The 234871-nt window shown below is 60.7% G+C and overlaps 18 protein-coding genes across 37 annotated transcripts; 13 read left to right on the top strand and 5 right to left on the bottom strand.

The window, feature by feature from the left end:
- The first annotated feature begins 2066 nt into the window (after positions 1-2066).
- On the top strand, positions 2067-11387 carry AJM1 (apical junction component 1 homolog). Of its 2 annotated transcripts, XM_065853972.2 has the most exons (3): positions 2067-2351; positions 5729-5802; positions 7540-11387. In XM_065853972.2, the coding sequence occupies exon 3, from the start codon at positions 7603-7605 to the stop codon at positions 10843-10845; it is 3243 nt and encodes a 1080-aa protein (XP_065710044.2). In that variant the 5' UTR covers positions 2067-2351; positions 5729-5802; positions 7540-7602; the 3' UTR covers positions 10846-11387. The 2 variants fall into 2 exon arrangements, with proteins under 2 accessions (XP_065710044.2, XP_071673511.1); XM_071817410.1 differs by lacking the exon at positions 5729-5802.
- Positions 11388-12089: 702 nt separating this feature from the next.
- On the top strand, positions 12090-13423 carry PHPT1 (phosphohistidine phosphatase 1). 2 transcript variants are annotated; one of them, XM_065853931.2, is made up of 3 exons: positions 12090-12271; positions 12474-12598; positions 13039-13423. In XM_065853931.2, exons 1-3 carry the CDS (start codon positions 12124-12126, stop codon positions 13129-13131), a joined length of 366 nt encoding a protein of 121 aa, XP_065710003.2. In that variant the 5' UTR covers positions 12090-12123; the 3' UTR covers positions 13132-13423. The 2 variants fall into 2 exon arrangements, with proteins under 2 accessions (XP_065710003.2, XP_065710004.2); XM_065853932.2 differs by having other exon boundaries at positions 12107-12191.
- A 4465-nt stretch (positions 13424-17888) lies between these two features.
- Positions 17889-28959, top strand: MAMDC4 (MAM domain containing 4). The gene is made up of 29 exons (XM_065853946.2): positions 17889-18044; positions 18517-18630; positions 18802-18975; positions 19152-19277; positions 19546-19691; positions 19834-19918; positions 20166-20291; positions 20497-20643; positions 20836-20930; positions 21214-21372; positions 21958-22042; positions 22463-22612; positions 22780-22887; positions 23100-23231; positions 23468-23598; positions 23723-23828; positions 24127-24243; positions 24462-24596; positions 24709-24839; positions 24910-25126; positions 25371-25508; positions 25652-25773; positions 26400-26490; positions 26744-26890; positions 27180-27314; positions 27472-27599; positions 27692-27806; positions 27923-28098; positions 28675-28959. Exons 1-29 carry the CDS (start codon positions 18008-18010, stop codon positions 28720-28722), a joined length of 3621 nt encoding a protein of 1206 aa, XP_065710018.2. The 5' UTR covers positions 17889-18007; the 3' UTR covers positions 28723-28959.
- A 971-nt stretch (positions 28960-29930) lies between these two features.
- EDF1 (endothelial differentiation related factor 1) lies at positions 29931-33462 on the bottom strand. The gene is made up of 5 exons (XM_065854148.2): positions 33306-33462; positions 33089-33140; positions 31779-31939; positions 31085-31178; positions 29931-30503 (listed from the first exon to the last, which is right to left on the bottom strand). Exons 1-5 carry the CDS (start codon positions 33381-33383, stop codon positions 30442-30444), a joined length of 447 nt encoding a protein of 148 aa, XP_065710220.1. The 5' UTR covers positions 33384-33462; the 3' UTR covers positions 29931-30441.
- A 447-nt stretch (positions 33463-33909) lies between these two features.
- Positions 33910-192815, top strand: LOC136110617 (ATP-binding cassette sub-family A member 2). 7 transcript variants are annotated; one of them, XM_071817223.1, is made up of 55 exons: positions 33910-34020; positions 37793-38013; positions 38541-38619; positions 38945-39043; positions 48447-48518; positions 50762-50836; positions 51546-51905; positions 53772-53949; positions 168829-168940; positions 169365-169531; positions 169750-169877; positions 170149-170253; positions 170651-170836; positions 170925-171143; positions 171782-172113; positions 172417-172576; positions 172815-172943; positions 173236-173403; positions 173712-173808; positions 174180-174353; positions 174437-174539; positions 175147-175261; positions 175558-175748; positions 175976-176126; positions 176390-176594; positions 177162-177326; positions 177608-177788; positions 178078-178290; positions 178605-178801; positions 178887-179069; positions 179482-179666; positions 179767-179887; positions 180143-180433; positions 181478-181690; positions 181874-181976; positions 182336-182664; positions 183211-183424; positions 183590-183695; positions 183977-184088; positions 184484-184544; positions 184782-184956; positions 185042-185157; positions 185410-185557; positions 185795-185918; positions 186706-186838; positions 187013-187130; positions 187277-187455; positions 187773-187914; positions 188203-188337; positions 188568-188671; positions 188921-189013; positions 189281-189383; positions 189532-189669; positions 189902-190108; positions 190311-192815. In XM_071817223.1, the coding sequence occupies exons 2-55, from the start codon at positions 37826-37828 to the stop codon at positions 190344-190346; spliced, it is 8418 nt and encodes a 2805-aa protein (XP_071673324.1). In that variant the 5' UTR covers positions 33910-34020; positions 37793-37825; the 3' UTR covers positions 190347-192815. The 7 variants fall into 7 exon arrangements, with proteins under 7 accessions (XP_071673324.1, XP_071673327.1, XP_071673323.1 ...); XM_071817222.1 differs by lacking the exon at positions 33910-34020 and adding an exon at positions 34059-35686 and having other exon boundaries at positions 180143-180352; XM_071817220.1 differs by lacking the exon at positions 33910-34020 and adding an exon at positions 34060-35686.
- FBXW5 (F-box and WD repeat domain containing 5) lies at positions 61543-73799 on the bottom strand. The gene is made up of 9 exons (XM_065854065.2): positions 73583-73799; positions 73261-73474; positions 70944-71101; positions 70185-70359; positions 69201-69349; positions 67427-67907; positions 64566-64713; positions 63817-64029; positions 61543-63370 (listed from the first exon to the last, which is right to left on the bottom strand). The coding sequence occupies exons 2-9, from the start codon at positions 73451-73453 to the stop codon at positions 63124-63126; spliced, it is 1764 nt and encodes a 587-aa protein (XP_065710137.2). The 5' UTR covers positions 73454-73474; positions 73583-73799; the 3' UTR covers positions 61543-63123.
- Positions 73986-77905, top strand: C8G (complement C8 gamma chain). 2 transcript variants are annotated; one of them, XM_071817456.1, is made up of 7 exons: positions 73986-74008; positions 75074-75213; positions 75827-75897; positions 76222-76329; positions 76654-76755; positions 77077-77115; positions 77576-77905. In XM_071817456.1, the coding sequence occupies exons 2-7, from the start codon at positions 75101-75103 to the stop codon at positions 77587-77589; spliced, it is 447 nt and encodes a 148-aa protein (XP_071673557.1). In that variant the 5' UTR covers positions 73986-74008; positions 75074-75100; the 3' UTR covers positions 77590-77905. The 2 variants fall into 2 exon arrangements, with proteins under 2 accessions (XP_071673557.1, XP_065710146.2); XM_065854074.2 differs by lacking the exon at positions 73986-74008 and adding an exon at positions 74018-74360.
- On the top strand, positions 80208-83412 carry LOC136110541 (lipocalin-like). Its single transcript, XM_065854051.2, has 7 exons — positions 80208-80696; positions 81813-81952; positions 82071-82147; positions 82282-82395; positions 82614-82715; positions 82936-82961; positions 83247-83412. Exons 1-6 carry the CDS (start codon positions 80223-80225, stop codon positions 82959-82961), a joined length of 933 nt encoding a protein of 310 aa, XP_065710123.2. The 5' UTR covers positions 80208-80222; the 3' UTR covers positions 83247-83412.
- LOC136110606 (lipocalin-15-like) lies at positions 84194-86674 on the top strand. The gene is made up of 6 exons (XM_071817411.1): positions 84194-84376; positions 84837-84976; positions 85195-85259; positions 85555-85668; positions 86123-86224; positions 86324-86674. Exons 1-6 carry the CDS (start codon positions 84281-84283, stop codon positions 86347-86349), a joined length of 543 nt encoding a protein of 180 aa, XP_071673512.1. The 5' UTR covers positions 84194-84280; the 3' UTR covers positions 86350-86674.
- LOC136110537 (extracellular fatty acid-binding protein-like) lies at positions 87748-91934 on the top strand. Its single transcript, XM_065854045.2, has 7 exons — positions 87748-88030; positions 88291-88430; positions 88935-89005; positions 89588-89698; positions 90210-90311; positions 91163-91188; positions 91773-91934. Exons 1-6 carry the CDS (start codon positions 87935-87937, stop codon positions 91186-91188), a joined length of 546 nt encoding a protein of 181 aa, XP_065710117.1. The 5' UTR covers positions 87748-87934; the 3' UTR covers positions 91773-91934.
- On the top strand, positions 104620-105618 carry LOC136110475 (olfactory receptor 10A7-like). Its single transcript, XM_065853930.2, has one exon. It carries the CDS (start codon positions 104638-104640, stop codon positions 105616-105618), a length of 981 nt encoding a protein of 326 aa, XP_065710002.2. The 5' UTR covers positions 104620-104637.
- On the top strand, positions 114886-138309 carry NPDC1 (neural proliferation, differentiation and control 1). Its single transcript, XM_071817227.1, is given in 8 exon segments — positions 114886-115018; positions 128287-128430; positions 133954-134061; positions 134204-134371; positions 134497-134563; positions 135040-135354; positions 135473-135569; positions 136488-138309. Coding segments are annotated over 8 exon segments (1068 nt in total). The 5' UTR covers positions 114886-114927; the 3' UTR covers positions 136566-138309.
- On the top strand, positions 142602-147073 carry LOC136110500 (POU domain, class 5, transcription factor 3). The gene is made up of 5 exons (XM_065853963.2): positions 142602-143093; positions 144889-145000; positions 145389-145519; positions 146013-146177; positions 146454-147073. Exons 1-5 carry the CDS (start codon positions 142602-142604, stop codon positions 146703-146705), a joined length of 1152 nt encoding a protein of 383 aa, XP_065710035.1. The 3' UTR covers positions 146706-147073.
- On the bottom strand, positions 149286-152920 carry FUT7 (fucosyltransferase 7). The gene is made up of 2 exons (XM_065853964.2): positions 152863-152920; positions 149286-151273 (listed from the first exon to the last, which is right to left on the bottom strand). The coding sequence occupies exon 2, from the start codon at positions 151228-151230 to the stop codon at positions 150193-150195; it is 1038 nt and encodes a 345-aa protein (XP_065710036.2). The 5' UTR covers positions 151231-151273; positions 152863-152920; the 3' UTR covers positions 149286-150192.
- Positions 192816-193149: 334 nt separating the features above from the next.
- Positions 193150-196677, top strand: CLIC3 (chloride intracellular channel 3). 2 transcript variants are annotated; one of them, XM_071817234.1, is made up of 6 exons: positions 193150-193259; positions 194074-194183; positions 194561-194686; positions 194823-194941; positions 195223-195398; positions 195762-196677. In XM_071817234.1, the coding sequence occupies exons 1-6, from the start codon at positions 193224-193226 to the stop codon at positions 195921-195923; spliced, it is 729 nt and encodes a 242-aa protein (XP_071673335.1). In that variant the 5' UTR covers positions 193150-193223; the 3' UTR covers positions 195924-196677. The 2 variants fall into 2 exon arrangements, with proteins under 2 accessions (XP_071673335.1, XP_065710258.1); XM_065854186.2 differs by having other exon boundaries at positions 194823-194929; positions 195762-196676.
- A 211-nt stretch (positions 196678-196888) lies between these two features.
- On the bottom strand, positions 196889-199254 carry PAXX (PAXX non-homologous end joining factor). 10 transcript variants are annotated; one of them, XR_011741997.1, is made up of 7 exons: positions 199123-199254; positions 198987-199047; positions 198874-198908; positions 198617-198807; positions 198030-198107; positions 197448-197934; positions 196889-197347 (listed from the first exon to the last, which is right to left on the bottom strand). XR_011741997.1 is itself a non-coding variant. In XM_071817233.1 (7 exons), the coding sequence occupies exons 1-7, from the start codon at positions 199218-199220 to the stop codon at positions 197308-197310; spliced, it is 597 nt and encodes a 198-aa protein (XP_071673334.1). In that variant the 5' UTR covers positions 199221-199254; the 3' UTR covers positions 196889-197307. The 10 variants fall into 10 exon arrangements, 5 of the variants coding, with proteins under 5 accessions (XP_071673334.1, XP_071673329.1, XP_071673330.1 ...); XM_071817233.1 differs by having other exon boundaries at positions 197448-197541; XR_011741993.1 differs by having other exon boundaries at positions 198874-199047.
- Positions 199222-200899, top strand: TMEM141 (transmembrane protein 141). Its single transcript, XM_065853759.2, has 5 exons — positions 199222-199343; positions 199428-199494; positions 199579-199662; positions 199857-199988; positions 200593-200899. Exons 1-5 carry the CDS (start codon positions 199290-199292, stop codon positions 200670-200672), a joined length of 417 nt encoding a protein of 138 aa, XP_065709831.2. The 5' UTR covers positions 199222-199289; the 3' UTR covers positions 200673-200899.
- Positions 200900-202439: 1540 nt separating this feature from the next.
- Positions 202440-213675, bottom strand: ENTPD2 (ectonucleoside triphosphate diphosphohydrolase 2). Its single transcript, XM_065853758.2, has 9 exons — positions 213455-213675; positions 207282-207399; positions 206640-206790; positions 205863-206022; positions 205535-205762; positions 204908-205177; positions 204583-204702; positions 204188-204322; positions 202440-203608 (listed from the first exon to the last, which is right to left on the bottom strand). The coding sequence occupies exons 1-9, from the start codon at positions 213563-213565 to the stop codon at positions 203408-203410; spliced, it is 1494 nt and encodes a 497-aa protein (XP_065709830.2). The 5' UTR covers positions 213566-213675; the 3' UTR covers positions 202440-203407.
- Between the last annotated feature and the right edge of the window lie 21196 nt (positions 213676-234871).

Raw genomic sequence — 234871 nt, 5'->3', positions numbered from 1 at the left:
CAGCCTTCAGCTCCATCCTTCTCCTGTGGGATCTTCTCCTCCTCCTCCTCCTCTCCCCCAGGCTGTTCTTGGCTTGAGGAGGAGAAGGAGGAGGAGGAGGAGGAAGAAGAGGAGGAGAAGAAGGAAGAAAAGGAGGAGGAGAAGTAGAAGGAGGAAGAAGAGGAGGAGGAGGAGGAGGAGGAGGAGGAGGAGGAAGAGGAGGTAGAGGGGGTGTTCACAGCCCCACTGACCTCAGCACATGCCATGGCGCTGCCATCTCCGGTGGCGTGGAGATGTGCCCATGGTCCTGTTGGATCCCTGAGCCTAAAATAGCAGCTGCGCAGCGGGAGCAGATGGTCCCACCGCCCCTCGCCACAGGGCCTGGGGCACGTGGTGCAGCCCGCTCGTCCCTGTCCCTCAGGCAGCAGAGGCCCCGTGGCCGTCCCGAAGCGCAGAGCTCTGGATGGGTTACCTTGATCTATGCAGGCGTCACCCAAGACCACAGCTGCACAGAGGGTGGCACCGCAGGGGATGCCCCCAGGGTGGGCATCTCTGTGCCCACCTGACCACAGCACCCTCACACCAGGACTCTGCGCATTCCCGTAGGATTTGGGCTCCTGCCTCACTTGGATGGCTGCACCCATGGGGGATGCTGAGCCCTGGCACCCCCTGGGTAGCGCGCTGGCCTGACCCACGCTCCTGTGTGCATCAGCGCCCACATCACGAGCCTCGCCAGTGCTCAGCTCCGGCGCGGGGCTGGCTGGCGCGGGGCCGGCAGCAGGCGGGGAGCAGATGGAGCAGCGCGGCTGGGGCGGTGGGGGCTGCAGGGGTAGGAAGCCGGGGGCAGCAGAAGCAGCCGAACAAGCAACCTGAGTGCTGCATCCTGCAGGGAGGAAAATGGAAGCACTGGGGGGACAGTGGGACCTGACCGAGTGAGAACCCAGAGCTCGAGGGGCTGCTTAGCCCCATCTGTGCAGCGGGGAGAGCTGACCTGGCTCCCCAGTCCCCCCGCCCGGCTGTTGCTCCCCACTCATCTGTGCAGTGAGTTCCTGAGGCTCAATCCACTGCTGGGCCTGGTGGGCTTGGCGGTGTCCCCAGCGTCTCTGGGAGCACAGGGGGCATTTGAAGGCAAAATGCACCAGCCTGGGCTGCATTCCTGCAGGAGTCACAGCAACACCCATGTGCTGCTGCCCCCACGCTCACCCCAGTGCTCCTCTGCCCAGTGCAGCCACAGGAGACTGTGGAAGGATGTTCCCAGTGCCACAGCAGAGAGAGGTCTTGGCTATGGAGGGGTTTGGAACCAAGCAAATCCCGGTACACACCCACCATGCAGAGACACGGGGTGCACGGCCGAGCTCAGCTCTGGGCTCGGAGCCATTGGCAGGACCCCAGTGCCAAGGCTGGGGCACCCACAGGTGTTGGGACCCCTGGCTGCAGCAGCGGTGCCTGCGGGGCTGTGGGCATGGGGGCTGGCTCAAGGAGGTGGGAGATGGGGAAATTGAGGCAGAGCTCCAGCATTGGGGCTGTTGTGTGCTGAGAGCAATTGGATGCTGCCTTTGCCAATCTCGGCATGTTGCCCGTTGCATTGCTGAGCATCCATCCCCTCACGGGGCTCTGGCCGCCGCAGGCAGAGACAGCCCCAGCGCCTCTGGGAAAACGAGGCCACTCCACGGAGGAGCTTATCAGGGGATTTTGCTGCCCGGTTGGCCATGGCTGGGCAGGGCCGCGGTGATGTGCCAAGGTCAGGCAGGACATGGTGCCCGTGGGGACGAGCCCAGGGGGTGCTGGCAGTGGGGGGCTATTGGCAGGAGGGCAGGTGCCCACGGGGACGGGGGTGGTGGGCTCACAGTGCACGAGTGGGGCTGAACCATCTGGCACCTGCACGGGAGATATTGGTGCCTTGTCTGGGGCACCAGGGGTCCCGTGGGTGCCCACACCTGGGGTGCGGGGGGACGCCCTGAGGGACGGCATCAGGTGCGCTGGGGGTTCCCCAGACCTGCCCGGGGGTCCCGCAGTGGGCGGGGGATGCTGCCGGGGCGGGGATGGGGACCGGGGCCGAGCGGAGCCGGAACGGAGACCGTGGAGCGGTGATGGGGACCGGGGCCGGGGGCGGTGCCGGTGGGTGGCTCCCGGTACCGGCCCCGGCCGGTAACTCCGCCTGCCGTATTTATGTGAAAACAAGCGGCGGCGGAGCCGGGGCCGCGGCGGAGCGTCGGGCCGAGCCGAGCCGAGCCGAGCCGAGCCGAGCCAAGTCAAGCCGTGCCGGATCGGGCGGAGCCGGGCCGGGCCATGGCCCCCCGGTTGGCGGCAGCCCCAGCCTAGCGCGGCGGGGATGCGGCGTGGGGGCCGCGGGGGCGGCGGGCGCGGAGCAGGTAAGGGGGGCGGGCAGGGAGCTGGGGCCTGTCGCACTGCCGGGGGACACCGACCGGGCCATCCCCCCGCGACCCTCCGGATCATCGCATCGCATCCCATCCCCCATGCCCCCCCCGAGCTCCCATATCATGGCCCCGTGTTCCACATCCCCATCTCATCCCCATGAGACCCTCCCGGGCCATTCCATCCCAACCCCCATGCGCCCCTCATGCCCCCTATTCCATCCCCCAAGCGCCCCACATCCCCGAACCCACCCCATCCCCCTGTGCCCTCCCCATCCCGTCCTTCCAGCCCTCCTGGGGCCACCCCGATCCTGCGTCCTGGGGCCGAGTCATCGCAACCCACCGCACTCCATCTCCCCGTCTCCCACATCCTCATCCCCATCCCCATCCTCATCCCCACCCTCACTCTGATCCCCATCTTCGTTCTCATCCTCATTCCCATCCCATCCCGATCCCATCCCGCCGCAGTCCCCGGGCCGGGCCATCTCGCCCCGGTTCCGACGATACCGGTGCGGGCCGGGCTCAGGGCCCTGCGCGGCCCAGCGGGCCCGGTGCCGCCCGGTGCCGGTGCGCAGCGCGGGGGGTGCCCGGGGCCACCACCCTGGGCTCTGCGGGCGCGGCGGCGGCAGCTCCCGGAGCAGCCCCACTCCCTCCGGTGCCTTCCCGGGGGCCACCTCACGCACCCCGCAACCGGCCCGGGCTCTGCACACCCACCCGGGGTCCCTCAGTCCCCCGGGTCCCCCCCCTTGCCCAGGGTGGGGGACGGGGGCCGGCTGGGGGCGGGGTGTCCCTTACTGCCCCTGGGGTGCTGCTCACCCCTCACCTGGGTGCCAGCACCGGGGGTACCCTGCTGGGCTGGGACTGGGTGCTGCCCCCCCTCGGCAGGATGAACCCCTCCAGGGGTGCAGGCAGAGCAGGGGGTACTGGGGCACCCAGGGGGGCTGTGACCGTGGAGGGCTGTGTGCACGGAGCCTGGGGGCTCAGGGCAGGGGTGGAGGGGGTGCAGGGGTGCCAGGGGCACACAGCTGGGGTGCATGGCAGGGGCACAGGGCTGCATGGTCAGGGCTGGGGGAGCACAGGGGGTGTGTGGAGGAGCATTGCCATGTGCATGAGGGGGCAATGCTGGAGGGGCATGGGGCACAGGACACTGTGTGTGTTGGGAGGTGCCCTGCGGGTGGCACGGGGGGGAAGGTCTATTTGTCACATACACAGGGCAGGGGCCGGGGGCAGTGGGTTCTGTCGCTGTGGGCAGTGCCTGTGCGGGCAGTGCCCAGGCAGCACTGGCTGTCACCGTCATCCCGGTGCACACACGGAGTGACAGGCCTGTGCACAGCAGGGCCGAGGGCTGGCAGTGCCCACGGCACAGTGTGCACAGGCACTGCACCCGCAGCAGTGCACTGGCAGTGCCGCCGGTGTCGCCTGCGCCAGCACAGCGCTCACAGTGCACAGGAGATGCCGCTCTGGCCGGATTTCCAGATGCGGGCACCACTGGCATGCTCAGGGCAGCTCAGGTGCCGCCGGTGTACCGGCAGTGCCCGCAGGGCCGCGCACAGGCAGGAGCTCAGTGCAGCGCAGCGTGCTGGCAGCGTGCTCAGTGCACTGCATGTGTAGGCAGTGCCGGCAGCATCCCCAGTGCAGTGAGCCAGGCAGTGTGCAGGCAGGTAGCACACTGCTTGTCTGCTCAGTGGGACGCGTGCAGGCAGCGCGCAGGCAGGGTGTGCAGCGATGCCCAGGCAGCGTGCACGGGGCAGTGTGCTCAGGGCAGGGTGTGCAGGCAGCACCCTTGCTGTGTGCATGGTGCAGGCAGCAAGCTGGCAGTGCCCTGGCAGTGCCCGGTGCAGCAAGGGCAGGCTGTGGGCAGCACACGGGCAGGGGGCTGTGTGCAGGAAGCTTGGGGCAACGCACAGGCACAGCGGGGACAGCGGCTGCCGAGGCGTGGGGCAGTGCTTGGGCACTGTGCTCCGTCCAGTGTGCAGGCAGCGTGAGGGCCGTGTGCTGGCAGCACGTGGCACTCTGGTAGCGCACGGCAGTGGGTGCAGGCTGGGGGCCAGTGCCCTGGCAGTGCTCAGTGCAGTGTGGGCAGTGTGCTTGGTGCAGCGTGTGCAGGCAGCGGGTGGGCAGCACAGTGCGCACCGGCAGATCACCGCGCAGCTCTGAGAGCAGGCTGCACGTGCTCCGTGCTGGCAGCGCCCCAGTTCCTGGCAGCCTCCACGGGCTCCGGCAGCCCAGGGTCGCTCTCAGCGCCCACCCTCCTTGTGCTGTCCCCGCGGGCAGGCGCTGCCTGCAGCCGGGTGCTCCGTGCGGCAGCGTGCCGGGCAGCGGGGGGCTAGGGTGGGAGCGGGGGCAGCCCCTGGCTGCAGGCAGGGCCCAGGGCAGCAATGGGCGCAGAGCTGGGTGCTGGGTGGGAGGCAGGCTCATGGGTGGCCCTGGGCTCTGTGGGGATACCAGGCCAAGCTGTGGGGTGGTCCTGGAGGCTGGCACAGGGGGTCTGGCTGGGAGCCCCTCAGCAGCACTGCAAACATGCCGGAGGATACAGGCTGGGCAGCAGTGGGGGCATGGGGAACTCTGTGACAAACCCCCTGGGCCCTGGCTGGGGTGGGATGTAGGGACAGTGCTGGCTGGGTCCCCAGAGTCTGTGTGTCCCCCAGGAGTGGCTCCTGTGCAGGCAGCTCCGTGGGGATCGGCAGCGCTGAATCCACTGCCGGGCGGTGCCAGCATCCCGGGGGTGACACAGCACGGAGACCCCAGGCAGGGAGACCAGTGCCTGCCGAGGGCACCCAGCGCCCGCCAGCCAGGGGCTGGGAGAGCAGAGGGGATGTGGAATCCTCTCCCTGTGGAGGGGACTCGCTGTCGGGAACAGGTGGGGTGTGGGACCGTGGTGCCCCCGCCATGGGCAGAGGATGCCCGTAGCTCTGCGGGTGCTCTGCTCTCGCCGTGGTGCCGCAAAGCCCCCGTCTCCCCAGCCCCCGGTACCGCCACCCTGGCAGCCTCCCCACGCACCCACGCTGTCCTTGCAGAGGAGGAATAATTTGGAGAAACCATGGCAACCCCAGGCGGTGCTGGGGACGCCGGCAGCACGCTGTCCTCAGGTCCCCCACCACCACGGCCTCATGGGGCTCTGCGGGTGGGGGGCACTGCTAGGTGGGTGGGGGGATGTGCCAGTGCCCGTGGGATGCAGTGCCCATGTCACCAGGGCACAGGGATGCGCCCAGTGACCTCGCTGGGCTGCAGTTCAGTTTGGCTCGGCAGGGCTGCAGCTGCAGGGGGTGTCTCGAGGTGCTCAATGTCCCCTCAAAGCATCTCATGGCCCCAGCTGCCCCTCTGCCCTGGCCGGGGGTCTCCAGGGACCCTCATGTGCCTCTGTTATTTTGCAGTGCTGGGATGGAGCCACCGCGGGGCCCTCGGCCAGCTCAGCCCCGCCACCCCCTCCCTGCTGCCGCCGGACCAGGTAGGACCCTGGGCTGTGGTTCCCTGTCCCCCAGCCACCCCGACACCACGGGGATGGCCTTCCCAGCGCTGCTGTTGGCATCACTGCAGCGTGGGTGCTGCTTCCCGGATCTGGCCCAGCTCCCAGGCGTTGGAGGCACTGGGGTCCCCGTCTCCTCCTGGCATCAAGCTGCCCCCAGCCCCACGAGGGACAGACACCCCAGCCCCACAGGCTTCACCTCAGCTCCCATGTCTGTCCCTCCTGGATTTGGGGGCTTTTTCTGGGTAAAAAGGGAGGACCCTCCCCATTTCTGCATAGTCAATACTGCATCTTGCCAAATAAAGTCGATTCCTTTCCTCCCACAAATACCTCCCCTGTGGTCTCCTGCTGCTGTTTAAAGCCAAAAGCTTTCTGCTGGCCTTTGCTGTGCATCTTTAGTGTTTCACGGAGCAGCTGGCCCCACCTGTGCTCCTGGGGCCCTTGGCCAGGTGGCCAAAAAAACAAGCACCCAGAGGATGTGATGAGTCTCAAAGCCGGGCAGGTGGCCCCGCTGTGGGCAAAGCCGGTTGTACAGTTGGTGCCGATGGCAGCTGGCATCCAGCTCTTGTTGGGCTGTTGGTGAAGATCAGCACCACAACCCACCAGGTCCTGCAGGCAAACCGCTTCATCTGCTCCCCTGGTCACTCTGGGTGGGCTTGTGCTGATGTCCCCCCTCGTCACACAGCTGCGTCATGCATGTGGCTGGGGACGCTGCCCGCCCTGGCCACTCCTGCGGTCTCATTCTGGAGCAGGTGGGGTGCACGGTGCTGGTGCCAAACCCTGTGTCACGCAGGAGCTGCTCCCGTCATCCTGCTCACTCTCAAGCCCAGGAGACATGTTGCCGCCACAGGACATGGGAGTGGACAAAGCCAGTAGGTGCTGAGTCAGCACAGCACCTCTGGCATGGGGTTAGTGTGGAGCAACCAGGGTCTGTCCTGCTCGGAGCTGTGCGAAGCCATGGCGGAGTCACTGCTGACACGTGAGGTTGGGGTGCCCACCCCAGCACTGCTCTGCCAGCCCCCGGTGCTGCCCATGCTGCCCCAGAGGAGTCGCGGGGAGCGAGGCAGCTGCAGCAGCCGGGACAGTTGGCACCTGCAGGGGCATTTGTGGGGCAGCTGCCATGGGGAGGGTGCTCATCCCCCCCAGCGCCCCAGAGCTGCGTGGGCTGTCCATCCGCCACGGTGGGTGCTCATGGTACCCACCCCTGGGTGATGCTCCTGCCGGTGCTGGGCACAGCGTGTGCTGTGGTGTGGGTGCACATGATCCCAGGAGACCCTGCAGCCACTCAGGTGATCACAGCGGGAGCCTGGGCACATGGAAACCCTGGTGTTGAGTCTCCCCAGGGCCATTCAGCCATGATGCTGCAAGGGGGTCCCCGTGTCATACACCCCCCGAACAGAGACAGGGTGGTCAGTGGCCTCCTCTCCCCATGGTGAGCTGGCACTGCCCTCAGCTGCTCTGTGGTGCCTGCTGCGCCCATGGGTGCCCTGTCATCCGCTCCCTTATTGGCACCCCGGATTTAGAGCATTCTTCCAGCTTCTTCCCCAGTCAGGATCTGATTATTAACAGAAGCAGAAGAGGCTGGGATGCCCCGAACCCTCATTTCTGAAGAAGTGGCCAAAACAGCCCCTGAGCCAGGAGCTGTGGGGATTTACTCGGTGCCGTTGCAGCTCCCTGAGTCCCTGCAGGGATTCAGGTGCCTCGTCTGTTCTCTTGCAGGGCTGGCTGCCTTCCTCTGAGGCTGTCTGAAGGGAAGCTGGCAGGAGAAGAGTTGCTTTTAAGATGACACGAACAGACCCGCCTGACATCCTGGTGTCTACGGTGTACCAAGACATAAAGGTGGCCACTGCAGCCCCTGGGGATTCCACTGTCTGCCAGACCCTGCCACAATGTGACGCCTCCATGTCCTCGTCCCTGCCCCGTGAGCCGCAGCCCTTCAACAAGCGCCATTGCAGGAGCTTCGACTTCCTCGAGTCGCTGGACGAGCAGCTGGGCACCCCCCCGGCCATGGAGCGCCCGGGCCCGCACCCCGGCACCCCAGAGCTCACGCCGGGGCCGCCGGGCAGGCGGGCCCCGCCGAAGCCGGACCCTTACGCCAGCAGAGCCCCCCAGCCGAGGAGCGAGCCAAAGAGACGCGCCCGCTCCAAGAGCGCGCCGCGGGTGAAGTCCACCTTCACGCCGGTGCCCATCGCCGTCTCGGCATCGCCGCCACCGGCGCGGCGTGGGCGGGAGGTGCTGCGGGTGGCGCGGGAGCCCCCACGCCCCGAGCCCTCCCCGCGCCGCGAGAGCCAGGTCCCACTGCGGGCGCTGGCAAACGAGGTGCACCCCATCAAGCTGCAGCCCCAGCGCAGTAGTGTCAGCCGCATCTCCCCGGTCTGCCTGGGCAGCAACTGCTTCGAGGAGGGGCCGGGCGCCAAGGTGGGCGCCAGCCCCCATGTCAAGTGCCGGATGGACATCAAGCCGGATGAGGCGGTGCTGGTGCACGCCGCGCGCAGCCTGCGGGCTGCCCAGAGCCGGCAGGAGCCGCCGCGCTGGCCCCGTGCGCCCGGGGCTGCCCGCAGCCTGGCAGTGCCGGGGAGCAGGCAGGCGTCTGCGTCCCGCACACCCACCCCCAGCGACTCCTACAGCGGGGACCCCCCGCTCCTGCCCTACCCTGGCGAGTACTACGAGGCAGACCCCCGGGCGCTGGCGTACCAGACGGTGCCGGTGCCGGCGTCGCGGGAGTTCAGGGAGTACCCCGAGAGGGGCTGCATGACCTTCTCGGCCCCCGGCGTCCCCACCAAGTTCTTCTACGCAGAGGAGCCGGCGCGGTGCCCCAGCCCCGCCATGCCCCTCCGCAGCTCCGGCTACGCCAGCTATCCCTACCCCACCCGCCACAGCGTCCCCCAGCACTTTTACACCGAGGACCCTGCCAAAGCCGCTGTCCACACGATGCCACCCCGGACGTTGTATGTGGAGGAGGCGCGGGGTTACCCGGTTCAGGAGGCGCCCACCCGTGCCTTCTATGGGGACGAGCCCCGGTTTTACGCCCCCCGCAGCACCCCTGTCAAAACCCTCTACGCTGAGGACACTCGGACGTACCCGGCCCTCGGCTCCTCTGCCCGGGTCTTCTACGCCGAGGACTATGGGAAGTACCGGGAGCGGGAGGTGCTGTCGCGAACGTGCCCCCCGCCCCGCAGCGCCCAGCCCTTGCACTTCAGTGACTGGTACTGCCCCGAGCGGGCTGCGCTGCCCTACCAGACCTTGCAGGTGTCGCGCTTCGCCCCGCAGCCGGCCGGGCGCGAGGCCATGCTCTCCTCCTGGCATGGCGGCTACGCCATAACCCCCCCGCGGCTGGCCCGGGAGAGCCAGCACTACTCCAAATCCTGGGACAACATCCTGGCGCCGGCGGTGCGCAGGGACGAGGTCCTGCAGCGCGGGCGCAGCTACGAGAACCTGCTCGCCCAGGAGCAGCACCGTGCCTTATCCCCCGAGGAGCGCCGGCAGCCCGTGGTGATCAACCTGTCGAGCTCACCCAAGCGTTACGCCGCCCTGTCCCTCTCGGAGAGCTCCATCCTCGAGAGGATGCATGCTGATGGTGGCCGTGGCCTCCCGGGCCGCTCCTGGTACGTCACACCTGAGATCACCATCACTGACAACGATATCCGCGCCGACGGGCTGGGCAGGAGCGAGAGGCGCTCGGCCAGCTGGGATGTGCTGGATGGGGGGCGGGAGCCCGGTCCCTATGCTGTGCCCTGCGCCCCGCAGCCTGTCCCCAGGGAGAGCGGCTCCGGGCGCCAGCGCAGTCTGGAGCAGCTGGATGAGCTCATCACCGACCTCGTCATTGACTACAAACCAGCACCGGGCCACCGCGCCGGGGACAGGGACAGCCTCGCTGAGCAGCTCAAGCAGCTCCTGAGCAGCAACACCCCAGGGCCCCCCCGACGGGGTGAAAGCAGGAGGGTCCCCCCCAGCGTGCCCGAGGGACCACGACCCATGAAGGAGCAGCCGGGTCCCAGCTCCCGCACCGGTGCACCGCGCCCCCCGCCTGCCCCAGTGTCCGTCGGCCCCTTTGAGAAGTCACCAGAGAACTGCTCGCCTGACCTGAGCGCAGAGGAGGACGACATGATGATGTGCTCCAATGCCAAGTGCCGGCGGACAGAGACCATGTTCAACGCTTGCCTCTACTTCAAGTCATGCCACAGCTGCTACACGTACTACTGCTCCCGGCACTGCCGCCGCGAGGACTGGGACACGCACAAGGAGAGCTGCGTCTATGGGCGCGTGGGCAGCGTCTGCCGCCACGTCCTGCAGTTCTGCCGGGAGAACGCCGAGGTGCACAAGGCCTTCTCACGCATCGCCAAGGTGGGCTACCTCTCCCGTGGCCGTGGTGTCCTCTTCTTGGGCTTCCCCAACGCTGGCTCGGCCGAGAACTTCCTCCAGTTTGGGCTGGAGAGCCTGCTGATGTCCCCCACCTACCTGTCCTTGCGGGAACTGGAGAGCTACTCAGACAACCTGGGGGAGTATGCCCGGGAGCTGCGGGAGACGGGCAACCAGTACGACCCTGACGAATGTTTCCTCCTGAATGTAACCGTGGCCGTCACCCAAAAAGTGCCAGAGAGGCCGTCGCCAAAGACGCAGGTGCCCACAGTCAGGAAATATGCCAAGGTGGCCTTAGCCTCCTCCAGCCCCGAGAAGAAGATTTTGAAGAAGGAGCGGGACATGGAGACACTGATCCTGACGCCTCCGCCCGGCACTGCGGACATTGACAAGGAGGGGGAGGAGGGCCGCAAGGCACGGGAGGTCTGCTTCATCAACATCCAGCGGGAGCTGCGCATCCGCGGCGTCTTCCTGCGGCACGAGTTCCCCGCCGTCTACGAGCAGCTCTGCGACTTCGTGGAGAGCAACAAGCGCTTCACCCCCACCACCATCTACCCCATTGACAAGAGGACGGGCAAACAGTTCATGTGCATGATCATGGCAGCCTCCGAGCCCCGCACCCTGGACTGGGTGGCCAGCCCCAACCTCCTGGACGACATCATGTGAACACGGGGTGGGGACCCCCTGGCACCCCCGAGTCCCTCCCCTTTGTAGATATGTGTTGCCCTGTTGGTGGGGACCAGGGAAGGGGGCTGTGATGGGCGGTGGGCCGCTGGTGTTGGCGGGGGGGCTGCAGCCACAGCAGTGGGGAGCCAGGCTGGGGGAGGCCATGGGGTGACGTGAGCATGGGCCAAGGTTTGCTGTGGGGTGCAGGTCCCAGCCAGTGTCCAGGCAAGACCCTGCAGAGCCCTCCTGGGATGAGCAGTGCTAGGTGAGGGTGGGGGCGGCCCGGGGACACCCCAGCCTCTGCCCGCTGGACAGCCCGGCTGCCTGCACACCCAGCGGCCCCACGCCTGCCCACGCACCCTGCCCACGCCCGGGGCCCTGCCCAGCCCTCCCCGGCCACGTCCCCAGCGCCCTGCGGAGCACCGCACGCTGCCAAGGCTGTACAAGTCCGTGGGCACTGCTGGCGGCGCTATAGGCTCTGCGGTAGGGTCGCTGTACGGTTGGCGGGTGGGAGCTGGGATGTACAAGGTCTGTTCCTATAGCGTCTCTGTGTCCTGAGGATGTCACTGTTCTGATCCTTAGGTACTGCAGGGTCTCTATAAGGGGGTCACACCTATAAGGGTGTCTGTAAGGCACCCTTGAGTGACCCCCAGGGCCCCATGAGGTCTCTGGGTACAGCGCACAGTCTCTGCACGTGAGGCGGGTCTGGATGCTGACACCAGTGTGGGGCCGTGCCCGGTGCTGGGTGCCGAGCCAGGCTTGGCCTAGGGGACAGTGGCGGCCACCGGGGAGCCCGGCCACACTTCCGCGGGCTCGGGATGCCATGGGGCTGGCACGGCGGGCGGGAGCCGGCGGGGGTCTCGCCGTGGCGGGGGTAGCGGGGACACCCACCCGCCGCACTCCGGGTCTGCGTGCCAGGAGCGCTGGCGGCCGAGCCAGAGGGGTTCGGGGACGGGGGGCAGCGCTGGGGCCGAGGGCAACACCGGCACCGCCCACCCGGGGCTGCCTCCCGGCCCTGCCCGGCCACTCCCCGCCGTGCCCGCCCCCAGCTCCCGGCCAGGCCCCTCTCCCCGCCGTCGCTTCCACCATGGGGGCGGCTCCGCGTCCCGCTGAGAGAGAAGGCGCCGGTGGTCCCGGTGCCCTCGGCTCCCCGGTGTCCCCGTTCCCGCACTGCCCGGGAGCACCCGGCGCCGGTCTGGGCTCCACCCGCTGTGGGCGGGGCCTCGGGGCGGGCCCGGGCCGGGCGGAAGGGGCGGGGCGCGGCGCGCGGCGGGCGCGATGGCGGCGGCGGCCGAGGCGCTGTCGCGGGTCCCGGACGTGGAGATCGATGGCGACGGCGTCTTCAAGTACGTGCTGCTGCGCGTGCGCGCGGCCGACGGGCCCGGGAAGGACGTCGTGCGCGGCCACGGCTGGGCCGAGTACCACGGTGAGGGGCGCGGGCCCCGGGGGGGCGGGATCCCCGGTGGGGCCCCATCTCGCCCACCCGGGGACTCCGAGGGGAGCGGTCGCTCCGCGGGCAGCAGCCCGGCCCCGGGACCCCACCGCGGGCGGTGGGTCAGGCGGCGGGTCCCCTCGCTCCCTCTCCCGCCCCACGCGTGCCCCCGCCCCACGGCTCCCTCCCCCCGCAGCCGACATCTACGCGCAGACGGCGCAGGAGCTGGCGCAGCAGGGCCTGGACTGCGAGTGCCTGGGGGGCGGCCGCCTCTCCCACCGCCCCCAGGAGAGGAAGATCCACGTCTACGGGTACTCGGTGGTAAGCGAGGGGCTGGGGCGGCGGGACCCACCCCTGGGTGCAGCTGCTCCCGACGGCGGCACGAGTGCCCGTGCTGGTCCCACTGCTTGTGGCCAAATCCGCACCGCATCCCCCCGGGAGCAGAGAGGCCGAGCCGAGGGGCAGTGGCGCTGCTGGGGGGGACGTGTGCTGCCCGCGTCCCCCTGAGTGCCCCAGGGAGGGTGTCAGTGATGCCGGTGCTGGTTTTAACAGCTCCAGGGTGGCACTGTCCCCACGCTGAGTTGTGCAGTCTGAGCCGTTACCACAGAGGGACTGGAACCGATCGGAGTTTCATAGGCATGGGCTCAGCAGCATCTGCCAGAGGCTGTTGCCAGAGCATCTGGTTGCGGTGAGGCACCCCAGGGGTTTGCCGAGCTCCCCTCTGCACCGTCTCTGCTTCAGGACCCTCTCTCCTCTGCCAGGGCTTTGGCCGAGCGGACCACTCTGTGACTACGGAGAAGCTGAAAGCCAAGTATCCAGACTACGAGGTCACCTGGGCGGATGAAGGTTACTGACTGGCTCTGGGCAGGCAGTGGCACCAGTGTGGAGCTGGTGCGGTCGGATCCGGAGTCGGGGTGGGAGCAGCAGGCTTCCTGTGCTTGGCAGCTCACTGGGCTTTCCTGGTTTTCCTTTGTGTTGAACTCACCCGTTCTCCGCCATCACCGGACTTTCCACGTGCTTCCCACCTCCCTGGCACAGCACAGCAAGGCCTTGGTGAAACCAGTGGGCACTCTGCCCCAGCCTCCCCAGTGGCGAGCGGGTTTGTCCCACGTGTGTATGTGAAAATTAAACACATTGGGGAGTGCAGCTGCTTGTGTGGTCGGGCATTCATGGCTCAGCCTGCTCCTTCTCCCAGGTCTGGGTTGTAGCTGTCACATCAGGAATGACACCCTGGCTGAGCCCAGAGCTGGCAGGGTCTGGGGTGGGGACAGCAGAAGGTACATCAGGATTTGCCTTGGGAAGGGCTGAGGAAGATGAGGAGAAAGTGACAGGTCTGCAGGGCTGGCAGAGGGAAGGGCAGGGTGGTCTCGTGGGCAGGACCATGTGCATCCTCTGCTGGGGCTGAGCTGCCCGGAGTGTGGCTTGGCAGAACGGACCCGTTCCCGCCCGGGCAGGTGTCACGGTCCATTCGGTGATGGACTCGTGATGGTTTGTTTAGCTTGATCTCGAAGCGCAAAATTGAGGCAACCAAAATGCCAGGGAGTTATAATTCAATCAAACAGTGTTACTTTATTATTTGGCCCGTAAAGCGGCACACGATAGAGAAAGTGAAGAAAAAGGAAAGAAGAAGGAGTAAAGAGGATTAGCTACCACCAGTGAGTCCCAAGGCATCCGTATGGTCTCAGGTCCTGAAGCAGTGTCCTGTTGGGCCTCCGTCATGATCTGTGATCCTTTGATGGGGAGATCTCAACAATGTCCAGTCGGGCTGTCAGGGCATCTGTTCCCTAAGTCCCTGATGGAGATGTTCAGGCAAATACTGTTCTTCAGACCGACTCTCACAGCAGGTGGTGTCACTTTGAGGCAGAGCATCGGCCTTGACCTCGGCCGTCTGCACGGCAGGACCGGCTCCTGCCCTTCAGTATTTCCCAGGGAGACTCTGCTTGCACTTCCAGCGAGGAGCAGCAGGGGGAGACTGGAAAAAGCTGCAGGAGAGCTCGAGGGAGACGTGTGGGTGAGGCTGGCCGGGTGGATCCATCCATTGCCATCCCGTGCAAGGTTGGGGCTGTAGGAACCTCCCCTCCCCTGGTCCCAGCACCGTCAGGCTGCAATCCTGTGTGCTCACAGCTCCTGATGCTGCCTCCTTGCCTGGCCCCTCGCGTTCAGGGATGCGGGTTACCCAGACAAGAGCTGGTTCCTCTGTACCCTGAGCTGTGCAGGGTTGACAGAATCATAGAATCCCAGAATGTCAGGGGTTGGAAGGGACCTGGAAAGCTCATCCAGTGCAATCCCCCCATGGAGCAGAACACCCAGATGAGGTTCCACAGGAAGGTGTCCAGGCGGGTTTGAATGTCTGCAGAGAAGGGGACTCCACAACCTCCCTGGGCAGCCTGGGCCAGGCTCTGCCACCCTCACCAGGAAGAAGTTTCTTCTCAAGTTTAAGTGGAACCTCTTATGTTCCAGCTTAAACCCATTACCCCTTGTCCTACCATTGTTTGTCACTGAGAAGAGCCTGGCTCCATCCTCCTGACACTCACCCGTTGTATATTTGTAAACATTAATAAGATCACCCCTCAGTCTTCTCCAAACTAAAGAGCCCCAACTCTCTCAGTCTTTCCTCACACGGGAGATGCTCCACTCCCTTAGTCATGTTGGTTGCCCTGCACTGTTCTCTCTCCAGCAGTTCCCTGTCCTTCTGGAACTGAGGGGCCACAACTGGACACAATATTCCAGGTGTGGTCTCCCCAGGGCAGAGCAGAGGGGCAGGAGAACCTCTCTGGCCTACTGACCACCCCCTTCTAACCCACCCCAGGTACCATTGGCTTCCTGGCCACAAGGGCCCAGTGCTGGCTCATGGTCACCCTGCTGTCCCCAGGACCCCCAGGTCCCTTTCCCCTACGTTGCTCTCTAATAGCTCATTCCTCAACTTACACTGGAACCTGGGGTTGTTCCTGCCCAGATTCAAGACTCTACACTTGCCCTTATTACATTTTCCCCACCCAGCTCTCCAGCCTGTCCAGGTCTCTGTATGGCAGCACAGCTTCCAGTGTCAGCCACTCCTCCCAGCTTGACAGAACCTGCTCAAGTTCAGCCCGTGCTGTGTCCTGCCCCAGACTCCAAAGGCAGATGATGACAGATGGGGATGAGCTGCGTGGGCCAAGCTGGGCGTGCAGGGCTGGAGCTGTGTCTCCTGCAGAGGATTGTGCCCAGAGCCATCTCCAGCCCTGCAAGCTGGTGGAGCGGGAAAAAAGCTGAGTGCTGTGCACGAGATTGCTCTGGGTCCACGCTAGAAAAACAGCTCTGCTGTGCCTGGACCTTGTCTCTGCGAGCTGTTGGCCATCTCCCCTGTGCTAGGGTGAGCGTCAGCCAACATGCATGTGTGCGCTGGACACTGGTGGCCATTAGGTGACAAACTGGGTGGGTGGGGGCTGACTGCCTTGCACTAGTCACATGGGGGAGCACAGCTTCCCAAGTCACTGACTCGCAGGGCTTGGAGCAGCTCTGGAGATGTCCTGTCCACCCCTGCTTGGCAGTGCCGGCTCCAGCAAGTTGCTCAGGGCTGTGGCCAGGTGGGGTTTTGGCATCTCCACAGATGGAGACCCCACAGCAGCCTGGGCAACCTGCTCTGGTTTCAATGACCCTCACAGAAAACAAGGTTTTTTCATTAGATAAAGTGGCATTTAATGTTCTTCCTTTGCTCTTGTCATCTCTTGTCACTTCATGGGACACTTGCTGGCTCTGTCCCACCACCCCCTCCTGTCAGGGCTTTATCCACATGGGTGACATCTCCCTGTGCCTTCTCCAGACTGAGCAGCTCCAGCTCTCTGGGCCTGTCCTCCTGGGAAGTGCAGTCCCTTCATCACAGTCACAGCCCCTGGCTGGCTCTGCTCCAGTATGTCCACATTGCCCTCATACTGGGAGCTGAGCATCCCCAGTGCAGAGAGGAGGGATCAGACCTGTGGTAGATGCTCTGCCTACAGCACCTGGGAGCCTGGTGGCCGCTTTGCTGGAGGCTGTGGTGCTGGTTCATGGTCAGCTCAGTGCCTGCCAGGTTTCTGAGCAGGCAGGAACAGGCAGGGCTGCTGCCCGCGGGTGCTGCCAGCCCCAGCCTGCCCAGGTGGGGAAGGCACAGGGCTGCTGGCCCCTGCCTGTCCTGGCTCCTGCAGGGGCAAGGAGCTGAACCCTGCATTTTACTGCACCTGATGCAATCGTGCTGCAATCTGTTGTCCAAGGCCATCAACAAGGAGGGGACAAACCTCCACACTCAGCTGTGAGCAGCGGGGCCCCAGCTCCGGGCGCAGGGGCTGCCGGCAGCAGAGCCAGGAGGTCTCCCCCATAGCAGCACCAGCCCCCGTCAGCCCTGGCAGCAGCTCCCCCTGCCCTGGTGGGAAACTGAGGCAAATGGGCTGTGGTTGCCATCACCGGGTAGCTCTGGTGGTGCTGTGTGGGGCTCTGATTGCTGAGCCACGCTCCTTCCAGGCTGAATGGCCCTTCCTGGGGCTCTGCTGTGGTTGTTACCCCCAGGAGTGACCTATAGCCAGGCGTCTCCCACGTGAGCTGGGTGCTGAGATGCTCCTGCCAGCCGGGGCGGTGCGGGCAGGGGGGAGCGCTGGCTCCCGCTGGTGGCACCTCCGGGTCCCCAGGGCCAGCTGGGGAAGGGCTGGGCAGAGGCAGCTGCGAGCTCAGGGAAGCAGCCAGGCCCTGTGCTGGCCTGGGCACCCTCCCAAAGCAGCGACCGCACAGACCACACGTGGCAGCGGGAGCACAGGGCTGCCAGGCTGCTGGTCAGGCTGAGTCCCACTCCTGCCATCGGCACGGCCCTGGGGACTGCCCCACCAGGTCCCTGGGGCTGGGCTGGAGCCCCACCTTTTGGCAAAGGCAGCTCAGCCAGCTGCAGGGCCAGGCTGTCCTGCATGTCCTCCTGCCCGTCACTGTCTCCTCTCCCAGCCTGTCCCAAGTCTCAAGACAGCCAGAATTTTGTTCTGAATTTGAAGCCCCAACAGTTTTATGGCTAGATGCCCTCAGTCCTATGGATCCCTACCTGCTGCAGCTCACCATTGCCTGGGTGCATCACGATCTATTTATACCTTTCCTGCCTTGAGGTTTGCTCTTTCCACCCCATTTTCACTGCCCCACAACACAGCTGCTGTCCCTGGCCAGAGTGCACCCTGCTGCCAGCCCAGGCTGTGCTCCCAAAGGCTCTCCCACTGCTCCTTATGCTCAGGAATTGTTCCTCCCTGCAGTTAGACACGACGCAGCCTGGGCAGCTGGCACAGCACCCCTGGCACAGGTGCCACCTTCTCCCCTAGGACTGGCAACATCACCGGCTCGGCAGAAGAAGTGGCCTTTCCCTTGCCCAGCGAATTGTGCCCCTGGCCCATGTGAGCTGGCCCCAACCCAGTCAGAGTGGCACCCAGCATCTCGCCATGGCTGGAAAAGGCCATTGAAAAAGGGGTTTCAGCAGGCAAAAGCAACAGAAGGTCTCCTGGGGACACACAGCTGCCAGCTCGACGCCTGTGATGCTGATGGTGGTGCCAGGCAGCAGGACCATGTGTGACCTGTCCCAGCTCTGCCATAAACCCTGCTGTGGGGCTGGGAAGCCGATAACAGCGGGGCTGAAGTCCAACACGAGTCAGGTCCCGGGGAGCAGATTCCAGCCCGGGGCTGGCGGTGTGGCCTCCCCCACCAGCCCCGTGCCTCTCCCAGCTCTGTTTTCCATCGCCGGAGACCGGGATGGCCGAGCAGGCAGTGCTGATCCTCCTGCTGCTGGGTGAGCTCTCTGCCTACGTGGGGGTCGTGCTGTGGGGAGGGAAGGGACACGGTGCTGGCTGCTCCGCTTGTCCCTCCCCAGTGTGGGGTCCCATGGGAATCACTGGTCCCCCCCCCCACCTCAGGGGCTGCACTGCTCGGGGGGGTTGGAGCAGATCCAGCCCAGCAAAACCCTCCTCTGGGCTCCGCTGGCGAAGGTCGGACGGGATCACGTGGAATCAGCGAGTGCTGGAGCTGCCAGCATCCGGGCTGGGTATCACCGATGGCTTTGGGAGGTGTGGGGTGCCAGGGCAGTGCGGGGGATCCTGTCCAAGGGACAGTGCCACTGAGAGCTCAGCACTCCCCCCAGCAGGGTCCCAAACTGGGAAGACCAGACAAATGTCACCTGCAGGCCACATGTGCCCTCTGTTACCTGCCGTGGGCACCATGCCCAGATCTTTGCAGGGTTTTCAGCCTCATTGTCTCTCCCGTAGCCAGCACCGTCCTCTGTGCTGAGTCCTTGGTTGTCAACAGCTGCAGCAGCGTGGCTGAGCAGCTCTGCAACTTCGTCTGCGACTGCAGCGACTGCTCGGATGAGAACCAGTGCGGTGAGTGCCCGGCCCCTGCCCCGCGCCCCAGCCCTGCGCCTGGGGGAGAGCGGTGATGGGGCTGCAGGCATGGTGGTGCGGGTCCCTGGTGGGGGTGCAGGTCCCCAAGGTGGGTGCAGGTCCCCGGGGTGGATCCAGCCATGCCATGACACCCCGTCTGCCCATCCCCAGGGTACCTGCGGGGCTCGGCGGTGCTGGGCACCCCTTTCACCTGTGATTTCGAGGAGGGCGACTGCGGCTGGCAGGATGTGAGCACCTCGGTGTTCAGATGGGTGCGGGGCCGGGCCAGCCTGGCCACCTGGGGCACGGGGCCCCACTCAGACCACACCGTGGGCACTGACCTGGGTAGGTGGGAGCTGCTTGGCTGGTGAGTGGGCTCTGGGCACCCACAGCACTGTACCTCTGGGCTGTGGGGTGCGGGGGCTGAAGCAGTCCCACGGCGGGGCAGGCGCAGTGCTGGCCGCAGCTCTGGTGCCATCCCACAGGGCTGCAGCCCCTGCCCTGCTCTCTGCCCTCCCCAGGGTGGTTCATGATGACGGTGTCGCCCCCGGCAAAGACCAAAGCCACGGCCTGGCTCAGGTCACCGGTGATGCGGGACGCAGCTGCCACCTGCGAGATCAGGGCCTGGTACCACCTCTCGGGAAGTGGTGAGGGCTCCCACGGCCGGGCTTTGGGGTACAGGGAAGCAACGATGGGGTCAGTGGGGAGGGACTTGGCCATCTGCCCCCATAGCAGGGACAGAGCCACCGACACTGCCACATGGGTCCTTGCCATCCCGCTCACCTCTTCCACGCTCCACAGGCAGAGCTGGCGGGACCCAGGGGTCTCAGGTCCAGTCCCCAGAACTGGTGGGGCTCAGCTTGTCCCTGTGGGGGGTGCTCAGTGCTGAGGGCCATGTCTTGGGGCTCCCCACAGGACTCACCCAGCTGGAGCAGCCGGTGCTGCGCCTTGCCATGGCACACGGGGACGAGGTGGTGGAGCTGTGGCAGAGCCCTGAGCGCGGAGGCGAGGGCTGGCACCAGCTGGTTGCCTACCCAGGCCGGATTGCGGAGCAGTTCCAGGTGAGACAGGACCATGTTGGTACCTGGACGCCCTCCCCGTGATCTGGGGCCAGAGCAGCCATGCGATGCAGCAGAAGCCCAGGATGCACGGGTGGCTCAGGCAGATACTCAGCTCGCGCCATCTGTGGCATCTTGTCGGCAGCTCATCTTCTCCCTGACACAACCCCCGGCCTGCGGGGCAGAGCTGGCACTCGACGACATCATCTTCAGGAACTGTGGCTTACAGGGTGAGTTCCTCATCGCTGGGAGGAGATGTGAGCCAGGATTCCCAGGGAAACTGGTCTGGGCATTGAAGCCAGGGGGAACTCTGCTGCTGCCCGCTGTGTCTTGGGTGCACCTGCCTGGCCAGGGCACCGGGCGGGCAGCAAAACCCTTTTCCCTCGAGCAACCCAGGGAAGGCTGTGGGGGGAGCCCAGCATGTGCTGGGGTCCCCACATGCTGGCCAGGTGCTCATGGTGTGTCCCACTCCCCCAGAGCCCGGGCAGCAGGTCTGTGTGGAGGAGAACCGCTGCCGCCGGGGCTCCTGCCTGGCACAGCACCGCTTCTGCGACGGCACCGACGACTGCGGGGACGGCTCGGACGAGGACACAGAGCAGTGCAGTGAGCATCCCTGGCCCCAAGGCAGTCCTGCCCAGTGGCCCTTGACTGTACGGATGGGCTGAGGGTCTCCCCTGGTAGGGGCCACCCCAGCTCTACCCCATAGCTCTGCAGCCAGAGGGGCAAAATCAACCTGAGGGCTTTGTGGTGGGGTCAGCCCATCACAGGAGCCTCCCTGGGTCACTCTGCTGTCCCTGCCTCCCTGCAGAGTCCTTCAGGCACTGCTCCTTTGAGGAAGGGCTCTGCAGCTGGGAGGTGGAGGTCGCGCAGCCGATGTGGGAGAGGAACACGAGCCTGAACCTGGGGACCGGGTACGGCATCCCCACCCGGGACCACAGCAGTAACAGCAGGGCAGGTACGTGGCCGAGCACCAGCCAGGGGGACGCAGAGCTGCTCCCAGGGCATGACGGCCCCAGGCTGGTTGTGTCCTCCAGCCCCTGGGGCAACACAGCCCTCGGCTCGGCTTATGGCTGTGCTGAGAAAAGAGCAACTTGCATCCGCACACCCAACCCGGCCCCACTCAGCCCCTTGCCGGCACCTCCTGTAGGTTTTTTCCTCCACGTGGGCAGCACCTCGGCCACAGGGGCTGGCGGCACAGCCCGGCTCAGCAGCTCCACTTTGAAGGTCAACAAATCCTGCTCTGTGAGTCACGGCTAGGACCCCATGTCACAGCCCCTGTGGGCATGGCGGTAATGGGGGGCTGTGGGGATCCCCGCATGGGACTGGGGTTATGTTTGGCCCTTTGCTAGACATGGGCAGCGTGTTTTGGGGAGAGATTTGGTGGCATCTCCAGTGCCAGCTGAGCTCCTCCAGCCCCACCATTGTGAGCATCCCGTGGGGTGGCAGCCAAGCTGTGGCATTCAGGAGTCTCCGTGCCTCTTCCCTGAGGCTTCAGGTCTCGCTCACCCCCTCTCCCCATCCCCAGCTCGTGCTGTACTGCCACCTCCATGGCTCAACCACCAACAGCCTCAGCATCTCCTACGTGATCAACTCCACCAAGCACCTGATGAGGGAGAGGACAGGAGACCTGGGCAACTGCTGGGTCCGGGAGAGAGTGGACTTCAATGTGACGGAGAGCTTCAAGGTGGCTGGTGCTGTGCTGGGGCAAGGGGTGCTGGGGAGGGCACAGGGCTACCCCCAGTATGCACCCATGGGACCAGGGGTAGGGGTTGAACTGGGAACCAGATGCCAGAGCTGAGCCTCCTGGTGCTGGTATGTGTCACCTTCATGCCCCTGTGCCCACACCTCCAATCCCTCTACCAGCCCCCCAGCCCAGGGACCACCCTGCTGGAAAGGGCAGGGGAGAGGTGCTGTCATCCATCCCATGTCACCCCATGCCTTCCCACTGTCCCGTCTGCTGTCTCCAATGGCCACCCACACAACCCGACACCCTCACAGCTGGCCCTGGAGGACACCCTGATGGCACCCTGAGGGCACACAGCACCCTGGGCAGCTGCATGGCTGTGTGCAGGGGCAGCACCGTCACCCGAAGCCCCCATGACCCTGTCAGCCTCGCCACGCACCCCTGCCAGCCGCAATGTCACCCCTGCCCCCCCAAGCCCCTTCCTTGGGGACCGTGCTGGCTGACCATGGGAGCTGGGCTCCCCCGGTCCTGCAGCTCCCCTGTGTACCCCCATGTTGACATAGCCGGCGTGGTGCTTCCCTGCAGGTGCTGATCGAGGGGGTGGCCAGTGGCGCAGGGACCGTGGCCATCGATGACCTGTTCCTGTCTCCAGGCTGTGTGTGGGAGCAGGGTGAGCTGGGGGGCAGCCATTCCCCATCCCTGCTCCTGCACAGGCAGAGCTCCCCAGGTGTCCTGTGCCCATGGTACCTCTCTAAAGGACCCACTGCAGGGTCTGCCTGTCCCTCTGCTCATCATGGTGACCATCGGGGGCAGAGCATGGCAAGCACTTGCCCGGGTTGCCTCATGTCCTCATCTTGTAGCTGTGACACCTCCCACCCCTCCACCCCAAAACCTCCTGCCCTGAGCCACGTCACGCAGGGCAGCTCCCACCTTGGTCCCCTTCATCTGGTGGCAGTGGGCAGGGCTGGGGGACATGACAGCTATGGAGATGGTAAGGGACAGGGGACATCAGGAGAGGCTGTGGGTTTAAGGGGTGACACTGCTGGGCCATCTCACCACTGATCTCCACCATGGGGTGTTTCACCATCAGAGGAGGCTTCGATCACCCTGCCGAGCCAGGCGGGTGCCAGCCCCTGTGCAGCTGGGGAGGTGCCCTGTGACAGCGGGGGCTGCATCGACGCCGAGCTGGCCTGTGACTTCGCTGAGACATGTGCTGACGGCTCTGATGAGAAGCGCTGCGGTGAGAGCCGCGGGCGGGCAGCCGGCTCCCCCAGGAGCCATGCGGCGGAGGGGACCGGGACAGGGTGACTCACGCTCCCCTTGGCTGGCACGGCCGGGGGAGGTGGGTGCCCATGTAGCCCCCGGGTCGTGTGCTGGCCCAGCGGGGCTGAGCTTGGACTTTTGCAGGAGCAACCACCTCCGAGGCGGGGGCCGAGGGCTGGCACGACGTCAGCGTGGGGCAGCTGCGCTGGGCTGTGCAGGGGGCCGCTGAGCCCACCAACACCGTCCTCACTGGTGAGGCCATTCCCTGCAGCGAGAAGATGCTCTTTGGTCCCCAGCCCCATGGGGGCTCCCAGTGCACAGTGACCCCCTGCTCCTGCCCAGCCGGGGTGGGTGGGTGGCACCGAGGGAAGGGTGGGGGTGATGCCCAGGCAGGGTGCTGGGCTGGGGCGCTGCCAGGGGTGCAAGGCCCCTGCCCTGACCTCTCAGGGTGTTTCTGTGCCCAGGGGATTTCCTGGTCATCCAGGCAGGAGAAGGACAAATGGTGGCTCCTGCAAAGGCACGCACGCCTCTCCTGGGCCCCTCTGGCCCTGCCTGCGCCATGGAGATGAGCTACCACATCCACAGCGGGCCCCAAGGTACCCCCTGCCCAGCCCCGGACAGAGCCCCCCACGCCTGCCCGCCTTCACAGCACCTCCCGGCCCTGCTCCATCCCATCGCACCATCCTGGAGCTGGGGTGTCCCTGTACCCATAACTGTCCCCAACCCTGTCCCCTGTGGCTGTGGGTTGGGTGGGGGCCAGGCCCCAGGGGGCTCTCATCCTGTGGCTGGGGACTGCTGGTCCCCACGCCTCGTCACCGGCTCTCCTGCCCAGGCTTCCTCGCTGTCAGCATCACAGATCACAGCACTGGCACCAAACACCTGGCCTGGCACACACAAGGGCACGACAGCATGGCCAGGGGACACGTCCATGTCCCACTGGGAGAGAGGACCCGGCCCTTCCAGGTGCACCCAGGGGCACAGGGACCAGCCTGGCTGGCTGCTGGAGGGGCAGTGCTGGTGCTGCCAGGCGCCCCAGGGCTCACCCCAGGGCTCACCCCAGGGCTCACTGCCACCGCGCTGTCCCCAGGTCGAGCTGCTGGGGCTGGTGGATTTGCAGGACTCGGCGACTGCTGGCATTGACAATGTGACATTCGTACAGTGCCACCCCGATGTGGTGCCCCCAGGGGCTGCAGGTATGGCCTGTGGGCAGGGAGGGCAGGCACAGGCAGGATGGGACCCCAGCCCACAAAGGTGGATGCTGGTCCCACAGGGGCTGCCTGGTGACTGTCACCCTGTCCCCAGCCCAGGGACAGGACCATGGTGCAGAAACCCCGGGGCTGGGGCCAAGCACACATCCTACCCTGGGGAAGCTGCATGGCGTGATATTGGGGAGTGGGGTGGGGGAGCAGAGAGAAAGGGCCATTTTGAGGATCTGCTTGCTTTTGGAGTGCCTTATCCCCCTCCCTGCTGCGGCGTCCACTCTCCCATCAGAGCTGTCCTGCAACTTTGAGAAAGGCATGTGTGGCTGGTACCAGGACCCGTCCAGTGACTTCCAATGGGTGCGCGGCACAGGGCAGGGGCAGGGCCCCGACCACACCACTGGCTCGGGTAAGGAGCTGGGTCCGCACCCGTGGGGCTCGGGCAGCCCCGGGGACCCCGCAGCCTCCCATCCCCAGGGCCCGGACGTTCCCTGTGCACTCCAAGCAGCCCCATGCCCGTGGGTGAGCTCAGCCGTGGCAGCCCAGAGGCACCTGGATCCAGGCCCAGGTGCAGCAGGGGGCACTGGTATCCATGTCCCCTCCACCCTGGCTGTCCCCAACACTCAGGCTACTTCATGGCTGCGGATCCCTCTGCGCTGTGGAGCCACGGGCAGCGGGCACAGCTCGTCACCTACTGGCAGGAGCCCATGGCAACCTCGCACTGCCTCTCCTTCTGGTACCGCCTGGCTGGCCCGCAGATTGGTACACAGCCCCATGGCACCCCCCTGGGAACGCCCCAGCCTGGCTCTGCTCCCCTGGGCCAGTGGGGTCCCCGAGTGGCTCAGGATGTTGCCCAATGCTCCCCTTTGCTCAGGGACCCTGAATCTCAAGCTGCGGCTGCAGGGAGAGGAGGAGACAGTGCTGTGGACCCAGCGTGGCACCCAGGGTAGCATCTGGCACCGGGGACGGGCAACACTGCCCGCCACGGGCCAGCAGCAGTACCGGGTGAGGGCCAGGTCCCCCCTGTGCAACCGGGTGCCAGTGAGGCTGTTTGACGCCTCTGTCTCGGTGGCAGGTGGCCTTCGAGGCCCTGCGTGATGGCTTCCTGGGGGACATGGCACTGGATGATGTGGCGCTGACAGTGGGGTCCTGTGGGGCCGATCTCTCCTGCTCGTTCGAGGCAGACGCCTGCGGGCTGGCAGCCAGCGACCAGCACTCCTGGCTGCGGCAGAGCAACGGCACCGGCACCACCGCCGGCCCCCCCGTCGACCACACCACGGGCACCGCCACAGGTACGGGCAGCTCTGGGAGAGCCCTGCCTGCCCTGAGGGGTCTGCCTGCTCTCCCTGCCTGCCCTGCCCACGATGTGCACAGGGCATCGCTGTATGGGGTTCCCCAACCCTGGGACTCCCAAAACCCAGGTTTTCCCAGCCCCAGCACTCCCCAACCTTGGGGGGCTGTCCAGCCCCAGCAGTTCCCTGCTGCCCCTAGCAGGGCTGGGTGGGGGGTCACAGCATGGGGGCTTCTCTCCCCCAGGCCATTACATGGTGGTGAGCACGGGCAGGGCCTCCCTGCCGGCCGGGCACGTGGCCACACTCACCTCCCAGCCCTACCAGCCCTCGGCGCCTGCCCAGTGCCTGGCCTTCTGGTACCAGCTGAGTGCCGGGACCCCAGGTGAGTGCCGGGACCCCAGGTGAGTGCTGGGACCCCAGGTGAGTGCCACCACCCCCCATGAGGCACCAGGGCACCTCTGGGTGGGTGGGAGTCCCATGCTGCACCAGCCCAGGACCCCTCTCCATGGTGGGTGCCCTGGGCAGGCTCCCTCGACGTCTTCGTGGAGCAGAGCGGGGTGCGGAGGAAGGTGATGAGTGTGAGAGCCATGGAGGCGGATGCCTGGCACCGCGGTCATGTCACTGTCCAGATGGATGAAGACTGGCAGGTGAGACAGGACGGGGTGCCAGGGACCTCGCATCATAGAAACGTAGAATAATTTCAGTTGGAAGAGACCATCAGGATCATCGAGTCCAACCATAACCCAACTCTAGCACTAACCCATGTCCCTAAGAACCTCATCGAAACACCTTTTAAATCCCTCCAGAGATGGTGACTCCAGCACTGCCCTGGGCAGCCTGTTCCAATGCCCCACAGCCCTTTTGGGGAAGAATTTTTTCCAAATATCCAACCTGAAGCACCCATGGCACAACTTGAGGCCATTTCCTCTTGTCCTATCACTTGCTATTTGGGAGCAGAGACCAACCCCCTCCATGCTCCAAGCTCCTTTCAGGCAGTTCAGAGATCAGAAGGTCTCCCCTCAGCTCCTGTTCTCCAGCTGAACCCCCCCAGGTCCCTCAGCCACTCCATCACACTTGTGCTCCAGTCCCTCACCAGCTCCCTTCCCTCCTCTGCACTCTCTCCAGTATTTCAATGTCCTTCTTATGATGAGGGGCCCCAAACTGAACAAAAGGAAAAGAAGCCAAAACCATCAGGGAGGGGCCAGGCTGGGGGTGCCGAGGGGAGCGTGGCAGCCGCCAGGTTCAGCGTGCCACCCTGAATACCGTCCGGCAGGTGATATTTGAGGCAGTGGGAGCTGGGAGTGACCATGGGTACATGGCGCTGGACGACCTGCACGTGTCAGACGGAGTCTGCCCCGAGCCGGGTGAGAGCTGACACCACAGGGGTGCTGTACGCTGGCTGGGAGGGACAGGGCACCCATGGAGGCACCTGGCCATGGGGGTGAGAACAGCCCGTCCTATCCATCACAGCTCTGCCATGGCCGCCGGGCACCGAGCTCCTGCCCTGAGCTTGGCCTGGCCCAAATCTGGGTGCAGTGCCCTGCCTCCCACCGGGTGGAGCAGGGCAGCGAGTGCCTGCAGTTCTGGGTGTATCACAGGCCCCCCCTTTCCTCCCAGCGTCCTGTGACTTTGAGCAGGACATGTGCGGCTGGAGCAGCCCTGCGGACCCCCGCCTGCACAGCTTCGCCTGGGGCTGGAAGAATGGGATCCCCCTTGCCAAGTACCCCGGCCCCGAGCAGGATCACACCCTGGGCACAAGCAATGGTAGGGGATACCCACCGCTCCCACAGCACCCTGGCGTGGCTGGGAGGACAAGGAGGAGGGGATCCCCCATGAATGTGTCCCCTGCTCAGTGCATCCCAGGGCATCTGGCTCCACAGCATCCCCATTCCCTCCTCGCCCTAGAGGGACAGCTCAGTCCCAAAGGCAGTGAGGAGCAGAGCCAGGGTTGCAGCCCTCAGGGCATTGCTCTGGGCAGTTTGTGGGGGAGCAAGACACATGGGGCGGGCTACAGGATGGGGGGATACCCTGTGCTCTGTCCCTACCCACCCAGGTCGCTATGTGCACTTCGACACTGCTGTGCTGGGCACTGGGGGCACCACTGCCCAGCTGGAGAGCCAGCACCTGCCTGCTGCTGCCGACGCCTGCCTGCGGTTCTGGTACCACATGGACATCCCGGAGCACCTCGGTAATAGCAGCAGGGAGGAGGTGCTGTTCGCGGAAGGACATCATGAGCCCAGAATGGGAACAGGGGCTTGGTCAGGAGCTGCCAGCCCCCTCCCCTGGCTCTTGGGGAACTGTGGGTGGCTGTTGATGCTGGGCACCTGTCCCTCTCCACCTGGCAGCTTGTGGGGAGCTGCGGGTGGTGCTGCAGAGCGTGGCGGGGCAGCGAACGGTGTGGAGCGTGGCAGGGCACCAGAGCCGGGGCTGGAGCGGCGGCGTGGTGCCCGTGCAGAGCCCCAGTGAGTTCCAGGTGAGTGGGGTGGCTTGGGGTGCAGGGTGCCCTTCAGGAGTGTGGGGTGCCCTCCCTGTGCATCACCCCCCACATCCCATCTTCCCCCGCAGATCGTCTTTGAAATCACCACGTGGACGTGGCCGATGGAGGGGACGGTGGCACTGGATGACATCGTTTACAGCACCGGAGGGAGCTGCCATTCCAGGCTGGACATGCTGGTGGAAGGTGTGTGGCCGATTCTGGCTGCGACCCCAGAAAGGTCAACTCGGTGCTGCTCGAGGTGCTGGTGCTGCAGCTGGAGCCAGCTCATCTGGGCCTGGCAGCATCTCTTCTCCCTGCAGAGAAACCCTCTGGCAGCTTTGTGGCAGAGGTGGTGCTCAGCCTTCTCCTGGCCATCGTCATCCTGGCACTGGTGGCCACCGGCAGCTGGTACTGGCTGAAGCGGCGAGTGCTGGCGAGTGGGCCAACAGCAGAGAGCAACGCTCCCCAGGGCTTCGACAACATCACTTTTCGAGATGTAAGGACAGGGGTTAAGGGCTCCTGCTTGCCCCCAACCACGCCAGAACAGCATGTTCCTAAAAGCTCAGCAAATCCCAGCAGCCTCCCCCAGAGCCCACACTTTGGCAACAAGTCAGGGAGGTGCAAAGGGCTCGGCCTCTTATCTGGTTGCCAGCGAACGAGTGACCTGGAGCTGTAGGACTGACCTAGAAATGCTGCCACTGCCATCAGGCAGCTGCTCCAGAAAGAGCTGAGGCTGCGATCCTCCTCCCCAGAGGCCTGCGGGGAGCAGGTCATGCAAACATTGCTCATCCTCCTCAGCCAGCAACTCAAAACCCTGAGAGGCAGCTCCAGCTGCGGTTTCCTTTGGCAGGTCTGGTGCCACGTCGTCCCCAGCAGAGCCACCAGCCCCAGGACTGACCCACAAGGGGCCGCAGAGCTCCCCGGGTGTGCTGGGGGGCTGGTTCCTCTGCCGGGGTCACGGAGCGCCAGCACACGCGTTCTCCCCTCTGCAGCTTGGAAGGATTCCTCATATTTCAGATTAGACACAACCTCTGTTCGCTGTAACCAATTCCCAGTCGCCTTTTCTTTACAGGACAAGGTCATTATCTCTCCAATGCCAAAAGATGGGGATGAGAACTGAAATCCTAAGGCAGCAGCGGGAGCTGCCTGCTGACCCCTGCGGAGCGCACAGGGCAGAGTTCATCACACCAGCAGCCCTCACACTCCAGCAGCCGGCTCCGGCTCTCAGCATTGGGGAGCAGCCGCGGGTGCTCGCCCTGGGGTGCTGGCCCCCCGAGGAATGTGCCGCTGGTCCTGCTGCCTCCAAGCTCTCGGGAAAAGCAACGTTATCTTTTGTAACATGAACATTCTGCACCGAGCCGTGGTGGTGTGCCCGTGCTTTGACAGGAGCAGGAGATTTTTGCAGCGGGCACCCCACTGGATGTAGGAGAAGGCGAAGGGCGCAGTCCTGGGTCCCCCAGGGCCGGGCAGATCAGCAGGTGTTACATGGAGCATGAGCCCCTTGCCACATGCAGGATGAAGCACAGGAGCTCCCAGGGCACAGTGTCCCCTGGGGAGGACACCCAGGTGGGGTTTGGGGGTGGCTGGGAGGGCAGGGGGGGCACTAACACAGCACATCCCAGGGCAGGGAGCAGCCCAAACCCCACTGTAGAGGCACCCACCCCACTGTCCCCATGCCTTGCGAGGGCTCTTGATAATTGGCATTTAGATGTCATTGGGAAAATGAAAATGTTCCTGAAGTGCAGGCCAAGCTCAGGCACCCACACTGCATCCACAGCCAGCCTCAGCACAGCACCCCTCTCTTACCCCACAGCCTTCAAAACTGCATTTAAAACCAGACAACCGCTCAGCAGCCCCGGGCCAAGGCGGCCGGTCCAGCCTGTGCCCCTCCTGCTCCCTGGGCCTGCTTGTCCCCACTCTGCCGCACAGAACCCTCCCATCAGCTCTGTCCCACTTCGGTTACACCACCATCAGTCAAGCACTGTCCCCATGGCCCCAGCACCACGTCCTGGCAGCGCCCAGCAGGAACCACCCCCAGCACCGCGGTGCTCCCGCAGGGCCATGGCTTTGACCAAACACCCCAGTGCCTCCACATCCCTCGTGCTCTGTAGAGCTCCCCAGAGAAACCACTCGCCTCCGCAGAACAGAAAGCCACAGTATTGATCTCATCGCGGGGCTGCAAGCCAGAGCTGCAGCCCTGAGCGCCAGCACGGAGCAGCGTGGGGCCCTCGCCCAGAGCTCCGGGCAGTCCCGCTGCTGCAGCTCCAGTCGTGCCCAACCACAAACATTCACCATCGTGGTGAACATGCAGCAACTACCCCGTGCAACTGAAGGGTATCAAACTTTATTATAGATCTCTTTAAAACAGGCTGGAAGGAACAAACAAAAATGTCGTCGTGATGCAGTGACTGAGTCACCATTTCAAATGCAGACACTGACCAACCCCCAACTCTCCCTAATTATTTATATATAATATCTCCCACCCATCCCCAGAATTGCTCCAATTAAATGGCCACATTTCAGACCAGCCCAAGTGTCTTAAAATTAGCTGCTTAGATTCTAAACACCAAGACACACATGTTTTCTGGCAAATCAGACGTGGTATTTTTTGGGGATTTAGTTCTTCAATCTCTGGGAAGGAGGAAGGAAAAACAAAAATCAGGAAAATTGCTTCTTTAAGGTTGCCTTTTTACAGCAGGTACAGATTCGGCAGATTTCCCCCCCAAAGCAAGTCTGAAACCCTCTTGTTCAGCTTGGCAATACGAAGAGAGACTCTGGTGGTCAAGGAGAACCGGCCAGGCGAGATCAGTCTGAACAAACTGATTTCGAGGCTTTGTTGTCATTTCCCTTTGGGGCCGGTTTCCAGCGGTTTTCCAATGTCCTTCCCACGCAGTTTAAGGCCTGGATTAAGACAAAGGAGACAACCACCATCAGCTGCCATCCGCACTCAATCATTCACCCGATAACTTCATTTCCACAAGTTTTTGCTATAAGGACGAAAACATCCAAAAAAGAGGGCAGGGGAACTGGAGCTGGGGAGAATCCTGCTTTAGTTTCTAGGAGCATCAGACTAATTTCAGAAAAGATCCAATTCTTGCTTGTGCACTGTCTTCCTAGAAAAGGGCATCCGAACTGGCCTGGGAGAGTAACATCAAAACCAGCGGCTGCAAGACACCTTCCCAAGTACAACCAGGTGTTCGTGGGTCCCAGTATCTCACTGATTTTGAGGGCAGCGTGCAGGGCTGGGGCCCAGTGCACGGCCCAGAGCAAGAAGACGAAAACCAAAGGAGAACAAGAGCTCTGAGTTCTGGTTTCAGTCAGCAGATCCAAGTTTTATCAGAAGATGGCTTAATGACACCGCACCCAGGATAAGCTACAGTCAGCAACTCCTCCTGATGTGGAAAATGTAACTTAAACCAAAACATCCCTCCTGGGCACTGAAAGCATTGATGGTATTTTTGAAGTCTCCTTTCTGAACTTACCAATGGCTCTTTCGATCTTGCCCATAACCTGGTTATTGGGGATTGCTCTTCCTGATTCGTAGTCAGCAATAACTTGTGGTTTTTCATTGATTTTCTAAAAAGAGAGGAGGCATCTCAAACACCGGCTCCATACACAGCAAAGTACTCACACAGATAATTAACAGCACCTAATTATGACAGAATCAGAAGACAAAGTGCTACTTCCAGGCTTACTCCACTACCACTATCGCCTCCCTTGGCTATCTGAGTGTTGCAGCGAAGGTGAAACCACCCTGGACAGGCTTCTGCTTTCCTCGGTCCCCCAGGAGGAGCGGTAACGCTCTGGATTGCTGTTGCTTAAGACAGCAGCGAGCTTCTGAACACTGCGGCAGGCCGGGGTTTACAAAAACCCTCATGTCAGTGCTGAGCTGATGGGAGGAGAGGGCAAAACAAAACAAAACAAAACAGCCTCCTACCAGCTCACCAGCTGCAGCAACGCTGTCTCCAAGCAGGTGTTCAAGAGCTGTACAGATAAACCCCTAAAACATTTCCTACATAGCTAATGTTGCCCGGAGATCAGAGTTCACCAAACTCCCTGCTCATGACACCGTCCCGCTGCAGCTGCCCACGAGGGGCCAGGAAAGGTTTCCACCTTCGCTGGAGGCGCCTGAGCCTGCTCAGGAGGGGAGGGCAGCGGCCAGCGGGCCGTACTCACCGTGGCCAAGTCCTTCTGCGTCATGCCCTTGCTCTGCCGGCCCTGCTGGATCACTTTGCCCACCTCCAGCGGAACCCTGTCATGGTGCAGCTCCTCTGTCTCTCGGTCGAGCTTGGCTGTGTTCTTTGTAATAAAGTGTTGTTTGTTCTGGCCTGCTGCCCCTATCATTCAAAGCAAGAACAAAAAAACAAAGACAAACAAAACAAGGCTCAGAGCTGTGCCAAAATGTATCAAAGTGCTTTTTCTAAGCACTCAGCTGCCCAGGATCCCAGGGAGCGTTCAAGATTTCAACATGCCAACACCAGCGCTGATCGCAAGCAGATCAGAGAACACGTTAACGCTGTCAATGCTGATGTCTAAACACAGCCATGCAGAGCTCTCCCCTTCCCTTACTTCTCACCCGAACTTCACTCCAGATGGACAAGATGTTGCTATTGCTTGGGGATTTCATATTTAAACTTCCCTCCAGACACACACTTGTGCTACAGCGTGGGGGGTTAATATCTGAACTCCTATCTTGTTTGCTCAGGAATAAGGCAGCATGAATAAGTGGCTTTTAATCAATTTTCTGATGCATTTTATAAGTAAACTCTAACCGTACTTAGCTTTGCTGAAAGCCTGTGGTTCAAAAACATGCTATTTGTTTTGTCTCATTTTAGTTGCAGTATGTAAGTCCTAGTTTGAATTCTTTCTCTCACGTTGGCCTCTGACATCCAGTCTCTTGATAAAGCTGTCTAAGGTTGTTCAAAAATCATCTATTTATTTATTTCCAACCATCATAATCTCATTCCAATGGTGAGAGAACCTGAGAACTTACATCAGACAGGAAGCAAAGAGCAACGTCACAGGAAGCAGTCACAGAAATCCCTAAGCATGTTACCAACAAGAGAAATAAGCTGCAAAAATTAGGATTTAAAGTTTTGTGATGGTGAAGTCTCCTCTAAGAGCTTTGTGGCCTCAAGAATACACATATTGTTGTTGATGTTTTTCTTTCTGTTTGCACTGGCACCAGCCAGAGTTCAGCTCCGGGCAATCAGGAACCCAGAGCCGGTTACAGGGGAGCGCTCCCCCCGGCCCGGGGCACCCGCCGGTTCTCGGCTTCACGCGGCCCCACTCAGAGCAACCTTCGCCTTGGCCGGGGGTGCTGCCTCCTGCCCCCCAGCACCAGCGGCCGCCTGCAGGAGCGGCCGGGGGGGCGGGCCGGGCGCGGCCTGTGGCCGGGCTGTGAGCCCCCCCGGGAACGGTGCCGCCGGGCCGGGCTGCCCAGGCCTCGCCCCTCGCCCCGCCGCAGCCCGGCCAGGGATACCCACACTTCTTGGAGGTCTCCACGTCCTCTCCGCGCCGCTGGGCCGCCAAGATCGCCTAGAGGAGTAAAGGGGCCAACGTGAGCGCTGCGCTCCCCGGAGCCGCCCCGTCAGCGGCACCGGGCCCTGGCCACGGGCTCGCCCTGGCCACGGGCTCGCCCGGGCCTCGGCCGCGCCAGGCCCGAGCCTCCGCGCCGCTCGCCGCCGCGAATCACCCGCTGACCTGCTTGGACTTGGCCTGGGCCGCGCTCGGGCCCTTCTTGCGCAGCACCGTGACCGTGTCCCAGTCGCTCTCCGCCATGGCCCCGCACCGGCCCCGCCCGCCGCGCGCCTCTGCCCGGGGCCGCGCCCGCCGCTCAGGGGGGCGTAGCCCATCGCCCGGCCCCCGGGAGGCGGGGCCCACCGCCGCGCTCGCCGATAGGGCAGCACTCACGCCCTTCAGCAAAGGTGGCCTCTCATTAGCGGGGGACGCTCTTAGAGGGCGGGGCCTCGGGTTGCTCAGTGGGCTTTTGCATAATAGCGCTCCAGGAGTGACGCACTTGTTCGGAATAGGCGCAGAAACAGAGCAATCAACCCGGCTCGCTCTCCGATTGGCTAATGTACACGGCAGGCTGGAGGCGGGCGGGCACGCTTCTGTGCGCGCTGAGAGGCTGCTGTCGGTGCCAATAACCCGGTGCCTAGAAGGGATTGGCTTATCGCTCGGTGCGGTCGTAAATGGCCGCGCTCAGCTGGGCGGAGCCAGGCACGCGCCGTGACGGCGGTGGGTGGTGCCGCGGTGGTGACGTCAGCGCGGGCCGGTGCCCCCGGGACCCTGCGGGGCCCGGAGCCGAGGAGCCAGGGGGTTGAGGGCACCCCCGGGCGGCAGCGAACGGGAGACCGGTGTGGGGCCTTCCCGTCCCGCAGCGCGGCCTTGCGGCCTGGGGTTTCTGCTCCCCGGGGTGGGTGCCGCGGGTGGTTGCTGGAAGGTCCTTCCTGCCGCCGGAGGAGCCCCGGGGGTTCCCTTCGGGCTTCTTGAAAGGCGGAGCAGGACTCCCGCTCCCCGGGCAGCCCCTGCTCTCCGCGGGGCCGGCCGCTCGGTGCCGGTGACCGGACAAGCTGCCCCCGCGGCGGGCGCGGCGCTTCGGCTGCTCGGCGGAAAAATCCACCCGTTTGCGTTCGGTTTGCAGGAAACCCGCGTAAGGCAGCGAGAGAGAGGGCGGCTCTGCCTCTGAGCGGCAGCAGAGGCCCTGCGCCTTCCTCTGGGAAGGGATAAACCCGCTCGGCTCTGCGTCTGAGTCACCCGAGAAGCTCCGCAGTAAAGGCAGGAGAACCCAACCCTCTCGCTCTGGTTTCTGAACTCAGAGCCGTGGTGGGGGGCGGGAGTTCCAAACCCTTGGCGGTGTTTTTGCAGGTCCTCACAGCAAAGCGCAGGGGAGCAGCTGGGTTCCAGGTTATGGGGAATCAGGCTTTGCGCAGAAACGGGGCACGGGCAGAGTGTGGGGGTTTCCCTCTGCACAGTCGGTCTGTGGCTCTGTCACCACGACCTGCTGGGCTCCAGGAGCCTCGGGAGAGTGGTCTTGGTGTGCGGAGGTGGAAGGTTAATGCTGTGCATTACTCAGTGTCACGAGAGTCGCTCTGCTGGCGCTGCGGTGGCAGCCGGGGTGTTGCAGCAGTGGGTTTGTTCAGAGCAGCCCCGGGTGGTTCCGTCCCGCAGCTGGAGCTGCAGGTGAGACGTTGTTGGCGGTTCCTGCCTCTCTGGGAACAGCACATCCTGCCCCCAGCACCGCTGCCGGGGTCACAGCTCGCTCGGAAACGGAGAAGGGGTTTTCCTTCCCTAAATCACGTCAGCCAGCCAAGAACTTTGGTGATGTAAAGGTTTCCACAGTTGCTTTCCCAGACTACCACAGCTGCGCTGGGAAAAGGAATGTCGGGGTGGAGAAAGTGAAGCAGTGCCAGCATGGACATGCGGTGGTGCCAGTCCCACCGGAGCTGCGTTGTGCTCATCCCAGTGCCAGCACAGGGACACACATCATCCCGAGCGCCCTCAGGTGCTGGTCCCAGTTCTGCGGGAGCATCTTGCCTCAAAGGGCACCAGCGCAGCCTTTGGTCCCATGCGAAAGCCTCAGGGCCGCCCTGGGCTCGGCTGCAGCCGGCTCAGCCCATGGTGCCGCCCTGGGCCCCGGTGAGCTGCCCCCATTTGCTTCCCTGTTATTCCTGCAGCCCGGGCTACCAGGACAGACCCTTTGGCTGCACCATCAGGGGCAGCACCAAACTGGCTCTGATGGGAAGGATTTCCCCAGCAGCAGATGAATTCCCCGTGTGATGAGAACGAGCCCTCCCCTGCCTGCTCGCAGGGCAGCTGTAAAGCCCCAAAGCCCCCGTGCTGCCTCATCATGATCGGGCTGGGGACCCTGAGTGACAAAACTGGCCACCGTGACCTTTTGCAGAGTGAATTCCCCTGCTAAAAGCACCTCCTGCTGACCTCACTGCGGGACCAGTGGCTGCGATTCCCCACACGTCACTTTTTCTTGATCACACCAAACCCCGCCAGCCACCGCCCGTCCTCCCCAGCGCCCCGGCCCGCGCTGTCCCTGCGGTGGGGCAGCCATGGTCCTCTGTGCCCAGGTGAGCAGCACCGGCCCCACCCGGCACGGCCAGAGGCCTCTCAGGAGCATTCCGGGGTGGGGCAGACCGGCTCTGGGGGGTGGGGGGTGCTCGTGGCGGGGAGGTGGGTGTCCCCAGAGGTTGGGACCCCAGGGTCGGTGTGCCCCTGTGCGAGCGCTGCTGTCCCTCTGGGTACCCCCTGGCCGGCACAAGGTGTAGGTGGGTGGGTCCGGGGAGGGGTGGGACAGGGGACGGTGCGGGGAGCAGCAACAGAGGGCAGGGGTCCTGGGGGTGACCCCGGGGGCGGTGACACTGCGGGGGCTGGCGGAGCGTGCTGTGGGGGGGTGGTAGCGGGGGTGGCGGGGCTGTGACCGTGTGGGGTGTTTGGGGGCGTGTTTGGGGTGCCTCGGTGTGAGGGGCAGGTGACAGTGTGGGGGTGATGGGGTGGGGGCGTGGCGTAGCGGTGACGTCAGAGCTGCTGGCTCCGCTCCCGGGATGGCCCCGCGCGGATGGGCCCGGCGGGGCGGGGCGTCGCTACACGTGTCCGGTGGGCGGGGCCTGGGGCGGCTTCCGGTGCGAAGCGGACGGAGGCGGCGGGTGAGTGCGCACCGCGTTACCGGCGGGTGCGGGACGGGCGAGGGGCGGCGGGGCCGGGGGCCGCGGGCCGGCGGGCGGACAGGCAAGAGGCGGAGGACGGGCGGACGGGTCCTGCCCCGTGCGGCGGCGCCCCGGGCCTCGCTCCGCCTTGAGCTCGGCCCGGCCCCTCCTGGCGGCGGGCAGGCCGGGACGCACCGAGCGGTGGTGGCAGCCGGGGACGGTGGAGTCTGCGCTGACGCGGTCTGCCCGAGCCCCGGGACAGCCGGCCCGGCTCCTCGGCCTGTCCGGAGCGGGCGGCTGGGGCCGGCGGTGCCCGGTTCTCCCGTGTGATCCCGGGGCGGTGCGTGTGTCCGGGACTGTGAACACAGCCTGGCGAGAACAGGCAGTCGTGATGCAACGAAAAAATAGAATTTGCGTTGAAGACCCGGTTAAATACCCGCAGCACCGGAGTGGCGCCGCCCGGCCCGGTCGCAGGGCGGAGCTGCTGGCCCCGCTGCGGCCCCGGGGTGTCCGGGCCGCCCTCAGCCCGGCCCCTGTTCCGGGGTCTCCGGAGCAGCCGCCCCGGGGGGGACACCCCCGGTACCGGCGGTTCCGTGGGCGGGCCGGTTCTTTTCCTCCTCGCTGATTTGCTTGTGCCCCTTACACCTGTGTGCTCCGGCCCTCTGGAAGAGGCCGGTTGGTCCGGGCTCTGCTGTGTGCAGTGTCCCCTGGGCTCTGGGCTGAATTCCCGGCCTTTTGGACAACTGAAAACAAGCGGTGGGAGGCTGTGGGCACCTCACAGTGCCTACGGGTTTGTGGAGGACCGACGTGATCTATTTATGTTACTGATCAGCTGTAGAATGGTTTTTGATCTCTCTGCAGCCTGAGAGTTGGGGTGTTCAGCCAGAAGACAAAACTCCAGGGAGACCTTAGTGCGGCCTTTCCATACTTAAAAAGATGGGGACAGGCTTTTGAGCAGGGCCTGTTGTGACAGGACAAGGGGTGATGGTTTAAACTAAAGGAGGGAGATCCAGGCTGGACATGAGGCAGGAATTGTTGCCCTGAGGGTGGTGAGAGCCTGGCCCAGGTTGGCCAGAGAGGTGGTGGATGAACCATCCCTGGAGACATCCCAGGCCAGGCTGGACGGGGCTCTGAGCAACCTGAGCTGGTGAAGATGTCCCTGCTCATGGCAGGGGGGGCACTGGGGGAGCTGGGAAGGGCCCTTCAACCCAAACTGTTCTGTGGTTCTTGTTTTGGGTCAGAAACCTTAGTTTCTCTGCTCAGGCTGCATTTCAGGTAGCTTGGATGGGGATTTTAGTGAGGTCTGTTTACATGGTCTCTTTGTTCTGAATTTAATTCCAAAATGAACTGTAAAGTTTTTCTCTGTATTTTTAGCTAGGTGGAGGTGGGTTTGTGCCTGATATCGGTGTGTTCACCTGCGTTGTTGGATTTTGAGTGCCAGTGTAATATACTCTGAATATATACTGCGTATATGTGAAAAATGACCACCATCCAGTTATACTGCAACAGGGAACATATCTTCATTTTCAGGCTCTGGAGATCCAGCCAGGATTGTTTGTTCACATGGCAGCAGCAAACTCCACTCCACCTGGCTCTTTGGATCTAAACCAGCCTGGATTTGCAAAGGAGATCCTGGGAACTAAACTGGAGGTCAAATACCTCTGCTCCGATTGCAAGAATATATTGAGGAGGCCGTTTCAAGCTCAGTGTGGACATCGTTACTGTTCCTATTGCCTGAAGAAAATTATAAGGTAACTTTTGTGCCTTCAGTCTAAAGACAAAATGCTTGAAGAGGCATTTTCAAGCGAAAAAGGAAAGCAAAATCTGATTTCCATTACCCGTGTCAGACCATCTTTAAGGGAATGTGTCATCTCTGACTTGCTTTTATTTTTGGGGGGTTGCTTAGGTGTTCCCTTTTCCAGAATCTCCCGCATTGTTTTTGCCATTCACCATTGAAGGGACTTGCTCCTGAAAACCATCTGTGCTTGTTGTGCCAAAATGTGAGAAATATAAGTACACGCTGGCTTGCAGGAAAGTTTCCTGGTGTTCTGTCTCCTGCCTTTACATGAGGGCGGTTGAATAAAGCGGGTAATCGGGAGAAGAAAATATATTAGAATCAGAAACGGGCATAAAAACCACACATGAGCAAAGGCTCAATGTGGTGTTTTGAAAATAAGAAAATGCTTTCATTTTATAAAGTTACCAGAAATTGCTTTATCGTCAATTCATATATCGGTCTCTTTTTGCTGTGTATGATGATTGTTTTTCTGTCTGCCAGTGCTGGACCTCAGAAGTGTGCCAGCTGCATTCAGGAGGGAATATATGAAGAAGGAATTTCTATTTTGGAAACAAGCTCGGTAAGTAAAAATGCATTTTGAAAAATAAAGGTCACTGATACCATTAATACCACTTGAAAGTTCTGAGAATCCCTCGTTCCTAGGAATCGTTTTCTTCAGTAGTGAGAGTTATGATTAATGTGGTGGACTCCCCAGCTCCTAAAATCCAGGTCACGTTGATGTAGCAGTGTCCTAATTAAACACCGTAATAACCATTTGTTTGCCATTGGCAGCCTCTAAGGATGTGATGTGGTGACTTGGAGGAGCCTTAATAAAGCATTAGAGACTGGACTAAAACTGCAACCCCTCAGTAATTTTTGTGGTTTGCTTGTTTTTTCCGTTTCAGGCTTTCCCAGACAACGCAGCCCGTCGGGAGGTGGAGAGTCTGCCCGCCGTCTGCATTAACAGCGGCTGCACGTGGAAGGGGACGATTAAAGAATACGAGGTAAGGACCAAAGCGAGGCCTTTGCGGCTGCGTCCTTCCCTTCCCTCTGTGTTTGGGGAAGGCTCCGGTGGTTGTGCCTGTCCGCTGGCACCGGCAGTGGTGGTCTGAGCGTTTGCCTCCCTGGATTTCAGTGGAAGCTGGAGAGCTTTCTTGGCCGTGGTAGGTTTCTTTGCCCTGCTGAGGGCACAGGCTGGACTGAAACCATTTCAGATTTGCACGTGATCGCAGGCACCGGGTGTGGTGGGAACCACTCACTTGATCTCCACCTCCTTTCTGCTATAAAAGGCAAGTGAGCTGTCAAGAAACATGAACCTAAAACTTGGGGAAAGCGGCCTGGCCATGGTCCTGTTTCCAGCCAGCACCCCCATAGCCACCAGGGCAGTGGGCAGTGACCCCACGAGCCCGCTGGACAGTTTGGCTTTGCCACTCCTGCTCTTCTTGAGCAGCCCACCAGCTTTTCAACGCAGGTTTTCCTCGGGGCCGCAGGCCCTTGGTCCCCAGCCTGCGCACAGGTGACGCTCCTCAGAGCCGTGTTCTTGCTGAGGGTGGCAGGGCCACGTGGTGCCCCGTGCTTTCCAGCACCTCAGGTCTGCTGTGGTGATCTGCGTCGTTAAAGTGCGTTGGCAGTTAGTGGTGAAGGTACGTTCACCGGGAAGCTTTGGGGCTCCCGAAGGACAGTTTCGTCATCCCTTTTGGAGTGGAAGAACCGACACGTGGAGGGCCTGAGATAAGAGGAGTAAATTCTATTTCTGTCTCGCACTTGCCCTAGGTAAAGACCCTGTGGGCCAGGGCGTGACCGAGATGTGTGTCAGGAAAGGTTTAAGCTCAGTCTGTCTAGGCTGATGTTTGGGTTCTCTGCCGTGCTGCTGCAAGGCAGCAGAAAGAAACAACAGCTGTGGATTGTGCCTGAGTTTTCTGCCGAGCTTGCTGAGCCTGTTCTACACAAAGATGCTTCTGCGCCGCTGCTTCCCCGTGCTGCTCTCTAGAACCTTCCGCTGCTTTGTGCTAAGAGTTCCGTCCCAAAGATGAGGGGAAATATGGTACTAAACGGTTCTCCTGCCTCAAGAATCCCTCTCCTGCCTGAAAACCTCACTCATAAGTGGCTCACAGTGTGGCTGAAAACGTCTGGTTAAAAACAGTGGCGCAGCAATGGGAGTTTGGGAGTTGCATTTCAGAGCACAGTGTTTTACTGCGGTTCCAGGCTCAAGCTGTGCTGCTGGTGTCTGCAGATTGCGTGACCCACGCTGTATTTTCTGCTGGTGACCAGTGACTGAAAGTCACTGCAGTGTTGAAAATGGTGATTGCAGTGAGTGAGCTTGTCTCTGTTAGACCAAACCAAATTACATTCATCAGCAGCTTCCAGTGCTCTTGATTGTGCTGGGACTGATGAGCTCTTGTGAACATTTTCTCCTGGGTTTAAAAACAAATCTTAAGGAGTTCCTGCAGAGTTCAGCAAAAAATCATCAGCTCCCCCAGGTCCTCCCTGTGTGGTCCCACAAGTGTCCGAGCGCGCTGGAGTCCGGCCAGGACTTGCCCTTGGAGTTGGAAAGGGCAGAGGGGTGAGTCTGTCTCCGTGGAGGCTGCGCTGTGTGCGATGCTCCGGGATGTCTGAACTGATAAGGCTGTGCCTCTTATTTTGCCCTCCACCTAATCTTCCGAAGGTCCCGGTGGATGTTTGGCTAAAACACGGTGTGTTTCCTAGAGCTGTGACTCTGTGCTTGTGCTGCAGCCCTGATCTTGGTTTTGGTTGCTCTGGGGTGATGAAAGGGGAGCAGGATTCGATCTCGGGGTTGAGTTTGCCCCTCCTGGCTGCCTCGGGTGCCATTCAACCTGGTGGGCTCGGGATATTCTGTGCCCTTTGGTGAAAAGCCGATTCTTTCCTGGGAACTGGTGGGAATAGGCAAGATCTGGCCATATCTCCTGCCCCATGGCTGCAGCTTTTCCTTGGGCTGATGGAAGGAGGCATCAAACGCCCATGGTAGCCCAGGGGCTCTCTTGGTACCCTGGACTAGCGTTAAACCCAGGCCCAGGCCGGTTAGGTGGTGCCGCAGAGCTGAGCTCCCCTCGCGCAGCGCGGCCGTGTCTGCAGCCAGCAACGTGTGCAACGTCCCGCGGCGGCTCCCGCTGCGGAAAGTCCCTCGCTGCGCTATTTCCGACAGGACGTGGAAAGTCCCTAAGGGTGAATTCATTGTTTGCTAATTTAAAAATCGTGTGCTCGTACTGAGAGAGACTCAGCTGCTATGGCTGCTCTCCGCTTACAAATCGAAGGATACCGTCACTTCTGGTTTGCTAATCTTATCAGGGCATGCAAAGGGAAAGATATGTTCTGCAGCTGAAGCTGTAGCTCTTCAACTTCAAAAAAAAAAATCAATAGAACCGATTTCAGTTTTACTTTCTGTTCAGACAGACCAAGTTTCGGGTCTACAGGGACATATAAAACAGAGAGCGCAATCTGCTTGGGCATGACTTGCACCTCTGCTTAAAGCTGTTTGAAGCACATGAAATATTTCGGTGCTTAGCACATGTCTGGGTTTATAAATGCATTTTTCAGACTGTAAATATTGTAAACACTCAGTGGCATTTGGATAAAGCAGTTTGCGGTGGGCCTGCAGGGTTTTTCCTTTTAATCAGTAACCTCTTCTCATGTGTAGGTTTCCCAATGAGTCTGCCTCAAACATACATAGAGAAGAGCTGGCTGTGGGCAGGGGCCTTTAGATTGAGGTGGAAAGTCCGAGGAGGGCTCAGAAACTAAAGTTAGCGCCTCAGAGCAAAAGGAAAGACCGAGAAGGCGCGTCCTGTGCTATCCAGGTGGAGGAGGTTTGTGGTTCCTCGGCACTGGAGCATTTATTTTCTTGCCTTGCAGTACCTCCAGTTGCCTACGTCCCTCTTCTGTTTCATCAATATCTTCAGTTCTGTAAATTTTGTTTGTGCTTTTCTCCTCGCCAGCTCCTTTGCCCCCGCCAGGACGGGGCTGCAGAGGGGGCTTCACACGGTCAGCCCTGCCTCCTCCGTTTGTTACCCACACAGAGGCTTTAGCTGCCCTGTTCATCTTGGGAGACACAGAATTATTTGAAACGTAAGGAAATTTAACTAAATTTTGAAAGGAAAACTGAGCTTTAAGCTTAATCCTGACACCGGTATTTAAACTAAGCTGGGAGGGGGTGTTTCTGGGCAACCAGATGAGCTCAGCCAGCGCGGTCGGGTGGCTGTCAGCTGCGGGACAGCCTCTCCTCGTCCACACTGCAGGGGATGTGTTTGCCCTGTAGTCAGTTGGCTTTGAAGCGTTCACTTGAATTGAAGCCTGGAAGGCTGTGGAAAGTGCAAACTTCAGCACTTAGGTGATATTATTTCAAAGTACGTGGTGTTGGGGAGAGTTTCTGCGTCCCCTTCTCGGCTGCATGGCTTCCTGGGGCCAGGACAAAGTAACTGGGCAGTCCCTTCTTGCCCAGTGCTCCTACTGGGAGGTGCTGGGAAGCCCCGCTGCACCTCGTGTGGAGAAAACCGTTGTTGGGTGTGATTTTCAGCTTAGGATGAAAACTTCAGCTTCAGGCTTTTGCCCATGGGTTAGAACAGAGCTGCTGCTCTGGGAACCAACTTCTCCTGCTTCTCGTTGCCTCCCAAATGTACTTCTGAGGGTTTTATACCCACGTTGCCTGCATGGGATACCGCATTTTGAGCGCTGTGGCAGGGCAGCCAGCCTTCTCTTTAAAAGCAGGTTCAGCATGTATTGTCTTTCTCTGAAGGTTTTGGCTGAAGTTACGGCGTGGTGCTGGAGTGCAGCTTGAAGCTGCCTCTGGCCTGATCAGCAGTTTCCCCCGGGACCAAACTACTGTCCTGTGGGAGGATCCCTGACTTACATCTGCAGGTGACCAGAAGGACCTCCCTTTGGAGGAAGGGATCTGACACAGCTTTACTTTCCAGAACTGGGGTCCCCACGCAAACCCCAGCCTCCCTTACAGTCCCCGGAGTAGAGTTTGTGCATCTGGCTCCCAAACCGGAGCAGGTTCCCGTCTGAGTCCGTGCTGGGAGGTGAAGCCCTGGGGAGAACGTGTATGGGGCGCCTTGGAAAGCCCTGGCTGTGGAGGGTCTGCTCTCAGCTTCTACAAACACCTTCTTGTGGCGACCCTCCTCGTGCGCAGTTTTGACATCTGTCCCTTGGGAAGCAGAAAGCTGCAAGTCCTGAGCTGTGAAGCTGAGGTGAGTGCCGTGTGTCCTGTCTAAGCCGCGGTGAAACCCGCAGCGTGAGCGTGGATTTGGGGTGATGGGGGCAGCACTTCACACCCAGAGAGATGTTTGTGGGGCTCCAGGTGTCTGGCTGGAGCTAAAGCCACCGTCACACACGCCCCTGGGCACCTCCAGCTCTTGGTATGGGCCAGAGGAGTCGGGTTTGAAATGGCACCACTCACTGCAGGCTCCACTTCTCCAGCACATGAAAGACACCTGTCCCAGGTGCAGTATTTGTCTCATGTCCCCTTTCCTGGAGATGCTTCAGCCTCATGCTGTGACAGCCCCTCTGTTCCCAGCCTGCACCTCGCTGGCTGTGGGCCAGAGGAGCCGACCTTGTCCCTGCTCATGCTCTGCAGCTCCAGAGCGCGGCAGCTCCCCCGTCAGGAGAGCACCCGGAGCCTTCATCCCCAGGCTGTCCCTCATCATCTCTGTGACTCAGGTGAAGTCCCCAGTGCTGGTGGAAGGGGGTGTTGTCCTGTCCCCTCCCTGGGGATGTTGTCCTGGGGCCTGGTCGGCATGGGCCGCGCTCTCAGCGCTGTGGCAGCTCCTGCGCCGCTGTCAGCGGTCGCTGTCAGAAGGAGCTCCTGGAGGGGGATGTTACGGATGCTCCGGTGCCTGGCGTGGTTGGTGTGATTGGTGCTCACTCCCCGGTGACAGGCTGTTCTCAAGAAGTGACCTCATTAGATAACGCTGTAACTTCTCATTTCCTTGGCAAGCGGCTTTAGTGTTTCTGTTTTGCAGTGCAGCTGTGTCTGAGGAACAGGGGCGCGCGGGCTCCACTGGCCATGGCACCAGCTCAGGCTCAGACTCGGGTTTATCCAAACTGCCCTGGGGGTCTGGCCCCATTCTGTTTCAGACTGGAGTCTCCCTGGGAAAATTGTTCCTCTGGGGTGATGGAGGGGTTTGGAAGAAGCATCCTGGAGTGTCCCACCACCTCAGGCTCCTGTGCTTCAAAGCAAACAAGGAAAGGCAGAGTCTGTTTTAGGAAATGTTAGGAAACCCCCTGCTGCTTTCAAAATGTTTCTTGTGCCTTCAGCCTTCTTCAAAACCAGCTCTCGCTTCCACATCTGTCTTCAATATGAGAAATGTTGCCTTGAAGTTTCTCTACCGTAAACCCCAAATCAAATGTCCGTCTAATCGGCCCTAAAAGCCAGTGAACAAAACCACAGACAGCTGAAAGCAAAGGTTGTTCTGCTGGTTCGGGAAGGAGACGTGAGCGAGGCCCCTGGGACCCCGATGTCTCATCCACCAGTTGTGTCCTCAGCTCAGACGGGTGCCACGGCCTCGGGCACCGTCGCTGCCATACATGTGCCCACTAGAGCCACACGCAGTTACAGATGGGAAGCTAATATTTGGTTTTGACATTTTCTTGAAGCTTTAGTTGTTGGTGATGCCGAGCGGACTAGCTCGGGCCTCTGTCAGCAGCGTGTCCCGGCACCGGGAGCAGTGTGTGTGTGGGAAAGCTCCCGCTCCCAGTTGGCACTGCGAGGTGCAGACCAGGTTCCTGCTTTCCAGTCCTGGGTTACTGGGCTCCATGCACCATGTGTGTGTTCCCAGCCCACCTGTGTGGGGAAAGCTTCAAGCAGGCCTGACTTAAAACCAGCCTTAGGACTTCCCTGGTGAGGAGGAGACGCAGCACGGAAGGGCACGTTCACTGCCAGGGAGCAGGACCTGTGTTTTGGGGCAGGTTCTGGAACCCCTGGAGACCTGGCAGTGGTGCACGAAGCAACTTGTGCTTCTTGGTGCGAGGGATTCAGGTCCCTGCAAAACCGAGCCAGTTCCAGTGCCCAGCAACCCTTTCCAGCAAGAAATTGTTCCCAAGATCCAATTTAAACCTCCTGTGGTGCAAGTTGAGGCCATTTCCTCAGCTCCTGTTCTCCAGCTGAACCCCCAGGACCCACAGCCGCTCCCATCACACTTGTGCCTCAGCCCCTCACCAGCTCCATTCCCTCCTCTCAACTTGCTCAAGCACCTCAAGGCCTTTCCTGTAGTGAGGGGCCAAAACTGAGCCCAGGATTTGAGGTTTGGCTCCCCAGAGCCCAGCACAGGGGGACAGTCCTGCTGGCCACCCCAGTGCTGGTCCCAGCCAGGATGCTGGTGGCCTCTTGGCCACCTGTGCACACGCTGGCTCATGTTCAGCCGCTGGCACCAACACCCCCAGGTCCTTTTCCAGCCGCTCTTCCCCAGCCTGCAGCGTTCATGGGGTTGTTGTGACCCAGGTGCAGGACCCGGCGCTTGGCCTCTGGCAGCAGCTGGTTCCACGGTGCGTTTCTCAGCTGCCTGGTCCCTGAGCTGGAGCCTTGTGTCACGCTGCTGGATTTCCCAGTGTGGTTGCAAGACCTCCATTATAAACCACCTCGTGCTGGCGTGGCAGGTCCTGAGTGGGGAAGCGGGGGCACCTCCTGCTCTGCTGCCACTGTACGGGGATAGTGATTTTCAGCAGTAGCCTCTTCTGGAGTTCAAGTCAAGTTTGGCAAAGCAGGAATCGGATTAAACTACAGTTTTCCCTTTTGTCTTACGTATGCAGGCACAGCAGAGCAGTTCATCCTGGTGTTCCTTAGGAAATTATCATTGTGTCCTCCGCAGATCAGCTGCTCTTACCAAACCCCGCTTTTCCCTGCCCTTTGCTGCGCCACGGTGTTGAACCGTGCTGCCCCTGCTGCCCGTGCTGCCCGTGCTGCCCGTGCTGCCGCAGAGCTCCGAGAGGGGAGCAGCACCGCTTGAGTTCTTGGTGCGAGGGGACGATCCCCAGAGTGCCCTGAGATGAACCTCAACCGCAAATCCTGCAAATCGCGTTTCTCCTTCCCTGATACCGAGGTAGGGGAGTCACAGCGTGTCCCAGGCAGCTCCCTTGGCCGCTGACCTGCAGGAATGGGGGCTCAGCACGACCAGGGCTGGGGGACCAAGCGGCCTCAGTGGGGACACCCAAGCTCGTTGGCTGCCCTGGTCCTTCCGCAGGCAGCGGTGGTGTCTGATTTTCTAGTCTCCTGGGCAGGCTCCCAGAGAAGCTCCTGTTCCGATAGCGGCGTGTGACGTCCAGGCTGCCACCGCGTTGTCTCGCTGTTTATTTTTAGGGAGCGAATTGATGTGCGGATCAATTGACGGGTTGGGGTTTGATGGAGAGGGCAGAGCGAGGTGTTGCTGTGCGGGCTGTTAACTCTGCCCAGTTTGATTTTCTCCTCGTGCTGTTGGGTGCAGGATCCGTGGGTCAGTCTGGTGTGTGCAAAGTCAGCGCTGAGGTAGCTGCAGAGCAGTCCTGAAGGTCTGAGCCGGACCCTCGTGTTCCAGCTCTGCTTAACTGCCCCGTTACCACCTCCTCTCTCCAACCCCCGTCTGCCTTGCTTTCCATGCAGGTTCACTCTGGGAGGGGACTCTGCTCTCACCTCCCCTGTTCACAGCGATGACTTTCCAAAGCTGCTGAAAACCTTCACAGCAAATCTCAGAGGTGCTTGTCCTCGCTGCAGAAGAAGATGTGGGTTTGGGACAGGTGTAAACAGGAGGATTGCCCCATTCCCAGGGGAGTGGAGCAGACAGGTCAGGCTGGAATGCCAGCCCCGGGTGGGCGGATTTCTGCCGGCGGCGATACCGTCCGTGTGTGCCGAGACACCCGCGTGGAGGGGAAGGAACAGGGGATTCCAGAAGAGCCTGAAACCACTTCTACACAAACCAGATGGCTGGATCCGCACTGGTTCAAGCTCACGCTTCTGCGCGTCTTGATTTCCATAGGGACCGGTTGCGCTCGCAGCTCGGCTGTGCGGGGCTGGTTGCCCTACTGGTGGTGCAAGGGGGGCGTAAGCATAAGCTTTAAATACTCCCTTTTTAAATAGTTTCCTTCCTTCAGCCAGACCCTCTGCCAGTTTTGTTTGCGGGGAAGATGCTCCCTGGTGCGTTTTGAGCAAGGCTGTCAAAACCCATTTTCACCGGGGGACGCATCGGCCTCGCGGGTGCCTTCGAAGGGCCATTCGGCCCTTCGAAGGCACCCGCGAGGCCGATGCGTCCCCCGGTGAAAACGAATTTGATGGTCCTGGGCTAGAACATGAGAGCAATAGGGGTAGAAGAGAGGATTGAACCTCTGTGAGCGAGTGGGATGAAGGGCACGCTCTGCCTCCTCCTCCTCAGCCCGGTCACCCTGCAGGGACAGCGCCCAGAGGCTTTTGGGTCTCGTTGCTCACGTAAAGTATAAAAAGGAGAGAGTAACTCCGAAACCAAAACTGAGCCGCTAATAGGTTTCGCTTTCTAGTTTCTGATGTGGTGACTGTTTAAATTGTGCGTGTTTCCCCGCTCCCGCCGTTGTTTTAATAAGGAATAAACGTGACCAAGTTTTTCGAGGCACCTGGTTTCACGCGGCTGCATTATAAATGCTTCTGTTTTTTTATCAGGATGCTTCGGTGCGCTTATCTTTTAACCTGAGTTTTGAGCTGCGTACCCAAGGCGTTTGCAATGCCTTGTTTCGGCTGGTTGATGTGTAAAGAGAAGGTTTAAGCAACGTGGAAATGACACAGAAAGCAGAGGCGTGTTCCAGCATTCCCAATTTAGCTGGTATTGCTGCCCCCAGTATCTGCTGAGGACAGAGTATCACATTGCCCTGAGCGTTTCTTACCTCCTCCGGCCGCCGATCAGCCCTGCAGCGTAGCGCCTATTAAATGAAACAGTTAAAACTATTCTTCTCTCTGGTTGAAAAATGGTTTTCTGATTCAAATGTGAAGATACGATGAGGCAGCTCAGCCCGGTGAGTGGTGAGGAGGCCGCGGGTTCGTGCTTCAGCGACTGACAACCATTACAGTGGAAAAACTGCACCGATTATCTCGCTGAGATCGTGGCTTACTTGACTCAGCCTGCGCAAACGTGTGTTTTCCTGGCAGGACTATACATGGAGCTTCCTGTTGATCATCTCGCCCATCAAAGCAGTAATTTGGTTTTGTCAAGAATTATATAGCAGCTTTTACGTTGATGCTGAGGCTACATAGGCACCCAAAATTCTGATAGCCTGGAGATGACACGTATGAGTCAGCACGCAGAATTATCAGCGTGACCGAGATTGGAGTCTAGGTTGGTAGAATACCACACTCTTCAGGAATAAAGTGTAGAACTGCCGCTGTTGAGTTGTACTCATTGTATAACCTCACTGCAGCTTTTATTGAGAGGACCAAATGTTCTCCTGTCGGTTGTTTTACAGGCTCACGACGAGGTCTGCCCTGAGTTTCCACTGACGTGCGAAGGCTGCGGGAAGAAGGTTCCAAGGGAGAAGGTACCGAGTGTGACCTTTGTGACCCGTGTGCCACCACGGTGGCCTTTGGGGTCCCGATGGGCCAGCACCGCGTCCTCGGGGCGGGGAGGGAAATTGGGACCATTAGGAAGCGGAGTGGGGAGAACAATTAAGCCATTAGTACTGGGGTGACCGTTCCACAAGGCCCAGCGCACTGGTAGATGCGAGTGAACAGGACTCAGCGGCACGGCCGGGTTTGTGTTCATGGGGTCTGGGGGCAGATGCACACCCCTGGCTTTACAGGGTCCCTGCGTCCTGTGTAATGCAGCTGTGTCAGCCACAACCGCACTGACAGAAAGGGACCCCATCTCCAGCCAAATTAATTCTAATTAATGATGTAATAGAATCCATGTCTCTAGGGCCTCCATGTTGCTGGCTTCTGGGCCAAGGCTCTGAAGTCTGAAAATCAGAGTTTTGGGAAACATCTTAAAATCACGTTAATCTCAAAACATCTTGCCTCCTATGGGCAAATGTTCTTAGCAGCGCTGTCACCCTTGGAGCAGGGCAAGGGGAACAGAAGTGTCAGAACAATGAGCAAAACGTTCTTCAAACTGGGCAGCATAGAATCACAGAATGTCCTGAGCTGGAAGGACCCACACGGGTCATCGGTTCCAACTGCTGTCCCTGCACAGGACACCCCACAGGTCACCCCGTGTGTCTGAGGATGGTGTCCAGTCTCTGCTTGAACACTGTGACACCTCCCTGGGAGCCTGTTCCATGCTTTGTGCTGGGCTCTTGGGCCCGGCTCTGCCTGTCTGCAGGCTGGAGCTGGAGCCCTGCAGGGACCAGGCTTGTAGGTTCCCATAGGTGATCTGCCCTTTGTTTAAATATTTACTCCCTCTTTTATCACTCTCCAAATTTTTGTTGATCAGTTGCGGCCATTGCAACTCTGAGTAGCCTGACTCATCCAGCAAGCCAGATGGACCTAGGAGCTTCTTTAAAAAGTGGCTTAAAACCAGTTTTAATCGACATCTGTTGTAGCAGATGCGGGCGCTAAATGTGGAAATATGGTTGTTGTTCAGAACAGAGCGTTGATATCTGATGATGGGAGGTATATCACAATCAAGATGATGATGTGCCAGTGCTTGTTAGCATTAATCATGCACCGTGTGGGAACCCAAACGAGTCATCCTGGCAGCTGGGGGGGTTGGTGCAGTTCTCTGCAGCAATGTCCAGCATCGGCCTCGGCTCTTGGTGGGAGCAGCCGAGGGGACGCTGCACCGGCCTTGCATGGGTGGCCCTGCGGCAATTGCCGAAAATACTCACACAGGACCACCAGGAAGCTTTTCCTTCTTAGATTTATAGTGCTTAGCTGGAAATACAAATACCGCGCTGTGGCAGGTCCCAGTGAGGGTTACCTGAAGCGCACAGAATTAAACATCTGGCAGGGTCATGGGGTTGTTCCTCGCGCTTCCCCTTCCTCTGCCCTCAGTGCAGCTGGTTCCTCATGTTCCTGTGCTGGTTGCTTTTTCCTTCTCGCATGTGCAGGTGAGAATTGTGACCTCCCAGCTGTCAGGAGACAGAGAGATAAAACTTGCAGGTGTCAGTGCTAAAGTGAAAGTCACACCTAACAGAGTCAGAATCAACTGGGTTGGAAAAGCCCTCAGAGATCATCCAGTCTAACCCTTGGTCCAACTCCAGTCCATTGACCAGATCATGGCACCAAGTGCAGTGTCCAATCTCAGTTTAAAAACCTCCAGGGCTGGTGAGTCCAGCACCTCCCTGGGCAGCCATTCCAATGCTGACCACTCTCTCTGCACAGAATTGCTTTCTCATCTCCAGCCTCAGTTTCCCCTGGCAGAGTTGAAGCCCCTGCCCCCTTGTCCTATTGCTGACTGCCTGGGAGAAGAGCCCAGTCCCCCCCTGGCTAGAACTGCCCTTCAGGTCATTCTAGAGAGTGCTGAGCTCACCTCTAAGCCTCCTCTGCTCCAGACTGAACAAGCCCAGCTCCCTCAGCCTCTCCCCATAGGGCTTGTGTTCAAGTCCCTTCCCCAGTCTTGTTGCTCTTCTCTGGACCCGCTCCAGCACTTCAATCTCTTTCCTGACCTGAGGGGCCCAGAACTGAACACAATACGATAGGCAGTGTCCAGGTTTAACCACGTGCTTTGGCAGCTGGTGATCAGCGAGGGCGTTCCTGAGATCGTCTGCAGCTCCCTAGATGTCAGCAAGGTGGAAGGGGAGCTACCGGGGACATCAGATCTAACATTGCCTTCCTTCCTTTCTAGTTTCGGGACCACGTGAAGACTTGTGGCAGATCTAAAGTGCCTTGTAGATTTGGGGTTGTCGGATGTGCCGAGGTGGTAAGCGCTCATCTGTTGATGTTTATCTCGGGCCTTGTTCTCAGTTCTGGGGTTAGAGTTCACCTACAAGCTGCTGTTGCCCAAACTGTTACAGATGTTTGCGTTCAGACGTTTGGACAAAGTGGTGTTTCAAACCCTTTGCAAATGGAGCTGAACATCATCTGCTGTCCAGAGTTTGGGTGTCCAGAGAATGAACTTAATGTGGAAGGAAACGTAATGTGGAAGGAAACCTCCTTCTCGAGGAACACCCCGAGTGCCCTGAGACTGGTGGTTCAGCTGCTTTCAGCTGTAAGCACAGAACTGGGCGGCTGGTGTCTTCCTGTCCTGCTAGAGCTTGGGCCAGGCCTTATTTCTCCATGTGACTTAGTTTTCCCCGCTCCTACCCTCAATGTTTGTATCAATCCCTCCGTGGGGGGTTACGGGAGGATTTGTTCTTCAGTGCTGTTAAGTACGTCTGACAGAGCCCTTTTGGGAAGTGATGGAGACAGAGATGAACAGTCTATATCACTGTGTGGGATTTGCAGAATTTCTAAAACAAAGCAACCTCTCCCCCCAAAAAACAACAAACCAATGGGTTTTAACTCTCTTTGATTTTTCCCCTTTATAATTTAAAGCTGGTGTTGTGACCTCAAGAGGAGGAATTTGTTCTGTGGATGGTGACAGCACAGACTGAGCTTGCTGAACGTGGGATGTATTTCTCTTCACCCAGGTGGAAAATGAAAAGCTACCAGAACACGAAAGCAAGTGCTTGGCGGAGCATCTGTACATGCTGCTGAGTTTTGTGCTCAGCCTCAAGGCTGGTTCTGGAGACCTGAAGCCCCTCCCTGCTCTTCCCTCATCACAAACCAGCTCCCCGCTACTGGCAGCAAACTCTCTGTGCTCAGAGTCTGAGCTCTCCAGGTCCCTGGAGCTCTTGGGGAGGTGCGAGGCCCTCGAGAGGAAAACGGTGACCTTTGAGAACATCGTCTGCGTGCTCAATCGGGAGGTGGAAAGAGTGTCTCTGACAGCCGAAGCCTACAGTCGGCAACATCGGCTGGACCAGGAGAAAATCGAAACGCTCAGTAACAAGGTGTGTGACCACGGGCTTGGGCTTTCCAGCACTCTGAGCAGAAACTTGGAGCAGTGAGTGTTGTCCAGGGTTTGATTGCAGGGTGACAATAAAACCCTGGCAGATGTATTGTTAACCCCCTCTCCCCCTTCCCACTCAGCACAGGCGATCGGGAGGGAAAGAAGGACAGAGAGAAGAGAGTTGGAAAATTAAAAATGTTTTACTGATACTACTGATAAAATAGAGAAAATAATACAAAATATACAAAACCAATCTTGGAAGTCCCGGAACTGCAGAGCTGGCAGCCGAAGTCCTGGACTGGACTCTGCAGCAACCGGAGCTGGATTCAGTCTGTCACTGGCCTCAGTTCGCAGGGACGACTCGCAAGGTCCTCTCCTAATGTTGCCATAAGGAAAAGGGCCGGGATCCTCGTGCTCTCCCACTTTCATATGGAGTATTCACGTGAATGGGATGTTAGACTCCGTTGGTCAGTTTCTGGTCACCTGTTTCTCGTTGCCCCTCTCGCGAGATGTGACTCTGTCCTTATCAGTAACCTCACATCCATTGCTGTGTTCACCAAAACATGGATCTGTTCTCCAGGAAAATGCAGCTCATATGAAGCTTTAGCTGACAGGCACATTCACTAAAAGAGAAACTTGTTTTTAACAAAACCAGGACAAGTGTCCTTTCCATGTTATCAGCCAGCAAAGCTTCACTGCCTAGCTGTGCACAGCCTTCAAAAGCATCCTGGAAAATACAATCATTAAACTGACCTGCGTGAAGTGTTCAGATCTCTGTTAGTGATCAACTTACGCAGACACCTGGGTATTGTTCCTGGCTGAAGTTGTGACAGCACCCAGCGTTTCACTGGATCTCTCTGATCCCGCGGGGCTGCTCGCCTTCTAGACCTTTCCAAAGGAGTGTGGCCATCGATGCTGTGCCAAGCATTGTACCAGCGCAGCCGTGGCGTCATTTGGCTTGGCATGTAGTGGGGTGTCAAACTCATTTTCACCAGAGGGCCGCATCAGCCCGCGGTCGCAACCGCGGTTGTAACGGCGGTTGCGACCGCCGGGCTGATGCGGCCCCCGGTGAAAATGAGTACCTGGGGTGGGTTAGAAGGGGGTGGTCAGTAGGTCAGAGAGGTTCTCCTGCCCCTCTGCTCTGCCCTGGGGAGACCACACCTGGAATATTGTGTCCAGTTCTGGGCCCCTCAGTTCCAGAAGAACAGGGAACTGCTGGAGAGAGTCCAGCGCAGCCACCAAGATGCTGAAGGGAGTGGAGCATCTCCCGTGTGAGGAAAGGCTGAGGGAGCTGGGGCTCTGGAGCTGGACAAGAGGAGACTGAGGGGGGACTCATTCCTGGGGATCAATATGGAAAGGGGCAGTGTCAGGAGGATGGAGCCAGGCTCTTCTCGGTGACAACCAGTGACAGGACAAGGGGCAATGGGTGCAAACTGGGACACAGGAAGTTCCACTGAAATTTGAGAAGCAACTTCTTCCTGGTGAGGGTGTCAGAGCCTGGCCCAGGCTGCCCAGGGAGGTTGTGGAGTCTCCTTCTCTGCAGACATTCAAACCCGCCTGGACACCTTCCTGTGGAACCTCAGCTGGGTGTTCCTGCTCCATGGGGGATTGCACTGGATGAGCTTTCCAGGGCCCTTCAACCCCTGAGATTCTGAGATTCTGTGATCTTCTCCAGAACGACAGGGTTCAAATGGAAGCTGTAGTGAATTGGTGTACAATGCTCCGTTTCTCCCAGGTCCCGTGACCCCTGTGTGTTCTGGAGAACGCCTCTCGCTCAGGAGTTGTCCCACGGGGACACTGGTGTCTCCTTGGGGCTCACAACAGTGCGTGTTTCTAACCAGGCTGCACCGTGTGTCCCACTGAGCAGGTCCGGCAGCTGGAACGGAGCATCGGCCTCAAAGATCTGGCCATGGCCGAGATGGAGGAGAAGATCCGCAACATGGAAGCGTCCACCTACGACGGTGTTTTCATCTGGAAGATAACGGAGTTTGCCAGGAAGCGTCAGGAGGCAATAACAGGCCGCTCGCCTGCCATCTTCTCTCCAGGTTATTGCCCACACATTTGCAAAATTGCAAAAGCCTTTAGTGTCTCGGCTGGGTGGGGGATGCGCAGTGGTACCTTAGGAGGGGAGGTGCTGGTTGTTCAGATGTACCCGCTCTGTCCTCCTTTCCCATGGAGCCTGCAACAGTTTTTGTCCCATTGGGCTAAATGAAACTGTTCTGTTGACAGAGATGCTTTTTAGATTGCAGAAGACCTTTTTAATTGTTCATAATGGAGAACGCAACCATCTTGGCTCTGGAATAGCCCTGCATAGAAGTAAAATACTCAAAGACCATAAAACCAGCAATAAAATGGTTAAGAAAAGGAGGAAATATATATTAGAGCCCAAGAAATATATTTTAGTGCCTAAGCCATGACGGTGCAAGAGGCAATGTCTAAATAAAGCCCAAACCGTACCTAGGGAAGTGCTCGAGTATCTGTTAGAGGAAGGGGCTCTCCTTGCAGAGCTGCCCCAGCCCAGCACTGCTCTTCCTCTTCTTCATAAAGAAAACCTTGGGCAGTGAGCAGTAGGTTGTGATCGGGCTTGTTTGCTTATGAAGGCGCTTCCCAGGCTCGCAGCTGTGAGGTGAAACCATCTCCTCGGTGTCCTCGCTCGGCGGGGAGCTCGCCTTGCAGCGGGGCGGCCGGGAGCTGCGTGCGGACCTGGAGCTGCGTGCAGACCTGGAGCCCGTACCCGGCGCCCGCTTCCCGGCGCTGTGGAGAACCAGATGCTGGCCAGGCCACCAGATAAAAGCAATTGAATTTCTCAAACTGTTTTTCAACCTGTTTGCTGGATGAGGCTGTTCAGAGCCCATTTTCTGCTGAAAAACTGGAAGAAAAAGCTATTCCCCTTCTTGAGGGGAACCGAGCTGCCACCGAAGCCGTGTGCATGCAATTAGCATCGCCTTCTAAAAGTCAGCAGCAGCCCTGGAAAAACCCTGTGGGAAGGGCAGCGTTTCCTTTTCCCAAAGCAAACAAATCTGCTTCAAATCTGGTTTGTTTGGCCTAGAGAGAGGAGCCTTGACCCTGTGTCCTGTTGTCTCCTGCCCCGGCGTGGGCTGTGCCCCCCAGCTCCTCGCTGCACGAAAACTGCTCTGGGGGTGCCAGCCGCTGTGTTGTGCTGCAGGTTGGTCTCTGCAATCCGCTAATGAAAATCTGTGGCTGGAGGGACTGGAAGGGCCGCTGCCCGACACGGGCCAGGACTTCTTCATTTTTATCTCGCAAGTGCGAAGTACAAGGCCTGGGTTCCTACAGTAGCTGATTGTGTCATTTATGTAAGAGATCCTCATTAAGATAAGATTAGTCCCGAGAAACAAATGTTTCTTGTGGAGGTGTTGTTTTTTTTAATTTTAGAAAGTGAAGCAAACAGACTAGTGCTGTTCAGTCTGGGAGGAGAGAGGTCTGGATTGCAAATGTCATGAAAAAGGGAAATGGGTATAATTGGTTTGTATTTAAATGTAAAGGTGAGGGAATATCCAATGAAATCAGTGTTAAGGAGGAGGAAGTGGAGTTCCACTCACTTGCGCTGTGAGGACACAATGTGCCACAGGATTTTGTGAAGGGCAAAATCATAGGAGTTCAGAAAGGTTCATCAGGGGCACGATCCAGAACAGTCCAAGTGCAGCTCCTGCTGGAAGCCCCGGGGGCGGGGCAGCTTGCCGGGCTCTCCTTCGCGTCCCGTGTGCTTCGCGGTCGCTGGGCGTTGGGCGCAGGACGGGCGCCGCGCTCTCCGTGCCCCGCGGCAGCGCGCGGTGTCTGCGGGTGCTGCTCTGCCCGCTGGTGAGCGCGCTGAGTCCCGCGGGACAACACGGCGCTGATCTGCCGCCCTGTGCCCGCGGCTGCCGGAGCTGAGGCTCAGAGCTCCGTGCTGCCGTGACAGGTCCCTTCAGAGACGTGTTTCTGCAGCCCTGCACGGGTCTGGAATCACAGCGCGGCATTCCCAGAATTGCTGGATGTGAGAGACCCAGAGCCCGGCCCAGCCGTGCTGAGCTGCTGGATCCTGATGGAGACTGGAGTGGCTGGCTTGAGGCTCTGCCCCATCAGAGGCAGCGGCTTCCAGTGGGTGCTGGGTGCTCTGCCCCTAGACAGGGCCTTTTTGGGGTGGTTTTGTCCATGTTTGCCAGCAGCACCACCGGGACCTGCAGCACAGCTGGTGTTGGACACGGTGGGACGTGGCTCCGGGCAGAGCTGCAGTTCCAGGCTCTGCAGTGGGAGAGCTGGGGGACCGGCCTGTCCTGCTCTGTCCCGGTGCCCAGTGAGCGCAGGGGCTGGTAACGGCCCGAGCCGGGGCTGTCTCTGGTGTCTGGCTGGTGTTGGGCCCTGTTGACTTCCCAGCCCAGCTCCGTGGTGCGGGTGTTTTTAGACCCAGACCTGCCTACCTGGCTTCTTCCAGGATCCAGACTTTAGAGTCCTCAGCGTTCAAAGGAACCCATTGGTGCCAGGCTTTGCCAGGGTTGACACTCACTGTGTCTGTTTTGCAACTCTTTGGTAGCTTTCTACACAAGCAAGTACGGCTACAAGATGTGTCTGCGCGTTTACCTGAACGGGGATGGCACCGGGCGCGGGACCCACCTGTCCCTGTTCTTTGTGGTGATGAAAGGACCCAACGATGCCCTTCTGCGGTGGCCCTTCAACCAGAAGGTAGGTTTGGGACAAAGCCCGCTGTGCCCAGCAGTGTGCCCCTCTGGTTTCACACCCACTGGAGCTTCTAGATGCCGTTAATCTGCCCACTTAGCAGGCGGAAGAAGGAAGGGCTTTGATGTGTCAGCCGCCCTGGGGATTCCCCAGTCATGTCCCCAGTGTGTGACAGGGCGGGGACGGCAGTGGCTGCGGTAGGAGAGCAGCAGCGTGTTGGGAAAGCGAGCGGAGTCCTTGCCTGAATTCGGGGCGAGGGAAGGTTGTCATGGCCTCAGCACTCGGGTGCAGCTGCTCCTCACTCGCTCTCAGAAGCTCAGACTGCAGTTTCGAGACGTTGCAGTTTATGAAACGCTCCGGGGGTGAGCGGACAAAGCGCTGCTGCAGGGAGAGGCGCTGCCTTTTTTCACAGTGGGACAGTAGCTGTGACTTAGTGACACAGCTGTGTGGGGTATCCGTGCGGGGTCAAACACCTCGCCGGCCAGCTGTTGGTTTTCAGTTGGTCTGACACCCTGTGCTGCCACACAGAAGCTTCCGCTGCCAGGGCAGGGTGTGGGAGGCTTCCTGCAGGGTGTCACCGAGGTGCCGTGCTCTGCTGATCACCTTGGAGGCATTTCTCAGGTTTGCACCTGCGTCGGTACCTGCGTGTGTCGCAGGCTTCAAGCCAGCAGGTCGCCGGCTGGGTTTCCACGTGCTTTTTATCCAGCTGCTCCAGTACATTTTCACATTTGCCCACAGGTAACCCTGATGCTCCTGGATCAGAACAACCGTGAGCACATCATCGATGCCTTCCGGCCCGATGTGACATCCTCCTCCTTCCAGCGACCCGTCACAGAAATGAACATTGCCAGCGGCTGCCCGCTGTTCTGCCCCGTCTCTGTGATGGAAGCCAAGAACTCCTACGTGCGTGATGACGCCATCTTTATTAAAGCCATCGTGGATCTCACGGGCCTCTAACCCTGCTCGCCTCCGGGAGCAGCGAACGCGGAGCCAGCCCCGAGTGGGACATCCCCTCTTGTGCTGCACTTCAGGCAGGGCTCGGAGCGAGGAGGGGGCAAAAAGCAGAAGGGGAAGAGCCCTTCCCAAAAAGGGACCTTCGCTCTGAGTGGAAATGAGGTGTCTGATGGGAACCCTCTTCCCTGGCGTCAGAGACCTTCCCTGAGAAGAGGTTTGGGTGGACGTTCACAGTCTGCGGGGAGCATGATCTGCAGGGACTTGGGTGTCTGAACTGCTGCTGTCTGGGCCGCCAGTGGAAACCAGATCAGCTCTCACTCTACCAGTTTAGCACACGTCCTCAGTGCTCTGTAGTAAAACAAGGGTTTGGTCTGTCCCAGCGCCACCTCGTGTGGACGCCTGGCTCAGCCGGCAGGATGTTCCTCAGAGATCTCCGTGTTCTGGAAGCTGTGTGTGCCACAGGGGTGCTGTCACTGGCTGCCCAGTGCCTTGGTGGATGGGAAGGGCGCATGGCAGATGCGGTGCAGAGTGGTTTGTTGTTGTTTTGATGCCATCGGTGTCTGCAGAGGGTGCTGAGCTGTGTGGCAGGTGGGCGGTGCTGCTCCCTGCGAGGAAGTGTGGACAGTGCTGGGGGCAGAAGTGACTGTTCCTGCAGAGCGCCTGTCCTGTCCTGGGACAGGAGGTGGCACAGAGTTCGGTGAGGACTTCAGCCCCCGAACCCGGGGAACCCCAGGTGGGTTTTATCCAGGTGCTGCCATTCCCTGCCTGCTGGTGCCCGAGTTGCCGTGGGCAGGATGGTGGCGGTGCTGGAAGCTGCTGGTGCTCTCACACAGAGGCTCCTGAGCTGGGGTTCAGCCCCGTCTGGGGCAGCAGCAGCAGCGCAGGCACACGGGCCTTCCCGGGCCCTCCCGGCCGCTGAACACGTACCCGGCTCTTCTGCGCCAGCCGCCTGCACGGGCCCGCTAGCCTCTGCGGCTCTGTCACCGAGGGACACAGCACCAGTCCCTGCTGCTGGCGGGCCCTGCCGCTCCCGAGCTGCCCTCCCCACAGCAGCAGCTTCCCCGTCCTCCCTGGGCTGGGGAAGCAGCTCTGCTCAGACCCACAGGTAGGACCTGGGGTGGCTGGAGAAGTCCCTGAGTGAAGCTTGCTGTCCCTTTCTGTCCCTGGGCTGCTGGCACTGCTCCGTTTGGGGTAGCACGTGTTCAGCAACCATGAGGTCTCTATGGAGAAGAAACTGCTGCCCTATCCCTGTGCCACAGACAGCTGGTCCCTCGGGAGTTGTTTCGTTGTGGCCATGAGTGGCTGGATGGGCAGTTTGCCAGGCTGGACTCTCCAGGCTTTGCCGCCTTCTCTGCCTGTGCCTCGCTCCCCCGTGTCAGCACCAACCGTGCCGCAGGGAGGTTTTGTTGGTCACAGGAGCCAGTTGCTGCCCCCACATTGCACCAACAGTCCAGGGCCCAGTCCAGCTGTGGGAGGATGGGCAGCGAGGCTGGGGTGCGGTCACCTTCCTCCTGGTCGTGGGTCACCTTCCTCGTGCTCCTGGCTGCCGTGGGTCACCCTCAGCTGGGAGCGGCTGTTGCTGGGACTGGGAAAGCAAGGCCCGAAGGCCCTTTCTGCCGGCAGCTCCCAGCCCCAGCACGCACAGCCCCTCTGCTCCTGCTCTGCTCCGGCACGGCTGCGTGGCCACCTTGGCGGGGACAGGGACACTGTCAGTGGAGATGAGCTGGGGCTCGGGGAGCCATGCCAGGTCTGGCTGTCCCCAGTACCTCACGGTGACACTGCCCTGACCGCTGGCTGCTGGGCGGTTCTGGTGTCCCCACTGCCGCCAGGGGAGCTCAGGGGTGCCCGATGTCCTTCAGGCTGGCGGGCAGCTGAGCTGGACCCTGACCCGAGTGACCCTCCTGCCCGCAAGGTGCTGTGCTGGCCAGGGGCTCTCCCTGCCTGTGGATGAGTCCTTTCCAAGTCTCTGTGTGGATCCTGCGGTACCTGTTGTGTGCAGAGGCCATGGCTGGGGGCAAATAGAGGCCATGCCAGCAGGGCCAGGGGTGGCTGAGATAGGGGGACCAGTCGGGCTGGGAAACCTCTTGGTGCAGGTGCTGCAAAGGCAAAGGTGAGGGCTGCGGTGCGGGCAGGGCCTGCCCAGTTCTCACCGGGGCAGTGGGTGCGTGTGTGTCCGGAGCAGCCCTGGCAGAGGACGGAGCCAGCCCGGTGCTGCTCACCCTCGGGCCTTAGGAGGAAACAAAAGCCTGAGCAGCAGCTCTGTGGGGCCAGGCCTGGGAGGCTCCCAGTCCCCGGGGACGGGAGAGCCCTGGAAAGGGGCAGGAAATCAGCTCTGCTCATATAACAGCTGGGAATTCAGCCTGTGGAAGGGAGAGGAAGCTCGGTCAGAGCTGTTGTGAATGTCTTTGCTCTTGGGGTGCTGGACACTGCAGCCGGACCCATTCCTGCGGAGACACGGGCTCAGCTGGGGGGGTCTGGGCGGCTTTCGGGGGTGGGTGTGGGTCCTCCTGCCCCAGCAGGTGCCTTGAAGGTTGTGGGGGAAGAGTCTGTGCTGTGAGCAGAGATCAGGAGCCCCCTCCAGCCGGCGGGGGACACGGGGCTGCGCTGCTGTCCGGGGGCACAGGGCAGGTGCTGGCACAGTGAGCGGGCCCTGGGACAGAACCCGATCCCGTGGTGTTTCTGTTCCCGCACCACATCGCTGGGGCAGGTCTGGTGCTGCCAATGTCGCCTCATCCTTGTTTCATTTTCTAGCAGCTCGGAGCACGCAGCGTTGGCTGCAGCAGCTCCTGGGGGGACGGTGCCTCCCTGGGCACGGCTCTGCCAGCCCGGCTGGCACACGGGCACGCGGCACAGGCCAGCACTGGTTTTTCTGTTTTCCCCTTTGACGTCCCCTGTCAGAGAACAGCTGTCCCAGCCCGGCACTGGGAGGTACCTTTTGTCTTCTTTTTGTACCTTGAGATCAAACCCCACTAATAAAAGCGGGAAGAGCATCATTGTGGTATGATCCATGGGGTGCTGGGGTGAAGTGGGGCAGGAGCACCTGGGTGGGGGTTTAGTTTTGTGCTGGGAGCTTCGCCCCGCTGCTGCCTTCCTGGGGCTCCAAAATGGGGCTGTGGGAGCCAGGGGTGGGGGGCGGGGACAGAGCCCCTCAGAAGTGACCCAGCCCCAGCCCCACTGTTGGGAACAGGCACAGTGGTGCTGGGCCAGTGTCACCGGCAGCAGCAGAGGGGACAAATCCACAACAGTGCTCCTGTTCCTGGGTGACTGGATAATAAAGCAGCTGCTGAACTTCTCCAGGATGAGCTGGTTCTTCTCAGCTCTTACTGGGAGCCAAGTGCCTGTGCTGCTCCCAGGAGCCCCAGTTCTGCCCCAAATCCGTGCTGGGAGCAGCAGCGCAGCTGCCTCAGTGAGACATCTGGGGGTACCCGAGGGGCTTGTGTCCCTCCTGGGAGCAGCCAGAGCCACCTCGTGCAGGTGCAGCTGCTGTGTGATGCACCTGGGTGGTGAAAGGCTCTACGGCAGGGCTGTCAGACTCATGTTCACTGAGGGCCCCATGGTTGCCTCCGAAGGGCTGAATGTAATTTTTAAGACATTACATTTATATGGTCCTAAAATTACATTCAGCCCATTGAAGGCAACCACAAGGCTGATGTGGCACCTGGGCAGAGCGAGTGTGACAGCCCTGCTCCAAGGGACACGAGTTGCAGCCCGCGGTGCTGCACAGGAATCCTCTGCACCCAGGGCCGGCTGCAGCGCCTGATCCCCACTCGGAAAAAACTGGAAACCAAGGCCCTGCACCGCAGCGCTCAGCCCTGGCTGTGAAGAGCCTGCCCAAGGCTGCCAGGAGCTGCTGCTCCCCTTCCCCAGGGCTGTCCCCCCCTCCTCCCTCTGGGCAATTCTCTGCCTCTCGAGCTGTCCCACCGCTCGCTGCAGGCACGGCTGCAGGACACTTCTGGCTTCAGTTCTGCTTCACTGGAACAGGACTCAAAAACAAACTCGCATTGCAGAGATGCTTTAGCAGAGTATTTATTCAATGCCATAGTGAAGAGCAAAACTCAGTACAAACATAAACCCTCAGTGCCTCGCTCACTACTGCACCGAGCCAAGCAGAAGAGCTTTCACAGTCTGGGGCAGCAGGAAGGGAGAGGCCGTTCCTTCGCTGTGTGACTGGACAGAGCTGGATGTGGATCCTGTGAGCACACACACCAAGGATTCTCATTTCTGGAAGTCCCATGATGACAGAAAACCTGAGTAGGGGGGTCTGGATAAAGCCATGGGCACCTGTTGAGGCACAGAGTGAGGGTACAAACCCTCCTGCCGAGGGCCAGGGGAGCTGTAAAAGCCACCAGGGTGCAGCAGGACAGTATCTGCTGCCTCCAGTAAGTCTATTTGCAAGCCAGGCTGTGAGTGGCACCAGCAACTGCCCTGGTGCTCCCGGGAGTGACAGCGGCTCCTGGGGTCACCCCCAGCCCCAGCCAAGTCAAGATTAGGAACTTAATTTTAGGCTCTGACGCTTGGGTACCTGCTGCAGGGAGAAAAGCTTCAGGGACAGACGCAGGGTAAACACGGAGTTGGTAATCACTTCACCCTCCGAGCAGCCCGGGGGAGCTGATCACCCAACCCCCAGCACATCAGCCCAGGCTGAGGGAAGCTCAGTCACGTGTCGCTTCAGGCCGAGGAGGGGCCATGTCCCCCCAGTCACCTGTAGGCGAACACCTGCAGCCACCCCTGGGTGCCCACACCTGCCCCCGGAGAACATACCAAGAGAACCTAAAGTGCCACAACTTGGACAGCACAGGAGGGAAGTGACCACGAGACTCCGCAGCCGTTCCCACAGCTGCCCCTGGGGAACGGACAGCAGATCCTTAAAATAAATACATTACCCATGCCACAGCTTATGGAAGTGCCGCTTCGCTGAGGAAGATGGAGGCAAAGCCAGCACGTTACAACCGGGCTTTCCCCCCTCGAGTTTGGAAACTGGCACCATCAGCACGGAGTTGCTCACAGAAAACAAGGGCAAGGCCCTGACTGCACCCCAAGGGCCTCACAAGACCCCAGCCCGGCCTCCCTGCTGCCCCCATGCTCGGGGGCTCTCAGCACACCCAGATGAGTTGCCCGTGGAGGTTTGGGACAAACATTAATAAAACTAGTGTATTAAAAGAGTCCTGCGGTAAGGCAGCACAGCCCTGCACTGCAGCTTCTGCCAAGTGCTGTGTGGCCAGGAGCTCTGGTGAGGCCAGCCGTGGTACAAACGCTGGAGACGTGTCTCAGTCTGTTCTCAGAGACCAAAGCTCACCCAGAGAGAGCTGTGACCAAGTAGCAGCGTTCGTGAGAAGCTGTAGAGAGCCCACCCTGCAGGGATCAGCTCGGGCTGCTGCCCGCCAGGCCAGGAACGGCCCTCGGCTCTTACATTCTGTCTCTGAAGCGGCTGCTCCAAGGGGGAAGCAATTCCCGCTATCGGGGTCCCTCCCGACTCGGCGGATGCGATTCGTGTGCCCAGAGCTCGTCTCTGCCGTGCAGCGCTCAAAGCTCTGCAAGCTCCAGAGGAGGTGGCTGCAGTGAGGAAGCTGCAGGAGCAGGTGTACCTGGGTTCAGCTTTTCTGGTTCATGAGCCAGGAGAAGAGCAGCTTCCTGGGCCGGAGCTTCCTGGCCTGCTGGACGCGCACCACGCGAGGGGAGCGCCACACCTTGATGGTGCTGTCGTCGCTGGCTGTCAGCAGCAGCTCCTGCTCCACTGGGCTGAACGCCACCGAGTTGACCACGTTGTCGTGCTGCAGTTTGGCCAGGCAGATGTTGTAGTGCCGGTCCCAGATGTAGCCGTGGCGATCCTCGGCCCCACTGTGCCGGACAAGACACCAGTAAGGACGTCGCTTCAGAAGCCCCGATACCCTGCTGCTCCCAACCCGTCCTTTCACACAGGCTGCAGGTGCTCAGAGGCCCCAGCCTCCACCTGCAGCCCTGTCACCCATGAGCTTCAGCTCCTTTTGGGATCCAGAGGCCATTTGCAAAGTCCCTTTGATCCACCCCATAGCCCCTGCTACCAAACATGCCACAGCCCCAAATTTCACCTTTCCTCGCTGATTTCACAGCAGGACCAGGGCGGGTAGCGCCCTCCAGCTCAGTCCCTCTGCTCTTTACAACCTCCCGTTTCCCGCTCTGCTCACAACACGCAGCCGTTCCCAGCACACAGACCAGCTCAGTCCGCACAAGCCGTCCTGCAGCGCCGGCCCCAAGGCTCTCGCGGACACAAGGTCAGGATCCTGCCCACCCCCATGGTCACACACCTCGCTACGAAGTCCCTGCTGACGTCCAGGAAGATGAAGAAGCATTCCTCGTTGGGCGTGTAGGCCCGATGGGCGCGGAGGGGTCTTTTCACCTCCTTCATCGTCTTCAGGTCAAACACATGCAGATCGATCTCCTCGGCGATGGGGGGCGGCTGCATCGGGTCCGAGATGACGCAGTCGCGGGGCCAGGCACGGCTGTTCACGTACAGGTACCTTGGGGGGAGCAGAGGGGTCACCCCGCGCCCCAGCGCACGCAGCCGAGCTCACCAGCCCCAGCTGGAAACGCGGTTTCAAGGGACCACGCAGGTCCTCAGCAAACCTGCATCTCAGCTCACTACAATCAGGCTGAAACACGCTGCTGAAACTCCTCTTGCTGTGTTTGGGAAGGAAAGGGCCAGCACAACTGGGAAGGTGGGCCCCAGGGGCAAGGTCAAGCATCTAACGAGGTTTAAAGCCCATTAAAACCAGTTTTAAAGATGGTGGTGTACTGATCAGCCTTGGGAACAAGACCCAGTGTGCAGGCAGCTCTGTGGCTCTCACAAGGCTCCTCGTCAGGACCTTCCCTGAGCTGGGGCAGCATTCCTGGGGTGACACTCGGGCTGCACACACATCATCAGCACTAGGACACAAATGGGACGTGAAAAAACAGAGCAGGCTGTGCAGGCTCCCTGCTCCATCCACAACAGTCATTTCTTCTCCCATTCAGCACACAAGGCCCCCGAGCGCAGCCCTGTGCCCGCCACACTCACCTGTGGTCCGGGGAGAGGCCCATGCCGATGATGTGCCCATGGACGTCAATGACATGATCCAGCGAGTCAAAGAACTCAACCGAGCGTCTCTCATCCCCCAGCACTGGCCCGGCAGTCGTCATCTGATGAGGCAGGATCCTTTTAATCCCTTGGGGACAGAAAGCAGAGTCAGGCGGTTCTGCAGGCTGCTGCCAGCAGACGGCGGCTGCTGGGAGATCCTGGGCTTCAAGAACGGGCTCCCTTGGTGCTGCTGAGGAAGGAGATGCAGCTCACCCACAGCTGAGGGCCGGAACAGGACTGCTGTCCCTGCTGGGCTCCTCCAAGCTCTCACAAGTGGTGCTTTTGGCCGGGACACAGGGACACCGCCTGGCAGGGACACGCCGGCAGGTCCAGGCGCAGACAGGGAGTTGCCCAGCGCCGGCTGTCAGCCCGGCAGTGCAGCCACAGTGCACCACGCGCCTGCGGCGCTTTGGGGGCAGAGAGAAGCTGCACCGGCCCAGGAGACGCTCTGGCTGCAAAAGGCTTTTCTCCTAAACAAACCCATGGTCTGCACCCATCCCCTGCAACATCCAGCCCGGGAAAGGCCCTGCAGACGCACTGACTGTGGCAGCATCTTCCCTGCCACTGTCAAGCGTAGGTGGGGGTCAGCCCCAGAAAGCTCCAGGACAGGTCTTAACCCCAAACTGGGCTCAAGGGCTTTACAGCTTTTGAACTTCCGAAGGGAGACACAAGCTGTGGGTCAAGGCCCCTCCCCTGTCAGCTCTAGACAGAGGTTCCACACACAAACCATCCACATCACATTCCACGAGCCTCAGCAGCTCCTGGGCACATGTGAGATTAATCCTCAGCAAGTCCAAGAGCAGCTGGAACGCGGCACATCCCATCACCGCTCCGAGGGAACCGCTGCTGCACCCTCGATCTCAGCCCTGTCCAGCAAACCAACAAGGTAGGGGTGACACAGCTGCACCTCAGGTCCCAGGCCCTTCACAACATCAGCGCATCTGAGCCTGGGCAGCTCAGACCTTCACTCTCCCACCCGCCTGACGTGGCTCACCAGCATCCTCTGTATTGCCGCAGCACTGAGCTCTCAGCTATGTGGCCCTGCACACACGAGCCAGCAGAACAGGTGGCTTTGCCCTGGCTCAGGCCTGTCACCAGCACAAGGGACAAGGAGCTGGAAGGAAACTCCTGGGGCAACTCCTGCAGAAGGGCTTACGTGCTGCAGATCAAGCCAGACAGTGCCGGTGCCCAGGAGCACGGCTCCTACCAGTAGCTGGCGAGGAACGAGCACAACAACCAGCTCTTTCAGGTACCGGTTCCTCAGGGCCAGACAGCAGATGCACAAAGGCGGCTCGACACACAAACCGATGGGCAAACGCAACATTTTGCAGTGACTCATGGAGAAGAGCCAAGCCAGGTTCGTCCCTCCGGAGAGCCAGGCTGTGCCGCAGGCGCTGGCCGACGGCCAAGGAGCCACTGCAGTTCAAAGGCACCAAAACCCACGGCCCTGGGAGCTGCGCTGCAAGCCAACGAGTCCAAAGGCGGGCGCTCCCTCCGCACCACGCTTCGCCTCCGCTCGCCGCGGGGCCCAGCCTGCAAAGCAGCGTCTGCCTGGCCTGGCGGATCACGACGCAGCGTCTGTGTCGGGGCAGAGCAGCCGCCGCGCGCCGGGGACGGGCCGAGGGCCACGGTGTCTGTCTGCAGAGCCAACCGCGGACAGGGGCACGGACAGAGCTCCCCTCAGCCTGGGTCGCGTTCCTAGTTTAGGCGGGCAAAGACCAAGTGACTCTTCTCCAAGTTGCCTACAGCGTTGGAACCTGCCTCTCCCTGCCTTACTGGGCTGTACTGGTGTGGGATTAACTAACAGGAAGGTTGGAGGAGCCTGCAGCAGGAAAGCAAGGCTGTAATTGTGCAAGCAGCAAAAGGAACGGAAAGTGTCTGGTTTTCCAGAAGTCTTGCCTGGAAGCAGCTCTCCTTCCCTCCCGCCTTTCTACTGATGTGTCTGGTCCTTCCAATGAACTCTGCTGGCTTGAGCGGTTTTCAAAGAAACAGCCAGAGTACCCACTTCTGCTCATCACTGCACTGATCTCCTGGAAATCCAGACTCTGCCAGTCCCGATGCCTCAACTAGAGAGCCCTGGATGAGCCACAGTCCCTAACCCAGATAAAGGTCACGGGCAGTGCCACTGCCCAGCTCCCGCTGCAGCGACAGTCCCTTGTCCCCACTGACGGGGAGGCCGAGCACCAGCGGCTGCAGCTCAGCACGGAAACACCCCCAGGCGGCTCAGAATCCCCCTGGGGCCTCCTGAGCACCAAACCGGGGTGGACAAGTGTCACACTGAGGCCACAGGGTGATCCACAGCAGGCAAGGGGACAGATGGGGCTCTGTCTCCCAGAGCTGAGGGACAAGGCACAAGTGACATGCACGGGAGCTCCAGGCTGCTGAAGCTCTTGCCCTGATGGCCTCTCCACCCCCACCAGGCACCAGGACCGAGGCCCTTCCACGTGCCCCACCATGGCAGCCGCTGCTCTTCACACCCACCCGCCTGCAGCTCCTGCCTCACATCCTTAAGTCAGGAGTTCCTTCTGGATCTTTTGCTCAGCTCTCACCGCAACTTTTTTTTATGGCCATGTGTCAAGCCTGGTAACAACGAAACAACCTTGAGGCAAGCGCTCGCGAGGTGGAACCCCCTTCAGTGACTGGGGCATCTCAAAAGCCTCCTGTATGGAGAGCCTGAGCAAAACTGCAGCTCTCTCACCACAAATGGGCAGCAAATAAACCAGGTCTTTGCCAGACTCGGAGTGCAGCTGCAGCACACACCCTGGGGAGGCTGCGTGCCCCGGGCTCACACACAGCCTTACCTATCTGGTGTGGGGAGTAGGTGAGGCATCCTGTGGTGAAGATTAAGTATTTTGTGTTGCTGTCACTGTCCGTGGGGAGCAGGTTCAGCTCTGGCGGTTTAGTTCTGGTGCGTACAAACAGCTCAGCCACCTTTGTCTCCAACTCTGTCTCGGTCATGGCTGGCTTCACCCGGCCCTCCATGATATCATCAAAGAACTGCTGCAGCCCGTCCTCTGCCGTCACAGCCCCGTCATCCGGCAATTCCTGCACGTCTGGCTCCGGAGTCTGCTTGGGCTTGGTCTCCTCTTCCTCGCTGTCACTGCCAAGATCAAAGACTGGGCAGGTGGAGGAAGCTGCCAGCTGCTCCTCGTAGTCCAGGAGCAGGTCTGGGCAATTGTAGCGGCTGCAGTCAGCCACCATCACGGTCCGGATGCTGCTGGCATTCAGGTTCTGGATTTTGAACAGTCTCTTCACTACATTCACGTTCTCAGACTCTATGCCCTGCAAGCAGAAGGGACAAGTAAGCAGGAACCACCTCACTGGAGGGTCACCCTACAGGTCAAACCAAGAGCCACCTGTGCAGACCTTGAGCCTGCACAGCAGCCACCAGCCACACAGCGATCTCTCCTCACGCTGCTCTGTCTGCACTGACCACCAGAGCTGGCGCGAGCAGCTGTCCAGCTGTACTACGCTCCTTCCCACCCCGGAGGTGGGCACGCACAGACAAAAAGCTCCTGTGGGCGGAGGACAGCGGAGCTGGGAGCACAGCGGCTGGGCAGCCTTGCTGCTGCCTCCCACCTGAGGTCATCACTGGCACTGTACAAGAATTTGGGGAACAGGTCTCTGATCAACATGGGTGGAGTGTGAAATGCTGTCCCGCTGGCCTGCGGGCAGCAGGGACCTCTGCGCACTGGGGTCTGCCCATGTCCCTGGCAGGAGCAGCCTGGTCACCACTACCTGGCACGGGCAGCAGGTCCCTGGTGCCCAACTGCTCTGGTAGTCTGTGGCTGCAACGCACCCCGTCAGAGCAGGCAAGGTCCTTCGTCGCCTGGTAAAGATGGCAGAGCGAACACTGCAGTGTCAGCACAGTATCGAGATGTGGTTACGGGAAGGGTCTCTGCTAGCAGAGGATTTCACCTGGGGCCAGCATCCATAACGTTAAAAAGCACAAAATGCCAGGATGTGCAGCCGTGACGTTGACACAGAGGCAAAACGTGGAAAAGGAACAAGTCTGAGCAGCACAAGTGCCACAGAAGGAACAAGCAGCCTAAGGCCAGCACACACCGATCTCCAGGTCCCATCGCAGCAGCAGAGGCAGCACCTGGCCCACAGAAACGTCAGCAAGGACGGGCAGGGCTGGGCTCAGCCTCACCACTGCCTCCGGCTCCCGGGAACAAGGCACCGAGCTGCCGAGCGGGAGAGCAGCCACGGCTCAGACGCACACCAGACCGCAGCCCTCCCAGGCCCAGCTTCACACCAGCAAGGACCTCAGCAACCCAGCTGTGGTTCACCCACTGTCCTGCGGAGCAATGCACGCTCCAGGGTGCTGCAGGAGAGTCCTCACCCCAATTAATGGGGCAGGAGTTAATGGAATCTGAGAGCAGAGTTGGAATATTGCAACAGGCACCATAACACTGAGCATGGAGAAACGGCACGCCAGGGTGCCTCGAGCTCAGGATCCTGACGGCAAGTCAGAGGAGACAAACAGGGAGGACGGGGCTCACGGCTCCTCCGCAGCTTCTCCTCCCCAGGAGCCAGCGGGAAGCCTGTGGAGCTGCAATGAAGGCTTCTCACCTGGAAAGCGTTGTTCAGCCACAGCACCGAGCAGGAGGTGATCCGCCCAATCCGATGCAGATTGCCAGATATCAGGTTGGTTTCATTCAACCAGCAGCCAAACACATCATAGGGTTTATTCCTCACCCTGGAAAGCAGCGTGAAGTTTTCTGGAAGGGAGGGGAAACACAAGCGTGAGATGATGGCTCCCGACAAGGGCTCTGGGGAAACTGAGGCAGATGTGGAAGTGGGTTCAGGTCTCTGCAGGAGAGGCTGAGCGGACACTGCCCAACCACCACCCAGTCCCAAACACTACTATGGAGAGAGATGATTTCTCTTTTCTATGGAGATGTGTGGGGAGAGCACACACAAGGGAAACCAAAATACAAGGGGCAGACCAGAGAGCAATCTCACCTTGTGGCCTTTCTCCAAGTGTGGCCCAAAGCAGACACCCCAAGGACAAGAACCAGCCAAACATGAACAGAAGTTCTTCCCTCCCTCCCCTGGGGCTCGGGGCCTTTCTGAAGACAGGCGTGCCCTTGGCAGCACTCCTGGCTTTTGGACACAGTGGGACTGTAGCATGGAGGCAGGGAGAGATGACAGTTGGGACTATGGAGCTTCACAGAAGAGGTGACACAGCTGCAGATAAACGTGCCCCAGAAAGCCACGGGAGAGCTCGTGTGGCTGAGCACCACTTGACTCAAAACGCTGCCTTCAGGAGAACGGGTACCGGGATTACTCATGGTGTGCCCAGAGCTTCACTTAGGACAGAGGTGAGAATAAATATAGGCCACACTGCCTTTAGGTGATGATGTGTGACCTGAGCGGTTTGAGCTATCCAAAAGGTTTACCCTAAGAAACTGCGACCAGGACCCTTTTGTACAGATGGTGGAAGGCAGGACAAGCAAAGGTCAAGACCACCACACACCTGAAGGGGAAGGGAACCCCAGCATCCACCATTTCACACCTCTCAGGAAGCCCCGTGGAGGCAAGAGCGGTATTTACCCATGCTGATCACAGCAATCTCTCCTGACAAGGAGTTGTGAGGCCCCACAAAGACTCCTGACACCAGGAGGAGAGAGTCATCGGAGTTGAACTGGGAGAACTGTGTGTAGCTCCAGTTGTAGGGCCGCATGTTGGAGCTGTGCTGCAGGGAGATGTCCAACTCATTGCTCCAGATCTACAGACAGATGCACAAACAGTCAGGAAGCTGTTGAGAAGCCTGCGGGTGATTCCACTTTATCTGTTCTGCCAGCACTCACCAGCACAAAGAAAAAAAAATATCAAAGACCCTATTTAACTGCTTCCCAGTCCCAATTCCCCTGTCAGCTCCCCTGACAGCACACGACTCTGGAGAGCAGCTCAATACGTGGCTGCTCCATCAGCCAAGGAGATGACACTGTCACAGCTGGATTCTTCAACATGTTCAGAGGGATTTCTCCCAGGACAGCCACTCATGCAAGACACCTTTGGCAGTGGATCATGATCTCCATACTCTTTGTTAGACCCACAGCACAGCAGGGGAGCGATTTGCACCTAGAAAGCAGCCAGAGCCTTGGCCACCATCACAAGGGCTGGAGCTGGAATCCACAGCATTATGTTTGCAAGAGTCACTAGTTCTGCAGCTTTGAGAACAACTCGGTGTCTGCAGGAACCAGCTCAAGTCCAGGGCCACCTGCTCAAACCTCTCCACAGACTCCCCAAAGGCTGCTCTCGTGCTCAGCCCCACTAAAGCCAAGCTGAAGGGTTGTGCTGCCGCTTTACCTTCACGGTACAGTCTTTGGAACAGGATGCAAACAAACAGCCGGAGTGGGAGAAGCTGAGGTGCAAGACCTGGTCATTGTGCTCCTTCAGGGCCTGCACTTCCACGCAGGGGATGGTGTCGTAGAGCCTCTGGAACTCGTCATACCAGGAGACAGCAGCTGGAACACACGAGTGGGGACATGAGACAAGGGTGTCAGTGGAGGGACGCGACAGAGCTGAGCTAAACGCATCAGCCGCAGAATCAGCCTTTAACGAAGCGCAGTCTGGGCTGCTGCTGGCAATGCCGGGAGCAGCGCTGGTGCCAAGGTCCTGTAGCCGCAGCCCAGCCAGCAGAGCTGCATGTTTTCCTCAGCAGCCTCCCAAACCCCAAACACAGAAAATCTTTTCTTCCAGTACACACACAACTCCCCACCACGTTTCTGCTTCCTAAAGCAGCTCAGGCGCTGCAAGAAACACCCAGGGCAGAGCTGCTGTCAGCTAAGAAAAGCCTCGCTCAGGACAAAGCAGCTGTCAGCGCTGCAGACGTGCTCCAGCACAACGCAAACACATCTATCATGTGACGAGAGGGAAGCTGTGGCTCCAGGTTACCGGGCTCTGCTCTGATTATCTTTATCTTGTCCAACACAGAATCAAGAAGGTTCCAGAAAGGCTGTGAGACCAGGAAAAATGTCTCCATGAGATAAGAGACTAGAGAAAACAAGAGAGAAGGAGAGCTGGCTGCAGCGTGCAAGGACAGAAGAGGAGCCGGGCAGCAGAAGAGCCTGGAGCTCACTCAGAGAAGTCACCAGCGGCCAATAAATAGACAAATAAAGAGGATTTTTAATGAAGTGCCTGGCAAGGCAGCCTACAGACTTCTTGCAGCAGCAAATCCTAAGGAAGCAAAGAGGATTAGACATGTATATGGATAAGGGCCAATTTCCCTCATTACACTGAACAGGACTGAAGGGTTTTTGGAACTCAGTGCAGCCCAGGAGGCACCTGCAAACAGAGAGCAGCTGACACAGCCCCTCTGGGCTCTCGGTCCCGGCCCATACAGCTGGGGAGGGGTCTGGACAGACCCCACCAAGCCAAGTAATCCCAACATTTCCACTTCCAAGACCTGGATACTATTCCCCAAAGCACAGAGCTGCCCAGGGCAGGCAGGCTGGCGGGGCTGGGAGTGAAGCCGCCTGGGCAAACAGCCGCAGGTAAAACCTGATGGGAACGTCCCCAGCCCTGGGGAGCTCCCAGGGTCTGCACAAGCAAAGTTGCGCAGCCCAAGTCATCCCATCCACATCTTGTCCCTTCTCAGAGCCCTTTTGCACTGGTGCTCCGCACTGTGGGTTGGGGAGCAGCTCCTGCTGCTTCATCCTCCACATTTCTTCTTGTCCTTCTGTAGCAACTGCAACTCAGGATCAAGAAGCCAACTCCCTCCACCACGGCCACTGCTGGGAGCCCTGTGCACATCCTCAGGGCGGAGGACGGAGCCCAAACCCCTTCAGCGTGCTTGGAATGGGCTTTTCGGCCTCCAAGAGACACCCCTGGCAGCAAGGGGTCCTGGCAGCAGGGCCCAGGTGTTGCCTCAGCTGGTGCAACAGCCCTGGGTCACCCAGAGCACACCAAACCGCCTCCAGCACCAGACACCCAGCACAGAACAGCCATGTGATTGCACAACTCCTGCCAGCTGTACCCATGGCCCTGCCGGGCTCAGTCGATGCGACTGTTGATGGGTCATTTCCCTACTGCAAGATCAAGTCCGACCTGCCCCTGCAAAGTGGGTCAGTTCCTGCCTTGGCATTTACCCACCATACAATTACACCGTCACACACCCACCTCCTCTCCAGACAGCAGGGACATGTGCTCTCCCCTGCAGCCAGGCTGCAGCTGCTGCCTACGGCTTATGGAAATAGTCTGATCAGCTAATGTGCACTTGCAGCTCTTCCCAGTGCGGATGAAAAGGGACGGAGCCCGAAGCAGAGTCCTGCTGGGAGGGCCCGAGCAGGAAGCGCCAGCAGCGATCACCGCGGGGCAGCCGGGCGCAGGGAGCAGCGCGGTGCCTCACCGCGGCCCCTCGGATCGCAGCAGCACCAGACGCGCCGTGCAGCGCCTGCCGGGAGCACCTGCCGCGGGAGCTGGGAAAGCAGCTTTCGGTGACACAAAGGGAAAGTCGAAGCATTTCGATCCATTTGATTCCCCTTTCCGAAGGGTTCGGGCAGTTCCAGAGCTCTCCGCACGCACATCGCCCCCCACCCCCGTTACCGCGGGGCAACTCCGCCGCCCCCGGGACACACACGGGCAGCGGGGCGCGGGTTCCCCACCCCGAGCCGCCCTCGCGCACCTGGGTGCCGCGGCACGTCCCGGGACACGCCGTAGTAGCGGTAGAAAAGCTCCTTCCAGAGGAACTCGTCGCGGGCCACATCGTGCCACTGCCGGCAGGCCCGCCCGGCCGAGAGCACGTCCGCGGGCTCCAGGTACAGGAAGATCTCCAGCAGGACGCTGTCGGGGACCAGGGGGCCGCCGCCCGCCGCCATCGTGTCATCCTGCCGCCGCGCCTGCAAGCGAACGGGAGTGAGGCTCGGGACCCTCGGGACCCCCCGGGACCCTCGGGGCTACCCGGACCCCCCGCGGCCCCGCCCAGCTCCCCCGGCCCCTCTCGGCACCTCGGCGGCTCCGCTGCCCCCGCCTCCCTCGCGCGGCGCTTCCGGCCTCTCCGCCCCACACTTCCGCTCCGGCTTTCGCGGGCCGCTCTGGCCGCCCGTCTCGGTGGTGCCCGTTCTCCAATCACCGCGCCGCTTCGTGCCGCAGGGCGGAGAGCTCGAACGCAAAGGAGGCCACAGGGCGCGAGGCACAGCCAGCCGAGCGCAGCACGCTCGCTCACGACCGCCCTTACAGCGGCAGCTCTGCCCCGACCCGCCCACCTTGCTCAGACCCCGCCCCGCTCGAACAAACCACGCCCCCTAGCCCATCAGACCACGCCCTCAGCCCATCAGCCCACTCCCCCATTCGGGCAGGCCACGCCCTCATTCGGACAGGCCACGCCCCACCCGAGGGGTCGGGATAGCTGAGACCCCCCGGGCTCGTGGCGGGTTTGTTCACTCCCGCTCCCTGGGGATCGGGTCACGCTGCCTCCCGGCCCTGCCCGGCTCATGGGGGTCCCCAGCCCCGGCCCTGACCCTGGCCCTCCCGGCCAGTCCCGGCCTGCAGCTCCCGCAGGTCCCCCCTGGCCAGGCTCCAGGTGCCCTCCGGCCCCTCTGCTTCCCGGCAGCGCGGCCCCGCCGGAGCGGCACCATGGCAGCGCTGGGCACCGTCCTGCTCCTCGGCCTGCTCCTCGTGGCCCCGCCGGGGCTGGGGCAGGGCCCGGGGCGGCGGCGCCGGCCGCCCCCTCCGCGGGGCTCGCTGGAGCAGGTGGCGGCGCAGGCGGAGCTCAGCCTGTCCCAGGTGAGGGACGGGCCGGGCCGCGGGGACCCCCCATGGGCCGGGGCACAGCCCTGCCCGGGCCGCGGGGAACTGGAGGGGCTGCAGCCCATCCCCCCGAGTCCCCCTCCAGGCGTGACCCGCGTGTCCCCCCTGCAGCCCGGCCCCAGCCCGGGCTCCCTCGGGCCCCACGCTCAGGGCCGGCGGCAGCGGAAGCCCAGAGCTGCCCCAGGGGTCAGTGCGGGGCTGCAGCCTCGGCAGGGCCCCCGGCCCGGCCCCCACAGCCACCTCTGCTCTCAGCCCCGGGCCGGTGCGGCCCCTCTGGGTTGTTTTTTCCTTTGGCACTCGGTTCCGGCGCTGGGCTGGCTCCGGCCGGGCTGGGGCTGGGCTCGGGCTCTGCGGTGGGGCCGGGCTGGGGCCGCAGGGTCGGGGCCCAGGAGCATAGGGGCTGGGCTGCACGGGGGTGCTCGCAGCCCCTCTGGCAGTGTGAGGCGGGGGGAAGCCTCAGACACCCCCTCTCCATAGCCCCCTGACCCCACAGGGGTTCCTGTCAGTCCTGCTCTGTGACACCCGCCGGCTCCCAAACACGGGCAGTCATGGCTGGGGGCACACTGAGGGGACAGGCGAGGGGACATAGCATAGAAGAAGAGCGCTTGGGGTGGGGGTGCTCAGGGAGGATGGGTGGTGGCACCCCAGGCCGGTGGCTCTGAATACGGTGCCACCCCTGTGCCGTGCAGCTGGCAGGGAGGTGGTTCCTGGTCGGCATGGCCTCCCACTGCAGCTACCTGGAGGAGCACAGCCACCGGCTGGAGCCCACGGCGCTGACGGTGACAGCCCTGGATGGGCAGAGCCTGGCCATCAGCACCTTCAGGAAGCTGTGAGTGACACCGGCCCCAGGGCAGGCAGGGACAGGGACGCTGCAGGCAGGTCAGAGCAAGGCCAATGATCTGGGATGGGGATGGGGGATGCTGGGTGGGATGGGGATGCTGCAGGCAGGTCAGAGCAGAGCTGGTGATCTGGGATGAGGACAGGGGACGCTGGATGGGACAGGGACGCTGCAGGCAGGTCAGAGCCAGACCAGCACTCTGGCCATGTGCTCCAAGGAGGGGAGAGCTGCCCCGGAGCACAACGGGGATGGGATCTCCTCTGGGTGTTTGATGGCAGAAACCCTGACCGTGGCGGGCTAGCACCTGCCATCTGTATGGCCACCAGCCCACAGTGAGCTTGGGCTGCCCAGGGTGGGCAGGGTGGGGGGAAACTGAGGCACTGAACAGGCACACGGTCACTCCATGACCACCCAGTCAGGAACCGGCTCTCGGCGCCTCCCCAGGAGCAGCACAGCTGATGTGGGAGGTCTTCAGCACATCTGTGGGTGCTCCCCCCAGTCCCAAGAAGACAGGTCCAGTGTGTGCCCTGGGCAGGGGGTGGGCAGGGTTGGGGGTCAGATCCTCCCCGGCCTGCAACAGCAACCTCCTCCTCCCCCCGTGCAGGGACGGGATGTGCTGGGAAATCAGGCAGCGCTACCTCCCTGCCCAGGCCCCCGGACGCTTCCTCCTGAAGGGTGAGACAGCCCAGGCTGGGGGGCGCGGGGCTGCGGAGACCAAGGGGCTGGAGCCCCACGCTACTGCTCTCAGCAGGGCTTTGGTACCTGTGTCCTCCCTCCCAGTATCTCCTCTCTGGGCTCTCAAAGTGCCCCCGTGCTGGCTGGGCAGTGCTGCAGTCTGGTGTCTGCAGGTGGGGAACAGCACCCGGTGGGGCTGCACCCGCTCCGGCCCTGATTTGCACCCTTCTACACCCTGCCCGTGGTGAAAAGAGGCCCCTGGGTGGTGCTGGGGGTAACCAGGGTTAACTGGGACCAACTGGGGCTGCCCTCTGCCTTTCCCAGGCCGTGGCTACGGCAGCAAGGTGGACGTGGTGGTGGGTGAGACGGACCACAGCAGCTACGCCATCCTTTATTACCAGAAGGGCCGGAGCGTCTCTGTCAAACTCTACGGTGCGTGGGGCGGTGCTCGGGGGCTCACAGCAGAGGAAGGATGGGGGTGGCGAAGCAGTGTGGACCCGACTGGGCTCAGGGGACTCCGGCCAGAGCCTCACAGGACCCAGACACAGGAATGGGGTCTCCCCGAGGGTCCCAGTCCCCAGATGGAGATTGTCCCCAAATGCTGCAAGGGGGAGCTGGTAAGGTGGGAACCACTAACCAGCCTCTCTGAGCTGAAGGACCCTGTGGCCTCAGGGGTTACTGTGAGGGGCACGGGGAGCTTTGGGGCAGGGGCAGACCGGGCTCGAGGCTGCTGACAGTGGCTCCTTCCCTGCGCAGGACGGAGCAGCCGAGTCAGCGATGCTGTCGTGGACAAGTTTGAGCAGCACGTCAGGGCTGTGGGCCTGAGCGAAGACGTGACCTACTACTTCCCCACATACGGTGGGTGACACACGGTCCCCTGGCAGCAGGGGACACGCGCAGCGAGGGCTGCACCCAGGACCAGGGCCCCCAGCATCAAGTGTTGGGATCTGGCCCCTCCAGTGTGGGGAGGGGAGGCACATCCACACGGGTTCGAGCAGCACGTCACCCTGTATCATTCACAACATGACAGCAGAGCCACACGTGGGGTCCGTCCCCATGCTGCGACCACCCCAAGGACAAAGCTGCGATGACTGGGCTGTGCCCAGTGTCCCTGGGGTGCACGGCCGGGGGTCCCAGGTGCCCAGGCAGGGTGACCGCCCTGGGCTCTGTCTCTTGCAGGGTTCTGTGACTCTGCAGACGAGTTTCACATCCTCGACGGTGAGTTGCGGGTCCCGGGCGATGCGCTGGGTCACCCCATGTGCCAGGCTTGGCACCGCATGGGTTCTGCCCGGGGGTGTGGGCTGGGCACACTGGACACAACCCACACCACGACCATGTGGTCCTGCCCCAGGAGCTCCGGGGGGCTGGGCTGACACGTGGGGGCCCATACCAGACCATCCCCCAGGATAGACGTCAGATGCACCCTGGCAAGGCAAAACCCAGTCCAACCCCCACGTGGGTCAGACTGGGCTTAATGGGGTCTTTATTGGGGTTTCCTGGGGTGAGGGCTGGTCTGGGGTGGGGGTTCCTGGGACAGGGACAGTCTGTGGTGATGTCTCGGGTCCCTGGGGACCGCTCTGTCCCTTGTTGGTGCTTGGGGAGGCAGAGGTGTGTCTCCAGCCCTGGCACTGGGCTCAGACATCTCCCCAGCCACTCAGCGCTTCTCGTTCCCTTCCAGAAACGAAGCCGTAGGTGCAGGTGATGTTGCCAGGAGGTCCCCAGAGCTCAGGCCTCACCTCATCCAGCCACCCACAGCCACGCAAGGCTGAGGCAGGGGCTGGCCAGACCTCACCCTGGAGCGAACCCTGTGGCTCCCTGGCTCCTCCAGCTGCCCTGGCAGCCGTGCCCACCCTTGTCCTGTTCCCCTCCGCCCTGTGTCACCCCTCCGCCCTGTGTCACCCCTCCGCCCTGTGTCACCCCTCCGCCCTGTGTCACCCCTCCGCCCTGTGTCACCCCTCCGCCCTGTGCCCTGATGTACTGCAATACACGCCTGTGAGAGGGGACTGTGTCCAGGTGTCACCCTCGCTCTGTCCCAACCAGGCCAGTGCTGCTGGTGCCCTGGCACTGGGGGTGCTGGGGGACATGCAGCCCCCACCCCACAGCTCCATCGTCCTCTCCCTGAGCCTCACCCCAGCCATGGGGTTGTGGTGGTTCCCAGTTTACTCTCAGGTGTCGCAGTGCTGATCAGTCTGCCTGGGGAGCAAGAGGGAGCCCTGTGCGCCCAGTACTGTGTGGGGAAAACACCATGCTTGGAGTTGTGGGGCTGTGTAAGCTTGGGGGGCACTGGGGACCAGCACAGGATCAGCCCTTCACCTGGAACAAGCCAGGAGATGCCAGAGGAGGAAACCTCAGCCCTGCAGTCATCCTGCTTCCCATCCCCAGGGCCCTGGGGGCAGCGAAATGCCCCATTCCCTGTGACCACCTTCCCCGAGGGGCTGCTGCTTGTCCAGACCCTGCCAGCGTCCCCACACCTGCACAGCCAGCGCACAGTGTCCCTTGCATGTCCTGAGCACACTGCGGGCTGCGGGGGCTCGGGCTGGGTGCAGGCAGAGCAGAGGGGCTGCAGTGTCAACCCTTACAGGACTCCCCCTGCTGCATGTCCAGCCTGGCCAGGGCTGCTCTGCCCTGCCTGTGGGCCAGGGCGTTTTGGGCAAGGGGTGGCAGTTCCCCAGTGCAGGCTGGGTGCTGGATGCTGGATGCTGGGTGCTGGGTGGGACGGGAGCAGCCCCCGCAGTGGTGCAGTCTCTGGTCACCCTGCAGCCCCGGGGGGGAACAGCCCTCTGCCCCCAGCGCCAGCGTTTTGCAATCGTAGCACAAACTGGTACCACATGTTGTTTATCAGGATTTATGTAAGGGCCACACGTGACTCGCCTGCAGCCGGGGGGGCAGGCATGTCCGGCCACGCTCGCGGGCCCCCCAGGCCGGCCAGCTGGGCCCGGCAGAGTCGGGGTGTCCCGGATCCAGTTCACTGTCCACCCTGCACCCCAGAAGTGGCTGTGCTGTGGTGGAGCCGTGGCAGGTGATGGAGCAGGGGGGAGAGTTTTGTTCTCCTGCCCTGGGGAGCTGTGCTGCTCCCCAGGAACCCCCCCTGCACCCCAGCTCAACCCAGCCCGCATTCATCGGGCGTGAACCCCTTTCTGGGGTGCAAGCACCCGGGTAGTGCCTGAGGGTCTGTGTGCAGGCACCGCTGTGACCCACAGCCTGAACCCCTCCATCCTGCCTGTGCCCCCCACCCCATCTCAGCCTGCCCCACACCGCCGAGTGCCCCCATGTGCCCCCCTGCTCCTGAGTTTGCACCCAGTTTTACCACCCAGCTCCTCGGGCTGGTCCCCTGCTTCCCCCCAGGAATGCCAGGAGAACGGGGACCTTCTGGGCACCCCCTCCTGCTGTGGGGCTGGGGGGTCCGGGGATGCCTGGGCACTCGGGGGGCTTTGTGTCCCTGCCCCAGCGCAGATGCACAGGGACACCCACGGGTGCTCCGCGCCCCTGGTGCTCAATGGAGAGAGCTCCACCCTGCACCCGAGGGTGGGCTCAGCCCCTGTCTGAGCCCCAGCCCAGCACGCGGGGGCCCAGCCAGGCTCTCGTGATGCTCAGTCCTGCCCGGCTCAGCTTTTGTTTTGTTTTGATAAATCTGCGGCTCTGGGCCGGCCGGGCCCCTGGCGCGTGGTGTGCGGGGCAGGCTGGGCTCACAGCTGGGCGCAGGGAAGGGAATGTGCTGGGGGGGCTGCCAGAGGCAAAACCAGCTGTTGTGGAAACACTCCTTACGTAAAGCACCTTGGCAGAGCCGCGCCGCGGGGGGAGCCGCCAGGCTGGTGCTCTGCCCTGCACGGCCAGCCCTGCCCAGACTGTGCCAGACCCATGGGTGCTAGACACCCTGTGTTCATCCCCAGCCCTCAGCCTGCAGGTGCCCTGCGTGTCCCCAAGTGGGGCAGCTGGTGACCCCAAACCAACGGGGAGGTCTCCCAGGCCCTCTTGGCAAAGGGTGCAGGGTGGCATGGGGGGATGAAGCACGGGGGCTCTGTGTGGCTGTGCGCTGGTTCCCAGGGAGTTGGGCACCGGGGCTGACTGAGGCAGGGGTCTGGCTCCCCTGCAATGGCCTCAGCCCCCCAGCTTGCAACCGGCATGCACAGAGCTGCGCGGTGGTGGGGTGCACCCGGTGGGTGGTGGGGAAGCCGAGATGCTTCCTCAGGTGATGCAGGGACTTGGCCCAGAGCAAAGCTGGGGGTGCTGCCGGAGCACCCGAAGGTGCCCACGAGTCCCATGGGCTGGGATCTGGCAGGCACTTGATGTTCCCTCCACCTCGCCCAGGTCCCTCTCTGACCCCAATGAGACCATCCTGCAGCAGGGCAGCTGGCAAGCCCTGGCCCCCCGTCTTGGTCCTGTGCCTGCAGACCGGCAGCGCTGGGATGGCCGCCGTGCTGGCTGCAACCTGCAGCTTTGCTGCGGAGCAGTTTGGCACCCTGAAGCAAACATGTCGTATCAACAGGAGGGAAACATTTGCAGGTTCCCCTGCCTGCCCTTTGGCTTTGGCGCTCCCCCCTGCTCTTGCTTGCATAACGGCGGGGGGGGAGGCAGGGCTGGGCCCCCCGGGGCCGCCACACAGCCAGCCCATAAATAGGGGCTTGCCGGACGCTGGGGCACTGCGGCTGTCGGCTCCTCTCGCTCCGCTTGACTCGGCTCAGCTCGGCTCGGTGGGAGACATGCACCCCACGCTGCTCGGCGTCCTGGGGCTGGCCCTGCTGGGGACACTGCACGCGCAGGACAGCGTTCCCGTGCAGAGCGACTTCCAGCAGGACAAGGTGACACAGCCCGGCCGGCATCGCCTGCGTAGGGGAATGGGGTGCTTTGGCGGATCTTCACCCTGAAATGTGCAGAGATGGTGCTGCAGGCGGATTCAGGGCCAGGAGGGAGGGGCAGGGTGGCCGGGGCACCCGCGGCCCCATTGCTGGGGAACCCCCAGGGCCTGGGTTTGGTGGCTCTGGAGGGGGCGCAGGATCCAGGCTTCAGCCTGTGGGGCAGGACGAAGCAGGTGTGGGGCCCGGCCATCTGCTGTGCTGTGGGGTGGCTGTAGATCCACAGGGATTTTGCAGGGGGGACTGAGAACACAAGCTCAGTTTGACAGGCAGCACCGAGATGGGCCATGGACCATTTTCCCCAACTCAGACCCCATACACCTGCAACCCAGAATTCCCAAAACCCCAGGGCTGCTGTACTGGGGGGGTTCCCACACACACCTCTGCCTTCCCAGCCCCTGGGTACTGCTGTGCTCAGGGTGCTTTGCTCCCCTTGCTCCCACAGGACAGGATCCAGAGCAGGACAGTCCCAGCCCAGCTGCATGGTGGGTCCTGGCCCCACAGCCTGGAGGTCCCACTGAACTGGGGAGGGGCTGCACTGCCCACTCCTGCAGGGAGCCCAAGGGGTCGTGGGGGACACAGACACTCCGGGGGGCGATGGGGATGGAGGCACATCCTGCAAGGATGAGGGTCTGGTGTGTCCTGCATGGGTGGTTCTGGCACAGTCCATCTCCAAGGCTAACAGCTCCCTCTGGGTGCGCTGAGCTGCTGGCGCTGAGGACCAGGCTGGGATGAGATGTGCTGGCCTGGGGCCCTGGGACTCCTCCTCGTGCCCCTGCATGGATGCAAATGGCATCTCAGAGCCAGGCAATCCTGTCAGCCCTCTCTGAGGAAAGTGACACCACGAGGACTGGGCAGCAAAGAGCACGTTGTAAACAAGGGCTCTCCTGGCTGCTGGGTTTTGTGGATGCCGAGAGCTGTAGCAGCTCCCCAGGGGATGAGGCCCCAGGACTCCGTCCCGCTGCAGGGCTGGGGCTGGCGGAGGGGATGTGGCCTGGGCTGGGGCTGGTGGGCAGAGACCACCATCCCACCCGGCGGCGGCTGAGCAGAGGTTGTGTGCAGATCACGGGGAGGTGGTACACCATCGGCCTGGCCTCCAACTCCAACTGGTTCAAGAACAAGAAGCACCTGATGAAGATGTGCACCACAGACATCTCCACCACTGCAGATGGGAACCTGGAAGTCACCTCCATCTACCCCAAGTATGTGCATGGGAAGCGGGTGGGCAAGCAGGGGGTGCTCCCCCGTGGTACCTGGGGCTCTGTGCAGGCTGGAGCAGCCCCCAGGGCCCCTCTGACATCCTCGTGCTGTGCTCCCCAGGGGTGACCAGTGTGAGAAGAGGAACAGCCTTTACATCAAGACGGAGCAGCCGGGGCGGTTCAGCTACACCAGCCCACGTGAGTGCCTGGCTCCCAGCCTGGGCTCCTGCAGGGGCCCTGATGTGCCCCCAGCTCAGCCCCATGGTCACCTGCCCGTGCTCCTGCCCCGGCTGGAGCACCGCGTCTGAGCAGTGCCCTCCATGTCCTCGCAGGCTGGGGCAGCGAGCACAACATCCGTGTCGTGGAGACCAACTACAAGGAGTACGCCCTGGTGTTCACCCAGATCTCCAAGAGCACCGGCTCCTCCAACATGGTGCTGCTCTACAGTACGTCTGCCTGGACCCTCTGCTGCCCCCCCGCCCCCAGCCCTGGGATGTCCTCAGTGGGAGGAGGAGGGCAGCGTCACCTCCCAAGCTGGGGTGACCATGAGGTGCCTGGGTTGGGTCCCCCTCCTGGGAAATCTGTCCCTTGCTGGGCTGCCCGCACCCTGGGGCAGCGGGACCCCTCTCGATGGGGGTGCCCCTCACGCTGCTCTCGGCTGCAGGCCGGACCAAGGAGCTCAGTCCTGAGCGCCTGGAGAGGTTCACGCAGTTCTCCGGGGAGCAGGGCCTGACGGATGAAGAGATCCTCATCCTGCCCCCGACAGGTGAGAGGCTGGGGGGCATGGGGCCGCTGGGGAACAGGGGCTGAGGTACGGGGGGGTTGAGAAGGAGGAGACCCTCCTGCCTTCTCCCCACTGCCCTGAGGGGCCGGCCCAGGGCAGCCAGGGGCTGGTGCTGGGCACAACCCCGTGCGGGGACCCTTGAGGGGCTCAGCTGTTCCCCAGCCCCTGGAGAAGCTGATCTTTGCTTTTCTTCCTCCTGCAGACCAATGCATGGCAGATGCTGCCTAGGTGAGTGCTGCCTTCTCTGGGCTCAGACCAGCCCTGTGCGGGGTACAGGGGATGCTCAGAGCCGCTCCACTCTGCAGAGCCGCCATCCCCTTTCCAGCCCCCCTCGGCTGCTCCCTAACCCTGCTGGGGTTCCCCCACCTTGTCCCCATGGGGTGGCTCTTTTGTTGCCCCAGGCCATGGGTGGTGGGTGCCCAACCACTCAGTGTGGGGCTGGCAGGGCCGATGTCCCCCCATGTGTCTCCCTGTCTCCCCCAGCTGAGCCGCGCTCCCCCCCATCTGTTCCAGCCAGATCCACCCGCTGCTGCCAGCCGGAGCCCCGGGAGCACCGGGAGCCGGCGGCCGCCCTGTCCTGTCCCAGCCCAGCGCACCCCCAGCACCGCAGCAGCCTCCACTCCCTGACTTCACACCCCACATCTGTACCTCCATCCCCATTAAAACCCTTTTAAAACCAGCCCCCCGCCCTTGTCTGCTGGGTTGTCACGGGGGAAGCCCCGGTGGGGCGATAGGGAGGGGGAAGCAGAGCCAGTGGCCGTGGGCTGGGCTGGTGCTGGGTGTCGGGACGGTCCAAGCTCCTGGCAGGGGGCTGTCGGGGTGGGACCCTGGTGCCACGGGGTTCCCCACTCAACAAACTTGGCTGGTCCAAGGAGAGGGAGCCCCCGGGGCTGGGACCATGGGGTCATCCACTACCCCAGCCTCGCTGCCTCAGTTTCCCTGCTACAGAGCAGGCTGGCAGTGTCAGGATGGGGCAATCGCAGGGCAGGATGGACATGAGCCAGAGCAATGGTTGTGAGCACTGGATGTGGCTCAGCCCTGGACACCCGCCTGCTCTCCCTGCCATGAGCCCAGATCCTCTCCAGAGCAGGGTCTGTGCCTGGGAAGCCACAAACCCTGCTGAGGTCACCGGGCTGTGCCTCAGCCCCAGGCTAAAACACCAGTCCAAACATCCTGCTCCTTGGGGCAGGATCCATCCTGGCACTGCCAGACCCTGCAGCCAGCGGGCAGCAATCAAGAGTGGGGCACCGGGCTCATGCTCACGCCCTCCTCAGACACGGCACAGGGCACGGAGCATCACCTGGTCCATGCCGTGCTCCGGGCTGGGTCTCACACAAGGCCGCATTCATTCAGGACTGGGCAATTAGAGAGGGAAGGGGCCAACACTGACACCCAACACGGGTACAAGTTATCCCTACTCTTGTGTAACCTGTTGCATAAAGCGGGGGCGGGCAGAGGGTGCTGCCAGCGGCAGGGGCTATAAAGGTGGGTTAGGACGTGGCAGATCCACGCAGCCTCTCCTGCCCACGTCCAGCCCCGGAGCAAGGATGGCGGTGATGCTGCCCAGCCTGGCGCTGGCCCTGCTCTGCCTGCTGCGGGCAGGGGCTGAGGTCCCCGTGCAGCCGGGCTTCGACACTGACAAGGTAACGGTACAAAGAGCTCACCCAGCTGGAGCGGCTGCCTGGGGCAGGGTCCCAACTCCCAGCACTGAGTCCCCACCAGGGCAACTGCCACGAGGGTGCGGATGCCTGTGCAAAATGGGGTTAGTCCCGGCCAGCTCCTGCGCACTGTGGCCAGACCCAGTGGTGGCCTCGCTGCAGCGACACAAATACCTGGGGCTCTGATGCACCTGAGCGTGCAGCGCTTCCCCAGGGAACAGGGTCCAGATGCTGCACCCGCCTGCCCAGCACAGGGCAGGGCAAGGTGTGGGCAGGTCCCCATATTAGGCTGGCAGGTCCCCACAGATGGTGGCAGTTACCCCACCATGGGCTGGTAGGTTCCTACAATGGGCTGTTGGGTCCCGGGTATTTGGTGGCAGGTCCCCCTGGCAGGTGACAGGTCCCCGTGGCTTTCCCAAACCCCACTGGTGACATTCTGCCGCAGTTTGCAGGGACGTGGCATGTTACAGCTGTCGTTGCCAACTGCTCCGTGTTCATGAAGATGAAGGATCAGATGAAGTCGTCCATTGCCACCTTCAGCTTCACGCCGGAGGGAGACCTGCTTATGAAGCTCGCCATGCCCATGTGAGTGCCCATCCTGCTCACTGTGTCCCACGCAGGGCAGGGGACAATCCTCCCCTCAAGGCTCTTGGGTGAGGAGCATTGTCCCACTGCCCTGCGTCGCCTGGTCCTGCCTGTGCTCTGGTTCATCCCTGGGCAGGCTGAGCTCCCCATGCCCACCACCCCCCTGCCCTCCCACACAGCGTCCAGCCACATTTGCTATTTCTGTTTTCCCTTTCCAGGCTGGACAAATGCCAGAAGTTTGAGCTGCTCTTCCAGCAAACAGGGCAGGCAGGGCACTATGTGGGTACGTGTGGGCAGGGGGATCAGAGACGGGGACACCTTGAAACAGAGGGTGGGCATCACCGGTCCCTGTGCCCTGGGAGCCGTGGGAGGGGGGTTTGGACTCTGCCTCCATCTCTTGGTGAGAGGTTGTGCTGCAGGGGGTACCCGGCTCTGCCAGATCACACAGGGGTTCCCTTCTCATATCCCCCTTGGGCAAATCTGCGGCTCAGGCCTCAGGCCCTGAACCCTGGTGGGGGCTGCGGAGGTGCCTTGGCTGTGCCACATGGTCTGACTGGGCACTGTTTGGAGTCCTTTAGAGGCACAAGGGAAGAAGGATCTGCGTGTGGTGGAGACGGACTACAGCAGCTACGCCATCCTGCGCGAGCTCCACCATAGCGGGCAGGAACTCAACGCCGCGCTGCAGCTCCTCAGTGGGTGTCGTGAGTGGGGACAGGCACCCAGGGCTACGGAGGGGCAGGAACCACTGGGGGGATGGGGGCTGGGGTCTCCACCACCACTTGGGTCACCACATTGGCACCCAACATGCCAGCACCCAGGGAATTCAATTTGGGGTGAATGAATCCTTGTACCAAAAATACCCCTGGTTGATTGCAGTTTGAACCACCCCAGTGGGGTGCCAGTCTGGCTATGCACCCCCAGCCCCACCAGCTGCCCCAAACCACCCCAGGCAGGTGGATCACCCGTCCCACGGGGCTTGTGCCCCTTCGCTGCCAGCTCAGGGCAGCCATGGGGTGTGCGGCATCCACCCTATACCTCTGTGCCCTGGCTTTTGCCCTTCCCTGGGGTCCCATCACTGCTTGTGGAGCCAGACCCACAGTGGGCCCCCCATGCTGACCACCCCTGTCTTTGGGTGTCTGGCTGCAGTGCGGGAGCAGGACATGAGCCCCCAGCTCCTGCAGAAGTTCAAAGAGCTCATCCCCGCTGCGGGCCTGAACAAGGACTTGCTGGTCGTCCTGCCCAAGTCGGGTGAGTGTCAGGGAGGTGCGGGGCAGCACACACGGCCCCTCTGCGTGGGGACGCTGCGCGGGGGCTCAGGGCGTGCTTACCCTTTGTGCTTTTCCACAGATCAGTGCTCCAACGCCATCAGGTGAGAGCGGCCCAGAGAAGTCGGGTGTCCGTGCTGGCATGGCCTGGGCTGAGCAGGGACTTGCAGCCCCCCGGGGAGCCCCCGCCTGCCTTGGGCCTCAGCACCACATCAGCTTTGTCCTGCTCTAATGGCTCATCCCTCTGTCCTCCCTCCCTGCAGCTGAAAGGGCCAACGCCAGGGCCGTGTGCCCTCCAGACCTGGTGGAAACGGGACTCTGCTCCCCCCTCCATGGTGCCCCTTCCCATCCTCCCCTGCCAGGCCCTGCCAGACCTGCTGCCCCACGCCAGGATCACACCTCACCTTCCTAAATAAATAGGTGTAGAAGCTGCCCCAGCGCTCAGTGATTTTGCTGATGGGAGTCCTGGCTCTGACCCCTCGTCTCAGCACCTCAGGGGTGTTGGGGGCTCCTTTGCTGTGTTGTTTGCTGCATGGGGAAGACAGGGAGCGGAGGATGGGGATGGTGCAGCTACTGGAGATGTGGGCAGGGGAGGATTGAGCTGGGCAGGGGAGGATTAAGCTGAGCTGGGCGGGCAGGGGAAGCTGTCAGGCTGCCCGGCCCTGCCCGCAGCGGCTCTGGTTCATACCCAGGACACCCCATTCCCTGCCCTGTCCGCCCCATGGCTGCCCAGGTGGGAGCGGGGCTGCGCTGCGGCTGCCCAGGGTAGATGCACGGCAGGACTGGGACCCCCACGCCTGCCTCCCGGCCCCCTTCGTGCCCCCGCTGCCCAAGGTAGGACCATGCTGCAATGAGCCCCAAAGAGAGCCAGAGCCCTTTCTCCATCCCCCTCCAGCTCCTGCGGAGCAGACGCAGCCTCTGGTCCCCTCAGCTGCCCCCTGCCCCACCACGGGGGGTCCCTGGCTGCCCAGCCAGGCATGGCACTGGGAAGAAGCAGCACGGAGCTTTCAGGACTGTGACCCCAGGAGCCTGCCAGAGCCAAGGCACAGGGGATGTCATCCCCTGGGAAGGAGGGGACACTCCCACAGTGACACCAATGCCTTCTCCTGCCTGCCCCACTCCTGGTACATCCCACTCTGCGGAGCCTGGGTGCCCCAGAGCAGGTGGGTGACCCTGTGTGGGGACCACAGAGTCCTGCTGGCAGCACATGGGTACCTGGGTACAGGCACCATCCCAGAGGCAGCCTCGGGGCAGATGGCAGCCTGGCCAGAGGGACGGGCCACTGGTGAGGGTGTTCATGTGGCCCTTACCAGGAAGGACGTCCCCACTCCTCCCGACAGCGTCCATCAGCAAGCCAGGAAACAAAAGCTCTCTTTGTTCTTTCACAAGCAACTCAAGAGACTGGGAAAGTCCCAAATTTCAGTGCTGGTGCAACAGCTTTTGCAACTTCACTTCTCAGCCATTTCCCGGATCTTGCAGGAACTTCCCTTCTTCTGTAAGCCTGGACACTGTTTACCCTGGGGTGACTTCAGCGCTTTGAAGCCACCGCCTTGTCCCAGGCGCGCCGGTGCTCTATCCGTGCGGCTCGGCAGGCAGCGCCGGGCGGGTGGAGCGGAGGAGGGCACGGCTATAAAACCAGCAGCGCTGGCACCGCTCCCCATCTGCCGGTGGAGCCGCAGGAGGCTGTGGGGAGATGAGGACCGCGGTGCTGAGCCTGGGGCTGGCCCTCCTCTGCTGCCTGCGTGCGGAGGCTGAGGAGCTCGGGGCTGCGGGGCTGGACAAGAGCAAGGTGATCGCTGGCGAAGGGGAGCTGGGAGCAGGGTCTCTGGTCAACAGGGTGGGGACTGCAGAGGTGTTTTGGTAACTGGGGACACCGTAGTCACGCCCAGGTGGGGGCAGTGACCCAGCTCCAGTGCAGCTGCCTCAGCAGGGATTTTGGTGCCTAGAGGGGACTAAAGTGTCCCATGGCCTGGGGGTGTCCTGGCTCAGTCCCCAAGGGGGGGCAACCCCTGCCTGCTCCTCCGGACTCACAGCCCGCCCTCACTGCAGATTGAAGGGAAATGGTACATCGTCGCTCTGGCCTCTGACTCCGAAAGCTACCTCCAAAAGAAGGACGAGCTGAAGATGGCAATGGCCTCTATCGCAGTCCTGGGGGAGGGTGACCTGAAGGTCTCCTTTGCTATTCCCAGGTAAGTGCCAAGTTCTGCTCCTCACGGGCTCCACCGACTGACCTCCTCCCTGGACCTCCACCGGTGGGTCTCCACCTGGGTGACTCCACCCAGCACCCACCAAAGCCCTGGGCAGGGGGTGAGGCAAGGCCACCAGCCCTATGGTTTGAAACAGGGGCTTGGGAGAGCTGCAGCATGGACATCACTTCTTCAGGGCATCTCCAGCCAGGAGTGGCCCCACCACGGGGGCTGAGGCGTCCCAACGCTCCCAGCAGGGATGCAGCAGGATGATGAGGGACCCTATGGTCAAACTTTTTCCAGCCTCATCCCACCAGCTCAGAGCGTGTCACCCCACGGGGAAGCCTGGGTGCCAGCACTGCCAACACAGGCACCCATTGCTCCAAGGGTCTCATCTGTCCCCCCCACCCTGGCAACACCACCTCATTCCCACATTTGGGGCGGTGACCCAGGGAGCAGAAGGGGGGTCACATCGCTCCAGCTGGAGTTCCCTTCACTGTTTTGCAGCCCAGAGGGATGTAAGAAAAGAGAGTCCATCTACAAGCCAACAGGTGTCCCGGGTGAATACCACAGCTCTGGTGAGTGGGGGTGCCCAGGCCCTGAGACGGGACTGGGACACTGCTCATTATCCCTGTCTGAAGCAGCAGTTGTCCCTGGGGATATGGCCCTCGGGGGTGCCTGTCTGAGGTCCTGGGGTGGGACATCCCTTTGTGGCTGGTCAGCAGCTGCAGCCCAGGGCGGGTGACCTTCCAGCATGGTGGACCGCCTGCTCCTTACCTCTGGGAAGCTGCTTTAAGACGGACACATTCAGACTGATCTTAAACCCTGGGGAAAAGCAGGTTCATTCCAAAATGGGGCTGTGGATGAATGTTCCCAAGAGATTAAGCAAGACTGATTTCCCACCAGCCCCATTCCACTGCCTACAGTGACCATTCCTGACCCTCCTGTGTTCCTGTTCCTGTCCCTCTGCTCCCCTGTGGTCTGTGGGCTCCCCCCAGCTTTCAGAGGAGCCTTAACAAGAGTTGAAACAGGATGAGGACACACAGGACTGGGTGGACTGGCCCTGGCATCCTGATTCACGCTCTTACAGCCCTTTTGCAGTGTGGGAGTTCTCAGGAGGACGTAGTTAACTTTTTGCTTTTCTCCACGTTCTTTTGCAGATGGAGGCAATAAAACAGTGCAGGTGGTGGATACCGATGGCAAGACGTACGCAGTGATCTTTGCCTCCAGAGTGAAGGACGGGAAGACCTTGCACATGCTGAGGCTCTACAGTGCGTAACCAGTGACAGTCTGACTGGGGAACAGATCAGAGGTGTTGGGTGCTTCACCGTGTTCCAAGGAGTCAGGGCCCCATGGGACAGACCCCTCCTCACCACCACCCTCCTGCCGGGACCTCTTGTGTGGGGCAGGAGTGGGGCAGGGGAAGGGGCAACGATTTGGGGCTGGCAGGGGAGGTTGGGCTTGGGCTTCTGCACTGTGCTGGGAGTCCATGGCCTTGGGCAAGTCTCTTGGTGAAATGGAATGAAGAGTAGGGGGTCTTGCTGCAAGGGGGACAGAAATTGTAGGGGTAGGAACCAAGAGAGGAGACACTGCGCTGGTGACAGGACCTCCGCTTCATGTTGTCCCCTGGGAGCCGTGTCTCCTGTGCCTGACCACCACCGCCCTCCAGGACCTCCACCACTGCCTCCAGCCTTCTCCCAGGAACCATTGTCCATCCCATCCTCACCCGGCAGGTACAGGGACGGGCCACATCCTGGAGCTAACTCTTGTCTTTGCCCTTAGGCAGAACCCAGGAGGTGAGCCCCGAAATCACAACACTGTTCAAGACGATTGCGAGGGAGAAGAGCTTCACCGATGAGATGATCAAGATGCTGCCCAGACAGGGTGAGCATTGCCCAGCACCGTGTTGGGCTGGCTTGGTTGACGTGATGGGGTCAGGACAGAATAGAATAGAATAGAATGGCATAGAATAGAATGGCATAGAATAGAATGGCATAGAATAGAATGGCATAGAATAGAATGGCATAGAATAGAATGGCATAGAATAGAATGGCATAGAATAGAATGGCATAGAATAGAATAGAATAGAATAGAATAGAATAGAATAGAATAGAATAGAATAGAATAGAATAGAATAGAATAGAATAGAATGGGATGGGATGGGATGGGATGGGATGGGATAGAATCATTTCAGTTGGAAGAGATCCTCAGGATCATCGAGTCCAACCATAACCTAACCTAACTCTAGCCATGTCCCTAAGAACCTCATCTAAATGCCTTTTAAACCCCTCCAGGGATGGTGACTCCAGCACTGCCCTGGGCAGCCTGTTCCAATGCCCCACAGCCCTTTCTGGGAAGAATTTTTTCCTAATATCCAGTCTAAACCTCCCCTGGTGCAACTTGAGGCCATTTCCTCTTGTCCTATCACTTGCTACTTGGGAGCAGAGACCAACCCCCTCCATGCTCCTAGCTCCTTTCGGGCAGTTCAGAGATCAGGTGGTCTCCTCTCAGCTCCTGTTCTCCAGCTGAACCCCCAGCTGGGGCTGCCAGCAGGGACCAGCTCAGCCCATCACTGCCACCGCTTTGTGGTCTGAGCTGGCAGGATAAAGTGCTCTGGCTTGGCACAATGTGGCTTTCACCTTGCTCAAGTTCATTCCTGAGTTGTCTATTTTGGGTGCTAAATGGGACTAGCCAGACCACAGCCCCGCACTCAGCCTTGGTCTTTATTTTCACAGAGGAATGCAGCGTCGATGGAGCATAGGTGAGTTGCTGCAGCACAACATGGTGTTTGCAATGTCCTCACCTGGAAATTGTCCCCCTTGGTGCACCAGCAAGGGTCACTGTGAACTCCTTGAACTACTCTGGGGGCTGAGTGGTTTGAAGCTGTGCTGGAGCTTGCACCCAGGTAGGATCCTTTGGAGCTGCCCCTCGGTGGGGACCCCCAGGGTGCAGTTGCTTGGTAGTGAGCAATGGCATTTGCACCAAAACCATTGGTTCAGTGGAGAAATGGCTGCAGAGCTCATCCAGAAGCACAAACTGGGACACCAGCTCTTGCCAAAGTGACCTTGGTGTTGTTGACTCACAAAACTGGCCAGAGGTTGGGTTGGTGTCCCACCATGCAAAGCATGCTTGTTGTTGGCCCACCCTGGCACATCGTCTCCCACCACACCGGTACATATTCAGTTGTAGGTGTTAGCTAGAAATTCATCACTGGAAGTGGCTCAACCTACAGATCTGGGAGAACTGGAAGAGAAAGCACTGATTATGGTGGAGAGACCTCCTGAGTCCTCTCAGTTGGCCTCCTCACCTCCAGGACTCAGCCCAGCTCTCCCGGCTCTTTTCTAGGAGGTGGTGGATGCTCCTGTTGAGCAATGCAAGATACGTGGGCTGAAGCTCCAGCCTGCTGCTCTGTTATCGTCTCCTGAGCTCAGTGGTCAATGACACATCTCCTGCTCCTCCAGCACACAGTTCCTGCTTGTTGCCAAATAAACAGAAACTCATCTTGGAGCTTCATGTAACTATCTGAAGAGAATCTGGGGTGCTTGGGCATGTGGCTCCTCTGTTGTCCTCCTGGGGTCTGTGGATGGTGAACAGCCTGGGCTGAGCTCACCCAAACAAGGGCATTTCTGGAGCCCACTGAGACTTTTCCTCCTGGGTGCCTCCAGCGGGGGGGCCCAGGGCCCGGCAGAGGTGAGGCAAGGGGCGCACTGAGGCTGGAAATCCTGCGAGTACGAGGGGCTGGGTGAAGAAAGGCTCTGGGACTTGGTCACAGAGACTGAGGTTGGAGTTTGGAGGGCTGTGACCAGCACCGTCCAGCTCAGCTCCTGTCTGCTCACCCTGCTGTGATCGCGGCCCCCTGGAGACCCCTCACCCAGCAGCTCAGGCTGGGTCTGGGCAGGGACAAGACTGCTGCGGGACCTCTCAGCCCGTGGCGCTGCAGGGCTGGTGGGAGGTGGAATGGAGGTGTCTGAATCCTCTGGACCCAAACCTGGAGAGCTGGTGTGGGGCTGCATGTGGTCTCTACCCCTGGGCACCACACAGAGAAAGCCCACGCTGGAGTCAGATTGTCTGCTGGTGATCGACATCTGCCTTCAGAAACTGTCTTCCTTTGACATTATATTTCTGAAATCGCACTCCATCCTTCCCTTCCTCCTTTCTTCAGCTCCTCAAATCCACCCAGGAGAAAAACAACAGCCTGCCCAGGGTGAACAGTGACCACAGCAAAGCTCCAGCCCCTCCTGCATGCTCACCTCCAGGGCCAGGGCAGTGCTTGCGGGCACCAAGGTCTGTCAGGGTGTGAAGCACCTTGTTCCTCTCCTGGGAAAGGAAGTTACTCCAAAATCCTCTCTGCTGGCCTTCCCACCTTGCCCATCCCTGGCCAGTCACCCGGGTGTTTGTTCCAGCCTGGGACCTGCCCCGCTGCTGTGTGACAGTGGCAGGGACCAAGGGCAGGTGTCCCAGCAGCTGAGTGCCTCGTGATGTCCCCAGGTGCTTCTGCCTCCTCCCAGGGACTGGGAAAATACATTTGGGAAACTGCCTCTCCTGATCCTGGTACTGAGTGGGGATGGGAGACCAATGTGTCCCAGCAGCAGTGCAGCAAGGGACCTCGCTGGGACTTCCCAACCCAGTGTCATCTCCGGCCTCTTTGGAAGGAGCCCAGCACTTCCAGCAGGAATTCTGTGTTACTGTACTACCGTTCATGAGACCTGGACAGGTTGGAGGAGTGGGCAGAAGTTTAACGTGATGATGTTTAACAAGGGCAAGTGTAGGGTCCTGCACTGGGGAGGAACAACCCCAGGCACCAGCAGAGGTGAGGGGTGGACCTGCTGAAAGCAGCTCTGCAGAGAAGGACCTGGGAGTCCTGGTGGACAACAGGGTGACCATGGGTCAGCAATGTGGCCTTGTGGCCGAGGGGGCCAATGGTACCTGGGGCACGTGAGGAAGAGTGTGAGCAGCAGGTCAGGGAGGTTGATCCTCCCCCTCTGCTCTGCCCTGGTGAGGCCACATCTGGAGTTGTGTCCAGTTCTGGGCTCCCCAGTTTAAGAAGGACAAGGAATCACTGGAGAGTCCAGTGGAGGGACACAAAGATGCTGAGGGGTCTGGAGCATCTTTCACATGAGGAGACACTGAGAGAGCTGGGGCTGTTCAGCCTGGAGAAGCTGAGAGGGATCTGATCAATGGATCAATATCTCAGGGTGGGTGTCAGAGGATGGACCAGACTGTTCAGTGGTGCCCAACGCCAGGGTGAGGGGCAACGGGCACAGACTGAAACACAGGAGGCTCCATCTGAACATGAGCAGAAACTTCTCTGCTGGGAGGTGCCAGAGCCTGGCCCAGGCTGCCCAGAGCGGGTGTGGAGTCTCCTTCTCTGAGACATTCAAACCCGCCTGGACACCTTCCTGTGCAATCTACTCCAGGGGTACCTGTGTTAGCAGGTGGGTTGGAGGAGATGATCTCCAGAGGTCCCTTCAGCCCAGACCAGGCTGTGATTCTCCCCAGCTGTTTGGACTGAACAGTTCAGCATTTGCTGTGCTCCCAAGAGCACTGGTCCCACACAGGTTTGCCTCGGGGCTTGTTTTTGGTACATGTATCGATGTAGATGAAAACATCCTGCTGCCAGCAGCACCCTTTGCCAAGATCTTTGTGTGACAGGGAGTCCTGGTGTCTCCACATCATGTCCCAACCAAATATTTCCTTTCTGCCATGTGCAGGCACCACCCTGCCAGACAGCGTGAGATCATTTCTCTGCCACCAGCATTTTCTGCTCCTCTTTTTGTCCACCCGTTTTCTCCCCGTGCCCCAGAGCAGGATGCTCACAGCTGCAGCTTCGGATCTGTTCTGGGTGTGAGTCTCCTCCATGCAGAGCAGGCGGGGGGGTCCCCACCTCAGCCCCCATGGCCCCTCAGCGGTCCCATCAAGCCTGTCCCCGTCCCTGCTGCTCACCCAATGCTCCCCGGACGCTGTGCTCCCCTCCCAGCACCTGCCTGCAGCAGCTGGCGGGTACAGGGGCAGGGAGAAGCGCACAGGAACAGGGCGTTCCCCCAGCAAACCTTTGTCCCCCAGCAAACCAGATCAGATGGCATTGTGTATTTAATGACATGGGACTTTTTTTTCTGGAATGTTTCTAAGGGTTTCCCAGATTGAGGCACCTACTGCTGGCATCCTGCAGCAAGGAGCTTCACCACTGTCTCTATGGTCCCTTTTCTTGTCACCGTGCATTCACCTGCAGCTCCGTTGGTGCTGCCATGGAGCGCGGGTGGGACAGGCTGGCTGGGACCGGGCTGGTGCAGCGGGGATAAGCCCAGAACCTGTGTTCCAATGGGCTGCTGGAGAGAGCAGAGGGGTGTTGGGGCAGGGAGGTGCTGGACCAGCCTTTATGTGTGAAGAGCAATTTGGAGACATGCAGCTGATGGTTGCGGTGCTTGCTGGTCATGTGAGACTATTGTCTCTATTGTAGATCTGAAATCTTTAACAAGTCTCTTTGCTCTCCCAGTTGTGCTTTCCATCCTCTCTCCCCTCTGCTCAGGCCAATGTCTCTGCTGGGGCTGGGTGACCAGACCTGGACCCCCACCCGGCTGAGAGGCGCTGGGTACATCTCACATTTACATGGTGCCTTGTCCTGTTCCTCAATCTTCTCCTCATGCTGCCACCTGCTGCATGCGGATGGGATGGTTTATAAGATGTCATCTCCCTGAGTGATCTTCCTCCCTCCTTCTGTCCCTCAGCCATTAATTCATCCAAGTGAGGACCTTCCTCCCCAGCCTATGGCAGTTTGTCCCCTGCAAGGGTCCTTGATGAAGACCCTTCTCAGTTGACCAACACCCATATCTTGTTGACTCTTCCAGAAACAGCATATCTGAGGTGTGATTTTCCCATGCAAAAGTTCAATTCAGTCTCCTCTCATAGAATCATAGAATTGTTTTTGTTGGAAAATACCTTTAAGATCATTGAGTCCCACCATAAACCTAACAGTGTGAAGTCCACCACTGCCCCATGTCCTGAGAACCTCATGTCCGTCTGTCCAACCCTCCAGGGATGGTGACTCCAGCACTGCCCTGGGCAGCCTGTTCCAATGCCCCACAGCCCTTTGGGGAAGAAATTGTTCCCAGATCCAACCTCAACCTCCCCTGGCGCAACCTGAGGCCGTTTCCTCTGGTCCTGGCGCTTGTTCCTGGGGAGCAGAGCCCGACCCCCCTGGCTCCAAGCTCCTTTCAGGCAGTTCAGAGATCAGAAGGTCTCCCCTCAGCTCCTGTTCTCCAGCTGAACCCCCCAGGTCCCTCAGCCGCTCCATCACACTTGTGCTTCAGCCCCTCACCAGCTCCGTTCCCTTCTCTGAACTTACCCACTTTTAAGTTCTCCATACATCAGCCATGTCTGCCATTTATTACAGCTTTTGTGAGTATATGCCCACACTGCATAGAAGATCTAGTTGTCTGTTGTCTCTTTACCTCTGACGACTTCTTTAAAAGGCTGCATATTTGCTTCTTCTGATGCTCTGGTGAAAAACTGAGTTGGCAAAGCGAGTCTAAGCAGCAGTGAAAAGCTTGAGTTTCACACCTGATCTACTGAATGACTAAATGTCGTGTCCTCTGTCCTACTGCTCACTTACACTGCTGCACTGGTAGCACAGACCTTCCCAAGTGTTTGCAAAAGAGATGCTCTGCCCGGGACCCACCAAAGCTCCTCCGCTGCCAAGGCAGGGGCAGAGTTTCTTCACTTTTTCTGTCATTTTTTCCTTTGAACACTCACTTTGAATTTGACTTGCTACGGGACAAACATTCCTAAAGTTAAAATTCTTCATCCTGGTGCTTTTGAAGAAAGGAATATATACAGATGCAGATGTCATTCCTCAGAGTAGAGGAGCAGCGGGACAAATGGTGTTGTCTTCGTTGTTTGTCTTATGTTGTTGCTAGTTACATTACCAGGGTTGTTTTGCTGTCTTCACGTGGATGCAGCTTCAGCAAGTTTAAGAACATCTATCATATTTCTGATCAGCTCCTTCAAATTGATTTAATTGTGCTGGCTTCCATTTAGGCATTCCCTTTGCAAAGTTGTTTAATGTTTGTACTTGCTAACGTCGGCTTAAGTGCTCAGAGAGAAGCTAAGCTGGTCTTTGCAGACAATCTCTGTGCCATATGTGATATTTAATCCTCTTGACTTTCCATTTTTTCCCCTTTTAAATGAGACTGTATCGGATCGCCTCTGGTTCTGACTGTCACGAGAACGGCGCTTTGATTTCAGCCACATGCAGGTCCCGCTCGCTGCTCAGGACCTGGGGGCTCTTGGCCACCCCAGAAACATGAGCCCACCAGTGCACATCCAACCTGCCCAGAGCAACCAGATGTTAGAGCCTCGTGAATGTCCCTGTGTGCGTGACGGCACCAGCTGGTGGTCTGGTCACCGCAGCGGGAGTTGCTTCAATAACATGCAGTCATCAGGTCTTGTCATCCATCTCGGATGGTGTAGAGTGAGACCACGGCGTTCCCGAGTGTCACTGGGGTGGGACCTGGTGGACGCCATCCCAGCTGAGCCTCCCCCACCCTTCGGGATCTGGGTGATGGGCATTGGCTCTCGACAGCACAGGCATCAATGATCCAAACTCCCACTGGTCAGGAGCGAGTCACCTCTAAATTGCCAATTACTACTCACAGACACCTCTGTTCTGCTCTGAGCACCACAGAGGAATAAACACTGGTTTTCCTGCCTGGGACTAAAATCCCATGGAAGGGGTAAATACAGCTCCTGTCTCCAGTGGCACAAGCTCTCTGGGGCCTTTTCAGAAGTTAAGTCTGCAAAAGTTTAGAAACTTTTAATTACACCAGCTGAGACCCATTAGAAGTGAAGGAAAGAAACTTGGTGCTGCGGGGCAGCAAGGTGCCCTTGTGGCCACAGCTTAATGAGGCACTGGCACCTAAAACGCAACTGGCTCCAGATATTCCCACTTCTTCCAGGTGTTGGAAGCTGTTGAAAACATGTGCCTATTTTCACCCTGGATCACCTCAGGATGTGGTTTGGCTCCATGGCTGACCCAATGTGGCTCATGGGAACTATCAGGTGGCCTGAAGGTGGCAAGCAACGTGGCTGGGGACTTCCCAAGCTGCCAGGGTCAGCATCTCCAGAAATGTGTGAAGGTGCATCAGTCCCCACAATGCTCAATGTCAGTGACAATGTGCAAGCTTTGGGGTTGTTATACCAGAGCTGACATTGAGAGAGGCCTGAGCAGCCCCTGGAATGGAGCAGCACAGACCTCCTGACGTTCAGCCAAGGCAAACACAAAGTCCTGCTGCTGGGCTGGGCTGATCCCGTGCAACTGCGCAAACTGGGCCTGCGGGGAGATGGCAGCATTGCAGGAAAAGCCCTGTGTATCTGGCAGGTTACAAGCCGAACGTGAGTCAACAGAGTGCCTTTGCAGGAAAGGCAGCAGAAACACCCAGGTCCGGGTTAGCGAAGTGCAGCCACCACCCGACAGAGCACTTGTGAGACCGCACTGGGAGAGCTGGATCCAGCCTAGGGCTCCCCAGTACAGGAACGGCCCTGACTAACCACCGGGAGCCCCGTGGACGACACCGAGCTGGTCAGGGCCTGGAGCACAGCAGGTACAAGAGAGGCTGAGCAAGCGGGGCTGGTCTGCAGAAGAGAAGGCAAAGAAGACATCCGGCTGCTGTCTTCAGCTGCCTCGGAGGATCTGGAGAAGATGCAGCCGCACTCTTCCCAGAATGGTAGGATGAAGGGCAACAGGCACGAGCTCTAATGCAGCAAACTCCAGTAAGACAAAAGCAGAAAGTTCTTCATCATGAAGGTGATCCTGCACTACAGCAGGTGTCCCAAAAATGTGGTGGAACCTCCATCCTTGGGGGTATCCAAACTGAGGTGCACAAGTCCCTGAGCAGCCTGCTCTAACTTTAAAGCTGCTTCTGCTCTGAGCAGGAGCTGGATCAGAGACCCCTGAGCTGCCCTCCAGCCAAAATCCTCCTGCAGTTCCCCAGGCCATGGAGATGTGCAAACAAGATGGATAACGAGGAACCCAGTTGAACACAGACAGCTGAGCACCCAGTGCTCATAGAAATTATTTATTCATTATTGACCACCCATAAATTAACTATAATTTCGGCCATTACCAGGGAAGATGCCTCCTCCAAACACATGTGCTCTCAATGTGCTCTCGGCTCGCCCTCCCCTGCCCCTGTGGCTGCCCCCTGTGCCAGACACCGCAGGCAGAGCAGGGAAGGCTGAGGCTGCTGTGGTGAAATAGGAGCGAGACTTTGGGCTCCAAAACACACTTGTGTGCAGTGGAAATGGGAAGAGGGGTTGGGTTGGAGGGGCGGGGAGAAGTGCCACATCGGGGAGCCGTGCTCCTGGTTCTGGCCAGCGTTCCCATTGCTGTCGCCTCCCCAAAGATGTGGATATCCTCCCACCCTGCGCCGACCCTTACAGATTGGTACATCTGAGGGAAAACTTCCTTCCAGGTTCCCAGATTTCTCAGAGGTGGAAGGTCTCGGAGCAGCTGCTCAGAGAAACAATGCACCTTGCGTTGCTAGAACTTCTTGAGTCACTCAAGTCTAGATCAGCTCATCTAGAAGAAACCGAGGTTATCCAGTAAAGCCAGGATGTTGCAAAAGTGGAGAAAACGAGCTAGAAGAGCAAAGCACAGGCTGAAGAGCCAAACTCTGACATATTCCTGGACTAAGGCTCTTGCTTAAACATGTCTCTGAACCGCTTTATCTGTAGAGCCCACCGCAGGACCACTCCTCTAGGTGTCTTTAACTGCTAAGAAGTTCAAAGATAACTTCAGACCTGCCCCCCAGCCCTGGCCACTGTAGGTTTGGGGCCCTCAGGGGTATGTCCATGGTCACTGTCACATCGTGTCCCTCGCAGCATGCTTCTCTGCTCCTGCAGCGTCCCACAGCACTGTGTCTGTGCGGAGCAATTATGGAGTCTGCTGTAACAGGGGATCTGGTCCCAGGTGCCTGCCAGGAGTATATTGAAATCACCCCCGTGTCCCAAACAGGTGGTGCTGCCAGACACACCTGGTGTGAAGAGAGAAAGCATCTTCAAGGTAAGCTGTGCAGGCACTGGGTCACCGGTGTCCCCAGTGGCTGTGCAGGTGAGTGTTCGAGGGCAGGACAGCTGGAGGATGGAGGAGGGAAGGAGTCAGCCCCATGCCATGGTCCTGCGAGGTCAGCTCTGCCCTACTCTGCCCTGTGTCCCCTCCACAACCAGCACACATGGGTGTCCTTGCAGTTCCCCTCGTGGCCCAGTAGCCAGATGAGGACCTGGGTGCCTGGTACAGGTCTCAAAGTGCCCAGCACCGCCACTCTGCTGCTCACAGCACAGCAGGAGCCCTGCGCTCCTGCAGACACGGCTCTGCCCGGCTGCAGACCGTCCCTCCTCACCTGTGCCGCAGCATCCTTCCCGGCAGCATTCCCGGTCTGCCCAGCGTGCGGCTCTGCGAACACAGCGAGACCACGGGTCTGGCCCCGCTCCGCACAGAGCAGCACCCATCAGCTGCTCCCGGCTCCACCTTGAGCTCGCTTTTCTCATATTAGATTTGATTGCAAATCAAATGTAATTTAATTAGCAGAAAGGCAAACAGACACTTCCAATGAGTGGCTGATCACCCAACTAGTGACTATCAGATCAACAGATTTAATTGCAAATCCCTACAGTTATCAGCAAATGAAGTGAAGACCCCACTTGCATCCCAGTTACACGCCATCTTTGAGATGTCCTCTGCGCTGGCTCACGGGCTGCAGGGCACCAGGGTGACACATGGAGTCTGCTGTGCCTCATCCCTCCTGCCCCTCCAGCCACCAGTGAGGAAACTGGTGCCACAGAAGCCAAACTGGTTTTCTGGTAGCCCGGCCTGCGGTGCTGCCTGGGAAGAGCAGATCCTGGGTGTGCCCGCAGCTCTGGGGAGGCCACGGAGTGCAGGGAGGGGGCTGAGGGTGGGTGCCCTCCCCAGGGGTCTCGTGCCGCATTTGTCTGTGTGCCGTCTTCCAGGTGAACCAGGCAGGTAGATTTCCACCTCTGCTTCATTACATCAATGTTCTGTGGACACCTGTGTATACTTAGAAGAGATTTATTTTAGGTAAAGGGAAGTTTTAAATGGTGACAAAAAAATTTAGGAACCAAAATCCTTCCTGCCTTTGCCCCATGAAAAGAGCACTTTGAGCCCCAAACCTCTTGAGAACTCACCGTGTGAGACCTGAACTCCTTGTGCAAACCCTGGTGCTCTAGATCTAAGGAGATGGTCCATGGGTCCAAGTCATTTCTGAGCTGGGGTTTGAGCTGCCAGCTCCGCGGGTTTGTCCATGCCAGGGTTACCCACGGCAGCATGCCCGAGCACAGCGCTCTGCTCCTGGTGCTGCAGTCGTCTCCCTGCTTGACTCTGCTTCTCCAGGCTGAGCACGTGGTGCCGTGTCCTCCCCAATGGCCTCTCCGCTCTCCGGCCAGCCTGGCTCAGCTCTCTTCTCCCCGAGTGGACTTCCCGCCCCTGTGCACCACCCAGCAAGGACTCACTAAAGTACGGATCACAGAATCGGTGTTTTCCCATGTGGACTGGAAACCTTTCCTGCTGTCCCCAAGACCAGTTTGGCATCCCGTGCCACACTCACGACTCGTGACTGCTCTGGGCTGACCCAGCCACCGTGTCTCCATGAGGACCCTGTGGGCAGGCAGACTGCTCTGTAGTCCCAGGGCTCCTGTGCCCACACAGTTTTCTTTCTCTTTCTTTCCTCCCAAGCCTTGCAAACACCGATGCTGATTCCTCTTCTCCCATCAAACCTAGCCCCATCACAAACATGCTTTGCACACTCGCTGCTGGAGCAGCACCGTTCATTCCCGCTGAATTCCGGTGCAGCCACGCTCCCCTCCCGCAGCCCTGCTGACATGGAGCAGACCTCTCAAGACCCTCGTCTCTCCTTGATGCTGCTGTCCCCATGCCCTGGTGTTCACCAGACATACTACCTTGACCATAAATTGTCATTGTCCTCCTGGAAAACTGGGAGTGGGCAATGTCTGAGCTGCAGGGCACCAAACTGAGAAGCACTGTGGGGCTGCCTGTCCTTCAACACAGTATATATTAATCTCATAATACTACAAGGGATTTTCGAAGTCTCCCTTCACTGTTCAGTGCAGACTTTGCTTACTGCTTTTCAGGCTCTTTTCTTCCCTCAAAGACTTTCCACTCTTTCCCAATATCCTCCTTGGTGTACATACGTTGCTCATTTGCTAGGGGAGAAGCCCTGCTCCACCAGCCTCTCCCTTATTCTTGAGAGGGAGTTCTTAGTTGGGTTTTGCACCTTTGCTTTCACAAAATTCCAGCTTTTTTCTACTTTTGCATGCTTGACTTCCCAGATATGCTCAGCTGCAGTCACCAGCTCTCCTTGCTTGTCCTGATTTGTGTTTGTTCACAGTCACAGTCACCAACCTTCCCATTTATGCAAAATGGCTTCGACTCATGTCTACCCTGGCTGAAGCTATTTTCTCAGATAACTCTACTAAAAACAGCCTACTTTTCAGGAATGGGTACAAAAAAATCCATCAGCTCACATCATGCTGTAACCTGGTGAAGACATATGTGAGATGTCATATCCAAGGAGATCTGGAATGACCATTGCAGACAAAGCTGCGATTTGTAACCCTCCTCCCCCACAAAGAGTTACTCTTCCTGGAACAATTTTTCTCCTGGGGCTTAGTCCTCACCCCATTCTAGCTGGGGGATCCCAGCATGGTCCAGGCAGACCTTCTTTTCCCTCCTTCCCAGGGCAATTTGGATCCAGGAAGATCTTTTGATGGTGTCTTTCAATGTCTGGTGCTGTGCTACCTTTCCTCCTTGACTCCCTTGCTTGCCTTCTCCTCCTGTGACCTCCGTGGCCTCTGCTCTGGTCACACCAGCTTTATGTCTGACCTCAGGGAACATCTGCTGCCACGGATAGCTGCATGTAATAGTTTGAGTTGTTCCTCCATACCAGCTTTGAATGAGGCCACAATTGTTTGTGTTATTTGGACTGGGTGAGCTTTGGGGGTCCCTTCCAGCCCAGGCTGTTCTATGATTCTGTGAAGTCAACCAAAGCTGACAGAGCCAAAAATGCATGTCGCTGGTGCTTGGGCAGTGGGGACCCAGCTTTCCTCCATCTCCCCCCAGAAGGTTGGTCAGAGGTGCTGGTGGACAGGTGGGCTGGTCGTGAGAACCTCATCCCCACCAAAGACGTTTTGCTGCTCTTCGGGCTTGTGCAAAGCTGTGTGACAGCAGTGCCAGCACGGCCACTGCCCTCCAGGTGCTACAGGAAAGCCCTGGGAAGGACGTATCTGAAAAACATCTGCCCAAGCATCCAGAGCACGGGGCTGTGTCTGCTCTCCAGCACACGCTCCCCAGGTGGGATCCTGTCCTGGTGCAGAAGGAAACATGGACTCTTCTCATTGCTCTGAAATGACTTAGGTTAATGGTTGGACTCAATGATCTTGAGGGTCTCTCACAACCAAAATGATTCTCTGGTTCTGTGATTGCCCATGGACCACCTGCTCTTCCTGAGCCAGAAAAGTCACCAGCCTTTTGCTGCCCACACCACTTTCCCAGCTGCTCTAAGCACCACAGGTGCTTCCCATCCCTCTATGATTTTGCCCTTGTGTCCCAGCTCCTACCCTTCCAGCACACCCTAAACCAACATGGGGGTACATGCCTCTGCTCCAGCCTCCACTCTTCCTGGAATCAGATCCCTGAAGGTCTCTCTGCTCCCGCTGGCGTGGCTCCCTGCATTGGGAGGAGGTGTCCGTGGGGGCTCCCGGTGGCCCCAGCACCCCAGCCCTTCTCGTGGCACCGAGCCTTGGGCTGGCTGGTCCCCCTCATACGCCTCCCCCCGACTGCTGGACACCAGGACAAACCCACAACCCATCCCTGCACCTTTGGGCTGTGGAGCACATGCCCAGCATGGCAGGGTTGTCCTTGTTCCCTCTTGGGAGGAGCCTGCAATGTCCTGGAATCAGAGAGTCAGACAATCATATTGGCTGGAAGAGACCCTTAAGATCATTGAGTCCAACCATAACCTAACTCTGGCACTAAACTGTGACCCTAAGAACCTTGTCATCTGAGGGTGCTCGGTTCCCCTCAGCCTGGCACCCACCTCCTCTTTGCACCTGGTAGATGCTCCCACGCCTGTCCCTGGAAGGACCTGGTGACAGCTCTGGCAGCTGCTCATGTGAATCTCTGACCATCTCCTTATTGGTCTTCCTGCAGATTCAGTACTTGTAGGTTCACACACAAAATCTTCTGTATCTCATCTTCATTTACTCCTGAGCTCCAGTTTCTTGTTAGTTTCAGAGTCTTTCCTTTTTCTTGAAGGGAAGTGACTCTGCTTTTCCTTGCCACCCTCAAGCCTTTGAATTACACTGTCACCTTCAGGTGCCTTTCTGTTCCTCCTGTAATCAATCAGAGGTCTCTCCCTTACTTTGCTTTCTATGTGTGAGCATGAAGCTAACATCTACACTGAGAGATCATCCAGTCCAACCCTTGGTCCAACTCCAGTCCATTACCAGATCATGGCACTAAGTGCCATGGCCAATCTCAGTTTACAAACTTCCAGGGCCGGTGAGTCCAGCACCTCCCTGGGCAGCCATTCCAATGCTGACCACTCTCTCTGCACAGATTTGCTTTCTAACATCGAGCCTCAATTTCCCCTGGCAGAGTTGAAGCCCCTGCCCCCTTGTCCTATTGCTGACTGCTGGGAGAAGACACCAATCCCCACCTGGCTAGAACTTCCCTACATCTTTCTGTATCCTCGCTGATGGTGTAAACATATTTTTCTTCCATGAAGGGCAGCCACTGTTCAGCAAAGCATGGTCCTACCTGCCACGTTTTGTGGGATTTTCAGACCACACTCCAGTTGAAGCCCAGGAAACCTGGAGCAGGGCGAGGAGCTGCTCTCCTCCACTCTCGTTTGACAGTTCTTGGGGTCTTTACTGACCATAGCGGTGAGGTCCCAGCGCTCTCCGATGTCCTTCAGGTGACAGGGTTGGGGGTTGCCCTGAGGCTCAGAACCCCGTGGGCTGAGGCTCACCACGTGCCCCACAGATGTGTCCCCTGGGTGTGAGCAGTGCCGGGGACACAGCGCCAGCCCCTGCACAGCAGAGCCGAGGGCTGGTGATCTCCACAGCAGGGCTGAGCACTCGCTCTTCTTCTCCCTGTCCTTATCTCCTCCTGCTCTCCTTGTAGATGAGCCCTGAACACCTGCAGCAGGGAAATCTCAGCAGCCCCACCATGTTCCTTCTCCTGGGGTTCTCCAGTGCCTACAGAGCATGGGTGACCCTCTGCCTCTGCTTCTCGCTCATCTACCTGGTTACGGTGCTGGGAAACCTGCTCATCCTGACCCTTGTCTGGCTGGACACCCACCTGCACTCCCCCATGTATTTCTTCCTGGGCCACCTCTCCTTCCTGGACATCTGCTACTCCTCTGTCACCCTCCCCAAGATCCTCAAAGACACCTTCTCACCACAGAACACCATCTCCTTTGTGGGCTGCATCACGCAGATCTACTTCTTCCTTTGCTTTGGTGGCTCTGAGTGCATGCTCCTGGCTGCCATGGCCTATGATCGGTACCTGGCCATCTGCCACCCCCTCCACTACCCGGCACTCATGAGCAGGAAGATGTGCTGCTGCTTAGTGGCTGTTTCGTGGCTGAGCGGCTCCATGTCATCTCTGATCCAGGCCTTCCTCACATCCCGCTTGCCCTTCTGCGGGTCCAACCGGATTGATCACTTGTTTTGTGAGATACCCTTCTTGCTGAAGGTGTCCTGCAGCCCTAACGCTCCTCTCAACAAGGCTGCCATGTATGTTTTTGCTGGGACTATTGCAATGGGCTCTTTTCTCCTGACCGTGGTGTCGTACGTTCACATTATCAGCACCGTCCTCCGGAAGGGTGCAGGGACGCACAGGGCATTTACCACCTGCACCTCCCACCTCATCGTGGTGTCCCTGTTCTTCGGCACCGGGGCTGTCGCGTACCTGGCGCCTCACTCCAGCAGCTCCACGGAGACGGACGAGGTCCTCGCCCTGCTGTACGCTGTTGTGACCCCCATGCTCAACCCCATCATCTACAGCTTGAGAAACAGCGAGGTCAAAGGGGCCATCAGGAAAGCCCTGCGCACGGGGGTGTCACCGCTGTGCACCAAAGGTCTGGGCATCACTGTGGAGTGACCCCCCTCCCCATGCCAGGGATGCAGCTCTTGGAGACACAGCACACGAGGGCTCTGGGGCTCTGGGTCGGGCGGTGCCGTGTGGTGCTGGTGCACAGTTCGGTGGCTCCTCGCTCTTCCTCACCAACACATCGGTGCTCAGGCCCATTGTTGCCAGGGGGACACGGGGACTGGGTACCTACCTCCCAGCAGGGTCTCCCTTTGTGTCTGGAAGCCTCTGGCACAGCTGGCGTCAATTCGCGCCGCCAGCTGCAGAAAGCCCAGCTCACACAGGTGTGACCCCAGGGACATGCGCTGTGCGCCATCCCAGGAGAGGATGAGACAATGCAGAGCACTGCTGAGGTCTTCTGCCTCTGGAACCGGTGGCAGAAGGATGGCACACAACATCCTCCGGAGACCCGAATGGACTAGGGGTGGATTTTGTAAAATTGCTAATTGCTTGGCCACAGGAGTCATCACAGTGAGCAGTCCTGGGAACTTTTTTTCCTAAGAAACAGGTATTGCCGGGGTAGAGGAGCTGTAGCGTCCATCCACGCGCTGCCTCTGATGGGACAGTGCCCTTGGTAAGCCTTAATTTTTTAATCTTTTCTCTAGATCAGGGCTTTGCCAGGCTTTCTGGAAAGAGCTTTAATTCCAAAGCAGAGCCCTTTCTGAGGTGAAACACTGGGCAAAGCACAGCAGTAATGCTCGGCTGTTTACATCTCCTCTTAAACAGTGGATAATCTTGTCTGGGCTGGACTTGCAGACACTGCAGAGCCGGATGTCTTTCCCTTAATGCAATAAAATATGTATAAGTAGGAAAACCATTGTCAGGGAATTGATCTTTGTATTTTCAGGAGTCAAAGCTAATCCTGGAAATGCAGAGCTGCTTCCACATGCAGAATGGTGGTGATACGGCGGGAGTGGGGGTGAGAGAGCAGATTGATCTGTTTCGTGTCGTGCCTTTGGGAAGGGTTGAGGAGCAACCAGCAGCACAAGGAGCTGGGAGGGTGTTACCTGGTGGTCGTAAATAAAGGGGTGTTCAAGGGTGCTGTGGTGGGTGCTCAGTGTGTGCAAGAAGATACCTCTACAGGCACAGCCAAATACATCCCCCTTGGACCTCAATGGGTTGCTAGGTTGGGGTTTCTGTACAGTAATACTGTAAGACTCCTGCTTAGCCGAAATTATGGGAACTGGTTTCCTGTGGCTGGAAACACCCCCGTCCGTGCTGGACCAAGGATTTCCCAGTAGGAATTCAACATGCTTTATCCCACTCAGCAACACATGGTCCCAGAGCACGCAGACAAGGCAGGGCTAGTTGAGGAGCCTGGCTTTCAGGATACCTACAAAATCAGCAGCTCCTTTGGAAATAAAGAAGAATTTCATGTCCCTTCCCAGCCGTGGTCCCCAGGACGGGGTGATCCAGAGCCATGTGTCACCCCTCTGCTGTCGCTGCTCACGGGGAAACCTGCGGCTTCATAGCTCCTCCTGCCAGTTGCAGCTGCTTTGGTACCTGGCCAGGTGTGCACCTCTGGAGGTGACAGGCAGGGGGGGGGGGACACCCCCATCACAAGGAATGGTCTGGCACCAAGAGTCCTGAGTGTTCTCTGTGCTCACCCTTCACCAACTCGTCCCACCGACAGGCAAGACCACACCATGACATGGGACGACAGAGCTTGGTGTAAAGACTGGAAGCGTCACTAGGGGTAAAAGAAATATACATCCCTTTCATCAGGCTTGTCTGTCAGGGAGGTCACTGCTTTCTCTGCAGCAGCCATCTCTGAAGTGGGCTGCATGCACCCGGGGGTGTGCGAGGGAATCCATTGGGGTGCAGGAAGAAAGTGCTTTTGGTACCATCAATAAATGAATTTAAAATAAAATACTATTTTAAAACTAGCATTTATTTAATCTTTATATTTTAATTTTTAAATTCCTATTGTTATTTGTATTTTATACTTGAACATGTATATAATTTATTTAAAAGTATAAATATTGGGGATCCACACTCAAAGGTTTTTCACTGATAAGGGTGTGTGACCAAAAAAGTTTGAAGAAAGCTGCTTTACATCACCTCATCTGAACAAAAAGGAATCTGAGGGAGTGAAGTTTTACCCACAGCAAAGGAAGACTTGGGGACGGAATGAGGATCGCTTGTGCAAACAGGACCTACCCAGCCCCTGGGACCAGGCAGGACGCATCCGGGGTGCCGGGAGCTCATCTGGGGCTCTCATCACCCCGAGCCCCTTGCTTGGGCCCCACAGAAAGCACCGGTGGGGCTGAGGCTGGCAGGGGTTCCTTGCCCTTTCTCCCTCCTCTGACGGAGGACCTGGGGCCATCGCTCTGTCTTGGAGGACCTGGGGTGACCGCTCGGTCTCAGAGGACCTGGGGCCATCGCTCTGTCTCGGAGGACCTGGGGTGACCGCCCTGTCTCAGAGGACTTGGGGCCATCGCTCTGTCTCAGAACACGCTGCTTGGCTGCGGGGGGGGAAACCCAGCTAATGATGTCCCCTCAGCAGAGGCACCAACTGTCACACAGCGGGGGACGAGGAGGGTTCGTGGATCCGTGCCAGCGACAGAGGCACAGAGCTCGTCTTTCTCGCAGACGTGCTGAAGATGAAGGTCATTTTCTTGCTCTTGGAGCTGACACTGCTGTTGGTGGTTCAAGCCTGGGCAAACAACATCCTGAAAGATTATTTTGCTGGAGAGAAGGTAATGCCGCTGGAGGGGGATTGCCCATGGCGGAGGACAGGGAAGATGCTTTGCTTGGACACTGTCTCCCCAAGGGGACAGAGGTCGGACAAAACCCACCTGCCTGTTTTTGCAAGGTCCACTGCTCCTGCTGGAACCCAAAGCCCCTCAGGCCTCCTGGTGTCCAACAGCACAAAGTTCGGGTGCTCGGACGCCTCAGTGGGGGAGTCACGGAGCACCTGGGCTTGGCCAAGTGGATCTCACGTTGGGTTAGCGCTGGGTTAGCTCTTCATGGCTGACCACTGCTCTACCTGGATGAAGAGACGCTTGTCCACCCGTCAGCAGCCTGGGCAGAGGAGGGGGTGAGTGGGGGTTCCTGCTCTGTCCCCAAATCTCTTGTTGCTCTCCGTATTTACCTGCGCAGAGCCATTGTCTCTAGTTCGTTGGGAAGTGAGGTACCATCGCCATAGCTCCCCGCTGCAGCTGGACTGAAGATCTCAAGAAAAACAGCAAGATGTCTGTGAGGGCCATATTTCACTGCAATGGTGAAATATTCATCAAACCTTTTTTCTGATCTCATAAAAATGAATTTATGATTGTCAGCGCAAATCCTTTCATTCACCACAGCTGTCACCCAGGGCTCCTCTCCTTGCCCTTCACCTCGGCTAGTCCTTGAGTTCTTCATAAAACACACAAAGAAGGAGCTACACGTGTCCCTGGGAGGTGGTTGGTTCCTGTCCTGTAACACACGTGTGCTGATGTGTCTGTGGAGCAGAGCTGACAAGAGCCGGCCTTTTGCCTCCAATCTGGAATGGCTGCAGGGCAGCACAGAGGACGTGGGAACACCTGCCACGCAGCTGAGGCTTCAGGAGGTGACACCAGAGTGGCTGCTGTGCCAGAGCTCGGTGCCCAGGTGGGAGATCTCCAGGAGCTGCTCTGCTGCTGATTCGCACTGCGGTACAGCCCAGTTCAGCAAAAACAGAGCGCGGGGCTGTGTCTGGAGCCCCTCCAGCCCCAGGGGGTTTGCTCGGCCGGGTTGCAGGTGGAGTCACAGAATTAGTTCATCCCTGTGTGTTTGTAAAGTACCTTTGAGCGGGCAGCATTGGGGACTGCATAATTGTCACTAAATCACAGAAATTAGACAGAAATACCGTTGTGTTAATCTACCTTTACCAGTGCAGGTCTGTCTTCAAGCCCCATTCCGGGAGTGTATCTGAGAAGAGAGGCCAAAATCAACCGAGTTTCTTCCCAGTGGAGATGACTGGTGGTTTCAGATGCTTTAAAAACCCAATGAAAAAATTAGTTTCTTTCATCTAGCACTGGCTAGAGGATCCCTGCCATTATCTCTGCATTCAGCCCAGTCACTTGGGTGATGACCCTGTTCCTCCTGGAAAGGTTTCCAGTCTTAGTTAGAAGATGAGAAATGGAAATCTTCACATTCCCTTGACAGCTTCCTCCCAGCCACCCCTGACATTGCTAATTATGCCTTGTCTCTAATGGGAACTGCCTGAGCTGAAGCCCCAGGTGCAGCTCCACACCTCTCCCAGAATCTGCTTGGGCAACCGAACAGTCTCTCCAGGTGCTCTCTGAGGAGTCCACTGGAAGCTGAGGGCTCTGTGTGCCAGCAGCTGGAGTCCAATGGCCTTTGTTTGCTCTCCAACCCCGCAGGATGCGAGTAGGGGATGATGGCCCCAAAAAACCGTGATCAACCCGATCAATACACAGATGAGAGTACCAGGGGAGCATGAGGGAGGAGATGGGGCCTGACCCAGCAGCGGGGCTCAAGCCACCCGCAGAACAGGACCCCTCCATAGCACGGACATTGATTTGAGCTACTGCCCATCATGTAGGTGACAGCTTCCTGTGCTACTGCAAGTGTACCATGGGGAGCTAGGGAATTCCAGGTTGTGCTCTCTGAGCTCCCCATACCAGGCTCTGCAGTGCCAGAGGAAGCACGAAAAGGCACGGTGATGCCCAGGGAACTGGGGGGTGTGAGGGGCAGACACTCCAACAGGCCCCACCAGCACCATGGGAGCTGCTGGACTGTTTGATCCATTGTGTTGGGGATGTCACGGGGGCTGGCTGCTCCGTGAGGGCCGCATGAGACCCTCAAAGTGCTCCTGGTGCCACCGCCATGGGAGCAGGAGGAGGTCTGGGGACATTCGGCCGGTCTGCAGCCACGGCTCTGTCCCTGCAGGCAGAGACACTGAAGTGAAACCCCATGTGTTGGAGAAATTCAGAGGCACCATGAGCCAGATGGGGCTCTCCAAGGAGGAGACCATCGTGCTGGCAGAGGTGGTGAGATGTAGAGGGTGACCTTGGCACCTTCCTGTGGCTGCTGCACTGAGGACCACGTGGAGCATGGCCCAAAAACCAGGGTGCTGGTGCCCTGGGATGCACTGAGCTGGAGCGGGCTCAGCCCTTGCAGGTGCTGCATGGGGTGTGAGGCACAAATGTTGCTACTGGCTGGGGTCCATGGGGGATTTTAACTGGCACATCCCTCTGGGTGGGTGCTGAGCAGCTCTCCACAGAGCTGCATTACTCCTCAGGCTCCTCTGTGGGTCAGGAGATGAGCCTCATCCCTCATTGTCTTTGCAAAGGAATGCACCCCACCATGGGAGCAGGTAAGCCAGAGCTCCACCTCTCCCACCTGGAGTTGGGACAAGCCCACAGCATCCTCCCACGCTCTCAGCCAGAGCTTTGGGCACAAGGACTCCTGGTACAACTGCCCAAAAGTGACCCCCAGCCTGAATCACTGTTCACAGAATCCCAGAATCCCAGAATGTCAGGGGTTGGAAGGGACCTGGAAAGCTCATCCAGTGTAATTCCCCTGGAGCAGGAACACCCAGCTGAGGTTCCACAGGAAGGTGTCCAGGCGGGTTTGAATGTCTGCAGAGAAGGAGACTCCACAACCTCCCTGGGCAGCCTGGGCCAGGCTCTGTCACCCTCACCAGGAAGAAGTTGCTTCTCAAATCTAAGCGAAACCTCCTGTGTTCCAGTTTGCACCCATTGCCCCTTGTCCTGTCACTGGTTGTCACCGAGAAGAGCCTGGCTCCATCCTCCTGACACTGCCCCTTTCCATATTGATCCCCATGAATGAGTCCCCCCTCAGTCTCCTCTTGTCCAGCTCCAGAGCCCCAGCTCCCTCAGCCTTTCCTCACACGGGAGATGCTCCACTCCCTCCAGCATCTTGGTGGCTGCGCTGGACTCTCTCCAGCAGTTCCCTGTCCTTCTGGAACTGAGGGGCCACAACTGGACACAATATTCCAGGTGTGGTCTCCCCAGGGCAGAGCAGAGGGGCAGGAGAACCTCTCTGACCTACTGACCACCCCCTTCTAACCCACCCCAGGTACCATTGGCCTTCCTGGCCACAAGGGCCCAGTGCTGGCTCATGCTCACCCTGCTGTCCCCAGGACCCCCAGGTCCCTTTCCCCTACACTGCTCTCTAATAGGTCATTCCCCCACTTACACTGGAACCTGGGGTTGTTCCTGCCCAGATTCAAGACTCTACGCTTGTTCTTGTTATATTTCATTGAATTTCTCCCTGCTCAACTCCCCAGCCTGTCCAGGTCTCTGATGGCAGCACAGCTTCCAGTGTCACCACTCCTCCCAGCTTGGTGTCACCAGCAAACTTGGTGACAGTCACTCTGTTCCCTCATCCAAATCATTGATGAATATAGTGAACAATACCGGCCCCAGCACTGACCCCTGAGGCACTGCACTGGATCCAGGCCTCAACTGGACTCTGCCCCATTGACCACGACTCTCTGGCTTCTTCCCTTCAGCCAGTTCACAGTCACCTCACTACCCGGTCATCCAGACCGCACTCCCTCAGTTTAGCAGTGAGGATGCTGTGGGACACTGTGTCAAATGCCTTACTCAAGTCAAGGTAGACCACATCCACCCCCTGCCATCATCCATCCACCTTGTTATGTCCTCATAAAAGTCAATGAAGTTGGTCAAGCACGACTTCCTCTTGGTGAAGCCACGTTGACTGCCCCTAATGACCCTCTTATCCTTGATATGATTTGAGATGACATCTCACTCAGGGCTGCCCTGGCCCCAGCTCTCGGCGTGGCCCCAACACTCGCTGGGTTTGCCCCTGTACAGACCCACAGCTGGTTCCCAGCCATTTGCCATGGGTGGCTGTTGGTGGCTCCTGGCCACAGCCATGCTGCAGACCCATGGTCCAGGTCAACTTCACATCTCCTCAGTGCTGCAGATCTGGTCCCCATGTCCTCACCTCCCACAGAAGTGAAACCCTGGCCCTGACACGGAGAGGGGGAGCCCCCAGCAGCTCTGGGGCCCTGGAGAGCCCATGGTGGGGCAGGAGCACCAGTCGCTCCATCAAGGGTGCACAGCACAGATCAGCTATGGTGCCTAGGAACCCAGCCCTGCAGATGATGTGTCCTGGTCAGACCCTGTCCTGGAAGTGCCAAACCCTGGCCATGCGATGGCACCATCACACTGCACAAGGGCCAGGAGCACCAGTCGCCCAGGTGAGGATGGAGGTGGTGGGTCTGGTGACACATGGGGACAGGACCTGGCAGGGACTTTGCCCGCTGACTGAGATTGGCCTCCCTGTCACTTGGAAACAGGGACAACACAGGGCAGTAGAGGAGCTTGTATCTTTCAGAGCATATTGAAATCACTGAGTTTATTAGGGGTTTGCATCAGCATAAATGAGACCAATTTGTCCCAGGAACCCTTTGGTCTGGCCCAGTATCCATCCCAATAATCCTCCAACCCCACCTTCATGCAGGGCAAAAAGCAGCAGGTTAAAGATGTGGTTACTGGCGCAGGCGTGGGCACTTGCCTGCATGGTCCTGGCACCATCACCGGGTGCACTTGCTGGTCCCAGACGTGTGTGTTAAAATGGAGAGGCAATTAATGAGCACAGAGCTCCAATAAATTAGAGAGCAAAGGAAATGTAGGGTCTTTCCTTTGAAAGTAAAATCCTGGACTTGTCCAGAGAGCTGGCAGGAGCGAAAGGCCAAGGAAATTCAGGAAGAAATAAAATTTTAGGAGATATCTATTCTACTGGAGGCAGATGACAAGGTTGCCAAGAGCACTGTCCCCATGGCCAGCCCCACGCTGTGCTGTCACCCATCCCTGCCTGCACCTGGTGACAGCAAGAGACATGGCCGGTGGCAGCTCCTGCCAAAGCCCAGCCCGGAGTCCCGGCCACGCCGCACCCCCAGCCGCTCACTCTCGGCAAACCTTGGAAAGCCACAGAGCCGGCTGACAGCCTGCCAGGCACCGCTGACGCTCTAACGGGGCTCCCGCCGTGAGCACCATGGGCTGGGGCTGAGCCCAGCCGCGTGGCAGGACACCGGGTTGGGAATCCCCACACCGAGAATTAAAGCCTGAAATGGCAGCACATGTCGGCCAGCGGGATCCCGGACAGCGGGTCCCGGTGAGCGTCACGTCATCCTGCTTGTGCCAAGGTCTCGGGTCTGTGCCTGGAGCATGGGGCTGGAGATCAGATGCCCAGATTTTGCAAAGCTGCCTGTCTCAGCATCCTCTGCCTCTGTGGGGGAAACCCTTGTGCAGCCCCTAGCAGCTCTACAGTGCACGGGGACTCTGGGGACAATGACAAGGATCCTGCTGGACACAGTGGTTGGTGTGACTGGGGTACCCATGGGGCATTCCCAGGTTGTGGGGTCATGTCTCCCCAAACACCCGCTGTCCTGCAGCCAGCTGGGATGTTCGTGCTCTGAGTGGGACCCAAGTGTTCGGAAGGGAACCGTAGGATCATAAGCCTGAGTCAATGTCTGTGAAGAGGGTTTGGAAGGGAGCTCACCCTGAAGGGACCTGGGCAGGTGGCTGTGACGGGGAAGGGAGGGTGGGTTTCGGCCACGCACAGCTCTGCCCATGGCCAGCGGCTGCAGCTGAGCTCTGACAAACTCACTGCTTGCAGTCGGGTGCTGCAGCTGCCTGGCAGGCAGGGATGTGTCACCTCCTGCCATCACCCCGGCCGTTGCCCCAGCAGCAACTCGACCCCTGTGCAGGATTTCCCAGCCCCTCGTCCCCGGTTCATGCCGCTCCTGCGTGACTGGAGCAGGAACCCGGTCCCAACACCCACCAGCTCCTCCGGCCCCTGTTCCTGGAGCTGGGCAGAACCAGCACCTCCGCTGCCCCGTGCTCCTCCCTCCGCGCGCAGGTGGGTTTTTTGGTTACGAGATTTAACTCAGCACGCAGAGACACCCCCACAACAAAAACTGACACACAAAAAAGTGCCGCCGCCAAGCTAATGAAAGCTCAGAGCAGCGGTCCCACGCCAGCGCTTTGGAAAACGCTCGTGTTTAAAGGAGAGTGGTTTGGGGGGCGGGATAAGCCCGGTTTAAGCGGGATAAGCCCAGGAGCACAACCCGCCCCGCAGTTCGGCCATCAGCGGGGGCGCGGTCATCGCCCACAGAGCCCTCTGAGGGGTTCCCCCCGCAGGCCCGCGGGGGTGCGTGGGCGGGGATGATGCGGGGCCGCTGCGAGGGATGGAGCGGAGGCTCCTGCGCTCCGGCCGCGATGCTGCAGGAGGGGCGGGGCTGGGGGGTGGCCCCCCCGCGGGGAGCAGCTGCCCCGCCCCCCAGCCCCGCCCCGCCGCTCCCGCAGCCGCCGCGGCCCCGCTCCCGCCGTGCCCGGGAGGATGGTGGCGGCCCGGGGCGCTGCCCGCCGCGGAGCGCTGCTGCTGCTGCTCGCCACCCTCGGCACCTGCCGCCTGCGCCTCGCCCGTGCCGGTCAGTGCGTCTCCGTGTGCCCCCGTGTCTGTGTGTCCTCCCGCTCCCGCGGGTGTTCCAGGCTCCCAAGGGACCCGCGTGGCCCCTCCCACGGCGACCCCGGTGCGGTTGCTCCCCCCATCCCCACCCCCGCGCGGGCTCAGCGTCCGTGGGTGCTGAAGCTCGCAGCCCCTGGGCGGGTGAGCGGGTCCCTCCCCGCACCGCGGACCCCGTGTCCCCTCCAGCCGGCGACCGGGGCGCTGCCGCGGGGGAGGGGCCGCTCCGCATCCTTCTCCCGGGCAGCGCGGTCCGCACATCCCCACGACCTGAACGCAAGGTGGTAAATGGCCCGTGGGCTGCCCCCCACGCAGCCCCACAGGGTTTCTCGCAGCCCAACCAGGCCCCGCATCGGTCCCAGGGCCGGGCAGCGCGGCGCCATCGCCCTCCTGCCCGCAGCTGCTGGCAGGGCCCTGGCAGCGGGGGGGCATCGGCGCAGGGCTGCTCCCCAGCACCGCTGTGGGGTGGCAGGAGGTACCCACAGATGTGGGGCCTGATCTTGGAGCGGGTAGAGAGCAGGGACTTGCGGGAGCAGCCCTGCACTGTGGCCCTAGTGAATCATCTTTATTATGGGGAAAAAGCCAACAAAGGACCCCAAAGCAAACACGGCTGCTGAGGTGACCAAGCCATGTCAGGGGGCCGCCGGGAGGCTGGGCCAGCCCCGGGTCCCGTTTGCTCACCTGCCTGGAGCCGCTCCCTCGAGGGGAGCAGCAGCAGCATCATTGCGCCATGGGGCTGAATTGGTGACGGAGGCATTTCTCCTCTCTCCTGGGGCAGAAAAAATGCATGGCTTTCATTTCCCTCCCAGCAGCACCACCTTTGGCCTTCTTTCTGTTTTCTTAAGGGTTGTTTGGGGGATTTAGGGTTTGTTATTATTTTGGGTTGTTTTATTATTTTATTTTTTTTTAGTTTGGGGTCTAAATTACTGCCTTTCCCCTCCTGGTGGGTCTGGCACTGGATGGGCACTGTGGACCCTCACTCTGTGCCCACGGCTGAGGTGCGTGGGAATAAGGGCATAAACACCATCCTTCCAAAAACCGCAGCCAGCCCTGAGCGTTCCTACCCACAGCAAAACTGTGGGCTCCGCTGGCTGGTGGCCCCGGCAGGGCCTGGGGTGTCCGGCCGGCGGCACAGCCTGTCTCGGGCAGGTGCTTTCCGCCTCGCTGCTTCAGCCGGGGAGGCCTCCTTGCTCTCAGCATTGTTTGGAGATCTCATATTGTTCTGCCTGCTCCGGCTCGCCGGAGGGGGAACGCCGGGCAGGCAGCAGCTGAGAGCCGGGGACGGTGCTCCCGGCTCTGTGGCAGGGCAAGAAGGTGCAATATTTTTTTAGATTTCCCAAAGGTTCAAAACATCCGTGTGTATCCATGCCAGGGGCTGGAGGCGGAGGTGGGGATGCCCCTGCACTCTCTCTCTTCCCATGTGTCCAGGCCAGTGTGGCCTGGCCAGGGGTACCAGTGACACAGGCTGGGATGGGAAGAAGGAAATCCGGGTGGCTCTGATGCAGCCACTTGTGATCCGGCGTAATCTCCTCTGCCTTGGAGTTTAAGAGATTGAGGGGGATAAGCTGGCCTGGCAGTGCTGCTGGGGTGGGACCACTCGAGGGGCTGCTGTTGTGGAAGGGGGGCAGCAGTCCCCCCGTCTCTCCCCCTTCCCAGCCCCGGGGGGCTGCTGAAGACCGGGCAAGCTCTGGAGGCCTCGTTCTGCTGGCAGCAGCCTGCTCCAGCAGCTGGGTTATCACACACGCCTGGCACAAGTGAGGTTGGGATGGATGGCTCAACCTCCTTCCCCCAAGCGAAGCCTGGGGATGGTTCCTTTGCACTGTTCCCAACCACATCGTTGTACCGCCTGGAAATGCCAACAGCAGCATCCCAGTGCTGGGAGGTCGGGTTTGTGCGGCACACAGCAATGAGGGTCTGGGCTGGCTTCTCCTGGAGGTACCTGGAGGGGCATCCCTGGGGTGCTGGGCAGGGAAAGGAGTCCCTGTCCTGTCCCTGCAGCCGTCCTCCCCAGCACAGTGGAGCAGGGGAAACATTGTCTGTTTCTTCTCATTGTATGATTTCCCTTCCTGAGCGGATGGGGCAGAGCTTGGCTTTCTCTGGGGACAGCGGCAGGGTGGAGATGGCAGGGCCGGGGCAGCTCCAGCTCTGGGAAAGCCGGTGAAGCTGCTCCTGGCCAGGCGAGAGCCAGGGGAGAAGGTCCCGGCCCACTATACCTGCATCCTCCTGCCTCTGCAGGAGCTTCAGCAAAGCTTCTTCAAACAGGGGCTGGCATCTCTTCCTCCCCATCTTCATCTGCCGGTGCTGCACCCCAGAGGCCCTTGCAATAGGTGGCATCCCCTGGACACAGCCAGCACAAGGCACAGTGACATCCTTGTCTTGCCAAGGGCCTGATCCGAGCTGTTGAAGGGCAGCAGCTGGCTCTGGGGGTGGTGCAGTCAGTGGTTTAGTTTTGGCTGGTGCTCCTCAGTTGTTGTGGGTTTTTTTCCCCGCGTGTCTCTATCCAGCGCATCCAGCGTCAGGCAGAAATGCTTCCTCACCTTGTTTTCTGGCTGCATTTCCTGGACCATTAGTGGGAGCTGGACTTCTCACCCCTCTTGAGTAACTTGGTTGCCAACTTTCATATATTATTATTATTATAAACAAACAAACAAAAAATTTTCCAAATGGGATAACAGGCAAGAACCTCTTTTTTTAATAAGCCTGAAAGCCCTGCTGCCACAGCCAGCGCTTTGTGTCAGAAACACCCGGAGAAGCTGTTCGGCAAAAAGGAGTGGTCCTCTCCAGTCCAAGTGAGCCATTTGGCCAGGTGTGACCTGCCAGCTCCTCGCTGCCTTTCCTCCTCATGCTGCTGCGCAGGGATGCAGGTGGGAGTGCAGATGCTGGTGCTGATGGTGGCTGCCCCAGCTCTGTGCTGGTGCAGGGACTTCTCAAGAGCTGGGCATGGCAAGGCTGGAGCCATCCCCATGGAGTCCTCATGGCTCAGTCTGTGGTGGGGTTGTCCTCTCTTGGCTTTTTAATTTGCCTGCTTTGCAACCACCCCACTGGGGAGGGAGCTGCGGTGGGGTTGGGGGGCAGCGGGCGGACCCTGGGGACCATCATCCCGAGCACTGAAGCTGGGACACCTCCCAGTCCCTCTTGGGAGCATCTCAGCGGTGCTGGTGCTGCGCCCCAGCACTTGCCATGGACGGGCTGCCCTGCAGAGCTGCCCAGGGCTCTGCCCACGGGTGAGCAGGGAATCTCCGAGCCCCCTGACATCACGCTGGTCAATCTGGGGAAACTAGATGTTTCCAGCCTGGGCTTTTTTGTGAGTCGCAGAGAAGGTTGTGTGAGTCCCCTTGGTGGTGCTGGGCAATGGTGGGCAATGGTCCTGCCCAACAGCGTGCAGCCCCCTCCGTCCCTTTGAGCCCCCCCAGCTGCTGCACATTGGGGTGTCCTTTGCCACACCGGTGCCAACCAGGCATTTCCCACACAGCATCCAGGGTGATGAGTTTAATTTTCTGTGCGATTTTTATTCTTGGAGTTAAAGTTCCCCCTTGTGTTCTCTGGGGTTGTGTTTGTTGGGCTGGTTCCTACCATGAGAAAAGAGCCCTTGTGGGTAAGTGAGGTGTGGGGAAACCGGGGATGCGGTGCATGAGCATCCCATGGGGCTCTGGGCTGGGCTCTGTCCGCAGGCATGGGGAGGGGAGTGGGTGGAAAGAGGCCCCGGATCTCCATCATCCCAATTCCTGACATGGTCAGCATCAAGGAAGAGTTTATGGTTTATGGAAGAGATGTGCTGCAGTTTGCTGGGGACCCACAAACGCGTGTGCCCCAGCCGTGCCCTCTGGGTGCCGGTGAGGACAGAGCTGGAGCCTGGGCTGGAGGAGCTGTGGTCCTGAAGCTTGGAAGGTGCTGCAGTTACGCTGTGCAGGGTCAGGTCTTTTGGATCTGCAATTCCCGTGGCTGCTCCTGGCACAGGTTTGGGGTCTACAGGTGCTCTCAAGGGTCTGGAGTGGGACCCTGGCCTAACCCCAGGGCTGCACGTTCTGCTGGGTACTCTCTGGGGCCACTGTGGCCCTGAGAAGCCAACCCCTCCCCACGGACCCTCGCTCCCTGGGGTCCTGGGCCCTTCCCACAGTGCAAAGGGGAAGATGAGTCTGGGACGTTTGCCTGAGACGGCTGTTCTGGGCCATGGGGGTATTAAGGGAGGAAATCGGCTTAGCGCTGCCGCACACTGCTGGGGTGGTGCTTGGAGCAGGAGGGGTGACAGCGTGGTGGGGCACTGGGCACAGGGAGGTTGGTGGTGCTGGGGACAAGAGGGTCCATGGGTGGTGCGGATGTTGTAGATGGGAGGGGTTATGGAGGTGCGAAGGACAGGAGGGGTGATGGGGTGGCAAGGCACTGGGGACAGGAGCTGCCATTGGTCCCATCTTTGCATGAATTCTTGAACACAGTGCCCCAGTGCATCATCCTCATGGGGAGCTGTGGGTCTGGTCCCAAATGGGTGCAGTGGCTCCCACAGACCGGCTGCCCCCCAAAAAGCCCAGGGCATGGCCCCAGTGCTGCTGCCAGTGCCGGAGCATCTCCCTCCCATGTCTGGGCTTTGCTGACTGCCACTGCCGCAGGGGTGACCAGAGCATCGAATGGCGGCAGCAGGCCTGTAATTAGCTGCTTCATGAGCTAACGATAATTGCAATGGGAAGAAACTGGCCGTTAAGTGCCTGGAGTGCATTTTGAATTGGAGGAAGGAAGCGCAGGCGGAGCAGGTTCCCATCCCGGCCTCTTCCCGCTCCGGAGTGCTGGACTGGCAGCCGTCCACCCGACCAGCGCACCCAGTGACACGTGCTGGGGTCTGTCCTGCACCAATGGAGGTGGGCAAAGCCTTGGCAACAGGGAGGTTGCACTTTGGCAGGGGGATCCATCACTTGAGGCAGGTGACGTGTCAGCTGGCGTGCTGGAGGGGACCCTAGGCTTGTCACGGCACAGGGGTCCCCCAGGCTCTTGGCCGCTGTCCCCTTCCTGTAGAAAGGCCATGGTGACAGAGGTGGAGGGCAAAAGGTGGGGAAGGCACCGCTCTTGCTGTGCACCTGCAGCACCCATGGGTGCTGCCTGGGCTCTGCAGAGGAGCGCTCCTGGGACGCTGTGGCTCTCGCGTGCGGGAGGAGCAGCTCTGCCTCGGGAGCTCGTCGCCTCGCATCTGTCAGGGATTATTTCCCAGTCACCCACTAAGCAGGGAGGGGGGGCAGCCCTGGTGAACTGCTGGTAATGTGGCCCATCCTGCAGCCGTAATTCCTAACTGGGAGGGAGAAGGTTTCCCTGAGCCGGCCGCCTCCTGTGAGGGATAAAAGCCAAAATAAATCTCTGGATCCAGCTGTTTCAGCACCATCTGCAGCCCTTTTCCAGAAGCCCCGGGATGCTGCATTCATGAGCACCCCTGGGATGCAGCTGTGCATCCCATGAGCCCCCCATTTTCTGGCTTACAGGGGGTGCCCACATGTGCTGGGCTCTGCCCCAGCAGGATGTGGTGTCCCGCAGGTCTTTATCGCTGGTGGCAGCTGAGTCAGCGTGGGCGCAGCCCGAGCAGGGTGGGGTGATGTGACCCCTGCTTTTCCACCTGCTTCTCGCCTTGTGTGTCCGTGGGGACATGGGCTGCCTGCCTGGGGTCCGGGCTCATGAGCTGTTGGAAAGCCATAAGTGTTGCCCCTCAAAGCCCCCTGGCCCTGGCGGTAAGTGCCTGTGTCCCCAAGCCCCATCTTTGGGTGACTGGCTAGTGGGGCTGGTGGGAGCACCAAGAGCGGTACCAGCTGGGAGCAGGACAGATGGACAGACTCCCCAACCTCAACAATGCTGCCTGTGCTGGTGCCGCCACCTCCACGCTGCCCAGGGATGTTCCATCAGCAAAATCGTGCTGGTGCGTAGTTACCAAAGGCTGTAAAATGTCTCCCGGCAGCGTGGGATGGCAGCGAGGTGTGGGAGGGCTTCGGCTTTGCCAAAGAGCATCTGGCCCTGGTGGGTGCAGCGGTGCTTTGCCGGGGAGCTGCAGCTCCAATGTTTCACTCCCAGGAGTGAGAAGGAGGAGCAGCTGCTCACAGATGGCCGAGCTGTGCCAGTGTGGCTGTGCCGGCGTGGCTGTGCCAGCCCTTGGCCTGGCAGCTCCTTGGGTGCTCGGCTGGGTGAGGTGGGCTCACGGCTCTCACTCGCCGGTGGCTGTGCTCTGCTCTGCGGGTCTCACCGGGCAGACCAGGCTCTGTGGGTGCTGTCCTGCTGATCGGTTGGTGCCAGGAGAGAGCCTGGACCCGAGCCCTTCCCTCCAGGCTGCTCAGGGCTTCAGGTGGGTCCGTGCTTGGAGCAGAGCTGTAAAACTCCCCACACCGCAGGGCGCTGCCCGTCCCCTGCGATGCAGCACAGCGAGGCTCTGGCACTGTGCCGCGCTGCCCATCGGGGGTCAGAGCACTGCAGGGGTGTGAGGAGGGGTCTCTCCCTCCAGTGGAGCTGCTGTGCTGTAAACCTGACACTGGCAGTCTGTGCCGGTGTTGGCAGTCTGTGCCGGTGTTGTGCTCTGTGCCGGTGTTGGTGCTCTGTGCCGGCGTTGGTGCTCTGTGCTGGTGTTGGTGCTCTGTGCTGGTGTTGGTGCTCTGTGCTGGTGTTGGTGCTCTGTGCCGGTGTTGGCAGTCTGTGCCGGTGTTGGCAGTCTGTGCCGGTGTTGGCAGTCTGTGCCGGTGTTGGCGCTCTGTGCCGGTGTTGTTGCTCTGTGCCCACGCGGGCTGGCCCCACTAACCCACTCGTGGCAGCGCTCTGCACCGTGTCCCTGACCACAGCTGTGCTGTCATATTGTGCCCAGAGCCAAACCAGTAAAAAAGGAATTTATAAAAGCCCAAGCTCTGCCTCTGCCCCATGGGGTTCTGGGCAGGTATGAAGCCCGTTGGTATTTGCTTGAGCAAAACCTGATAAACAAGACTGAAAGTGGGTGGTTCGAGCCGCAAAGAACAGCAAGGTGCTTTTTGGCATGGGGTGGCATTGAGGACAGCCTGGGGTCCCTGGTACAGGTGGCTGCACACCCAGCCAGGCTGGGGCTGGTGGTGCAGAGCCAGTGGCAGGTTTGGGCAGGCAGCACCAGGGAAATGGCGTATGGCATCTGGATTTCCTTTTTTAATCATTTCTTCTATTCCTGAATATCTGAAGCAAAGCACTTGTGGCTGGAGGCAGCCCTGGCACTGCAGGGTCACGCCGGCACGGCGGGGGGTGCAGCCTGTCACCCTCCGGCCACCGCACGGCCTCTGTGGGGCTGGAGCTGCCCTGAGCAGCTGGAGGGGACGGCGAGCGGGGCCGGAGCCGGCAGCGCCCAGGCTGGGGGAACAGGGGGCTCCCTCGGCTCCATGCCCCCCTCACCTCCCGCAGGGAAGGTGGCCCTGTCCTCTTCTGCCTCTCGGCTCTGCCCAGTCCCTGCCAGGATCTTGAGCTGCAGTTTCCCAGAGCTGTTTCCATCCATCTGTCCGGGTCTCCCCTTCCCACAGCCCCCGTCAATCAGCTCCTCTTCCCGTGGTGTGCCGGATGGGCTGCCAGGACAGAGACTGGGAGGTTTTTGGGTCAGTTAAGGGGTCTGAGTAGCAATGACACAAAATCCTGCTTCCTCATCCTGGCAGGGCCTCCCTTCTCCCAGCCTGGGATCGCAGGAGCAACTTGAGATTTTGGGGTGCTTGTAGATGGGGTCTGCTCTAAGGTGGGGATGGGCTCTGGGGTGACACTGGCAGTTGAGGGGGTGAAGTGTTTGGGGTTGCCAAGGGTTTGGCATCCCTGCATCTCTGGGGAAGCCTGGGTCAGCCCCTCCTGGCCCTCCCTTTCCCTCTTGACATTGAAGCTGGGGGCACAAGGCTCTGGGAGCCCATCGTGATGGCCTCAGGGCTGCAGCAGTCACTGCCCTTGGCATGGCAGCGTCTCCTGTGCCACGCAGCCTTGCACACCGTGCTGCCAGTCCTGCCGGCACAGCGGGGCTCCAGCGGGCAGCGCCTGCCTGCGCTGGGTGCATTTCAACGGGGTGGCTGCCCATGGTGGCATTTCCCATCATCATTTGCCATCATTCCTGGGCGGGGACGCTGCTGATGAGAACGTCCCCTCTGTGGGAGCACGATGCAGCCAATGTGTTTGAAGGGCAGGCAGGGGGGTGCTGCCGGGGGGTCCCTGCGGGGACACCCCTGTCCCCAGCTTCTGGCACAGGCCTGCTGGCACTGTCCCTTGGACCATCTCTGACCTGGCAGCTGGGCCAGACCCCAGCGCCCAGCGTTCTGGCTGAACCTGAAAAGCTGGCAGCTGCGATACGTGTCCCGGTGGCCTTGGGGACGGGAAGCCTGGTGGCACGTGGCCTTTGCCTGAACAAACCTGCTGAAGCAAAAAGCAAACACACACTTCCAGCTGCAAAGTGCTCTCCGGTGGGCCAACGTGTGCCCGTGCTGCTGCAGTAGGGATGACGGGGGGGCCAGGCTGCGTGGCCGTGACTGTGCCGAGTCCTCTGTCCCCAAGAGCAATGTGATGTGGCCAGCGTCCCCCTGCCCCGCTGGGCTGGGGTTGATGTTTGTGCTGATCCCCACTCTGCCACCTCTGTGCGCAGGAGGGGTCTCTCTCTGCTGCATTTTCGGGGGCAGGAGCATGGCGGTGACGTGAGCAGCTGCCGGCAGTGGCGAGGCTCCCGCGGGGGCTGCGGAGCGGTGGCAGAGCGGTGCTGGCCGGGGCCACAGTGCCAGCAGCTGTGGCCAGGACGGGGATTGCTGCCGGGGTCCGGCCCTGGCTGCAGCCCAGCTCCCCTCTGCCTGCGCCCGGGTGCAAGAAGCAGCAGGCGGGGGATGCAGCTGGGTTGGGGAGCCCAGCAGGGCTCACTGTTGGTTCTGTTGTCAGTGAGTGTCACTCACAGGCAGTCTGCAGCAGCAATGGTGCCAGAGCTGGGGCACCCGCCCGAGCAGCCCCAACCATCCAGCCCGGCTTTTCCTGTGTCGCTGTGGCCGCTGGCGGTCGAGGTGGTCACTGCCCAGCTCACCCCGAGAACGTGTCCCTGGGCATAGGGGAAGTGGGACTGGGACTTTCGGGTGCCTCAGCCCTGCTGCCCACACCTGCTCCTGGGCAGGAGCACTGCCAGGGATGCTGCAGGGCAGAGGGAAGCGAGACCGTGGCAGCTGGGCCGTGGGGCAGCGTGTCTGCCTGCCCGGGGCTGGCTCCAGCCCTTCTGAGCCAGGAGCAATTTGTGGAGCCCGGGGAGCCACGGGCAGTGCCAGCCCGCAACCGAAGTGCCGGCAGGGCAGGCAGGCACCAGGCAGGTCCCACAGCGCCTGGCCGGAGGAGCAGGAATGACCTTGGAGTGCAGCTGGCGGAGGCCACGCTGCTGCAGGCCCTGCGCTGCTGCCGCCGCGGGCAATGGGCTGTGTACCCGGCCCTGGGCTGCAGCCGAGTGCCGGAATGAGGAGGTTCAACATGGGAGTGGAGACTGTTCCCTGGGACCCCAGTATTCCCCATGCCTGGCATCGTCCCGTGACTGTCCCCCAGGAGCCGTGTCTTGCCACCGTGCAGGGCTGGATCCCTGTGCAGGGCCGGACCCCGTGGCCCCGGGCAGGCAGCACCTCCATGCCCGTTGCTCTGTTGTGGCTGATGCCCAAGGGCTCTGCCAGCTCATGGCGCTGGCACTGGGGCCCCTCAGGCGCAGGCTGGGTGTGGGCGTTGCCGGTGGAGGGAGCGTGAGCACTCAGACCAGTGCTCCGCATTAATTAATTACGCTCTTACGTTAACTTTTATCTCTCTATCTGCAGCAGTGACACAGCAGGGGCAGTTTCTGCTTTCCCAGCCACCCGGATGTCCTCCTCAGCTTTATTTTTGTTTCTTTTTCACCTGTATGTTTTGGCACAAGTGTTGAAAAACTGCTTTGCCCAGGGCTGTGACTGCCAGCAGCTCCGTGCCCTGCCCAGCCATGGCGAGATACCCCCGGTCATTTGGAGGGGTGCAGTGGGCACCCCTGTTGCTGGGGCTCTGCTCACCTTGGGGGCTGCTCGGAGTCCCCAGCACGGCTCTCCCTGGGTGGGTGTGTGGGGCTAGGGGTGTTGTGCAGAGCTCCCCCCACCCGGATACCCCACTTGGGGCTGTGCATCTGCCCCTCAGAGCTCACACACTGTGAGTTCCTGCTGTGCACGGGCTGCTCCTACGTGTCCCCAGCTCACGTGCTGTTTGTCTTTCCATGCTGGCTGCACGCTGTCCCGCTCACCCGCTGGCCTCGGGCTCAGCCCTGCCTGCAGGAGTCACCCAGCCCTTCCCAGCGCTGGCAGCTTGTCCCGGCCCAAAGCCCAGTGCCCAAGGGCGGCAACAGTGGGGACCAGACATGTCCCTGTGGCTCCTGAGTGCCAGCAGGCACAGTGCTCAGCGCCCAGTGTGGCACAGAGGTGCCCAACCTTGCCAGCCCCACCAAGGAGCAGACACTGGGTTTTGGGGTGAGCTCAGAGAATGGCCCCTACAAAACCACCCACTCTACGGGGTGCCCACACAGTGATATCTGCTCACTAACGTTGATTGATTACACATGGGGAGCTTAATTAGATCCCTGCCCGCCTGTTTCACTCCTAATCCCAGCCCGTGACAGCTGGGTAAGCACAACTCGTTCCTCAAACAGAGATAACGACCTTGTATATATTCCAGGCTGGGGTTTATTTAACTGGTTGCTGGGCACCAGCTCAGGGCAGCCTCCCCAGTGCCCCGATGTGGCTCCCAGGGTTGTGTTGGGGTCTCACGGTGCTGGGTGTTTCCCTCCCACCAGTGAACAGCTTTCCAGCACCTGTTTTGGAGATACACATTTGCATGGGTCCACCGGTACCCCGGGTCTGGTGTCCTCTCAGGTGTGTGTTGTGTCCCCACCCTGGGGCTGCCCAGTGCCAAAACCTCCTCCTGGCCCTGGGTGGCCACGTGTTTTGGCTGTTTTGTGGTTTTTAAACAAAGCATCCTTGAGAGTGAGCCTGGGGCGGGGGAAGCAGACGGCCGAGTCCAATTTCTGTGTTTAAACACCCGACTATTTTCCCATTAAGCATTAATTCTCCCCCAGCTGCCTGGTCCAACCCTGTGCTGTCCCCAGGGAGCAAACCTGGTTCTTGTGGCATGGGGGTCACTGCCCCCCAACCTCAGCAGATCCCCCAGGCTGCTCTGCCTGTCATGGGGTTCGGCCAATCCCAATTACCCCCTTAATTGCAGCTGCTGAGAAAATCCTGCCCACAAGAGAAACTACTGCAGCAAAGGCAGCTCTGCCCTTCTTTGGCACCAGCAGCTGGAGGGTGACGAATGCTGTGCCCATGGGGTGCAGTGGAGGGGGCTCCGGCGCAGTCAGGGGCTGTTGGTAGCAGTTGCATCCTCCAGTGAGCAGCTTAAAGGTGAAAAAGGGCCATGTGAAGGGGGATTTGTTGTGGGTGACATCCTGCTCACTGTCCCCCACGTGTTGTTTTGGGGTGGTGTCCTGTTTGGTGCCCTTGCTGGGGGAGCAGAGTTGCCGTAGTGACCTTGGAGCTTCGTGTCCTGGTGGCTCCATCCTGCGCCAGGACTCTCGACCGCGCTGTGCCTGGGCACAGCACCACCTGCCCTGCTCGCCCCGCTCTGCTGCAGGGGTGGGGATGCTTGGGCAAGCCCCCAAAGTTGGGGTGCCCCTTTTTGGAGGGGTTCTCTGTGATTTGCCAGGGATGTCCCTGGTGCTGCGTCCCCCAGGGCACGGGGACGGGCAGATGGCGGGCACTTTGCTTGCGGTGTTGGCGTGGGTGGGCGAGGGCAGGCAGGGACGGGGACAGCTCGGGGAGCGTGGGACGGTGCTGGGAGCGGCTCCTGCTGTGAGTCATCGCCGGGCCGGGGGCGGCCAGGCCTGGCCCTGCTCCCGGTGAGGGCCCCCGGCCGCGCGCTCCTGCCTGCGGGAATCGTGTGGGCATGGCCATGCCTGTGAGGTGAAGAGCAGGGCCAGGGCAGCTGTGTGCTGCACCCCATCCAGCTGTGCGCCCCCATCCAGCTGTACCAGCCCAGGACCCCGGCACATTGAGCAGTACCTGGGTCCGCACTGCCACCAGCTGGTGAGGGAGGGATGTCTGTGCTCGTCCGGTGGCAGTGCCAGCAGTGTCACCGTCCCTGGCAGCGGCTCCTGCTACTGTCACTGGAAGCTGGGACCCCAGAGGGTCCCTGCAGCCCCACGCTGCAGGTGAGACCTGTGCGCCGGCCCTGCATGTCACTGTCCTGGCTGGTCATGGTTACTGTCTCCATTTCCACATGTGGTTTGTCAACATCACCTGGTCTCAGGATTCAGCCTTGGTTAGGACTCGGGGACTTTGCACCCCCAGGAGGTCACACTGGCCGGAGCCAGGCTGAGGGAGGCCCAGGGCTGCTCACGAGCGTGTTGGCTCCGGATGAGGTCAGAGTGTTAGGGGCTTGTGCCTGTACCCAGGTACCGGAGAGGTCCCCGGGTCTGACATGGAAACAAGATGCCCTGTAAATCCATGCGGGAGATCTGGGCTGTGGTGTGACACCAGGCAGGGTGAGTCCCTCCGTTTTCCCCCACTGCGATGCCAAAGGGATGAAAACCAAAGCAGCTGCTGTCTGTGATGACTTATCACAGGGCGATGATGCTTTTCGGGGGGTTGGTTTGGGTTTGGCTTTTTTTGTTTGTTTGACAGCTACCACACAATTGTCCATTTGATGGTTGGATTTCAGCTGCCACCCTGCTCAGCCACTGCCTGCCTGGTGCATGCAGGGCTGGAGACCCTGGTTGCTGTCAGATCTGCAGGACTCTGTGTGTCCTGCAGCACCCTGGGGCTTGGGGATGGTGACATGCTAGGGCTCATGGTGTCCTGCGGGATGGCAGCACCCTAGGACTCGAGGTGTCCTTGGGACAGTGGCATCCTGAGGCTTGCGGTCCTGTGCAGGAGGATGGACACTGCCTGCCCTGCCCTGCCCTGCAGGCAGCAAACAGCCTTCCACAGGTCATAAAATCATAGAACATCTCAAGTTGCAAGGGACTCATACGGCTCATCAAGGCAAACTCTCGGGTGATTAGAACCTGTGCTTAATTGTAGTCAGTAAGGGCTTTGTGAATGCTGAGGGGCAGCTCTGGTGAAACACACCTGCACCTGTTAACTGCAGTGGGACCTGCCCTTTGTAAACGGGGCCAGGGTGGCTGGGCCCCACGCCAAGAGGCTGCAGACAGACCCAGGACTGCGTTTGACCCTCCTCCTCCTGACCTGTGTTCTCCTGTCCCTGCAGCAGCTTCGTGTCCGCGGAGCCTGGACTGTGCCCTGCAGCGCCGGGAGTTCTGCCCGCCGGGGTCGGGCGCCTGCGGCCCCTGCCTGGCCTCCTACCAGGAGGATGACCATGGGCGATGTGTTCAGAAGCAGCTCTCACCCAGTGGTATGTGCACCCACCCTGCTGCAGCCTCTTCTGCAGCCCCCTCCCAGCAAACCTGCCCCACACCTCTGCAGCTCCAGGAGGTCCCATGCCTTGGAGGAGCTCCCTGCCCTTGCAGTGCCCATGCTCCCCATCCCCTGGCTTCTCCTCTCTGTGGCAGCTGTTTCCCTGTGGGGATGGCAGCTCTGTTCCCTCTCACCCACGCCTCAGCTCGCCCCAGCTGTGGGGTGGTTTTGGGGCTGGTGGGAAGCACATGGACCTGACCCCACTCCTCATGCATCCTCCTGCAGCCACACCGGTGAGCGTGTGTGCTGCTGCGCCCTGCCAGCACCCAGGAGTGCCAGAGCCTGGCACAGGAGGGTGCTTGGGTGGCTGCTGGGGTGCTCTGGGATCTATCTGGCTGCTCGGGGGTGGGGGCTTTTCACAGGAGGGGACGTGGCTGCACAGAGCCCCAGGTGTTGCAGGAGCAGGGCATGGAGCCATGACCTGTGCAGACCCTGTGGCCGAGGCAAACGGGTGCCCATGGCCTTCCGGTCCCATGGCTGAGCCATGCCAGTGTTTTGGATTTCAACACCTGGTTCCATCGGTTTGAGACGCTGAGCCGTGCTTTGGAGGTGCCATCTCCTCCTCCAGCAGTGTCCAGCATCCACACCGGGAGGGTTGGAGTGAACAGCACAGCCTGGCCCAAGGGTACCAAGGGCTGCAACGGCTATCATCCTGGCTCCTTTCTGAGGGAGCTGTGGTGCTGTGGCAGCCGGGGGGGCTGCGCTGTGCCAGTGGGACAGATGGGCAGAGCCTGTGGTCACCCGTGTCACCCCGCACAGGGCTATGCCACCCCATGCTGTGGTGGGTGGAGGGTGCTCAGCCGGTGCTGGGGGCCGGGCATGGGCATATTTTAGGGTGACCCTCAGCTCTTTGTGAGGTTTGGAAAGCTATAGGCAGAGCTGTTTCTCTGCACCCCCCTTGTGGTTTTTCTTGCAGATTCAACCAGCAGGCAAATTAAGACTGTAATTATGGCTCCACCCAATTATTTTTGCTTTAACTGAAGTGGAGCAGCCTCTGTGTGTGGGGAAGGAGCTGGGACCCAGCCGTGCCCTCGCACACTGGGGGTTTCGCTGGGGAGCCCCTGGGTGCAGGGTGGGGGCTCCCGAGCGCCTCTGAACCTCCCCCGGCTGCGATGGGCATCGACCAGCATCTTCCTCCGGCCCGCTCGTCGCTCCTGCTGCCCCCAGAACCCTCTCGCTGTCTTTTCACCGGTGGGCAGAGCCTGTGGTCCCTCCTGGCGCCCGGCTCCTGCCTGTGGTGGGCACCCCGCAGCATTGCCCGGCCCCAGCACAGCCCCTCACCCCCACCCCAAGGCCTGGGGAGCTCCTGGGTGGCTCGTCCCATGGCAGGCGGTGTGGGTGGGAGGACAAGCGCTGGCCATGGCAGGACGCAGAGAGGCAGCTCCCCTCGACCTGAGCTGCTGCCTGCATGGAGGCTTCTCCGGGTTTTTGGGAGGGTTGCTTTGTGTTCTGGTTCACCTGTCTTGAGCATGACTGCGGGTCCCATGGGGTGCAGCCAGAGCTGCCCTTTGCCTGTGACTTAGCCCATGTTTTGCAGCTGCTGGGCACATGGGAATGGCAGAGCCATTGTGCCCTTCGTGCCATCAGCTTCCTGGCAGGAGGATCCCATTGTAAATCAGAGGGGAGACCCCCAAAGCAGGGCCTTGATTCTGCACAGCCCTTCGGCTGTTAGAGCGGCCAGGCTGTGCTGGAATGGGGGCGATGGCTGGGGCAGTCAAGACAGGGGATGGAACAGGGTTGGGGTCCAGGCTTGGTGTTCAGCAGCGAGCAGGGGTCCGATGGGCAGATGCCCTCTGAGCTGGCTCCCACATCCATGGGTACCGAACAGCTTTAACAGTTTTGCGTTTTTTAAATGTGAAATCTTGGGAGCAAATTCCCCTTTCCAAAAGGCTGCACATACACTGGCATCTCCATAGCAACCCCGCTCGGTGCCGGCTTCGGCAGGGAGACACGGCCATGGTAGCATCCTTGCCTGTCTTCGACAGAGAGATACGGGGCCACAGTAACATCCTCAGAGAGGATGCCAGGAGGATGGGGACCATCCCAGGGTCTCTCCCAGCCCCTTCCTGTTGTCTCAAGCAATGCCACCAGCTTTTGGCAGCAAAAGTGTGGGTCCAGGGGGAAAAAAAAGGGGGAATCCCTTCCCAAATCCTCTATTTTTGCATGCTGAGGAATGGTAGCATCCTGAGGAGGCACTGTTTAACAGGGAGGCACTGTTTTTTTCCACAGTAGCTGTACCTGGTCTGGCAGCAGCACCCAGCTGCCTGCTGCAACCGGGGGAGCCTGCGAGGACACAGAGGGGCTGTGATTGCTGCATTTGGGGAGGGATGCAATGCAAACGGGGGCTGGCACAGCTCAAGGATGCCTAACCCTTTAAAGGACTGCCCACGCGGCTCTGCTGCTCCGTGCGTGGGCAGCCCCTTTAAAGGGTTAGGCATCCTTGAGCCGCTTGCGACTGCTGGTGACGCTGAGCCTGGGATCCCGGCTGCTGCGCTGTCCCCACAATTGGTTGCAGCTCTTGACAGGAGCGTGGGCAGGAGCCGGGGCTCCTCTCCTCCAGCGTACTCGTGCAGACAGGCACTGAGAGCAGCTTTTTGGGGTGTAAAGTGGCAGTTCGGGGCCTTAGGAGGGCAATGCACGTGAGTGGAGTCCTCCTGCCATTGGTGACGGCGTGCGTGGGTGTCTCGACGTCCCCGGCGCAGCACCAGCACAGAGGTGAGATGGGATGTGCGGGACCTCAGGACGCGGTGCATCCCACAGCCGCGCTGGCCCTGCCTGCGCAGGGCTCTGAGCCCCGGAACACTGCCGGCACCACGGTGCTGCGTGCCGTTGGAACGTGCTGCGGTGGATTTGAGGGATGTGGTTTGGGATGATGGGTCCCACCCCTGCTCCCGCTTGTTCTCGCCAGCACGGAGCCAGGGCTGAGTCCCAAGAGGCTGTGGCAAGCGCTTTGGGAAGAGGAGAAAAGGGGGTCCTGGCTTCTGGACCTGGCGGTTTCCCCCTCCCCGCTTGCTGCGCTGCCAGCAGCCAGGAGGGCATCAGGCATCCCGGGGCAGGACTATAGAAGTAAGTGGATTTGTAGGAATTTTGTGCCCTCCTGTGGCGATTGTCACCATCAGGCTTCCTCCAGCTGAGGCAGAAGCCACATATGTCCCTTCTTGCTCCCTGCTGTCCCCAAACCCATTGTGGTTAACTGGCAAAACCCCTGTGTGTGTGGAAGGCTTGAGCACTGGAGACCATGGGGAGGGAAAAACCCCAAGAGGGTGCTGGGTGCAGGGGGACGAGGGGCTGGGCTGCTGGGTGCCAGCCTGGCTGTGCCCTCCTTGCTGCAGGCAGGTGCTGGGACCTGCCATGAGAGGGCAGCCGTGCCCTCTGCGAGCCCTGCGAGCCCTGAGCATGCCCTCTGCGTGCCCTGCGCGTACCTTGTGCGTGCCTTGTGCATACCCTGCATGCCTTGTGCATGCCCTGCTGCACCCTGTGCATGCCCTGTGTGTGCACTGTGTTCTTGCGCGTGCCCGGCGGTGCCCTGCGAGCCCTCTGCATACCTTGCATGCACCCTGTGCCTGCCCAGCATTCCCAACTCCCTGCAGCGGGCTGGGAGGTCTCTGGGAGCACCCCCATCTCTGCTTCTCTTGCAGCAAGAGCCAGGGCCTGGGGCAGCCAGGCAGGAATTGGGGGCTCAGCCCCAGCCCCCTGTTCCCTGCACCGATGCTTCAACTGCCCCTGGTGCCCGGCAGGGACGGGATGTCAGTGCCAGGCTGCTCCTGCCCCCTGAACGTTGCGGGGTGGCAGATATGACGGCATTGGGGAACATCTCAGCTGCCAAACAGAACAGAGACATGGGGTTTGTAGCCACCGAAAGGAAACTTGGCAATGAAGCTGGTTAATGCAGGTGAGCAGCGCGGCCCAGGTGCTGCTGGCCAAACGGCGCAGCTGCCTGGCGGTTCCTCAGGAGGCTTGCAGCTGCTCTCACTGGTTTTCCAGCTTTTTTCCCCTTTTCCAGCCACCTCACGTTCATCCTCCTGAAGCGTTTGCTGTTGCAGTTGCATCCACTCAAGGCTGACGGGTGTGGGGCTGTGCCCACAGGGACCGTCTGGATCCCCCAGGCCTGACGGTGCCATGTGGGCACAGACAGGGCTGTCCCCTGGGTCCCATGGGAACGGGAATGGGCCTTCCCCTGAGTGCAGTGGGGAGCCAGAGCCAGAATGTCCTCATCCCAGCACGGGGCTGACCCGTGGGGCACAGGGCTGTCACGCTCTGTCCCGTGACAACCCCCTGCCCACTGGGGAGCCTGGCCCCGTGCCAGCACCACAGCACCCACCAGGCATGGCACTGGTGGCACAGCCCCAAACCTGGCAAAGCGTGGCCATGGCGCTGCTTTGCAAACCACTTTGGGGGTGGAAATAACAGGGTGCAAAGAGACGGAAATGCAGGGTGCACGATGTGCGTGCAGCACTCCAGCTCCTGCCAAGGATAGGAGGTTGGGGGTTCTGGGGAGATGGGACACGGGGCTGGGTACCTTGGCTCTTCATGCACTTGTTTAAAGCAAATGTCTCCTTTTGAACAGTTTTTGGCTTGTGTGGCTCTGAGTCACAGGTGACTGAATGGCTTTTGTGCCCAGCTCAGGAGGGAATTGGGGTTTATTTCCAAACATTGGGAATGAGGACAGATTCCAGAGGAGCTGTGATTGTTATAACCTTGAATTATCCAGGAACCAAGCTGTCAGCACCGCCTCGCCTTTGTATGTCTTGATTTACCCTCCAGGGCTTCCCGCTGGGAACAGCCCGAGTGTGGCAGCGGGGGCAGAGGGAGCAGGGATGGATACCAGGCGTCTCCTCTCTCCTGCCTTTGAAGTTGAGTTTAATCCTGTTAAAAGCAGAGTGGTGAGGGCAGAGCTTGGCTCTGCTCAGCAAGCCTGGGGACAGCAGCTCCACTCTTGTCCCACACTGTCACCCTGTGGGTGAGCACCCCCGGGCTGGGGTGCCGGTGCCTGTGCCCGTTCAGGTGTCCCCTGCCTGCTGTCAAAATGGCCCCGCTGCCCGTGGTGAGTCTGTGGTTCGCCCTGCCAGGCTGTGGGACAGCGGGGGCTTCTCCCCTGGTCCAGCTTGTGTCCCTCCTCGGTTGGGGCAGTTGTGTGGCCCCAGCGGTGGGGACATGGGCAGTCCTGGTGCTGGCAGCCCGCCTGCTCCCACAGGGCTCTGCAGGACTCACTGGCTCTGGCACGGAGGCAGCCGTGGCCACTGCTGCTCATGCAGCCTCCAATGTTTGTGGGGTGAAAAGCATCTGTCTTAGCTTTGGGACCTCCAGGGCTACATCTGAGTGGGGTGGGACCCCAAACTGCCCGCATCTGCTCATGCTGGGACACGAGCCCCCTTGGGGGTGGACGCTGGGTCCGGTGCTGTGCTGCGCACACAGGCGCGTCCCGCGGTGCCCGTCTGACGCCCGCTCTCTCCTGACGCAGGGAGGACGTCTGTTCACAGCCTGGAGAAACAAATCGATTTTCTGGCGGACATGCTGGCCAGGCAAGAGGCTCCTCGCGCCCACCCGCTGTGGGATGGTAAGCCCAGGAGTAAGTGCCCGCTCCCTGGCTCCCACCGCTCTCTGCAGCGGTGCCAGAAACCCTGCGGCAGCCAGACCCTGCACCCCCGGCTGGTTCGCCCTCTGGAGCCGCATGGACGTTTCTCTGCTCACAGTTCTGCCTTCTCCCGTAGCCACCCTGGTCCCCAGCGGCAGCAGACAGCGCATGGCCAGTGGGCTTCTGCAGCGGGGTCCTGCCAGCAGCCAGGCCCCTGCCACCCTCCCCACCTCCACTACCCCTGCGGACCAGAAGCACCCGGTGGAGGTGTCCCCCGTCCCTTCAAATGACGACATGGTGCTCGGTGAGACCCCAGGGACAGGCAGCTCGTGGGATGGGGTTTCACATCCTCATCAGGAAAGCGCAGGCTGGTGGCACCGTGCTGCCGGGCTCAACCGCTGTCACTCTGTGTGTCCCCCACCTCTGCAGGGCTGATCGTGGTGTGCACGCTGGCCGGGATCTCGGCGCTGATCGTGGCTGTGGTCTGCTGGTGCAGGTGAGCCGGGCACTGCTGGTGCCAGCTGGTCTCTCAGCATCCTTGTGCCGACGGGAGCTTGTTCCTGTGCTTCCTGGCTGTCTGGTGGGGTTTGGAGGAGAGGCAATAGCTGCCCTTCCCAGTCCCGCTGCAGATGTGCCACAGCCACCGGGGTATGGCATCAGCTGGCCGGGGCTGGAGGACGGCGGTGGAACCCCCTGTGCCAGGCACAGGCTGTGACTCCTGGTTTGGACATCACTGCCGCACTGGGTGCTGACACCCCAGGATGTTGGTGCTTTGTTCCCAGGCTCTGTGGGATGGAGGTGGCCATGATGAGGTCCTGTGCACAGGCAGGGCCGCCTGGCCTGGGCATGCCACCCATCATGGGTCTCATCACAGGGAATGGGGATGTGGGTGTGAGGGCTGAGCCCCCTGGGGGGTCACTGGCTCCCATATGGAGTCATCTGCTCCTTCTGACCTCTCCTCTCCCTGATCAGGCTGCAGAAGGAGGTAAAGCTGGCACAGAAAGCAGACTATTTGTCGCAGCGAGCAGCCAGCCCCCTGCCCTACGACAAGATCTCGGTAAGGTGCCCGTGTCCCTCCCTGCATGGGGTTTGGTGCTGGGGCCAGGCATGTGCTCTGCTTGAGTAGATTCCAGCCCGGTGGGGGACGCTCCAGCTGGGCTGGGGGCTCTGCAGCCCGGCCCCACCGCTGTCCTTGCTCTCTCCACAGCCCGGGGACAAGACACTGGCTCAGAGCGCCCAGATGTACCACTACCAGCACCAAAAGCAGCAGATGCTCTCCATGGAGAAGTAGGCAGCTCTGGGAGCAGAGAGCAGACCCGGTTACTCATGTGTGCTCTGCCATTAACTGGGGTGCTGTTAATCATCCTTCTGGGTTTCACGCCCTCTTTGCATCTTCTCTCCCTAGGCATAAAGAGGAGCCCAAGCTGCCGGACTCAGCGTCATCCGATGAAGAGAATGAGGATGGCGACTTCACTGTGTACGAGTGCCCCGGGCTGGCTCCGGTACGGCGGGCGCCGGGTGGCTGGGGGTGCGGGATGGGATCTGATGTGTGGCTGGGATGTGCAGTTCCTTGCACAGAGCCTTTTCAACATGTCCCTCATCAAGCCCTGAGATGATGTAACCCCTGTGCTTCCCCGTGTACCTTGGCCAGGTCCCACTGGCTCTCTGGTGGGCAGGAGCAGGTGCCCTGGCCTGGGTGCCCCGGCACGTGGCTTTTTACTGGAGTGCGCTGCCCCGTGGCCCTGGGAGCAGAGAGCAGAGCAGCCCTTGTCAGATTCAACCTGCCACCCCTGCCATGCCAGGGACACGGTGACCGCGGGCTTTTGGGTACCAGGATGGGAGGGCTTGTCCTGCTGCCTCCCCAGCACCTGTGACCCCTCAGAGCCAGGGGGGACTTGGCAGCTGGCAGAGGACCCCGGGGAAGGGCAGCTCCTAACAGCCCTGGGTACAAAGAGCACAAAGAGACCCGAAAGGAGCCTTTCACATGGTAATGGCTGCGGAGCCCGGCCATCAGGGCCTAGATTAAGGGTCATCATTAGGTCTTTACAGGCCCATTAAAGGGCACTTGATGGCAGGCAGGCAGTCTGGGCAAGGAGCCCCAATTCCTGCCAGCCAGGCTGGGGGTTGCTGTGCTGGAGTCCCCAGCCAGGCTGTGGGGTCCCATTCCCGTCCGGCACCATGGGTCTGAGGCACCATCATCTCATCCCAGTGTCCTCAGCCACTCCTGTAGGGAGGCAGCGCCTTTCCAGGGGTGATGGCAGGGTCCTGGTACGTGTCACCCCAGCACACAAGGCCCCCGTCCTCCCTGCTGGGCTGGGGTTCAGACTCAAACCCCCTGGGACAGGGCGGCTCAACCCCCAGCTGGTTTCTGATCTCCTGCCTTTTCCTTCCCACCATCCCTGCTCCCTCTGCTGCCGCAGACCGGAGAAATGGAAGTGAGGAACCCGCTGTTTGATGACTCCTCCTTACACCCCTCCAACCCCAAGTTGCAGCAGTAACACCCCTCCTGTCCTCCGCACGAGCTCGCTATGGACTGTACGCCCAACGCCGAAGCCGGTGGGATGGCTGTGCCGGAGGGGCACCCGCGGCCAGGCTGAGGGGCACAGACCCCGCTCTGCCAGACTGTTTGACGCCTGCCCAATAAACACCCACTAACAGCTATGGGAGGGGGGGATCGCCCCCGTTTCCAGCATCCTTGTCCTCTTTGCTGCTGTGATCGCGTCCCTGCCTTGCCCTTCGCTCGTGCCAGCCCCGCGGAGGGGCAGCCACTGCCTTGGCACAGGAACTGGGGAGGCTGCAGTGCTGTTTCCTTGTATTTGGCTTTGAGGAGGGGCTGCTACCCTGGCTGCCGCTGGGCTGATGTGACAGCAGCTGGGAAGGGGCTGGAGTGGGGGTCAGAGCGTGGGAGAGGGGCCGAGGGGGTCCAGGCGTGCTTGTGGCTGCAGGGGAAGGCAGCAGGGCTGCCAGGCTGCCCAGAGCCCCTCTGCCAGGCATGGGGACTTTCCCCAGAGCAGGTGACATCATGGAATGTTGTGAGTTGGAAGGGACCCACAAGGATCATCGAGTCCAGCTCCTGTCCCTGCACAGGACACCCCACAGTTCACACCGTGTGTCTGGGGGCAATATTGGTAAAGACTGGGATGCCTGGCCTGCCCCTCTTCCCCAGCAGAGCCCCGCTCTGTGAGCCAAGGGCAGGAGCGGGCTCAGGCAGGTGCTGGCGTCGCTCCTGGGGCTGCACCTTCAGACACTCGGCCAGGAGCCCTGCCCTGCCCTGGCCCCTGCACCTGCTCCATCCCCTTCTGGGGTGCTGGGCCTTGGTGGCCCCAGGGCATTGACAGTCCCAGTGCCACTGTGGCCTGGGACCTCATGCTGGGCTGTGCAGGCAGAGGATTCCTCAGGCAGCCTTGGGTACCAGCTGGGCTCTCTCGCTAGGCCTTCATGAGGTGAAAGCTCAGAAAAGCCTCAGGGTTTTGGTTTTAAGCCTGTTTGGCCGTGGGGAAGGAAGGAACAAGACTGGTGGGGGCTCAGGAGGCCAGGAGGGGTGGCCAAGCTGCGGTGGCTTCACTGTGCTGCTGCTCTGCCCCGTGGAGCCCATGCCCTTTGTAGCATCCCTGCGGAGCCCACCCCAGCACTTTTCCAGGTACCCCTCTGTGGCAGGGGACAGTCCCCCTGCACATCCATCCCAGGCACCCCCCAGGCTCCAGAGATGCCCTGCACCCTTCCGCTACCCACATATGCATCTGGGCTCACCAGTCTCCACCAACAAGTCCTTGCTTGGAGCCCAGCGCTGCTCCCCAAAGCCTTCCCAGTGCGTTGGCTGTGACCACTCCAGTGCAAGGCCTGCGATGAGTTGTGGGTTCGTTTTTACAGATGTGGCTTCATGTCCAGACCCTGACGTGGACTTTGACGGCCACAGGTGACATTTTGCACACAGGTAGCATCTTGCACGGGGATGACCTTTTGTGTACGGGTGGCCTCTTGCACGCATGGGAGCTGTTGCACGCTCAAGAGCTGCTGCAGGTGCAGGCAGGCAGGGCAGGGCAGGCAGCAGCAGGGCCCTGTGCCAACGGGTGCTGTGCCATGGGACTGGACCCAGCGGGGTCGCTGGCAGAGCCCTTCACTCCACAGCCCCTTTCCTTGCTCCCTCACCCGCGGGCTGCTGCCCTTCTCCCCATGCCCCTTGCTGTTGTACAGACTGTAGTTCTTTTAAAAGGAGATTTTATTAAATGACTGTGTTTGAGACCCATGCGAGTGTGTGGTGTGGGGCAGCTCCCTGCTGCAGGGCCCTCGGCTCAGGGTGGTCCTCTCGGGAGCAGGGTGGGATGGGGGAGTGGGTGGGAGGATGCTGGGGGTCCCCCATCCCAAAACCTTCTCCAGGGAATAGCAAGAGCAGCTGTCCTGCTCCTGCAGCTGGAGTGGCCTCCGAACCCTTCCCCAGGGGTTTCCCAGACCGGGGAAGAACCAGAGTTTATTTTTCTGTTTCCCAGTGTTTGCCAGGAGAGGTTTTCCCAGGGCTGAGTGGAAGCCCCGGGCCGTGCCTGCCCTCACCCAGCCCCGCAGCGCCCGTAGCCCCGGGGCCGGGCCCTTCGCACCTCGGCGGGGCCGGCAGATAAGGGCTATCGTGTCCCCCCATTGTGTGGAGCCTGAGCTCCTCTCCGGCCCTTTGATCACACCAGCCCCCCCATCAGGCTGATACAATCTCGTCTCCTCCTGGTTTCGGCAGCCCGCAGGGTGGGTGCTGACTCACTGCCCAAGCGCCCGGGCACCCTCGGGGACACTTCACTCGGCCCCACTCATGGGTGGCCCTGGGGTCTCCAGTTGCAGCCCCGGGCAGACAGCATTGCACCCCAAATCACCCGGGACCACCCAAGGCTCCCCCCTGGGGAAACCCAGCCTTGCGTCCTCATCTCCAAGGTCCCCAAGTTTGCCCTTCCCTTGCTCTCAGAGCCCAGCAGCCTCTCAGAGCACGGCCAGGGGCTTGGGGAAGCTTGAGCTTTGAGGAGAACGCAGCTGCTTCTGCCAGGAAGACCTCGCTCAGGGCACCCCTGGGAAGCCCTGTCCCCATTGCACATCTGGGCACAGAAAAAAACATCTGTCCTTGGGCAGCACATCTGTGCTGCAGACATCCTGGAACAGCCCGGGGTGCAGGGTCTGTGCTCAGCCCCAGCCTGTCCGTGCCTCAGTTTCCCTCGCTGTAAAACAGCAGGGAGGACCAGCCAGCAGGTTCAGGCACTGCAGTGATGTGGGCAATACCCAAATCACGCCCCCGGCTCTGTAAGGCAGAGGTCTTTTCAATGAAGGGGCAGATCTGGATCAAACCATCCTCCAGGACTTTCAGCCGGGTTTGGAAGCAACAACGCTCCATCCCATCCACCCAGGCCAGCAGCCAAGCAAGCTGCGGTGCCACGGAGGGGGTTTGGCGTTCCTCCCAGGGGCTTCTGCAGCTGGACACGGTTCCCAGCCCCACTCGGACAGACCTGGAGTGAAGACTCCGACCAACTTCTGACCTTGGGCCCCGACCCACCGCGGTGTGGCTGCCCCAGGCGTGAAACTCAGGGGGATCCAGCACAGCCCCAGCGGCTTCTCCACCACCTGCCCCAGGAGAGAGGGTGGGCTGACAGTGAATAAAACATCATCTGTGGTCATGCACTCGCTTAGAATCTTGTCTCCGAGCAAAACCAATGCCAAAACAACATAGTCAGCAAAAGGAGGACAAGCAGATGTGCATCTCTGTTCCCCACAACCTGATACTATCTCAGTGAGCTGGAGAGGACAGACATATTTCTTGCTGCTCCCCTTTTCCTAGCAGGATCCCACGCATCCCTGGCTGGGTTACAGACCTCAGAGCTGGGCTGAGCCTGGAGCATGAGCGGGGTCCAGCCATGGCGAGATGGAGGGACACATCCTTCATCTTCCTGGAGCAGGCAAGAGGCTCTGCCCTAAAGGATACGCATGGCCAAGCCCTGGCCATCGGTGCACAATGACCCCGCACAATAACCAGGCATCTCACACAGGCCCCCCAAAATCGTCCCATTGAAATGTATGGGGAGGTACACACCAAGAAACCCCACTGACTCCCTCTGCATCCCCCAGCTAAAACCATCACTGCCACAATGGGCCCCCACTCCTACAAAGGGCCGGTTCAAAGTCAACGTCTCCCTTCCCCTCTGCCTGTATATGAAAGGGAGTAGGAATGTGTTTGAGGCCTCGGCGGGCTGAGGGGGCTGGGGGGCTTCCTGGGGGGATGGAGAGAAAGAGCAGGTTGGCAGGAGGAGGGGGTCCGGCCCGGGAACAATAAATCAAAGGGAAGGGGAGTTACTGCCCAGCCAAGGATCTTCTGAAACCTGGGCCACAGCGGGAGCCCGGGAGGAGCAGGGCTGATGGCTGCGATTGGAGTCCTGCAGAGACACTTCCTCTGCCCGCTGGCACAGGGCAGGGAATGGGGTAGGCAGTGGGACAGGCAATGGGGCAGGCAGTGGGGCAGGCAGAGGGACAGGCAATGGGGTAGGTAGTGGGACAGGCAGAGGGACAGGCAATGGGGCAGGGAATGGGGCAGGCAGTGGGGCAGGCAGAGGGACACGCAGAGGGACAGGCAATGGGGCAGGGAATGGGGCAGGCAGAGGGACAGGCAGAAGGGCAGACAGAGGGATGAGCAGAGGGACAGGCATGAGCAGAGGGACAGGCAGTGCGGCAGACAGAGGAGCAGGCAGTGGGACAGGCAATGGGGCAGGCAGAGGGGCAGGCAATGGGGCAAACCTGCCTGCAAGCCGCCCGGGTGCCAGCATCCCCAGCAGCACGTCCTGGGGCCTGGCTCTCCCCCTGGCACAGCTGAATCCAGCACCTGCGGGGAAAGGTGCCTCAGCAGGTCTGGGCTGTGGTTCCCCCAGGCAGGTCCCACAGTCCATGTCCCGTTGGGGGTTGCCCACGTCCCCGATGATGGGCCTTTTGCATCCTCAGGTCATTTTTCTGTGGCTGCCCTCCTACCCCAGAGCCGCCTGGCACAGCTGCATGGACACGCTCAGCCCAGAGTCAGGAATGGCCTTTAATTCCACCTCATCCTCTTGGTTATTTTTCTTTTTCCTTATAGGAATATAATTACAACGGGGGCTGTTCCAGCTCTCCCGATGTGTGGCGGTGCCATGTACTGGGCCAAGGGCTGCTGCTCACACTGCAGCCACCAGCCCCTGGGTGCCAGGGGACCCAAAGCAAGCGCTTCATAACCAGCACCAAGCGCCCTCCCCCAGGCCAGCCAGCAGCCCCATCTCCATCCCACCGCCGTGGGGGAGGCTCCTCCAGCCTATCTCTTCGGCATATCTCCAGTGCGAGACGGCAGCAGGCTCCGGGTAATCCGGGTTAATCAACAGGGAGCGGTGCTGGCAGAGGGGTCGGGCCCGGCCCTGCCTCGGCTGGGCTCAGAGCTGCCGGTGCTGCCCGTACCCGGCAGCCGGCATCGGGCAGGCGGGTCCAGCAGAGCCCACCCGGGCAGCAGCATCGGGATCGGGGAAGCTCCAGGTGGCGGGGCAGGAGGTAGGGAAAAGGGAAATGCCCGGAGCCGGCCCCGATAGCACCATTGTGAAGGGCGGTGTGAGAGGAAAGCCCTTAAGATAGAGAAAATATCCAGCGCGCTCCATTGTGGAGCAGATGGGACCGATAGCTGGGGCTGCAATTAGCTCCACATCGGCACGCCCAGAGCGCCAGGGACTCTGTGCCTGCACAGGCTTTGGAGAAGGACATGGTCCCTGCGCGACACGGCCTTCCTCTGCGGGGTGACGGAGAGCAGAGGGACTGTGGGAGTGTGAGGGAGCTGAGGAGCCCCAGTTTTGCCCATGAATCACTTCGCAGAGCACCCCACGAAGCCGTGAGGCTCTGCGGCTGGGATCAGAGCAGCAAGTGGCGATGGCCGAGCGCTTTCCAGCTCTCCCGCTGCACAACGGCACCAACATCCCCGGGCCTTGTCCTGCGGACAAGGGGCTGCTGCAGCCCTGGGCAGGCTACCATCCCTGCCCCTCAGCCCCGGCTCACCAGGGCAGCTGCCCCCGTTCCCCAGAGACCCCGGCTCCCTGCCCGTGCACAGACCCTGCTGCACAGGGAAGTTCCCAGGTGGGGAGACGCTGGGGCTGGTGCTGTCACAACATTTGGAGACGTGGGCCCACGAGCATCCCCGAACTGTGCGGGGGGATCTGTCCTCTGTGTCACACGGGGCGATCGGCGCCAGAGCGGTGCGAGACCCCGCAGCGGGGTCTCTCGCACCCCGACCCACTCCTCCCGCCCCCCAGGGCCAGGGTGCGGGCGGGCCACAGCCCACCCTCCATCGTTCCTTCCCCCGTTGCCCCCCCCGCCCCCCCTCGGGGATCAAGTTCACGCCCGACCCACCGGTGCGGGGCCAATGGGACCGGGGCCCATTTCCATACGACCCGGCCCGGCCCGGCTCGGCCCCGCCGCCCTCAGAGGCCCCGGCGGCGCCGCAGCAGGGAGGCAGCGGCCGGCGGGCGGCCGGGCCGAGCCCCGCATGGAGCCCTAGGGCTGCGGGCAGCATGTTCAGCCCGGACGGGGGGCTGCCGGCCGCCCCCTTCGGCCTCCTGCCCGACGCCGGGCCGCCCTTCCCCCGCAGCGGCTTCGACGGGGCGGCCGCCCAGCCGCTCTTCTTCCCCTTCGCCGCCGAGCCCGAGGCCGCGCGCGACCCCACGCCGGCCCGCGCCTGGCTGCCCCCGCCCGCCGGGCCGCCCGCCAAGGCGGAGGCGCGCCCGGGCCGGCCCTGCCGCCAGCCCTCGCCCGAGCCCCGCGCCGCGGGCTGCTGCGGCCCGGCCTGGCCCGCCCCGCCCTGGGCCGGGCCCGCGGCCCCCAACGCCGCCAACGCCGCCCTGCCCGGCCCACCCTTCCCCGGCCCCGCCGCAGCCTTCCCCGGCCCCCAGCTCTGCCCCGCTGCCCTGCAGCCGGGCTCCGGCGGGCTCTCCGGGCTGGGCAGTAGCGGCAGCTCCAGCGGTGCCGCCAGCGAGGGCGGCCACTCCAGCGACAGCGGCGACGAGGTGAGATCCGACGGGACGGGAACCGGCTGCTCTCCTGCCCTCCGCCCGGGCAACCCAGGTGCCCGGCACCCCTCGGAGGTACAGCGCTTCCCTCCCTGCCCCGGTGCCGCTGCGGAGGCGGGAGCAGGGGCCGGGCTCGCTGCCGTGCCGCCCCGTCGGGGAGGGGAGCCTCTCTGGCCACCCCGGCCATCGCCGGCTCTGCCGGTGCCGTTCTGCCGCGGCCAGACGTGGCTCAGAGCCGGGGCTCGTCCTGGCTGGGTCAGGCGCTCCGCGAGGGGAGCGCCTCGAGAAGGCCGATTTGGGCTGAGAAAAGGGGTTTCGGGGATTTGGTGATCAGCTGTCACTTTTGCCGACCATCACTCACACGCAATGCCGCATGGCCGCCGCATACACACGGTGCCCGGTGACCGTCCCTGGTGCGCGATACTACAGCTCGGGGCAGCGCGGCGCGGTCACCCCGGGCTCTGTCCGGCTCCTTCGGCCCTGCGGGCACTGCGGCTGCTTTCGCCGGCCGCTCCCGCCGGGGCTCCGACGGCTGCTGGAGTGCGGGCAGAGCCAGCCCGGAGGTGCGGGGAGACCTGGGGGGTGGGAGCGGTACATATCAGCAAGACTGGTAGCTGTGGTTTGGGCTTATTTTTAATATTTTGAAGTCTGGACGTAACATAAGCCCGTCCGGCCCCGGCAAGTGCGCCGCGGGGGCAGCGGCGGCAGATGATGCCGGGGTTTGCTGTGAGTGCGTTGATTGGGTTTGTGCGGAGCTTCTGCCGGGTCCGCGCCGCGGGGATTCAGGAGTTTCCACGACGGGAGCTGGAGGGATGCGAGTCCCCGGGTTCGCAACCTGCCGGGCTGGGTGGCGGTTACGAGGGGCGTTTTTTCCCGGTTGAGCGGGGTGAGGATTGCCCGAGGCAGGACGCTCCGAGCTTCTTGCTGTCGAGGTACTCCAGGAGTCAGCCGAGATTCGGTGTTAGGACGGAGGTCTGTAAATTCCGAAATTGTGCTAGAAACGTGGAAATCGGGTAACACATTGCCCAAGGGCCCCGCAGCAGTTTAAAGGCTGCGCTGCAGGGAAGAAGGGAAGCACCTGGGTAAGCAGTGTTCCAGAAGGGAAGAGCTTGGTTGTGGCAAAGAGGTGTTTGAATCCTACCTGAGTCTTGGGCACTTTCATCGTTCACTTCATCTGAGCCGTTTCATCTGCCCTGAGCTCAAGCAAAAGGGCTGGCGAGGGGCTGCCCCGCGCCCCGGAGCCGTGGGGAGGTGGGTGCCCACGGCCCGGGATAGCTGAGCCCGTGGGGACGTGTCGTGGGATGCTTGGAGCGGGGCCACCAGTAAATGCGCCCATCAGTGCTGCCTCTGGTCAGACCACGAGGGTCTGAGCCTGGGGGCAGAGAGGACATTCTCAGGGCACGTTGGGGCAGAGGGGGAGCTCTGGCTGCTCCCGGGACTTGCTTTTTGTCCCCAGGTCCTGGTGCCACCCTGGGGTGTGGTGTGAGCTGGGCCACGTACACGGTTGAGGGCTGTCCAGTGGGTCCTGCTTTGGGGCAGGGTGGGCTGGGGGCACGTTGGGGTCTCTGGGCAGGAGTCAGAGGTCTTCTGTGCAGCGGTTGGGGAAAACTCATTTACCACCCACCCCATCGCTCAGAAGTGGCAGCGACGGGTGGGTGTGGGTGCTGCCAAGAGCTCAGCTGAGCCCTTTCCTGTCCCTGTCCCATGCCGACCCCATCGCACCGACAGACCCCACTCCTGGCAGCCTCTGGGTGTGAATTGTCCCGTCTCAGTTGAATTCTGCCCCTGCCAGGAAGCGCCAACCTCGGAAGAGCTGGAGCAGTTTGCCAAGGACCTCAAGCACAAGCGCATCATGCTGGGCTTCACCCAGGCTGACGTGGGGCTGGCTCTGGGCACCCTCTACGGTAAGGGTTTGGGAAGGAAGGGTCCTGTGTGCCCCCACACCCGCAGGGAAGGGAGAAGCCGAGGAGGGGGATGGAGCACCTGGGCAATGGAGATTTCTGCTCCTTAACGACCTGCAAAGGAGGCGGTGAGCACCAGCCCCAGGCCTCCTGGGGCTCCCTCACCCTGTTAAGTACTCGCTCAAGGAGGAAGGGTTTGATAACAAGGAACTGGTTTAAAACAGCTACAGCTGCTTCTTAAAGAGTGTTTCAGTGCTTTAAATCCCTGCTGAAGCAGCAGGGAGAATGCCTTGCCTGGTACCCCATTCCATGTGGGGGGTGCCCGGAGGGCAAACGGTGGGACACCCCCAGCACGGGGCAGGAGTCTGTGACACCGTGCCTGCCCGCGCAGGGAAGATGTTCAGCCAGACGACCATCTGCCGCTTCGAAGCGCTCCAGCTCAGCTTCAAGAACATGTGCAAGCTGAAGCCGCTGCTGCAGCGTTGGCTCAACGAGGCGGAGAACACGGACAACATGCAAGAGGTACGGGGCTGGGGAGCACCGTGAGCCAGGGGCACCTGCACACCGAGCCCTCAAGCTGCAGCTTCTCCCTTTTAGATGTGCTTTTTGGGAGAGAACATCTCACTGCCATGGCTTGTCTGGTTGCAGGGAGAACTGCTGCTGTCACCTGCTAGGCGGGGGGGAGCCCAAATCCCCTGGCAGACACCCTGTGACAAGTCTGGCAGCTCCTGTCTCAGAGCAACCAGATCCTGCTGGAATCTCGAATAAGCTGGAGGTGCAGCTTGCTGCTCCCTGGGGAGCTGGGGGGTGCAGGCAGATGTGTCCATCTCCCCTGCACCAGCTGCAGGCACTACTGGGACACTGAGAATGACCCTGGTTGCAGTGGAGTGACACTTTGTGCACAAAGCCTGTCCACATCCCTTCCAGACCTCTACAGCCAGCCACACGTGTCTAGAGCCTTCTGGGGACATTGCCAGCACTGTGACTAAACGTGTGGCCTCTTTCTCATTTCCAGATGTGCAATGCCGAGCAAGTGTTGGCCCAAGCCCGGAAGAGAAAACGCAGGACCAGCATCGAGACCAACGTGAAGGGGACGCTGGAGAGCTTCTTCCGCAAGTGCGTGAAGCCCAGTCCCCAGGAGATCTCCCAGATCGCCGAGGACCTCAACCTGGACAAAGACGTAGGTTGGGAGGGTTTGCAGGGTGGATGCCCAAGTTGCTGCTGTTCCTGAGCACCCACATCAGGCCAGTTTGATACTGGAAGCTGTGGCAGAGTGGCAGGGGCTGGTAGCCACCATCTGCCTGTGTGAGCCCAGCCCCAGGAGGAGCTGTGGCAAGGAGGGGGCTGTGCTGGCAGGTCAGGGTGCTGTGGAGGTGCCACCAGCAGAAGAGTCTCCCTGTCAGCCACGCAGCGCCTGGGCTCACCCTCCTCACCCTTCCCCATCTCTCCCTCACAGGTGGTCCGGGTCTGGTTTTGCAACCGGCGTCAGAAAGGCAAACGGCTGCTGCTGCCCTTCGGCAACGAGGCGGAGGGGGTGATGTATGACATGAACCAGCCTCTGGTGCCCCCCGGCCTGCCCATCCCGGTGACGTCCCAGGGCTACAGCCTGGCTCCCTCCCCTCCTGTCTACATGCCGCCCTTCCACAAAGCTGAAATGTTCCCTCAAGCGCTGCAGCCTGGGCTCTCCATGAGCAACAGCAGCCACTGATCCGGGGGCTGCGGGGCCAGCGGTGGTGCCATCCCGACACTGTGGCTGGGCTGGTTCTCGTGGGGGACAGCTGGGCAGCTTCCCCCCCTTCACCACGGAGGGCACGGCCGCTCGCTGTGCTGCCTTGGGGCTTTTGGGGCGCGAGGGGCAGGGGAAGGGCTGGTAGCCCGGCATGGGGATGGTGCCTCTGCTCGCTGCGGTTGCTCCCAGCCCTTCCCCGTTATGTGCATTTACTGGTCCCAGCAGTGTTGGCCCCCACTCCAACCTGTCCTGGGGGGTGGCTGCTCCTGCCCCACTGCACCCATGAGTCTCCATGTCACTGCACGGAGCTGCCCGCACCCGGCCCCACCTGAGCTGCTCCTGCAAGACCCACAAAAAAGTATTTTTTAGTTTTTTTTTTTTTTTTTTTTTGAGGGGTGGGTTGGGGGGGGAGGGGGTGGTTTTATGTTTTGGCTTTTTTTTTTTTCAATGGTTTTGGTTGTAGTTTTTATAAAGCAAAAATCTTTGTAGCGATTGCTAGTTTCCCAGAGTCCCCTCCCTGTCACGTAGCTCTGGGCTGGGGCGCTGGGCCCAGGGTGGGGGTCCCTGGCGGCTCTGTCCTGGTGGCCGGGCCGGCGGCTGCGGTGTGGAGCTGGAGCTGAGCCCTGGCAGCCCGGCCTCCCCGCGGCACACGAGAGCTTCACCCATCCCTGGGCATGTGGCGGGGCTTGTTTTGGGGGCTTTGTGCCCAGCAACACCACGGATCCCCTGTGCTCTCCCCACTCGCCAGCCCTGGTCCCTCTGCCCCAGCCCAGCTGCCCAGGGACCATCTTTCCCTGGGGTCCCAGCCCAGGGGGGCCAACACCGCCCTGTCCATGCTGCTAGCGCCCTGTGCCTTTGAGCCTGCTGTAGTTGATGATGATTTTTATAATTTTTTTTTCTTAATCATATTCCCTCTGGCAATGAAATAAATCTCAGTTCTTTGGGGCATGAATGTGAGTTAACCCTTTTCTTGCTTTCCTTGCATTTCTGTGTGGTGCTGGTCAGCCCAGCACCATGGGTTTGGCTGCATGCGGGGCCATGGTGGGGCTGCACTGGTGCATGCAAATTGGGTGCACGTGTCCCTGTCAGCCAGCAACACCTGGCCCTGGAGGGACACCAGTTTGTCCAGGCACTGCTCCCCAAAGCAGAGACGGTAATGTGTGTGGGAGTCACCTTCCACCCAACTGGAGCTGCTGTTTTTGCTGTAGCTTCTTTTGGGAAGGGTGGAAGCACAGTTGGATCTTCAGGCTGTTCGAGCAGATGCCACAGGCAAGGAAGGACGGTGTGGGGATGTAGCAGGATCTGCCGAGCTCCCAGCGGCGGGGTGGGCAGCGGGGACATCCAGGAAGCCAGGGCTGTAGGACCGTGCGTGAGGAGCGCTCCACCGTCCAGCCGAGCAGCCTGGTGGTGGCGGTGCCACCCCGGTCAGGGTGGGCACCGGGGACTGAGCTGCTGGGGGTCAGGGGTGCCAGCCCAGCAGGAAAAGCAGAGGGCTGGGGGCTGACACCTTCAGTTTTCACCACTGTGGCCTCTGAAACCTGGTTTGCCACCAGCCTTCACCCCCAAGGACTTCTCCCCTGAGCAGAAGCAACGAAATGACCAAGCCTGTAGTGAAGCCTCTGAAAAGCTGCTTTTTCAGCTCATCTGCCAGTAACCGATGGGTTTGCTCTCTGGGGTTGGCCCTGCTGCCATGGAGCGGGCAGGAGTGGGGTCACTGCTGGCACCCTGCAAAGGGCCGGGATGCACACCCGCCTGGGTGTCCCTGTGCAGAGGGGTCCCCTGGTCTCACCCTGTGTCCCTGCTTGCTCCTGGGTGCCCCGCAGGGTGGGAACGCAGCCAGACACGGCACCCACTGGAAATGGCTCCCCCCGGCGCTGCTGCCCTTCGCTGCCATGTGCTCTGAGGGTATCGGAGGCTGGCGATGGGCAGAGTTGGTAGCGGAAACCCTGCGGACAGTGTCACCTCCCTGAGGATTGCTTCTCTCCACGTTTTCACCATCCGATTTTCTGCTCCGGTGAAAAGCCAGCCAGGCAGGATCCCCAGGCCCCCTGCCCCAGCACCCTGCCCGGAGGTGCTCAGAGCCACTCCTGCCCTGTTTTCGGTTGACCCAGAAGACACAAGACGGAAATCGGAAGCCACAGAAATCAGAAGAGGGCGACGTGCCTGTCAAACGGTAACCCAGCAAGGGCTCGGCTGCGTGGGCTGGGACACAGCGAAGCACCAGCCTGGGGCAGGAATGTCCCCTCTGCTGAGGGGTGACACTGCAGACCTGGGCCCCACTGCACCCCAAATGCAGAGGGCAGCTTGCGGATTGCCAGCAGTGGGGTTGTGACTTTGGGGCTGCAGTGAGGGGCATCTGCGAGCTGTTTATACTGGGGCGGGCTGGTGGCACCGAGCCAAGGGGCACATGGGGAAGGGTATGAAGAAGACATGGATGGAGCAGTCATGTCCCACCCCATGGTCCTGTCACCCGACCCCGACATTGCTGCCGATCCCAGATAGGTGCTTCCCCTCAGGGTGCTCGGGCAGTGCCCGTGCCCAGGGTGCAGGTTGTGTGTGTGCTGCAGGGTGTGTGCAGGCTGTGCGTGCTGCAGGGTGCATGTGTGTGCAGGGTGCCCACAGTGCCATGTGTGGCACAGGGTGCTGGCAGCACAGGTGCCTGGGGTGCTGGTGGGTGCACAGTGGAGGGCGTGCAGGGGCTTGGCAGTACCCAGGGCACGTGGCACAGGCTGCCGGTGCCACAGGGTTCCCATGGGAGCAGCTTTGCTCTGTGCTCGTTGTGACGCTCTGGACACCACCACTTCGCTGGCTTCCTGCCGCAGCAGGGGAGTGAGAAACCACAGCATCCCTCTCTGACTCGGCCCTGCACTGAGCAAGCTGAGATTGCACTCAGGAGCATCTGGTGTCCCGCCAGTCCTTCCTGGCATGGTGACACCCACGGTTTGAGGTGGGGGTGGGTGGGAGAAATGAGTGTGCTGAGAAGCAGTGGAGCAGAGGCTGTGCCCTCCATCTGTGCACCGGGGTGCTGGGTGCACCTGGGCTGCCCCGAGGTAAACTCCTCCATCCTAGCCAGAAATGTCACCACCCAGCAGAGGGTGCCGGGGGGATACAGCAATGGCACGGAGAGGTTGGGGAGCCCTGAGCCCACAGCCGGCCCCCCACCCTGTGCACCACAGGTAGAGCCTCTGCAGTACCACATCATTTACTTCCAAAGCACCCTTTTGTCCTGCCAGCACCCTGGCGAGGTAGCTCAGTCTCGGGTCTGGGGTGGGGGGTTAGTCCTGTTTTGCAAGACATTAAGTCACGTAGAGTTGCTCAAGTTCCCAGTGTGGCAACAGCCAGACTGGGAAGAGAGGTCAGGGCTCCCGTGTTCCTCCGTGCTCCACGTCCTGCTCTGCAGAAGGGTGTCCCAGGCTCCCTTCACCCCAGAAGTGTCCCTGATGGTCACAGCACACATCGCCCTGTGCTAGGCGTTGAACCAGCTCTCCAGGTCGGGATAGACGTGGCCACGGGGCAGGCTGGGGTAGGCGGTGCAGATGGTGCAGATGCGCTCCCTCCAGTCGGCATAGAGCTTCACGCTGTACCTCTTCTGCCAGGCAAAGAACTGCCGGTAGCGGCTGGAGTTCATGGTCTTCAGGAAGGTGGCCAGCTCTGCCAGGGAATCAAAGTCATCGACGTGAATGAAAGAGTCTGCAGGGACAAACTGCTCGTAGTTGGCCCTTGGAGGGCCCAGCACCACGGGCACGGTGCCGGCCAGCAGCGAGTTCCTCCAGAGCTTCTCGGTGATGTAGTCCTGGTGAATGGAGTTCTCAAAGGCCAGGTAGAACTTGGACTTGGACGTTGTTGGCAAGAGGCAGTCCTTGCAAAGTGGCTTTTTGTTTGCTTTCCCGTATATGTTAACATGGAGGTACCTAGAGAGGTTTTTGTAGACTTCAGCTCTTTTCTGAGTCCTGTGATAGTTGCTGATAACCCAGGACACCAAGTTGGTCTTTGTGGGGATATTCACAGTGGCTGACCGGTTGGGCACAAGCTTGCCGTAGGGGATGAAGATGTCTGAGTCCTGCCTGTATGTCATCACCCAGTTGAAGGTCTGGTTCCATCCCGCTAGAGCTTTAGTGTTGGAAGGGGACTCCAGCGAGACCCACACCCAGTTCTGTCCTGGCGGCCTCTCCTGGGGCAGCCTGTCCCTGCCGGGCTGCAGCCTGGTGTGGGGAAACACCACCACGTCTGCGCGGCGCAGGAGCCGCCGCTCCGTGGTGAGCCGGCAGCCCGTGATGCCGTACAGCTCACGGCAAACGTCCCCGCTGATGTTGGGGACCTGCTTTGAGGGCCATGCCCACACCAGGACCACCAGCGGCTCACTGTGCTTGGGGGCTTCTCTGGACATCTCAGAGGGGTTGAGGAAGCATCTCAGGTTCCAGAGGGTGGTTACAAACACCCCGGCAGTGAACGCCACCTTCACGCCCGGCCAGCCCCATGGCAGCCGTGGCAATGCCCGGAGCATGCTGCTGAGCTGGCTGTCACCTGCTTGGGTGACAGACCTGCACCTGGGAGAGAGGAGAGGCCACTGAGGAGTGTCAGCTCGTCCTGTAGGAGGTGAGGGCAGTGGGGAGGTGCTGGGGCCAGAGGGGATGGAGAAAGGGCTTCTCCATTAAACCGAGGCCCCAGTATCACCCCTGACCCCTCTGCTGCCTCCTGTCACTCCCCCGGGTCCCCCATGCACCTGGTGTGACCCTCTGGTGGCTTTTGTGTTCCTGGTGTCCCCAGCTCTGGGGTGAGCAGGGATGCTGCTGGAGGCGGGCACGGAGCTGATGAGCAGCAGCCACCCGTGGCCCCCCACCCCAACTGCCTGGCACCGCTCCCCATTACACGCACAAGGGATGTGGTCTGTGCCTCAGTTTCCCCACTGAACAAACAGCCACAGTCCCACTCCACCCTTCCAGTTTTGCCCAGGGCAGGCTGGGCCCAAAGAGCAGGCAGCCTTGCTGCAGCCAGGGACCACACACCAAAGGGCAAGGGGTAACACCCTGAGCCCTGTCCTAACACCCCATGGTGAGGTCCCAGCTGCAAACTGGGGTGTACCTGGGAGTGACTGGGAACTCCAAAACCCTGCTCATGGCCAGACTGGAGTGTCCTGCCCGAGAAGTGTCCCCCCACCGCAGCACCCTCCTGCAGTGACCGCAGGGCTCTCCCTGGGCTTTGGGTGCTCTCCCTGTGCTTAGGGTGCTCTCCCTGTGCTTAGGGTGCTCTCCCTGGAATTGGGGTGCTCCCCATGCACTTAGGGTGCTCTCCCTGGGCTTGGGGTGCTCTCCCTGGCCATCAAAGTCATGGCAGCCCCAGCAGCCTGGGAGCTCACAGCCTTGGTGCGCAAACACTGATATTTTATTTTCAGGTTGTCACCGATGGCCGGAGCCCCGCGGGGAGGGCAGCGGGGCAGGGGTCGTGTGTGGCTGCTGCTGACAGGGCTCAGCCCACAGGCGCATGGGAGCCTGGCTGCAAGATGCTCGCCCTGCCACGGTGCCCAGCTGCCTGTCTCAGGCCTCTGCTGGCAATGCCATACTATAACTTGTGGCACTGAGGGGACCAGAGAACAGTGGCAGGGATGGTGAAGGGGACACTCGGCTGGGCTGGGGTCTGGTCACCAGCTCGAGCCCACCCAGCAGTGCTCAGTGCCCATGGGCACCCAGAGGGTCCAGCACCAAAGGCAGTTTCCCTTTTGCAGTAACCTCTATAAACACATTGGCTGCCTGAGCCCCACTGCCAGCCAGGGCTGTGCCCGTTCCTCTGTGATTTTGGAACCTCCTAGAAAGCAGGGCCCTGCTTTCCCACCTCAGACACTGCAGCTTTGCTGTGAAAAATCCCTTGCCTGTGCTGGCCTGCTCCGCCTGTCCTGCTAAAACACACGAGCTAAGCTTATGCTCCAGAAAAACCTGGGAAAGCTCTGCCGGCTCCCTGCACCGCACACGGCAGCACCAGTGCTCCAGGTCCCTCTGCCCGCCTGCCTCCAGCAGTGGGGATGCTGCCCTTGTTTTGAGGATGCTCTGGGAGGGGACACCCTGGTCCGGTAGCGCTGGCAGCTGACTCGTTTCTCAGCCCCTCTCCCTGTGACGGGTGGTGGAGCCGAGATCAGACTTACCGGGGAAGCGCTGGCGCGGTGCTGTGCGAGGTGCCTGTGTCTGCCTGGGCAGCTGTGCCACTGCGCTGGGGCACTCTAGGGCTTCCTCTTTTCTGTGGTTTTGCCTCGTCCCGGCCCCACGGCGGGTCCTTCCTGCTGCGCGCAGTGCTGGCACAGCGGCTCCCGGCACCTCCCCTGTGCCGCGTGGGCAGCGTGGGACCCACAGCCAGTGTGTGCCCCGAGGGCGGGTGCGTGCCCATGGCTGGGTGTGTGTCTTGTGGCTCATGCATGTCCCATACCTGAGAGGGTGCTCAATGGCTGGGTGCATGTCCCATAGCAAGGTGGGTGCTCTGTGGCTGAGCCCCATGGCTATGTGAGTGACCCATGGCTGGGTGCATGCCCTGTGACTGCCCCATGGCTGGGTGGTGCCTGTCAATGAGTGAGTGCCCCGTGCCAGGGGGGGGATGCTGCTGCCCCACAGCAGTGCCCTGGCACCCCCGGGAAAGGCTCCTGGTGCAGGTGCTGCTCACAGATCTGTGCCTGCCCACCCCTCTGTGCTTCCCCTGCCACCCCCCAGCTACGCTGTGGCTCCTTGGAGAAGGTACATGTGGCCCCGCATGGGATTTCAGTTCTCTAAAGGGGTTTCCCAGGTGCCAGGCTTGAAACTGAGCCCAAAGCGTGGCTCCCATCTGCCAAGCATCTCTTCTGTCCCAGCCACCAGCCAGAGCCCTGATGTCCTGGATGAGCTGCGGTTTTCCAAGGTACCCGCCCCTGGTTTGGAGTTTGTGAGGTGGCCCCATGTCCTCCCACTGCACTGGGGCTCTCCAGCACTCCCCATGGTGTGGAAGGGTCCCCACCCAAGCTGGCGGGGACTGAGCCCGTGCCCACACCAGTCACTGTCCCCAGCTGCATTCCCCAGTCAGTGCTCCCATGGCAGAGGGATGCCAGGGGATGGGAAGCAGGCACAGGGTGGCACAGAGGAGGGGACAGCAGGTAGAGATCCCCAACCCATGCTGAAGCCTGCCACCCATGCTGTCCCTGGGCACTCAGCCCTGTGGGGCAAGACAGCAGCAGAGTCTGGCGCCCCAGTGGGCTGCTCTGCCTGCACCGCTGCCTGCCCTGCTGCCTGCACCACTGCCTGCCTGAGCCATGGCTGTGCTGTGGGCAAAGCTGCCTGATGGGGCTGTGCTGAGCCCACGGGGCAGCTCTGTTAGCTGTCAGCTTTGTGCCAAAGCACGCCCCACAAACACTCACACTAATACATCATCATTATTTTTCTCAAAAGCAGGATTGCTGGGTCCAGCTGCACGTCCCTGGTATATGCAGCTCCCTCTGAGACCACCTGGGAACAGCTGAACGGTGAGATGCTCATGCAGCTTGGGCTCAAACCAGGTGCTTCCTCTGTGTTCACTGCTGCTGTGGCAGAACTGGTGAGGATGGACGGGGACATCAGCGCCAGACCCTCAGCCTGGCACTGCCACCCAGGCCATGGGTGATTCCCTCCTGGCAGGCGGTGGGAAGGAGCTGGTGCCTTGCCCAGGTGTGTGTGCCGGGCTCTGAACACCCTGCTCGCGCTGACATGGGTGCGGGCAGGGCCCTGCCCTCAGCCCAGCCCAGGTGCCTCCCGTATGCCACCCACAGCCTGGTTGAAAACAGGATGCCAGCCTGACTCTGAGTGCACTGACTCATCTTGAAACTGTCAGCTAAAGTGGCACCAGCAGCTCCTCGGTGCTGCCAGGCCCCGGGCACCTGCTTGCTGCCGAAAGGGGAACAGGCACACGTGTGCCTCGGCTGCGTCTGCACCGAGAGCTGCCTCCCGTGCCCAGCCTGCTCATGAACATGGTTGTTTTCTTTGCTGCTATTGCTGTTCGGGCACCAATGTCCCCAACAGCCCTGCCAGGTGAGGAGAGATGGGGAAACTGAGGGTAAGGAGGGGAGCCCCGAGGCGTGCAGCGCTGTCCCCAGAGCTGGCAGGGGCACACAGAGAGCTGGGAGCGGGGCCCCAAACGGCTCCCTGGGGGTCCTTGGGCTGCTCAAGCACCCCTGGCGTCTACACCCCCCATTTCATGCTGGTCCCATCAGCTGCCTGGATCCTGGGAGTGAGGACGGTCACAGCGCTGCCAGCGAGGCGAGGGGCTGGGCAGCAGCTGGGCACAGCACCGTGCTACCGCGCTGATGCGCAGCAAGGCTCGGAGGTTTCGGTGCTGCCCTGGGAGCCTTTGGAGGCCAACTGCAGCTCAGGCTGGTTGTTTTTTCCTCCCCAGCCATGCCCCCTGTTTCCTGTTTTCTTTTCTTACCCCCTTTCTGCATTTCTTTTGCTGCATGATTGGTAGCCCAGATAGCGGGCACTGCACTGTCCCCAGCCCCGCCAGCTGCAGGCAGCACTCCCCGCTGCTGTCCTGTCCGCCACGCCACAGGACACGGCTGTTCTCCTCCACAGAGGACAGCACGGAGTACAGCATCCACCACGAGGTTTCCACAGGGGGTACAGAATGGGTGGTGGAGCCAGAGGGAGCTTTTCCCTGGCACATGTAGCCATCACCCCCAGGTGCTGCCCCAGGACACTCTGGCAGCAGGGACGATGACCTGAGGGATACTTGCATCTTGTGGGTCCAGGCACCCTGACCCCCGTGGCGCAGGGATGTGGCAACAGTGGCCAGAGGCTCCGAGCCAGGCTGGCACCAGGACCAGCTCTGCCCAGGTGTCTCTGGGGCCAGACTATGGGACCATTGGGTAACGCCAGATGGCACCAGCACAGCGCAGGGAGCTTTGTGTGGGTGGGTGCTGCCACCTGCAGATGACCCTACACAGATGGAGAAGCTTGGCCACCCCGCAAGAACGGCCCCATGTCTGTGGAGGAGACGGGGCAGCAGGTCCTTGGTACTGTGCCACCCCATGGGACGCTGCTGCTGGGCCCATCTCTTGCTGGCCCCTCGTGGGGTTTTGTGTCGTGCCAAGCACGACACTGTGCAGCTCACTGAGATGCACCCAGGGGCAGCGGGAGGGAGGGATGTGGGAGACCCAGGTCAGGGCTTTGAGCCCATGTCACCCACAGTCCCACCCATGACTCGTTCTGCTGCATCCCTCTGAGCTGGGGACCCACTCTGCTGCAGGGCAGGGCTTTTCTGAGGTGTTTCTAGCGTGGGCTGGGGGCAAACCACATGCAGTCCCCTGGAAAAAGCCTAGGGTGCATGCGCCCATCCTTCCCCAAGGACCAACTAACACCCACTGCTGGAGCGAGGTCTGGGGCCAGACAGCCCTTCAGCTGAACCCCCACAGCCCAGCTTACCTTCACACCAGATATCTCTGGTATTTCAGAGCCAGAGAAATGCCAGCAAACATCAGGGTCATCCCAGCAGTTACTCGTGTTGGCGGGGTGCAGGTGGAACGGTGCTGAGCCAGCCCTGGCCAGCCCCTGCTCAGCTCCTCTCGATGCCAGGCAGCTCTGCTGCCCGCACACCCAGCCCTCCCAAAACAGCGCCGCGCAGGGCACAGAGCCGGGGCAGCGCGGTGCCTCTGCGCCACCGTGTCCCCTCGGGCAGCCCTTGTCCTCTCTCACCTCGGCACAATGTTTCACCCAGAAGTTTTTTTGAATAATGGCACTTTGTGGCAGGACAAGGGGAGCTTTTATCAGTGCCTGGGCAGCTGTTGTAGAGCCTGCCTGAAACACAGTCACACTTGGCAACACCACTCGGGGCTGGGACAGCCAAACGCGTTATTTGCAGCTCCCGGCTGCACTTGGCCCTGAAAGCAGCATGGCAGGGGAGATAGTTAAAGATAGTGGCAGGAGAGGAGAGGGGCGAAGGAGAGAGGTGGCTATGGACGGCTGGGAGGAGAGGGAGGGACAGGTCCTGAAATTAAGAGAACCAGAGGGAGCAGGAGGGAGGGAAAGAAGGATGGATGGATGAGTGGAAAGAAGGATAGAAAGAAGGAAGGATGGAAGGAAGAGTGAATAGAAGGATGGCTGGCTGTGTGGAAGGATGGAAGGAAAGAAGGACAGACAGAGAGCTGGCTTGGTTCAATGCTGACTGCTGTTGAGGGTGTCATTCCCTGTCTTGGAGTCACAGCTGGGCTGGGAGTGCAGCTTGGTGCAGGAAAGGTGGTCCCAGCCAAGAACACACGTGGACACCCCAGCACTTGTCCACGGGATTGGCTGGGCAGGAGCTGTGGGCAGCTGGACCCGAGCAGGACCAGCAGCGGCTGGTGTGTGGGGAACAGCAATGTCACCTGAGCAAGTCTGTCCTGGAGGGGCAAAGATGGAAGAGACACGCAGCTGGGGGTGACCTCGTTTTGCCTCTGGCCTGGAGAGGTGCAGGGGCAGCTCCAGAGGCACCTTCTGGGTACTGAGGGTTTCTCTGACTCGGCAGCTCCCTGGGGCAGGAGCCTGGCTCCCAGACAGCCCACACCCGGGGAGGCACGAGTGCTGCAGCGGCCGCCCCCACTCCGTGCCCCGGGGGCTCCGTACCTCAGTTCCCCCGGGAGGCACAGGATACACCAGCAAGTGCCTGCCTGGCAGGCAGCAAATCACCGGGCCCCCGGCGTTACGGTGCGCTCCGGGGCTCCGGGCTCCCCTGGGCCGGACGGGGTCGTGGGAGCCCCCCCGGGCCCTGCACCGGGCGGCGCGGCTGCGGCCGGCGGTGCCTTTAATGGGCGGTGGCGGGCGGGCGCCCCGGGGGCGGCGTTGCGCAGGGCCGGGCCGGGGCTGAGGCCGGTCCGCTCCCTCCCAGCCTGCTGCGGAGAACGGCGGCGGCCTGCCGGGCTATGGCGGTGGGCGGCGGGTGATCCGTGAGCTGAGCGGGGGAGCCCCTGCGCGGGGTGGGCCCGGCCATGGGGTTCCTGCACCAGCTCCATCTCTTGCTCTGGAAGAACGTGACGCTGAAACGGCGCAGCCCGGTGAGTGGGGGGCGGCGGGGGTGCTGCGGGTGGGAGCTCCCCTGCAGCCCTGGGCAGCGCGGGGGCGGCTGAGGCGAGACCCCCGAGTGGGGCCGGCACCGCGGGGCCGCTGCGTGGGACGGGGGGAGCCCGGGGGCCGCAGGGGGGGTGCGGAGCCACCCCCGGGCCGAGCTTTCCCCGGTCCCCCCGCCGGCCGGGCCCGGAGGACGGGCGGTGCGTGGGGATGCGGACCTGGCGTGTCCGCTCGCGTGGGGCTGCAGGAAACGAACCGTGGGTGCCGTCTGTGTGCGAACCCACGGAACGCCCCGGCTGTCGGCACGTCGGCCCCGGCGTGAGCCCAGCCCGGCGGGGCAGCAACAGTTGGGTCTCCCCTGCCCCGCTCCCACCCGTGTTCGTGGGAGCTGCCCGGGCCCTGTGGCAGATGGAGGAGCCCAGGGCCGTGGGCTCAGTGCCACCTTCCACCCAACCCTCGGGCCTGGGCAGCATCTCCCTCCCCGCCACGGCCCACGCGCGTGTCCGAAATGCCCCAGGCACGTGCCAACCCTGTCCCTGGTCCCCAGGGCTGCTCCTCCGGGTGGGAGAGCTCTCCCCAGGCCCGGGCGGTCTGCACGCTATAAATAGGCTTCCAAGTGATATGTGGGTCAGAGTCGCCCCTCTTCCGTGGGCTGGACAGGAGCTGCTCCCACGATCTGGGCATGAGGCTGAGACAGGGGGGGTTCCCGGGCCTGGTCCCCCCAGGGGTGGCAGAGAGGGCAGGATGGCACTGTCACTGCTGCGGTCACACAGCAGGTGTAACCTGCACCGGCCCCTCCTGCTCCTGCACAGGGCTTCCCTGCCAAACCTGGGGGACAGGCACAGGGACCCCGGGAGGGACCCCGGCCGCAGGGACCCGGGCAGCGGTGCAGCAGGGGGATGGGTGCGCTGGGCGCCGAGGGAGCCGGTTATTTTTAGAGGGTGGGGGAGGGTAGCGAACTGCTGCTCCCGAGCTGGCAATGCTCGCTCCTCTTCCCTCTCCCAAATACCCTGCAGGCCTGATCCTGCCTGCTTTCCCTCGCCAGCAGCTTGTGAGCATCGTACCTTGTGTCCTTCCCAGCGACCGGGGCGGCAGGACTGCCCGGGACGGGGCAGGCGGGGCAGGGCGTGCGCAGGGCTGAGCCCCGCGTTGCAGACAGGTGCCCGCTGCATGGGCAGCCCCGGTGCCCGCAAAATGGGTGAGGGGGATGATGCTCTTCGGCTGAGTCATCTCTGCTCCTTACCCCAGGCCGAGCTGCGTGGCCACGGTGAGGGGCTGCCCAGCACTGCGTGCCGCAGGCCCCTGCCTGCAAGGCTTAGCCGGCTGGCGCAGCTGTGCCCTGCTATCTGTTGGCCCTTGGCAACTGACCCGGACCTGGCTGCTGTGGCTGGTGGGGTTACAGGCTGGGGTTGCACATGTCTTTTGGGGGACCTGTTTCTCCCTGACCCTCCCCAGCCCTGTGTGCAGCAGAGAGTGCAGCGCAGGACGCTGCAGCTGGAGGAGGAGGACGAGGAGCCCAGGCCTGGTCACCGCCGTATGCGAGGACTGTCACTGGAGTGCCCTGCTTGCTGCAGGCAGGGTGGCAGGGGAAGGACCAACACCTCCTCTCTCACTCAGCGATGCCATGTGTGGGTGGGGTGTGTGTAGGACCAGCCATGTGCTGGGATAAGAGCTTCCCCCAGTGCTGTGGGTGCTCATGGATGGATTTAGTGCAGCCCCAGGGACTGTCATGCCCTGAGGATGTGTGCCCTGTATGTGTCACTGATTTCCTCATGGTCCTGCTGTGTACAAGTCCCACAGTCACCTCATGCTCCCCATCTGCACAGGGGACATCATCCTGCCCCGTGCCAGAGCCCAGCCTCCTCAGCCCATGCCTTGCTCTCCCTGGCTCGGTCCCCCAGCCCAGGTCTGCCCTGACCTCATACAGAATTGTGTGTTTCACCAGGTGAAACAAGCTCCATATCGCACTGATCCTGCTGTGGCAGGCGGAGGCTGGGGGGATTGCAGCAGGGAGGGGGTAAGCACGAGACCCCTTCCTTGCTGGGGGTTCACCCCGAGGGGTTGAAGTTGGGGGTTGCTGGACTTCTCCCGGTCTCGCAGTGCGGTGTGTGCCCCGCGCTTGCCCCGCCAGCAGCTGCCCATGGGCACAGCTCTGTGCCACAGCGTGCTCCCCTGGGGTAGGTGCCTCCCATGGCATGCTTTCCTCCGGGCAATGTGCAGAACAGTGGCCCTGGTGGTGTGGGGTGGGATGGGATAGGGAGCAGACAGCTCATCTTTAGCTGAGTGGGCTGGGCTGGGACTGGAGAGAGCTGGAACCAGTCCTCTGTGCTGCCCCTGAATGCTGGTGACCCTGGGAGTTCCCATCATACCTGACATTGGGGGCTATTTGGGGAGCAGCATTGCAGCGAGGGATAGCAGTGGTTTTGGGACAGACTTTGTCTGCGAGCAGTTGGTGAGGGTTTCGCTGGGCACTTGAGGATGCAGTGGTGGTGGGTGCAGGGAGGCTTTGAGGGAGGTGTGCTTCTGACCCACGGCACCACGTCACCTGCTTCCATAACCGCTTTGTCACCAGGCGCGTTCACCTGCAGCCTGGCAAGGGTGATGGCTGGACACTGTCCTGTGGCACCTCTGCAAGGTCTCATGTCCAGCCCTTGGGAGCAATGGAATTTGCCTGGCACGGCTGAGCTGTTTTGGGGTTTGCCTGGGATTTTTATTCTTCCCAGGGCAGAAATTCAGGCAGGAGCCCTGGAGCAATGGGGGTCTGAGCAGAACCATGTCAGCGGCTCTTGGTGGAGGGAAGGCAGGGCTGTGGGTGTCTGAGGACAGGCTGTGCCATCATCTATGTCACCTTGGCTCTTGCTGGGACAGGGGTGAACTCAGCTCTGTGTATCTTGCGGGCTGGGCTCCCTGATGAGTATCGGTAGCTGGTTTAAAGGTACATTGGGTGTAAAACTAGCAGGTGATCTCTTAAAAGTTACTGCAGGCACAGCTGAGGGTGTTTGGCACTTCTCCATGGCTCTGTGTGCCCACATGTTTGGGACAGGAAGGCGACCGCAGCGGGAGCTCCTGGCTCTGAAGTGCCGGTGACAGGAGTGTGCTGCCAGGTTTTGTTTGGCCCAGGAAGGGTTGGTGGTTTGGGGCTCTTTCAGAGGAGCAGTTGGGGCTCCGGGTGCAGCTTCAGTGTCACTGTGTGTTGGTGGCGTTCCCATGGTGTGGGCCCTGGGGTGCGGGGAGGATGCATGTGGGGCAGGGGAGAGCCGGGCACTGGTGTGGCTGCTTTGCCCTGTGCAGGGTTTGTGCCTTTGGCTCCTTGGTCAAGAGCCAGGAAGCTCCCACCATACAAAGGAGTTGTCCTGGCAGGCCTGCCCTTTCATCCCTGGCCAGTGGGAGCGGAGCTGTGGGGATCTTGGTGCCTACAAAGTAAGAAAGGCTGAAACTGGGGCACGGGGGGGTCACCCAGCCAGCAGGGCCCTGGTGCAGCAGCATTGGTGCTGGAGTGCAGCAGCATCGGTGCTGGGGTGCAGCGTCCCTAGGGGACAGGGCACCTTGTGCCTGCAGAGCCGCTGCCAGGCCCTGCTGCCAGGGCCAGGTGGGGCTGGTGCCCGATCCTGCAGCAGGAATCGATGCGCTGGCGCTGCCCCAGCTCCGGGTGCTCTTTGCCCCCTGGCTGTTTGCAGCTGGTGTGGGGGAGGCAGGGGCCACACAGGGTGGTGCTGGTCAGGGCGGTTGGTGGCCACAGTGGCCCACAAGGCAGGCGGCCACAAGCCACTGAGCCTGCAGGGCTCTGCCTCGCACTGTCTGCAGGGAGAGGCTGTGGGCAGCCAGCGCCCTCCTCCACACCGCGGCTGCCGGCACAACCCCACTGCTCTGAGGCCGGGCCCTTGTGCCGATGCAGGGTGGCTGTGTCCCCGTGCCGTGTGTTGCGGTGGCTCTGGGACAGGGCGCTGCCGATGGTGTGTCCCGCTCAGCCAGGCACGCTGGTGCCCAGCTGGCACAGCACCATGGGGCTGGCATGGGGGAGAACCATGCTGCTCTCCCTGGGCTCCTGGTTCTGGCACTGTGTGACGGGCTCAGGTGAGGTGCTGGCAAACCCTGTGGGGATTTCTTCCTCCTCCAGCTCCCCTGAGGCATGTCCCCAGGCTGCCACGCCAGTGTGTGAGGGGTTGGGTGGTGCCCTAGCTGGGACAGGTGACAGGCACAATTTGTACTGAGCAAGGCTGTGACTAGCGGCAGGGGAGATGGTGGCTCCTGGGCCTGGCCTTGGCTGTCCCCATGGGTGAGGGCACAGGCGGGTGACCTCAGGGAGCCCTGGCAGGTGTCCGGCTGGGTGGTGACCATCAGTGGGTGCCTGTGGTGGGGCAGGGCTGGCCTGGGGTTGTGGGCTTAGCTTGGCCTCCTGGGTCTGCTTGGCCGCGGGGCCTGGCTTACCCACCAGCTCTGGTGCTGCTTTTGCAGTGACCGCAGCTTCACCCACCTGTGCTTCCCAGCTGTGAGCAAATAAGTGGATATTTAATGATGACTAAAGTCTGGAGCCATCAAAAAGTTTTAAGATATTTCCACCAGGCCTAAATGCTTGTTAGAAACATTGGAGTGCTTGTTCTCCAGGAGCTGAGCCCCATCACTTGGGGCTCCTGTGGGCCAGCACCTGCTGGGAGGGCTGGGAGGCTGGCAGGGAGCGGGCAGCTCTGCTTCCTCCAGGGACGGGCTCGGGCGGACCGTGCCCTGTCCTCTGGTGGGTGCAGGATGGGGGTTTTGGAGCCCAGGCTTGCCTTTGGGCTGTGCACAGTGCTGCTTCACCTGTGTTGGGACCAGTAAATCCCCTCACAGGTGCCAGGTGTGGGCTGCAGGGCTATTACTGGGGTGACCAGCTTGCGGGTCTCTGGATGGGATCTCCCAGCCCCTGGCTGTCCCTGTGCCACACGGTGCTGGCTGAGGGCAATGGCTTCGAGTGGGCAGGAGGGATGGAGCAGAGTTTCAGGTGGTGCCAGCGGACATGGAGAGCTGTCTGTGCCTGGCCCGGCTGCTCCCGCGGGGAGTGCCGGCTCAGCCGTCGGGGCGTGCACGCTGCCGTGTACTGGGGACACCGGTGGAGTTTCCTGTTCAAAGTCCATGGCTGTGCTAACCCTGGCTTCAGCGCATCTCCCGGCTGCCCCTCGCTGGAGGGCAGGCACGGTGGACCCGCTGCACCAGGCTGGGCTGTTGGCTCTTGCTGCGTCCCACGGGGCTGGTTGGTGCTTTTGGCCTGGCACCCGGCTCGTGCTGCTGCTTCGTGCTCGTCCTCCTCCTCCTCGCAGGCCCCTGCTCCCTTCTGCTGGTGTGGAGTCGTTGGCCCTGTGCTCCATGCAGCTGAGCACCGCCTGGGCAGGGAGCTGCCTGCCCGGGGCCAGCACCCTGCCCGCAGCACCTGCCACCCTCTGCCTCCCTCACAGGGGACTTGGGCAGGATCCCACTGCCCCTGCATCCAGCCAGCGTGAGGCTTAACGTGGGATCCCACCAGGCATGGGTGTTCCCCCACTCCATGGAGGCGGCAGGAACTCATAGCTGGCACTCATGGCCTCACCCTGCTCACCTCTCTGGCAGGTCCAGGTGAACTTGTGCCGGGGGGATGTATGCACATGGCTACGGGTTCATGCCTCTGGCTGCCAAGCTCTGCCACAGCCCAGGAGCTACCCCTGGGTCCTCCCAGCCCCTGTCACCTGGGCACAAGGGCCCCTGAGTCCTGTGTCCCGGCACCCCCCTCCAGGCATACATGTGGGAGCCCTCACCACGGGAGGAAGGGAAGGGGTGAGAAGACAGGACAGAGCGTGCTGGTGGATGCGGGGATGGCCAGCAGGCACCGGCCCTTCTCCTCTCCTTGTCTCTCTCCTTCCAGCGTTTCCTTCCCTGGATCCTGGCCTTTTCGCCCCCTTGCTTCCTCACACAATCCCAAAATGTCCCTCAGAGTCCTGCACCTGCAGGCAGGGACCGTGCAGTCCCCAGGCTGTGCCACACTTGTGTGCCAGCTTTGGGTGCCCCTGCTGGGTGCCCCCCAGGGAGGGCTGAGGCTCCCTTGGGACAGCATCCTTTCCCCTTTCCCCACCGCATGCCAGTGCCTCTGCCCCATTATGAGTGTGGGGCAACCCTGTCCCCCTCACACCTGGAAAACCCCTTAGGGGCAGCCCTGGGGACCAAAGGGGCAAGATCAGTCCTGGAGGTGCAGACTGGTGACCCCCACTCTGCCACCACTTCTGCCCATCGCCGTGTCACCCCGGGTGCTGGTGGTGGGGCACAGCCTGCCCTGGCGCTGGGGGATGCAAGCGGCGCAGGAGGGATCGAGGACAGAGGATGTCTCTGGGGAAAGAGATGAGCAAAAGGTCAATGACCCACTCTAAAGAAATGAATAACAACAAGCAGGTCCCTCTTGTCACCACCAAGGACCCGACAGTCCCCAAAGGAGCCTGGTACAGCCCGGCATGGGTGTGGGGGGACGGTCCCACAGGCGCCTGGGCACAGAGGCCCCTTTGTGTGCCTGGTAAACAGGCAGTGAGTGGCAGGGCGGGAGCCATGGGGCAGGCAAAACGGGTCGGGGTGTCCCTTGTCAAACCCCCCAGTACAGGGATGGTGACACCAGGGACTGTGCCTGGGACCAGTGGGACAAATGGGGATCCCCTGGCACCGCTCCTGGGGTGTTTGCCATCCCCTCCAGCCCTTCTTCCTCTGGTCTCTGCCTCCCTCAAAATCAGCTCTGGGGTTGGAGAGGGCAGCCTGGGGGGCACCCCTGGGTGCAGCCGTGCCCATCCCACCAGCCTGCCAACCGTGGTGCCCGCAGGAGAGCTGCAGCCACGTGCGATGGGGGCCAGGGAGTGAGGTCCCTGTGCTTTCTGCTGTTTGCTGGGCTGTGGTGACTTTTTGGCAGAGCATTTACAGCCCCTGGGTGAGGCCCTCATGGAGGTGATGCTTTTGGGGACAGGAAAGCCTACTCCTGTCACCTGCTGCTGCTTGGGTCCTTCCAGGCAGCCCCTGTGGTGTTAAAGCCCTGCTGGTGAGCCCCTCTGGCAACTGATCACCATGGGTGACAGGACCAGTGCAGGAGGCTGGTGGGAGGTGTTGGTGCCGCAGTGGGAACCGGAACCTTCCTGGCAGCGGAGCTGGGTCTGCCCTGCGCTTGGTGGCACCCGATTCCGGGTGCCAGCCTGGGGTCTGATCTGTCCCTGGCGTGAGCTGAGTGTGGCTCACTTCACCCTGTGCCTCAGTTTCCCCACCCACGATAGTTTCCCTCCACTCAGCAGCAAGGGCAACAGGGCCATGACGTGTCCTGGGTGCTCCCAGTGCAAACCAGCAGCAGCTGCACTGGCAGCATGCCGGGTCCGGCTCCTGCCCGTGGCTGAGGGCACTGATGCCCATCCCCAGGGCCTCTGGGCACAGAGCCCAGCCTGGGCTGCCTGCGCGATTGGGGTCAGGGATTCCTGAGGATTTGCTGTGATTTACCATATGCCACCGGTGGAAATCCTGTGCAGCCATGGCCTTCTGGGAGGGCACAGAGGGGGTGCCAGGACCCCCCACGCTGCCCCCAGTTGCACCTGGGGCCGGTGCCAGGGTCTGAACCTGCCCCGGCAGCACTGGGGTCTGCGCTCTGCATAGCTGGGGCTGTCATGCCAGGCAGCTGCCAGCTGTGAGGGCACTGTCAGGCTGGGTACCTGTGGCTTGGACTTGGGGTTATGTCAAACTTGGGGTTTACAGCTGGCTGAACATGAGCCAGTGTGTGCCCAGGTGGCAAAAAAGGCCACCAGCATCCTGGCTTGTATCAGGAACAGTGTGGCCAGCAGGACTGGAGAAGTGATTATGTCACTGTACTCGGTGCTGGTGAGACCAAACCTCGAATCTTATGTTCAGTTTTGGGCCCCTCATCGTAAGAAGGACATTGAAATACTGGAGAGAGTGCAGAGGAGGGAAGGGAGCTGGTGAGGAGCTGGAGCACAAGTGTGGAGCGGCTGAGGGACCTGGGGGGTTCAGCTGGAGAACAGGAGCTGAGGGGAGACCTTCTGATCTCTGAACTGCCTGAAAGGAGCTTGGAGCCAGCGGGGGTTGGTCTTTTCTCCCAAGTAGCAAGTGACAGGACAGGAGGAAATGACCTCAAGTTGTGTTAGGGAGGTTTATATTGGATATTAGGAAAAAATTAGGAAAAAATTCTTCCTGGAAAGGGCTGTGGGGCATTGGAACAGGCTGCCCAGGGCAGTGGTGGAGTCACCATCCCTGGAGGGGTTTAAAAGACATTCAGACCAGGTTCTCAGGGACATGGTTTAGCGCTAGAGTTAGGTTAGGTTATGGTTGGACTCAATGATCCTGAGGGTCTCTTCCAGCTGAAGTGATTCTATTCTATTCCTCTGGGCAGCCCGAGCTGCAGTGGCTCATCAGGCTGGGCTCCAGCCCAGCACCCTGTTTGCGTTGCTGGAAGAGGGGCCCATCCCCTCTTTGGTACCCCCTCCTGTCCCCAGGTGCCCCAGGCAGGATGGTGCAGGCAGGGCTGAGCAGGAGATCCTTGGGTGCCAAGGGACCCGTTTGCCTCAGGCTCAGCTGTGATGGTGCCACCCAAGACACGGGCACCGCGTTACACCGTGCCTCAGGAACCGTGTCCTGCCCACACTCCTCCTTGGCAGCCAGGTCCTGGTGTCACGATCCCTCTGCTTTGTGTCGTCCCCAGTGGGTGCTGGCCTTTGAGATCTTCATCCCCCTGGTGCTTTTCTTCATCCTCCTGGGGCTGCGGCAGAAGAAGCCAACCATCCCTGTGAAGGAAGGTGAGTGCCGGTGGGTGGTGTCTGGGGCCACCCCAGGCTCTGGGGAGCCACTCCTGCCCCTTGGGGACAGCCTGGGTGGGGCAGAGGGGCTGCAGCAGCTGGTGGGGACCCAGAAGGGCCTTTTGGGGGACATAGTGCTGGGCAGGGGCTGCAGCTGATGGCTGGTGGGGCATACACAGCATGGCAGAGAGCCAGGATCAGTCCCAACATGGGGAGATCTCCTGGGGGTGACAGTGCCAACCAACCTGTGGCTGCCATTGGAAGGGATGGTTTTTGGGGAAAATGGAGCTGGATGGTGCTGGGACAGCCACGGTCGCCCTGAGTGCTCAAGGAGCAGCCAGGCTGGTGGTGGGATGGGTCCCCAAGCTCCTCATTGTGCCGGGTGCGGAAATTCACCACGTGGAGCTCTATACCAGTTATGGGGTGGGTCCGGGATTCTGGGGCCCTGGCAGGGTGACAAACTGATGGGACCGGAGCTGGGGGCTCCTGCTGATGTGCAGCCAGGGCTGCAGGTGCTGGTGCCTGCGGGCTGTGCTGCTGGCCTGGCAGGCTCTGCCCCGCGGGATGCCCGTCCGGCAGGTGCCGGTGGGGCTGGGAGGAGGTGCCGGGAGCCAGCAACTTGGTGTAACTGTGGTCCAAGCCTGTGTTTCAGCACGTGCCAGCGAGGGAGAGCCCAGCTGTGGGGTCCAGCTGTGGGCGGTAGCGGGTGCTGCCCCGGTCCCTGTCCCAGCGCTGATGTGCGCTCTGTGTTGTGTGGTTTTGGTTTGGCTTTTCTTTTTGCTCACGTTTTCTTTTTCTTTCCCACCACCTCCCCTGCCTGCCCGCCCTCCATGCCTCTACTGCATGCGCCAGTCTGTAAGTTGGTGGGGTGGGTGGGTGCCTCCCCCTTCCCCTGCCTGTGCCAGCCACATGCTTAGGGGAGAAAGAGTCCGGTTTGACTCAACTCATTCTGGCCTAATCCACACCTGTGTAAATCCGTTGCCTTCCTCTGCGGCTGGTGAAGATGAGCTTGGGCAGCACAGTGTGGCCCCTGCCTGCTCCTCCCTGGGGCTGCCCACACAGGACCAGCCATGGTGGTGTCCCCACTGGGTTGGTGCCGGGTTCCCCAGGTGCGGGGGCCACTGATGGCGATGTCCCTGTCCCCCCCCAGGGCTGCAGAGGGCTCTCCAGGCCATGGGTAGCTTGTCCTACCCCTTCTCACCTCCCTCCTGGGGCAGACGCTGCTGGGTGCCGGCACCCATGTGGTGGCCTGTGGTCACCCCAGTCTTTCCTGTGCTCCCCCCAGCCTGGTCCCCAAGGGGCTAGAGATGTCTTCCACCCCCCACCACCACCAGCTCCCTGTTCTGGCCCCTTGCAGCTGGGATGGCCAGGACATGGCACTACTAGGAGCCCGGAGGCCAGTAAGATGCCACCGATGTGCTGGCTTTGTCTCCAGAGTGTGGTACGGCCACCATCATCTGCCCTGCCAAGCCAGTAGGCTGCTGACCCATCTGGTGCTTCCCTGCCCTGGGCTGTCCCTTGTCCCTGCCAGAAGGCCATCTTCACCAGCCACGGCCCGTTGCGGCTGTGCTAACAGCACTGACCTGCCTCTAACCAGAGCCGCCGGCTGGGCCGGTGCGCGCAGGGCCCCTGCCTGGCACTGCCAGGTGACAGTCTCTGGTCCCCTTTGGGCAGGGCCCTCCCGCGCTCGCCCTGTCCCAGGGAAGGATGTGGAAAGACCCCGGCAGGGACGATGGCTCAGTGCCGGCTGAGGGGGGAAGGTTTGCTGTCCTCTCGCTGCTCCTTATTTCTTCCATCTCCCCCCACTGTGTCTCCATCTCCATCCACCTCCAGCAGCCGCTCGTCGGGGCAGCCGGGCTGGGGGGAGGCCAGGGCTCGGGGAGCTGCGGGTGACAACTTTCTTCCCTGTCGTATTCTTCCTCCTCCTCTTCCTCTGGAGATCTGGCGGTGCCTCTGAGGTTACTAACAAGAGGGGCTGAGAGGCCGGGGAGGTTGGTGGCTGTCCTGGCAAGCTGCAGAAGTCGACATTGTCCTGGGATGGGAGGGACCTGTCACCCAGAGGGAGCAGGCAGGAGCCAGGGTGGCAGGAGCTGCCCACAGCCCCAAGGGCCACCAACCGGGGACAGCCTTGATGGCAAAGCTGCAGACTTCTGTCCTCGGCCGCCAACCTCCCACGGGGCTCACAGGGCCCAGCGCACGCTTCTCTGAACTGAGTGTCTGTCTCTCCGGTGGCCCCCTTCCTCCCCCCTGCCTCCCCCTGCCTCTGCACCTTCCTTGGCCTGTTCTGCGCTCTCTTGCTGGCTCCAGCTTTCTACACGGCGGCCCCACTCACGTCGGCCGGGATCCTGCCCGTCATGCAGTCCCTGTGCCCCGACGGCCAGCGCGACGAGTTCGGCTTCCTGCAGTACTCCAACTCCACGTGAGTTGTGCCCTCGCGGAGCGTCCTCCTCCCGTCCAGCCTGCCCCTTCCCGTGCTGCCACCACCCCACTGGGGACAGGGCACAGGCTCCTGTCCCCCAAAGCGTTTGGGTGCAGAGAACCATGTCCCCAGGGTGCAGGGGACATCTCAGCCTGTTCCCCTGTGGGCGCTCAGGTGCCCGGTGCTGGGAGGAGGGCAGAGGTGGCCCCAGGGGCACCTCAAGGTGCTGGGGCTCTCCTGTGTACCCCTGGCATGGTGGATTTGGTGTGCTGGCAAGGGCAGGTCCTGGGGCAGTGGTGCCCGAGGCAGGCAGCACTGCTGGCCTGTGCACCCGAGGGCCTTGTCCCTGCCCAGGGCTCTGTGGGGGGCGTCCCCATCCCTCTGTCCCTGTCCCTGAAGCCGTGGTGGTGCTGGGCTCTCGCAGGGTGACGCAGCTCCTGGAGCACCTCAGCGAAGCTGTGGAGCAGAGCAGCCTCTTTGACCCGCAGCACCCAGGGCTGGAGGAGGAGCTGGAGTCACTGCGCCGGCGCCTGGAGGCACTGAGCAGCAGCGAGCCCAGCTCCATGGAGACCCACTTCAGCAACCCAGCAGGTAAGCTGTGCCCTGCCTGCCCCCCACTGCCTGCGCAGGCAGGGCTGGGGCTGCCCACCTGCCAGGCCCCCGGTGGTGTGATGGCACGTGACGGTGCCTTGCCGCTGGCCCACATCGCTGTGTGCCGGGCAGGGCCAGCTGTGATGCATCCCTGTGTGGGGCTGTGCCATGTGCCAGATTCTGGCGGCTGCTCTGAACCCCTGCCTTGCTCTTGCCAGGATCCGGCTTCACATTGGCGTGGGCAGCCAAGGACCGGGGCGAGCTGCAGCGCTTCCTGACGCGGAACCTGTCCCTGCCCAACAGCACAGCCGAGTTGCTCCTGGGCTCCAGCATTGACCTGCACGAGGTGGGTGACAGCCTTTGGTAGTTGGTCACAGCTTTTGGGAGGTGGGTGGTGGCCTCTGGAAGATGGGTGACAGCACAGTACTGCAGGGCTGGGCTTTGCAGGGGTCTGCACTGCCCCAGGGGATGGGCACATCCTGACCACCAGACTCAGGTGGGACTCAGCAAACACCTGGCCAGAGCTCATCCCACCACCCCACGGCAGGGTTCTGCTGGGCAGACGGGTGCCTCTGTTCCTGGCACGCTCGGCAGCCCCGCTCCCGCCCCCGGTGCAGGTGTACCGCCTGTTCTTCGGTTCCTTTCCTTTGGTACCCGATGAGACCCATGAGCGAGACCTGTGGGACGGCTTGAGCCCCAGTGAGAAGATGACGCAGCTGGAGGTGAGGAGTGGTGACTTGGTGGGGCAGAGCTCATTTTCCCATCGGTGTCACACCCCAAGGTGACCTGGGGTGTCCATCCTGGCAGAGGGGATGTGACAGGATACTGTCAGGTGGCCAGAGCAGCAGCAGGGATGGCTGGGTCCTCAGTTTCCCATTGCAATAGGTGATGGCACCACCTGAACGATGGCTGTGAAGGGAGGAGGAAGATTGTTCCCTCCTGTGGCTGGGATGCAGACGACCTGTGCTCCCCCCATCTGCACGTCCCCTTTTCTACCCCTCCCTGCTGAGACCATGGGTGTGGGTGCTGTGGGGGCGTTCACGTGTACTTGGTGGGGACACATGGAGGGAGACCCCGTGATCCCCCACACCACCAACCTCGTCCTTGGTCACCTTGCAGAAGAGCCTCCCCAGCGGCTGGAGGAGCCTGCGGGAAGGGCTGGTCCACCGGGCGCTGCGGGACCCTGCGGCAGCCTCGCGCCGGCCAGCGCTGCTCCGCCTGCTCTCCCAGGCCCTGGGCCTTGCCAGCACCACCCCGGCGCCCACCGCCTCCGACAGCCCCCAGGCCTTTGTCACAGAGATGGAGGTGAGCGCCTGGCAGGGCCAATCAGGCTGCAGGCAGCCGCTCTGCCCGTGAACCCGGTTCTGTGCCGTGACAGCTCCCTGCCCCATAGGGTGTCCTCTTCACCGGGCCGGTGCTGGAGCAGCTGACGTGTGAGCAGAGCCTGGGGGGGCTGCGTCGCCTCCTTCGCGTGGCCCCCGCGCAGCAACCGCTGCTGCAGGCATACCGGGCGCTGGCCTGCAACGGCAGCCGGGCCGCCCGCCGGGAGCGCTTTGCCCAGCTGGCCACCGAGCTGCGGGAGCAGCTGGACACCCCCAGGATTGTCAGCAGGGTGAGAGCGGGGCTGCGGGACGTGCCTCCCACCGGTGTGGGGTGGGCTGTGGGGCAAGGACAGGGACAAGTCCTGGGCAGGGTCTCTCTGTTCACCGGGGCTGTGTGGGGGCGGGGGGTCTGTTACATGGCGCAGTCCCTCCTGATCACCCGCTTACTCCATGTGGGCACCTGAGCCCCACTGCGGGACTCTGTATGATTCCCCTTCCTGGCACCTCCTCAGACACTGCCCATGGGATGGGGCTGTGTGTCCACAGCATCCTCCAAGCATGTCCCCACAGGCTCCTCTCCCCAGGACTGGCGGTGTCCCTGGTGGCACAGCTTCTCAAGGCTGGCTCTGAGGTTCCCCCCTCCATGTCCTCCTGCCTGATTCTGGTCTGTCTGTTGTGGTCACAGAGGACCACCCTTCCTGCCTGAGGGACATCTTGTGTTCTTCAACAAGACCCTGCCAGCATTTGCCTGCACTGCCGCTTCCTGATAGCCACGGATGCACGGCAATGAGTCCAGGGCCCCAGCTAGTCATAGCTCCAACCTTTTAACCAAGAAGGTGGACATGGGGTCCTCCTTGGTCCCCTCTGCTGCAGAGCAGGGCCCTGTCACCTCAGCCACAGGTAACCCCTTGCACGCTTGTCTTTGCAGCTGAAGCTGGATGAGGTGAACAGCACGGCCACCCAGCACCGCCTCCGCACCCTCCTGGAGGACCTAGCAGAGATGGAGAAGGTTCTCCGCGACGTGGACATCCTGTCGGCGCTGGCCAAGCTGCTGCCCAGGGGAGCCTGTGTCAGCAAGGCCCCGCTGCCCACTGCCAACAGCACTAGCTGGGCCAGCACCAACACCACGGCTGGCAACGCCACGGCAGAGGAGGAGGGAGCTGGGGGCGGCCCAGCCGGCAGCGACAACCCTCAGGGGCAGTTCTCGGCATTTGTGCAGCTCTGGGCCGGGCTGCAGCCCATCCTCTGCGGCAACAACCGGTAGGAGACCCGGGGGTTGGAGGGGGCTGGATCGAGGTGCTCTCTGGTCAGGCAGGGGTGTGGGAGAGCCCACCCTGCCTCTGCCATCCCAGCGGGGGGCCGCGGTCATCCCTTGACGAGCACGTGGGAGATGGGTGCTGCGCCGCATCCTTGTACCGTGGCCGGGGGCAGCTTCTCATGCTGGGCAGCACCATGCTGGCACAGGAATCGGTGTGAAATCCCCTCCTGGGCAGGGGTGGGGGCTGTTTGCAGCAAGGGCTGCTAGGGCTGGAGTGGAATTGGCAGCCTGAGCCCCCTTTGCAGGACGATTGAACCTGAGGCGCTGAAGCAGGGCAACATGAGCTCACTGGGCTTCACCAGCAAGGAGCAGCGGAACCTGGGCCTTCTCGTGCATCTGATGACCAGCAACCCCAAAATCCTGTATGCACCCGTGGGCACCGAAGTGGACAAAGTCATCCTGAAGGTGAGGGTGCAAAGGCTGGGACCCCCGTCCTTCCTCTCCCACCTGCCCTGCCCTGTTCTGCAGGGACCTCCGTGCCCAGGCAGGCTGAGCAGGGAGGCAGGACCCAGCTGCCAGGAGCCTGCAGCTGCCCTGGCCCTTGCCGGTGATGGGCGAGCAGATGCCTCCGTGGCTGTGAGCCATCCCAGAGAGCAGGGAGGCCCTGCCTCTTCACATGCTGTGTGACCTTCCTCCCCCTCAGGCCAATGAGACCTTTGCCTTTGTGGGCAACGTCACCCACTATGCCAAGGTGTGGCTGAACATCTCCCCCGAGATCCGTGCCTACCTGGAGGAGGGCAGGCTGCAGAGACGCATCCGCTGGCTCCAGCAGGTAGGATGGTGCAGTGCGGACTGACCCGACCTGGACTTTGCTACCCCGGGCCAGGTGGGAAGGGGTGTCTTGCCCTGAGGCACCTCTTGGCTTCTTCTTATGAAGCTCTCAGGTGCTCCTAGGTGCCCACCCTGGTGTTGTGAGGACCAGGCTGGTTACCTGTGCAAGGTGGATGCTGGTCTCCTGGCCCTGGGAGGAGCGTTGAGTCCTGTCTGTGTCCATGGAGAGGACGGGCTGAGAGGCAGGACACACATCCCAACTTCTCCCTCCTGTGTCTCCCTCTCTGTCCCAGTTCACTGCTGACCTGCACAAGCACCCAGAGATCCTGAATGTTTCAGACAGCGATGTTCTCCACAACTTCCTCAACGGCAACTTCTCCCTGCCCAATGCCAGCATCCTACTCCAGCAGCTGGACACCATCGACAATGCCGCCTGTGGCTGGGTCCACTTCATGGCCAAGGTGAGGCTGTGCCCCCCTGTAGGAATGTGGATGCTGGTGCGGCAACCACTGCCTACAGCCAAGCTCTGCAGGGCCAAGGGCGGAGGTTAGGTCTGCCCAGGCCCCCTTAAGGCCATGGGATGGGAGTCCTGGAGGATATATGGGCTTCTGCAGTGTGAGGAGCTTTGGGGTAGTTGTCAGCAGTTGAGGTGCCCACCTGACATTGGGTTTGAGGGCTCATGGGGTGCCTGAGGGTGACACATGGTGTGCAGGTCCGTGTGCTAGATCCATCGGGGCTGTGGATTCTCACTGACCTTCTCCTCCACTAGGTCAGTGTGGACATCTTCAAAGGCTTCCCAGATGAGGAGAGCATCGTCAACTACACGCTGAACCAGGCCTACCAGGACAATGTCACAGTCTTTGCCAGTACGTCCTCACGACCCGGCCCCTTCCTGGGGGTCCTCGAAGCCATGTCCTTCTCCAGCCATGTCCTGGGCTAGGGCCACTGGCTTTTGGACATGGCTCCCCTGCTGCGTGTGTTGGGTGGAAGAGCAGACTGGGCATCTCACATTGCCCAAGCTGTGGTGGGCGCAGCACCCTGCTGCCGTCCTGGCTGTCCCACCGCCGCTGCCTGCTACCCATGTGCCCTCACATCCCATACCAGGGCCATGGCCGCCCTCCCCATCCACAGCAGCCCTCATGGTGCACTTGGCTGGGACACACTGAACCCCTCTGCGCCCGTGCGGGCCGGCCGGCATGGCCATCTCCCGTGGTGCCAGCAGGCTCCCTGCCCACAGGTGTCATCTTCCAGACCAACAAGGACGGCTCATTGCCGCCCCACGTCATGTACAAGATCCGACAGAACTCCAGCTTCACGGAGAAGACCAATGAGATCCGACGGGCCTACTGGCGGCCTGGCCCCAACACCGGTGGCCGCTTCTACTTCCTTTATGGCTTTGTCTGGATCCAGGGTGAGTGCCAGCTCCTCGCCACAGCTGCCCGCGTTCCTGACCCCTGATTGCACTGCCCACTCAGCCTGGCCTCTCCTCCCCAGACATGATGGAGCGTGCCCTCATCAACACGTTCGTTGGCCATGATGTGGTGGAGCCCGGCAACTATGTGCAGATGTTCCCATACCCATGTTATACCCGGGATGAGTGAGTAGCACCCGCGTGGGCAGGGGCAGAACCTTCCCTCTTCCCATTTGCAGACCAGAACACCTTCAGCTGGGGAAAGGGGACAAATCTGGGGGCCTGAGAGAGGTTGGTGACATTGGGAGTGATGATCAAACAGTTAAGTTCCTCGGACCAGAGGTGAAGCAAGCAGGGGAAGGATTTTGTGCCCAGTTCACAGCTGAAGTGAGGTGCTGTGGGGTTCCTTGTAGGCTGAAAGACTGGGGAGAACACAAGCAGTGTGGTAAATGGATGGCACGTGGGTCTGTCAGTGGTTATTGAACCTCGAGAAGTCCCAGATCCACCAGCTCTCCAGGGCAGGAGGATTGATAGGGTCCCATCCCCACCAGGGTGGGCAGGGCAGTGGGCTGAGCACACGGCTGCTGCCTGCCTGCCAGGACCAGGCAGCGAGGACACCAGATTGTTCTATGGGCTCATTGGAGAAGCTCTTTCAGGGCACTGAGGAGCCGCTGGACTGGATGGCTGGTTGTGTCCTGGTGGTGGGAGAGCCCTTCCATTGCCGTGAGGGCTCCAGGGGTCTCTGTGGTGGTACCACAATCCAGCTCTTCCTTCTCTCCCTCTACCCCACCAGCTTTCTCTTTGTCATCGAGCATATGATGCCCCTGTGCATGGTGATCTCCTGGGTCTACTCGGTGGCCATGATGATCCAGCACATTGTGACAGAGAAGGAGCATCGCCTGAAAGAGGTGGGGATGGTGGGAGAGATCGCTGGGGAGGAGCTGCTGTCTCTGAGTCCTGTGCTGCATCCATGGGCACCTTCCCCGTGTCCCTGGGGTGTGCCCAGGCCCCACATCGCTGGGCTGAGCTGGTCCTTCTCAGTGTCCCCAGCACCAGAGGGAGCTGAGCCCCTTGGCACCCTGGCATGAGGTGCTGTGTCCTGCCTGCTCCCCGGGGCACTCAGTGCTGCCCATTGCTCTCCCAGCCCCAGCGACTGAGACAGTGGGGTAGGAGACAGCCCCGCTGAGCCGTGTTGGCCTCATAGGTGATGAAGATGATGGGCTTGAACAACGCAGTGCATTGGGTAGCGTGGTTCATCACAGGCTTCGTCCAGCTCTCCATCTCGGTCACAGCGCTCACCGCCATCCTGAAGTATGGCAAGGTCCTGATGCACAGCGATGTCCTCATCATCTGGCTCTTTCTTGCCGTCTACGCAGTGGCCACCATCATGTTCTGGTGAGCTGCCCGGTCCACTCTGTGGGGTGAGGAGGCACAGGCAGCGCCAGGGTCCTTGTGCTGTGGGGCAGGGTGCTGGGAATGGTGTGGGCAAAGGCTGGTGGAGGGGCACGCATCTCCCCAGCCAGCTGATTTGAGGGACAATTTATCATCTCCACGCCACCAAAACCAGACGGTGTGGGAAAAGCCCTGGTGTGGGCTCCAAGGTGACACTGTCCTCCTTGCAGCTTCCTGGTGTCAGTGCTGTACTCCAAGGCCAAGCTGGCCTCTGCCTGTGGTGGCATCATCTATTTCCTTAGCTACGTGCCCTACATGTACGTCGCCATCCGGGAGGAGGTGGCACATGACAAGATCACAGCCTTTGAGAAGTGCATTGCGGTGAGTTGGCTGCAGCTCCTTGGCCCCAGGTTTGCCCCAGGCACCCCAGGTCCAGCCCATAGGCCACCAAGCTGTCACCAAGCCCTGCACAAACTTCTGCCTGTATGAAGCACCTCCCCATGGTGCTTTGGAGGCATCTCCAGAAGGTTTGGTGCCTCCCAGAGCAGGGGGCATCTCTACAGGGCTGGGTGGGGCAGCACTGGAGCTGGACTGGGATTCCTGCTGACATCCCCTTCCCTTCACTTTCCTCCACCTCTCCATAGTCCCTCATGTCCACCACGGCCTTTGGGCTGGGCTCCAAGTACTTTGCGCTGTACGAGGTGGCCGGTGTGGGCATCCAGTGGCACACCTTCAGCCAGTCACCTGTGGAAGGGGACGACTTCAACCTCCTCCTGTCCATGATGATGCTGATCGTGGATGCTGTGGTGTACGGGGTGCTCACGTGGTACATTGAGGCTGTGCACCCGGGTACGTGTGGGCAGTGGGGCATGAGGGCACCTCTGATCTTACAGGGGCCTCTTTGCTGGGGACACTGCTGGTTTCTCAGTCCTGACATGGTGAATTTGGCACAGTGTACCTTTACGGTCCCATACCTGTGTCCTGTTGGGGATGCTTCTCCACGTGCCCTGAACCACTGGTGATACCAGCAGGTTCCTTGAAGATCTTAAGTTATGTGCCTTGGTTCAGTGGCCAACCGTAGCAAAGCCAGGTGTCCACAGCTGGAACACTGGTCCCCGTTATCCCCCACTTGAGGAGGAGTCTCACCTGCTTCCTTTGCTTTCCTAATAAAGCCAAAGTGTGAGCCAGGCCCAACCCAAAGCCCAAAGGACTTTGCTTCCTTGCACAGCCCAGCGGTGTCACCCGGAGCCCAGCAGCCCGGGGTGCTTGCACCCCCCACCCTGCAGTGACATCCCCGAGCTGGGGAATCCTCCAGGCGCATGCCCACCCCTGTGCTGAGCTCTGCCCCAGCCCTTGGCTGGCTACTGCATGGCCATGGCTGAGGCTTGGCCCTGACCCCCGGGGCTGTGCTTGCAGGCATGTTCGGCTTGCCGCGGCCCTGGTACTTCCCCTTCCAGAAGTCCTACTGGCTGGGCAACGGGCGAGTGGAGACCTGGGAGTGGACCTGGCCCTGGTCCCGCACCACGCGCCTCAGCATCATGGAGGAGGATCAGGCCTGCGCCATGGAGAGCCGGAGGCTGGGTGAGGGCAGACGGGTTGTGTGGGGTGGCCCTGGCTCTGCTGCAGGGTCCTGCGTGGACCCCTGTGTGTCCCCTGTGGCCTTGGCAGGGCAGGATCTTGGGCCAGGTACTGCTGCCTGTGGGGCGGGAGGGGGGATGCTGGTGAGAAGCTGAGGGTCAAGGGGCTGTGAGCCACCACAGCCACTGCAGGATGGGGGTGGGGAGGTTCATACCCCGGGGAACCCCCTCCATGAACGGCCTCCTGTCACCCCCCAACTCCTCACCGTCCTGCTCTCGTGGCAGAGGAGACGCGGGGCATCGAGGAGGAGCCAACCCACCTCCCCTTGGTCGTCTGCATTGACAAGCTCACCAAGGTCTACAAGACAGACAAGAAGCTGGCGCTGAACAAGCTGAGCCTCAACCTCTATGAGAACCAGGTGGTGTCCTTCCTGGGGCACAACGGTGCAGGCAAAACCACCACCATGTGAGTGCCCACTGGGGCAAGTGTGGGATGTGTCCTTCTGGAGAGCTGCAGTGGCTGGGGAAGGTGCTGTGTGATGTCCTCGCAGGGCCCTGTGGCAACTGGTGCCATGCCCAGAGGGCAGTGGTGTGGATGTAGGGGTGGCACAAAAGGGGACAGGCAGTGGGCACATGGCCCTGCACTGGCATTGCTCTGCCTGGGGCCCAGCAGACACTCCTGGAGGTGGTGGTTTGGATTGGGACCAGATGGAGTACAAGGTCCCTGACATTGTTGCCTTTCTCCATCCATCCAGGTCCATCCTCACCGGCTTGTTCCCTCCCACCTCGGGTTCTGCTACCATCTACGGCCACGATATCCGGACAGAGATGGACGAGATCCGGAAGAACCTGGGCATGTGTCCCCAGCACAATGTGCTCTTTGACAGGCTGACAGTGGAGGAGCACCTCTGGTTCTACTCGCAGCTCAAGAGCATGGCGGAGGAGGAGATCCGCAAGGAGATGGACAAGTAGGCACTCCCCCCAGCTCCTTTTGCCCCATCTGTGTTCTGTGTGAGTGGGTTCCCTTCCTGCTGGCTGTGCTGTGGTGGGTGATCTGGGAGCAGAGATGTCTCTGAAGCATCTTCACCAAGTGTTTTCCAAAAGTTGGGGTATCAGGCTGTGACAGCAGCAGCAGATGTTTCTGTAGCCTGGCAGCAGCTGGGCTGTCCCGGCGGCTGAGAGCTGAGGGTGCCGTGCAGGGAAGAGGCCTCACGTGCTCCCTGCAGGCACGGGGTACTGGTGCAGTCCCCCTGCATCCCTGGTGCTTCTCCCCTGTCCCCAGGATGATTGAGGACCTGGAGCTCTCCAACAAACGCCACTCCCTGGTGCAGACCCTCTCGGGGGGTATGAAGAGGAAGCTGTCGGTGGCCATTGCTTTTGTGGGTGGGTCGCGGGCTGTGATCTTGGATGAGCCCACGGCTGGCGTGGACCCGTATGCACGCAGGGCCATCTGGGACCTGATCCTCAAGTACAAGCCAGGTGAGCGGAGGCAGGCAGAGCCCAGCAGTGCTCCTCTGGCCACGGTGGCTCTGGCCTCTCTGATGAGGCTCTGTGCCACCATCAGGGAGGACCATCCTGCTCTCCACACACCACATGGACGAGGCCGACCTGCTGGGTGACCGCATTGCCATCATCTCCCATGGCAAGCTCAAGTGCTGTGGATCTCCACTCTTCCTCAAGAGCACCTATGGTGATGGCTACAAGCTGACAGTGGTGAAGAAGCAGTCGGACACCAGGAATGGCACAGGTCTGCAGGCAGCAGGACCTCATATTTAGAGGAGTAGATGGGACCAGTCCTTCTTCAGCCCAGGAAAGGAACGAGAGGCCAACACTCATGTGCTCCTAGCTTGAATCTCCTTAGACCACACGGAGGGTGAAGGGGGATGGGGCAGGGGTGTAGGAGGTGGCATCACTCAGCCTTGATTTCTCTCATATGTGTCCCAGGTTAGACACCACATGGTGGCATTTGCCTCCAAGTGCTGGTTCTCTCTGGCCCATGCGAGATGTCCAGCGTGGGCTGCAGTGCAGATCCCATCCCCAGGCCAGGCAGGGTGGCTGGGGAGCCTCCAGCACCCCACAATGGGCTGTAGTGTGGACATGGTGGGTTTGGTGAGAGATGGGGTGAGAAGTGACTGAGCGATGCTGCCCCTCTGCTGCAGAGCCCAGCCAGCCGCACAGCCCGCTGACCCACTCCTCCATCAGCCCCTGCTCCGAGCCTCGTGTCTCCCAGTTCATCAAGAAATATGTGGCCTCCTGCCTCCTCATCTCAGATACCAACACCGAGCTCTCCTACATCCTGCCCAGCGAGGCTGTCAAGAAAGGCTGTTTTGAGAGGCTCTTCCAGGTACCTGTGGGGGCTGGCGGGGCGGGCAGGCAGGCGAGCACGGGGGCCGTGATGCTGCGGGCACCTCCTGCCCTCCTCATGCAGGATTTTGCCTCCGCAGCACTTGGAGCACAGCCTGGAGGAGCTGGACCTCACCAGTTTTGGGCTGATGGACACAACACTGGAGGAGGTGTTCCTGAAGGTGTCTGAGGAGGACCAGTCCCTGGAAAACAGCGACGTGGGTAAGGGCAGGGGCGTCACACAGTGCTGCTGGGGCTGGCGAGGGGCTGCGTGCCCGTGCCTGGGCTTGGTGGCTCCTCTCCCCTTGCACGTGGCTGCAGGAGCCTCCTCTCCCAAGGGGAGGAGCGGTCTCCAGCGAGCCCAGCCAAGGGCAGCGGCCTCTGCTCCACACTAGGTTTGCAGAGCAGATCTGTCCCTGCTCTGTGCCACGTTGCCATGAAGGGTGGCATGGCTGATGGCAACCCCTCTTCTTCCAGACATGAAGGAGTCCAAGAAGGACACCCCGCAGTCACCCCCTCCTGAGCTGGGCCCGAAGCCTGAGGCCAATGGGGAGCCCTTGGCCGAAGCGGCTGTGCCGGAGAAGCCCGAGGTGGAGCTCAGCAACCTGGTGACCTGCTCCAAGCTGGCGCAGTCGCAGGCGTCCCTGCGCTCGGCCTCCTCGGTGGGCTCTGTGCGGGGTGACGAAGGTGGGGCTTATTCCGAATTCTTTGGGGATTACGCACCCCTGTTTGATAACCGTCAGGACCCCGATAACATCAGTCTGCAAGGTTTGTGCCAGCGGCAGAGGCCGGGGGAGGCATTTGGCTGGGATGTGGAGGGTGGCCGGGGCAGTGGCCGTGCCAGCGCCCCTCCCTGCTCCTGGCTGTGCTAGGATGGGGAGCTGTGCTGGAACAGGGGGCTGTGCCTGCAGGGGCGAGACCCCGCGGGGGGTCTGGTGATGCGTCCACCAATACTGCGCCCAGAGAACCGCAGCCTGGGTGGGGGGCTGGGAATGGGTGCTTCTACCAGTTTGCACCCCCAAACTGGTAGCACGTGCGTGGGGATGCCCCCTGCTGTGACACGGAGCCAGCGGGGGCAGCGGCAGTAGCTCTGCCCTTGGCCTCCCTCGGATCCTGCCGGTGCCACCCGCAGACTCACCCCACTAACACCTGCCCGTCGGGTCATCTCCTCTTGGCCCTTGGGCACAGAGTCGTGTCCCAGCTGGTGGCTTCACCCTCTGAACCCTGACCTGGGCTTCGGGCTGTCCCTGCCCAGATGCTGGGGTTGCCAGAGGACAGGGGCTGCAGGCCGGTGCCCTGAGGCTGCTGTTTTATTCACAGATCCTTTTCTGCGTTATGCCAGCAGCTCTGGTCATGGTTAATTCAGGCATGCTCCACCCTGCCTCGCTAGCCAGGGATGCTCTGAGCCTTGTGATTCGGGCTGCAGGCAGCAGAGCTCTGTGAGGCCCTGCTCTGTACCTGCTGCCTCTCTGGGTCCCCCCACCCCTCTCTTGTCCCCCCTTTCTGACTGCACTGAGCTCTCACCACCTGGGAGAGCTGATAGGAAAATGGGAGGTTCTGCCAAAAAGCACCAGCTTAGGTTGCCTTTTTAAAACTATTGACTCAGTTTCCCATTTCGGGCCAAGAGGAACCTGATGAGCCAGCTGCCTCGCTTCGTGCCGCAGTGCTGCCATGGTGTGGTGGCCGTCAGGGTTGGGGACTGCCCTGTCCCTGGGGGTGGCTGTGCCCAGCTCAATGCCCAGTTCACCTCCCTGGGGCCAAGGTGGGCACGGGAGCAGCTGTACCAGGGGCTGATGTGCTTTCCCCTCCCAGACCAAGAGGTGGAGACAGAGGACGGTGACCTGGCTGGGCAGGGGAGCTTCAAGCTGGAGGGCTCATGGCTGAAGCTGCGCCAGTTCCACGGGCTGATCGTCAAACGCTTCCACTGCGCCAAGCGCAACACCAAGGCGCTCTTCTCGCAGATCCTCCTGCCTGCTTTCTTCGTCTGCGTGGCCATGACCGTGGCGCTCTCTGTGCCCGAGATAGGTGCGTGCGAGCCACCCACCAGCACACTGGGGGCTACTGGTGGCCATTTCTGCTGGCTCCGCTGTGGCCAGTGGGGACACTGGCTGCAGGGAGGACAAGGACAAGGCCTGTGGGTGCTCGGCCAATCTGCCTGTGCGTGGCAGTGCTGTGGGTGTGAGTGGGTTCTTATCCTTGTCCCTGCAGGTGACCTGCCGCCCCTCATCCTCTCACCATCGCAGTACCACAACTACACCCAGCCCAAGGGCAACTTCATTCCGTACGCCAATGAGGAGCGTCGTGAGTACCGGTGAGAGCTGCCACTTGCTGGTGACCAGTGTCCTGTGCCCTATCTCTGTCCTGTGATGGGGACAGCAGGGAGGGCAGCTTGCAGTGGGGCTGGGGCTGGCTCAGGCTTGGAGCACAGCCTGGCCATTGCCATGTCCCCTCGCAGAAAGCAGCCTCCATCCTGCCCAGGGTGTCCCTGGGAGAGGTGCCAGCCCTGACACCAGCTGCCATCGGCAGCTTGGCTCATGTCATGGGCTGTGTGTGCCCATTCAGCCATGATAAGTGCCAAGGCCTAAGGGAGGTCCCACCAGAAAATGGCCAGGGTGGTGATTCCCATGTGTCCTGCTCCTTGCTCCTCCTCACCCGCTCGTCTCCCCACAGCATCAGGCTGTCTCCTGACGCCAGCCCCCAGCAGCTGGTGAACACCTTCCACCTGCCCTCCGGTGTGGGGGCCACCTGTGTGCTCAAGACGGCCTTCAACAACACGCTGGACCAGCCCATGCAGACCCTCAACCTCAACAGCAACGAGTCCAAGATGCTGGCGGCCAAGTACTTTGATGCCATGTGCATCGACTCCTTCACCCAGGGCCTGCCGCTCTCCAACTTCGTGCCACCACCTCCATCCCCAGCTCCCTCTGACTACCCCATCTCAGTGGATGAGGACCTGCTCCATGCCTGGAACTCCTCGACCTTTTCCTCTGCTATCAAAGGTATCACCTGTGCTTGATGCTTGAGTGCGTCCAGGCTTGGGATCCAGCTCCAGCAGGGAGATGATGTATCTGCCCTTCGGAAGCAGCTCCAGGGACCCCTGGAAGTGCCCATCAGTTTGGCCTGGCCACAGCAGAGCATCACATCTCTGGGCTGAACTTTTGGCTCAGGGCTGGTGCTGCCCTGGAGCACTGCTCCCTGTTCAGCCACGGCAGTGCCGGTGGAGTTCCCTGGGATAGTGACACCATTGAGAGCCCTGTGGCCAACCTCGTGTCACCCTTGGTGGGCTGCTGTCCCCAGCCATTGCCTTCTCCAGCCACACTTCATGCCCCCTCTCTGAACCTTTTGTGTCTCCCTGAAGTTGTTCCCCATGTCCATCTCTCGGTCCCTCAGCTCACAAAAGCCCTCTCACAGCCCAGGCTCTGGCCATGGGGCAGAGTGCTCCCTCCCTACCTGGCTGGGACCCCTCGGTTCAGCCTCTCTCACATTGTCCTAGGTAGCCGTGCCAGGCTGGAACCTGGCTGTGACCTGTCCTCTCTGCTCCTCAGAGACCGTCACCTCGGCCCCCGCCCTGCCCCACATCATCCACGAGCCCATCAAGTGCACGTGCTCCATGCAGGGGACCGGCTTCTCCTGCCCCAGCGGTGTGGGGGGCCACCCCCCGCAGATGAAGGTGGTGACGGGCGACATCCTGGCAGACATCACAGGGCGCAACGTCTCCGAGTATCTGCTCTACACCTCGGACCGCTTCCGGCTGCACAGGCAAGGGGGGAGGCTGGGAGGGTCTGCCCTGCGCTGTGGAGCAGGAGGGATTTGGGGACACCTGCCTGGGGTGCTGACGGGAGCCAGGAGCGTGCTCAAGGACGGCCCTGCTCCCAGCGGTGGGGAACAGTTGTCACAGCTTCTCGGTGCTGCCTTGTCCCACAGGTACGGGGCACTCACCTTCGGCAACGTCCAGAAATCCATCCCAGCCTCCTTCGGGGCCAGGGCTCCTGCCACGGTGCGCAAGATCGCTGTCCGGAGAACGGCCCAGGTGGGACCGCGCTGCGGGAGACGGGTGGGCAGCAGCAGCTGTGGTGTGGGGTGGGAGAAGGGGGCAGGTGCGGCGGGGACCCCTCACCCACCGCAGCAGTGCTCTCCATGGAAGAGTCTGGGCGGCTCTTGCCCCATGAGCGCTCTGCAGCTCCCACCTCAGTGACCTGCTGTCCCCCCAGCGCTGGGGCTGTCCTGCCCCTTCCCATCCCTCCCTTCCAGTACATCTGCCATGGGCCCAGCTCTTTTGCCAGCTCCCACCACACCTCTCTGCCCCTCCAGGTCTTCTACAACAACAAGGGCTACCACAGCATGCCCACCTACCTCAACGCTCTCAACAACGCCATCCTGCGAGCCAACTTGCCCAAGAGCAAAGGCAACCCTGCTGCCTACGGTGAGGACTTGGAGACATTCAAGGGCAGAAGCACTTCAGGAACAGGTTTAGGGCACAGTCCAACCAGGTTCTAAAGTGCAATGTCCCTCATTGGACGAGGCAGGCCAGTGCCCAGTGGGGCAGGGATATACACGGCTTGGCTGTGAGATCTGGGCTGGGGCAGAATGTCCCAAAGTGCTGTCTGGAGGCATCTGAGCTTGTGATGTGTCTGCTGGCTGGTGAGGGAGGGCTTGGCCTTGAGGTGCTTGGTTGCTTCAGACAGCGCAGGTCCCGCCAAGCTGCAGGTTGGAAACCCTTCCTCCCATGCAGAGCCAGGACTGGGCAGACTGGGGGCAAGATTTTCTGTCCTGAGCTCACTTTCACACTTCCGTGTTTTTTCTTGGGCCTTCCTGCAGGCATCACGGTCACCAACCACCCCATGAACAAGACGAGCGCCAGCCTGTCCCTGGATTACCTGTAGGTCCAGGGAGCGGGTCTGAGGGAGGGTGGCTGTCCCAGGGAGGGGAGGGAGCTCCTCACCGTGGTTTGCTGGGTAGTGCTGGGAGGCTTCTGCCCGCAGGCTGCGTGGCAGGGGACCAGGTGGCTGTGGTGTGCTGGTCCCTGTGCACAGTGACTGTCCCACACCAGAACGGGTGGCCCTTCCCTGGGTAACTGAGGCTGATGAGGTCCCTGTTCTCCTTGCTCCCCATGCAGCCTGCAGGGCACGGACGTGGTGATTGCCATCTTCATCATTGTGGCCATGTCCTTTGTGCCAGCCAGCTTTGTCGTGTTCCTGGTAGCTGAAAAGGCCACCAAGGCCAAACACCTCCAGTTCGTGAGTGGTTGTGACCCTGTCATCTACTGGTTGGCCAACTATGTGTGGGACATGGTGAGTAGGGTGCACGGCCCCACTGGTTGAGCCCCCAGGGCCGGGTGGGAGGGTGGGCAGTCACAGAAGTTTCTGTTTTCTCCAGCTGAACTACCTGGTGCCGGCCACGTGCTGCATCATCATCCTGTTCGTGTTCGACCTCCCGGCGTACACCTCTCCTACCAACTTCCCCGCTGTGCTTTCCCTCTTCCTGCTCTATGGGTACGGTGCCTGGGTGGGCCGGGATGCACTGGTGGGTCCCTCTGATGCCCCATCTGCACTGTGACAACACGGGCAGGATCTGGCCCTGGGGCTGCACATCTGGCTGATGTTCTGCAGCTCCCGTAGCTGGTGGGCTGGGAGAGCCCGGGGAGGATGGGACTGGGAAGTGGGCGATCCCGAGGCTCCATGGTTGGCACTGCCTGCTCCCTCTCCTGCCACGCTGATGTGCGCCCCTGCCGCTTACCTTCCCAGCTGGTCCATCACCCCCATCATGTACCCTGCGTCCTTCTGGTTCGAGGTGCCCAGCTCTGCCTACGTCTTCCTCATCGTCATCAACCTCTTCATCGGCATCACAGCCACCGTTGCCACCTTCCTGTTGCAGCTCTTTGAGCATGACAAGGTACGGGATTCACAGCTCTGCCTGGGGCTGCCAGGAAGGGAGGAGCTGCCATCGCGTCTTGGGACAGCTCGGGCTGGGAGGGACTTTGGGAGATCTCTGCTCCAAACTCCTGCGCCCAGCAGGATCAGCTTTGAGAGCTGACCGGGCTGTATCTTGGTGGGGAACCTGATGCCACCATGCACTCACAGTCCTCAGGGGTGTTTCTGACGGTCGTGTCCTCTCTGCCTCTCCCTGCAGGATCTGAAGGTGGTGAACAGCTACCTGAAGAGCTGCTTCCTTGTGTTCCCTAACTACAACCTGGGCCATGGCTTGATGGAGATGGCCTACAACGAGTACATCAATGAATACTACGCCAAGATTGGTATGGCCTGTCGTTCCCTGCCTCCCTTGCTCCAGGGCATGTGGGGCTGTTGGGGGACCATGGGGCTGGCACATCCCCCCTGCCTGCCCTGTAGGGCTTCCTGAGGCCCAGAGCAACCTGGAGCAAAAAGCCAGGGACAGGAACCAGACTGGGGTGCAGGAAGAGACACTGTTGAGGGTCAGCCATGGTGTGGTGCCACTGATGCTCGAAATGGTTCCCTGGGCCATCCCGAATAGCAGCCCTATGGGGAGAGAAGGTTTTGAGCCCTGGTAGGGTTGTGTGTCTCTGCTGCTGTTGCACGTTACCCGTGGTGGGGCCACATTGTGATGAGGGGTGGGGACTGCAGGGGCTCTTCCAGATGTGTCTCCGGCTTGCAGGGCTGCACTGCCCAGCCAAAATGAGCCTTTTGCCGCTCGCAGCTTCAGCTTTGCCTCTGAAAGCTCTCACTGCTCTCTGCTTCTCAGGCAGCTTCTGTATATAACCCAGGTGTTCCTGATGTCCTGAGGGATGATTTAGGGGCAGGATCTGACAAATCCAGTACCCACTCTCAGTTGGGCTGATTCATCCTGCTCAGGTTGCAAAGTTAAAAGGTGATTTCAGCAACACACACACTGTGAATGCTAAGCCTTGTTGTGACGAGCTCTGATGCTGGCAGCACCAGCTAGCCCAGGGATGGGGACAAGGGGGCAGGACAGTGTCATTGTCACAGGCCAGCCCAAGGTGTACAACCAGGTTGTCCTCCTGGGATGGTGTCCCCAGCTGCTCTCCTCCTCTTCCTCCCATTCAGGGCAATTTGATAAAATGAAATCGCCCTTTGAATGGGATATCGTGACACGGGGGCTCGTTGCCATGACAATTGAAGGCTTTGTTGGCTTCTTCATCACCATCATGTGCCAGTACAACTTCTTCCGGAAGCCCCAGTGAGTGTGGCTGGGGAGCAGGGATATGGGGAGCTGGCTGTGGGGAAAAGCTTTGCTGTCAGGACCCCTTACCCAAGGGTGCCCCTCCAGTGGGTGCAATGCCCGTGTGCAGCAGGGATGCAGGCAAGAGCTCCCCTGCCCGCGTCCCCACGCTGGCCCTGCACCTTCCCGCAGGCGTCTGCCCGTCTCCACCAAACCCATCGAGGATGACATCGATGTGGCCAATGAGCGGCACCGTGTCCTGCGTGGTGATGCTGACAACGACATGCTGAAGATCGAAAACCTCACCAAGGTGCAGCAGTGGGGCGGTGGTGGCAGGCGATGGTGCTCCAGGACTGCAGGGAGGCACCTCGGAGCCCTCCCATCAAGGGATGTGGGTTGGGGCTGTGGGTCTGGGTTCCTCCCGACGGGCTGAGCCCACATCCCCTGCCCCACCAGGTGTACAAATCCCGCAAGATTGGGCGCATCCTGGCTGTGGACCGGCTGTGCGTGGGTGTGCGGCCCGGGGAGTGCTTTGGGCTGCTGGGCGTCAACGGCGCGGGCAAGACAACCACCTTCAAGATGCTGACGGGGGATGAGAGCACCACGGGTGGAGAGGCCTTTGTTAACGGGCACAGGTCGGGGACACAGGCTGAGTGGGAGGTGGGGACTGCTCGCTGTCCTGGGGATGGGACAGAGTCTGCTTGGGGGTCTCCCAGGGTGAAGCAGCGTGAGTCTGCTCGTGTGGGTCCACGAGACTCTGCAGCCCTTCATCCTGCTGGGCTGACCGTCGTTTGGGGGGTGGCAAGTGACACCAGTGCTCTGCCAAGGCTGCCTGCTGTGTGTTACCTGGTAGAAGATGCTCCAGTATGAAGGTGTGAGAAAGGGATTGAGCAACGGGGTACTCCTGAAAAGCAATTCCTTCTCCCCACGGCCCCTCTCTCCTCTCCTACAGCATCCTGAAGGAACTCCTGCAGGTCCAGCAGAGCTTGGGCTACTGCCCCCAGTTCGATGCGCTCTTTGACGAGCTGACGGCACAGGAGCACCTGGAGCTCTACACGCGCCTGCGCGGCATCCCCTGGAAGGACGAGGAGCGGGTAGGGCTGTGGGCAGGCGATTGCCAGCACCCGCAGGTTGTTGCTGTGCCGTGTGAATGGCATCTCGCCAGGCACCAGTGGGGACTTGAGCCAGTGCTGCTACCCTCGTGGTGCTGGGGCCGGGCGTGTGCGCTTGCGGGCCCTCACCAGCTCTCCTGGCTGTGCCAGGGGCTGCCACAGGGCTCCCCTGACTGGCACATGGCTTGTGGCCCCTCGGCAGCTGCGACACTGCCTGCTGCCGGCTCTGTGGCCATGGCAGGGTGGTGTCAGCCCCCCCGTGCCTTGCAGGTGGTCAAGTGGGCGCTGAAGAAGCTGGAGCTGACCAAGTACGCAGACAAGCCTGCCAGCACCTATAGCGGGGGAAACAAGAGGAAGCTGTCCACGGCCATCGCGCTGATCGGATACCCAGCCTTCATCTTCCTGGTGCGGCTCTGGCTCCAGCGCCCTGCATGTGGAGTCCTCCTCCTACCCACAGCCCTGGGGCTGGTGCTGGGCAGGGGCGGAGAAATGACCCAGGGTGGGAGCTGCCTGTCCCCAGCTCCACCATGAGCATCTTGGGGGTGGGATGGTGTCCTGATCCAGGCTCAGGACAGGAAGGGGGTGGCGGGTCCCCGCGGGTGCTGGTGTGTCTGAGGGTGCTGTCTGTCCCTCAGGATGAGCCCACCACAGGGATGGACCCCAAGGCACGGCGCTTCCTCTGGAACCTCATCCTGGATGTCATCAAAACGGGTCGCTCCGTGGTGCTCACGTCCCACAGGTCCGGGGAAGGTTCTGGCTGCACCTGTGATGCACCTGGGATGCTGTGTGGGTGGGAGGGGGCTCCTTGGTCCCCAGGGGATGGCATTTGGCTGGGACACAGGGAGCAGAGGGAACCCTAGACACCCTCTGTTGCCTTCTCTCACCCCTGGTGGTGTGGCCATGGCTGCTTGGCTCCCCAGCTGCCCCCACCGCAGCCCCGGGCGCTGTCCCCCTGTGTCCCCTGCTGAAGCCGGCCCTGTCTCCCCAGCATGGAGGAGTGCGAGGCGCTCTGCACCCGCCTGGCCATCATGGTGAACGGGCGGCTCAAGTGTCTTGGCAGCATCCAGCACCTGAAGAACCGGTAAGAGCCCAGTGGGGGTCCAGCACCCGGTGTGCGCTGTGAGGTGAGAGCAACCTGGGCCCCCACAGCATGGTGACAATGTGGCACCCATGGCAAGATGTCAGCCCTTCATGTGGGTGCTGCTTTGGAGGGTGGGCAGGGGCCAGGCTTGCTGGGGTGGATATGTTGGCTGCAGGACAGCATTGTCACCTTCCGTGGGGTCAGTCCTTCCCCACAAAGGTATAAGCTGGGGGGCAGGTCCTCATGGGACGCTGTGTCACCATGCAGGTTCGGAGATGGCTACATGATTACGGTGCGCACGAAGTCCAGCCTCAACATCAAGGAGGTGGTGAGGTTCTTCAACCGCAACTTCCCCGAGGCCGTCCTCAAGGTGAGCTCCCGGTGATGGCAGTGCTGTCCCCTCCTGGAGCCACAAGCAGCCTTCATCCCCCGAGGGACCGCTCTGTGGGACTCCCTGTGGCGTGATGGCAGGGGCTGTGGGAGTGAGGACGTGGGTGTCACCTTCATGTCCCTTGCAGGAACGGCACCACACGAAAGCCCAGTACCAGCTGAAGTCGGACCAGATCTCGCTGGCACAGGTCTTCAGCAAGATGGAGCAGGTGGTGGATGTGCTGGGTATCGAAGACTACTCGGTCAGCCAGACCACGTTGGACAACGTGAGAGCGGGGATGGTGCAGGCAGCTGGATGCTTGTCCCCAGGCGCGTGGCTGTGCCAAAGTGCCTGGCAGCACCCACCTTTAGGATGGGAGGTGGGGGGCAAGTGGCGGCCCCAGCCCAGTGGGATGTGCTGGGCCTGTCTGCAGTGGCACAGCTGGCAGGTGAAGGGTGACCAGGGGGTGGGGGTGCTCACAGGGGTCCCTCACAGCCTCCTGCCCCTTCCCCCTCCAGGTGTTTGTGAATTTTGCCAAGAAGCAAAGCGACAACCTGGAACAGCAGGAGACGAGCCCCAGCTGCGTGCTGCAGTCGCCCCTGGAGCGCGTGCTGAGCCTGCTGCGCCCCCGGGCCGCCCCCACGGAGCTGCGGGCCCTGGTCGTGGAGGAGCAGGAGGACCTGGAGACGGACGATGAAGGCCTCATCAGCTTTGAGGAGGAGAGGGTGAGAGGTTGTCCCCAGCTGTGTCCCTACCATGGGGCACCGGGACTGGGTGCCACGGCACCGGCTCTCGCCCAGGAACGGGGACAGGGTGGGCCCGGGGATGGAGCAGGGGCGGGGTGGCTGCTCCCCCCAGGCTGGATCCTGGCCCCAGCAGCCCTGGGCCGCCCCTGCCCAGCCCTGAGCCCTGTGTCTGTGCCCGCAGGCTCAGCTCTCGTTCAACACGGACACGCTGTGCTGAGGCCCCAGGGGCAGGCGCGTCCTCCAGCTCTGAAGCCACCAGACCCTTTTGGCCTCTCCCCTCTCTTCGCCCCGTCGAGCGCAGCCGCCACAGCCAGAGGCGCGTGCCAGGGAGGACATGGCAGGTGTGGCACCGGCCTAGGTGGACCTCATGAGCCACTGCCCACCAGATGGCCTTTGTCCCCTTCAGTGCCACTGCGTGGTGCTGTGGGCCACTGTCCTCGGCTAGCTCACCCGGCCAGCGCCTGCCACGGACAGAGACTGCGAGGAGAAGGACGCAGCTTGGGGCCGGTGCTGCCCCCGCTGCGTTCCTCGTGGTGGGGATGAGGCCGGTGAGCGGTGCCTTCGCTTGGGACACCCATCCTGCACCCCCTGGGGACTCTGGGCCACGGGGACACCTGGCAGCAGCAGCACACCAGGCCTGGCCATGGCAGGGCCGGAGGAAGGATGGCTGCTTGCTCCTTGTTCCAGCACCCCTGGCCTCACCCTTGGCACTGTGGGGGCTCAGGGTCCAGCACTGTGCAGGCAGGAGCTCTGGTTCTTCACCCGCAATTGCCTCCTGTCGCCAGGAGGATGTCACTGCACCCTCCAGCCCGTCCGAAACAGGGACCTCAGCCCCCCGCCTCTCCTGCCTGCCCATGCTGTGCCAGGCGAGGGCTCCAGCCCCCTTGCCAGGCGTGGGCTGGGCACTCAGCACCATCGCCCTGGCAGGCGGCACCTGCTGGGGCAGGGGGGTATTTCACAGGGTATTTCACATGCTGGCACCAGCTCTTTCTCCCCTCTGCCCCCAACCACATCCCTCCTGCAGCCACCCTTACCTTCCTCCTGCGCCCTCCCTGCCCCCTTCCCGCGCCACAGGGCGTTGCTGCAGCTGTGCCACATTTCTGCTCCGTCCCCTCCTTTGCCCGCTTGCCCTGGCACTCATTGTTCAGCCTCCGGCCCTCTACAGGAGCCACTGGCACTGGTTTCTTCTTGTTGGGTCCCTGGTGGTGCTGGGAGAGGGGGTGCTGCACCCCAGGATGGGAGTGAGTGGCCTTGAGGTACAAGGACGATACAGCCCGCGTGGGTGCGGCGCAGCCTGGCCCAGCGTGGTGGGGCTGGCACTGTCACTGGGGACAGGACTGTCCCCTGGGGCTGGCAGTGTCACTGAGGCGGCAGCAGGTGCTCCCTGGGCCAGCAGTGCTCCTCCTTTCTGCAGAGGGTTCTGCAGCCCTGTCGCCCGCGGGGGCTGTCCCCAGCACCCCCAGCCCAGCAGCACTGCCCAGCCTGCAGCTCTCCGGCCACCGCAGCCCTACCCAGAGCTGGGGTGACAGCAGGGTCCCTGGCCATGACCCCCCACAGCGCCTCCCCTTCCCAGGGAGCCCCCAGGGCTGGGCTGCCCATGTGTGCCCCACTGTCCTTTCTGCCATCCTGGCCCGGGTTTGGCAGGCAGCCCTGGGCGCCCCAGTTCGCTGCCATGGGGCAGCGTGTGGGAGGGGGAGGTGGGTCAGGGCCAGGCCTGGTTGCACTTGAAGGCCCGGGAGCTGGGGCAGACCCAGGTGGCAGCTGACCCTGCACTGTGCCCATGCCCCCCACTCTCACCAGCCCTGTATGCCACCTGCTATAGATTGTGATACAATATACAGTATTTTCAATAGGGGAAAAATTGGGGGGAGATAAGCTCTATTTTCAGATTTTTCAGACCATATTTTTTTTAATGGCATACTGGAAACTGGCTGGTCCTGGGGTGGGCAGATGGTGCGGGTGGGCAGCCCCCCCCGGGTGCCCTTTGGTCCCTTGCTGCGCACACTCTGCTTTTCTGGGTGGGCACTGGGAGACGAGCCAGCACAGGGTGAGCCGTTGTCCCCAGGGAGAGACGGGACGGGGACAGCTTTGGGTGCCCAGTTGTGACCTCAGTGGTGACACCCTTGGGGCACCCCAGGGTGGGCAGGGTGCCCTGCGCTGTGCTCTGGCCGGAGCTGTGTCCTCACCCCGTGTCCTCACTGCCGTCCTGCTTGGGGCTCCGGGAGGGCTCTGGCACCCTGGGCACAGAGCCCCCCCAGCTCTCCCTCCACAGAGCTGCCCCCACCCGCTGCCGTGCCACCGTCCCCATGGCCCATGGCTTTCCATGGTCAATGAAGATGCTTTAGTGCCCACACAGCTGGGGTGCCCATGGTGGCCTCCCCCAGGCGCAGACCCCGCTGGGGGTGGCAGTGGGGAGGGGGCGGGAGGGCATCGCCCCAGCGCGGGGGTGGCCGTTGCCTTAACACTGTTCGCTTCGTTGAGTCTGGCCCCGCTTTCCGCCTCATCTCCCGCTCCACGTCCTTGGCCACCAGCTGCAGGCACAACGCTGGTGCCACGCACGGCCCCAGGCACGGGGCACCCCCAGGGGTGGGGACACCTTGGAGGAGCCTGTACATTGCAAGCAAAAGAAACAAAACAATGAAATGTGAAAATAATGATCGTTTTAAATAAAAAAATAATAACTGGAGCCAGGCAGGCTGTGTGGGTGCTGGTGGGTGGGAGGGCCAGGGCTGGGTGCCTGGGAAGGGACCAGGCTGAGGGCGCTCGCAGTGCCACGGGCGGGGGTGCAGGAGCAAAGGGAGCTGAGCAAACACAGGGCAGCACCTGGCGCCTGCCGTCTGCTGGGGGGTAACGCTGGTGTGACACCCCCAGGGCACAGGCAGGAGCTGCCACAGCTGGCGATGCTGTGAGCTGCCCGTGCCAGACCTGTGGCAGAGCAGCAGCGGTGGCCGGGGCCCCACGGCAGGGCCCCACGGTAGGGCGTGGGGCAGGTGTGGTTGGGAGCGGGTGCACCCCGAGGAGGAATGTAGGCTGGGAGGGGCCACAGCTCCGGCACTTGCCACAGCCACCACTCAGCCAGCAGCCACCACCCAGCATGGCCGAGAAACCCCAAATCCAGCTCTTTGTCAAGGTGAGGGGGGGGGTCCTGGGTGACTGGGTGTCCCTGGTGAGTGGGCACCTCCAACTGTCACGCAGTGTTGCCCGGGCTGGGGTGTCCCGGCCAACCCCTGCCCACTGCGGTGCCCAGATGGGGGGCGCTGGATGGGGGGCACTGAATGGGCAGCTCAGGGCAATTCTCCAGGGCATGGCGCGCTGCTGCTTGCCCCACGGACATGGGGGGGCTGTGGGTGCTCAGCCTGGGGTGTCAGGCTGGGGTTGTCCCCCAAACCAGGGCCGCCTGCCCAGCAGTGCAGCCGCTGCAGCACCTGCCAGCCCATCCCAGCCAGCACCCGCTGGGCAGTTTGTCCGGCTGCACGGGGCAGGACAGCAACTGTCTGGGATCACACCTGGGGGTGACAGGGCCACCAGCATCGCTGTTGCCTTCCTCCAGCACAGTCCCTGCCATGCTGGGCTGTCCCCTGCCATAGCTGCCCCCGCTATCGCTGTGTTCAAATCCTGGCCCCCTTGGCACTGTGGGGCTGCAGCAGCCTGTGGTCCCCTGGTCTCCCGGGGTGCCAGGGCCAGCACCAGCTGTGCCACATGGGCTGCTCTGCCATGGGGTGTGGAGGTCCCGGAGCAGGCAAGGGCCGGGCACCCTGCCCAGTGTAGCAAGTGCCATGGGTGGCCAGCACTGCCCACTGGCCCGTGGCCAGCCTGGGCTCCACCAGGGCAGTGCCATGCACTCGCCACCCTCACCTGCACCCACTGGCGCTGCCCAGCCCGTGCTGCCCCCACTGCAGCCGCCCTGGGGCAAAGGGGCGGCTGAGCTCTCCCTCTGCCCACAGGCGAGCGAGGATGGGGAGAGCGTGGGCCACTGCCCCTTCTGCCAGCGGATCTTCATGGTGCTGCTGCTCAAAGGGGTGCCCTTCACCCTCACCACCGTGGATGCCAAGAGGTGAGTCGTGCCCTCCCACTCACGCTGGGGACATGGGGGATGCCAGCCATGGGTCAGGGCTGTGGGCCAGGCTTGCTATGGCACACTGAGGGGGGAGGTCCCCAGCACCTTCAGAAGGGGCATGAAGGGCCCTGTGGGACACATGGAGCCTGTTGTACCCCCCCCAGTTGCCCACTGCTGCCTGAAGGAGGTTGGTGGGCATTTTCCAGGGCAGAGCTGCCATGGTCACACATGGAGGCAGGAGCAGTGTGGGGGCACCACCGTGTCCTTCGCACAGGACACATCTGCATGCAAACACACACACACACGTACACACACAGCGCCCTGCAGAGCCCTGGGCACTGCCGAGCATCAGCACTTGTCCCCATCTCCTGCAGGGCACTGGACGTGCTGAAGGACTTTGCGCCAGGTGCCCAGCTGCCCGTTCTGCTCTACAACGGTGATTCCAAGACTGACACGGTCACCATCGAGGACTTCCTGGAGGACAGGCTGGGTCCCCCCAGGTCAGTGGCCAGCGCTGCCCTGAGAGAGAGGGCAAGGGGCCAAAGAGGGGCCGGACAGGCTGGGGGGGCTGCGGGCAGGCAGCACCAGAGCCTGCCAGCCCTGCCGCCCTCCTCAGCCGTGCCCACGTCCCTGCAGGTTCCCCAGCCTGGTCCCGCAGTACAGGGAATCGAGTCTGGCTGGGAACGACATCTTCCACAAGTTCTCCACTTTCATCAAGAATCCGGTGCCTGCCCAGGATGAGGGTGAGGAGCTGGGTGAGGGTCACCCCATGCGACCTCTCAGGTGCCACCACCTGAAGCCCACTCAGGGCTCCCTGGGCCTTTCCAGCCCTCTCCGGGTCTCTCCAGGCACTGCCCCCTCCCCGCAGCTCAGCATGGCTGTGCCGGGGCTCTCTGGGGAGGCCAGGGGCTGGTGCCAGCGTGGGCAGGGCTGGAGGACGTGGGCACGGCGGGAGGACACTGGCAGGCACTGTGGGCACAGGGCTGCGGACACAGGGGGCCCATGCCCTGACGAGTGGTGCTGCCACCCCCCGTAGCGCTGCAGCGGAGCCTCCTGCGGGCCCTGCTGAAGCTGGACGAGTACCTGAGCGCTCCCCTGGCCTATGAGCTGGCCCACGAGCCACAGCTCCGCACCTCCCGCCGCCGATTCCTGGATGGGGACCAGCTCACACTGGCAGACTGCAACCTGCTGCCCAAACTCAACATCGTTCAGGTGAGCGCGGGCATCCCCCCGCTGTGCCCTTCCCTTTGCTCTGGCTTCTTGACGCTGTTGGCCCCACGTTCTCACCTCCCCCTGGGTGGCTGCAGGAACCCCCCTGCTCCTCTGCCAAGCCCCATGTCACCCCGTGTCCACCCCCCAGCCCCATGCCCAGCATGGTGCCTTCCCACGGATCTCACTCCTCTCCACATCCCCTGCCAGGTGCCACCCCTTGTCTTGTGCAGTGTCAGGGATGTCCCCTGGCCCCCTGCCACCCTTCCAGGCTGGCTCCCGCCCACAAATGCTACTGCCCGGCCGCAGGGCGCTCCTTGGCACAGCTCAAGGCTGGGCACGGGGTCACCTCATTCCTGCCCGCAGGTCGTGTGCCAGCATTACCGCCGCTGCGGGATCCCCAAGGACCTGCGGGGCGTGTGGCGCTACCTCAATGCTGCCAGCGAAACCAAGGAGTTCAAGTACACCTGCCCCAACAGCGAGGAGATCATCCAAGCCTATCGCTCTGTGGTCCGGTCACCACAGTGAGCTGGGCACACACTCAGGTGTGTGCAGGGCTGGGTTGGGCAGCAGCTCAGCGCCCACCCCGGTCCTGCCACGACCACCACAGTCCTGCCTGCACGCACTCGGGAGGGCAGAGAGCATGAGCTGTGCCCCTGGCACCCAAATTCCCCCAGCTGGCCCCCCTGCTGAGGTGCCGGCAGCAATCTGCACCGCACTGAGCCCGCAGAAACATCCTCGCCTCTTGTGCCACCCTCCCTGCCCAGCCAGGAGCCTCTTGACCTGCCTTGTGGTCCCTCAGGTGTCAGGATGGGTGCAGGGGTGCCAGCGCCACGGGCACTGTTGGTACCAAAGCTGGGCAACACTGCGGGTGAAGGCAGGAGCTGGGAGGAAAGGCTGCCAGAGCAGAGGCTGTGGGCACAGCGGGCTGCGCATTGCAGCGGCATCCCCAGCCTCCTGCGGGGGACACTGCGGCACCCAGCACCTGAGGGACCCGGGCAGGGCTGTGCCAGGGCGGGATGGCCCCTCACACCGGAGAGGGGAACCGACACAGCCCGGCAGAGCCCTGGGAACGGAGCTGGGGGATGGACACAGCTCGGCCCCCACCGCCCTGGGTGAGGGGAGCGGGAGGGACCATCCCCAAAGAACCCAGGGCAGGAAGCTCTCAGAGGCAGATTTGGGAGAGGGAGGGAGGTGAAGTGGGGCAAGTCCAAGCCATGGATCAGAGCTTTCCAAAATCAATAAAGGCTTTGCAAGTGAGACAAGCTGGAGTGACCAGGAGCTCTCCTCCCTCACAGGACTTCTCAGCAGCCTCCCAGTCCTTTCCCAGTACCTAGCAAGGACTGGGCCCATTCCTCCAGCTCTCCAGGGGACTGGGGGGGCTTTAACCACTCACCCACCAACCCACTGGCACAAAGATGGCAGGAAAGTGAGCCCCTGAAATTTGCCACAGGGATACTGAGCGAAGGAAACGCAGAATGGATGGACAGATCTACACCGTCCCAGTCCCCAGAGACCGGTTGGCTAAAACCAGCTTTACTGGCAATAAGTTAAGCACAGGCAATCTTTTCATTACATGATGGTATAAAAGTTCTTTAAAAACCCCACCAATTCATGGCAAGTGAGGTAGAGGGGTGGCCCCCGCCAGCAGGGAAGAGCTGCAAGGAACAAAGCCACCACTCCTGCCAGCCCTGCCCGCCTCGTCCCCCACAGGCCCTGCCAGCGCACGGGCCGGGATCTGCTGCCCGCTCAGGCCTGCCCGGTGCTGGCTCCAGCCCTCCAAGTGCTGCTTCCCCCTCCTGGGCACAAGGGGCTCAGCAGCCCCAGGGGGCAGTGAATCCTCCTCCACCAGCCACGCAGGTGTTTGACAAGGCTTCATCAGGGCTGTCATCAGGAGACGGGACAGGACAGGTCAGGAGTCCTCGAAGTCCACTCCAGACGGAGCCTTCTTGCTAGGAGGAGATGGAGGAAGCATCACAGCCCAAAGCCCCACACCATGGATCCTGCTCTGTGCAGCACAGCCCCAGCACCACACCTGGGAGCAGCACTTACCTTTTGAAACCAGGGTTAATTAGAGACTCTCCTGGGATCTTCCTCTTGGCCGGCAAAGCTGAGACAGCACCCCTGTTCTTCCTTGGGCTGGGGTCTGCCTCAGTCAGGACACGGATTGCAAAAGGTCAGCTAGTGGCCTGGGCAGCCCTGCAGCCCCTCCACACCCAGGGGGAGCCTTCAACAGCCCACCAGCCTGGCCCAGCGTCCGTGGGGGGTGAGGAAGGGCCAAGCCTGATCTCCTCTCCCAAAGGAGCGGGGAGCCATGGACCCGCCACAGCCTATGGCCTGGAAGAGCAGCAAAGCCTGACCCCATCCTGAAGGCTCAGTGAGCAACCTGCCTGGTGATACCCGGCATCTGACCTGCGCACAGGGCACCCTGGACACTCCAAGAGCCACCATGCTGAGCCCCGGCCCCTTCTGTGCCAGGAATGGCACCAGGACAGCGGGGCAGCTGACAGCAGCCACAGCTGAGGGGACTCGGAGTGCCCTGGAGAACACATGGACACAGGACCAGCAGCTCCTGGGTAAGAGACAGCAAACAAGTAGTGGGACCAGGGGAGGTACCCCCTGGCAATTGCCTACCTGGTAGGAAGAGCTGCTGGCTGCGGGAAGCATTCTTCTTCACAGGGCTGCAGGAAGATACCACTGTTTCCACCACTGCTGAGACAGGAATCAGAGCCAAAGCTTGTGACAACGCACCCCAGTGCAGCATGCATTGCACCCCAAGCCTCCCCAGCAAGCTCCATCCTTCCATAGCCAAACTGACCCACTCCCACCCAGGCTGCTGCTTCCCCAGGATCTTCCTACGCCCCTAAAATAGACGCTTCTGTAAGGCACTTCCTACACACAGAGATGCATGTGTGGTGCCAGCCATGGGGACAAGGTTGCGTTTCTGCACAGAGACAAAACACTGCGTCCTCTGATCCCGCACAGGACGTCTCCTGCCCAAGGGGAACAGGTGTAGACCCTGGCCAGCCCAAGGGGAAACAGAAGGCAGCACCTCTGCTGCCCAATGCTCCTGGCCAGTTCACCCAGGACCAGCGAGGAGAGACCACCAGGGAGGCACAGCCTGCTGCTGGGTCACCTGGGGCACCTTGGGCTGAGAGGGATGGCACCACGAAGGTGCCAAGGAGCTGCCCGCCCTCCTGCTGCCTTCACCCCCCGCAGACCTTCCAGGCGTCGCTCCAGGCTCTGGACGCGCCCCGCCATGCCGAACAGCAGCGCCTGGAGCTGGCTCCTCGCCTCGGCGATGGGCAGCTTGAAGAGATGCAGCTCCGAGCACTGGCTCTCGTCCCGCAGCTGCAGCACGGCCGGCCCCTCGCCCACGCTCAGCGCGGCGGTTCCCCGGCCCAAGGCGTCCCTGCGCGGGGAGCCGCGGTGAGCGGGGCCGGGCGGAGGGGCCGGGTCCCCGCGGGGCAGCACCCACCTGAGCTTCGTGCCGTGCTCCCCCGGCGGGCAGCGCTGCGGAGAGAGAGAGCGGGCACGTCCCGAGCCAGCTCTTCCCGGCCCAGCCCCGGCCCTTCCCGCCCCGGTACGTACGCAGCCGAGCGGCGGGCGGGCGCCGAGCTCCCCGGCCCAGACCTCCAGCGCGTCGGTCACACTGCGGGAGGCGGCGGCTCAGGCTGTGCCGGGGCTGCTCGGCCCCGGCCCAGCCCGGCCCCGGCCCCTCACTCACTAGACGGTGCCGCCGGGGCCGGGCCCGGGCCGGCAGTAGCAGAGGAACCGGCCCGGCCCGGCCCGCAGCAGGTGGAACGGCCCGGCCGGCTCCGCCATGGCGGCAGCGCCGGAAGGGGCGGGCGAGCCCCACGGGCCCTCCCCGGCACTGGCGCCGCCGGCCCCGCCATGGTGCAGCTGGGGCTGCGGCGGGTGGAGGACAGCGTGGCCGCCAAGCACCCGGTGCGCGCAGGGGCCGGGGCTGAGGGCCGGGGCTGAGGGCCGGGGGCGGGCGCGGGGCTGCCGCGCTGAGCTGTCTCCCCGCAGGCGCTGCAGCAGTACGCGGCCTGCCAGTCCCACGCCTTCGTGAAGGGCATCGGCACCTTCCTGGCAGGTACGGCCTGGCCCGGCTCCCCGGGGGGCGGCGGCCCGGGCAGGGCTGCAGCCGGTAATGGCGCCCGGTCCCGGGTTTCGACAGGGAGTGGAGCCGCCTTCGTCCTGCAGAAGCTGGTGAGCACGAAGCTGCCGTACGGCCCGCAGTGGAGCCTGCTGCTGGCCGCGGGTGAGCGCCCGGCCCGGGCAGAGCGGCTGTTTGTCCTTTCCCTGGGGATTCTCTGCCCTGGCTGCTGTCACATCCCTGCTTCCCATGGCCCTGGGGGCGCTGGGTCGGCTCGCAGCCCAACCCAGCCCAGCAGCTGGCAGGTGCTTCCCCGCTGCTGCCCTTGGCCAATGTTGGGAGCATCTTGGTCTCTCCAGCCACAGGATCCCTTGCCAGCTACATGGTAACCAGAGCTGAGACGCAGAAATGCTCCGACTTCTGGATTTACCTGGAGACAGACAAGTCTCCGCAGGAGCTCGCCGTGGCTGGTAGGGTGTCTCAGCCCACAGGTATGTTCACATCTCCCCTCGCTGCTTTCCCTGGGCTTGTCATGCCTGGTTCTTCACTGCTGCAGCAATTTGCTGGTCCTGCCTCATAATTAAGGTGGTAACTGTGTCATTGCCAAAATCCACATATAAATCCCACGTTGGCACCCCACAGCTGAGGAATGGGAGCAGGCGCCAGGGTGCTGGTGTGCCCCGAGCTCCCTGCCTGGTCTCATGGCTCGTGTGTCCCTCTGATTGGGGCTGACGGTGTGGGAGCACTCGCTTCTGCCTGCTGCCCCTCCTGCTTTGTGGATTCACGAGAGCCAGAGCGAAGGGCTGGTTTACTGGAAGAGAAAGAAGAGGCCAGGGGATGGAGGGAGGCAGTGAACCCCTGCACACCTTGGTTACTCTGTACGGTGGGCAGAGCTGGACGACCACCAGGACAGCAGCTGCTTGAAGGTTCTCACAGCTGCTTGCTGCTTTCTCCAAGTGCTACCTTGAGCTCCCAAAGCTAGGCCTAGCTGAAGAGACGTTACATGCTTCACCAGGGCTCTGTGGTTTTCTGCCCAGCCCTGGTAAACACACCAGGATAGCTGAAGGTCCAGGGAGCATGTGCTTTCTGTTGCAGAAAATCTGCCCAACCTGGAGGACAGAGAGAGCGTGGCACCACCAATGAGGAGGAACAAGTACGGGGATGTTGTGGAATAGCTGCCGGAGCACCGTGCACCATGCTTGTGTTCTGCTTCACCCCTTCCTGCCTGCCCAGCCTGCTTGTGCTTGCCTGTGGGACTGGTGGGCTCTGCAGCGCTGCCCAGGAGCTTGGATGAGTTGATCCTGCAGTGAGAGTGTGCTGGAGACACCACAGGGATTTCTGCCTCTGAGGTGGCCTCTGAGCATCGCACATAGGGGGTACAATAAAAGCTGAGAGCTGAGAACACTCATTGTGAATGAAGCGAAGGCTGGGCTGGTGGTGGGACAGGAAAAGCTGGAGTGCAGATGGTAACTGTCACCCTGAGGCAACCTCTGCAGTAAATGTTGGAGCTGAGAGCTCTAGTCCCCCTGAGGCTGTGGCACTCGCAATCTGACAGTGCAGGGCTGTGGAGTGACTGCAGGCACGGATGACTCCAGGTGAAGTTGTGAGGACAGAGCTGTCACCTTTTGCTGTGTTTCTTGAGCCTGGCCAGTCACTCTGTCCCTGTCCTCGTAGCGGCAAGGCGGTTCTCACCTGCCCAGAAGTGGCTGAGCTGAGCCCTGCAGCTGCATGACTTCTGAGGTGTCTTCTGTGTCCCTGCAAAGGGGGTGCACACGTGCCCAGAGCCCCTCAGTGCCCCAGACTCTCCATACGGATCTGTTGACCAGCCAGCAAGGGCATGGTGCTGTCTTGAATCCCACACACCAGAAGGAGGATTAAGAAGCCTCTTCATAACAAACTCCAAGTTGTGACTAGGGCAAACGGGCTGCTCTTGGTGGATGTCCAGCTCTGATTTAGCGACAGCTGAATTTCTTAGAAGGGGAAGCCCAGGCTGCATTCTGGAAGCTATTATAGCTGGCTTCTTAGAGTAGAGCAGCAGTGTCTCAGCTCCAGAGACCAGAAATGCAGCCTTCTGAGCTGGAGCTGGTCCTTGAGCCACACCAGAGGATGGAATCCCTGTGCTGGGGAGACGAGGGGCCCGGGGAGGAATCTGGGTTTGAGCACTCAGAACATCATCTGAACTGGCATCACACTCAATCTGTGCAGAGACGGGGAGCAGCCAGCAGAACAGCTGAAAACAAAGTGGCTGCAGGGAACGGGCAGGTTAAGATGAGCACAGTGTACTGGGAGCTCAGCCAGAGCAGGGAGCGGAGCTTGTGCTGCCTGGAAGAGCAAGGGGGCCATTGAGAAACCACAACCCTTGCTAAAGCCGCTCCTCTCCGGAGGCGTGAGGAGGAGCACGGTGGGCAGGAGGCTCTTTAAAGATGGGCTTGGCGAGTCAGGACTGGCCCGGCACAGCTGCGTGCATGCCGTGGTGGCTCTGAGCTGCCAGCAACTGCACAAGCAAATTGCCAACCCTGCGGGCTGCTCTCGTGCTCTGCTTGGGTACCAGACCTGGTCCCCTGGGAGCAGAGGCTCTCTACGTGCGTTCCTTTCATGGAGGCTGTGGCCATGAGCACAGCAGTGAATGCGTGGGACAGAGTCAGGTTGAGTACTGCCTGCTTGTGCCTTTGGGGTGACTGGACCACTAGTGCTTGGGAAACCTCAGCCTCGCAACCAGGACTGGATGAAACTCACCTCCAGGTGGGCCTTTCAAGCCCACCTTGGTCCATCCTGGGGAGTTCTCTGGGCTGGTAGAGCACTCGGAGCCGTGCTGGTGTCTCAGCTCTGGGCAGGCTGCAAGGGACTGAGACCTCCAGGCACAGCCTGACCTACCGCTGTGCCGCTGCGGGACAGCCAGGCTTGATCGGCCCATTTCTGATCAAGACCCACAGAGCCATAGGAGTGGTTACAAAGATTTATTCCTGATCATAAAAAAAAATCCCGACCAAATAAACTGAAACCCTCTGCATGCTTGCATGTCCCTGGTTTTACTCATTTGGAAATGAAGGTGCATCCTCCCAGCAGCCTTGTGTGGGGTGATGCAGGGCTCAAACCCTAAAGCAGTGCAAAGCCCCCTCCCACAGCGAGCCTGTTGCCCCGTGCTGGTGTGGCCACGCACCGGGAGCCACAGGGGCTTTTTGTGCCATTTCTGGGGGAGCAGAGGAGGCTCTGGATGTGGCAAAGGCAAGTCTGGCTTAGGAACCACATGACTGGGGAAGGCACCATGTCTGGTCCCTGAAGAGGGACCTGGAAAGCTGCCGCTTGCCACGTCTGGGTGTTGCTAAGCCCCTGCCCAAAGCCCCTGTGGCGAGGCTGGTGGAAGTCCAGGCCAAGATCTGGCCCTCAGGAAGGTCGGTGGGGTTTGTGCATCGACCAGGAAGATGGCGTGGGCTCTGGGTGATGCCCAAAGCTCCCAGGAGGCACGGCTGATGCTCCAGGGGCAGGCTAGAGAGGTCAGCTATAAGGACCAGCATAAGTAATATTCCCTGCTCACCCCGTGCACATGAGAATAAATCCTGCTGTTGTCCATACTCACTGGCCCAGTTCAGCCCTGCTCTGGTGGCAGAAGGATGCCCCAGGTCTAAACATCCAAATCCCAAGCCTGCTTTAGGGTCCATCCCTGAGTAGCACCGGGAAACCTTGGAGTCACTCTCCTGCAGGGCCAGCAATCCTCTTCTGTCCTCCACTTTCTGCAGATTGAGAGCAAGGGGAAGGCAAAAGGGACAGCATTCCTCTGGGACAGGCAGTGTCGGGTATTGGAGGAAGACACTTTTGAGCACTTGCCGCATCCCAAGTATTCAGACCATGGAAGCTCCAGAAGGAAGGATGGTGCTGCGTCCTGCAGCCGAGGCCCACCCTGTTCCAGCCACTAGATTGTGCTGGACTTGCTGCGCCGGAGCAGGCAGACGGCAGTCACCAGGGACATCAGAGCGGTGACCACAAAGAGCAGGATGAGGATGACCCAGTAGTTGTACAGCATGGTCTTGTGGGAAGAGGGCTTCTCTGCTGGGATCATGTTGGTGAGGTTCAGCATGTAGCCCAGGGCCCAGCCAATGGAGGTTTCTCCTGCCTGTGGAAACAACATGGCATGATCACCACCGTGGTCAACCAGCTCCATGGCCCTCAAGAGACCTTCCAGGGACCACCTCACTGTCAGCCCAATGGAGGAGAGGAGTGTTGGGGAGTCCACAGCACCCTGAGCCCTCACTTGCCCACTGGTCCAGCCAGCCAAGGGACGAAGCAGCTGGGCTTATCTTATGAGAGAAGGATTTCTTCTGCTCAGGCCAGTCCTGACCTTGCTGCCCATTGCATGGCTTGTGTGGGTGAGAGCACTTGGCAAAGGTGGGATCTTGCCCTGAGATAACTTCCCAACAACCCTGAGCAAAGAGTTGTTTGAGATGGTTGGTGCCTTGAGGGTCAAAGTACTGGAGGACCTGACTCTATGACTGCCCTACAGTCAGCTCAGCTCATGTTTTTGACATCTCTCAGAAGATCCACCCAAAACCTGGGAGTCCCATCCTTCCCCTGTTCCCTGAGATGTTGCCTCACAGTGTTTGGCACTTTGTCGGTGAGGGATCATCTCTCCTGCAGGGCCTTTTGGCCTAATGCCAAACAGATATCGTGACATGAGTATGCGCTGTGGTGTTACCTTCTTCTGGAAGGCGATGTTGGGGAAGGAATGGTTGTTGAAGTTGTAGCCTTTGGTGGTGAGCAAATAGACAAACATGCTGATGGGGCAGTAATCTGGCAGTCTCTTCTCCAGCTTCGGGGCTTTCTGGAGCAGCTGGGTGAGAAGCGTGGATGGAAAAAAGGGGTCAGGCCAGCAGGGTCCAGGCTTTGTTTCTGTGGCCTGAAGCTCTGCATGGTTGTATCTGGCTGGCCAAGGTGCTCCTCATACCCATCGAAGCCTCCCCTGATCCCATGTAGGAGCCACCCCCCACCCTTTCCCTACTCCAGGGGTACCAGGACACACAGCCCCCTCCAAGGGCTGCGCACAGAGCCTGAGCGATGCCCTCCCCTCCCCGCCGTGCCCAAGGAACCCACCTCACTCCAGCTGGTGGCACAGATGGTCTCAGCAGCATCCTTCAGGTCACTGGGCAAATGCACAGCTTTCCCCATCACTGTCTGGATGAAGTCAACCGTGTAGAAGAAGGCAGAGAAGGCCTGAGAGAGGAAAGGAGGCAGTTGTGAGACAGGCTGGGAGCAAACCCTCTCCCCATGAACAGCTGCTCTGACCAGCATGGTGGGCACAAGCACCTGCCCTTGCAGAGCTGGGGATCTGGCTTTGCCACCGTGTGGTGCCCTGGGGTCTGGGGACACCTGCCCATCTAGCAGCTGTGCCACCACCCTGCTCCATGCCAAGACTTACAATGAAGTTTCCTGACACCTCCGGCTGGAAGATGCCATCAAAGGAGCAATGGGAGAAGGAGCAGGTGGTGAAGTCGAAGAGCTTGCTGACGAGCAGAGCACAGAGGCTCCCGTTCCCGGTGCCCACCACAGTGACAGTGGTGTCGAGCGCAAGGCCGGGCCTCTCCTTCTCTGTGCAGGGGCTGTCGTAGACGCTGCTCAGCGACAGGCTCTTGTGGTAGCCTGTGGGCCAGCAGGGGTGGGGGACGTTTGCTTGGTAGCTCTGAGCCTGCTGCAGAACAGACAGATGGGTCGTGTGAGTTGTTCCGTAGGCCCAGCTTCCCTGGTGCTGCCTGCCTGCCTCCATTTCCCTGCTGGGAGATGCAGAGGAGCTTGGGCATCTTGAAGTGACTTGGTACCTCTTGATTCTGATGGAGGAGTGCTACACATTATGGAGAGGGTGGGAAGAAGCCTGGGGACCATGGGAGAGGGTCAGGGGACAAAACCCAAGAGCTGGCTGGGAAGGGTGTGCAGCCAGCCCTGCGGGGCTGTCCTAGAGCCAGGGCTGGGGGACACCCCTGTATAAACACCAGGGTGAGGGGGCACCCACACTGTGACAGCCAGCACCCCGCTGAGCACATGCTGGTACCTGGAGAAGCTTTGAGAGCAGCCTCTTGAGGACCTGGTCCCTTCCATAGCAGAGGAAGCTGTGGGTGTACACTTTGTACGCCTGGCCGTACAGCTTCAGCATCACCTCGTTTCTGGGGTCTTCAATGGTGTCCCTGGTTTCAAAGGTGATCTGTGTGGAAGCACCCCCAAAGTCCATGGCTCCCAGTGTCTTCTTCTGAGGCTGGATCCATTCCCCAAGCCACCCACGCTGAGCAAGGAAGACAAGAGGGGGCATAAGGATGTGAGGAGCTGCAGGACAGCCAGGCCACCACAGCCATCCCCAGCAGGCGCCTCGCTCCCCTGCCCACCTTGATGAAGTTCTCCAGGAGGTAGTTGGCGGTCACCCAGCCGAAGACCCCTTCCTCTTCCCCCGACAGAATCTTTGCCCCCCGGAAATCAAAAGGGTACGACCTCAGTGTGGCTGCCACGGCACGGAGGACGGCGTCCGAGGCCTGCGGGTCTGCGATGCTGCGGGCCAGGCGAGAGGGCAGTGACGGGGCTGCGCCGGGTGCTGCACATGGAGCCCCCACGGCTCGCACTGCCCTTGGGGCTCGGCCCCCCGCAGCACATGGGGTGAGAGGCAGGTGGGTCCTTGCCTGGGTACCTGTAGGAATGTCCCTCAAAAAACCCCTATAGCCCCGTGTCTGTGCTGGAGAAGGAAACAGGTGGCAGGGATGGTGTGCTCCCCGTGGCCATACCCCATGGCTGGGCGAGGGGGCATGGCTCCCTTCTCTGTGTGCCTTTTTGGGGGTAATTATTCTCACTGTGTCCCATCAGGCTTACCAATGTGTACAGGGGGCTTTGCTCCTGGCTAGCCAAAAAGACTGGGTGGGTTATGCCAGTGCTGGCCGCATACCAGCCTCTTCTCAGGCCACGCCCTGCAGAGCATCTCCTGCCCTGAAAGGCAGGAGCACCTCTGCAAGGGACATTTTGCTGGGCAGTTGGGAGGGTTAGGAGCTTCACTTGAGAAAGGGGACACATCACAGTTGTCCATCACCATCTCCACCCCTGCCACGGGTGGTGAGATGGCAGGGCAGCACGGCAGGGCCCCCCAGGCAGCTGGCACGGCCAGAGCAGGCACTCACTTGAGCAGGCGCATGCCAGCCGTGGCACCCAGGTAGAGCGGAGTGCCCGCGTGCTTCTCCTTGGGCACGTCTCTCAGAGCCTGGTTCAGGCAGTGCACCAAGCTCGTCCCAGCAGTCGGAGGGCTGGAGCTGTAGCTGGAGATGCCAGGACCTGAGGAGAGGGAACAGCGTTGCTCCTTATGGGTGAAGATGCTCGGTGGGCAGCTTTGCCCCTCCCAGGCTGTTCAAAAGGCAGGTGCTGCAGGTTTCTGTGGGCATGGAGCTGCCCAGAGTTCAGCCACATCTCCATGCCCACACCACATCCCCCATCAGCTGACAGCTGGGAAAAGGTTGCTTAAATGGAGAGTGGAAAACCATCCCTTGCTCTGCGCTGGGCTAGGCAGGAGCTAAATTGCTTCCTGGTAGTGCAGTGCATGCCAGGAAAAGATAAACCACAGATGGGCATGGCTGCAAGCACTGAGGGGAGATGAGGGAGGTTTTGGGAAGAGGGCTGGACCAGTTATAACACCTCGCTGTACTGGTGAATACAAAGGGAGGCAGCTGGGCATGGCAGGGGCATTCACCCATCAGGGTGCGTGCCTGCAGGTGATGTGACAGACCCTGCCACCAGCACCGGCCCCAGGGGACTGGGACAGCTCTTACCCTCCACATCGCACATGCTGTGTTCACCGACCACCCCGGTGTCGTTCTCCTTGTCTGCAGGCCACTTGTAGACAAACATGGCTGTGTGCGAGGACCCGGCGTCCAGCACGATGCCATACTGTGGGGGGGGAGACAGGGGGTCAGGCCGAAGGCCAGCGACCCCCCAGCTGCTCCAGGCCATCCCAAGGGAAGGCACTGGGGCTCAAGGACTCACTGTGCCCAGCCAGTCCTGCCCTGGCAGTGCCCTGCACGGCAGCTCCAGGAGCATCGTCTGGCAGAGGCGAGTGCCACTCAGCCCTTGCCCACAGCTGTGTGCACGGGGCCTGCTGGGGGTGCAGCACCGGGAATCTGGATTTTTGGCTATGGGGAACCCCTTGCCTCCTTGAGCACAGACCAGCAGGCTCTCCCCGCCCTTCCCCTGCTTGCTCCCCACAGCATCCCTCCTGGCCAGTGGGCGTCTGTGCTGAGCGGTGCCGGGGGTCCCTGGGGGCAGCGGAGGGGGGACACCTGGGAGCAGCCGCTCGGGGATGCAGCTCACCAAAGAAGGGCACCTCGTCCCTCCTGCCCTTGTATGGCTTGGCCATTCTCTGACTATAAATAACCCTGCTCCCTCCTGCCAAACTAGGTTTCCCAGCTCCCAGGGAGGGCAGCCCTGTGTTGCCTTCAGCCCTGCTGGTCAGACCCCTCTGCCTCACCCCCTGCACTGCTCTGTGCCCCCAGCCAGAGCTGCTTCCCTGCCAGAGAGGAGGCTGCGCTTGTGCGGGGGGGGGAAGCAGCTCAGCACCTCTGGACTGAAATCACTTGAGGCTTAAACCTGGCTTGTCCTAAGGCTCTGTCTGCTGCCTGCAGGCAGCGCTTCTCCCTGCCCAGCACCCAGGAGCCACACCAGCCCTGTCTGGTGGGTGCCCCAGTCCCATTGCCATCTCATCCCTGTCCCCATCTGCATCCCTGTTCCCACCAGCTGCAGAGTGGGCTCCAGCCCAAGTGGCTGCAGGGCTGGGTTTTGGCCAGCTCAGGCAGCAGGAATGAAGTGTCAGAGCACAGGCAGGGACACCTGGGCTTCCCACTTAGAGGGAACCCGCATTTCCATGTGAAGCTGTGGCCCCACACCAGCAGTACCCCCTGCTCCCCCAGGGAACCATTTCCAATGGGTCACTCCCCCCAGCCTCTCCCGGCTCATATTGACTGTCTTGCCAAATGCTCTGAGCCAAAAGCCATGAGCCTGCACAGAATCTTCCTCTGCAGTCAGACTAGGGCTGGTGTGCCACACACTGGTGTGGGGGAGCAGCCCCCGGCTGTGATGAACGCTGCAGAGAGGAGGACAGTGGCTCAGACAGCCTCCCCCACTCAGCTACTGCTCCAAAGCACAAACCTGGGGAGCGGCACCTCCAGTCTGGGCCATTTCTGGGCTGGGTGCTCAGAGCAGCTTCCCTGGGCAACCTTGGGGGGCTCTCAGCCACCTCCTCTGCCCAGCACCCCACGGGCCATGCACCCCGTGGCGCTGAGTGTCCTCCCAGTCCCTCATGGCCACAGCACCTTCAGCCTCACCTGCCCGCCCCGGGGCACCCCCTGCACAAGCCATAAAGGATGCTGAGCCTGCCCCAGCAAAGCTGCCTGTCCCAGAGGAAACCTGCTGGCATGTCACCACCGGCTCTCACCCTGTGGTCTTCTGAGCACGTCCCCTTCACTATTCCAGCCCTCAGGAGTGGGTGCTGGCATCCCTGAGAGGGGTCCCTGGGGAGAGTCCGACCCCTGAACACCCCCTGCCCGCCTCTGCCATGCATATGCCCATGCACCCTGCGGCCACCATGCAGATGTCCTCGGTGTCCTCGCAGGGCACCACAGCACTTCTGCACCACCCCAGACATCACCTGGTGTGACATCAGTGTTAACAGGGTGACAACGTTGTCCCCAAAGGCAAAGCATCGGCAAACCACCCCAAACTCAAGGCTGGGAACATCCAGGACCCCAGGAACAGTTTCTAGCCCCAGGATGACATGGGGGCGGTACAGCACCCAGAGGGGGATGAGGGTGGGGATGGGGATACCTATGGGTTTGCAGGCGCTAAGAAATGGTGGGTGGGAGGCAGTGAGGCTGACCCACAGCGCAGGGGCCACCCACTGCCACACACCAGGGACGGGGCCAGCCCGGTGGGAGCAGCGCTGGGGATGCCAGACTGACCCTGCAGCAGGAATGGATGCGGCCACGAGGGCTTGGACGCACGGCTGGATCCGGGATGGGCAGGGGATGTCCCACACGCCTGTGGTGGGGGGAAGCGTGGTTCAGATTTCCTCCTGCCTTCGCCACGGCTGGCTCGGCTGGCGCTGCTGTCAGCCCCACACAGACCTGGCACGGGGCGCACACGTGGGGTTGCACACGTTGTGGAGCTGTACACGGGGCAGCTGCACACATGTAGGTGCACATGTGCACACGTGGATATGTGCATGTGCTGTGTGTGCCTGCAGGTGTGCATTTTGGGATGTGTGTGCACAGACATGCATGTGTGTGCTAACTTAGGTGTGGAGGTGCACACACAGGTGTGCCAATGTTTGTGTGCACATGGGTACATGTGTGTCTGTGCATACATGTGTTTAGGTGGGTGGGTGCGTGCATGAGCATGTGCCAGTGTGGGCACACGTGCCGGGGGCAGCCACACTGCCCGCTCAGGGCCAGGGAACTGGAGCACATGTGGTGGCAGTGAGATGTGGCACAGACCCCATGCCTGGGGGAAGCCCTACGGGGAGGTGTCATGTTTGGGGTGACAGGGACACCGCCGGGGCAGGCTGCAGAACCAGCTGCCCCATGGAGGTGCATCCTGGTGCCCTTTGCTGCCAATGTCTGTGAGCTGGCAGGGGTGGTCTCTCCTCTCAGACCCTGGTGTCTGGGTGAGCAGAGTCCATTGCTCCTGGGTATGGGATGGCAACGATGGGCAGCAGCCCCAGGGCTTGCGGGTGAGGGACAGTCCGCGGGACTCCCTGACCAGTGGTGGCCCAGCCCCAGCAGCAAAGGCAGCAGCACTTGGCTGTGTCCCAGGTAATGACATGTGGCAACACGAGCCGCTGCAGTGCAGTGGCCGCTGCCAGTGCCGTGAGCACCCAGCACCCGGCCAACCACCAGGGCTCACTCACCGCCTGCCCCAGGCTCCTCTGCCCCACTCCTGGGGAGCACAGGATCTTGCACCCCGCCTGTCCCCATGGAGGAGTCATCCTTCCCGGGGGCACTGGCAGCGGTGAGCGGGGTGGAAGGCACATGCACAGGTGTGTGTGCACAAAGGGGCTGAGGCAGACCTGCACAGCCAAGAAGGATGAAGGAGACATCCTGCTCCCTCTGCCAGCCCCAGGGGTGCACACACACCTGCAGCACCCACACGGGAATCGGGGACAGAGTCACCGATGGTGCCAGGCCCTGTCCCAGCTCCTCTCCTAGTGCCTGTGCCTGGCACTGGAGCTGCTGCATCACCAAGTGCAGAGCAAGTCCTCAGTGTGGGCTTGAGCCGTGGCTGAGCTGTGGGGTCGCAGGGAGCACTGGCAGCTGGTCTGCAGAGGCCCCGCAGATGAGAAGCCCCAGGAGGGAGAAACCCGGCTGAAAGCTTCATCTCATTAGTGATTTGCAGCATAAGCACTGCCCTCAGCTCTTCCAGACGAGGTGTCCTGTGACTGCCAACGAATGGGCTGGAAACAAGGATGCCCTGGCACACTCCTGCGGCGCGCCTGGCTCTCATCCGCCCCGGCATGCTCGGCTGCCGGAACCCTGGGGCTTGGTGGGGCCTCACACGCATGTTTGTGGCCCTGGCCCAGCCTGTGGGACAGTCCCCCACCTCCTGGTGGCACAGGGGTGATGGATCTTTCTAACAACAGGACATGCTGACCAGACCCTGGTGATGCCACAGGGCTAGAGGACACAGGGATCCCCAGCGTGGCCTTGCACTGGGACAGTGTCCTGGTGCCACCCCTGGCCTTGCTGCCACCTGGGTCACCTGTGGCCTCACCGGCTCTGCCCCATTGGCACGTCCCTCAGCACAGCCCAAGGCAGGGCTGCTCAGTCCTGCAGCCCCTGCAGAGAGGCCACCAAAGGGCAGGGACAACCCCAAAGGCCATGGCGCAGTGAAGACATGAACAGGGCTCAGGTTCCCCCATGAATACATAGCTCTGCCCAGAAACATCCCACTCCCCAGGGGAGGAGAAAGAGTGGGACACTGAGAGCTGACTGACTTGCTGCAGCCCCACACCAGGCCCCATGGCCATGCCTGGGCCTGCAGCCCCCACCCCACTGACTCTGCGGGACGCCCCATAACGCAGCAGGGGCTCAGCCCGGCCCCACAACACCCCACTTCTCCCAGGGACACCGAGACCTGGGGGTGCCCCAGGTCTGCGGTGGTTGTGATGGGTTTCCTTCCCACCACAGAGCCAGGGAAGAGCCCAGCTGGCGTTGTAAGAGCCATTGAAGAGATTTGCCAAAAGAAGGCGAGGGCTCCCAGCGGTGCCGTAAGCCCGGCCGCGGGCCACGCGGGACGGGGAACACCGCGCTCCTGGGACTTGCAGCAGGATATCCTGGCAGCAGGATAACTAATCCAGGATATTTTTAGGGCTATATTCCAAGCAAAGGAGATGGAAAGTAAAGACATGGAGCTGTAGCTCAGCAGTGAACAGCTCAGCAGCTGCTGTAACGGGAGTGAGCCAGCACAGACCTCGTCTTGCCCAGGAGGGTGGAGACAAGCCTGGGGTCCCCCACAGCAGGACCAACCTCCTCTAAATCGTGTCTGCACATTTGGGGCTGAGTTAGACTAAGACAAAGCTTTACATCCCCAGACCAGCCATGAGCTTTTTGCAAAAGCACAGCTGCTCAGCGCCTGCCTGGCAGCCCCACAGGAACCGGCGCTGCCATGATGCCGGTGCCGAGCCCTGTACCGTGTTCTGTGCCGAGCTCTGTGCCGCACCGCACACACCAGGCTGGACCTCACGCATGCTTGGAACGGGGCAAGACCCCAAATCCCTGGGCCGGGTGGTGGAGCAGGCCAGGACCCACGTGAGTGTTTGGGGATGCTCAGCCCCAAGCGGCAGCGCTGCCTGCAGACTGGAAGCTGCCAACACCCAGAGAGAGAAAAGGCACAAAAAAAGCTCAAAAATTAAATTTCTGGTAGTGTATCTGGCTTAAAACCTAAGCTTGGAACCAGGAGGAATAAAGGCTTTCCAGACTGACCCGAGTGCTGCACACAGGCCTCTCAGCGCTGATCCGTCCAATTCTCCTGCGTTCAAAGAAACAAAAATCCATTGTGGAACCAGCCATGGGCACTGCTCAATGTGCCCCAGCACGTGGCAAGGGCTGGTAAGAAAGGTGCCACAGGGAAAGAGTTGCTAGTTATACCAACAGCAGCAAGTATCGTCGTGGCTAAGCCAGCTTGTCCTCTCAACCTAAACTTCATTACATCTGATAAACCAGAGAGAAGGCAACACATCTGGCATTTGGGCTGGCTCAGAAAGTTCCAAAGCAAATTGCTTGGGATGAGAAAAAGGGGATTTTGGATGAACCATTTTTCAGGACAAGAATATATTCCCCATGGACAGCTCAGTCTATCACAAAACAAAGCAAAACAAAACACTTTTTTAAAACAAAAGACTTGGGCTGCAAAGGAGTCAGCTGGGGGACTTGGCCAATAAGAAACTGGTCGGGAACTTCTTTCAGCATCTGAATTTACAATGACAAAGAAATAAAAAGCAGCTCATTTTCATAGGGAAGTGCATTTCTCGTCTGGCAGTGCTGACTGGGGCAGTGCAGCTGGAACCCGGGGTGCTGGGCGATGCTGGGTGCCCAGGGTACCCCATCGCCAGACACACGGGAGCAGATGCTGACACAGCTGCTCTGGCCTGGAGGGGACACATCCAGACGCGTCACTGCTCTGGTACAGTGTGCCCAAAAGATTTCTCTCTCAAACGTAGGTCTGAGGTGGCGGGGCTGGGTGTCCCTGCAGCCGGGGGGCTGCTCCCTGCACCCGCAGCTCAGGCAGCAGTGCGGGGACCCCCATCCCCGTGTCCCCACCGCTGGGGCTCCCCGGGCTGCAGGAACCTCTCCCGCCCCGGCCATCCCGCAGATGGGGGTGTCCGCTGAGGCTCCCCCAGTCCCCAGCAGCCCAGGTCCCTCCGGTGCCCGTTGTCCCCGGTGCCGGCCCCGCTCACCTTGAAGCCCGGCGGTCCCCGCGTGTCCCCGGAGCCGAGGCAGAGCAGCAGGATGCCCAGTAAGCAGCCCAGGGCCAGCAGCAGGAGCACGGCGGCGATCCGGCGGGCCATGGCGGGGCCGGAGCGGGGCAGGTGAGCGGCTCCGCGGCGGCTGCGGCGGCTCCTGCTGCTCCTCCTCCCCCGCCTCCTCCTCCTCCTTCTCCTCGCCCGCCTCTCCCGGCTGAGTCACCGCCGCCCCGGCCCCCCCGGGCGGGACACCGGGCTCCGTGGGGCTGCGGGGGGCCGGCCCGGCTGCGGGTCCCGCCTCTGCCCCTGGCCCGGGCTCGGCTGCGTACTGGCTCCCCGCCCCAGGCATCGCGCCTGCCCCGGGCTCAGCCACATCTCCTGCCCTGGGCATCACCCCTGGTCCCAGAGATCAGCCCCATCTCCCGCCCCGAGCACAATACTCGACCCGGGGACTCAGCCCCATCCCAGCCCCCCAGGCATCACCCTTGCCCTGGGATCAGCCTGTCCTGCCTTTGTCCCCAGTCCAGTATCACTGTTACTTCGGGGCTCAGCCCCAGCTTGTCCCTCCTCCCCGGGCAAGTGCTCTGTCCCCGGGATCAGTCTCGGCTTTCTACCCCCGCCAGGCGTTGCCCTTGGCCAGTCCCATCCTGCCCCCACCAAGGCATCACCCCTGCCCTGGGGCTCAGCCCAGAGATGGGTTTGGTGGGACATGAGAACGCCCTGAGCTCTAAGAAAATGTCTCACCTACAATGATTAACAACTATGAACATATCTCTGCTTTCAATCATTACAAGGACTTTGTGACAGCCCTGAGGAGCCCAGATGTATATAGAGATTGTTTTTAATACAGTCACAAGTGAATAATGTAATGCGTTTCCACAGGGAGCAATGAGCCAAGGAAGGTTTGGCCCCTGGCTCTGAGAAGGACATTTTGAGCTTGCTTACACAGAGGGATAAAACAGTGAACAAAATAATAAACAAGAAGATATCACCAAGGAGAGGAGGCTGAAGGAGGACGTGGCTTCTAGCCCAGCCGGGCGCTGGCTGGAGGGTCACACTTCGGCTCCTCTCAGCCCGCCTCACTTCTAAATTTTTTTCAAAATAAGCCACTTTCTCTGCTGCTCAGAGCTGCCACCCCACAGCAGGCGCTGCGTCCGTGCTGGGGATCCTGCAGAGCTCCAGGCCCATGGCGCTGGGGATCCTGCAGAGCTCTGGGCCCATGGCGCTGGGGATGCTGCAGAGCTCCGGGCTCATGGCGCTGGCGATCCTGCAGGGCTCTGGGCCCATGGCGGTGGGGATCCTGCAGGGCTTCGGGCCCGTGGCAGTGGTACCTGGTGCAGAGGCGTTTCGGGGGCGCAGTCTCTGCCAAGGGCTTGTGGTCCCAATGTGCCGCTGTGCTCCGGGGCTCTGCTGCTGGGGGTGGCAGCTGGGCATGAGCTCTGGTTTTGTTCCCCAGAACAGTGACTGGTAGTGGAGTCTGGGGAAGAAAATGGCTAAACAGGGCCACAGAGAGTGACCGTCACCCAGCCAGTGCCCATCACGGCAGCGCAGGGCTTCTCCACAGCACCGCTGTGTTCAGCCTGTGAGTGTCTGAGGATGAGTCTACCTCCTCATTTTAGTTCATTAAGCATTTAACCTCTGGAAAACCTGTGTCAATCAACTCCAAGAGGTTAACATACTGATTTATGTGAAAAAATTATTCCCCTTTGCTGCTGCTGCTAATACCGCAAGAGACCATAGTCTTGTCTCTGAGGATCAGCAAAGCATCTTTTCCACTGCTCCCCTGTATTACTGCTGACTTGAGGGCTCTTCTCAAGCTTCCATAGGGAAATACCTGCATATTCCTAACTCTTCTCACCACGCTCCTCATCTGTCCAGTATTTCTGAGGCACATATCTGCAGCCCTCATGAGGGTAACTGCGCCAGGGATTAACACAGCAGCAGAAAGATCTCTGGATTGCACTTAATCCCTTCCTTAATAGCTGCCAAGCCTCTGGTGTCTCCTTTTGACTGGACAAGCAATGAGAACAGGTCTTCAGAGACTGAAAAGGAACTAGAAGTCTCTTTTCTGAATGGTGGTGAGCAGAGATGGGGTTGGGAGAGCCCACAGGATAGGGATGGTAGGGATGTGGGTAGGCAGGATGTAGGGATGGTCTCTTGCTCCTCATCCTTATTTTGCTTTCAGTGACTTTAGAGTAAGTCCCTTTCTGGTAGGTGGTTATTCAGTGTGGTGGGACTCTCCTGGGGTTGGAGTGCAGGTGTGAGTGTCTTCCAGACCTCGATCTTGTGCAGACTTGGCTACCCTACTCTCAGGTTCCCCGTGCACGGCATGGGGCGGGGGGTTTGTGTTCCTTCCCATTGCAAGAGGGGCTGTTCCTCCTTCTCCACGCAGGGTCCCATTTGCCAGTCTCTGCCCAGCCCCAAGGGGCAGGGAGATTTGAGCCAAGGTCCAAGGGAGCGTGTGCCCAGCCCTGGCTGATCACTGGTGTCCCAGGAGACTCAACCTCCAGCACAAACAGGGAGGCACAAAGAGCTGAGACATGCTGGGCTGGAAATGCTCCCAGCCACGCAAAGGGAATGACAGCCACATGAAGCCATGTACAGCCAAGAAATATCTCCATGATGGCTCATTCAGGCAGCGAGGACACCAACACCACTGTCCTGAGCTCAGCCTGGCCAGGGTCAAGTGCTGGCTGTGAGCAACCATTCCTCATCATGCCCTGTTTGCAGGTGGCACCACTGGCAAGGAGAGCAGGGAGGGAGGGCAGCAGCCCCGCTGCCCATGCGGTGCCGAGACCGGGCCCCTTGCAGGGACAGCCCAGCCACATCCCCGGGCATGGAGCAGGTGCCTGTGCTAAGTGGCCACCCCAGGTGGGCAGTGCCTGGCAAGGAGCATGAAATCACCTCCAGGCATGGATGAATTCAGCAGGAGGAAGAAAGTGAGGGGCAGGGAGGGCTTTATCCGAGATGAAGAATGGAGCAGACTGGAGAGTCAGGTGGGGAAAAAATTAATGAGATATAACAAGGGCAAGTGTAGAGTCTTGAATCTGGGCAGGAACAACCCCAGGTTCCAGCATAAGTCGGGGAACGACCTATTAGAGAGCAGTGTAGGGGAAAGGGACCTGGGGGTTCTGGGGTCAGCAGGGTGACCATGAGCCAGCACTGGGCCCTTGTGGCCAGGAAGCCAATGGTACCTGGGGTGGGTTAGAAGGGGGTGGTCAGTAGGTCAGAGAGGTTCTCCTGCCCCTCTGCTCTGCCCTGGGGAGACCACACCTGGAATATTGTGTCCAGTTGTGGCCCCTCAGTTCCAGAAGGACAGGGAACAGCTGGAGAGAGTCCAGCGCAGCCACCAAGATGCTGAAGGGAGTGGAGCATCTCCCGTGTGAGGAAAGGCTGAGGGAGCTGGGGCTCTGGAGCTGGAGAAGAGGAGACTGAGGGGGGACTCATTCATGGGGATCAGTATGGAAAGGGGGAGTGTCAGGAGGATGGAGCCAGGCTCTTCTGGGTGACAACCAGTGACAGGACAAGGGGCAATGGGTGCAAACTGGAACACAGGAGGTTCCACTTAAATTTAAGAAGCAACTTCTTCCTGGTGAGGGTGGCAGAGCCTGGCCCAGGCTGCCCAGGGAGGTTGTGGAGTCTCCTTCTCTGCAGACATTCAAACCCGCCTGGACACCTTCCTGTGGAACCTCAGCTGGGTGTTCCTGCTCCATGGGGGGCTTGCACTGGGTGAGCTTTCCAGGGCCCTTCCAACCCTGGACATTCTGGGATTCTGCGATCTCCCGATGCCGTGGGAGGAAGAGTGCTGTCTCGTTTGTCTGAGGAAACCAGTAACATGTGGATTTTTGACTCCAGCAATACAAGGCTGGCACAAATGTCGCCTCTGTGGAACACCAATTTCTAAAGCAAAAGATATGCCTGAACAAGTAGGTTCAATGCACAAGCAGCTGCATGGGGAGCCAGCCCAGCACAGCCCGGCTGTCCTGCTGCACAGTCACCTGTGCCACTCTGCCACCTCCCTGCAGCCTGGCACATTGTCCTGGCATTGCACAGCAAGGCAGGGCTGGATGGAGCACAACGCCAGGCCTCAGGGCCCTGTGCCCCGGTGGGCAGCAAGTGTGGCCCCAGCAAAGCTGCGCAGCACCTCTGGTGTCCCACTGTCCTCCTGTCCCCAGCGCCAGGGCTGCTCTTGGCCCTCAGCAGTGCAGCTGCAGGGCTGCTCTCCATCCATTCATCCTGCCTTGAGCATCCCCAGGGACATGGTGAAATTTTGGGGGTCCACCTCGACAGCAGGAGAGACAGAGACCCTCAGCACGACCGGACATGGTAACCTTAAATAACCATATAATCCATTAGATGCAGGGCCAGGGTTTGCTGTGAGCCAGCAATATGCTCCCAATGATTTAAGGCGAATTTTGTGTGCTTAAGAGTCTGTGTATGTGGTGTTACCTCCATTATAGGGCCAAGGCAGAGAAGGACCAGGTACAGTAAGGGACCCAGAGGAGCCTGTGGATGTCACAGGCAAGGGGGTGCAAATCCAGAGCCCCAACTTCCAGACATGCTGGTGTCTTCACTCCCCCTGTAACTGGGTAAGCACAGAGACCTAGGTGAAGTGAACATCACAGAGCCAAGTGAAGATGTTCCACCAGTATGCCTGAGGCATCTGCAGGCTCTTGGCATGTATTTCTGCATCACCTGCAGCTGATGTGGACACCGCCTTCAGCTCAGCAGCATGGGGAAACAGGACTTTCCCCGCTCTGTGCTGGGGAGATGCACGGGCACAGGCTCCCCAGGACAGATCCCCAGATGGGCAACACAGCCTGTCCCCACCCTGGGGCACTTGCAGGCAAATATCCGCTGGGGACAAAGTGGTGGTTGGGGAACAAAGACAAGAAGGTAGGGAGCGTGTTACACCCAGCAGTGTGGGACAGCCACTTTCCCAGACAAAGGAGAGAGGTTTTTCTAATCCACTTCTTCCAACAAAAGCGTCTGACGTGGGGCCACCTGGGCGAGGGCTGCCTGGGTTAACAGAGGACTGGTGGAGAAACTGGAGCCAGAGAAGGGACTCGCTGGCTGGTCCTGGGAGGACATACTTAGGGATGGTGGGGTTTGCAGTGGCTGGGGCTCAGGGCTTCATAATGTCTTCATTAACCATGGATGAGATCATCTGGGAACACTGGTGGGCGGCACGGCAGCTCCATATGTGGCTGGGAAATAACAGGAAGAGCAGAACGAGCCTGGAGACATTGCAATGGGCCCAGGTCCAAAGGGAGGGATTAGAGACAGGGTTTTCTGCTCCCATCTGCAGGCTCCTTGGCCAACAACAAGTGCAGGGGAGATGGATTCAGGAACATTCAATAATCTTGGGACTGGGATGAGCATGGGCCAGCCATGAACAATGCACAAGCAGTCCCACAATGCACTCAAGAACTGCTAGAACAAACCACTGATCTCAGCCCAGGGTGGTCCCAACCTGCTTCCAGGGGAGCACAGGAGGGCACTGGGTGCCATGGTTGCTGTGCACAGACACCCAGGGCAAGGAACAGCAGGCAGAACGCGGGGCTGGGTGGAGAGCAGCATGGTCCCTGTGGCAGCCAGCAGCACACTTGGGATGGCAGGAGGCTGCGGAGACATCGCTAACATGAGCACAGCTCCCGTCTGCTCCACAGGCAGCGCTTGAGCAGTGTGTGAGTGAGGGACAAAGACAGGAACTTGCTCCTGGGTCACAGGCTGGGCTGGGACTGCTCACAGGGCCACATGCTGTCATCCATGGGAGGGGGAATCCACCAGCCCTGCTCTCAGTCCAACTCTAGCCCCAGTCCCAACCCTAACCCTAACCCCAATCCCAATCCCAATCCCTATCCCAATCCCAGTCTCAGCCCTGTCTGGGAGCAGCACTGGACCCATGGCTGGGTGGACAAGCCATAACCTGTTCCCAGTCCCCAGGGCCACGTGCAGCCCGACTGATCTCTGCAGCCTTCACTGGAGTCAGGAGCTGGACTGACTTAGCCATGGGGACTTGACTGAGCAATCAGCTGTATTTTTTGGGGATCATGGCCAGCGTAGGCCAAGCCCTGGCTCAAGCCCAGAGCCATCCCTTCCCCAGGGACCTCTAGGCAGGCTGAGTCCCAATCAAAGAACTTGGGCATCTGGGCTTCCCAAACAGCTGCTGCTCACTCTCTCCCCTGTGTTACCTTGCATTAAGGACTCCCAAAATTGTGTGGGGTACTGGAAAGCCTCCCAGCAGCCTGTCCTGGGGGGGGTGCATCCCTCAGCCCAGCAGAGGTGTGTCCAGACAGAGAAAAAGAACAGAGTACAACAAACCCAAGTGCGACTGAGGGCAGCTCGCACTGAACCGGTGGCTCTGCATCTACACCGGGTGAATACAAGGTCCCCTGATCACTCAAGCCTTGGCTTCGAGCCCGGAGCTTTTCACTCACAGGCACTGAAGAACTGGAAGGACCCCAGTGTATCCAGGGCCATAATTCACCTCATGGCAAAGCCGCTGGCCTGGGAAGAAGATCAAACCCAAGCACAAGTTTCAATTCTTGCCTTACTCTCTAAAACCTTTTCTCTTTCCCATTTCCCAGGACTGCATCTCTGTGATGCCAGTCCAGAGGGGTTCCCATGGACAGGGCTCTGCTTCCTGTTGCCCGGGCACTGAAGTGACCAGGAAATCGGCGGTTTCTCAGGAAAAGCCCTGGCGTTTTCTCCTGGCTGCCTTGCCGGGAGCCCCTGGTAATGGGGAGAGGGCAGGGAGGTGTCTGGCCACAGGGTGCTCACACCTCGCAGGGCAGGAGCCCTCGTGGGCTGGCAGGCATCCTGTACATCCCATGCTGTCAGCTCCGTGACTGTGGCAACAGTGCCTGGTGAGCTGTTTCCCCAAGCTTGTGGTACAAGGCTGTGGATCCTGGCATGGGACACAGGACCCGCCAGCACAGCATCGTTCCCCCGGGGCAGAGCTGTGCTGGTGTGCAGAGCCGCAGGGCTGTGGTTTCATCCCACTGGCTCCGTGCAGCCGCCGTGGGTTCACCTGTCCCTAAACCTGTGGGATGCCATGGGTGGACAGGGGGGAGCACACAACATAAAGGAAAAGAGCATCATGTGCAGACCTACGTGGACAGCCTTGCCCACAGGGCTGATCCTCATCCTCAGAGTGAGGGGGGGATGGTGGTGGGGTGGGGACAGAGCTGACAGGTTGGAGGGGGAAATCATGTTCTTGCTTGGAATAAAGCAGGGAACTGTTTGTCACTCTTCTTAGAAATGGCCAGTCCTACCTGGGGGCCCCAATCGCAAGTGAGAAATCACATTTTGCGTGACCTGGGCTCATGACCACAAGCGCCAGCCCCAGGGCAGCAGCGGTGAGCAGCCAGGTGACGCGGGGGCTGAGCCCTTGTCCCGGCTCCCGGGGCAGGACCCTCTCTGCAGCAGCTCCATGCGGCCTGTGGACACCACTGCGGCCCCACACAGAGTGGCAGCAAGAAGGGGCTCCCCCACGGGATGCCGAAACACCCAGGCTACCCCTGTGGAGTCCTCCCCAGAGCTCCGGAGGGGCTCTGAACAAGCAGGGGGCTTCTGGGGGCAGCTGCATGGCACTCCTGGCAGGGCTGCTGCTGCTTGGCTTCCCCAGGCCTGGAGGTGGGCAGGACCATGGGGACACTGCCATCGTCCCCCTGTGAGCAGCAGCAGGCAGCGGGACAGGCAGCAGGGCAGGGGGGATGGGGATGCCTGTGGCCGTGACTCTGCCTGGAATGGGTGCAAACACTGCAACCCACCTTTCCAACAGACTCACAGCGTTTTCTGACCTGAAGTGGTCTCCTATTACCCATTTATCTACATTTAACTCAACTATTAATACATGAGGGATTTTGCCCCTTGAAGATCCAAACAGGACCTGTTTCTCCATTCCCAGCTATCGTGTTGTTCCACAAGGAGAATCTGAGTAACCCAGAGGGGTGCAGTTTGGTTAGCGCATCTCCATTAGCTCTCCTGTGCAGTGAATTTGCTCTTTTCCCATTTCTATTGCATGGAGAAACTCTCTGTTCCGAGGTTCCCTTAAGTCCCTGGTGGGGTTAGGCATAAAACTAACATTTTAGTAGGACTTGAGCACCAGGAGGGCTCAGAGGTAGAAGCATTTCTGTCATGGCATAGCTTTCAATGGACTCAATGAGAGGTTCCACTTAAATTTAAGAAGCAACTTCTTCCTGGTGAGGGTGGCAGAGCCTGGCCCAGGCTGCCCAGGGAGGTTGTGGAGTCTCCTTCTCTGCAGACATTCAAACCCGCCTGGACACCTTCCTGTGGAACCTCAGCTGGGTGTTCCTGCTCCATGGGGGATTGCACTGGATGAGCTTTCCAGGTCCCTTCAACCCCTGACATTCCGGGCTTCTGTGATCCTAAGGGTCTCTTCCAACCAAAAGGATTCTATGATTCTATGCTAAGCCACCTTCCCATCAGCTTCCTGCAGCTGTGTGGCAGCATGCTCCAGCCCCACGAGGTGATGTTGCTCCAGCACTCCTCTCCTGAGCCCTGGGAAGGGATGTGGGAAGGTGTCAGTTCAGCCCAATCCCATTTTGCACTGAGCAAGATCATTTTGCTTCCCTTTTATACTTGCAGTCGGTTTTGAGGACCAGCAATCCCGTGGAGGGTTCCCCCTCGCAGAGGTGTAATTGTGTCTCTGAACGCTGTTGCGTGGTGCTGCAGCTGGAGAAGCTGTCCTGTCCCAGGGCCACTGTTCTTTCACGTCTTTGGCATCAAACTATGCTTGCGTGACGCAAGATCTCACACTGGGAACTCAACCCGAGGGAAAGGAGGGGTTCTCCTCTTCTTTGGCAGGACTTTAATGAAAACCAGATTCCCAGTGCAGGCTGAGGCTCCCTGGTGGCCTCCCCATGAGGCTGAGGACAGCCAGGCATGTCCCAGGCTGCTCCAGGCACCTCGTACTGCCCTCCCTGCCATGGCAGTGGGAAATGAAGTCTGTCCTGTGTGTGCCATCACCTGTCCTGCCTGTGCCATCATCTGTGCTGCCTGTGCCATCACCTGTCCTGTCTGTGCCATCACCTGTCCTGCTTGTGCCATCACACTGGCATTGCCACGTTGGGCAAACGTTGCGGAGTTCTCTCTCCTGGGGACGCTCCCTCTGCACATGCCCCACAGCACCCAGGCAAACCCAGCGCGGTGCCCAGGGAGCAAAGATGAGCTTCACAGAGCTGCCATGAAATCACCTGTTACTACCAGGCTTGACAGATCCATGCCCAGGCCAGCTTTAATCAATTTATTAAACCAGTTTTCTTCCATATTTAACCCTCCTGCTTCACCACTGTTGCCCTCCCTGGGGCCTTTTGTACAAACCTTCCTGCTGAGTTCCTGGTGCCCCTCCGGCTTCTACATCTCTCTTTAAGATTTTTTCTCAATTGACTCAAAAATCGGAGTTGACCAGCCCGAAATCCTGACATTTAAAGAGAGAAAGTTTGTGAGTTGTGGAGATTTTCATGGTTAGACTTTTCAGCTTTTGAACATAACTGCAAAAGTGGGCTTTTATCTTTCAGAGAGAGCTGGAGTTTCTGAGCTCATCATGGGATATCACCAGCTGCAATTCCAGAAAATCATGTGTTGTGAAGCTCGCAAAAAGCCCTCGAGAGCCTCATTCATTTCCTTTTCCTCTATACACTACAAACCAGTGTGATTTATGAACAGCTGCATGCTCCCGAGGATGGAACGGCATCTCTCCAGTTGCAGATGGGCATCCTCAACGCACCCCAGCGCTGCAGGTCTCTGTGGGTTTTCTTCAGGCCATGTCAGGAAGATCTTGGATGCAAACCTCTGAGAAACGAGAAGTGTTGCTTCAGCACGAAGCAGCACAGGGACAGCCGGGGCCCTGGCCTCCCTTCTCACTAATGTGTGCAAAATAATCTGAAGAAACATGGTCCTGCAAAGGGGGTTACGTGCTGCAGGACAGAGGAGCAAGCAGGACCCATGCCTGGGGTGTCACAAGTTAAACATTCTCCCCTGAGGATGGAGCGGGTTGTAGAGATGGTGGAGTCAGGAGGAAGGAGAGGAAGAACAGCTGTGTCCTGGGACGATCTCTGGGGCTTTCAGGGCTGCTAATGCTTCACTCAAAGCCACCATCCTGACCTTTTGAGATAGGTTTGTGCTTTGTAACTGGGACAAAAGGGAAAAAAACCCCACCCAGGTTCATTTGTGGGAAGCTGGCAGTGTGACATCCAGGTGATCCTCTGTGCGTGGGGACGGGCCTGTGCTGGGAAGGGCATGGGAAGGATGCTTGTCCTGCCTTCAGGTTCGTTCCTGCTCTCAGGTTCCAGCAGGTGACGTGGATGAAACTGCTGAGTGCAATTTTTCCAGCTTCAGCTGGATCGTGCTTTTGTGTGGGGTGGAAGAGCAATCATTGCTTCATGTGCCACTGACAGGAGCCACAGGGAGACACTGCCCTGCCGCGGGAAAGGCTTTCCTTGCTGGAATGATATTTTGAGCCCAAAGTCCCTGAGCAGGGCTGAAGTTAAACCCTCAGTGCAAGAAAATAGCACTTTGCGTGAGTGTGAAATTTGGCAGAGACCAGGGGTGCGAACAGCTCGCCGGAACTGAGCGCAGCAGCCGCCTGTCTGCTTCCCAAGCAGCGGCTGGCGAGGTCCGGCTCCTGAAACACGCCCTGTGCTGGCTGTCGGAGGAGCTGCTCAGCCCGAGGAGTCCTCTGGAGAGCTGAAACTAGCCCAGGCGTGTGGAAGATGCCATCGGGGAAGGAACGATCCTGCTCAGTGTGCACTGACCAGACTGGAGCTGGGTAGAGGCTGCTGTGGTTGAGCGACCGCATCCCACTCCCAGCACATCCCCCTCTGCTCCAGCTGGATCCCCCAGTCCTGCCGGGGAGACGTCAGCTCCTCGGGACTGCAATGGGTTTATGTGGCGAGATTTTGGTAGCAGGCGGCTGCAGGGGTGATTTCTGTGAGAAGGCACCAGGAGTTGCACCCATGTTGGACCCAATCAGCTCCAGCTGGCTCCAAGATAGACCCACTACTGCCCAAAGCTGGGCCCATCAGGAAAGATGGTGGTTCTCCGGTGATAATGCAGTTAAGAAGGGGAAAAAATGCTGTGCAGCAGCTGGGAGAGAGCAGTGAGAAGGTGTGAGAAAGAGGAGCTCCAGGCACCGGAGCAGAGATTCCCTGCAGCCCGTGGTGCAGACCATGGTAAGGCTGGATGTCCCCTGCAGCCCATGCAGGTCCGTGGTGGAGCAGAGAGCCACCTGCAGCCCGTGGAGGTCCATGGTGGAGCAGAGATCCACCTGCAGCCCATGGAGGTCCGTGGTGGAGTAGAGATCCACCTGCAGCCTGGGGAGGCCCCCACTCCTCTGCCTTCCCACAGCAGGAGCTGCTCAGACTCCGAGGGTTGGTTTGACCACCAAACTGCTGCCAGGACCCTGCCTGGCTGCCACCACATCCTTCTCCCGCTCATCATATAGGAAGGTTTGCATGTGTCTTGCTAAATGATTCAGCTTCCCTTTTTGACATGCCACACATGCCTCTCTTTGGAAGAGAGCCCTGGGATCGGCACTTTCAGTTCTCCTGTGGTTGCATGAGTGCCCGACCGCAGCAGGACTTCCACAAACTGAGGCCAAGGGCAGCTGCCAAGCAGCTGTTGCATCCTGGCTGCTGCCGGCCAGAGGCAAGTGAGTGTGAAACGGAGGAGCCGAGCCCTGTCCCGGGCCGCAGGTGCAGCTCAGGCTCCTCTTGTCACCTCACCAGGTCTGTCACACCTGTGGGGTGGGAGGGCAGCGCAGAGGGGAGAGGATGGAAATCAGATCCTGTGGCTTCAGCAGCGGGTGTGTGTGCGAGGAGCCACATCTGCGGTGTCTGGAACAACTGCGGTCCGTGGGCAGCTCGTGGTGAGGAGCTCACTGGGGAACCAGGCGCTCACCTGGACATTTGCTTTAAGCTTTCAAGTAACACTTTTACAGGCACAAATTTCACAAATAACCACCTCAGGGTCCAGCCAGAGCCCGTGCCAGCTGCGTTCATTGCTGCCACATGCCTCTTTGAGCAAATAAAGCTGGGAGCAGGTGGCATTTACACAGCTGTGACGTCCCTACCAACCCCTCCTGCCACCCGATGTTGTTCAGGGATGAGTAAGATGACAGTAAACATACATGATACTTTCCTTGAGGCCTCTCCCAGTCTCCAGCTATCTTCAGTTAGGGGGATTTCCTGAGCCAGATGTGATTTTCTGATTTATCTGTATATACACCCTTCAGTAGATCCTTCTACTCTGGACTTGTCAAAAAAATTCCCTTTGGGTGCAGGCAACACCTGCATCAGCACCATCCCTGCACAGGGAGCTCCTGCCACCCCAGCGTGGAGAGCCGCCTGCTTCAGGCTGGGTTGAACCCAGCTCCCACCGCCGGCTCATTCGTGCACAGCCAGAGCTGGCGGCTCTGTCTCTCTCCAGCCCCTCCAGGACGATCCTGAGTTTTCACATCCCGTCTGTATCTTCTCTGGCAGGAGGTTCCTGCTCAGATAGGAAGATCCTTCCCACCAGAGTTTCTCAGGAACCCTTTGACCACCACGGTGTCTGCAGGCAGGGCCCATCCATCCCTGTTGCCCCTGGTGGCCCCCACTCCTCACACAGCAGCCGGAGTGCACCCCGGGGGCAGGATCAGCCCCTTGCTCTGCACTCAGGTCCCACCTGCATCCCACTTGGGGCCAGTGGGACATTCACCATGGGACAGAGGTACGCCGTTATCCCACAGGCTGCACCAGACCTCCTGGATTTTCCCTCCAACGATGTATTTTCCACTGCATTTAAAAATAAAATCCCAGCAATAAAAGCTCTGGCTAGTTTTATACCCGGGCTGTTTTTCCCAGGCTCCTACGGGATCAGGTGCCTCCCGCAGCCCCGCAGTGCAGGTTCGTCCTGCAGCACGGACGGTGCTCACACAGCCGTGCTGGTGTCACACGTAGACAGGGTGCGGGGGTGGATATAGGATGTGTGGGTGGGCTGGAGCACAGGATGTCAGAGCTTGTTGCCCATGGAGCGGATCCTTCCTCTTTGCCTTGCTGGGAAGCCAAGAAAGCTGAGGGCTCCATGTGTGGGGCTGGGAGCACAGTTTGGTGTGATGTGACCACAGTCATGGCGTGAGCACAGACACAGCATGGCCATGGACACAGTGTGAGCACAGATAGATGTGAGCACGGCCACGGTGTTAGCATGAGTGAGTGTGACTACGGAAGTGGTGTGAGCAGAGATAAGACGTGAGCATGGACATGAAGTGACCATAGACACAGTGTGAGCATGGACACGGTGTCATCATGGACACACTGTGAGCAGAGATATGATGTGACCATGGACACGGTGTGAGCACAGTCACAGTGTGACCATGGACACAGTGTGAGCACAGACACGGTGTGACCATGGACGTGGTGTGACCACGGACACAGTGTGAGCAGAGATATGATGTGACCATGGACAGGGTGTGAGCACAGTCACAGTGTGACCATGGACAGGGTGTGAGCACAGTCACAGTGTGACCATGGACATGGTGTGACCACGGACATGGTGTGAGGAGAGATATGATGTGACCATGGACAGGGTGTGAGCACAGACGCAGTGTGAGCATGGACGCGGTGTGACCATGGACACAGTGCGCATGGTCCCGGGACAGCCAGGCACAGCATGAGTGTGCACACCCGCAGGTGTGCTGCTGTGCCCGTGCTCGTACCTGTGTCACCTGTGGCAGGGGGTTTCCCCAGCGGTGCCTGAATCCCTGAGCGTGCTCCCGGAGCAGTGCAGTGAACGCTGGCACACGGGTGTCTGTGCAGGTGTCTGTCGCGGTTCAACCCGCGCTGGCAATACAACCACCGCAGGCACTCACTCACCCCCTCCCCAGCCAGTCCCCAACAGGGGAGAGAATCGAAAGGGGAGAAACTTGGGTTGAGGTAAACACAGTTTGATAACATAACAAAATATTAATACACTTAGTAAATATATATAATATATATATTATAATAGAATACACTATAATATGTATGTATATGTATATATGTGTCGTGGTTGAGACGGACAAACGACATAGACCAAGTTCTTCCAGGATGAAAGTAGTAGATGCCATTTATCGCCACAAGTGCATTTTTATACAGTTTTACCAATTCATGTGTCTCTTCACTATTGGTTACAAGTTACAGCAGTAACATCTCATTGGCTGTTTTTGCTGTCATCAATGTTACTCTGCTTCTCCCTTCTCTCTCACAGGTACATCCTTAACATCTCCGGCTGCTCCTTTACTCCCATCTTTCTCACGGGTAGGCCTTCATATCTTCAAGGCTAATTTCTGTTCCCATGCCCTCCGTCAGGGAATCCACAGACCCGCCATAGTCCCCCACATATATGTATATATGTATATATGTATATATGTATATATGTATATATGTATATATGTATATATGTATATATGTATATATGTATACATGTATATATGTATACATGTATACATGTATATATGTATATATGTATATATGTGTATGTATTATATATAATATAATATACTATTAGTAAATATATATAAAAAACAGAAATAAAAGATACTCAAACTCTGTCCACACCGAGCAGCCAGTCCCACTGCTCCACACCTGATCCTAAAGCTGATCCCAGAGAGAGAAAAGAGAGGAAAAAGGCAGAAAGGCTCAGAGGCCTCTGCAAAATGGCAAAAGGCCGAGCTAGATGTCCCGATCAAAAGTCCTGCGGCTCCAACAACAAAAAAAAGAGCGATGAAAAAAATCAAACACGCACAAGAGAGAGAGCAAAGAGCGAAAGGCCCAACTCTGCTTATATACGAAGCATGATGCTAATGGGCTGGTGCAGTCTCATTGCTCAGTCCGGGTGTCAGTCCAGCTCTGTCCGTCCATCCCCTTCCTCGCTGCCTCACACCTGTGGGCACAGCTCAGAGTGTCCTTGGCTCTCAGACCAGAGCAATTAAACACATTAACTCTGTGCTGGGCTGATATCTCTTGTTCTCAAACTAAGTCCAAAGAATGACCGTGCTGGCTATGGAAAAGAAAGGTTTCTAACTGCATGAAGAAATTTCACTCATTTTCAGTCAAACCAGCACAGCGTCTCCCCTGGCAGACCCCACCTGCAGGTCATTTGGGGGTGCTGGAAGGCTCACGGGCTGAGCAGGAGCACCCCGGCAGTTCTTGAGCTGCAGCAGGGCTCTGCAGTGCCGTGCCCAGGGTTGGGCCGCGGTGGCTGTCACAGCCTGACGCTGTCCCACGGCCAGGACAGGGAAAGCCACCTCACAGCCCTGCAGTCAGGCTGGCAGCTGGAACGATGGCAAAGCTGTCCTGGCACTGCCAGCCTGCAGGGATAGAGACCTGGGCGAACAGATCCTGTCCTGCAGACCCACATCCCGAGGGTTTGCCAAGCAAACGTTCTGTGAACAGGGAGAGGCACCAGCCCCGCCGGGATACAGGAGGAGGAAAAGCAGCTCACGGCTGCGGGAGAATGGTGAAAATCCCTGGAAAAGCCACAGGGAGTGGAGATGGGTCCCAGGGCAGCACGGGCAGGTGTCCTTCAGCTCCCTCTGTCCCCAGGACATGTCACGGCCATGGTGAGAGCTGCACACCCCCGCAGACCCGCTGGCAGAGCCGTCCTGTGGGACATGAGACGACGGGGGCGTTCCTGTCGGTGTCGGATCCTGCTGGGTGAGCTGCTCGCAGCCTTGCAGCCCTAACAGTCCCAACGGCTTTGTCTTTCCTCTTAACCAACGTGTTTTGCAATGTTTAGATCTTCATAGCTCCTTTGGTTTCATAAGACTGGGCTCCCGCTCAAGGTGGGTGTTGCAAGGGAAAGCTCAGTGATGGGAGTGATGAAGGTTGAGGCCCCTGGAGAGGAATAAACGCTCTCTCCTGAAAGTATTGTTTACAAGAACTGTCTTCTTCTTCTTTTTTTTTTTTTTCCCCCCTATTTTCATGCTTTCAGAAGGGCCAAGGAGGTTTATGAGTTTCTGGGAGTTGGCAGCACTGCAACAGCCTATTCATGGGAGGAAAATGTGAAAAAAAGGCTGGGCTGTAAAAATTCCCCAGGATTTTGGGCAGGGAAGCACAATGAGAGCTGACACGTCCAGGTGTCCCGGGAGGTGCAGCGCACGGCGGTGCCAGGGACAGTGCCAGGGTGCTGGGCTCATCCGTCCCCGTGGGACAAGCCCGCAGCCCAGCACGGAGCTGTGGTCACTGGCACTGACCAGCCATGTGGCCACCGGTCAGAAGGCGTTTGCATCTGTGCAGGAGCATCAGAACCAGGATGTCTCTCATAAGCACAAATTATTCTCTTCCTGAGCCATCAATGATTAATATTTAATGACGGAATTGTTCCGTGATTTGGTTGTTATCTTCCCAGCCCACCCAGCTGAGTTCTGCAGGTCGGCCGGAGCTCGGCCCGCGCGGGGATGTGGCACAGAACACAGACCCCAGCGCGGCTCCCAGCACAGGGGATGTCCCATCTGTCCCTGGGTCTCCCTTGCACAGTGTTTCAGCCTGAGCACAAATGGAGGTTTTGAAAGCTGTTAATATCTAATGAAGATTTTGGAAGCATCCCAAACAAGTGGGTGCTCTCTTCATGTCAGAGCTCATGCCAGGAGTACCAGGACAGGGTCATTTATCCATGTGGCTTTTCCATTTCAACTGGCCCTAAATACAGCAGAAGGCAAAACAAAAGGGTGTTTAAAAAGCCTGAACTGAACTCAGAGCAATAAAAAATCGTTTTGTTTTGGGCTAAACAAAACCTTGGGCGCTGAGGTGATGTCTTTTGGGTTTCTTTGTTTAGTCAATAGGACAAAGACTGGTTCTTTCCCAGTTTGACCAGCACCACATGGGAGCTGCTCATCTTCAGCAAGGATGGAAAAAGCCGTTGTGGGTTGCAAGCCGCTCAGTGCTTTTGTAGAAATGAAGCAACACAAAAGCGCACACAACACTCTGGATGGGAACGTCAGCGCTGCAGGCCGAGCTGCACCCGCCACGTCCGGCCCCGCACCGCGCGGCACAGCCCATCTGGGGCTCCTCCTCACCCCACAGGGCACATGGAACACTTTGAGTTGGAGGTGACCTCCAAAGCGCATCCAGGCCAACCCCCTTGCCATGAGCAGGGACATCATCACACAGATCAGGTTGCTCAGAGCCTATCAGTCACCTCACTCCTGGGGACCCTGAGGGGTAAATGCAGATAAATATTTCGCCATGCATGTGTGTACAACAGCATGAGGGACAATGCCAGCCCACGCACCTGGTGCGGGCTCTCAGCACTGCCTGGTCAGGTTTCTCTTTCCCCTTTTTGCCCTCCATTACAGACCTGTCCGGGTTGCCCACCCGTGAATCTGCCGCCTGGTTCGGGTGTTCAGGACCACAGCGGTGTGGAGGAGCCCACGGCTGAGACACAACAAGCTCGTGTCTCCTGTGACACCCTCCTCACAGGCAGGGTCATTATGGCACCTGTGCGGGGGCTGGTAGGGCCTGGCCAGCACCGGTCCCTGCATCGCAGCTCTGTCCTCACCGGCCTGGAGGCTGTATCTGGGGACACAGGGCTGGGATGTCCTGCTTGCATCTGGCTGTCACCACTGTATCTGAGCTCTGCCCTGTGGGTCCCCATCTGTGGGACACACAACCGTGGCCATGGCTGTGACCCCTGCCTGGGGGTGCTGCAGGATGTGCAGGCAGCCCTGCCTGTCATCAGGTTCTTGACAGGAAGATTTGATAATGGTTGCTTTTTCTTCTCCCCAGGGGACATCCCTACAGCCACCATGTCCCTACTTGGTATCTTCTTTGGCTTGTAGACACCCCTCAGATATCCTCCATGGGCAGGAGATTGTTTTCAGAAGCCAAAAGAAATGAAACCTGCCTGCCTGGACCTGTCTGAGGACAGGGTGTTCCTGCCTGCCAGCAGCAAGGGACAGCAAATCTGTGGGGTCCCTCGTACCCTTTCGGGGTTGCCCTTGGGGCAAATGGGGGCATGCATCCAGGAGAGGCTCTGGGGCAACAGGATTTGCTGTCTCCAGCACTGGTCCCCAGGCCCAGCTGCAGCTGCAGGGCAAACGGGAGCTGCGTGTCCTCCCTGCTCGGTCTCCACGGGTCCAGGCTCCAGCAGGTCTTGGGAACGAATGGAGGAAAAATGCTCAGTCATTGAAACTGTGCAGGCACAGGGCAGCCCAGGTGTCCTGCTGTGGGCATGTGCTGGTCCATGTGCCTGGTCTGCAGCTGGGGAAACTGAGGCAGAGCAGTTAAACAGTGTCATGAGGATGGGTTTTAATTGTTCCTGGGGCACGGCTGCAGCCCGGCCTCCTGCACAGGTTCTCTGCCCGTACAGCCTCTTCTGCCCCTGCAGCCACCTGTCCCTGCCCAGGGCTCAGCCCTGCTTGCCATGATCCCATCTCCTAGGAAGGGTGTCCCGATGGCAGGGAAGGGCAAGGGGGCCACGTCCACCATGTTTGCACCCGCTGCTGCACTGGTGTCCTGCAAGGGGACACTTTTGGTCTAAGGACACCCATACGGTGAGTGTGGCCCCTCCAGGGTGCTGGCCAGGCCCCCAGCCCCTGCTCTGGTCCCCGATGGCTGGTCACTGAGGGTGAGGAAACAGGGTGGATATCCGCCATGCACAGCTGCCTCTTTATGTAATGCGGGGAGAAAAGCCATGGTCCCCATGGCGTGCAGCTGCTGAGCAAAGCAGGAATTTTGGGAGCCCCACCCCTCCTCCCGCAGCGGGTGTCCCTGGGAGGGACCATATGGCTTCAATCAGCTGTACCTTGGACGGGGCTCGGCCGGCGGCGCAGGCAGCGCTGAGCACCCACGCTGGGCTGGGGTCACGGCCACGGTGACACATCGGACCCGGCAGGATCACAGAATCATAGAGTGTCCTGAGCTGGAAGGACCCACACGGATCATCGGTTCCAACTGCTGTCCCTGCACAGGACACCCCACAGGTCACCCCGTGTGTCTGAGGACCTTGTCCAGTCTCTTGTTGAACACTGTCAGGTTGGGCCGTGACACCTCCCTGGGAGCCTGTTCAGTGTCCAGCACCTCTGGGGGAAGAACCTTTTCCTCATGTCCCACTGACCCCCCCTGGCTCATCTGCTGCCGTTCCCTGGGCTCTGTCACTGTCACAGAGAAGAGCTCAGCCCTGCCCCTCCTGCTCCTGCTGAGGAACCTGCAGCCCATGGGCTCTGCCCTCAGTCTGCTCTGCTCCAGCTGAGCAAACCCAGGGACTGCAGCCGCTGCTCATCCGGCTTCCCCTCCAACCCTTCCCCAACTCGCTGTCCCTCCTCTGGACACCCTCCAGCAGCTTTATCTCCTTTTCTCCTGTGTCCCCAGCCCTGCACACAGTGAATGCTGCAGGTGAGGCCGAGCAGAGCAGAGCGGGACGATCCCCTCCCTGTGCTTGCCGGGTGCTGTGCTTGATTCCCCCTGTGGTGGAGATGCTGGGGGTACCTGGCACAGCCCCAGTGTTCTGAGAACAAGCTGGGACGGTGTGTCAGAGGCTCACCTGCTGCTGTCCCTGCCATACCCCACAGAGGGGAGGGTAGACCTGGTCCCTTGCCACCTGGGCAGGGGTCTTTGCTCCACCATCATATGAGCAGAAAACAACATCCTCCCATGGCAGCAGCCGCGGTGCCAGCCTGCGGGTCTGAGATGTGCCAGGCAGCCCCCTAGCCAAGACAGCCCTGGACAGTCTGTCCCCCCGTACCAGTGAGGACCAGCCCCAGGACCCAGAGGCTTCTCCAGATCACCACATCCGCAGCTCATCTCCCAGAGATTCACGCAGGACGGGCGGTGCAGAGCGCGGGGCTGACGGCACACTGGGCATGGGGCTGCTGCAAAGCACCCAGGGCAGCACGAGCCTTTGATGGGCAGAGCAGTTTCTGACTGCGCGGCATGGAAGAAAAGAAAAAAGCACAAAATGTACAGGCTGAGGGCCCAAGATGCAGTTTTCCTGCTGGCATTTGGGATAATTGCTCTGCTGGGAGAGCAGCCCTTCTCTAAGGGGGAGTAGCTGGGCACGCAGCCCAGCCTCCAAGGGTGTGAGAAGGGCATGGAGCTGGGCAGGAGAAGAAAGAGAAACTGCAAATAGACCTGAGTGACTGGATCCTTCCCAAACCGCATTGCCAAGGACACGGAGGATGAGATCCTGCAACGCCCGGGGCAGCTCGGGGCCGGTCATGTCTACGGGTTGAGCCCAGACAAGGGCCGAGTACAGCACGTTCCTGACGCCAGCCCCCATCACCAGGCTCCGGCAGTGGGAACCGTTGTGTGTATCACCCTGGTGCCTGTGATAAACCTCCGGTGACACGAGGATCGACTACGTGGTGCTGCACCTGGGTTTGACAGGCTCAGGCATGGAAAGGCTGAGTTGAGGTGTGTTGGCAGGAGCTGTCCTGGCTGGGGACAGCAGAGACCTGCTCCAGCTGTTCCCAGTGTGGACCACAGCTTCACATGGCAGTTTCCAGATGTGATCAGAGCCCTGCAGGTGCATTCACAGATACCTGCAAACCCAGCGTTAGGGGGAGCAGAGCCTGAACGGAAGGGAAGCCTGGACCAGCACAGCAGTGGTGTCAGCCTCTGCAATTAAAGGTGCTGAAGCAGACACAGCCCAGACACCCAAGTGAGGGTCAGCACAGGCCAGACCCATCGGGGACACAGAAACAGTGTGGCCAAGCCAGGGTGACAGCTCAAGTTCTGCCTTGCACCTCCCAGGGGACCCTGGTCCTCCCAGGCCCATTGTGCCCCCGGAGCACCCCCAGTGCTGCTGGGCCATGGTGGAGGGGAGCAGCCCTGACTCTGCCCAGAGCAGCACTCAATGGGCACCATGATGCTCTGTCCCTTGAAAGACCTCACAGGCTTTGCATTGCCCGCCTTTGCCCTGTCCAGGATTTGTGGCTGTCCCAAGCACCACTTGACAGACGCCCCTGCAAAGATCCTGCTCTCAGCCGTGGGTGAGCTGGCTCACATCCCCTCCTCCCAGCTCTGCTCCCAGTAGGGGAGGCTCAGCCCCGAGGGGTCTGCAGAGTGCAGGGGGTCCCAGCTCACCCCACTACCCCGAGGGGCAAAGGGAGGTGACTCTGGGCAGCACAGAACCCGCATTTGCCCCGGCGGGTGGTGCCAGCCTCGGCTCAGAGCAGGGGGTGCATGTCACGGCGTGCCCTGCCAGCACAGTCCCCCGGCTGCCCCGCAGGAAAGAGTCACTGCAGGGCATCGGGGCCACTGCGCCCACAGCCACAGGGGCCAGCTCGGAGGGAGGGGGCTTAATAAGAAATAACAAGTTGTAAACTGCACCAGCAGCACCTGAGGAGTACGAGCCCCCAGCACAGGTTCCAGAGGAGCTGCCAGGTGAAGCTATGAGCACTGGAAGGGGTGCAGGTGGCTTCATGAC

The sequence above is a fragment of the Patagioenas fasciata genome, chromosome 20 (assembly GCF_037038585.1).
Source record: "Patagioenas fasciata isolate bPatFas1 chromosome 20, bPatFas1.hap1, whole genome shotgun sequence".
Classification (NCBI taxonomy): Eukaryota; Metazoa; Chordata; class Aves; order Columbiformes; family Columbidae; genus Patagioenas; species Patagioenas fasciata.
Note: the sequence above shows the minus strand (reverse complement) of the source record. Positions and strands in the feature narration are given on the sequence as shown.

Bases quoted from the DNA above. Each gene is read 5' to 3' on its own strand.
- AJM1 (XM_071817410.1), top strand. From the start codon at position 7,603: ATGACACGAACAGACCCGCCTGACATCCTGGTGTCTACGGTGTACCAA.
- EDF1 (XM_065854148.2), bottom strand. From the start codon at position 33,383: ATGGCGGAGAGCGACTGGGACACGGTCACGGTGCTGCGCAAGAAGGGC. The intron at 33,141-33,305 runs GTCAGCGGGTGA...TTACTCCTCTAG, and splicing joins CCCAGGCCAAGTCCAAGCAG to GCGATCTTGGCGGCCCAGCG. The intron at 31,179-31,778 runs GTGAGTACGGCC...CTCTCTTTTTAG, and splicing joins CGCAGAAGGACTTGGCCACG to AAAATCAATGAAAAACCACA.
- LOC136110606 (XM_071817411.1), top strand. From the start codon at position 84,281: ATGGCGGTGATGCTGCCCAGCCTGGCGCTGGCCCTGCTCTGCCTGCTG. The intron at 84,977-85,194 runs GTGAGTGCCCAT...TTCCCTTTCCAG, and splicing joins ATGAAGCTCGCCATGCCCAT to GCTGGACAAATGCCAGAAGT. The intron at 85,260-85,554 runs GTACGTGTGGGC...GGAGTCCTTTAG, and splicing joins GCAGGCAGGGCACTATGTGG to AGGCACAAGGGAAGAAGGAT.
- FUT7 (XM_065853964.2), bottom strand. From the start codon at position 151,230: ATGCTCCGGGCATTGCCACGGCTGCCATGGGGCTGGCCGGGCGTGAAG.
- ENTPD2 (XM_065853758.2), bottom strand. From the start codon at position 213,565: ATGGCCCGCCGGATCGCCGCCGTGCTCCTGCTGCTGGCCCTGGGCTGC. The intron at 206,791-207,281 runs GTAAGAGCTGTC...CCCTCTCCTCAG, and splicing joins CAGCATGTGCGATGTGGAGG to GTCCTGGCATCTCCAGCTAC. The intron at 204,703-204,907 runs GTAAGTCTTGGC...TTCCTCTCTCAG, and splicing joins AGGTGTCAGGAAACTTCATT to GCCTTCTCTGCCTTCTTCTA.
- MAMDC4 (XM_065853946.2), top strand. From the start codon at position 18,008: ATGGCCGAGCAGGCAGTGCTGATCCTCCTGCTGCTGG. The intron at 24,597-24,708 runs GTACACAGCCCC...CCCTTTGCTCAG, and splicing joins CCTGGCTGGCCCGCAGATTG to GGACCCTGAATCTCAAGCTG. The intron at 28,099-28,674 runs GTAAGGACAGGG...TTTTCTTTACAG, and splicing joins ACAACATCACTTTTCGAGAT to GACAAGGTCATTATCTCTCC.
- LOC136110617 (XM_071817220.1), top strand. The intron at 171,144-171,781 runs GTGAGAGCGGGG...TTGTCTTTGCAG, and splicing joins CCCCCAGGATTGTCAGCAGG to CTGAAGCTGGATGAGGTGAA. The intron at 190,109-190,310 runs GTGAGAGGTTGT...CTGTGCCCGCAG, and splicing joins TCAGCTTTGAGGAGGAGAGG to GCTCAGCTCTCGTTCAACAC.
- PHPT1 (XM_065853931.2), top strand. From the start codon at position 12,124: ATGGCGGCGGCGGCCGAGGCGCTGTCGCGGGTCCCGGACGTGGAGATC. The intron at 12,272-12,473 runs GTGAGGGGCGCG...CTCCCCCCGCAG, and splicing joins CGGCTGGGCCGAGTACCACG to CCGACATCTACGCGCAGACG. The intron at 12,599-13,038 runs GTAAGCGAGGGG...CTCCTCTGCCAG, and splicing joins ACGTCTACGGGTACTCGGTG to GGCTTTGGCCGAGCGGACCA.
- LOC136110537 (XM_065854045.2), top strand. From the start codon at position 87,935: ATGAGGACCGCGGTGCTGAGCCTGGGGCTGGCCCTCCTCTGCTGCCTG. The intron at 88,431-88,934 runs GTAAGTGCCAAG...ACTGTTTTGCAG, and splicing joins GTCTCCTTTGCTATTCCCAG to CCCAGAGGGATGTAAGAAAA. The intron at 90,312-91,162 runs GTGAGCATTGCC...TTATTTTCACAG, and splicing joins CAAGATGCTGCCCAGACAGG to AGGAATGCAGCGTCGATGGA.
- LOC136110500 (XM_065853963.2), top strand. From the start codon at position 142,602: ATGTTCAGCCCGGACGGGGGGCTGCCGGCCGCCCCCTTCGGCCTCCTG. The intron at 143,094-144,888 runs GTGAGATCCGAC...TGCCCCTGCCAG, and splicing joins CCAGCGACAGCGGCGACGAG to GAAGCGCCAACCTCGGAAGA. The intron at 145,520-146,012 runs GTACGGGGCTGG...TCTCATTTCCAG, and splicing joins ACACGGACAACATGCAAGAG to ATGTGCAATGCCGAGCAAGT.
- FBXW5 (XM_065854065.2), bottom strand. From the start codon at position 73,453: ATGGCGGCGGGCGGCGGCCCCCTGGTCCCCGACAGCGTCCTGCTGGAG. The intron at 64,714-67,426 runs GTAAGGCTGTGT...TCTGTCCCCAAG, and splicing joins CTACTCCCCACACCAGATAG to GGATTAAAAGGATCCTGCCT. The intron at 64,030-64,565 runs GTGAGTGTGGCG...GCTCCCCCCAAG, and splicing joins GGCCTCTCCCCGGACCACAG to GTACCTGTACGTGAACAGCC.
- CLIC3 (XM_071817234.1), top strand. From the start codon at position 193,224: ATGGCCGAGAAACCCCAAATCCAGCTCTTTGTCAAG. The intron at 193,260-194,073 runs GTGAGGGGGGGG...CTCTGCCCACAG, and splicing joins AAATCCAGCTCTTTGTCAAG to GCGAGCGAGGATGGGGAGAG. The intron at 194,942-195,222 runs GTGAGGGTCACC...CACCCCCCGTAG, and splicing joins GGATGAGGGTGAGGAGCTGG to CGCTGCAGCGGAGCCTCCTG.
- C8G (XM_065854074.2), top strand. From the start codon at position 74,211: ATGGCAGCGCTGGGCACCGTCCTGCTCCTCGGCCTGCTCCTCGTGGCC. The intron at 76,330-76,653 runs GTGCGTGGGGCG...TTCCCTGCGCAG, and splicing joins CGTCTCTGTCAAACTCTACG to GACGGAGCAGCCGAGTCAGC. The intron at 76,756-77,076 runs GTGGGTGACACA...TGTCTCTTGCAG, and splicing joins CTACTACTTCCCCACATACG to GGTTCTGTGACTCTGCAGAC.
- LOC136110541 (XM_065854051.2), top strand. From the start codon at position 80,223: ATGAGACCATCCTGCAGCAGGGCAGCTGGCAAGCCCTGGCCCCCCGTC. The intron at 80,697-81,812 runs GTGACACAGCCC...GGTTGTGTGCAG, and splicing joins GCGACTTCCAGCAGGACAAG to ATCACGGGGAGGTGGTACAC. The intron at 81,953-82,070 runs GTATGTGCATGG...TGTGCTCCCCAG, and splicing joins GTCACCTCCATCTACCCCAA to GGGTGACCAGTGTGAGAAGA.
- TMEM141 (XM_065853759.2), top strand. From the start codon at position 199,290: ATGGTGCAGCTGGGGCTGCGGCGGGTGGAGGACAGCGTGGCCGCCAAG. The intron at 199,344-199,427 runs GTGCGCGCAGGG...GTCTCCCCGCAG, and splicing joins GCGTGGCCGCCAAGCACCCG to GCGCTGCAGCAGTACGCGGC. The intron at 199,495-199,578 runs GTACGGCCTGGC...GGGTTTCGACAG, and splicing joins CATCGGCACCTTCCTGGCAG to GGAGTGGAGCCGCCTTCGTC.
- PAXX (XM_071817228.1), bottom strand. From the start codon at position 199,220: ATGGCGGAGCCGGCCGGGCCGTTCCACCTGCTGCGGGCCGGGCCGGGC. The intron at 197,542-198,029 runs GTAGGCAATTGC...TGACTGAGGCAG, and splicing joins CCAGCAGCTCTTCCTACCAG to ACCCCAGCCCAAGGAAGAAC. The intron at 197,348-197,447 runs GTAAGTGCTGCT...ATCTCCTCCTAG, and splicing joins ATTAACCCTGGTTTCAAAAG to CAAGAAGGCTCCGTCTGGAG.
- LOC136110475 (XM_065853930.2), top strand. From the start codon at position 104,638: ATGAGCCCTGAACACCTGCAGCAGGGAAATCTCAGCAGCCCCACCATG.